The 288,358-nt window shown below is 45.2% G+C and overlaps 4 protein-coding genes, 1 non-coding gene and 1 pseudogene across 11 annotated transcripts in view; 4 read left to right on the top strand and 2 right to left on the bottom strand.

Annotated features, from left to right (window-relative positions):
* The window catches only part of LOC139415575 (neurocan core protein-like), a gene marked incomplete at its 5' end in the record, with an annotated part of 185,225 nt that extends 131,759 nt beyond the window's left edge, over window positions 1-53,466 (top strand). Inside the window, 5 exons of the mRNA XM_071163689.1 lie at window positions 14,991-15,149; window positions 16,344-16,426; window positions 17,958-18,102; window positions 51,870-52,052; window positions 53,252-53,466. Of these exons, the coding sequence (XP_071019790.1) occupies window positions 14,991-15,149; window positions 16,344-16,426; window positions 17,958-18,102; window positions 51,870-52,052; window positions 53,252-53,451 (770 nt within the window). The remainder of the gene's footprint in view (window positions 1-14,990; window positions 15,150-16,343; window positions 16,427-17,957; window positions 18,103-51,869; window positions 52,053-53,251) is intronic.
* A 22,619-nt stretch (window positions 53,467-76,085) lies between these two features.
* Window positions 76,086-97,647, bottom strand: LOC139415565 (hyaluronan and proteoglycan link protein 4-like). The gene is made up of 5 exons (XM_071163678.1): window positions 97,612-97,647; window positions 96,814-96,934; window positions 87,751-88,113; window positions 78,949-79,251; window positions 76,086-77,393 (listed from the first exon to the last, which is right to left on the bottom strand). The coding sequence occupies exons 1-5, from the start codon at window positions 97,645-97,647 to the stop codon at window positions 77,011-77,013; spliced, it is 1,206 nt and encodes a 401-aa protein (XP_071019779.1). The 3' UTR covers window positions 76,086-77,010.
* Window positions 97,648-103,310: 5,663 nt separating this feature from the next.
* On the top strand, window positions 103,311-103,383 carry trnaa-agc (transfer RNA alanine (anticodon AGC)). Its single transcript has one exon. It is a non-coding gene; the product is annotated as a tRNA-Ala (tRNA).
* A 16,396-nt stretch (window positions 103,384-119,779) lies between these two features.
* Window positions 119,780-127,963, bottom strand: LOC139420189 (transmembrane 6 superfamily member 2-like; annotated as a pseudogene).
* Window positions 127,964-143,495: 15,532 nt separating this feature from the next.
* On the top strand, window positions 143,496-248,646 carry LOC139380659 (protein strawberry notch homolog 2-like). Of its 6 annotated transcripts, none has more exons than XM_071123606.1 (30): window positions 143,496-143,662; window positions 177,465-177,664; window positions 179,674-179,762; window positions 195,566-195,668; window positions 226,380-226,538; window positions 228,656-228,739; window positions 229,822-229,930; window positions 230,162-230,322; window positions 230,649-230,782; window positions 231,075-231,165; window positions 231,289-231,432; window positions 231,721-231,838; window positions 232,078-232,183; window positions 232,368-232,521; window positions 233,519-233,695; window positions 234,316-234,413; window positions 235,043-235,125; window positions 235,442-235,630; window positions 236,373-236,494; window positions 236,672-236,803; window positions 238,089-238,224; window positions 241,426-241,538; window positions 242,337-242,408; window positions 242,564-242,672; window positions 242,759-242,974; window positions 243,286-243,380; window positions 245,085-245,177; window positions 245,801-245,932; window positions 246,193-246,460; window positions 247,144-248,646. In XM_071123606.1, exons 2-30 carry the CDS (start codon window positions 177,554-177,556, stop codon window positions 248,511-248,513), a joined length of 4,968 nt encoding a protein of 1,655 aa, XP_070979707.1. In that variant the 5' UTR covers window positions 143,496-143,662; window positions 177,465-177,553; the 3' UTR covers window positions 248,514-248,646. The 6 variants fall into 6 exon arrangements, with proteins under 6 accessions (XP_070979707.1, XP_070979791.1, XP_070979961.1 ...); XM_071123690.1 differs by having other exon boundaries at window positions 143,503-143,662; window positions 229,825-229,930; XM_071123860.1 differs by lacking the exon at window positions 228,656-228,739 and having other exon boundaries at window positions 143,503-143,662; window positions 229,825-229,930.
* An 8,357-nt stretch (window positions 248,647-257,003) lies between these two features.
* LOC139380564 (tight junction protein ZO-3-like) lies at window positions 257,004-285,870 on the top strand. 2 transcript variants are annotated; one of them, XM_071123477.1, is made up of 29 exons: window positions 260,822-260,870; window positions 268,686-268,742; window positions 269,046-269,170; window positions 270,002-270,104; window positions 270,278-270,551; window positions 270,736-270,839; window positions 271,034-271,223; window positions 271,435-271,516; window positions 272,704-272,801; window positions 272,889-272,970; window positions 273,061-273,173; window positions 273,320-273,517; window positions 273,629-273,695; window positions 274,359-274,444; window positions 274,655-274,757; window positions 277,011-277,099; window positions 277,755-277,827; window positions 278,057-278,124; window positions 279,814-279,874; window positions 280,401-280,551; window positions 280,837-280,945; window positions 281,125-281,344; window positions 281,528-281,730; window positions 283,473-283,648; window positions 283,779-283,989; window positions 284,195-284,308; window positions 284,838-285,340; window positions 285,478-285,527; window positions 285,728-285,870. In XM_071123477.1, exons 1-29 carry the CDS (start codon window positions 260,847-260,849, stop codon window positions 285,837-285,839), a joined length of 3,846 nt encoding a protein of 1,281 aa, XP_070979578.1. In that variant the 5' UTR covers window positions 260,822-260,846; the 3' UTR covers window positions 285,840-285,870. The 2 variants fall into 2 exon arrangements, with proteins under 2 accessions (XP_070979486.1, XP_070979578.1); XM_071123385.1 differs by lacking the exons at window positions 260,822-260,870; window positions 284,838-285,340; window positions 285,478-285,527; window positions 285,728-285,870 and adding an exon at window positions 257,004-257,177 and having other exon boundaries at window positions 284,195-284,360.
* Window positions 285,871-288,358: the final 2,488 nt, after the last annotated feature.

Raw genomic sequence — 288,358 nt, 5'->3', positions numbered from 1 at the left:
GCAGTCCTAGCACTAGAAAGCAATGCTTATTTTCTCTTTACCCCAGGCAGACCCAGCACGTCAACACACATACACACATACTCACACACACACACACACATGCACATGCATACTCACACACATACGCACACGCACATTATCACACACAACACTCACACACTTAAACACACAGACATTCACAGGCACACATATACACACACACACAGCATTCACGACCCACTCAGTACTAGTTGATATAACCGGGGTTAGCTTGGCCTGGTTTACAGTGCCTTGCGAAAGTATTCGGCCCCCTTGAACTTTGCGACCTTTTGCCACATTTCAGGCTTCAAACATAAAGATATAAAACTGTATTTTTTTGTGAAGAATCAACAACAAGTGGGACACAATCATGAAGTGGAACGACATTTATTGGATATTTCAAACTTTTTTAACAAATCAAAAACTGAAAAATTGGGCGTGCAAAATTATTCAGCCCCTTTACTTTCAGTGCAGCAAACTCTCTCCAGAAGTTCCGTGAGGATCTCTGAATGATCCAATGTTGACCTAAATGACTAATGATGATAAATACAATCCACCTGTGTGTAATCAAGTCTCCGCATAAATGCACCTGCACTGTGATAGTCTCAGAGGTCCGTTAAAAGCGCAGAGAGCATCATGAAGAACAAGGAACACACCAGGCAGGTCCGACCTGTTTTGTTGGGCGCCTTCGTTGGGTTTGTTTCCCGACCTGTTTTGTTGGGTGCCTTCGTTGGGTTTGTTTCCCGACCTGTTTTGCTGGGCGCCTTCGTTGGGTTTGTTTCCCGACCTGTTTTGTTGGGCGCCTTCGTTGGGTTTGTTTCCCGACCTGTTTTGTTGGGCGCCTTCGTTGGGTTTGTTTCCCGACCTGTTTTGCTGGGCGCCTTCGTTGGGTTTGTTTACCGACCTGTTTTGCTGGGCGCCTTCGTTGGGTTTGTTTCCCGACCTGTTTTGCTGGGCGCCTTCGTTGGGTTTGTTTCCCGACCTGTTTTGTTGGGCGCCTTCGTTGGGTTTGTTTCCCGACCTGTTTTGCTGGGCGCCTTCGTTGGGTTTGTTTACCGACCTGTTTTGCTGGGCGCCTTCATTGGGTTTGTTTCCCGACCTGTTTTGTTGGGCGCCTTCGTTGGGTTTGTTTACCAACCTGTTTTGTTGGGCGCCTTCGTTGGGTTTGTTTCCCGACCTGTTTTGTTGGGCGCCTTCGTTGGGTTTGTTTACCGACCTGTTTTGCTGGGCGCCTTCATTGGGTTTGTTTCCCGACCTGTTTTGTTGGGCGCCTTCGTTGGGTTTGTTTCCCGACCTGTTTTGTTGGGCGCCTTCGTTGGGTTTGTTTCCCGACCTGTTTTGTTGGGCGCCTTCATTGGGTTTGTTTCCCGACCTGTTTTGTTGGGCGCCTTCGTTGGGTTTGTTTCCCGACCTGTTTTGTTGGGCGCCTTCGTTGGGTTTGTTTACCGACCTGTTTTGCTGGGCGCCTTCGTTGGGTTTGTTTCCCGACCTGTTTTGTTGGGCGCCTTCATTGGGTTTGTTTCCCGACCTGTTTTGCTGGGCGCCTTCATTGGGTTTGTTTCCCGACCTGTTTTGTTGGGCGCCTTCGTTGGGTTTGTTTACCGACCTGTTTTGTTGGGCGCCTTCGTTGGGTTTTCTATATATATACAGTTTTATATCTTTATGTTTGAAGCCTGAAATGTGGCAAAAGGTCGCAAAGTTCAAGGGGGCCGAATACTTTCGCAAGGCACTGTACATTAAGGAATCATATTCCCTTACATATGGGAATTGTTTAACAGTGTTGCATTGAGCCACTCAACTATTTCCCTAGGTAAGGACATAAGGGGTTTTACAGTGGTTTGAAGTCATATATGGCAGAAAGAATATCTGTTACCATGGAGACGGCCTGATTCACTGACTAAACGTTTGTTCAAAGTGATCGCAAAGTTAAGGAAACTTTAAGCTAAAGATGAGGGGGAAATTAGCACTGGGCCATTAGACTATGTGTTGTGGTGAACCAGGCTGAGAGGCTGAGCTGTTAGACTGAGTGTTGGGGCCCTGGTCTCCTCTTCTCTAGTGGTGTCCCCAGTGGACCCTGGTCTGTAAACAGAGGCTCTGACCTATCTAATGCTGATCTGATGGACTTTCTGTCAGGCCCACCAATAACAGCTCCCCCCCTGACGACCTGAAGAAGCTGCAGCTCGCTTCATTTTAAGAGGAAGAGCAACTACATACAGCAGACACTACGTGTGTGTGTGTGTGTGTGTGTGTGTGTGTGTGTGTGTGTGTGTGTGTGTGTGTGTGTGTGTGTGTGTGTGTGTGTGTGTGTGTGTGTGTGGATTGTTCTCTCCTCTCTCCGTCTCTAGCAGCAGCTTGGTGTATATCACATCTCCAGGTATTTACAGTGCCTTCGGAAAGTATTCAGACCCCTTGACTTTTTCCACATGTTGTTAGGTTACAGCCTAACAAATTACAAATTAGGTTACAGCCTAATTGATTAAATTGTTTTTTCCCTCATCAGTCTACACACAATACCGCATGACAATGGGCTATGCCAGCAGCATACCACCCTGCATGCCACTGCTGGCTTACTTCTGAAGCTAAGCAGGGTTGGTCCTGGTCAGTCCCTGGATGGGAGACCAGATGCTGCTGGAAGTGGTGTTGGAGGGCCAGTAGGAGGCACTCTTTCCTCTGGTCTAAAAATAAATAAATATCCCAATTCCCCAAGGCAATGATTGGGGACACTGCCCTGTGTAGAGTGCCGTCTTTCGGATGGGATGTTAAACGGGTGTCCTGACTCTGAGGTCGTTAAAGATCCCATGGCACTTATCGTAGGGGTGTCCTGGCTAAATTCCCAATCTGGCCCTCAAACCATCATGGTCACCTAAGAATCCCCAGTTTACAATTGGCTCATCCCTCTCCCCTGTAACTATTCCCCAGGTCCCCAGTGTTCTCAGTCAAATAACGGAGAAATAAAAAAACAAAGCATGACGAAGCAAAAACATTTTTTTTATACCCAAGAAGACTGGAGGCTGTAATTGCTGCAAAGATGCTTCAACAAAGTACTGAGTAAATACTTACGTAAAAGTGATATTTCAGTTGTTTTTATTTATACATTTGCAAAAATGTCTAAAAACCTGTTTTTGCTTTGTCGTTATGGGGTATTATTGTGTGTAGATGGCTGAGGAAATTATTGGCACACTTGTATTTGGGGATTTTCTCCCATTCTTCTCTGCAGATCCTCTCTGTCAGGTTGGATGGTGGGTGTTGCTGCACAGCTTTTTTCAGGTCTCTCCAGAGATGTTCGATCGGGTTCATGTCGGAGCTCTGGCTGGGTCAGTCAAGGACATTCAGAGACTTGTCCCGAAGCCACTACTGCGTTGTCTTGGCTGTGTGCTTAGGGTTGTTGTCCTGTTGGAAGGTGAACCTTCGCCCCAGTCTGAAGTCCTGAGCGCTCTGGAGGTTTTCATCAAGGATCTCTCTGTACTTTGCTCCATTCATCTTTGCCTCAATCCTGACTAGTCTCCCAGTCGCTGCCGCTGAAAAACATCCCCACAGCATGATGCTGCCACCACCATGCTTTACCGTAGGGATGGTGCCAGGTTTTCTCCAGACATTTGGCATTCAGGCCAAATAGTTCCATCTGGTTTCATCAGACCAGAGAATTGTATTTCTCATGGTCTAGGAGTCATTGGTGGAGTGCTGCAGAGATGGTTGTCTTTCTGTAAGGTTCTCCCATCTCCACAGAGGAACTCTAGAGCTCTTTCAGAGTGACCATTGGGTTTTTGGTCACTTCCCTGACCAAGGCCCTTCTCCCCCGATTGCTCAGTTTGGCCGGGCGGCCTGTTTTAGGAAGAGTATGTTGGTTCCAAACTTCTTCCATTTAAGAATGATGGGGGCCAATGTGTTCTTGGGGACCTTCAATGCTGCAGAAATGTTTTGATATCCTTCCCCATATCTGTGCCTCAACAAAATCCTGTCTCGGAGCTCTACGGACAATTCCTATGACCTCTTGGCTTGGGTTTTGCTCTGACATGCACTGTGAACTGTGGGACCTTATATAGACAGGTGTGTGCCTTTCCAAATCATGTCCAATCAATTGAATTTACTACAGGAGGACTCCAATCAAGTTGAAGAAACATCTCAAGGATGATCAATGGAAGCAGGATGCACCTGAGCTCAATTTTGAGTCTCATTGCAAAGTGTCTGAATACTTTTGTAAATAAGGTATTTCTGTTTTTATTTTAATACATTTCCAAAAATGTCTAAAAACCTGTTTTTTCTTTGTCGTTATGGGGTATTATTGTGTGTAGATGGCTGAGGAAATTATTTTATTTAATCCATTTTAGAATACGGTTGTAACATAACAAATGTGGAAAATGTCAAGAGGTCTGAATACTTTCCAAAGGCCCTATAGGTGGAATGAGGCACAGCCAGGCATCAGAGAGCATCAGAAATGTACACTCTTCACCAATTACCAATTACATGTAAGCCTCACCCGATTAGAATCCTCATCACAGACCTGGTTGTAACATAACCAATGTGGAAAATGTCAAGGGGTCTGAATACTTTCCAAAGGCCCTATAGGTGGAATGAGGCACAGCCAGGCATCAGAGAGCATCAGAAATGTACACTCTTCACCAATTACCAATTACATGTAAGCCTCACCCGATTAGAATCCTCATCACAGACCTGGTAATAACCATAACAACTCCCATCCTATCCTCCATTTACACATTCACAAAACTGTGAGAGTGTGGAAGGCTCTCTCCGACTCCGAGCTGTCAGTCATCAAAGCGATTGTCACAGGGAGGGAGAGAGCGAGGGGAAGTGAGAGAGTAAGAGAGGGGAGGTGAGCTGGGGGAGGCAGAAGGCATGCAGACACACACATCGTTTCATCATCAGAGGTTTCAAAAAGCCACGGTGCCGAAAAAACACATGGTGATGTGGATAAATGAGCCAATCACTCAGCTGGAAGCATTTGCCATTTTATATCCCTAACTGATGCTCATTCACTTCTCCCTCTGAATATTAATGGAAGAAATGTACCCTGGTCCAAAGGAAAAAGAAAAACGTGGGTAAAGGCATAAATATCATAGAGGCGATGGATGAGTGTTGTCAGGCAGTGAGACTTCTGTCGGAGGAGGAAATCAGATCTGGGAGTAGAACAGATCTGGGCCAGGCTCTCTGTCTGTCTGTCTGTCTGTCTCTCTGTCTGTCTGTTCAAGCCCCCTTGTGTGCTGCCATAGATTTACATTAGAAGTGCCCATCCAAAATGACGTTATATCTACCAGAACTTTGATTGGACTGATCATGTCAACATCATACTTTCAAAATCTTAGCTAGCAAGCTAGACAAGCAGTCATCTTCATGAATCATGTTGACAATCTACTGGCAAATCCTTTCACGTCTGAAAGGGTCTCTTTTCCAAACTTCATTCACACGCAACACCATGGACACAAAAAGGTTGAATACATTGGCCCTGCTGACAATCCAGCATGACTTCTGCCTCGTTCAAAACAAATGGAAACTCGGAATTGGGAAATCTCAGACTTCAGTGAGTTTAAGACCACTGGGAACTCTGAAAAAAACGAGTTCGGACTTGGAAAACATGTTTTGAATAGTCATCCAACTCGGAATTCCAAGTCACGAACTCGGGCCTCTTTCTAGAGCTCCAACCTGAAGATCACTGATGTCATGATTCAACTTTGTATTTTTATGAGTTCCCAGTTGTCTTGAAAGCACCATACATCCAGAGAATACCACAGTTTGATGACAACATTTGCCCACAAGAAGGACCGCCGCGCCACCTTCCTGTTCAAGTGAGCAAAGCACAACAACAATGAGTCCAAAAATGTATTGTATGCTGCTGCATAAATTATGTAAAATGTGTACTGCTAAGAAAGTAATACTAGTTGTATGTTGTGTAGTAAGCTGTTAGTAGCCCATGTGCCTCACCCTAATAAATTGGTCCCTTTCCACCTCAGAACTTAGCCTACTGTTCTGACTTGGTGGTTCACATATAGCCTAAAGATTTAGATAAATGTCATAATCGAATACTGTAAGAGCTTCTTTGTCTGCTTATTTTCCCCCTTTATTTATCCTATAGTTCTGACTTGGTGTTCAGGGAGAATACTGTAAGAACTGCCCATCTTATTAATTCTGTCGCTGTACATTTCAGAAGTGCTGAACAAATAGTTATGTTGAATACAAATCAAATCAAATTGTATTTGTCACATGCGCCGAATACAACAGGTGTAGACAGGTGTAGACCTTACCGTGAAATGCTTACTTACAAGTCCTTAACCAAAAATACAGTTAAAGAAATTGAGTTAAGAAAATATTTTACTAAATAAACTAATGTAAAATTTTTACAGCAGCACAGTAAATTAACAATAACGAGGCTATATACAGAGGGTACCGGTACCGAGTCAACGTCCATCTTAGCTCGCTCATTAATGTCAAAATTATGTATTGCCTCTTATCCGCTCATCGTTCTCTTATGCCATATATTGTACATCTCAATTGTTATAGGTCTGTTGCTTATGTAGGTCTATCTCATTGGTATCTAATTTATCATTTTAGGCAATTTCAGAATGATTTCCTTGTTTTGCTTACTTTGTGTATTATAATTAACTCATATGCTTTTCTTGACGAGGAGATACTATATAATGTTGTTGGGTCTGTAACCATGTCTTCCAGTGACAGTCTCTTCCCATTCAAAAAGAAAATGAAACAAAAGGTTCAGTAGTAGTGCTAATGATATAAGAATAAACATTATGAATTTACTGAACAGAAATGTAATAATGTTGGTGTATGATTCAGAAGTCAAAACTAATTTTGCCATTTGTTATTATTGAAGGAGAATGCGGTCTTATCAACTTACACAAATCCACAAGGAGTCAGTAGTAACCAAATGTGTTTAACGTCTCTGGTACAAGTGGGATGCTAGCGACAACAGCCAGTGAAATTGCAGGGCGCCAAATTCAAAACAACAGAAATCTCATAATTAAAATTCCTCAAACATACAAGTATTATACACCATTTTAAAGATAAACTTCTTGTAAATCCAACCACAGTGTTCCCGATTTCGAATAGGCTTTATGGCAAAAGCACACCAAACGATTACAGAAAACCATACAGCCATTTTCCAGCCAAGGAGAGGGCTCACAAAAGTCAGAAATTAAATTAATCACTCACAGGACTTCATGTCACACAATAAATGTGTGTTTTTTTCAATAAAGTTCATCTTTATGTCCAAAAACCTCATTTGAAATTGGTGTGTTATGTTCAGAAAAGCATTGTCTCAAACAAACATCCGGTGAAAGTGCAGAAAGCCACATCAAATTACAGAAATACTCATCATAAACATTGATAAAGATACAAGTGTTAAACGTAAGAATAAAGACAAACTTCTCCTTAATGCAACCGCTGTGTCAGATTTCAAAAAGGCTTTATGGCGAAAACACATTTTGCGATTATGTTAGGTCAGCGCCTAGCCACAGAACACCATACAGCCATTTTCCAACTAAGGAGAGGTGTCATAAAAGTAAGAAATAGCATTCAAATTAATCACTTACCTTTGATGATCTTCATCTGGTGGCCCTCCCAGGTCTCCATGTTAGACAATAAATGTTTGTTTTGTTCGATAATGATTATGATCAAAAACGTCCTTTTTGTTTGCGTGTTTAGTCCAGTAATCCGAATGCACAAGTCCAGACATTTTTTTTTTTTAAGTACAATAAAAGTTTGTAGAAACATGTCAAACGATGATTAAAATCAATCCTCATGTTGTTTTTGTCATAAATAATCAATAATATTTCAACCAGACAAAAGCTTCGTCAATAGAAAAGGAGAAACAAGAAAGGCACGCTCCCGATCACGCGCTTGGTTCATGTCTGGAAATTTCCACTGTCCTCTCATTGAAAATGCTGTATCGCACTCATTTTTCAGAGTAAAAGCCTGAAACAATGCCTAAAGACTGATCACATGTAGAGGAAGCCATAGAGACCGTGTACTGGGTCCTAAGTCGTTGTATGGTGGATAGGCTTTCAATGGAAAAACAGCCTTTCAAAATAATAGTACTTCCTGGTTGGATTTTCCTCAGATTTTCACCTGCCATATCAGTTCTGTTATACTTACAGACATTATTTTAACAGTTTTGGAAACTTTATAGTGTTTTCTATCCAAATCTACTAATCTATCCAAATCTACTAATTTACTTGTATGCATATCCTAGCTTCTGGGCCTGAGTAGCAGGCAGTTTAATTTGGGCATGCTGCCCCCTACCCTAGTGAAGTTAAGCAAGTCAGCCATATCAGCTATGGTTTTTAAAAAGGCAGTAAATGAGGCTGAATGAACTGTTGCGCTGCCAGACAAGGCTCCACTGGTAGCCAGGTATAGTGGTGGTAAGGATTCATTCCATGGTGGTGAAAGGAAATATCTGCTGTTGGGACAGCTTTATGTGGGCACAAACAATTTGTGGGCACCATTTGGCACCGTTATAATGCAATTAATGTATTGTTTGGTGTTGGGTTCTGTTGTGTTGTGTTGTGTTGTGTAGTGGCTATGCTGGCATGCATCTCAACGTCAACAGTGAAGAGGCGACTCCAGGATGATGGCCTTCTAGGCAGAGTTGCAAAGAAAAAGCCATATATCAGAATGGCCAATAAAAATAAAAGATTAAGATGGGCCTAGAAGGCCAGCATCCCGGAATCGCCTCTTCACTGTTGACGTTGAGACTGGTGTTTTGAGGATACTATTTAATGAAGCTGCCAGTTGAGGACTTGTGAGGCATCTGTTTCTCAAACTAGATACTCTAATGTACTTGTCCTCTTGCTCAGTTGTGCACCGGGGCCTCCCACTCCTCTTTCTATTCTGGTTAGAGACAGTTTGCGCTGTTCTGTGAAGGGAGTAGCACACAGCGTTGTACAAGATCTTCAGTTTCTTGGCAATTTCTCGCATGGAATAGCCTTCATTTCTCAGAACAAGAATGGACTGACGAGTTTCAGAAGAAAGTTCTTTGTTTCTGGCCATTTTGAGCCTGTAATCGAACCCACAAATACTGATGCTCCAGATACTCAAATAGTCGAAAGAAGGCCAGTTTTATTGATTCGTTAATCAGCACAACAGTTTTCAGCTGTGCTAACATGAGTGCAAAAGTTTTTATTAATGATGATGTTAGCCTTTTAAAATTATAAACTTGGATTAGCTAACACAACGTGTATTGGAACACAGGATTGATGGTTGCTGATAATGGGCCTCTGTATGCCTACATTATGTAGATATTCCTTAACAAATCAGCTGTTTCCAGCTACCATAGTCATTTACAACATTAACAATGTCTACACTGTATTTATGATTAAAATGTGCTTTTCTTTCAAAAACAAGGACATTTCTATATGACCCCAAACTTTTGAACAGTTTGTGTGTGTGTGTGTGTGTGTGTGTGTGTGTGTGTGTGTGTGTGTGTGTGTGTGTGTGTGTGTGTGTGTGTGTGTGTGTGTGTGTGTGTGTGTGTGTCTGTGTGTGTCTGTGTGTGTGTGTGTGTAGCTCCCAGTGTCCCCATTCTCCCCATTTCTGTGGATAACAACACAGTCTACGCAAATGTGAGCCAAGTTGGACATTCATACAAAGACCATCCACGGAGCAGGCAAACTGTTAGGGAAGGTATTAGGGTAGAAGGGGGAATCTAGGGCTGATTGGGGTGTGATCTAAACAGACAGCAGACATTGCCCTGCAGGACCAGCAATAACACACCAGGACATTCTAATCTCCACCCAATGGACAGAATTGAGTAAACACATAGTGTTCACAACAAGGTCTCAAAATCTCACTGCAGAATTAGACATTTTTGCACTTTTCTCCAAATGTCAAATTTCGAAGTTCCTCCATACATAAAATGTCTAAATTAAGGTTAAGGGTTAAGGTTTTGGATTGGGTTAAAACATTAAGTTTAGGCATTCATTCCAAATGGTTAAGTTAAGGGTCAAGGTTTTGGATAAGTTTAAAACAAAACAATGAAACAAAACAATTAAAACAAAACAAGTGTCTACAACTGAGATGGAACTCGCAGCCTTCAGACCCGTAGTCATGGAATGATGTACATCCACAACGCCCTAGATAAGAAAAACCCAAGCCTACTTGATGCTAATAGCACTCACTGTTGCCCCTACTGGCCATTTTTGAAAGCATTTCCCGACCTACTCAGGACATGGACAGACGTCCAATTTCGAAGTCAATCTTGAGCGATCTGGCTGACTGTTCAGTGCAATTTATTGGAACACCAGAGTATTATATGATGATTAAACCCACCTGGGCAGCAGAGACTGTGTGTGTGGGCTGTAGTGAGTTGTGGAGAGAACAGAGAGTCAGCTGTCTACTCTCTCCGTGAAGTCTGGATGATACTTCAAAACAGAAGATCGAGTGATTTTCACATTATCTCTCATCTTTGCTCTGTATAATTCATCCTATAAGTGAAAGTTTGGCCTCCCCCTTATCCACACACAAACGCGCACGCACCTGCACACGCACACACACACACACACAGGTACACGCACAGGCACACACACACAGGCACACACACACACACACACACACACACACACACACACACACACACACACACACACACACACACACACACACACACACTCACTCACTGGGCTATGGTGTGTGCGTGTGTTATCTTGGAGCCTGCTGGGAGCAGAAGGGGAGATTAGTGTCTGCAGCCATGCAGATGTGTTCACTCACCTAATTACACAGGCCTCCACAGCGCAGCGCATAGCAAAGTGTGTGTGCGTGAGTGTGTTTGCACATGCATTGGTGTGTGTGTGTGTGTGTGTGTGTGTGTGTGTGTGTGTGTGTGTGTGTGTGTGTGTGTGTGTGTGTGTGTGTGCCTACATGCGTTAGGCAATTTGTTCGGTGCTATGGCAATTCGCCATTCGTTCAACATGCATTCCTACATTCTGTGTACAAATGTGCCTGTGTTTGTGCGTTTTACGTTTTACTGTAGTTACCCTCTCACTACATGTTAAGTATTGCTTCTTATTATGAGGGGGTGCAGCTGAGCAGTTTGCTACATGTTGTTCCCCATACTGGGAGCTAATGGAGACTATATTGCTTTGAGCGCCAGCCATTGGGAGGTTGTTAATAGTGATCGTGAGCGGGGCTCTCTTCTGCTGGAGATGGAGTGTTTTCAGAACCATGGACAGCTCCCGAGCGGTCCACTTCAAACCTTCCTCCAGGTAAAGAGGTGTCTGAGGACTCTATTATCATGGCACCGCATTGTGGAGAACAGGTCCTTACTAGCTATCGCATCGTATGTAGCCGCTCTGACTAATATAAGTGGACTGGACAGCCCCAGCTAGCACTCAAACACTTACAAACACACACAGACACACACACACACACACACACACACACATACAGAGACAAACACAGACACACACTCACACACACACACACACACACACATACAGAGACAAACACAGACACACACTCTCACACACACACACACACACACATACAGAGACAAACACAAACACAGACACACACACAGACACACACACACACACACACACATACATACAGAGACAAACACAAACACAGACACACACACACACACACACACACACACACACACACGCAGACACACACACAGAGACACACACAGACACACACACACACACACACACACACACACACACACACACACACACATACACAGACACACACACAGAGACACACACACACACACACACACACACACACACACACACACACACACACACACACACACACACACACACACACACACACACACATACAGAGACAAACACAGACACACACTCACACACACACACACACACACACATACAGAGACAAACACAAACACAGACACACACACACACACACACACACACACACACACACATACATACAGAGACAAACACAAACACAGACACACACACACACACACACACACACATATACAGAGACACACATACAGAGACACACACACAGAGACACACACACAGAGACACACACACAGATGTAGGGATAGACACACACACATTTACATTGACATATGTCGTGAAATTGTTAGCTGTTAATTGTTAGATATCACTGCACTGTCAGAGCTAAAAAAAAACACAAGCATTTCGCAACACCAACAACGTCACTTAATAAAGGCACATCTGGGGAAGGGTTCCAAAAAATGTCTGCAGCATCTGTATGTGACCAATAACATTTTATTTGATATTTTAGCAGACGCACATACCCTGAGCGACTTACTAGAGATACCTTGCTCAAGAGCACATCGGCAGATTTTTCATCTAGTCTGCTCAGAGATTGGAACCAGCAACCTTTAGATTACTGGTCCAACGCTCTTAACCACTAGGCTACCTGCCACTCACTCTCTAACACACACCCACGCATGCACGCTCACTCACTCACTCACTCACTCACTGAACCCACCCACCCCCCAACCCTCCTCTGAGCTCTTCTCAGGCCAGCCTGTCAGTGTCTGCATGCTAAGCAGGGCCCCATACGGCCCAATTTACTGGTGTCACTTTAGATTTGTTGGAGGAAAGGCTGAGGCCATCTCTCTTTGATCCCCACTCTGCAGGGGTTGGAGGGGAAGGGGGGTTGGCTGGGTTGACACACAAACACTGATCCCCCATCCCCAAACACAGATGCATACACTCTCTTTGTTTCCCACACACACATACACACACTCCCACTCTCTTTGTTTCCCACACACCCCCTCTGTAGACACTGAGGACAGGTGCAGCATGTAGTAAACCCCCACAAAGACAGAGGGATAGATGGAGAGATGAGATGGAAGGATGGAGGGAGGAAGAGGCTCAGTGCTGACAGGGCTGTGACAGGGATGGAGGAAGGGAGAGGCTCAGTGCTGACAGGGCTGTGACATGGCTGTGACAGGGCTGTGACATGGCTGCAACAGGGCTGTGACATGGCTGTGACAGGGATGGAGGAAGGGAGAGAGAGGGATAGATGGAGAGATGAGATGGAAGGATGGAGGGAGGAAGAGGCTCAGTGCTGACAGGGCTGTGACAGGGATGGAGGAAGGGAGAGGCTCAGTGCTGACAGGGCTGTGACATGGCTGTGACAGGGCTGTGACATGGCTGCAACAGGGCTGTGACATGGCTGTGACAGGGCTGTGACATGGCTCTGACAGGGCTTAATCAGCCTGGAGAGTGTCTCCACTGGAAGATATTTCTGGGGATTGTTGTCATTTGTTATCATTTGCCTTTCACAAGGCTTCGCTGCTTCCTCATACTGCTCCCATCCCAGCCCACAGCCGAACTAGGATTAGGCCTGGAGGGAGGGATGGAGGGACGGAGGGAGGGAGGGAGGGAGGGAGGGAGGGAGGGAGGGAGGGAGGGAGGGATAACGGAGAGTCATATTGCTGGAGTAAGGGAGAGTATTTGTATGTATTAAAGATCCCCATTAACTGTTGCCAACGCACCTATGTGAGAATGCTATTAATTGACTACACCTCAGCGTTCAACACCATAGTCCCTTCAAAACTCATCACTAAGCTAAGGACCCTGGGTCTAAACACCCCCCCTCTGCAACTGGATCTTGGACTTCATGACGGGCTGCCCCCAGGTGGTGAGGGTAGGTAGCAACACATCTGCCATGCTGATCCTCAACACTGGAGCTCCACAGGGGTGCGTGCTCAGTCCACTCCTGTTCTCCCTGTTCACCCACGACTGCATGGCCAGGCACGACTCCAAGACCATCATTAAGTTTGCAGCACAACAGTTGTAGGCCTGATCACCGACAATGACGAGACAGCCTAAAAGGAGGAGGTCAGAGACCTGACGTTGTGGTGCCAGAATAACAACCTATCCCTCAATGTGATCAAGACAAAGGAGATGATTGTGGACTACAGGAAAAGAAGGACCAAGGGGCTGTCTTTGGTGTCCACATCAACAACAAACTAGGATGGTCCAAAAGACAGTCGTGAAGACAAAAGCAACAAAACCTATTCCCCCTCAGGAAATTGAAAACATTTGGCATGGGTTGTCAGATCCTCAAAAGGTTCTACAGCTGCAACATCGAGAGCATCCTGACTGGTTGCATCACTGCCTGGCATAGCAACTGCTCGGCTTCCGACTGCAAGGCACTACAGAGGGTAGTGCGTACAGCCCAGTACATCACTGGGGCAAAGCTGCCTGCCATCCAGGACCTCTACACCAGGTGGTGTCAGAGGAAGGCCCTAAAAATTGTCAAATACCCCAGCCACCCCAGTCATAGACTGTTTTCTCTACTACCGCATGGCAAGCGGTACTGGAGCGCCAAGTCTACGACCAAATGGCCTCTCAACAGTTTTTACCTCCAAGCTGTAAAACTCCTAAACAGGTAATCAAATGGACTATTTTCATTGCCCCCCCCCCCCCTTTTACGCTGCTGCTGCATAGTCACTTTAACTATACATCCATGTACATATTACCTCAATTAGCCCGATTAACCGGTGACCCCTCACATTGACTCTGTACTGAAGCCACCTGTATAGAGCCTCACTACTGGTATTTTCACTGTCATTTTACTGTTTTTTATTGCGTTGTTATTTCACTGAACACGAGAAGGTTTCATTTTATTTTTGGCAGTGAAACGAGGCTACTCAGGCGAGAAAAAAAACTCACCCAAATGTAAAATTGGAAAATATAAATGGACTGTTTGAAAATGTGAAGGAAAAATATTCTAATAATCATATTATTATTATTATTTTAAATGTAATGTGAATCACATTTTTATTTGGCGTACCCTGCAGTTTGGGAATACCTGGTGTAGACTAACCCCTCTCTCTCTCTCTCTTTCTCTCTCTTTGTCTTTCTCTCTTTCTCAATTCAATTTCAATTCAATTCAAGGGTCTTTATTGGCATGAGAAACATGTTTACATTCTTTCTCTCTCTCTATCTCTTTGTCTCGCTCTCGCTCTTGCTCTCTCGCTCTTTGTGCAGACACGGAGGGCTGTGAACACACATGGAGGAAGTTCCATGGCCACTGCTACAGGTACTTCAGCCGCAGACATACCTGGGAGGACGCAGAGAAGGACTGCAGGGAGCACAGCGGACACTTGGCTAGCATACACACACTCCATGAGCAGGACTTCATCAACGGTGGGTGTCTTTCAATCATTACGACCTTACAGAATTTATAATTAAGTGTAGTCTCGTGTTTTGGCACTGATCCAGAAGCCATCCCAGTTGGAGTTAGAAGAGGAGAGGAATAGAGGGATGGAGGGAGAGAGAGAGGAATAGAGGGGTGGAGAGAGAGAGGAATAGAGGGATGGAGGGAGAGACAGAAGAATAGAGGGATGGAGGGAGAGAGATATGGAGGGAGAGAGAGATGAATAGAGGGGTGGAGAGAGAGAGGAATAGAGGGATGGAGGGAGAGAGAGAGGAATAGAGGGATGGAGGGAGAGACAGAAGAATAGAGGGATGGAGGGAGAGAGAGATGGAGGGAGAGAGAGATGAATAGAGGGATGGAGGGAGAGAGAGATGGAGGAAGAGACAGAGGAATAGAGGGATGGAGGGAGAGAGAGATGGAGGAAGAGACAGTGGAATAGAGGGATGGAGGGAGAGAGGGATGTAGAAAGAGAGGAATAGAGGGATGAGAGAGAGAGTGAGTGATGGAGGGAGAGACAGAGTAATAGAGGGATTGAGGGAGAGAGTGAGTGATGGAGGGAGAGACAGAGTAATAGAGGGATGGAGGGAGAGAGTGAGTGATGGAGGGAGAGACAGAGGAATAGAGGGATTGAGGGAGAGAGTGATGGAGGGAGAGACATAGGAAGATAGGGATGAGGGAGAGAGGGATGGAGGAAGAGACAGAGGAAGAAAGGGATGGAAAAAGAAAGAAATGGATGATAGGAGCATGGGAGCCCCTCTCGTCCCCGAACGGACAGAGCTATCCTTTCCCCACTCGTCCTCCCTCATCCTCTCCTTCACAGACACATTTACCAAAAAGTTTGTTTAATTGCCTGGAGAATGGACGTCTCCACCTCGGTAATAAAGGGAGCACAGCCATTAGAAAGATTAATGGGCCCCATAATGATGTTAATCAGGAACACCATGATTGAAATTCCATTACACCCAGATCTCATCAATGCTGCACCGTCCACAAAGATCTGGCTGCTTCTGCCTTCTGCTATGGAGGGATGAGATTGTGTTCAGATCAGAGCTGAACCTCCCTGAGGGAATGGCTGGTGGTGCCTTGGAGACAGAATATGCATAACTATTCTGCAGTAAATACTGCTGGTTGTCTTTTTAAATGACAGGTGGTGTGTGGATGTGTTTTTCCCTGTCGCTGTTCAGATCTGAGCCATGACAACACCTGGATCGGCCTGAACGACAGAACAGTAGAGGAGGATTTCCAGTGGACTGACAACATGGACCTGGTGAGAGAGACAGAGGATTACTCTTTTATCCTCATGTGTCGTAGCGAGGAGGTGGATGTCAGCTAAAGGTCCGGGGGAAATTGATAGAGTGAACGTGTCAATACATGTGTACATGTACACCCTCGCTCTCTGAATCACTTTTCATCCTGCACTACTTACCACTTCTATCTCCCTAGAGGCAGCTCCTATGTGCCTGGTGTTATTTCAGAGCTGTCATTACTCTTTGTCGGTCTATACCTCTGGAGAAAGACCATAAGTGTCATTCAATAAAAGAGCACAATGAAACAGTCTGTTTTATACTGCATGGATAATGATGCTATCTACCACTTTTCTTTTTGTTCTGTCTGTGTTGTGTGACTGTGTCTGTGACTGTATATGTGTCTGTGACTGCATCTGTGTCTGTGACTGTATCTGTGTTTGTGACTATGTCTGTGACTGGGCCATGTGACTGTATCTATATATGTGTCTGTGTCTGTGACTGTATATGTGTCTGTGACTGTATCTGTGTCTGTGACTGCATCTGTGTCTGTGACTGTATCTGTGTTTGTGACTATGTCTGTGACTGGGCCATGTGACTGTATCTATATATGTGTCTGTGTATGTGACTGTATCTGTGTCTGTGACTGCATCTGTGTCTGTGACTGTATCTGTGTTTTTGACTATGTCTGTGACTGGGCCATGTGACTGTATCTATATATGTGTCTGTGTCTGTGACTGTATATGTGTCTGTGACTGTATCTGTGTATGTGACTGTACCTGTGTTTGTGACTATGTCTGTGACTGGGCCATGTGACTGTATCTATATATGTGTCTGTGACTGTATCTGTGTCTGTGACTGTATCTGTGTCTGTGACTGTATCTGTGTCTGTGACTATGTCTGTGACTGGGCCATGTGACTGTATCTATATATGTGTCTGTGACTGTATCTGTGTCTGTGACTGTATCTGTGTCTGTGACTGTATCTGTGTCTGTGACTATGTCTGTGACTGGGCCATATGACTTTATCAATATCTGTGTCTGTGACTGTTTATGTGTCTGTTACTGTATATGTGTCTGTGACTGTATCTGTGTCTGTGACTGTGTCTGTGACTGTACCTGTGTTTGTGACTATGTCTGTGACTGGGCCATGTGACTGTATCTATATTTGTGTCTGTGACTGTATCTGTGACTGTGTCTGTGACTGTATCTGTGTCTGTGACTGTACCTGTGTTTGTGACTATGTCTGTGACTGGGCCATGTGACTGTATCTATATCTGTGTCTGTGACTGTATCCGTGACTGTATCTGTGTCTGTGACTGTATCTGTGTCTGTGACTATGTCTGTGACTGGGCCATGTGACTGTATCTATATCTGTGACTGTGTCTGTGACTGTATCTGTGTCTGTGACTGTACCCTTACTCTGTGACTGTGTCTGTGACTGGGCCATGTGACTGTATCTATATCGGTGTCTGTGAATGTACCTGTGTCTGTGACTGTATCTGTGTCTGTGACTGTACCTGTGTTTGTGACTGTGTCTGTGACTGTGATACAGCAATATGAGAACTGGCGTGAGAACCAGCCGGATAACTTCTTTGCGGGGGGAGAGGACTGTGTGGTGATGATCGCCCACGAGAACGGCAAGTGGAACGATGTGCCCTGCAATTACAACCTGCCCTACGTCTGCAAGAAGGGAACAGGTGAGACAGAGAAAGAGGAAGGGAGGGAAGGGGAGAGAGACTGATAATGTGAAAGAGGGAAGAATCAAGAGGGGATGAGGAAAGAGAGGGGGCGAAAGGGACTGAGAGTTGAAGAGGAGGTGATATCATGTTTCTGCTGTGCTTTAAATACATTAAAGAATACTTTAAAGTGTCCTGCATGTTAGCGAGACCATTTTAGCCTCTTCAATCAGTCAGTCTAGACAATAGGTTGACACAATACAGCTCACCTCCAAGCCCAGTCAGCTCACCTCTAAGCCCAGACAGCTCACCTCCAAACCCAGTCAGCTCACCTCCAAGCCCAGTCAGCTCACCTCCAAACCCAGTCAGCTCACCTCCAAGCCCAGACAGCTCACCTCCAAGCCCAGTCAGCTCACCTCCAAATCCAGTCAGCTCACCTCCAAACCCACTCAGCTCACCTCCAAGCCCAGTCAGCTCACCTCCAAGCCCAGACAGCTCACCTCCAAGCCCAGACAGCTCACCTCCAAGCCCAGTCAGCTCACCTCCAAGCCCAGTCAGCTCACCTCCAAGCCCAGTCAGCTCACCTCCAAACCCAGTCAGCTCAGCTCCAAACCCAGTCAGCTCACTTCCAAGCCCAGACAGCTCACCTCCAAGCCCAGTCAGCTCACCTCCAAGCCCAGTCAGCTCACCTCCAAACCAAACCCAGTCAGCTCACCTCCAAACGCAGTCAGCTCACCTCCAAGCCCAGTCAGCTCACCTCCAAGCCCAGACAGCTCACCTCCAAGCCCAGTCAGCTCACCTCCAAGCCCAGTCAGCTCACCTCCAAGCCCAGACAGCTCACCTCCAAGCCCAGACAGCTCACCTCCAAGCCCAGTCAGCTCACCTCCAAGCCCAGTCAGCTCACCTCCAAAACAAACCCAGTCAGCTCACCTCCAAACCCAGTCAGCTCACCTCCAAGCCCAGTCAGCTCACCTCCAAGCCCAGTCAGCTCACCTCCAAGCCCAGTCAGCTCACCTCCAAACCAAACCCAGTCAGCTCACCTCCAAACCCAGTCAGCTCACCTCCAAGCCCAGTCAGCTCACCTCCAAACCCAGTCAGCTCACCTCCAAACCCAGTTAGCTCACCTCCAAGCCCAGACAGCTCACCTCCAAGCCCAGACAGCTCACCTCCAAGCCCAGTCAGCTCACCTCCAAGCCCAGTCAGCTCACCTCCAAACCCAGTCAGCTCACCTCCAAGCCCAGACAGCTCACCTCCAAGCCCAGTCAGCTCACCTCCAAATCCAGTCAGCTCACCTCCAAACCCACTCAGCTCACCTCCAAGCCCAGTCAGCTCACCTCCAAGCCCAGACAGCTCACCTCCAAGCCCAGACAGCTCACCTCCAAGCCCAGTCAGCTCACCTCCAGGCCCAGTCAGCTCACCTCCAAGCCCAGTCAGCTCACCTCCAAACCCAGTCAGCTCAGCTCCAAACCCAGTCAGCTCACTTCCAAGCCCAGACAGCTCACCTCCAAGCCCAGTCAGCTCACCTCCAAGCCCAGTCAGCTCACCTCCAAACCAAACCCAGTCAGCTAACCTCCAAACGCAGTCAGCTCACCTCCAAGCCCAGTCAGCTCACCTCCAAGCCCAGACAGCTCACCTCCAAGCCCAGTCAGCTCACCTCCAAGCCCACTCAGCTCACCTCCAAGCCCAGACAGCTCACCTCCAAGCCCAGACAGCTCTCCTCCAAGCCCAGTCAGCTCACCTCCAAGCCCAGTCAGCTCACCTCCAAACCAAACCCAGTCAGCTCACCTCCAAACCCAGTCAGCTCACCTCCAAGCCCAGTCAGCTCACCTCCAAGCCCAGTCAGCTCACCTCCAAGCCCAGTCAGCTCACCTCCAAACCAAACCCAGTCAGCTCACCTCCAAACCCAGTCAGCTCACCTCCAAGCCCAGTCAGCTCACCTCCAAACCCAGTCAGCTCACCTCCAAACCCAGTTAGCTCACCTCCAAGCCCAGACAGCTCACCTCCAAGCCCAGACAGCTCACCTCCAAGCCCAGTCAGCTCACCTCCAAGCCCAGTCAGCTCACCTCCAAGCCCAGACAGCTCACCTCCAAACCCAGTCAGCTCACCTCCAAGCCCAGTCAGCACACCTCCAAGCCCAGACAGCTCACCTCCAAGCCCAGTCAGCTCACCTCCAAGTCCAGACAGCTCACCTCCAAGCCCAGTCAGCTCACCTCCAAGCCCAGTCACCTCACTTTCAAACCAAACCCAGTCAGCTCAGCTCCAAACCCAGTCAGCTCACCTCCAAGCCCAGACAGCTCACCTCCAAGCCCAGACAGCTCACCTCCAAGCCCAGACAGCTCACCTCCAAGCCCAGTCAGCTCACCTCCAAACCCAGTCAGCTCACCTCCAAACCAAACCCAGTCAGCTCACCTCCAAACCCAGTCAGCTCACCTCCAAGCCCAGTCAGCTCACCTCCAAGCCCAGTCAGCTCACCTCCAAACCAAACCCAGTCAGCTCACCTCCAAGCCCAGATAGCTCAACTCCAAGCCCAGTCAGCTCACCTCCAAATCCAGTCAGCTCACCTCCAAACCCAGTCAGCTCACCTCCAAGCCCAGACAGCTCACCTCCAAGCACAGTCAGCTCACCTCCAAGCCCAGTCAGCTCACCTCCAAGCCCAGACAGCTCACCTCCAAACCCAGTCAGCTCACCTCCAAGCCCAGTCAGCTCACCTCCAAACCAAACCCAGTCAGCTCACGTCCAAGCCCAGACAGCTCACCTCCAAGCCCAGTCAGCTCACCTCCAAGCCCAGTCAGCTCAACTCCAAGCCCAGACAGCTCACCTCCAGACCCAGTCAGCTCACCTCCAAGCCCAGTCAGCTCACTTTCAAGCCCAGTCAGCTCACCTCCAAGCCCAGACAGCTCACCTCCAGACCCAGTCAGCTCACCTCCAAGCCCAGTCAGCTCACCTCCAAGCCCAGACAGCTCACCTCCAAGCCCAGTCAGCTCACCTCCAAGCCCACTCAGCTCACCTCCAAGCCCACTCAGCTCACCTCCAAGCCCAGACAGCTCACCTCCAAGCCCAGTCAGCTCACCTCCAAGCCCAGTCAGCTCACCTCCAAACCAAACCCAGTCAGCTCACCTCCAAACCCAGTCAGCTCACCTCCAAGCCGAGACAGCTCACCTCCAAACCCAGTCAGCTCACCTCCAAGCCCAGACAGCTCACCTCCAAGCCCAGTCAGCTCACCCCCAAGCCCAGTCAGCTCACCTCCAAACCCAGTCAGCTCACCTCCAAACCCAGTTAGCTCACCTCCAAGCCCAGACAGCTCACCTCCAAGCCCAGACAGCTCACCTCCAAGCCCAGTCAGCTCACCTCCAAGCCCAGTCAGCTCACCTCCAAGCCCAGACAGCTCACCTCCAAACCCAGTCAGCTCACCTCCAAGCCCAGACAGCTCACCTCCAAGCCCAGTCAGCTCACCTCCAAGTCCAGACAGCTCACCTCCAAGCCCAGTCAGCTCACCTCCAAGCCCAGTCACCTCACCTTCAAACCAAACCCAGTCAGCTCAGCTCCAAACCCAGTCAGCTCAGCTCCAAACCCAGTCAGCTCACCTCCAAGCCCAGACAGCTCACCTCCAAGCCCAGTCAGCTCACCTCCAAACCCAGTCAGCTCACCTCCAAACCAAACCCAGTCAGCTCACCTCCAAACCCAGTCAGCTCACCTCCAAGCCCAGACAGCTCACCTCCAAGCCCAGTCAGCTCACCTCCAAGCCCAGTCAGCTCACCTCCAAACCAAACCCAGTCAGCTCACCTCCAAGCCCAGATAGCTCAACTCCAAGCCCAGTCAGCTCACCTCCAAATCCAGTCAGCTCACCTCCAAACCCAGTCAGCTCACCTCCAAGCCCAGACAGCTCACCTCCAAGCACAGTCAGCTCACCTCCAAGCCCAGTCAGCTCACCTCCAAGCCCAGACAGCTCACCTCCAAACCCAGTCAGCTCACCTCCAAGCCCAGTCAGCTCACCTCCAAACCAAACCCAGTCAGCTCACGTCCAAGCCCAGACAGCTCACCTCCAAGCCCAGTCAGCTCACCTCCAAGCCCAGACAGCTCACCTCCAGACCCAGTCAGCTCACCTCCAAGCCCAGTCAGCTCACCTCCAAGCCCAGTCAGCTCAACTCCAAGCCCAGTCAGCTCACCTCCAAACCAAGCCCAGACAGCTCACCTCCAAGCCCAGACAGCTCACCTCCAAGCCCAGTCAGCTCACCTCCAAGCCCAGTCAGCTCACCTCCAAGCCCAGACAGCTCACCTCCAAACCCAGTCAGCTCACCTCCAAGCCCAGTCAGCTCACCTCCAAGCCCAGACAGCTCACCTCCAAGCCCAGTCAGCTCACCTCCAAGCCCACTCAGCTCACCTCCAAGCCCACTCAGCTCACCTCCAAGCCCAGACAGCTCACCTCCAAGCCCAGTCAGCTAGCCTCCAAGCCCAGTCAGCTCACCTCCAAACCAAACCCAGTCAGCTCACCTCCAAACCCAGTCAGCTCACCACCAAGCCCAGTCAGCTCACCTCCAAGCCCAGTCGGCTCACCTCCAAGCCCAGACAGCTCACCTCCAAGCCCAGTCAGCTCACCTCCAAGCCCAGACAGCTCACCTCCAAGCCCAGTCAGCTCACCTCCAAGCCCAGTCACCTCAACTTCAAACCAAACCCAGTCAGCTCAGCTCCAAACCCAGTCAGCTCACCTCCAAGTCCAGACAGCTCACCTCCAAGCCCAGACAGCTCACCTCCATTCCCAGTCAGCTCACCTCCAAACCAAACCCAGTCAGCTCACCTCCAAACCCAGTCAGCTCACCTCCAAGCCCAGACAGCTCACCTCCAAGCCCAGTCAGCTCACCTCCAAGCCCAGTCAGCTCACCTCCAAACCAAACCCAGTCAGCTCACCTCCAAGCCCAGACAGCACACCTCCAAGCCCAGTCAGCTCACCTCCAAGTCCAGTCAGCTCACCTCCAAGCCCAGACAGCTCACCTCCAAACCCAGTCAGCTCACCTCCAAGCCCAGTCAGCTCACCTCCAAACCAAACCCAGTCAGCTCACGTCCAAGCCCAGACAGCTCACCTCCAAGCCCAGTCAGCTCACCTCCAAGCCCAGTCAGCTCAACTCCAAGCCCAGACAGCTCACCTCCAGACCCAGTCAGCTCACCTCCAAGCCCAGACAGCTCACCTCCAGTCCCAGTCAGCTCACCTCCAAGCCCAGTCAGCTCACCTCCAAGCCCAGACAGCTCACCTCCAAGCCCAGTCAGCTCACCTCCAAGCCCAGACAGCTCACCTCCAAGCCCAGTCAGCTCACCTCCAAGCCAGTCAGCTCACCTCCAAACCAAACCCAGTCAGCTCACCTCCAAGCCCAGTCAGCTCACCTCCAAATCCAGTCAGCTCACCTCCAAACCTAGTCAGCTCACCTCCAAATCCAGTCAGCTCACCTCCAAACCTAGTCAGCTCACCTCCAAGTCCAGACAGCTCACCTCCAAGCCCAGTCAGCTCACCTCCAAGCCCAGTCAGCTCACCTCCAAGCCCAGTCAGCTCACCTCCAAGTCCAGACAGCTCACCTCCAAGCCCAGTCAGCTCACCTCCAAGCCCAGTCACCTCACCTTCAAACCAAACCCAGTCAGCTCAGCTCCAAACCCAGTCAGCTCACCTCCAAGCCCAGACAGCTCACCTCCAAGCCCAGACAGCTCACCTCCAAGCCCAGTCAGCTCACCTCCAAGCCCAGACAGCTCACCTCCAAACCCAGTCAGCTCACCTCCAAGCCCAGTCAGCTCACCTCCAAACCAAACCCAGTCAGCTCACGTCCAAGCCCAGACAGCTCACCTCCAAGCCCAGTCAGCTCACCTCCAAGCCCAGTCAGCTCAACTCCAAGCCCAGACAGCTCACCTCCAGACCCAGTCAGCTCACCTCCAAGCCCAGACAGCTCACCTCCAGACCCAGTCAGCTCACCTCCAAGCCCAGTCAGCTCACCTCCAAGCCCAGACAGCTCACCTCCAAGCCCAGTCAGCTCACCTCCAAGCCCAGACAGCTCACCTCCAAGCCCAGTCAGCTCACCTCCAAACCAAACCCAGTCAGCTCACCTCCAAGCCCAGTCAGCTCACCTCCAAATCCAGTCAGCTCACCTCCAAACCTAGTCAGCTCACCTCCAAATCCAGTCAGCTCACCTCCAAACCTAGTCAGCTCACCTCCAAGTCCAGACAGCTCACCTCCAAGCCCAGTCAGCTCACCTCCAAGCCCAGTCAGCTCACCTCCAAGTCCAGACAGCTCACCTCCAAGCCCAGTCAGCTCACCTCCAAGCCCAGTCACCTCACCTTCAAACCAAACCCAGTCAGCTCAGCTCCAAACCCAGTCAGCTCACCTCCAAGCCCAGACAGCTCACCTCCAAGCCCAGACAGCTCACCTCCAAGCCCAGTCAGCTCACCTCCAAACCCAGTCAGCTCACCTCCAAACCAAACCCAGTCAGCTCACCTCCAAGCCCAGACAGCTCACCTCCAAGCCCAGTCAGCTCACGTTCAAGCCCAGTCAGCTCACCTCCAAGCCCAGACAGCTCACCTCCAGACCCAGTCAGCTCACCTCCAAGCCCAGTCAGCTCACCTCCAAGCCCAGTCAGCTCAACTCCAAGCCCAGTCAGCTCACCTCCAAACCAAGCCCAGACAGCTCACCTCCAAGCCCAGACAGCTCACCTCCAAGCCCAGTCAGCTCACCTCCAAGCCCAGTCAGCTCACCTCCAAGCCCAGACAGCTCACCTCCAAACCCAGTCAGCTCACCTCCAAGCCCAGTCAGCTCACCTCCAAGCCCAGACAGCTCACCTCCAGGCCCAGTCAGCTCACCTCCAAGCCCACTCAGCTCACCTCCAAGCCCACTCAGCTCACCTCCAAGCCCAGACAGCTCACCTCCAAATCCAGTCAGCTCACCTCCAAACCTAGTCAGCTCACCTCCAAATCCAGTCAGCTCACCTCCAAACCTAGTCAGCTCACCTCCAAGTCCAGACAGCTCACCTCCAAGCCCAGTCAGCTCACCTCCAAGCCCAGTCAGCTCACCTCCAAGCCCAGTCAGCTCACCTCCAAGTCCAGACAGCTCACCTCCAAGCCCAGTCAGCTCACCTCCAAGCCCAGTCACCTCACCTTCAAACCAAACCCAGTCAGCTCAGCTCCAAACCCAGTCAGCTCACCTCCAAGCCCAGACAGCTCACCTCCAAGCCCAGACAGCTCACCTCCAAGTCCAGTCAGCTCACCTCCAAGCCCAGACAGCTCACCTCCAAACCCAGTCAGCTCACCTCCAAGCCCAGTCAGCTCACCTCCAAACCAAACCCAGTCAGCTCACGTCCAAGCCCAGACAGCTCACCTCCAAGCCCAGTCAGCTCACCTCCAAGCCCAGTCAGCTCAACTCCAAGCCCAGACAGCTCACCTCCAGACCCAGTCAGCTCACCTCCAAGCCCAGACAGCTCACCTCCAGACCCAGTCAGCTCACCTCCAAGCCCAGTCAGCTCACCTCCAAGCCCAGACAGCTCACCTCCAAGCCCAGTCAGCTCACCTCCAAGCCCAGACAGCTCACCTCCAAGCCCAGTCAGCTCACCTCCAAGCCAGTCAGCTCACCTCCAAACCAAACCCAGTCAGCTCACCTCCAAGCCCAGTCAGCTCACCTCCAAATCCAGTCAGCTCACCTCCAAACCTAGTCAGCTCACCTCCAAATCCAGTCAGCTCACCTCCAAACCTAGTCAGCTCACCTCCAAGTCCAGACAGCTCACCTCCAAGCCCAGTCAGCTCACCTCCAAGCCCAGTCAGCTCACCTCCAAGCCCAGTCAGCTCACCTCCAAGTCCAGACAGCTCACCTCCAAGCCCAGTCAGCTCACCTCCAAGCCCAGTCACCTCACCTTCAAACCAAACCCAGTCAGCTCAGCTCCAAACCCAGTCAGCTCACCTCCAAGCCCAGACAGCTCACCTCCAAGCCCAGTCAGCTCACCTCCAAGCCCAGTCAGCTCACCTCCAAACCCAGTCAGCTCACCTCCAAACCAAACCCAGTCAGCTCACCTCCAAGCCCAGACAGCTCACCTCCAAGCCCAGTCAGCTCACTTTCAAGCCCAGTCAGCTCACCTCCAAGCCCAGACAGCTCACCTCCAGACCCAGTCAGCTCACCTCCAAGCCCAGTCAGCTCACCTCCAAGCCCAGTCAGCTCAACTCCAAGCCCAGTCAGCTCACCTCCAAACCAAGCCCAGACAGCTCACCTCCAAGCCCAGACAGCTCACCTCCAAGCCCAGTCAGCTCACCTCCAAGCCCAGTCAGCTCACCTCCAAGCCCAGACAGCTCACCTCCAAACCCAGTCAGCTCACCTCCAAGCCCAGTCAGCTCACCTCCAAGCCCAGACAGCTCACCTCCAGGCCCAGTCAGCTCACCTCCAAGCCCACTCAGCTCACCTCCAAGCCCACTCAGCTCACCTCCAAGCCCAGACAGCTCACCTCCAAGCCCAGTCAGCTCACCTCCAAGCCCAGTCAGCTCACCTCCAAACCAAACCCAGTCAGCTCACCTCCAAGCCCAGATAGCTCAACTCCAAGCCCAGTCATCTCACCTCCAAATCCAGTCAGCTCACCTCCAAACCCAGTCAGCTCACCTCCAAGCCCAGACAGCACACCTCCAAGCCCAGTCAGCTCACCTCCAAGTCCACTCAGCTCACCTCCAAGCCCAGACAGCTCACCTCCAAACCCAGTCAGCTCACCTCCAAGCCCAGTCAGCTCACCTCCAAACCAAACCCAGTCAGCTCACGTCCAAGCCCAGACAGCTCACCTCCAAGCCCAGTCAGCTCACCTCCAAGCCCAGTCAGCTCAACTCCAAGCCCAGACAGCTCACCTCCAGACCCAGTCAGCTCACCTCCAAGCCCAGACAGCTCACCTCCAGACCCAGTCAGCTCACCTCCAAGCCCAGTCAGCTCACCTCCAAGCCCAGACAGCTCACCTCCAAGCCCAGTCAGCTCACCTCCAAGCCCAGACAGCTCACCTCCAGACCCAGTCAGCTCACCTCCAAGCCCAGTCAGCTCACCTCCAAGCCCAGACAGCTCACCTCCAAGCCCAGACAGCACACCTCCAAGCCCAGTCAGCTCACCTCCAAGTCCACTCAGCTCACCTCCAAGCCCAGACAGCTCACCTCCAAACCCAGTCAGCTCACCTCCAAGCCCAGTCAGCTCACCTCCAAACCAAACCCAGTCAGCTCACGTCCAAGCCCAGACAGCTCACCTCCAAGCCCAGTCAGCTCACCTCCAAGCCCAGTCAGCTCAACTCCAAGCCCAGACAGCTCACCTCCAGACCCAGTCAGCTCACCTCCAAGCCCAGACAGCTCACCTCCAGACCCAGTCAGCTCACCTCCAAGCCCAGTCAGCTCACCTCCAAGCCCAGACAGCTCACCTCCAAGCCCAGTCACCTCACCTCCAAATCCAGACAGCTCACCTCCAAGCCCAGTCAGCTCACCTCCAAATCTAGTCAGCTCACCGCTAAGCCCAGACAGCTCACCTCCAAGCCCAGTCAGCTCACCTCCAAGCCCAGACAGCTCACCTTCAAATCCAGTCAGCTCACCTCCAAGCCCAGTCAGCTCACCTGCAAACCAAACCCAGTCAGCTCACCTCCAAACCCAGTCAGCTCACCTCCAAACCCAGTCAGCTCACCTCCAAGCCCAGACAGCTCACCACCAAGCCCAGTCAGCTCACCTCCAAGCCCAGTCAGCTCACCTCCAAGCCCAGACAGCTCACCTCCAAACCCAGTCAGCTCACCTCAAAGCCCAGTCAGCTCACCTCCAAACCAAACCCAGTCAGCTCACGTCCAAGCCCAGACAGCTCACCTCCAAGCCCAGTCAGCTCACCTCCAAATCCAGTCAGCTCATCTCCAAACCCAGACAGCTCACCTCCAAGCCCAGTCAGCTCACCTCCAAGCCCACTCAGCTCACCTCCAAGCCCAGTCAGCTCACCTCCAAGCCCAGACAGCTCACCTCCAAGCCCAGTCAGCTCACCTCCAAGCCCACTCAGCTCACCTCCAAGACCAGTCAGCTCACCTCCAAGCCCAGACAGCTCACCTCCAAGCCCAGTCAGCTCACCTCCAAGCCCAGACAGCTCACCTTCAAATCCAGTCAGCTCACCTCCAAGCCCAGTAAATTCACATCCAAACCAAACCCAATTCAGCTCACCTCCAAACCCAGTCAGCTCACCTCCAAACCCAGAAAGCTCACTCCAAGCCCAGTCAGCTCACCTCCAAACCAAACCCACTCAGCTCACCTCCAAGCCCAGTCAGCTCACCTGCAAGCCCAGTCAGCTCACCTCCAAGCCCAGACAGCTCACCTCCAAACCCAGACAGCTCACCTCCATGCCCAGTCAGCTCACCTCCAAACCAAACCCAGTCAGCTCACCTCCAAGCCCAGACAGCTCACCTCCAAGCCCAGACAGCTCACCTCCAAGCCCAGTCAGCTCACCTCCAAGCCCAGTCAGCTCACCTCCAAACCAAACCCAGTCAGCTCACCTCCAAGCCCAGACAGCTCACCTCCAAGCCCAGTCACCTCACCTCCAAATCCAGACAGCTCACCTCCAAGCCCAGTCAGCTCACCTCCAAATCTAGTCAGCTCACCTCCAAACCCAGACAGCTGACCTCCAAACCCAGTCAGCTCACCTCCAAGCCCAGACAGCTCACCTCCAAGCCCAGTCAGCTCACCTCCAAACCAAACCCACTCAGCTCACCTCCAAGCCCAGTCAGCTCACCTGCAAGCCCAGTCAGCTCATCTCCAAGCCCAGACAGCTCACCTCCAAACCCAGACAGCTCACCTCCAAGCCCAGTCAGCTCACCTCCAAACCAAACCCAGTCAGCTCACCTCCAAGCCCAGACAGCTCACCTCCAAGCCCAGACAGCTCACCTCCAAGCCCAGTCAGCTCACCTCCAAGCCCAGTCAGCTCACCTCCAAACCAAACCCAGTCAGCTCACCTCCAAGCCCAGACAGCTCACCTCCAAGCCCAGTCACCTCACCTCCAAATCCAGACAGCTCACCTCCAAGCCCAGTCAGCTCACCTCCAAATCTAGTCAGCTCACCTCCAAACCCAGACAGCTGACCTCCAAACCCAGTCAGCTCACCTCCAAGCCCAGTCAGCTCATCTCCAAACCCAGACAGCTCACCTCCAAGCCCAGTCAGCTCACCTCCAAGCCCACTCAGCTCACCTCCAAGCCCAGTCAGCTCACCTCCAAGCCCAGACAGCTCACCTCCAAGCCCAGTCAGCTCACCTCCAAGCCCACTCAGCTCACCTCCAAGACCAGTCAGCTCACCTCCAAGCCCAGACAGCTCACCTCCAAGCCCAGTCAGCTCACCTCCAAGCCCAGACAGCTCACCTTCAAATCCAGTCAGCTCACCTCCAAGCCCAGTAAATTCACATCCAAACCAAACCCAATTCAGCTCACCTCCAAACCCAGTCAGCTCACCTCCAAACCCAGAAAGCTCACTCCAAGCCCAGTCAGCTCACCTCCAAACCAAACCCACTCAGCTCACCTCCAAGCCCAGTCAGCTCACCTGCAAGCCCAGTCAGCTCACCTCCAAGCCCAGACAGCTCACCTCCAAACCCAGACAGCTCACCTCCAAGCCCAGTCAGCTCACCTCCAAACCAAACCCAGTCAGCTCACCTCCAAGCCCAGACAGCTCAACTCCAAGCCCAGACAGCTCACCTCCAAGCCCAGTCAGCTCACCTCCAAGCCCAGTCAGCTCACCTCCAAACCAAACCCAGTCAGCTCACCTCCAAGCCCAGACAGCTCACCTCCAAGCCCAGTCACCTCACCTCCAAATCCAGACAGCTCACCTCCAAGCCCAGTCAGCTCACCTCCAAATCTAGTCAGCTCACCTCCAAACCCAGACAGCTGACCTCCAAACCCAGTCAGCTCACCTCCAAGCCCAGACAGCTCACCTCCAAGCCCAGTCAGCTCACCTCCAAGCCCAGTCAGCTCACCTCCAAACCAAACCCAGTCAGCTCACCTCAAACCCAGACATCTCACCTCCAAACCCAGACAGCTCACCTCCAAGCCCAGTCAGCTCACTTCCAAACCCAGTCAGCTCACCTCCAAACCCAGTCAGCTCACCTCCAAGCCCAGACGGCTCTGCTCCAAGCCCAGTCAGCTCACCTCCAAGCCCAGACAGCTCACCTCCAAACCCAGTCAGCTCACCTCCAACCCCAGTCAGCTCACCTCCAAACCAAACCCAGTCAGCTCACCTCCAAGCCCAGTCAGCTCAACTTCAAATCCAGTCAGCTCACCTCCAAGCCCAGTCAGCTCACCTCCAAGCCCAGACAGCTCACCTCCAAGCCCAGTCAGCTCACCTCCAAGCCCAGACTGCTCACCTTCAAATCCAGTCAGCTCACCTCCAAGCCCAGTCAGCTCACCTCCAAACCAAACCCAGTCAGCTCACTTCCAAACCCAGTCAGCTAGCCTCGAAACCCAGAAAACTCACCTCCAAGCCCATTCAGCTCACCTCCAAACCAAACCCACTCAGCTCACCTCCAATCCCAGTCAGCTCACCTCCAAGCCCAGTCAGCTCACCTCCAAGCCCAGACAGCTCACCTCCAAACCCAGACAGCTCACCTCCAAGCCCAGTCAGCTCACCTCCAAACCAAACCCAGTCAGCTCACCTCCAAGCCCAGACAGCTCACCTCCAAGCCCAGTCAGCTCACCTCCAAGCCCAGACAGCTCACCTCCAAGCCCAGTCAGCTCACCTCCAAATCCAGACAGCTCACCTCCAAGCCCAGTCAGCTCACCTCCAAATCCAGTCAGCTCACCTCCAAACCCAGACAGCTGACCTCCAAGCCCAGTCAGCTCACCTCCAAGCCCAGACAGCTCACCTCCAAGCCCAGTCAGCTCACCTCCAAGCCCAGTCAGCTCACTTCCAAACCAAACCCAGTCAGCTCACCTCCAAACCCAGTCAGCTCACCTCCAAACCCAGACATCTCACCTCCAAACCCAGTCAGCTCACCTCCAAACCCAGACAGCTCACACCCAAGCCCAGTCAGCTCACCTCCAAGCCCAGTCAGCTCAACTCCAAGCCCAGTCAGCTCACCAAGCCCAGGCAGCTCACCTCCAAGCCCAGTCAGCTCACCTCCAAGCCCAGACAGCTCACCTCCAAGCCCAGTCAGCTCACCTCCAAGCCCAGACAGCTCTGCTCCAAGCCCAGTCAGCTCACCTCCAAGCCCAGACAGCTCACCTCCAAACCAAGTCAGCTCACCTCCAAGCCCAGTCAGCTCACCTCCAAACCAAACCCAGTCAGCTCACCTCCAAACCCAGACAGCTCACCTCCAAACCCAGTCAGCTCACCTCCAACCCCAGTCAGCTCACCTCCAAACCAAACCCAGTCAGCTCACCTCCAAGCCCAGTCAGCTCAACTTCAAATCCAGTCAGCTCACCTCCAAACCCAGTCAGCTCACCTCCAAGCCCAGACAGCTCACCTCCAAGCCAAGTCAGCTCACCTCCAAGCCCAGTCAGCTCACCTCCAAGCCCAGACAGCTCACCTCCAAACCCAGTCAGCTCACCTCCAAGCCCAGTCAGCTCACCTCCAAACCAAACCCAGTCAACTCACCTCCAAGCCCAGTTAGCTCACCTCCAAGCCCAGTCAGCTCACCTCCAAGCCCAGTCAGCTCACCTCCAAACCAAACCCAGTCAGCTCACCTCCAAGCCCAGTCAGCTCACCTCCAAATCCAGTCAGCTCACCTCCAAACCCAGTCAGCTCACCTCCAAGCCCAGACAGCTCACCTCCAAGCCCAGTCAGCTCACCTCCAAGCCCAGTCAGCTCACCTCCAAGCCCAGACAGCTCACCTCCAAACCCAGTCAGCTCACCTCCAAGCCCAGTCAGCTCACCTCCAAACCAAACCCAGTCAGCTCACGTCCAAGCCCAGACAGCTCACCTCCAAGCCCAGTCAGCTCACCTCCAAGCCCAGACAGCTCACCTCCAAACCCAATCAGCTCACCTCCAAGCCCAGTCAGCTCACCTCCAAACCAAACCCAGTCAGCTCACCTCCAAGCCCAGTCAGCTCACCTCCAAATCCAGTCAGCTCACCTCCAAACCCAGAAAGCTCACCTCCAAGCCCAGTCAGCTCACCTCCAAGCCCACTCAGCTCACCTCCAAGCCCAGTCAGCTCACCTCCAAGCCCAGTCAGCTAACCTCCAAACCCAGACATCTCACCTCCAAACCCAGACAGCTCACCTCCAAACCCAGACAGCTCACCCCCAAGCCCAGTCAGCTCACTTCCAAGCCCAGTCAGCTCAACTCCAAGCCCAGTCAGCTCACCTCCAAGCCCAGGCAGCTCACCTCCAAGCCCAGTTAGCTCACCTCCAAGCCCAGACAGCTCACCTCCAAGCCCAGTCAGCTCACCTCCAAGCCCAGACAGCTCTGCTCCAAGCCCAGTCAGCTCACCTCCAAGCCCAGACAGCTCACCTCCAAACCCAGTCAGATCACCTCCAAGCCCAGTCAGCTCACCTCCAAACCAAACCTAGTCAGCTCACCTCCAAACCCAGTCAGCTCACCTCCAAGCCCAGACAGCTCACCTCCAAGCCCAGTCAGCTCACCTCCAAGCCCAGACAGCTCACCTCCAAGCCTAGTCAGCTCACCTCCAAACCCAGTCAGCTCACCTCCAAATCCAGTCAGCTCACCTCCAAGCCCAGTCAGCTCACCTCCAAACCAAACCCAGTCAGCTCACCTCCAAGCCCAGACAGCTCACCCCCAAGCCCAGACAGCTCACCTCCAAGCCCAGTCAGCTCACCTCCAAGCCCAGTCAGCTCACCTCCAAACCAAACCCAGTCAGCTCACCTCCAAGCCCAGTCAGCTCACCTCCAAATCCAGTCAGCTCACCTCCAAACCCAGTCAGCTCACCTCCAAGCCCAGACAGCTCACCTCCAAGCCAAGTCAGCTCACCTCCAAGCCCAGTCAGCTCACCTCCAAGCCCAGACAGCTCACCTCCAAACCCAGTCAGCTCACCTCCAAGCCCAGTCAGCTCACCTCCAAACCAAACCCAGTCAGCTCACGTCCAAGCCCAGACAGCTCACCTCCAAGCCCAGTCAGCTCACCTCCAAATCCAGTCAGCTCACCTCCAAACCCAGACAGCTCACCTCCAAGCCCAGTCAGCTCACCTCCAAGCCCACTCAGCTCACCTCCAAGCCCAGTCAGCTCACCTCCAAGCCCAGACAGCTCACCTCCAAGCCCAGTCAGCTCACCTCCAAGCCCAGACTGCTCACCTTCAAATCCAGTCAGCTCACCTCCAAGCCCAGTCAGCTCACCTCCAAACCCAGTCAGCTCACCTCCAAGCCCAGACAGCTCACCTCCAAGCCCAGTCAGCTCACCTCCAAGCCCAGACAGCTCACCTCCAAGCCTAGTCAGCTCACCTCCAAACCCAGTCAGCTCACCTCCAAATCCAGTCAGCTCACCTCCAAGCCCAGTCAGCTCACCTCCAAACCAAACCCAGTCAGCTCACCTCCAAGCCCAGACAGCTCACCCCCAAGCCCAGACAGCTCACCTCCAAGCCCAGTCAGCTCACCTCCAAGCCCAGTCAGCTCACCTCCAAACCAAACCCAGTCAGCTCACCTCCAAGCCCAGTCAGCTCACCTCCAAATCCAGTCAGCTCACCTCCAAACCCAGTCAGCTCACCTCCAAGCCCAGACAGCTCACCTCCAAGCCCAGTCAGCTCACCTCCAAGCCCAGTCAGCTCACCTCCAAGCCCAGACAGCTCACCTCCAAACCCAGTCAGCTCACCTCCAAGCCCAGTCAGCTCACCTCCAAACCAAACCCAGTCAGCTCACGTCCAAGCCCAGACAGCTCACCTCCAAGCCCAGTCAGCTCACCTCCAAAACCAGTCAGCTCACCTCCAAACCCAGACAGCTCACCTCCAAGCCCAGTCAGCTCACCTCCAAGCCCACTCAGCTCACCTCCAAGCCCAGTCAGCTCACCTCCAAGCCCAGACAGCTCACCTCCAAGCCCAGTCAGCTCACCTCCAAGCCCAGACTGCTCACCTTCAAATCCAGTCAGCTCACCTCCAAGCCCAGTCAGCTCACCTCCAAACCAAACCCAGTCAGCTCACTTCCAAACCCAGTCAGCTAGCCTCGAAACCCAGAAAACTCACCTCCAAGCCCATTCAGCTCACCTCCAAACCAAACCCACTCAGCTCACCTCCAATCCCAGTCAGCTCACCTCCAAGCCCAGTCAGCTCACCTCCAAGCCCAGACAGCTCACCTCCAAACCCAGACAGCTCACCTCCAAGCCCAGTCAGCTCACCTCCAAACCAAACCCAGTCAGCTCACCTCCAAGCCCAGACAGCTCACCTCCAAGCCCAGTCAGCTCACCTCCAAGCCCAGACAGCTCACCTCCAAGCCCAGTCAGCTCACCTCCAAATCCAGACAGCTCACCTCCAAGCCCAGTCAGCTCACCTCCAAATCCAGTCAGCTCACCTCCAAACCCAGACAGCTGACCTCCAAGCCCAGTCAGCTCACCTCCAAGCCCAGACAGCTCACCTCCAAGCCCAGTCAGCTCACCTCCAAGCCCAGTCAGCTCACTTCCAAACCAAACCCAGTCAGCTCACCTCCAAACCCAGTCAGCTCACCTCCAAACCCAGACATCTCACCTCCAAACCCAGTCAGCTCACCTCCAAACCCAGACAGCTCACACCCAAGCCCAGTCAGCTCACCTCCAAGCCCAGTCAGCTCAACTCCAAGCCCAGTCAGCTCACCAAGCCCAGGCAGCTCACCTCCAAGCCCAGTCAGCTCACCTCCAAGCCCAGACAGCTCACCTCCAAGCCCAGTCAGCTCACCTCCAAGCCCAGACAGCTCTGCTCCAAGCCCAGTCAGCTCACCTCCAAGCCCAGACAGCTCACCTCCAAACCAAGTCAGCTCACCTCCAAGCCCAGTCAGCTCACCTCCAAACCAAACCCAGTCAGCTCACCTCCAAACCCAGTCAGCTCACCTCCAAACCCAGTCAGCTCACCTCCAAACCCAGTCAGCTCACCTCCAAACCCAGTCAACTCACCTCCAAGCCCAGACAGCTCACCTCCAAGCCCAGTCAGCTCACCTCCAAGCCCAGTCAGCTCACCTCCAAACCAAGCCCAGTCAGCTCACCTCCAAACCAAACCCAGTCAGCTCACCTCCAAGCCCAGTCAGCTCACCTCCAAGCCCAGTCAGCTCACCTCCAAGCCCAGTCAGCTCACCTCCAAGCCCAGTCAGCTCACCTCCATGCCCAGACAGCTCACTTTCAAACGTAGTCTGCTCACCTCTAAACCCAGTCAGCTCACCTCCAAACCCAGTCAGCTCACCTCCAAACCCAGTCAGCTCACCTCCAAAACCAGTCAGCTCACCTGTAGCTGAGCTTTCCACTTCAGACAGCTCCTTTAAACCACTACTACTGAGGGTTTTACTGTCAACCCAGGGGCTGAGATTTCTCAGAACATTTAACCCACAACAAAATTATCCTCCTTTGTGTGAAGCATTGTTGGAAGACTTTCACACAAAGTTTTAGGGTTGTCTGGTAAAGTTCCAGTGTCACATGGTCAGGCCTCTGTGGATCTGCGCTGTCATGGGGCTGTGAGGAGTGTGAGACGCCAGAGAAGCCAGTGCTTATTAGAGCTGATGGTCCCTGATTTGCATTTGGGGCAGACAGAGAGACAGGGTATTAATAGCCAGCCAGGTAGGGTTTATAGGTAGGTTGAGACGGCTGGCCAGAATCCAGAACTGTGTTAAAGGAAATGGAAGATCAGGAGACTCTGGTCTCACTGGTGGGTCACTGCTAGATCATTTTGGCTGCTGATTTAAAATTGGCCTCAGACTAGAAAGAGTATTTACTTCATCTGAATGGTCACCAATTAGTTAGAAAACTTAAGATAAGTCACTCATGCCACACAAAAGGGGACCACTGCCCTAGAGTCAGATCAACTTTCCACTGTGGATGTGAATTTACTCTTTATGTTACATATAGTATTTACAGCATGTTTTTTCTCTCATTATACAGAGGTTTAACCCATAGTTGATGACACACTGTCACAGGTCTTACTTAATGGCTCCAACTGGAAAGCTGACTTTCAGTCAATCCATCAGTGGCAGCATTCAATCTTCAGCCCAACTACACTCCTTCTTTACAGCAGAGCATATTCTGTCTTGATTCCTGCTGTTTAGTGGTGTTGTTCTGGGGTCTGCTGCTCATCAGTGGCCGTTTGATGTGATTGGCTGATGACTGGCGTGTGGCTGACACTCAGGCCTGTTCCTCTTGAGAGAGAGCCAGGAGGCAGTATCCAATCAGAGATGCACGTCATCTGGGTAATTAGTGTTACCCATAATGCCGTGGGACAGACCACAGAGCAGGCTGGCATGAGTCACCCTGATCAGGAGGATGGGCCATGGTGAAGGCATCTGTCTGTCACAGACACACACAAATGAATATGCACACACGCACACACAAACAGAGACTATTATCAAATACTCAAATTCTCATTCATATACAGTTCAAAGTATTCTCTTACACACACACAGCTCAAGTCCAAGCGAGAGCACCCTGGTCCTTTGGAGCAGTTGGGCCAGAAGTCCCCTGGAACACCTGGAACACCTGCCACTGTTTCTGCCTCTACATGCCTGTTACCAACCTTGCCTGGAACACCTGGAACACCTGCCACCGTCTCTGCCTCTACATGCCTGTTACCAACTACGCCTGGAACACCTGGAACACCTGCCACTGTCTCTGCCTCTACATGCCTGTTACCAACTACGCCTGGAAAACCTGGAACATCTGCCACTGTCTCTGCCTCTACATGCCTGTTACCAACTACACCTGGAACACCTGGAACACCTGCCACTGTCTCTGCCTCTACATGCCTGTTACCAACTACGCCTGGAACACCTGGAACACCTGGAACACCTGCCACTGTCTCTGTCTCTACATGCCTGTTACCAACCACGCCTGGAACACCTGGATCACCTGCCACTGTTTCTGCCTCTACATGCCTGTTACCAACTACACCTGGAACATCTGGAACACCTGCCACTGTCTCTGCCTCTACATACCTGTTACCAACTACGCCTGGAACACCTGGAACACCTGGAACACCTGCCACTGTCTCTGCCTCTACATGCCTGTTACCAACTACACCTGGAACACCTGGAACACCTGCCACTGTCTCTGCCTCTACATGCCTGTTACCAACTACACCTGGAACACCTGGAACACCTGCCACTGTCTCTGCCTCTACATGCCTGTTACCAACTACGCCTGGAACACCTGGAACACCTGGAACACCTGCGACTGTCTCTGCCTCTACATGCCTGTTACCAACTACACCTAGAACACCTGGAACACCTGCAAATGTCTCTGTCTCTACATGCCTGTTACCAACTACACCTGGAACACCTGGAACACCTGCCACTGTCTCTGCTTCTACATGCCTGTTACCAACAATACCTGGAACACCTGGAACACCTGCCACTGTCTCTGCCTCTACATGCCTGTTACCAACTACACCTGGAACACCTGGAACACCTGCCACTGTCTCTGCCTCTACATGCCTGTTACCAACTACGCATGGAACACCTGGAACACCTGCCACTGTCTCTGCCTCTACATGCCTGTTACCAACTGCGCCTGGAACACCTGGAACACCTGCCACTGTCTCTGCCTCTACATGCCTGTTATCAACTACGCCTGGAACACCTGGAACACCTGCCACTGTCTCTGCCTCTACATGCCTGTTACCAACTACGCCTGGAAAACCTGGAACACCTGCCACTGTCTCTGCCTCTACATGCCTGTTACCAACTATGCCTGGAACACCTGGAACACCTGCCACTGTCTCTGCCTCTACATGCCTGTTACCAACCATGCATGGAACACCTGGAACACCTGCCACTGTCTCTGCCTCTACATGCCTGTTACCAACTACGTCTGGAAAACCTGGAACACCTGCCACTGTCTCTGCTTCTACATGCCTGTTACCAACTACACCTGGAACACCTGGAACACCTGCCACTGTCTCTGCCTCTACATGCCTGTTACCAACCACACCTGGAACACCTGGAACACCTGCCACTGTCTCTGCCTCTACATGCCTGTTACCAACCACGCCTGGAACACCTGGAACACCTGCCACTGTCTCTGCCTCTACATGCCTGTTACCAACTCTACCTGGAACACCTGGAACACCTGCCACTGTCTCTGCCACTACATGCATGTTACCAACTACACTTGGAACACCTGGAACACCTGCAACTGTCTCTGTCTCTACATGCCTGTTACCAACTACACCTGGAACACCTGCCACTGTCTCTGCCTCTATATGCCTGTTACCAACTACACTTGGAACACCTGGAACACCTGCCACTGTCTCTGCTTCTACATGCCTGTTACCAACCCTACCTGGAACACCTGGAACACCTGCCACTGTCTCTGCCTCTACATGCCTGTTACCAACTACACCTGGAACACCTGGAACACCTGCCACTGTCTCTGCCTCTACATGCCTGTTAGCAACTACACCTGGAACACCTGGAAAACCTGCAACTGTCTCTCTCTCTACATGCCTGTTACCAACTACACCTGGTACACCTGGAACACCTGCCACTGTCTCTGCCTCTACATGCCTGTTACCAACCAAGCATGGAACACCTGGAACACCTGCCTCTGTCTCTGCCTCTACATGCCTGTTACCAACTACGCCTGGAAAACCTGGAACACCTGCCACTGTCTCTGCTTCTACATGCCTGTTACCAACTACACCTGGAACACCTGGAACACCTGCCACTGTCTCTGCCTCTACATGCCTGTTACCAACCACACCTGGAACACCTGGAACACCTGCCACTGTCTCTGCCTCTACATGCCTGTTACCAACTACACCTAGAACACCTGGAACACCTGCAAATGTCTCTGTCTCTACATGCCTGTTACCAACTACACCTGGAACACCTGGAACACCTGCCACTGTCTCTGCTTCTACATGCCTGTTACCAACAATACCTGGAACACCTGGAACACCTGCCACTGTCTCTGCCTCTACATGCCTGTTACCAACTACACCTGGAACACCTGGAACACCTGCCACTGTCTCTGCCTCTACATGCCTGTTACCAACTACGCATGGAACACCTGGAACACCTGCCACTGTCTCTGCCTCTACATGCCTGTTACCAACTGCGCCTGGAACACCTGGAACACCTGCCACTGTCTCTGCCTCTACATGCCTGTTATCAACTACGCCTGGAACACCTGGAACACCTGCCACTGTCTCTGCCTCTACATGCCTGTTACCAACTACGCCTGGAAAACCTGGAACACCTGCCACTGTCTCTGCCTCTACATGCCTGTTACCAACTATGCCTGGAACACCTGGAACACCTGCCACTGTCTCTGCCTCTACATGCCTGTTACCAACCATGCATGGAACACCTGGAACACCTGCCACTGTCTCTGCCTCTACATGCCTGTTACCAACTACGCCTGGAAAACCTGGAACACCTGCCACTGTCTCTGCTTCTACATGCCTGTTACCAACTACACCTGGAACACCTGGAACACCTGCCACTGTCTCTGCCTCTACATGCCTGTTACCAACCACACCTGGAACACCTGGAACACCTGCCACTGTCTCTGCCTCTACATGCCTGTTACCAACCACGCCTGGAACACCTGGAACACCTGCCACTGTCTCTGCCTCTACATGCCTGTTACCAACTCTACCTGGAACACCTGGAACACCTGCCACTGTCTCTGCCACTACATGCATGTTACCAACTACACTTGGAACACCTGGAACACCTGCCACTGTCTCTGCCTCTACATGCCTGTTACCAACTACGCCTGGAAAACCTGGAACACCTGCCACTGTCTCTGCCTCTACATGCCTGTTACCAACTATGCCTGGAACACCTGGAACACCTGCCACTGTCTCTGCCTCTACATGCCTGTTACCAACCATGCATGGAACACCTGGAACACCTGCCACTGTCTCTGCCTCTACATGCCTGTTACCAACTACGTCTGGAAAACCTGGAACACCTGCCACTGTCTCTGCTTCTACATGCCTGTTACCAACTACACCTGGAACACCTGGAACACCTGCCACTGTCTCTGCCTCTACATGCCTGTTACCAACCACACCTGGAACACCTGGAACACCTGCCACTGTCTCTGCCTCTACATGCCTGTTACCAACCACGCCTGGAACACCTGGAACACCTGCCACTGTCTCTGCCTCTACATGCCTGTTACCAACTCTACCTGGAACACCTGGAACACCTGCCACTGTCTCTGCCACTACATGCATGTTACCAACTACACTTGGAACACCTGGAACACCTGCAACTGTCTCTGTCTCTACATGCCTGTTACCAACTACACCTGGAACACCTGCCACTGTCTCTGCCTCTATATGCCTGTTACCAACTACACTTGGAACACCTGGAACACCTGCCACTGTCTCTGCTTCTACATGCCTGTTACCAACCCTACCTGGAACACCTGGAACACCTGCCACTGTCTCTGCCTCTACATGCCTGTTACCAACTACACCTGGAACACCTGGAACACCTGCCACTGTCTCTGCCTCTACATGCCTGTTAGCAACTACACCTGGAACACCTGGAAAACCTGCAACTGTCTCTCTCTCTACATGCCTGTTACCAACTACACCTGGTACACCTGGAACACCTGCCACTGTCTCTGCCTCTACATGCCTGTTACCAACCAAGCATGGAACACCTGGAACACCTGCCTCTGTCTCTGCCTCTACATGCCTGTTACCAACTACGCCTGGAAAACCTGGAACACCTGCCACTGTCTCTGCTTCTACATGCCTGTTACCAACTACACCTGGAACACCTGGAACACCTGCCACTGTCTCTGCCTCTACATGCCTGTTACCAACCACACCTGGAACACCTGGAACACCTGCCACTGTCTCTGCCTCTACATGCCTGTTACCAACTACACCTAGAACACCTGGAACACCTGCAAATGTCTCTGTCTCTACATGCCTGTTACCAACTACACCTGGAACACCTGGAACACCTGCCACTGTCTCTGCTTCTACATGCCTGTTACCAACAATACCTGGAACACCTGGAACACCTGCCACTGTCTCTGCCTCTACATGCCTGTTACCAACTACACCTGGAACACCTGGAACACCTGCCACTGTCTCTGCCTCTACATGCCTGTTACCAACTACGCATGGAACACCTGGAACACCTGCCACTGTCTCTGCCTCTACATGCCTGTTACCAACTGCGCCTGGAACACCTGGAACACCTGCCACTGTCTCTGCCTCTACATGCCTGTTATCAACTACGCCTGGAACACCTGGAACACCTGCCACTGTCTCTGCCTCTACATGCCTGTTACCAACTACGCCTGGAAAACCTGGAACACCTGCCACTGTCTCTGCCTCTACATGCCTGTTACCAACTATGCCTGGAACACCTGGAACACCTGCCACTGTCTCTGCCTCTACATGCCTGTTACCAACCATGCATGGAACACCTGGAACACCTGCCACTGTCTCTGCCTCTACATGCCTGTTACCAACTACGCCTGGAAAACCTGGAACACCTGCCACTGTCTCTGCTTCTACATGCCTGTTACCAACTACACCTGGAACACCTGGAACACCTGCCACTGTCTCTGCCTCTACATGCCTGTTACCAACCACGCCTGGAACACCTGGAACACCTGCCACTGTCTCTGCCTCTACATGCCTGTTACCAACTCTACCTGGAACACCTGGAACACCTGCCACTGTCTCTGCCACTACATGCATGTTACCAACTACACTTGGAACACCTGGAACACCTGCAACTGTCTCTGTCTCTACATGCCTGTTACCAACTACACCTGGAACACCTGCCACTGTCTCTGCCTCTACATGCCTGTTACCAACTACACTTGGAACACCTGGAACACCTGCCACTGTCTCTGCTTCTACATGCCTGTTACCAACCCTACCTGGAACACCTGGAACACCTGCCACTGTCTCTGCCTCTACATGCCTGTTACCAACTACACCTGGAACACCTGGAACACCTGCCACTGTCTCTGCCTCTACATGCCTGTTAGCAACTACACCTGGAACACCTGGAAAACCTGCAACTGTCTCTCTCTCTACATGCCTGTTACCAACTACACCTGGTACACCTGGAACACCTGCCCCTGTCTCTGCCTCTACATGCCTGTTACCAACCAAGCATGGAACACCTGGAACACCTGCCTCTGTCTCTGCCTCTACATGCCTGTTACCAACTACGCCTGGAAAACCTGGAATACCTGCCACTGTCTCTGCTTCTACATGCCTGTTACCAACTACACCTGGAACACCTGGAACACCTGCCACTGTCTCTGCCTCTACATGCCTGTTACCAACCACACCTGGAACACCTGGAATACCTGCCACTGTCTCTGCCTCTACATGCCTGTTACCAACCACGCCTGGAACACCTGGAACACCTGCCACTGTCTCTGCCTCTACATGCCTGTTACCAACCAAGCATGGAACACCTGGAACACCTGCCTCTGTCTCTGCCTCTACATGCCTGTTACCAACTACGCCTGGAAAACCTGGAACACCTGCCACTGTCTCTGCTTCTACATGCCTGTTACCAACTACACCTGGAACACCTGGAACACCTGCCACTGTCTCTGCCTCTACATGCCTGTTACCAACCACACCTGGAACACCTGGAACACCTGCCACTGTCTCTGCCTCTACATGCCTGTTACCAACTACACCTAGAACACCTGGAACACCTGCAAATGTCTCTGTCTCTACATGCCTGTTACCAACTACACCTGGAACACCTGGAACACCTGCCACTGTCTCTGCTTCTACATGCCTGTTACCAACAATACCTGGAACACCTGGAACACCTGCCACTGTCTCTGCCTCTACATGCCTGTTACCAACTACACCTGGAACACCTGGAACACCTGCCACTGTCTCTGCCTCTACATGCCTGTTACCAACTACGCATGGAACACCTGGAACACCTGCCACTGTCTCTGCCTCTACATGCCTGTTACCAACTACGCCTGGAAAACCTGGAACACCTGCCACTGTCTCTGCCTCTACATGCCTGTTACCAACTATGCCTGGAACACCTGGAACACCTGCCACTGTCTCTGCCTCTACATGCCTGTTACCAACCATGCATGGAACACCTGGAACACCTGCCACTGTCTCTGCCTCTACATGCCTGTTACCAACTACGCCTGGAAAACCTGGAACACCTGCCACTGTCTCTGCTTCTACATGCCTGTTACCAACTACACCTGGAACACCTGGAACACCTGCCACTGTCTCTGCCTCTACATGCCTGTTACCAACCACACCTGGAACACCTGGAACACCTGCCACTGTCTCTGCCTCTACATGCCTGTTACCAACCACGCCTGGAACACCTGGAACACCTGCCACTGTCTCTGCCTCTACATGCCTGTTACCAACTCTACCTGGAACACCTGGAACACCTGCCACTGTCTCTGCCACTACATGCATGTTACCAACTACACTTGGAACACCTGGAACACCTGCAACTGTCTCTGTCTCTACATGCCTGTTACCAACTACACCTGGAACACCTGCCACTGTCTCTGCCTCTACATGCCTGTTACCAACTACACTTGGAACACCTGGAACACCTGCCACTGTCTCTGCTTCTACATGCCTGTTACCAACCCTACCTGGAACACCTGGAACACCTGCCACTGTCTCTGCCTCTACATGCCTGTTACCAACTACACCTGGAACACCTGGAACACCTGCCACTGTCTCTGCCTCTACATGCCTGTTAGCAACTACACCTGGAAAACCTGGAACACCTGCCACTGTCTCTGCTTCTACATGCCTGTTACCAACTACACCTGGAACACCTGGAACACCTGCCACTGTCTCTGCCTCTACATGCCTGTTACCAACCACACCTGGAACACCTGGAACACCTGCCACTGTCTCTGCCTCTACATGCCTGTTACCAACTACACCTAGAACACCTGGAACACCTGCAAATGTCTCTGTCTCTACATGCCTGTTACCAACTACACCTGGAACACCTGGAACACCTGCCACTGTCTCTGCTTCTACATGCCTGTTACCAACAATACCTGGAACACCTGGAACACCTGCCACTGTCTCTGCCTCTACATGCCTGTTACCAACTACACCTGGAACACCTGGAACACCTGCCACTGTCTCTGCCTCTACATGCCTGTTACCAACTACGCATGGAACACCTGGAACACCTGCCACTGTCTCTGCCTCTACATGCCTGTTACCAACTGCGCCTGGAACACCTGGAACACCTGCCACTGTCTCTGCCTCTACATGCCTGTTATCAACTACGCCTGGACACCTGGAACACCTGCCACTGTCTCTGCCTCTACATGCCTGTTACCAACTACGCCTGGAAAACCTGGAACACCTGCCACTGTCTCTGCCTCTACATGCCTGTTACCAACTATGCCTGGAACACCTGGAACACCTGCCACTGTCTCTGCCTCTACATGCCTGTTACCAACCATGCATGGAACACCTGGAACACCTGCCACTGTCTCTGCCTCTACATGCCTGTTACCAACTACGCCTGGAAAACCTGGAACACCTGCCACTGTCTCTGCTTCTACATGCCTGTTACCAACTACACCTGGAACACCTGGAACACCTGCCACTGTCTCTGCCTCTACATGCCTGTTACCAACCACACCTGGAACACCTGGAACACCTGCCACTGTCTCTGCCTCTACATGCCTGTTACCAACCACGCCTGGAACACCTGGAACACCTGCCACTGTCTCTGCCTCTACATGCCTGTTACCAACTCTACCTGGAACACCTGGAACACCTGCCACTGTCTCTGCCACTACATGCATGTTACCAACTACACTTGGAACACCTGGAACACCTGCAACTGTCTCTGTCTCTACATGCCTGTTACCAACTACACCTGGAACACCTGCCACTGTCTCTGCCTCTACATGCCTGTTACCAACTACACTTGGAACACCTGGAACACCTGCCACTGTCTCTGCTTCTACATGCCTGTTACCAACCCTACCTGGAACACCTGCCACTGTCTCTGCCTCTACATGCCTGTTACCAACTACACCTGGAACACCTGGAACACCTGCCACTGTCTCTGCCTCTACATGCCTGTTAGCAACTACACCTGGAACACCTGGAAAACCTGCAACTGTCTCTCTCTCTACATGCCTGTTACCAACTACACCTGGTACACCTGGAACACCTGCCACTGTCTCTGCCTCTACATGCCTGTTACCAACCAAGCATGGAACACCTGGAACACCTGCCTCTGTCTCTGCCTCTACATGCCTGTTACCAACTACGCATGGAAAACCTGGAACACCTGCCACTGTCTCTGCTTCTACATGCCTGTTACCAACTACACCTGGAACACCTGGAACACCTGCCACTGTCTCTGCCTCTACATGCCTGTTACCAACCACACCTGGAACACCTGGAATACCTGCCACTGTCTCTGCCTCTACATGCCTGTTACCAACCACGCCTGGAACACCTGGAACACCTGCCACTGTCTCTGCCTCTACATGCCTGTTACCAACTCTACCTGGAACACCTGGAACACCTGCCACTGTCTCTGCCTCTACATACCTGTTACCAACTACGCCTGGAACACCTGGAACACCTGCCACTGTCTCTGCCTCTACATGCCTGTTACCAACTATGCCTGGAACACCTGGAATACCTGGAACACCTGCCACTGTCTCTGCCTCTACATGCCTGTTACCAACCACGCCTGGAACACCTGGAACACCTGACACTGTCTCTGCCTCTACATGCCTGTTACCAACCACACCTGGAACACCTGGAACACCTGCCACTGTCTCTGCCTCTACATACCTGTTACCAACTACGCCTGGAACACCTGGAACACCTGGAACACCTGCCACTGTCTCTGCCACTACATGCATGTTACCAACTACACCTGGAACACCTGGAACACCTGCAACTGTCTCTGTCTCTACATGCCTGTTACCAACTACACCTGGAACACCTGCCACTGTCTCTGCCTCTACATGCCTGTTACCAACTACACTTGGAACACCTGGAACACCTGCCACTGTCTCTGCTTCTACATGCCTGTTACCAACCCTACCTGGAACACCTGGAACACCTGCCACTGTCTCTGCCTCTACATGCCTGTTACCAACTACACCTGGAACACCTGGAACACCTGCCACTGTCTCTGCCTCTACATGCTTGTTAGCAACTACACCTGGAACACCTGGAAAACCTGCAACTGTCTCTCTCTCTACATGCCTGTTACCAACTACACCTGGAACACCTGGAACACCTGCCACGTTCTCTGCCTCTACATGCCTGTTACCAACTACACCTGGAACACCTGCCACAGTCTCTGCCTCTACATGCCTGTTACCAACTACACCTGGAACACCTGGAACACCTGCCACTGTCTCTGTCTCTACATGCCTGATAGTCTGTACGGCCCAGTAAATCACTGCGGCCCTCCTTTTGTAGGCCCGCGGACAAAATGGTAACCTCTACAAAAGTGTGGCCGCGGTGATGTACTGGGCCGTACACGCCCCCCTCTGTAAAGCCTTGTGGTCGGGCGAGCAGTTGCCATACCAAGCGGTGATGTACTGGGCCGTACACACCACCCTCTGTAAAGCCTTGCGGTCGGACGAGCAGTTGCCATACCAAGCAGTGATGTACTGGGCCGTACACACCACCCTCTGTAAAGCCTTGCGGTCGGACGAGCAGTTGCCATACCAAGCAGTGATGTACTGGGCCGTACACACCACCCTCTGTAAAGCCTTGCGGTCGGACGAGCAGTTGCCATACCAAGCAGTGATGTACTGGGCCGTACACACCACCCTCTGTAAAGCCTTGCGGTCGGACGACCAGTTGCCATACCAAGCAGTGATGTACTGGGCCGTACACACCACCCTCTCTAACGCCTTACGGTCGGACGCCAAGCAGTTGCCATACGGTGATGCAGCCAGTCGAGATGCTCTCAATGGTGTATAACGTTTTGAGGCTCTGAGGGCCCATGCGAAATCTTTTAACTCAGTCAGGGTCTCAACTTACTGTTGAGAGTTAGAATAATAGAATAGACATGGTGCAATTTAGACATTATGTAGTGCATCAGCAGTCACTTAATTAGCCCATGTCGGCAAAACAAATGTTGATTGTTAAATTAGTCTAGCGCCAGCTATCTCGTAGTAAGCATGGTTGAATTGTCATATAAAAAATTGCTAACATTTGCCTCCACCCTATGGCAAAAGGTATAGAATAGCCTGAAATGATTTATAAAATTGCTAAATGTTATCTCCACCCCATGGCAAAATGTGTAGAATTGCAGCAAACCTGCTTTAAAACAAGCCACCGCGGCCCCTAATGATATTGTTTTGTGGGCCCCATCCCCCATTAAAGTTGCCCATCCCTGCACTAAGTCTTTTGACTCATCACATGCACTGCTGCTACTGTTTATTACAGTATCTATCCTGTTGCCTAGTCACTTTATCCCTACCTATATGTACAGTACATATCCACCTCAATTACCTCGTACCCCTGCACTTCGACTCAGTACTGGTGCCCCGTGTATATTGCCAAGTTATTGTTACTCATTGTGAATTTATTCCTTGTGTTATTATTTTTATATTATTTCTCTTTTTTCTCTCTACATTGTTGGGAAGAGCCTGTAAGTAAACATTTCACTGTTAGTCTACCCCTGTTGTTTAAGGAGCATGTGACAAATAACATTTGATTTCATTAGACTTTACTCACAGTTCACCTAAACTCAGCTGCCTGCCGTGACAGCTGCAGGGCACGACATTGGCTGGGAATGAAGCGTGCGTGTGCGTGCGTGGGTGTTTGTGAGTGAGAGAGAGTGTGTGTGTGCGTGCATGTGTGTGTTGAAAATATGCTTGCGTGTTGTTTGTGTAAACATACCCACCTCACCCCAATCTAATCTGCTGAGACATGATAGCCTCTAGGAGTAGCTGCAGCCCACAGGGCTCGGAAAGTGCTGGATGAATCCAGGCTTTAACTGTCTTCAGCTTTCATAACAACACTACATCAGCCTGACACACACACACACACCTGCTCGCCTGCCAGCCATCCCCAACCTAGACCCAGTCAGTAAGGGCATATCTGGGTTGTGTTATGGAGTGCCATGTCTGGTCCTGTGTCTATTGATCTGTTGACACCGCGTGCCAATGTTAGTAATGTCCCTCCTAGTCTCTGCTACTGCACACTGAACACAGTGAGTAATAAACTGGGGTTTTCTGGTTGGCTGAATTTAAGGTGTGAGCCACAGCAGCAATCACTGTACTGGCAGTCTAAACAAACGCTGTTAACACAATTTACAGATTTTTAGCACTATTAAAAGTGGGGTAATCTGATATGGCTAGCCATTATTAAGGTGTCTAATTATATGGCTAAGTAATATCATGGCTATGTGATTAGGGAAGCTCAGTTAGTAGAGCATGGCACTTGCAATGTCAGGATAGTGGGTTTGATTCCCGGGACCACCCATATGTAAAATGTATACAAACATGACTGTAAGTCGCTTTGGAGAAAAGTGCCTGCAAAATATTATGAATTATTATATTTTAATAGCCTACAGGTAATTACTGCAGACACAGACTAGACCTCCCCCTGGGCGTGTACTGCAGTCACAGACCAGACCTCCCCCTGGGCGTGTACTGCAGTCACAGACCAGATCTCCCCCTGGGCGTGTACTGCAGTCAGAGACCAGACCTCCCCCTGAGCGTGTACTGCAGTCAGAGACCAGACCTCCCATGGGAACATACTGCAGTCAGAGACCAGACCTCCCCCTGGGCGTGTACTGCAGTCAGAGACCAGACCTCCCCCTGGGCGTGTACTGCAGTCACAGACCAGACCTCCCCCTGGGCGTGTACTGCAGTCAGAGACCAGACCTCCCCCTGAGCGTGTACTGCAGTCAGAGACCAGACCTCCCTCTGAGCGTGTACTGCAGTCAGAGACCAGACCTCCCATGGGAACGTACTGCAGTCACAGACCAGACCTCCCCCTGAGCGTGTACTGCAGTCAGAGACCAGACCTCCCATGGGAACGTTTTGCAGTCACAGACCAGACCTCCCCCTGGGGCAGTACTGCAGTCACAGACCAGACCTCCCCCTGGGCGTGTACTGCAGTCAGAGACCAGACCTCCCCCTGGGGCTGGACTGCAGTCACAGACCAGACCTCCCACTGGGGCCGTACTGCAGTCAGAGACCAGACCTCCCACTGGGGCTGGACTGCAGTCACAGACCAGACCTCCCACTGGGGCTGTACTGCAGTCACAGACCAGACCTCCCACTTTGACAGTACTGCAGTCAGAGACCAGACCTCCCACTGGGGCCAAACTGCATTCACAGACCAGACCTCCCACTGGGGCTGTACTGCAGTCAGAGACCAGACCTCCCACTGGGGCCGTACTGCAGTCAGAGACCAGACATCCCATGGGAACGTACTGCAGTCACAGACTAGACCTCCCATGGGAACGTACTGCAGTCACAGACCAGACCTCCCACTGGGGCAGTACTGCAGTCACAGACCAGACCTCCCACAGGGGCAGTACTGCAGTCGCAGACCAGACCTCCCACTGGGGCCATACTGCAGTCACAGACCAGACCTCCCATGGGAACGTACTGCAGTCACAGACCAGACCTCCCACAGGGGCCGTACGGAAGTCACAGACCAGACCTCCCACAGGGGCAGTACTGCAGTCACAGACCAGACCTCCCACTGGGGCCGTACTGCAGTCACAGACCAGACCTCCCACTGGGGCCGTACTGCAGTCACAGAACAGACATCCCATGGGAACGTACTGCAGTCACAGACCTGACCTCCGACTGGGGCAGTACTACAGTCACAGACCAGACCTCCCAATGGGGCAATACTGCAGTCACAGACCAGACCTCCCACTGGGTCCATACTGCAGTCACAGACCTGACCTCCCACTGGGGCAGTACTGCAGTCACAGACCAGACCTCCCACTGGGGCAGTACTGCAGTCACAGACCAGACCTCCCACAGGGGCAGTACTGCAGTCACAGACCAGACCTCCCACTGGGGCCGTACTGCAGTCACAAACCAGACCTCCCATGGGAACATACTGCAGTCACAGACCAGACCTCCCACAGGGTCCGTACTGCAGTCACAGACCAGACCTCCCACTGGGGCAGTACTGCAGTCACAGACCAGACCTCCCACAGGGGCAGTACTGCAGTCACAGACCAGACCTCCCACTGGGGCCGTACTGCAGTCACAGACCAGACCTCCCATGGGAACGTACTGCAGTCACAGACCAGACCTCCCACTGGGGCCGTACTGCAGTCACAGAACAGACATCCCATGGGAACGTACTGCAGTCACAGACCTGACCTCCCACTGGGGCAGTACTGCAGTCACAGACCAGACCTCCCAATGGGGCAATACTGCAGTCACAGACCAGACCTCCCACTGGGTCCATACTGCAGTCACAGACCAGACCTCCCATGGGAACGTACTGCAGTCACAGACCAGACCTCCCACTGGGGCAGTACTGCAGTCACAGACCAGACCTCCCACAGGGGCAGTACTGCAGTCACAGACCAGACCTCCCACAGGGGCAGTACTGCAGTCACAGACCAGAACTCCCACTGGGGCCGTACTGCAGTCACAGACCAGACCTCCCACTGGGGCCGTACTGCAGTCACAGAACAGACATCCCATGGGAACGTACTGCAGTCACAGACCTGACCTCCCACTGGGGCAGTACTGCAGTCACAGACCAGACCTCCCAATGGGGCAATACTGCAGTCACAGACCAGACCTCCCACTGGGTCCATACTGCAGTCACAGACCTGACCTCCCACTGGGGCAGTACTGCAGTCACAGACCAGACCTCCCATGGGAACGTACTGCAGTCACAGACCAGACCTCCCACAGGGGCAGTACTGCAGTCACAGACCAGACCTCCCACTGGGGCAGTACTGCAGTCACAATGCCGGGATACCTGGAAAATACATATTTCCCCCCCTTCTTCCCACCTTTCCTCTACTCCTTGGAGTTATTACTGATCTGATAGTTCCACATTAATGTATTAGGAATGTCATACGGACCTCTCATTTTCACCACGTGCTTCAACCATGTTTCAAATGAGCAATCAGCGATTACTTCAAGGAAGCGAATGAAGGATTTACTGTAGTCTGCAGATGGGTTGTTGAATGGTAACTGTCTGGGGGTTAGTTAATGTACTGAGGGCTTTAGGTTTCAACTGCAGGGCTGCCATCTAGGGAATGACAGAGGAACTGCACCTTCACCCCCAGTCAACCCTCCTCATCATTCGTCTCTCATTTGTCCCCCTTCTAATCCGGCCAATGAGATGCAAGTGTGGGTGCATTCCTAACACCTGTCACACACTGTGGTCCCTAAGGCCCCTGTCCCCTCTAAGATAGTTTGTGTATGATGAAATTGCCCCTACACACTGATCTAAGGTCAATTTTGTGTTTCCCTCCTGAATAGTGAATGCTAGATTTGATGGAGCGTAAACTGATCCTAGATCTGGCCCTATGGGGAACTTCTAGCCAGAGCTGAAAGGTCAGTGAGTCAGCGTGAGGTCTCGTGGGGGACAAGGGCATAAAAGGGACATGCACCCAGGCAAAGAATGACTGTGATGTACACCACTGTGAATGCTGGTAATAGACATCATCACCTCATGTCCCACTCATCCATTGCTGTGCTTCTGTCTCTCCCTCTCTCTCTCTCTCCATTGGCAGTGCTGTGTGGGAACCCCCCCAACGTGGAGAACGCCTTTCTGATTGGCCGTAAGCGGTCCCACTATGACATTCATTCATTGGTGCGTTACCAGTGTGCCGATGGGTTCCTCCAACGTCACGTCCCCACGGCCAAGTGTCGTGCCAACGGCAAGTGGGACCGGCCCAAGATCATCTGCACAAAGTGTGAGTGACCAAGACCGCTAAAGGGTTATGTTTTATGTCTATGGGGTTAATGCTCAAACAACAGGAGAGGAATGGACACGACAATTAGATCAGATTCAATAGGAATACAAGACTCTCCATAGAAGTTGTACCATATACTCTATTTTGAACAGCTTTTCATCAGATAGAGGTTGTGTGATGATGGTAATGTCCTTTTAATGTCGATAAAACTAAGTTACAGCTCTTTTTCTGTGAGATTGACAGCCAGGGATTTGGAGGAATGCCAGGAACACCAATAAGAAACATTTTATTTTACCATCCTCCCATAGAGTAATAAAAGTCACTCTGCAGAACAACATCCATCTTTCTTTATGACAGCAGGATCTTTCATATTGTAGGATGATATATTTTATGAAGTCATTAGAAACCTTATTCTCCTTTCACCTTTCAAACTGTGATATTTATTCGTCTCATACTGATGTAATGGATTGCTGCTGTTTAAAGTGAAAATATGGAGCCTTGTTATTTGTTTTATTCCGTGCATTTTGAGTGCAATGTTGTTTTCCTGCCATCGTCGTTTGTTAGTCATCATTGTCCTGGCAAGGTAGACTTTTTGTTGGCAAACCCAAACCAGGACCAACGGATCCAATTTGGCAGCACAACATAGGAAGGAAGTGGCTTACTCAGGCCGTGAGTGGGAGAACAGTCCTATGCTAATACATGTAGAGAGCTCGGCACCCACACTGTTCAATGTAAACTAGAGTAGACACTCAGAGCTGAGTGGCTGATGTTGAGAGCTGTATATCTGTGGTGTTGACTTTTCCTTCCCCCCCTCCCTCCTCTCATATACCTCTCTCACTCTATCTCATCCTTGACTCTCCCCCCGTTGCTTCCGCTCTACCTGTCACACACCCCTCTACTCCCTCTCATCCGGTCTCGCCTCTCTCTTACCCCTCACTCCTCCCCTTTCCCCCCCTTTCACACCCTTCTCTCCCTCTCTCTTACCCCTCACTCCTCCCCTTTCACCCCCTTTCACACCCTTCTCTCCCTCTCTCTTACCCCTCACTCCTCCCCTTTCACCTCATTTCACACCCTTCTCTCCCTCTCTCTTACCCCTCACTCCTCCCCTTTCACCTCCTTTCACACCCTTCTCTCCCTCTCTCTTACCCCTCACTCCTCCCCTTTCACCCCCTTTCACACCCTTCTCTCCCTCTCTCTAGCCCGACGAGCCCACCGCTACAGACGGCACCATGATCACAGCGGGAGATGGGAGCGTAAAAAGCACAATAAACACAGCCATGGACACGGTGAGGGAGGCCACCACGGAGGAGACCAGGGCCACAGGCACGGCCATGGACACGGAGGCCACCACGGAGGAGACCAGGGCCACAGGCACGGCCATGCTCATGCCCACATCTGAACCTGAAAGCCTCCACTGCCCAAACCTCACCAAACCCAAACCTGCCCAAACCTCACCTCACTGCCCAATCTCCCTACTGCTCTCTACCCCCTGTCCACCCCCTCTCCTGCCCTTTTCCTGACCCCACAGCCTGGCTCCCCGAGCCAGCATGTATCATACTCAACTCTGAGGCCTGACAGCTGACTGCTAGGCCTCACTGAGACAATAACAATCCCTTTGTACTCTTTTCTTTACCTTCAACACTTTCCTTTTCTTACATTTATCCCTCCCCCTTCACGACCTACTGTCATCGAGTCAGTGAGGACCCAGGATACGGGGCTTTACTCACCTAATAAAGCTTTTGTTTACATAAACAATCGTGGAGGAGGAGGTTTAGTACAAGCTGTAAATAGTGACAACATCATTGGAATCAGAAGTCGAGGAATAGATAGATACATGCATCCATGTTTTTCCATGAGTCTTCATTCTAACACCTTTATTTTTAAGAGACTTGTTGTTTGAGTGTATTTCCCGACTTTGCTGTTTTTAGTTAGCTCTTTGTAAGACATTTGACTTAATAACCTACAACAGTTATTCTGAACAGATTGACATGCTTTGCTTTGACACTGGTGCTTGTACTGACTGAGTAGTGTTGTGTTTCAGCATCGTAAGACAGACACTTTGGACTGGGTGTACTAGGTGCACAGAGGAAAACAGAGACAACTCACAGTTAGCTTGTATCTGAGTCAACCTCACACCACTGAGGTCAAATCAAATCGAATCAAGCATCCACAGCAGTCTTTTTTTAAAGCTGAACTGGAAATGTTACTTTAATGGTTTCTTCTAACAATATCATCCTATGTGTGTTGCCTTTCTAAGTCATTCTGTGTTCCTGCTTAAGTACTAGAGGAGATTGCTAGTTGGTAGTCGAGAAACCCAACCCAGAAAAGCGGTTACCTTTGGAACTGGACAGATTGTGATTGAGTCTGGTTTTCCAGCTAGCTAATAGGCAATGATCCTTCATTAGAATCCTCTCATGCCTATCACCACACTCTCCTATTCCATCTGTGTCTCTAAATTGAAGGTCTGTTCATCGTCTATCTTAGAGCTCTACTTCTCTGGCCAGCTGAGGACAAATTGTTCTGTCAGACTGTCAGAGAGAGAGAGAAGGACATGTGGAGAAATAGAGAGAGAGAGAAAAAGAGAGAGGAGCAAGGAATCTGGACTCTTAATTACAGTTGTCCCCGTTCTCCAGCACATCAAACAGAGGGATGACAGGGCTCTCTGTGCAGCCGTCGGGTACAGAGCTGGGGCCATAATTAGCTTCAGAAGTACTGCTAATAGGACATGGGGCCATAAAGTCGGGATGACTACCAGAAGAGACCTGGGCTGGGGGGAGTGCAAAGAACCAGAGCTGTTGGAAAAGGCAGAGGTGGCTGGGTTCAGAGCCCAATCTCAGTGAGGGTTGTGTGGGGTTAACAGTGAAGCGACAGGACTCACAGAAGATGCTAGAAAATTTATAGATGGTTAGAAGAGATAAAGCACTTTTGTATTTCTGGACATGGAGGCAATTGGCTGTCGTTCACATTGTTTCACAATAGTACTCACTCCAGGTGTGTGTCCTGGTTTTAAACAGGTGTACTGCAGCCTGGGATAAGACCCAGCCCACCTCCTCTCTGCAGCCGCTAAAAAATTAGACACGTTTTGTTTTTCACTGCAGGGTCCGACTGATTCTCTAAAGCTCCTTTATCACCTTATGCAATTCCTCTGAGCTTACATCCCCCTCTTTCTCTTTCTTTCTCTCCTCTCTCTTTTTGCTCTCTTTCTCTCTCCCTCTCTCTCTCCCTCCCTCCCTCCTCCAGTTCTTCCCTTGTCTTTCATCCTCAGCCCTTTATCCACCTTGTCAATGACACAGATGGGGAAGAGAAAGAAAAGAGAGAGAGGCTCCATATCAGTACAATTCATCTCCCTTAAAGCATGCTTAATTAATGAAGAGGTTATCATCCTGACCTTTGTCCCTGGCTGTGATGGCAGTGGCTATGCTCTGACGGATAGGGAGCCACAGGCCTTTCACAGCACTCAAGCTCTGACGTCTTTAACATGTCAGTCTAATACCTGCTTTTTTCTATCCGTCTACTATTCCAGACATTCCAGAAAATGGATTGACTATGGGTGGGTGGGTGGGTGCTCCTTAGGCATTTAAATCAGCTGAGATTCTCATAGAGAAAGTGTGATGACTATGATTAATATGGACATAAGCAGGACAATGCGTGTCTGTCTCTCACAGTAATATGAGGGACAGAGTGGAGTGTGTGACAGGAAGAACAAATATGAACAGAGGTGATTGGATCTCTCTCTTGCGTGACAGAACTATAAAACTATAACAAACAGAGACTCTGCTGAGAGAGAGACTGGGCTTGAATGAGGTGTGAGGTTCCAATCAGATGTTGGATATGATTAGGGAGTAGAGATGGAGTCCTGGTTGTTTTATAGGACAGTGGAGGCTGACCAACATGTCTTGCTTGGCTGGTAGTCATCCTCTCGTCTAGGAAGATGTTGTTATCTCCCTACCAGACCCACTGGTTATTGCAGGCCTCCTGGAGCAATGGGTCAACTCAGATCAATGTGCTCCATGGATGGTGTGGGCCTGCTCTGATGCACACAGATATACCCTCAATCTCTGACACTCACAGACACATTCTCTCTCTCTATCATAGACACATACTCTCTCTCTATCATAGACACATACTCTCTCTCTCTATCATAGAGACACATACTCTCTCTCTCTATCATAGAGACACATACTCTCTCTCTATCATAGAGACACATACTCTCTCTCTCTCTATCATAGAGACACATACTCTCTCTCTCTATCATAGACATACTCTCTCTCTATCATAGACACATACTCTCTCTATCATAGAGACACATTCTCTCTCTCTATCATAGAGACACATTCTCTCTTCCCTATCTGACTCACTCTCCCACTCTTTCTCACCCTCTCTTTCTCTGACACATACACACACGCTTACACACTTTCATCATGATATAGACCCTCAATTCAAACACACACACGCAGCCACCCGTTTTCTCCCTCTCTTCCAGCCGCCCTCCCTCTCCAGCTCTGTAGTCTGATGGCCTGAAGGCAGACAGACGGCCGACAATGGGATCGCTGCTTCATTGTGATGAACCTTAATTATGAAGACGAGTCACTAAACAACTGAGGTCGCCCACAGCTGTCTGCTGCCACGGCACGGCATGGTCGCCCACAGCTGTCTGCTGCCACGGCACGGCATGGTCGCCCACAGCTGTCTGCTGCCACGGCACGGCATGGTCGCCCACAGCTGTCTGCTACCACGGCACGGCATGGTCGCCCACAGCTGTCTGCTGCCACGGCACGGCATGGTCGCCCATAGCTGTCTGCTGCCACGGCACGGCATAGTCGCCCACAGCTGTCTGCTGCCAAGGCACGGCATAGTCGCCCACAGCTGTCTGCTGCCACGGCACGGCATAGTCGCCCACAGCTGTCTGCTGCCACGGCACTGCATGGTCGCCCACAGCTGTCTGCTGCCACGGCACGACATGGTCGCCCACAGCTGTCTGCTGCCACGGCACTGCATGGTCGCCCACAGCTGTCTGCTGCCACGGCACGGCATAGTCGCCCATAGCTGTCTGCTGGCACGGCACGGCATAGTCGCCCATAGCTGTCTGCTGCCACGGCACGACATGGTCGCCCACAGCTGTCTGCTGCCACGGCACGGCATAGTCGCCCACAGCTATCTGCTGCCACGGCACGGCATAGTCGCCCACAGCTGTCTGCTGCCACGGCACGGCATAGTCGCCCATAGCTGTCTGCTGCCGCGGCACAGAGAGAGAGAGAGAGAGAGAGAGAGGGTGGGAGAAATCCATTTCACTTGCTTTGGCAATGTAAACATATGAGCGGGAGTGGGAGAGTAGTGGGATACTGCTTAATTAGAACTGCATCAGTGTGGTGTCTCTGCACTCTGCACGGTTGGCAAACTGTGTGTGTGTGGATGAGTAGATGCGCAGTCAGGTAGCGTGTGATTGGATCAGAGTTTGGAATAATATGAGCAGAGGAGAAGTTCAGTTTCTGTCGTCTGTCTCAGGTAGCAATAGACAAACAGCCTGAGAGGAAGAAAACTCTGTTAGCATTCTGAAGCACAAGCTGTAATGAGACGTTAACCTTGCCCTTTTGTATTTACGTTGTTCTGGGAGTGAGAGGAGGAGGACAGGAGCGAGGCAGGAGCGGAGAGGAGAAGGGAGAGAGCACTGCCCTCTATTTAATCTGGGCCCTGCGTTAGCTGGAAACATCCATCAATGACTACATACACTGCTTTAGTATGATCAACGTGTGTATCTCATCTCCATCTCCTCTCCTCCTCTCCTGTCCTCATTTCACTCCTCTCCTCCTCCCCTCCCCTCCCCTCAGTGCTGGTGTCCAGCAGCTCATTGAGGGCAGTTAATCCTGACACTAAACCCCAACACCACACGACTCTCTACTGTAGCTCACCCTCATCTTTCTATCATGCTGCTGGTGAATCAGATGACAGCTCTGTAGCAACAGAGGCATTAAAGCCACCGCTGTGTCAGTTCTGTCTCCAGCCCCTCCAGCAAAAGAAGACTCAGCGTAGCGGCAGTCCCGTGCTGAGGACACCTGCTTTCTGACTGCTAGAGAGTAGCATCACCTGTTATGGTATTAACCCTACGAGAGGAGAATGACATTCACTCTATGAGCCTGAGAAGCTGTGGTAGATGTGATTGTTTTTATCAGATCATTTTTTGCTAGATACCACCCATATCAGATGTTAAACTTCGTACATCGACAAGCTGATCAGAGTGGGGAATAACTATTGAATCTGTTGGAGGTGAGGTGCGTACTGGCAGCAGAGAAGTCAGGTGCAGGAGAGCGAAAACTGATTTACAACGGTGTCGTTTAATCAACATAAATCACCGTCAACAGAACAATACAATAAATTGGTCAAACAAAACCCGGTAATAGAAACAATTATGGACAAGGACATGGGGAAGAACAGAGGGTTAAATACACAACATGTAATTGATGGAATTGGAATCAGTTGTGATGACAAGACAAGACAAAACAAATGGAAAATGAAAAGTGGATCAGCGATGGCTAGAAGGTCAGTGACTTCGACCGCCGAACGCCTCATGAACAAGGAGAGGGACCTACTTCGGTGGAAGTCGTGACAGCCGCGCGTCGACACCTATCTCGGGGAATACCCGGAGGGCGAGGCGACGGGCGATCCGAACGAAGACGGTGGAACTCCTGCAGCATTGAAGGGTCTAACACGTCCTCGCCCGGAACCCAGCACCTCTCCTCCGGACCGTACCCCTCCCACTCCACGAGATACTGAAGGCCTTTTGCCCGACGCCTCAAATCTAGTATGGAGCGAACGGAGTACACCGGGGCCCACCCAATGTTCACCGGCCTGAGGAAAGACACATGGAACAAGGGGTTAATACAGTAATCGGGTGGAAGCTGTAACCTATAACAAACCTTGTTCACCCTCCTCAGGACTTTAAATGGCCCTACAAACCGCGGACCCAGCTTCCGGCAGGGCAGGCGGAGGGGCTGGTTTCGGGTCGAGAGCCAGACCCGGTCCCCCAGTGCGAACACCGGGGCCTCACTGCGGTGGCGATCTGCGTTCTCCTTTTGGAGCCTCACGGCCTGCTGAAGGTGAACACGGCCAGCTTCCCATGTCTCCTCCGCACGCCTGAACCAGTCGTCCACCGCAGGAACCTCAGTCTGACTCTGATGCCAAGGCACCAGAAACGGCTGGTACCCCAGTACGCACGGGAAGGGAGAAAGGTTAGTGGAAGAGTGGCGAAGCGAGTTCTGTGCCATCTCGGCCCAGGGAAGGAACGCTGCCCACTCCCCCGGCCGGTCCTGGCAATAGGACCGCAGAAACCTGCCCACATCCTGGTTCCCTCTCTCCACCTGTCCATTACTCTTGGGGTGAACCCCTGAAGTAAGGCTGATCGAGACCCCAGACATTCCATGAACGCCTTCCAGACCCTAGACGTGAACTGAGGACCCCGATCAGACACTATATCCTCAGGCACCCCGTAGTGCCGGAAGACGTGTGTTAACAAGGCCTCCGCTGTATGTAGGGCTGTAGGGAGACCGGGCAGAGGGAGGAGACAACAGGACTTAGAGAAACGATCCACAACGACCAGGATTGCAGTGTTACCCTGTGAGGGTGGAAGATCAGTCAGAAAATCCACCGACAGGTGCGACCAAGGCCGCTGTGGAACGGGTAAGGGGTGTAGCTTACCTCTGGGCAGGTGCCAAGGAGCCTTACACTGGGTGCACACTGAGCAGGAGGAAGCATAAACCCTCATGTCCTTAGACAAGGTAGGCCACCAGTACCTCCCGCTCAAACAGAGCATTGTCCGACCGATCCCAGGATGACCAGAGGAGGGTGACGTGTGGGCTAAATAGATCAACCGGTCACGAACAGCAGACGGGATGTACAGACGCCCAGCGGGACACTGGACAGGAGCGGGCTCTGCACGTAACGCCTGCTCAATGTCCGTGTCCAGCTCTCACACTACCGGAGCCACCAGGCAGGAGGCTGGGAGTATGGGAGTGGGATCCATGGGCCGCTCCTCTGTGTCATACAGCTGGGACAATGCGTCTGCCTTAGTGTTCTGAGAGCCTGGTCTGTGGGAAAGGGTAAACACAAAACGGGTGAAAAACATGGCCCACCTTGTCTGGCGAGGGTTCAGTCTCCTCGCCGCCCGGATGTACTCCAGATCGCGGTGGTCAGTCCAGATGAGAAAAGGGTGTTTAGCCCCCTCAAGCCAATGTCTCCACGCCTTCAAGGCCTTGACGACAGCTAACAACTCCCGGTCGCCCACGTCATAGTTTCGCTCCGCCGGGCTGAGCTTCTTCGAGAAGAAGGCACAGGGGCGGAGCCTCGGTGGCATTCCCAAGCGCTGAGAGAGCACAGCTCCTATCCCAGCCTCGGACACGTCCATCTCCACTATGAACGCCAAAGAGGGATCCGGATGGGCCATCACGGGAACCGAGGTAAACAGAGCCCTCACATGACTAAAAGCCCTGTCCGCCTCAGCCGACCACCGCAAACGTACCGGGCCCCCCTTCAGCAGTGAGGTAATGGGAGCCGCTACCTGACCAAAACCCTGGATAAATCTCTGGTAGTAGTTGCCTTTAACGTGGTGGGAGTCGGCCAATTACGCACGGCTGCAATGCGGTCACTCTCCATCTCCACCGATGAGGTGTAAATGTGATACCCTAGAAAGGAGACGGACTGCTGGAAGAACAGGCATTTCTCAGCCTTGGCGTATAGGTCATGCTCCAAGCACCCTGCGCACCAGACATGCTCGGCGCGTGTAGCGGAGTATACCAAAATGTCCTCAAAATATACCACTACACCCTACCCTTGCAGGTCCCTGAAAATCTCGTCTACAAAGGCTTGGAAGACTGATGGCGCATTCATCAACCCGTAAGGCATGATGAGGTACTCATGGTGCCCTGAGGTGGTACTGAAAGCCGTTTTCCACTCTTCTCCCTCACGGATACGCACCAGGTTGTAAGTGCTCCTGAGATCTAGTTTGGTGAAGAAGCACGCCCCGTGCATTGACTCAATCGCTGTGGCTATGAGCGGTAGCGGGGAACTATACCTAACAGTGATCTGATTCAGACCCCGATAGTCAATGCACAGGCGCAGACCTCCCTCCTTCTTCTTCACAAAAAAGAAACTCGAGGAGGCGGGTGAAGTGGAGGACCGAATGTACCCCTGAAGCAGGGATTCAGAGACATATGTTTCCATAGCCTCCATCTCCGCCTGTGAGAGGGGATACATGTGACTCCTGGGAAGTGCAGCATCTACCAGGAGATTTATCGCACAATCGCCCCGTCGATGGGGTGGTAATTGAGTCGCCTTCTTTTTAGAAAGGCGAGAGCCAAATCGGCATATTCAGGGAGAATGCGCACGGTGGAGACCTGGTCTGGACTTTCCACCGTAGTAGCACCAACAGAAACCCCTAAACACCTCCCAGAGCACTCTCGCGACCACCCCGTGAGAGCCCTCTTTTTCCAAGAAACAGGGGTTATGACAAGCTAACCAGGCTAGGCCCAGCACCACGGGAAACACAGGAGAGTCAATAAGGAAGAGACTAATTCTCTCCTTGTGACCCTCTGCGTCACCATGCCCAGAGGAGCGGTGACCTCCCTAATCAACCCAGACCCTAATGGTCGACTTTCTAAGGGGATCCCTAAACTATGGGCTAACGCTCTATCAATAAAATTCCCAGCCGCGCCTGAATCGACGAGCACCTTATGCTGGGAATGCGGGGAAAACTCAGGGAAAGTGACATACACAAACATATGTGCAACAGAGGGCTCTGGGGGAGAGTGGTGCCGGCTCACCTGGGGTGACACCAGAACGCCCTGCCTACTGCCTCAATCCTCAGAGGAACCATCCCAGCACCAACCGGCGGTGTGATCTCTGCGGCCACAGATGGTGCACGAGCTGGAACCCCCTCCGGTCACCCTGCGCACCGCACCTCCCAGCTCCATGGGTATCGGAGAGGGGGTGCGGGAGGATGGAACCACCAGACCCCGATCAACACGGTCCATGGCGGTGCCAAGATGGTGGAGCATTTCTGCGTGCTCCCGGACGCGCTCCTCCACCCCTAATACCCGGGGTACCTGCTCCTGCTGACTCCATAGTTTTGTGTAGTGAGGTGCGTACTGGCAGCAGAGAGGCGCAGGAGAGCGACAACTGATTTACAATGGTGTCGTTTAATCAACATAAATCACCGTCAACAGAACAATACAATAAATGGGTCAAACAAAACCCGGTAATACCAGCATACCGTGCAACAAGCACTACAAGAAACAATTACGGACAAGGACATGGGGAGAACAGAGGGTTAAATACACAACATGTAATTGATGGAATTGGAACCAGGTGTGATGGAAGACAAGACAAAACCAATGGAAAATGAAAAGTGGATCAGCGATGGCTAGAAGGTCGGTGACTTCGACCGCCTAACGCCACCCGAACAAGGAGAGGGACCAACTTCGGCAGAAGTCGTGACAGCACTGCAGACAGACATCTCATTCATTTCATGGTTAGTCTGTCTGAGGTACTGTTAGAGTGTCTGTGAGACTGGCAGCATAAATTGATAGGTCTAATGTATATTGCTGACTGGTACCTAACCTACCTGTCCTCAGTGTCTTTGCAAGCTGACTTTTTGAACTTGTTCATTTCCTGGTTTGTTTTTGAGTTGCCAGACACTATTCTCTGTCCCTCCCTGTGTGTTTTTAATCTACTCCAAAACAACATTGTGTGTGTTTGTGTGACTGTTTTGACCCTAAGATCAATTCCTTCTGTTTTACATGATATTCCCATAGCAGAGAAATTGTAACCCATAGCTGCCAAGCACTGGGTATTCATTAGTTATGTGAACTAACTATGTTGGCATCCTAATTGATGTACAATCCCCTTACTAGACCAGAATTTGTTTAATCTGGAGTGTTGAAATGATTTCTAAGAATTAGCAGTGAAGAGCTTATTTACCCCTTTTTGTATGTGGTTACATACAGGACAGCGTTACATACTGTTAATTAACTGAGTTAACATTTTGTCACTGTCAAGAAACCAGCACTTGCTCTGAGGAAGGATACTACAAACTGAGAGAATGGGAAGCGAGGGGTCCAGTCCCATAGCAGCCAAGACCACAAATCACTCCTCTTCTCCTCTCGTCCTTTCCTCCTCTCTGTGATGTAAATACTGTGTGGGATTTTTTTAATAATTTTGAACTCTGGGTGTGTTTGTTGCTTAGACTCGCTGGACCATATTCATACAGTCTCAGTACCCAACGCTCCGTTCACCAGACAGATGGGAGAGACACAACACAGTTGTCATGCCGCTGCTGCCACATCATTAAAATGAGAGGATCAACACTTCCTTTGGTGAGCCTAAAGTGACACATTACAGTTCTGACACAACAGCGCCTCCCCCAGTATGCAGCAGCACTACAAGGACTAGTACAAGCACAGATACGTTGTGCGATGATCTTGATGATGAGACAGACTGTGTGAATCTGGTCCTCAAGTATTCATCCATATTTATTGATGTTCTTATAAATTCCAGTCCTATCATATTGTATGATATTCTTTACAAGACAAATGATCATTAAAAAACTTTGATTGGATCCGTTATATGGCTGTGTGTGTGGTTATATACATTTTGGGACGTTGGTCTGATACTGTACACCACAGTCAATGATGCACTTTGTGGCCCTGGTGATCAGATCCATGGTAAGATATGGTAAATTGAGTCTTTTCATCTTATGTTGGCATGCAAGTTTTTTGAAAGATACAAAATCAGAAATTCTGTATTGTAAAACCAACACTTCATTTTTTTTTCATTGAAATATATCTCCTACATTCCTTCATAAATATATATATTTTATTTAACTTTTTTTGACAATAAACAAAACATGCATAGACAAAAACAATAGGCAACTTAACATCTACACACATACGTCTCAACAAACATTAATGACATAACACTAGCTCAGATCCACATGTTCCCACCGTATCCACACCAATGCTTTTAAGACTCTGCCCCATATGACTTCATATTGTGTTATGTTGTTTCTGTTTATATTTAAATAAAGCATTTGATTCTTCCATTCTCTTAACGTTGGAGTATCAATTGACTTCCAGTATTTAAGTAATAGCTTCCTCAATATAAGTGATGAAAATAATATTGTCCACCTAGCCACCAAGCTAGAATTTGTAACATATCATACGTTTTGGTAATGAAACATATTGTACGTTTTTCAAATCATGACATATTGTACATTTTGCAAATTTGTAACATATAATACGAATTGTAATTTGTAAGATTTCATACGAAATGGGCGATGGACATCCACAAATTAAAACATAACATATGAAACGTAACGTATCATACCAAATGGAGTCTTGGATTTGCGTACATAATAATATGAAATGCTCTGAGAAATGCTCTGCTCTGATAACATTTTTAAGTTGCATATATTTGAAAATGTCTACATTGGTGTAACGGTTTTCTTGAGTTGAAGGAGAGGCGGACCAAAGCGCAGCGTGGTTATTTTGATTCATGTTTAATAAAAAGATAAACACGAACACTACAAAACAAGAAACATAGCGTGAAAACCTAAACAGCCTATTCTGGTGCAAACTAACACAGTGACAGGAACAGAGGGGCAGCTCGGAACAGAGGGGCAGCTCTGGCGCCTCTGGGCTGAGGGGCTCTGGCGCCTCTGGGCTGAGGGGCTCTGGCGTCTCAGACTCCGGCAGCGCCGGACAGGCGGGAGACTCCGGCAGCTCCAGACAGGCGGGAGACTCCGGCAGCGCTGAACGGGCGGGAGACTCCGGCTGCGCTGGAGAGGAGGAAGGCTCTAGCAGTGCTGGACAGGCGGGAGACTCCGGCAGCGCTGGAGAGGAGGAAGGCTCCGGCAGGAGCACCTGTAGGGATGAGACGGAGAGACAGCCTGGTGCGGGGGGGGGGCTGCCACCGGAGGGCTGGTGCGTGGAGGTGGTATTGGATAGACCGGACCGTGCAGGCACACTGGAGCTCTTGAGCACCGAGCCTGCCCAACCTTACCCGGTTGAATGCTCCCAGTCGCCCTGCCAGTGCAGTGAGGTGGAATAGCCCGCACTGGGCTATGCAGGCGAACCGGGGACACCGTGCGCAAGGCTGGTGCCATGTAAGCTGGCCCAAGGAGACGCACTGGGGACCAGATGCGCAGAGCCGGCTTCATGGCACTTGGCTCGATGCTCACTCTAGCCCGGCCGATACGCGGAGCTGGTATGTACCGCACCGGGCTATGCACCCGCACTGGGGACACCGTGCGCTCCACCGCATAACACGGTGCCTGCCCGGTCTCTCTCGCCCCCCGGTAAGCACAGGAAGTTGGTGCAGGTCTCCTACCTGGCTTCGCCACACTTCCTGTGTGCCTCCCCCCTATACATTTTTGGGGCTGACTCTCGGGCTTCCATCCACGCCGCCGTGCTGCCTCCTCATACCAGCGCCTCTCTGCCTTCGCCGCCTCCAGCTCTTCTTTGGGGCGGCGATATTCTCATTCTTCAGGCTGTGCCCAGGGTCCTTTTCCGTCCAATTCGTCCTCCCATGTCCATTCCTCCTCGTGCTGCTCCTGCTGCCGCTTCTCCTGCTGCACCAGGGCGGCGACACTCCCCTGGTTTTGCCCAGGGTCCTCTCCCGTCGAGGATTTCTTCCCAAGTCCAGAAGTCTTTATTTCGCTGCTCCAGCTGCTGCCCGTTACCACGCCGCTTGGTCCTGTTGTGGTGGGTGATTCTATTGTATGCGCCCTGCATGTTGGGGGGACCGTTTTGTTCGCCGGAGAATAAATGTACGACATACTGAACCCTGCTCTCTTCGTCTGATTCCAACCCACCACTCCTAGTATCCCGTTACAGAATCCCGCACCAGGCTGTCTCTCCGTCTCATCCCTACAGGTGCTCCTGCCTGTCCAGTGCTGCCGGAGCCTTCCTCCTCTCCAGCGCTGCTAGAGCCTTCCTCCTCTCCAGCGCAGCCGGAGTCTCCCGCCTGTCCGGCGCTGCCGGAGTCTCCCGCCTGTCCAGCGCTGCTAGAGCCTTCCTCCTCTCCAGCGCAGCCGGAGTCTCCCGCCTGTCCGGTGCTGCCGGAGTCTCCCGCCTGTCCGGCGCTGCCGGAGTCTCCCGCCTGTCCGGCGCTGCCGGAGTCTGAGGCGCCAGAGCCCCTCAGCCCAGAGGCGCCAGAGACCCTCAGCCCAGAGGCGCCAGAGCTGCCCTCTGTTCCGAGCTGCCCCTCTGTTCCGAGCTGCCCCTCTGTTTCCGTGTCTGTGTTTTTCACCACACGGTACTGTTTTGGGTTTCGTTTATTGTTTTTGTTACTCTGTTGAATGGTGGTTTTCATATGTGTATTCTCCGGACTATTTGGTCCTGTGTTTGGGCTGGTCTATTGTATGTTGGCGGGACCGTTTTGTTCGCCTGAGAATAAATTTACGATATACTGCGCCTGATTCCAACCCACCACTCCTAGTATCCCGTGACAATTGGTCAGTCCAAAGTTGCTTTTTAATTCAGAACAATATCTGCTTCCTTTGTGGTGCTTGTAAGGGTTTTAGAGAAAGACCAAGGACAGCTTTGTACAAAGCAAAACTAAACCGGCTTTGGGGCAAATGTACACTATATATACAAAAGTATGTAGACACCCCTTGAAAATATATATTATGTGGGCACAATGACTAACGGGAACAACATGTCTGTGTAAATATTTGTCTCTTTGTGTTTTAGTCTTACTACTAATCCATGAAATTGCCTGAACCTCCCCCAAGGTAAATGTATGTAAATAGTACATGCAAAGTCAGTCATTTGTGTTGTTCAAGCCTGGAGCAACCCATTTTCTCCAATTATGTGAGAATCAAGGTTGTGAATATTTAACATGCTCCTACAGTGTTGTTTGCTATTGTTTTTCGGTCCTGCATACAACCTGTATCTTTGGAACGAGTAAAGAGTGTTTTTTTCAAAGGAATACATATCTCCAATGCAGAGCTAAAACTGATAGTTGTTGAAAGTTGTTGAAAGTTGTTGTGAAACTCCCTCCAGACTTCTGCTGAAAGTAGAGAAAGGGGAGGGAGAGAGAGCAGGAAAGAGACTGCCCCACTGGGCACACACTGGTTGAATCAACGTTGTTTTCCCGGCATTTCAATGAAATTGCATTGAACCAACATGGAATAGACGTTGAACTGACGTCTGTGCCCTGTGTGTGTGTGTGTGTGTGGGGGGGGTGTATCTGTGTTTGTGTTTCATAAAGCACAATTGTTGTCTTATCTCCTTTGACAGATATCACAAGTTTTCTGAAACATCCGCAAAATGGCAAACAGAAGATACCCAGTAACAAGCACATCCAACAATGCATAGGAAAAAGCTGATGTGTTCCAAGAACAATTGCCTCTCCTGTCTTTGTACTGCTTGACACCTCTCTCTCCCCATCTAGTTTTGGCCTCCTCTGTCCTGCATTGAGGCTTACCATTGATGCCTCAACAATGTACCTATCTACAGCACATACTGCCTCTGTGTTTTCAATGGATAATTATTTCAATGTTTTTTTCAGGGATTTCTGAAAGATTCTAAAGCGTGTGTGATGTTTGGTGGGCTGTGTGGGTTCCAAGGACACGCAGAAATCATTAGGACGACTGCTGAAGAGTTTACTTAATGAAGTATCGAACGTGACCTTCACTTCTCCATCCACACAATAACAGCGCTGGGTTTGTGTTCGTATTCTCCTCTGAACAGAAACAGAAACATTAGCTGCTGTCTTCCTGGAGTCCAAACAAATTAAGGCAAAAACGAATTTATGTATCATATAGCATTATTATACTACTAAATATCTACAATACAAATGTTACAATACCACCATACATACAGTACCAGTCAAACGTTTGGACACACCTACTCATTCAAGGGTTTTTCTTTATTTAGACTATTTCCTAGAATAATAGTGAAGACATCAACACTATGAAATAACGCGTACAGAATCATAGAGTAACCAAAAAGGTGTTAAACAAGTCAAAATATATTTTATATTTGAAATTCTTAAAAGTAGTACCCTTTCCCTTGATTACAGCTTTGCACACTCTTTGCACACTCTCAACCAGCTTCATGAGGTAGTAACCTGGAATGCATTTCAATTAACAGGTGTGCCTTGTTGAAAGTTAATTTGTGGAAATTCTTTCCTTCTTAATGCATTTGAGCCAATCAGTTGTGTTGTGACAAGGTAGGGGTGGTTTACAGAAGATAGCCCTATTTGGTAAAAGACCAAGTCCATATTATGGCAAGAACAGCTCAAATAAGCAAAGAGAAATGACATTCCATCATTACTTTAAGACATGAAGGTAAGTCAATACGGAATATTTCAAGAACTTTGATAGTTTCTCATGATGACTGCCACAGGAAAGGAATACCCAGAGTTGCCTCTGCTGCAGAGGATAAGTTCATTAGAGTAACCTGCATCAGAAAATGCTGGCCAAATAAATGCAGACACATCTCAACATCAACTGTTCAGAGGAGACTGAGTGAATCAGGCCTTCATGGTTGAAATTGCTGCAAAGAAACCACTACTAAAGGACCAATAATAAGAAGAGACTTGTTTGGGCCAAGAAACCAGAGCAATAGACAGTGGAAATCTGTCTTTAGTTTGATGAGTCTAAATTTGAGTCTTTGTGAGACGCAGAGTAGGTGGACTGATGATCTCTGCATGTGTGGTTCCCACAGTGAAGCATGGAGGAGGAGGTGTGATGGTGTGGGGTTGCTTTGCTGGTGACATTGTCTATAATTTATTAATTTATTTAGAATTCAAGGCATACTAAACCAGCATGGCTACCACAGCATCCTGCAGTGATACGCCATTGCATCATCATTGCTCTTAGTGGGACTGTCGTTTGTTTTTCAACAGAGCAATGACCCAACCCACCTTCAGGCTGTCTAAGGGCTATTTGACCAAGAAGGAGAGTGATGGAGTGCTGTATCAGATGACCTGGCCTCCACAAACCCAATTGAGATGGTTTTGCATGAGTTAGACTGTGGATTGAAGGAAAAGCAGCAAACAAGTGCTGAACATGAATCATGTACTGTAGCTGTTGGGGCCTGTGGAACATACAGTATACCTCTGTAGTCCAGATGGTACAATTGAAGTTGGAAGTTTACATACACCTTTACCAAATGCATTTAAACTCCATTTTTCACAATTCCTGACATTTAATCTGAGTAAAAATTCCCTGTCTTAGGTCAGTTAGGATCACCTCTTTATTTTAAGAATGTAAAATGTCAGAATAATAGTAGAAAGAATTATTTATGTCAGCTTTTATTTCTTTCATCTCATTCCCAGTGGGTCAGAAGTTTACATACACTCAATTAGTATTTGGTAACAGTGCCTTTACATTGTTTAACTTGGGTCAAACGTTTCGGGTAGCCTTCCACAAGCTTCCCACAATAAGTTGGGTGAATTTTGGCCCATTCCTCCTGACAGAGCTGGTGTAACTGAGTCAGGTTTTTAGGCCTCCTTACTCGCACACGCTTTTTCAGTTCTGCCCACAAATGTTCTATAGGATTGAGGTCAGGGCTTTGTGATGGCCACTCCAATACCTTGACTTTGTTGTCCTTAAGCCATTTTGCTACAACTTTGGAAGTATGCTTGGGGTCATTGTCCACTTGGAAGACCCATTTGCGACCAAGCTTTAACTTCCTGACTGATGTCTTGAGATGTTGCTTCAAAATATCCACATAATTGTCCCTCCTCATGATGGTTTACTGGTGCACTATTTTGTGAAGTGCACCAGTCCCTCCTGCAGCAAAGAACCCCCACAACATGATACTGCCACCTTCGTGCTTCACGGTTGGGATGGTGTTCTTCAGCTTGCAAGCGTCCCACTTTTTCCTCCAAACATAACGATGGTCATTATGGCCAAACAGTTCTATTTTTGTTTCATCAGACCAGAGGACGTTTCTCCAAAAAGTACGATCTTTGTCTCCATGTGCAGTTTGCAAACCGTAGTCTGACTTTTTTTATGGCTGTTTTGGAGCAGTGGCTTCTTCCTTGCTGAGCGGCCTTTCAGGTTATGTCGATATAGTACTCGTTTTACTGTGGCTTTAGTTACTTTTGTACCTGTTTCCTCCAGCATCTTCACAAGGTATTTTGCTGTTGTTCTGGGATTGATTTTACCTTTTCGCACCAAAGTACGTTCATCTCTAGGAGACAGAACGCGTCTCCTTCCTGAGCGGTATGACGGCTGCGTGGTCCCATGGTGTTTATACTTGCGTACTATTGTTTGTACAGATGAACGTGGTACCTTCAGGCATTTGGAAATTGCTCCCAAGGATGAACCAGACTTGTGAAGGTCTACAATTTATTTTCTGAGGTCTTGGCTGATTTCTTTTGCTTTTCCCATGATGTCAAGTAAAGAGGCACTGAGTTTGAAGGTAGGCCTTGAAATACATCCACAGGTACACCTCCAATTGACTCAAATTATGTAAATTAGCCTATCGGAAGCTTCTAAAGCCATTACATTATTTTCTGGAATTTTCCAAGCTGTTTAAAGGCACAGTCAACTTAGTGTATTGTAACTTCTGACCCACTGGAATTGTGATACAGTGAATTATAAGTGAAATAATCTGTCTGTAAACAATTGTTGGAAAAATTACTTATGTCATGCACACAGTAGATGTCCTAACCGAATTGCCAAAACTATAGTTTGTTAACAAGATATTTGTGGGTGGTTGAAAAAAGAGTTTTAATGACTCCAACCTAAGTGTATCTAAACGTCTGACTTTAACTGTATGCTTGCATACCTGAAGCATTGATACTAAGGCAGCTTATATTGTGGTTTTCCTGTGAATGAGAAATTAGGCTCTTGTTCCCATTTCTGTTTGTTTTACTGAAGGTGGGTTTTAACAGGATGTTCTACATACACCATCCACAACCTAACCCTACAGAGATGGTATGTAGATTCGTGTTTCAGCCTAACTCACTGCTTGTGATCTTTGAAATGACTTGGCACTGAGATCAGTGTATAACAAAGAGCATCCTCTAATCACGCTAATCTTGTTTTAGTGTCTGTACATTGGCCATTTGGCAACCATGGACAATCAACAGGGACCTTTGACATCATCCCCCAGTGTCTCACTAATACCTCCAAAGTTTAGCAACACAAACAATATACAAATACATTTACTATTCTCTCACTACGATGGAGTCAGCTCCGATAGATTCTCCAAACAACAGGTGAGCCCTACAGCTTAGCCAAATCAAAAGGTTAAATCCATCTTAAGTCCATTTATCTTCCCCACAGCTACTTTGATGAATAGGCCAGTCCTCTAAGCTTCACCAGTGCAACTGCATTTACAACGATAATGATGTCTGTGCAGATGACGAAGCATCAACCGCTAATAGCTTTTCGAGACGCAAAGCCAGCAAAATGTCATCCTGAGCCGACCTTCATTGGCCGGGCTTGCGCTCTTAGGCGGCTGCTCTCCCAGTTGTATTGTTATGTGTCTACAACTGATGATCCGGAAATCGGACTGTATTAAGCATCTTACCGCAATGCTCTACAACAGGATTTGGGAAAGATTAATCCAGGCATTGGGCATACACCACGGTTTCTTTTATGGTGTACATTCGATTTATGCATCTATTTTAGCTCATAGGCCCACTTCTTGACTAGTATCCTGCTGTTCCATAGATGCGGGTTAGATGTGCATTTGTTAATAGTAGACCTCTGGTGCTGGCAGGGCATAACATGATATATAAGATCAAGCAGGAGAACATCAAGCCATAACACTGTGAAACCCTAGACAAACAGGCTATATGGTTGTAGGCTATCAGTAGAGCAGTACAATGATATGCCCAGATCAGAGCTAGCGTCATAATCCCAGTTCATTATCATCTCAGTAACTCTATATATTAATGTATTTATTTATGTAATGTTTTATGCACACTCACGGGACCCTACACACACACACACACTGACACCAACACACACACACAAACACTCACTGCATTTTTTGCTCACACACATATAATATGTACATACAGTGCTTTTGGAAAGTATTCAGACCCCTTGACTTCTTCCACATTTTGTTACGTTACAGCCTTATTAAAACATGTATTAAATCTACTTTTCTCATCAGTCTACACACAATACCCCATAATGACAAAGCAAAAAAAAAAGGCTAATTTATTCAAAATAAAAAACGGAAATATCACATTTACATAAGTATTCAGCCCCTTTACTCAGGACTGTTGAAGCACCTTTGCCTTTGTTTACAGCATCGAGTCTTCTTATGTATGTCGCTACAGGCGTGGCTCACCTGTATTTGAGGAATTTATCCCCTTCTCTGCAGATCCTCTCAAGCTCTGTCAGGTTGGATGGGGAGAATTGCTGCACAGCTATTTTCAGATCTCTCCAGAGATGTTAGATCAGGTTCAAGTCCAGGCTCTGGCTGGGCCACTCAAGGACATTCAGAGACTTGTCCTGAAGTCACTCCTGCGTTGTCTTGGCTTTGTGCTTATGGTCATTGTCTTGTTGGAAGGTGAACCTTCACCCCAGTCTGAGGTCCTGAGCACTCTGGAGCAGGTTTTCATCAAGGATCTTTCTGTACTTTGCTCCGTTCATCTTTGCCTCGATCCTGACTGGTCTCCCAGTCCCTGCCACTGAAAAACATCCCCACAGCATCATTCACCGTAGGGATGGTGCCAGGTTTCCTTCAGTGTTTTGGTACCCTTCCCCAGATCTGTGCCTCAACCCAATCCTGTCTCGGAGCTCTACGGACAATTCCTTCGACCTCATGGTTTGGTTTTTGCTCTGACATGCACTGTCAACTGTGGGAGCTCAGACAGGTGTGTGCCTTTCCGAATCATATCCAGTCAATTGAATTTACCACAAGTGGACTCCAATCAAATTGTAGAAACAAGTCAAGGATGATCAATGGAAACAGGATGCCTGAGCTCAATTTCACGTCTCATTGCAAAGGGTCTGAATACTAATGTAAATAAGGTATTTATGTTTTTTATGTTTAATACATTTGCAAACATTTCTAAAAACCTGTTTTCGCTTTGTCATTATGGGTACACACACACACACACACTGCTGCTACTCTGTTTATCATATATCCTGATGCTTACTCCTACATATATATCTACCTCTATCACTCCAGTATCCCTGCACATTGTATATATGGTATTGCATGAACCCAGCCTGCCACAACGATTCTCTAGAGCACTGACAAGGACATCCCGGATGACGCTGGGCCAATTGTTCCCAGCATTATGCGTCTCCTGGACGCAGCCAGGTATCGAACAAGGGTCTGTGCCTTAGACCACTGCACCACTCGGGAGTCCCCCCTATATAGCATGCTTACTTACTTTCTTGTGTTCTTCTTATTTCTTATTTTTATATTTTGTGTGTTTTTGTTCTACCTTATGTTATTTTTAGTATTACATTACATTGTTACTGATTACTGCATTGTTAGGTTTTGAGTTTGCAAGAAAGGATATTTTTTCACTGTACTTGTGCATGTGACATTAAAACTTGAAACTTGTTCAACTTCAAGCTGGTACGGCTGTAGGTGTGGTGATTTTGGAGCAGATGAGATGGGGTCAGTGGTATACACCTCTGGGGTTACAGGTACTTAATTCCCTATTTTACAATCGGAACACAATAGCTTTCACAGCAGACAATTTTCCCTCCCTATTCCTGTGGAAGACCTGCTAGCCTCGAGTCAGTCTACGTCCCTCACCCCTTCTACATCACTCCCCCTCTCTCTCTTTCTCTTTCCCATTCTCTCCCACTGCTAGCACACTCTCACACACACAGCGCCTCATTCTTGCAGACGAAAAGGTTTGAGTTGTTTCATTAACCTCCTGCTACTCTTTGTCGACCCAATCTGGGATTCTCAAAACAGTCCAGCGTGCTCTTGATCTGTGTGTGTGACAGCTTCCAATCACAACAAACAGCAGGACTCACACGGCCGGGGGGGGGAGCTAAGCAAACAGAATCAGCATTCTTTCATCTGGAGGCCTATATGATGAGGCCCATGTGAATTCACATTCATTATCCACATTAGATGGTTAACACTTTCAATTGACTTAGCATAGCTGCATATTTAAATGCCAACTCTCCGGGGGAACTTGTTAGCTTATTTAGCCAATTAGTCATCTCCACTAACCAACTGTTTCTAATGCGTAATGTGTCCCAGAATATTCTTGACAAATTACACAGGGCAGCAGAATATGCGTAAAGCATAAGGGAAGTTGTTAGGGAAAATGGGGTGTAATTTAGATGCCATCTTCATTGAGTCAATGTTATCCATGTCTGTCTGTGTAGAGTCAATCATAACAAGCCATGGGCTTGAAACATAAAAGGACATGCCATACGTCTCCCTCGTTATAATGCACAGGGTGTACACCATTATAGAAAACAGTTCTCTGATAACTACTGAAAGCTGGGATTTTATACAAGTGTGTTGATGGGTGAAGTCTGTGTATTACAGTGAAATAGCCCCACAACAAGGAAGTGCTTCATGATCACTTCTCACTGAAAGTCATGATGTTTCAGTGAATGCTCTAGGTGATGCCCTTCAGTCTACATACCATAACCCTGTGAGAGCTGATCTGATGGTATCTACCTCTCTCCTCTCCCCCTGGCTCTACCATGTCTGAGTGGAGTGGGGTACCCAGGTCTTCCTCTGTCCTTCACCACGGCTCCTCTCTCAGCTCAGTCTAGTGTTGTGAAGGCCTGACCCTTGTCACAGGCTGATGAATGGAAGCCTGTGCTGTCTGATTCTCCTCTGGGGGGCAGTTCCATTGTTACAGGGTCACCTCATTTCATTTTAAGCCAGCAAAAAAAGGAGGTTGATGAAATGAAGATGGCACTTTTCATCCGTTCGATGCCATAAGTGTCAAAGTTCGCTCTCTCGCTCTCCTCTCTCCACAGTTCCCATTCGGAGAGTAAATGGGAGCAGAGACTAACCCAGTCCACCCCACAGTGTTCCTGTGGACATTTGGTAGAGGCTGGAATCTCCCTGGTTTAGACTGTATTCTCACTATGGGAGATTTTCTAGAGGTTTCGAGAAAATACCCTAGGCTAGACCTTTTACTGTAATGTAAACATGTGAACTGGTCACGTCTCCCACGACACCTCCTTGAAGATATCATCTTCAAACAAGTATTCCTTCCTATTGAGCTCTCATTCCAAACCTACCATCTTGATTCCCCACACAATTGTGTTACCATTTAATTTAGGTAGATACTGAAGTCTTTCTGGTTAATCTCTGCATAATGTTCGCTCCAAACCCCTGTATTATAAATGTCAAGATGACTCTGGGCTTAGCCTCTGTTATAATTCATGGCAGAGATTGATATGACAGTGAAACCCTGCTCTAACAATGTTGTATTAAAATAGTCACAATATGTCTTCATGGCATTTGAATGTGTCTTTAACAAATGTCTCAACATACTTTAAGTTTGTGCTTCTGAGGACGTAGCTACAGGTCACTCATAATCATTCCAATTTGCTTTGCTCAAATTCATCACTGAACAGAATGATTGTTTTATGTTGTTAGTTTGCCTCAAACTTGATATGGGCTTGTTAAGACTGTTGCTATGGAAATGACATGTTCACTTCTGTTGTGTTGGCAGTGCACCAAGTGTTTTCCCACTAAAGCCTGCACTCACAGTGCTACTCAGAAACACACAGACCAGATATCTTGGCCAGGTCGCAGTTGCAAATGAGAACTTGTTCTCAACTAGCCTATCTGGTTAAATAAAGGTGAAATAAATCAAAATAAAAAGATACAGTAGAGATGGCGAAAATGCGAAAACATCATCTCACAGAATCAGTTTTAATGAACAACATTGTCAAGATCTAATTTATTACTTTTGAATCACAGCTTCAGCATATAGCCCTCACTATAGATACAATTCATACATCAAGATAATGACTGATACAGTTAAATTGTGGTTTTCACAATTGAACAAATAGTGCAATCAATGGCCATGGCTGCATAGAAATATGGTGTAATCAAGCAGCTATTAAAGCAGCTATAACAAAGTTCAGTTAGATCAGCATCAGTTACTAAAATTAGCTCCAGGTAAAACATGCTTGCTATAGACTAACCATTTCCTCATAAAACATATCTAATTAAAAGTGCAACATTCACTATGTTTATTGAGCTCTGGTACGGTTGCCAGTACTTAGCTAGTTACTGAGGAGAAACGTTTCAGATGGCTCTACCCAAACATGGCAACCGGATAGAGGCGGGCGACTGGGGGCGCAGTAGAACTCAAAGGGCACCTCTAAGCAGTGCTCTGCCATGCCAGGCAAAGCTTGGGCATCATGCTGGCACCTGGCAACATTTGCAGATAGATTAGGCATGATAGTAGTCTGCTTTAAAGCTTATCATCAGTATCTGCTAATCAGGGGCTCGCTTAATGCGCTGCATTCATTACAGTCAGACAGACATAGTAAATGATCTGTCTCTGTCTCCACAGCCCGCTAATTAATGTGACTCTCTCCGGCTGGCACTGCTTAAAGTCGAGTGCTTTTCGCAAAGGACCTTTTCCTTCAGAAATGAAGCCACATGGAGAACAGAACACACTGTGAAGTCTGAGCCCCCATCATGCCTGTGGTCTCTCTCCATGTCTCTAATAGACGCATAGTAAACAATGGCCTTAATTTTTGTGCCTGGGAAATAATGATCTGATGCATTTACTAGCTAAGCCTCTCTGAGACAATGGTGGACGCACAAACCAACCTCAACGTGACTGCCACCTCATTTAAGACAAGAGAAATCACGGAGATAAAGATTCCGCCCATAACTGAACCACGCTCTTTCTGGTGAAATCTGCTGCAAATTAGCATGTCTTGTCAGTAATGTTCAGCAACATTGTTTATTTTAAAGCAATGGATGGATCTATGTTGTAGCAGCAGTGATCCTAATAAACCTTTGTCTCAGTCTCTCTAGATGTTTCTGGTGGTAGTGGTGTTCATGGGGATGTCCTTGCTGCTCTTCCCTGGGCGCTGTGTCATCTTAACTACATCAACATTAACATTATCTTGGTTCTTGCGGAAGCAGTAAACCCCGTAGAGGCGGAACTTCAAGTCGGGGAAGCCCAGGTGGCGGACCCCCGGTTGGGGCCCTCCGCAGCGGGTGCGTGGGTTGACGATGGGGTAGCGGATACTTGCGTCCTCCAGCCAGCCGGCCTCACAGCGATCCAGTAGCTGGATCTTCCAGGCAGCATAGAGCTGACCCACCTTGGCCACCACCGAGCTGTCACGCAGGCACGCCTTCACTGCCTCAGCATAGTTAACCTTCTTAAAACGCTTCAGGAAATACACCTCACCTGGAGGAGAGAGGAGGGGAGGAGAGAGAGAGAGAGAGAGAGAGAGAGAGAGAGAGAGAGAGAGAGAGAGACAGAGACAGAGACAGAGACAGAGACAAAGAGAGAAACAGACAGCCAGAAAAGACAAGGAGAGAAATTGCCAGGGGTGTGAGACAAAGAAATAAAGACAGAGAACCACATGAGACAGCAGCAGATTCCCTGAGGGGAGAGATCCTGAGTTCTTATGGCCTAGACCAGTCTGATACCTCGCCTATAGAATGTGTTCCCAATCTCTAATCAACCAAACATCCGTCTGGGCAGCTGCTCAAAATCGAAAAGCAATACAGCATCGGTGGACAGTAAAATACTTCAATTTCTACTTTCATCTTGCACTGGGAAGACTTCTCGCCTACCAGAATTTACAGAATTGGAATCATGATTGCAGAAAGTATTTGAGCTAAAATGAAGCTGAGTTAAGTTTTTACAGAGAGAAATAAAAAAGCAACCCTAGAAAACACAGGGTAGTTTTCTACCACAGAACGGCTGCCAACAGCCTTACACTTGGCTATCGATTTTGCGTTTGTTTATGTGGCTGATGCCTGTTAGGGAGGAATATTGTCTCATATTTCCCCAAAGGTTACTGTGTTAATATCTTCCAGCTGGTCAGTGCAACAGTATCCCCTACCATTACTCCTGAAGATAGCCCACATCTCAGGCCAGTCTGTCTGTTGACTGTAATTAACTCACTGCAATGAAGAGACTGCTAGGTCTCCACTATGAAGTACCAGGTTAATGTTCGACTATGGCTACTGTGTACTTTATCTTCTCTAGTTCAGATTTGTTTTAATTTGATTTATTTAACCTTTATTTAACTAGGCAGATGCTCAGATATTGTTGACAAAATGACTTTTACTTTAATGTTCACAGGAAGAAAATCATTACTTTTATTCAGTCTCAGGAGAAGAAAAAAAATTGAAAATCTATTTTGTTTCGGAATGCATCCAATGTTGTTATTTCTTTGCCGACTGAGTCACAATCTTGCCGTAGCACTCAACGGCTGTACCCATAAATCAAGATTCTCAAATTGAATGTTTCAATTCCCTGGTAGCAGATGGATAATTCTGTCATGATGAGTTCTTGTACAGTAGAGCAGCAGTGTAGCAGCAGTGCTCCTAAATTTGTTTTGAGCCATAGAACCAGACTAGGCTTCTTCCCCTGCCACGACTGTGTGGAAGTGTTGATGGAAATCAAAGGAGAGGAGATAAAAGCACAGCTAGAAGACCCTGTGGCCCTTTTAAGAGGGCGGAATCAACACAAGGTTAGGGGATCACAGGCAGGGATCAGAGACAGGCTCCTATCGCTGCTGTGGACTCTGGCTGCATCTCAATACATCTTGCCTCATCTCCCTCCCTTCGTCTGAACAGATCTGAAAACACTGTATAGTCAGAGCAGAGGCAATACAGTGGAAAGATATCTGGGGAATCTACCCGTCACCAATCAATGTTAATATATCTCATCTGCTCAAGAAAAGTAAAAAGTAAGCATGGAAAGGACCCCACACACACCACACACTCACCATTGAGGTTGGAGGTGAAACAGAAAGCATCGTAGCGCTCATCCTCTTTGTGTCTGTAGCCGTAGTTGCGTACCCCTGCAGGGGTGTCCTTGCGGCCACACTGGTCCCGGGGGTGGGAGATGGGGTACTGGACGGAGCCGTCCTCCAGCCAGCCTGCGTTGCACCAGTCCAGGCCCTCTAGCCAGGCCTTGTGGAGCTGGGCATGGGAGGCCAGGATGGCATCCTGCTCCTTACACACGTCCTCAGCCTGGTGGTAATTCAGCTTGTAGCGCCCCACCCGTGGGTAGTATGGGAACACCACGCCTGGAGGAGAGAGAGAGATACTGAACTATGAGGACAAGTTACTCATGTTGTGAAAGCTGAAAAACACTAACTCCATTCTGCCAGTTACATTTTCAAATACTTCATTTTTCATTTTGACTGAGGTCTTACACCACACATAACCCATCTAACCGCTACAGAGGGCAGTGAGTAAAGCCCAATACATCACTGGGGCACAGCTCCCTGCCATCCAGGACATCTATACCAGGCGGTGTCAGAGGAAGGCCCTACAAAATTGTGAAAGACTCCAGTCACCCAAGGCATAGACTGTTCTCTCTGCTACCGCATGGCAAGCGATGGCAATGCACCAAGTCTGGAACCAACAGACTTGGTGCAACAGAACCAACAAATAAAATAAAATACATTTTTATTTGTCACATGCGCTGAATACAACAGTTACAACCTTACAGTGAAATGCTTACATACAAGCCCTTAACCAACAATGCTTTAAGAAGTTGTGAGAAAAAAAAAGTTAAGTAAAAAATTGAAAATAAATTGAAAATAATTCAACAGAAGCAGTAAAATAACAAGAGAGGCTATATACAGGGGGTAACGGTACTGAGTCAATGTGTGGGGGTAATTGAGGTAATATGTACATGTAGGTAGAGTTAAAGTGACTATGCATAGATTATAAACAGAGAGTAGAAGCAGCGTAAAAGGGGGGTCTGGGGAGCCCTTTGATTAGCTGTTCAGGAGTCTTATGGTTTGGGGGTAGAAGCTGTTTAGAAGCCTCTTGCACCTAGACTTGTAGAGAGAACAGTCTATGAGGGTGGCTGGGGTGGCTGGAGTCTTAGACAATTTTTAGGGCCTTCCTCTGACTGCTTGATATAGAGGTCCTGGGTGGCAGGAAGCTTGGCCCCAGTGATGTACTGGGCCATACGCAATACCCTCTGTAGTGCCTTTAAAAAAAATGTTTTACCTTTATTTAACTAGGCAAGTCAGTTAAGAACAAATTCTTATTTTCAATGATGGCCTAGGAAAAGTGTGTTAACTGCCTGTTCAGGGGCAGAACGACAGATTTGTACCTTGTCAGCTCGGGATTTGAACTTGCAACCTTCCGGTTACTAGTCCAAAGCTCTAACCACTAGGCTTCCCTGCCGCCTTGTGGTCAGAGGCCGAGCAGTTGCCATACCAGGCAGTGATGCAACCAGTCAGAATGCTCTCGATGTTGCAGCTGTAGAACCTTTTGAAGATCTGAGGACCCATGCCAAATCTTTTCAGTCTCCTGAGGGGGAATAGGCTTTGTCATGCCCTCTTCACGACTATATTGGTTTGTTTGGACCATGATCATTTGTTGGTGATATGGACACCAAGGAACTTGAAGCTCTCAACCTGTTCCACTACAGCCCTGTTGATGAGAATGGGGGCGTGCTCGGTCCTCCTTCTCCTGTAGTCCACAATCATCTCGGGGAGGGAGAGGTTGGTGTCCTGGCACCACCCGGCAAGGTCTCTGACCTCTTCCCTATATGCTGACTCATCATTTTGGGTGATCAGCTCTACCACTGTTGTGTCATCGGCAAACTTGATGATGGTGTTGGAGTCGCGCCTGGCCGTGCAGTCATGAGTGAACAGGGAGAATAGGAGGGGGCTGAGTACGCACCCCTGAGGGGCCCCCGTGTTGAGGATCAGTGTGGCGGCTGTGTTGTTCCCTACCCTTACCACCTGGGGGCGGCCCAGGATCCAGTTGCAGAGGGAGGTGTTTAGTCCCAGAATCCTTAGCTTAGTGATGAGCTTTGAGGGCACTATGGTGTTGAACGCTAGACTGAAGTCAATGAATGACATTCTCACATAGGTGTTCCTTTTGTCCAGGTGGGAAAGGGCAGTGTTGAGTGCAATAGAGATTGCGTCATCTGTGGATCTGTTTGGGTATTATTCAAATTGGAGTGGGTCTAGGGTTTCCGGGATAATGGTGATGATGTGAGCCATGACCAGCCTTTCAAAGCATTTCATGGCTACAGATGTGAGTGCTACGGGTCGGTAGTCATTTAGGCAGATAACCCACTGTTCCTAGGCCGTCATTGAAAATAAGAATTTGTTCTTAACTGACTTGCCTAGTTAAAAAAAGTTGAAGAAAAATAAACTCAGTCAGTGAAGAGACTTGCCAGTTGGTCAGCACCTGCTCGCAATACACGTCCTGGTTATGTGTCTGTTATGTGTCTGGCCCTGTGGCCTTGTGAATGTTGACCTGTTTAAAGGTCTTATTCACATCGGCTATGGAGAGCGTGATCACACAGTCATCCCGGAGCGGTTGGTGCTCTCATGCATGTTTCAGTGTTACTTGCCTTGAAGTGAGGCAAGTAACACTAGCTCATCTGGTAGGTTCGTGTCACTGGCCACTTTCTTATTGTGTTTCCCTTTGTAGTCTGTAATAGTTTCAAGCCCTGCCACATCCGATGAGCGTCAGAGCCGGTGTAGTACGATTCAATGTTAGTCTTGTATTGACGCTTTGCCTGTTTGACAGTTCGTCGAGGGCATAGCGGGATTTCCTATAGGCTTCTGGTTTAGAGTCCCGCTCCTTGAAAGCGGCAGTGCGGATGTTGCCTTGTTTGGTTATGTACGTACGGTCACTGTGGGGACGGCATCATCAATGCACTTATTGATGACGTCAGTGACTGATGTGGTGTACTCCTCAATGTTATCAGAAGAATCCTGGAACATATTCCAGTTTGTGCTAGCAAAACAGTCCTGTAGCTTAGCATCTGCTTCATCTGACCACTTTCTTATTGACCGAGTCACTGGTGCTTCCTACTTTAGTTTTTGCTTGTAATCAGGAATAATGGTCAGATTTGCCATAGAGGGCGAGGGAGAGCTTTGTATGCATCTCTGTGTGTGGAGTAAAGGTGGTCTAGAGTGTTTCCCCTCTGATTGCATATTTAACATGCTGATAGAAATGAGGTAAAACTGATTTGAGTATACAGCTCATTGAGTGCGGTCTTAGTGCCAGCATCGGTCTGCAGTGGTAAACAGACAGCTATGAAAAATATAGATGTAAACTCTCTTGGTTAATTGTGTGGTCTACAGCTTATCATGAGATTCTCTACCTCAGGCGAGCAAAACCTCGAGACTTCCTTAGATTTCGTGCACCAGCTGTTGTTTACAAATATGCATAGGCCGCCTCCCATTGTCTTACCAGAGGTCGCTATACTATCCTGCCGGAAAAGCTTAAAACCCGGCAGCTCTATGTTAATCATGTTGTCGTTCAGCCACGACTCGGTGAAACATAATACATTACAGTTTTAATGTCCCGTTGGTAGGATATATACATGCTCGTAGTTTGTCTATTTTATTATCGATTATGAAGGTAGATTACCCTCTCGGCGACGGATCCTTACAAGGCACCCGGACCGTCGTCCATGATATACCTCTGTCTTTTCCTTCTACGAATGACGGGGATGAGGGCCTTGTCGGGTGTCTGGAGTAAATCCTTCCCATCCGACTTGTTGAAGAAGAAGATTTCCTCAAGAACGGGGTGAGTAATCGCTGCCCTGATATCAAGAAGCTCTTTTCGGTCATAAGACACGGTGGCAGAAACATTATGTACAAAATAACACAATTGGTTACGGGATCGTAAAATGGCAGCCATCTCCTTCGGCACCATTGTAGGTAACAGCTTCTACCCCCAGGACCCTGAACAGCTTCTACCCCCAAGCCATAAGACTGCTAGTTAAATAGTTAACCAACATCTATCCAGACTATCTGCATTGACCCCTTTTGCACTAACTCTTTCGACTCATAACATACGCTGCTGCTACCGTTTATTATTTATCCTGTTGCCTAGTCTCTTTATCCCTACATATATGTACATGTCGACCTCAATTACCTCGTACCCCTGCACATCAACTCGGTACTGGTACCCTGTGTATATAGTAAAGTTATCATTACTCGTTGTGTAATGAAACAGTCAGGGGTCACCAAGTCCAACATAGCTTCAGCGTGTAAATCAGCTAGAAAGATGTGTCGGCATTGAGTAATTGTCTCTGGCCCCCACCCGGTTAGGGGGAGTGATGAGCTCTACAGCAGTCTCACAACTCAATCGCTGGTTGAAAACTGTTTTTGCCCCTCCCAAAAGATAGAATTTGTAGATAATTGGCCCTCTTTCTGGGACTCACCCACAAATAGGACAAAGCCTGGCCTGTTGAGGAGTGGCGGACTCCATCCTAGCTGGAGGGGTGCTCTCATCTTATCTACGAACATAGACAGGGCTCTAACTCCCCTAGCTCCACAATGAAATAGGGTGCAGGCCAGGCAGCAGGCTGTTAGCCAGCCTGCCAGCATAGTGGAGTCTGCCACTAGCACAGTCAGTGTAGTCAGCTCAGCTATCACCATTGAGACGGTATCTGTGCCTCGACCATGGTTGGGCAAAACTAAACATGGCGGTGTTCACCTTAGCAATCTCACTAGAATAAAGACCTCCTCCATTCCTGCCATTATTGAAAGAGATCGTGATACCTCACATCTCAAAATAGGGCTACTTAATGTTAAATCCCTCACTTCCAAGGCAGTTATAGTCAATGAACTAATCACTGATCATAATCTTGATGTGATTGGCCTGACTGAAACATGGTTTAAGCCTGATGAATTTACTGTGTTAAATGAGGCCTCACCTCCTGGTTACACTAGTGACCATATACCCCGCGCATCCTGCAAAGGCAGAGGTGTTGCTAACATTTACTATAGCAAATGTCAATTTACAAAAAAAAAAAAATATGTTTTTGTCTTTTGAGCTTCTAGTCATGAAATCTATGCAGCCTACTCAATCTGTAACGGTTTTCCGTATGAGAAGGAGAGTCGGACCAAAATGCAGCGTGTAGATTGCGATCCATGTTTTAATAAACAAACGTAAAACACGAATCAATACAAACACTACAAAATAAAGAATGTAACGAAAACCTAAACAGCCCTATCTGGTGAAAACACATAGACAGGAACAATCACCCACAAACACACAGTGAAACCTAGGCTACCTAAATATGGTTCCCAATCAGAGACAATGACAAACACCTGCCTCTGATTGAGAACCATATCAGGCCGAACATAGAACTGGACAAACTAGACATGTAACATAGAATGCCCACTCAGATCACACCCTGACCAACCAAAACATAGAAACATACAAAGTAAACTATGGTCAGGGTGTGACACAATCACTTTTTAAGGCTACTGTTTACAGGCCTCCTGGGCCATATACAGCGTTCCTCACTGAGTTCCCTGAATTCCTATCTGACCTTGTAGTCATAGCAGATTATATTCAAATTTTTGGTGACTTTAATAGTCACATATAGAAGTCCACAGACCCACTCCAAAAGGCTTTCGGAGCCATCATCGACTCAGTGGGTTTTGTCCAACATGTCTCCGGACCTACTCACTGCCACAGTCATACTCTGGACCTAGTTTTGTCCCATGGAATAGATGTTGTGGATCTTAATGTTTTTCCTCATAATCCTGGACTATCGGACCACCATTTTATTAAGTTTGCAATCGCAACAAATAATCTGCTCAGACCCCAACCAAGGAGCATCAAAAGTCGTGCTATAAATTCTCAGACAACCCAAAGATTCCTTGATGCCCTTCCATACTCCCTCTGCCTACCCAAGGATGTCAGAGGACAAAAATCAGTTAACCACCTTGCTGAGGAACTCAATTTAACCTTGCGCAATACCCTAGATGCAGTTGCACCCATAAAAACTAAAAACATTCGTCATAAGAAACTAGCTCTCTGGTATACAGAAAATACCCGAGCTCTGAAGCAAGCTTCCAGAGGAATGGAAATGGTGCCACACCAAACTGGAAGTCTTCCGACTAGCTTGGAAAGACAGTACCGTGGAGTATTGAAGAGCCCTCACTGCTGCTCGATCTTCCTATTTCTCCAACTTAATTGAGGAAAATAAGAACAATACAAAATTAATTTTTGATACTGTCGCAAAGCTAACTAAAAAGCAACATTCCCCAAGAGAGGATGGCTTTCACTTCAGCAGTAAGAAATTCATGAACTTCTTTGAGGAAAAGGTCATGATCATTAGAAAGCAAATTAAGGACTCCTCTTTAAATCTGCGTATTCCTCCAAAGCTCAGTTGTCCTGAGTCTGCACAACTCTGCCAGGACCTAGGATCAAGGGAGACACTCAAGTGTTTTAGTACTATATCTCTTGACACAATGATGAAAATAATCATGGCCTCTAAACCTTAAAGCTGCATACTGGACCCTATAACTAAACTACTGAAAGAGCTGATTCCTGTGCTTGGCCCTCCTATGTTGAACATAATAAACGGCTCTCTATCCACCGGATGTGTACCAAACTCACTAAAGGTGAGAAAAAGCCAAACCTTGACCCAGAAAATATTTTTAAAACTATGGAATCTCCCATTCCTCTCAAAAGAAATTGAAAAAGCTGTTGGCAGCAACTCACTGCCTTCCTGAAGACAAACAATGTAAACAAAATGATTCAGTCTGGTTTTAGACCCCATCATAGCACTGAGACTGCACTTGTGAAGGTGGTAAATTACCTTTTAATGGCGTCAGACCGAGGCTCTCCATTTGTCCTCCTAGACTTTAGTGCTGCTTGAGATACCATCGATCACCACATTCTTTTGGAGAGATTGGAAACCCAAATTGGTCTAAACAGACAAGTTCTGGCCTGATCTTATCTGTCGGAAAGATATCAGTTTGTCTCTGTGAATGGTTTGTCCTCTGACAAATCAACTGTAAATTTCGGTGTTTCTCAAGGTTCCGTTTTAGGACCACTATTGTTTTCACTATATATTTTACCTCTTGGGGATGTCATTCGAAAACATCATGTTAACTTTCACTGCTATGCGGATGACACACAGCTGTACATTTCAATGAAACATGGTGAAGCCCCAAAATTGCCCTCGCTGGAAGCCTGTGTTTCAGACATAAGGAAGTGGATGGCTGCAAACCTTCTACTTGGAAACCCGAACAAAATAGAGATGCTTGTTCTAGGTCCCAAGAAACAAATAGATCTTCTGTTGAATCTGACATGGTTGTACAGTCGTCTCAAATAAAACTGTAAAGGACCTCGGGGTTACTCTGGACCCTGATCTCTCTTTTGACGAACATATCAAGACTGTTTCAAGGACAGCTTTTTTCCATTTACGTAACATTGCAAAAATCTGAAATGTTCTGTCCAAAAATGATGCAGAAAAATGAATCCATGCTTTTGTTACTTCTAGGTTAGACTGCTGCAATGCTCTACTTTCCGGCTACCTGGATAAAGCACTAAATAAACTTCAGTTAGTGCTAAATACGGCTGATAGAATCCTGACTAGAACAAAAAAAAAAGATAATATTACTCCAGTGCTAGCCTCCCTCCACTGGCATCCTGTTATGGCCCGGACTGATTTCAAGGTTTTACTGCTAACCTACAAAGCATTACATGGACTTGCTCCTACCTATCTTTCTGATATGGTCCTGCCGTACATACCTACACGTACACTATGGTCACAAGACGCAGGCCTCCTAATTATCCCTAGAAATTCTAAGCAAACAGCTGGAGGCAGGGCTTTCTCCTATAGAGCTCCATTTTTATGGAATGGTCTGCCTACCCATGTGAGAGACGCAGACTCGGTCTCAACCTTTAAGTCTTTATTGAAGACTCATCTCTTCAGTAGGTCCTATTATTGAGTGGGAAGGTGAACGGAAAGGCACTGGAGAAACGAACCGCCCTTGCTGCCTCTGCCTGGCCGGTTCCCCTCTCTCCACTGGGATTCTCTGCCTCTAACCCTATTACAGGGGCTCAGTCACTGGCTTACTGGTGCTCTTCCATGCCGTCCCTAAGAGGGGTGCATCACTTGAGTGGGTTGAGTCACTGACGTGATCTTCCTGTCTGGGTTGGCACCCCCCCTTGGGTTGTGCCGTGGCAGAGATTTTTGTGTGCTATACTCGGCCTTGACTCAGAATGGTAAGTTGGTGGTTGAAGATATCCCTCTAGTGGTGTGGGGGCTGTGCTTTGGCAAAGTGGGTCGGGTTATATCCTTCCTGTTTGGCCCTGTCCGGGAGTATCATCGGATAGGGCCACAGTGTCTCCTGACCCCTCCTGTCTCAGCCTCCAGTATTTATGCTGCAGTAGTTTATGTGTCGGGAGGCTAGGGTCAGTCTGTTATATCTGGAGTATTTCTCCTGTCTTATCCGGTGTCCTGTGTGAATTTAAGTATGTTCTCTCTAATTCTCTCTTTCTCCCTTTCTTTCTTTCTCTCTTTCAGAGGACCTGAGCCCTAGGACCATGCCTCAGGACTACCTGGCATGATGACTCCTTGCTGTCCCCAGTCCACCTGGCAGTGCTGCTGCTCCAGTTTCAACTGTTCTGCCCGGGGCTATGGAACCCTTACCCTTAATTGTTTTTCTCTGCATTGTTGGGAAGGGCCCATATGTAAGCATTTCACTGTTAGTCTACACCTGTTGTTTACAAAGCATATGACAAATAAAATGTGATTTGATTTGAACCCTTCAACCTTAACCCCTGACCTTCAAGATCCAGGTTGACAAATCCCGTGTCGTCCTCCATGTCGTTGGTGACCTCGCACTCGTAGCGTCCGTAGTCCTCCAAAGTGACGTTGTGGATGATGACAGATGCGTCTCCCGGTCCATTCTGTTCTAGAGACACACGGCCCCGGTACGATCTGAACACCCTCTGCTGAAGGCCCAACGCCACAAACACGTCCTCAAACACCAGTGCATCCGTCACCTTGGTCCACTTGATACGGATGCGGTTGGGGTCGGAGCTCTCGGGTTCGTGGTGGTAGCGGCAGGGCAGAGTGATGGAGCCTCCCCGGTGGGTGATCACTTTACCAGGGGCGGTCTGAACGATCACTGCTCCAGTGTCATCCTCTGGACACAAAGAGGGAGAATAAAGGAAGAAGAATGGTCAGGAGAGGTAAGGTTGGGAGGAATTATGCTTTTCAATGATCTGGTCCTGCAAGGGGGTCCACTCTGGCCTGCAGGTGGTTTGATTAAAACATTATCATAATAATATTTACATTTTTTGTATTTCTTGGCAGGGAAAAAACTCTATATACTTTGAAATGACTAAAACCAAATTGAAACTCTGTAGAAATTATATCGTACCTACATTCACACAGTTTTTTGACTGTGTCCAGCTCGCTAATAATCACATAAATGAAAGCTAGGCAGTCAGGGAGCATTAACAATTCCCTAAAAGATGGATAGAGGACCATTTTTTGTGCGCCCCTCGAGACCTTATTGAAGAGCGAATATGACACCCTTGAGCTGACCTGTACTTTACCTACAGTGCATTAGAAAGTATTCAGAATCCTTGACTTTTTCCACATTTTGTTATGTTACAGCCTTATTCTAAAATGGATGAAATACCTTTTCCCCCTCATCAATCTACATACAATACTTCATAACGACAAAACCAAAACAGATGTTTTCAAAATTTTGCAAATTTATAAAAATGAAAGAATGAAATACCTTATTTACAAAAGTATTCCGACCCTTTGCAATGTTACTCGAAATTGAGCTCAGCTGCATCCTGTTTCCATTGATCATCCTTGAGATGTTCCTACAACTTGATTGGAGTCAACCTGTGAAAAATTCAATTGATTGGACATGATTTAGAAAGGCACACATCTCTCTATATAAGTGCATGTCAGAGCAAAGACCAAGCCATGAGGTCGAAGAAATTGTCTGCTGTGCTCCGAGACAGGATTGTGTTGAGGCACAGATCTGGGGTAGGGAACCGAAAAATGTCTGCAGGATTGAAGGTCCCCAAGAACAAAGTGGCCTCCATCATTCTTAAATGAAAGAAGTTTGGAACCACCAAGACTCTTCCTAGAGCTGGCCGCCCGGACAAAATTAGCAATCGGGGAAGAAGGGCCTTGGTCAGCGAGGTGACCAAGAATCCAATGGTCACTCTGTCAGAGCTCCAGAGTTCCTCTGCAGTACTCCACCAATCAGGCCTATATGATAGAGTGGCCAGACGGAAGCTACTCCTCAGTACAAGACATATGACAGCCCGTTTGGAGTTTGCCATAAGGCACCTAAAGAACTCTCAGACCATGAGAAACAAGATTCTCTATGATGAATCCAAAATTGAACTCTTTGGCCTGAATGCCAAGCAGTCTGGAGTAAACCTGGCACCATCCCTATGGTGAATGATGCTGTGGGGATGTTATTCAGTGGCAGGGACTGGGAGACTAGTCAGGATCGAGGGAAAGATGAACGGAGCAAAGTACAGAGAGATCCTTGATGAAGACCTGCTCCAGAGCGCTCAGGACTTCAGACTGGGGCGAAGGTTCACCTTCCAACAAGACAAAGATCCTAAGCATACAGCTAAGACAACACAGGAGTGGCTTCGGGACAAGTCTATGAATGTCCTTGAGTGTCCCAGCCAGAGCCCGGACTTGACCCCAATCAAACATCTCTGGAGAGACCTGAAAATAGCTGTGCAGCGACACTCCCCATCCAACCTGACAGAGCTTGAGAGGATCTGCAGAGAAGAATGGGAGAAGCTCCCCAAATACACGTGTGCCAAGCTTGTAGCGTCATACCCAAGAAGACTTTAGGCTGTAATCGCTGCCGAAGGTACTTCAACAAAGTACTGAGTAAAGGGTCTGAATACTTCCATTTTTTTTATTTGTAATAGATTTGCAAACATTTCTAAAAACTTGTTTTTGCTTTGTCATTATGGGGTATTGTGTGTAGAGTGATAAAGGGGAGAAAATGATTTAATCCATTTTAGAATAAGGCTGTAATGTAAATGGTCAGAAAACTTTCCAAATGCACTGTATATAGGGACTACTGCTACAGTTATGGGAACCACCCAAACTTCAGTTAAAATATCAGGATAGTGAAAGTGTATATAATTAGATAGTATGTGAGCAAGAAAGATCCACAAAGCCTATCTTCTTCTCTCTACAATGGCTATCGTTTCCCCTGTGGGGGCCAATGGGGGTGAGGAGACGTGTCACCTGAGAGATGTGTGTTTCATCATCAAGACCAGACCCCAGCAAGCCTTGTTCTGTGTCCCTGGCACTGCCTCATTGAAGAAAGAACTTCTGAGCTGTGTTTGAATACCCGTACTAACATACTGTATACTACATACTTAATGAGTATATACTACATACTATATACTATTAGTTCATTTTATTATACTGTAACCGAACGGTATCCTTTCAGTTGAATGTACTAGCTCTTTGCCTGTCTACCAGAAGTTGATGCTGTTGCTATGCAACCTCTTGCTAGCTAGTTAGCCTAAAAATGACTAGTTAGACATTTTACAACTTCAGGTGTGTTCTTAAATTCAATCTGGAGTGCGCTCATAAATTCAGAGCATTGTCAGATTGTCCGTTTGTAAACTCCTCAAGCCGAGGAGTGGGGTTGATTTGAGCGTTCTTGCCTGGCAATCATGTACCCAAGCTGACGTTGGCTACCTTGCTATCTACTTCCAGACACAAATGAAACCACTCTGACCATTTTACTCGCCCTAGCAGAGCTGGTTAGGCCGTTTTCATGTTATCCAGAGCACGAATGTTCATTGAGAACGCACAACGACTATACCATTTAGCTAAGCTAAGAATGACGGGAATAATCAAGTAAATAAAAGTTGGCTAGTTAGTTAGATATCCTATTGTTAATATACTAGCAAGTTTGATGTATAAATAGCCAACTAATGTTAGGTAGCTAGCTAACATACCAGTACATACTGCTGTAATGATATGCTATGTGGTTTGTAAGGACATGTGCATTTCCTATTAGGTGTAGTAACGTAACACAGCCGTAATACGTTACTGCTTAGTAACAGCATAGTAACTAATATAAACAGATGTAGATCCCAGATACTACACTCCTCCCCCATAGTGTTTAACTCCCAGAGAACAAGGTAAATACATCAGGGAACTACTAATGCAATATCTGAACAATGCATTCTTAAACATTTTTCAACTACTGGGTTGAAGCAGACGTTTCAAAGCCCAGCACAAATCCAGGGGATTATTCTGCCCAGAAGATGTGTCCTAATAACTAACCCAGGTAATGTCCTTTTTCTTTCCTTTTATCTAGGACATATTAAAGTGTTTGTTTTACTATCCGTTACCTCCTTAACCAGCTCAACTCACAGGTCAAGCTTTTGAGGTGCCCTTCGCTGTCGAATAGGATATCTCCGCTCCTCCTGGGCTTCCAGTGGTGGGCCAGGTTCGAGTGGAAGGTCAGGCTGTCTCTCCCGTACGTCCACAGTCAGGAGAAAAGTCCTGGGGGTCGTTATTGTTCTTGTTCTCTCGGCATGTCTCTGCTGGGGCGTTGGACTGTAGCAGATGATCCACATGAACGTTGACCTGGCGATGACCAATTTGGACTTGGTAAGTCAAAGGTCCTCTGCGTTGCAAGATCACACCTGAGTTCCACAGGCGCTTGGGGTGTCTGAAATTACGTACCATCACCCTCTCTCCCTCTTTGAATTCTCTGACAGTCTTTGAGTGTCTGTCATGAGCTTTCTTCTGCTGTAGCTGGTGCTTTGCCTCAGTGCTTGACAAGTCTGGTTTCAACCATGTCAGGCATGGCGTGGTTGGCATTTCAGAAACAGTTCAGCTAGTGTACATTCCGTTACTGTGTGTGGTGTGTTACGGTAAGTAAACAGGAACCAGGGAAGCCTTTGGTGGGTGGACACAGACTGAACCTTTGAGTAGTCCAGGCCTTCTTAAAGGTTTGCACGGCTCTCTCCGCTGCTCCGTTTGATGCCGGATGGTAAGGTGGTGACAGGATGTGCCTTACTCCGTTGTTCTTGAGAAACATTTCAAAATCGTTTGACGTGAAAGGAGGGCCATTGTCCGATACGAGCTCCTTGACTAGTCCAAAGGATGCGAACAGGTGTCTGAGAAGATTGATGGTCTTCTCAGCTGTGGTCAGTTGAGTAGGGAACACTTCCATTCTCTTGGAATGGACATCGATGACAACAAGGAAATGTTTCTTGTCAATCTCGGCGTAATCCACATGGATGCGTTCCCAAGGTGTAGCAGCCCAGGACCATGGATGAAGAGGTGCAGCAGCAGGCTTATTGTGAACAGCTTCACAAGGTGAGCAGTGGCCTACATGCTGTTGAATGTCCTGATCCAGTCCAGGCCACCACAGATAACTGCGAGCGAGTACTTTCATTCGAGTGATCCCTGGATGTCCCTCATGCAGGTCAGATAGCAGTCTCCTCTGGAATTTGTGAGGTACCACCACACTTGATCCCCACATCCTTGATCGGACAACTGGTCTTTCTTGTCGATGAATGGACGAAGGTTATTGTCATTTATGAAGGTTGGCCAACCGCCTAATGTTAAGTCCAAGACTTTGGAAAGCACTGGGTCTTTCCTTGTTTCCTCTGCTATGTCTGAAGCAGATATGCGCAGTTCGTCAATGAGAGAGATCTGGAAGACTGCTCTATCATCTTCACTGTCGGAGTCACTATTGCATGGTAGTCTTGATAGTGCATCAGGCATTTGCGTGATCACTGGATCATCTGTACTCAATCTCGTCGTAGGCTAACAATATCAGAGCCCAACGTTGCATTCGAAGTGCAGCAAGGGTTGGTATAGCTGATTTTGGTCCAAGGATGGCCAACAGAGGCATGTGATCTGTCAGCAGTTGGAACTTCCTTCCGTAGAGGTATTTGTGAAACTTCTTCACTCCGAATATTATGCTCAGGGATTCCTTCTCAATTTGAGCATAATTTTTCTCACTTGGTGACAGAGTCCGTGATGCAAATGCGATAGGGTGTTCTTCACCTGACGGTAGAACGTGAGATGACGGCTCCTACTCCGTATGGAGATGCATCACACGCGGGTCTCAGCTTCATCTCTGTGTTGTAGTGGGCAAGCCACTTGCTCTTTAGCAGACGCTATTTGCAAGTCTTGAATGCTTCTTCGCATTTTGGGGACCAATTCCACTTTGTATCGGCCTGCAGCAGTTGGTGAAGCGGATGCAACAGTGTGGACAAGTTTGCCACAAACTTTCCGTAATAGTTCAGGAGTCCCAAAAATGACCTCAGCCCTGAGATATTTGTGGGTGCTGGTGCGTTTACGATTGCTTCCACCTTGCTGTTGGTTGGGTGCAGGCCTTGTGCATCAATCTTGTATCCGAGATACTCCACTGAGTCCTGGAGGAACTCACACTTGCTGCGTTTCATTCTCACTCCGTATTTTTCCAGTCTTGACATCACTAATAAATAAAATGCAAATTAATTACTTAAAAATCATATAATGTGATTTTCTGGATTTTTGTTTTAGATTCCGTCTCTCACAGTTGAAGTGTACCTATGATAAAAATTACAGACCTCTACATGCTTTGTAAGTAGGAAACACTGCCGATTTTGCAGGTTATCAAATACTTGTTCTCCCCACTGTATGCAGATACTTGGGAGGAACATCTGTCCTGTATTCAAGCCTAGCTGCGGGCCGCCTCACGATCAATCCGGCTAAATGTGAGTTTGCTCAGGCGACCATTACATACCTTGGAAAGGTGGTTGGACAGGGTGAAGTGCGTCCTGTTCAGGCTAAGGTGGTAGCTATTGATGCTTTTCCACCACCAACTACTAAAAAGGAACAGATGCGTTTCTTGGGAATGATTGGTTATTACGGTAGTTTTCTCTACTGTGGTCGCTCCCTTGACAGATTTGCTGAAAGCTAAGGCTGTTTACGTATGGTTTTCTAGTTGTCAACGGGCTTTTGAAGATGCAAAGAGGTTGCTTACCTCAACTCCAGTGTTGGCTGCTCCTTGTGTGGATTTGTCATTTACCTTGCAGGTGGATGCTAGTCATGTGGGGGCATGTGCAGTTTTGCTGCAAGCAGATGTGTCTGGGGTTGAGAGGCCTGTAATTTTCTATTCCAGAAAGTTGAACCATTATCAGTTGAACTACTCGGTCATTGAAAAAGAAGCGCTAGCACTTATATGGGCGCTACAACACTTCGAGGTGTATGTCGGGTCGGGAGTAGTGCCTATTGTGGTCTACACCAACCATAATCCTCTCACCTTTTTGAGGTCCATGATGTGTCCTAATCAGAGGAGAATGAGATGGTGTTTATTTTTTACAAGCATTCCATCTCGATGTGCGGCACATCCGGGGGACATAATGTCATTGCTGATGCGTTCTCTCGTGCGCCCTGTTCCTGAATGTCCATGTGACTGACCACTGTTATTTTGTGTCTGGTATTGTTGTGTTCTGTCACTCCAGTCTGTTCCCTTCTGGTCTCGTTTTCTTCTTTCCTCTTAAAGGTTGCTTCCTGTCCGCAAAGGTTGCTGAGGTCTGCAGAGGATGAGCTTGGCTGGGGCAAGTGGACTCAGAGGCTGGGTCAATTTGTGTGACTGGTATGCTGTCCCGGGGGCCTTGTTGGTCCCCGGTTTTATGGGGGGGTGTGACGACCCTCCTACTCTGTCTGCCGAATTCTTTCTCTTTGCTCTTGTTTTCCTTAATAGGATGTCGGTGGGCGGAGCCGGGAGGGTCGTCAGCAAAATGGGACACCTGGGTTTGGGTGTGTTCCATTCGTTGAGGAGACTCTCAATGCAGACACTGATTTTGGGCTGTGGCATTTTTGTGGCTGTTTTTGTTTGTTTGCGTTGGCACCTTTCAACACCCCTCATTATCACATTAATGCATGCCACCACTCACTTATACTACTGATTACTGACTACACACACCATTGTTAATTGTATTTAGTTAATAAATATATTTTGTTATTCCTTAGCTCCACGTTGTCTCCCTTTTTGTTATGAACTTTGAGCCGGTTCGTGACACTGTGTACAGGTACAGTGATCGGTAAGCTGCTCACAGCTGATGCTTAAAATTAGAGAGGGAGATATAAGACTCCAGCTTCAGTGATTTTTGCAATTCGTTCCAGTCATTGGCAGCGGAGAACTGGAAGGAAAGGCAGCCAAAGTAAGCATTGGCTTTCGGGATGACCAGTGCAATATACCTGCTGGAGAGCGTGCTACGGTTGGGTGTTGCTATGGTGACCAGTGAGCTGAGATAAGGCAGGGCTTTACCTAGCAAAGACTTATAGATTACTTGGAGCCAGTGGGTTTGGCAATGGATATGTAGTGAGGGCAAGCCAACGAGAGCATACAGGTGGCAGTGGTGGGTAGCATATGGGGCTTTGGTGACAAAACAGATGGCACTGTGATAGACTACATCCAGTTTGCTGAGTAGAGTGATGGGGGCTATTTTATAAATGACATCGCCAAAGTCAAGGATCGGTAGGTTAGTCAGTTTTATTAGGCTATGTTTGGCGGAAAGAGTGAAGAAGCCTTTGTTGCAAAATAGGAAGCCGATTCATGATTTAATATTGGATTGGAGATGCTAAATGTGAGTCTGGAAGGAGAATTTACTGTCTAACCAGACACCTAGGTAGTTGTCCACATATTCTAAGTCAGAACCGTCCGGAGTAGTGATGCTAGTCGGACGGGAGGGTGCGGGCAGCAATCGGTTGAAGAGTATGCACTTAGATTTACTAACATTTAAAAGCAGTTGGAGGCCACGGAAGGAGTGTATGACGTTGAAGCTCGTTTGGAGGTTTGTTAGCACAGTGTCCAAAGACGGGCCAGATGTATACAGAATGGTGTTGTCTACGTAGAGGTGGATAAGATAATCACCAGCAGCAAGAGCGACATCAATGATGTATACCGAGAAAAGAGTCGGCCCGAGAATTGAACCCTGTGGCACCCCCAGAGACTTCCAGAGGTCCGGACAACAGGCCCTCCGATTTGACACACTGAACTCTATCTGCGAGGCAGGCATTTGAGAAGCCAAGGCTATTGAGTCTGCCGTAATAATGCGTTGATTGACAGAGTCGAAAGCCTTGGCCAGGTAGATGAAGATGGTTGCACTGTACTGTCTGTTATCGATGGCGGTTATGAAATGGTTTAAGACCTTGAGCGTGGCTGAGGTGCACCCATGACCAGCTCGGAAACCAGATTGCATATTGGAGAAGGTACGGTGGGATTCAAAATGGTCGGTGATCTCTTTATTAACTTGGCTTTCGAAGATTTTAGAAGGGCAGGATGGATATAGGTCTATAACAGTTTGGGTCTAGAGTGTCTCCCCTTTGAAGAGAGGGATTACCGCAGCACCTTTCCAATCTTTGGGGATCTCAGATGATACGAAAGAGGTTGAATAGGCAGGTAATGGGGTTACAACAATTTTGGCTGATAATTTTAGAAGGAGAGGGTACAGATTGTCTCGCCCAGCTGATTTGTAGGGATCCAGATTTTGCAGCTATTTCAGAACATCAGCTGTCTGGATTTGAGTGAAGGAGGAGCGGGGGGGGGGGGGGGTTGTCAAGTTGCTGCAGGGTGTGCTGAGATGTTGGCCAGGGTAGGTTACCTAACAGTACGAACTCTGAATATAGATGGGGGGGGGGCGATCAATTCACATATGGTGTCCAGGGCATAGCTGGGGGCTGAAGGGGATCTATAACAAGTGGCAACGGTGAGAGACTTGCTTCTGGAAAGATGGATATTTATAGCCTACGTACCTCAGAATGTAGTGAAGCAATATGTGTGGGATGGGGATAGAGACAAAGTCAGAGATCTTACCTAGTACATGAACAACTTTCCTCCTTCCCTTCTCAGCATCGGCAGGGAGGGAGGTCACAGAGAGGACAAAGGTTAGGACCACGCAGGTCACTGTCCCCAGGAACAGGGGCTGTGAGGAGTGCTGCAAGGGAGGCAGGGAGAGAGGGACACATTTGAGTTTGAGTTATGGTGGTGCTCAATGGTGCTGCTAGGCATTCCTAAGGCCTGAAATGGCTAAGCTATATAACATGGAGGATGGACCAACTCCTATCTTGTTTAGGACATGACTAATGAGCAATTCTGAAACTGAACATCATGTGCTATATTATGCAGTGGTAAGAGAGTGCATTACACCATGTGATATAGCAATTCAGGAATAGGGCTTCTAACGTCACCGGACTTGGCACTAAATTATAACCCCAGGAGAAAGAGCGAGGTGATGAAGCTGCTCAATTAAGTAATTCAGAAATGGTATTACACAATTAGTTAGTCCAATTGGTTTGACCAAGGGGGCATTTAAGTCTGTATGTAGGTTAAGGTTGGAATATGGTGAAGTATTAGTTCAACTTCATTGTACAGTAGAATACATACAGTACCAGTAAAAAGTTTGGACACACCTACTCATTCAAGGGTTTTAATTTTGACTATTTTCTACATTGTAGAATAATAAAGACATCAAAACTATGAAATATTGGAATTATGTAGAAACCAAAAAAGTGTTAAACTCAAAAATATATATATTTAGATTCTTCAAAGTAGGCACCCTTTTGCCTTGATGACAGCTTTGCACACTCTTGGCATTCTCTCAACCAGTTTCACCTGGAATGCTTTCTCAACTGTCTTGAGTTCCCACATATACTGAGCACTTGTTGGCTGCTTTTCCTTCACTCTGCGGTCCAACTCATCCCAAACCATCTTAATTGGGTTGAGGTCAGGTGATTGTGGAGGCCAGGTCATCTGATGCAGCACTCCATCACTCTCCTTCTTGGTCAAATAGCCCTTACACAGCCTGGAGGTGTGTTGGGTCATTGCTCTTTTGAAAACAAATTATTATCCCACTAAGTGCATACCAGATGGGATGGCCTATCGCTGCAGAATGCTGTGGTAGCCATGCTGGTTTAGTGTGCCTTGAATTCTAAATACATCACTGACAGTGTAACCAGCAAAGCACCAACACCATCACACCTCCTCCATGCTTCACGGTGGGAACCACACATGCGGAGATCATCCATTCACCTACTCTGCGTCTCACAAATTTGGACTCATCATACCAAAGGACAGATTTCCACCAGTCTAATGTCCATTGCTTGTGTTTCTTGACCCAAGCTAGTCTCTTCTTATTATTGGTGTTCTCTAGTTGTGGTTTCTTTGCAGCAATTCAACCAAGAAGGCCTGATTCAAGCAGTCTCCTCTGAACAGCAGAAATGCCTTCTGGAATGTGAACTTTTATGTGCCTTAATAACAGACTTGTATGTCATCTGTAAATACAAATAAAATTGTTAAATTACGAGCCTAGTTGGTTTAGCCGTGGAAAAAAAGAGCAACCTCCCCACTAGCCATGATTGGCTGCGACAATGAGTAGGCTGGACATGCCGAGAAATGAATTCGGATTGGAATTCCATATAGCACACTTCTGTCTATTTAAGCTGGTCTGTATGTGTAGCTAATCCTGTCTAACACTGCTTTAAAAAAATGCATTGTGTAGTAGAACTGCATAAGTGTTGCTCTCCACTTTCTGGAGGACCAACTTTTGAAATCAGAGGAATTAGAGTATGATAGCTAATGAGATGGAGAAAACACCTGTCTGCCGGTTTACATCTTCAAACTAAGGGCAACAATGGCATCTGTGATGGGGAGAAGCGTCCATCTATGAGATATACGGGTAAGATAGTCTAGGTAGCTACATTTTCAGATATTTCACATTTCTAATTTTGACAAAGTTGTTTTCCTTTCAAGTTAAAGTGCACTGTTACTTAGCTAACATTTGCTGGCTGGCTCGCTAGCTAACGTTACGTGTATGATCTTATTATTCGTATTTCAGAGCCATTTGCTTTGCTAGTTATAGCCTAATGTTAGCTAGCTAACATTGAACCTGGTTGGTTAGCTACCTGCAGATTCATGCAGGGTAGTAATGTCATGAGTTGGGATTATGGTTCATTGCTTAGCTAGCTAGCTAGCTAGCTACGTGTCTTAAAAAAGACTCCACTATGCAAGTAACAATTTCAATAGAATGTCACTGCGACAACTGTTGATAGACGTAGCTGGTAAATTCGCTCTGGCTATCGACTCCGATTTCAGAACACAGGTAAGATAGTCTAGGTAGCTACATTTTCAGATATTTCACGTTTCTAATTTTGACAAAGTTGTTTTCATTTCAAGTTCAATTGTACTGTTAGCTAGCTAACATTAGCTGGCTGGCTCACTAGCTTACATTATGTGTATCGTCTTATTATTTGTATCTCAGAGCCATTTGCTTTGCTAGTTATAGCCTAATGTTTGCTTGCCAACATTGAACCTGGTTGGTTAGCTACTTGCAGATTCATGCAGGGTAGTAACGTCATGAGTTGGGGATTATGGTTCATTGTTTAGCGAGCTAGTTAGCTACATGTCTTAACAAAAGACTCCACTATGGAAGTGTCCATTTCAATAGAATGTCACTGCGACAAATGTTGATAGACCTAGCTGGTAAATTCGCTTTGGCTATCTACTCCGATTTCAGAGCACTCTTGTCTGAGTGTGCTAGAGTGCAGAATAACTTGACGAATTTACGAACTGTAAACACCCATTGAATATGGCCGGTGTCAGTAAACGTTGGCAAAAAAGCCTAAATTGTTGCCAGCAGCACAGTTGCAGTCACCAACGCTCTGGATAACATAAAAACAGCCAAACCACTATTCTGGGGTGAGTAAAACGGTCAGTGAGCTGTTCTCTCATTTGCGTCTGGAAGTAGATAGCAAGCTAGCCAACATTAGCCAATTAGCTTGGGTGCTTGACTGCTGTTGTTAGGACAGAAATCGGATAAACCCTTAGAGATGTGTGGGGCTAATGCTTAAGAGGGTGTGAACAATGCTGAAAGGGTGAAGACAAAGAAAAGCACTCCGGGAGGTACCAAAACATTCAAAGGCCGTTTTCTCAAAAGTGAGGTTACAATTACTTTCCCATTGTCCCTCAAATGCAGCATATGCAATTCCATTTTGTAGCTCTGTGTCTCTGCTTTTATCCAATAAACACAAGTTCAGATTTTGCCACATAAGACCGAATCAAGGTGGTTGGTCACATTTGGGCAGCAATTTCTGAGGCTGGTAAATCTAATTAATTTATCCACTGCAGCAAAAGTAACTCTGGGTCGTCCTTTCCTGTGGTGGTCCTCATGAGAGCCAATTTCATCATAGCATTTGATGGTTTTTGCGACTGCTCTTGAAGAAACGTTCAAAGAAATGTTCATTCTTGACTGACCTTCATGTCTTAAAGTAATGATGGACTGTCATTTCTCTTTGCTTATTTGAGCTGTTCTTGCCATAATATGGACTTGGTCTTTTACCAAATAGGGCTATCTTCTGTATACCAACGCTATCTTGTCACAACACTACTGATTGGTTCCAACGCATTAAGAAGGGAAGAAATTACACAAATTAACTTTTAAAAACTTTTAACCTTTTCCTTGAAATTCATTCCAGGTGACTACATCATGAAGCTGGTTAAGATAATGCCAATAGTGTGCAAAGCTGTCATCAAGGCAAAGGGTGGCTACTTTGAAGATTTTCAAATATAAAATATATTTTGATTTGTTTAACACGTTTTTGGTTACTACATATTTCCATTTGTGTTATACGGTGACTGAGTTCACCAGGAAGTGCATATGAGATGTTGTACCCACTGTGACTATTAAAACCTCCCAAAAAAGAAACCGTGGATGGATGGCAGCATTGGCGCAAAACTGAAAGAGCAAACCACCGCATTTAACCATGGCAAGTTGACTGGGAATATGGTCAAATACAAAAAGTGTAGTTGGCAATCAAACAGGAAAAACGTCAGTACTGAGACAAAGTAGAGTTGCAATTCAACAGCTCAGGCACAATCATTTTTTTGGCAGGGTCTACAGACAATCACATACTACAAAGGAAAAACCAGCCACGTCGCGGACACCAACGTTTTGCTTCCAGTCAAGCTAAATACATTCTTTGCCCGCTTTGAGGATAACACAGTGCCACCTATGTGGCCTGCTACAAAGGACTGTGGGCTCTCCTTCTCCGTGGCTGACGCGAATAAGACATTTAAGCGTGTTGACCCTCACAAGGCTGCCGGCCCAGGCGACATCCCTATCCGCGTCCTCCGAGCATGCGCAGACCAGCTGGCTGGAGTGTTTACGAACATATTCAATCTCTCCCTATCCCAGTCTGCTGTCCAAACTTGCTTCTAGATGTCCACCATTGTTCCTGTACCCAAGAAAGCAAAGGTTACTGAACTACATGACTATCGCCCTGTAGCACTCACTTCCGTCATCATGAAGTGCTTTGAGAGGCTAGTTAAGGATCATATAGCCTCTACCTTACCTGACACCCTAGACCCACTTCAATTTGCTTACCGCCCCAATATATCCACAGACGATGCAATCGCCATCGCACTGCATAGTGCCCTATCCCATCTGGATAAGAGGAATACAAATGCAAGAATGCTGTTCACTGACTTTAGTGCAGCATTCAACACCATAGTACCCTCCAAGCTCATCATTAAGCTCAGGGCCCTGGGTCTGAACCCCGCCCTGTGCAACTAGGTCCTGGACTTCCTGACGGCCACCCCCAGGTGGTAAATACAGGAAACAACAACTCCACCTCAGTAGGCTGAAGAAATTTGGCTTGGCCCTTAAAACCCTCACAAACATTTACAGATGCACAATTGGGAGCATCCTGTCGGGCTGTATCACCGCCTGGTACAGCAACTGCACCGCCCGCAACCGCAGAGCACCCGATGTCACAGGAAGGTCAAAAAGATCATCAAGGACATCAACCACCCGAACCACGGCCTGTTCTCCCCGCTATCATTCAGAAGGCGACGTCAGTACAGGTGCATCAAATTGGACCGAGAGACTGAAAAATAGCTTCTATCTTAAGGTCATCAACTGTTAAATAGCCATCACTAGCCGGCTTCCACCGGGTTACGCAACCCTGCACCTTAGGCTGCTGCCCTATATACATAGACTTTGAATCACTGGCCACTTTAATAATGGAACACTACTCACTTGCGCTAGGAAGCATTTCGCTGAACCCGCAATAACATCTGCTAAACATGTGTATGTGAAAAATAAAATTTTAGTTTATTTGAACACAAGCATTTCGCTACATCCACAATAACATCTGCTAAAAATGTGTCTGTGACCAATACAATTTTATTTTATTCATAGTTTTGAGGTCTTCACTATTATTATACAATAGTGAAAATAAAGAAAACCCCTGGAATGAATAGGTGTGTCCAAAGTTTTGACTGGTACTGTGTATGGATACAATGTCATACAGAGCCTCCAATGTTTAGATGTTAAAAAAGTAAACAATAATATAATGAATGTAATAAAGAGTTGTTATTGCAGCAGAATACATTCCTTTTTAGGCACCTCTGCAATATTATACATTTTAATTGTCTATATAGATAGACTATAACAGGAACATGCAAATATGTTGCTGACCACATTGTGAACAAATAACCCTACATGCGCCACTCCAGTCTCCTTCTCTCCTCCTCATCATGCACTGTACTGCAATAGTAGGCTACAGTACTGTAGCAACTCTTCAAGGTTACTGCAGGCTACAGTAATATCCCATGCAGTTATAAAAAAGACCGCATGATGCGCAGACACAGAGGCAACCCATCCCCCCACTTACCATTATTATCTCTTCAAGAATACTGCGTCTGTCTGAAGATATATATGCCGTATGTCGTTTGCTCCAGCTGGGCTTTTAATGATATGGTGCAGTACTTGACTCATCCTCTCTCTCTCTATCCTGCAGTTAGCTTGCGGTCTCCTGCCCTATAGCTGTTTCATTTTGTCAATGCAGGGGAACTGCTGACGCTGGGCAGGACTGGGCTAGTTAGACTGTTCCGCAGTTCACTCATTTTTAAGTATAATGATGATAATCACTATCAGAGAGTGGCACAGCAATTCACTGTCCTATCTTACTACAATGTAGGCTGTCATTCAGGGTACAGTAAGGAAACAACAGTGCTACAATGTTGCATTTGCTGTCACATTGACATGGTAAATTGTGCCAGCAGGTACACAATGTTTCAGAAATGCAGTTACACTCAATCGCCGAAAACTCATTAAACTTAGCCTAGCAATGTTATCCAAAAGCAAACATTATAATTGTAGCTAATGTAATGTTATTAGCTATTTCACCCAATGTGGATTTGTGTGCATGTAGTTATTATAGACTAGAATTTAGCAGGATATCAAATACTAACCACAGGTAGGGACAAACTAATTGTGTACTATATGAGCCTACTCTGAGCCAGCATTGCGAACCGGGGAATTAGCTCAAATGGTAGAGCGCTCGCTTAGCATGCGAGAGGTAGCGGGATCGATGCCCGCATTCTCCAAATTATTTTTCTTCGCCTAAACATTTCAAGAGTGTCCTAGAAAGAAGGGTATAGGCTACTGTTACGATGGTGCTCTTTTCAACTATAAAAGCATTGCTGAGAATGACTACGGCGTTTCTGAAGTCAGGATCACGCCAATTTACACTATAGTAGGAATTGCTTTTGATTGTGCAACATTTTATTTCTTCTCAGTAGGAGGCCATAAAGAATCCAGTTTACCAGTCAGTGGTGTAGTTCTATTTTTTAAGGTGTATGAACGCAGAAAATGTAAATTATGTCATCAATCAAAGTTTGTACTCTCAGATGTAGCCAATTGAATAGCCAGCCCACCATTATATAATATGCATAAAATGCATACTCCAATCGCAACGTCTGCCTATTCCCACACATATTGTCTAAATCTGATGTAATATTTTTAATAACGCCTACTATGCTATGATATTATATTAGATTCTCCATTCGTTTGTATTTTTCGTTTGTATTTTATTTTGTATTCCTCTTGTGTTACTATTTTATTTCTATTATTATTTTTAAACTCTGTATCGTTGGGAAGGGCATGTAAGTAAGCATTTCACGGTAAAGTCTACACCTGTTGTATTCGGCGCATGTGACAAAAACGGTTTTATTTGATTTAAAATGCAAATTAATCATGATGTGATCTTGCGAAACATTGATTCAGCTTTAATCTAACTTTATTAAACAAGTAACATTCTGAGAGGTGATAATATTGTATTTGTAATAATAAGTCATGAGTATGACTATTAGGTGTAGGCAACAGATGTTGATGAGATGTCATTTGGTGCCAGGATCGCTTAATGATGTTAAAGAAGTTGAACCAACATGTGGTGCTGAAGGATGGCTCTGCCATTCGGCCAGTTCTAGAACAAACAAAAATAATTTGCAGTAGCTATTTGTAGGCCATAGCCTAAGGTAAATACAAATACATATGACTTGCCTAGTTAAATAAAGGTTAAGTATAAAAAAATCATTACACTGTTTGCGAGGAGAGCCTTATTGTGAATAGGCATTTCATTGTGTAGCTAAGCTTACACACTGTATCATAAATACATTTAGATTTGATTAGCTTGAACACGTGGTTACAATATAGCATATTACAGAATAAAAGTAGGGAAAATAAATCATTACTACATAGAATTGCAGGAAATTAAAACAGCCATAAAAAATCAAGCTTTTGACGTAGTGTATTCACACATATCAATAAACTATAACCTAAATGCATTATTACCTTTAACTTGACCATTTTCAATTGCCCACCCTGAAATACCAAGCTAGAGGGCCCTGTGTTTCAACCAATAGCCAATGTAGGATAAACATCCCAAGCAGGGCTACAGCAACTTCCAGAGAGGATCAGGCTCCTTGGGCTTTGCAGTGGCCACTCTGGTTTGAGATTCCTCGGCAGAACTGTGTCGCTGCAACCAAGTGGTCACATATCCTTCTGGGTTCTACTGCTCAAAAGGGGTCCATGAAGTTTTATGAACACCCAGGCAAACACAGTGAATATAGATATTTTTTCAGCATTCTGATTGGCCAAAGTGATCAAGCCTTTGACGTGCTTCAACAGTGCACACACGCAGCCATTAGTTCTTCATCATTCTCGCCACTGCCAGAGAATAGACAGGGAAGAAACCACCATTTAACTACCTCTAGACGGCTATACATATTTATTTGGATTTTCATTCTATTGTTTTTCATGGAATACATGTATTCTCAAATTGAAAATAATTGAGGGAGTGCTGCTCCTCCGTGCTCCAGCAGCACTACACCCCTGCAGCTTACATCATCTGACCATCATGCCCTCTGTCTGCTTCACACCCACTAATATTGATACTGCCTCAGTCTGCCAGCAAAGTATGAATTGCTGTAGGCTGTGTTGATACAGGCAGCCCAATTCTGATGTTTTTTCCACTAATTGGTCTTTTGAACAATCAGATCAGATCTGAAAAATATGTCATGTAAGAAGATCTGATGTGATTGATCAAAAGACCAAACATCAGAGTTGGGCTGCTTGTGTCGTATGTAGCTGCAGTGTTCAGCAATCGAGCTAAAGGCAGATCGCAACTCTCCTGGGGTCTCAGGCTGCACAGCTGAGCAGACATCTGCACTTATTCCCAGTGGCTCCTCCACTTCCATCATATGGATGGAGCTGTTGTGAAAGGGGACGGATTTCATATAGAAGGTCTGTCACACAGACTGCATGTGCAAGCAGGGCGTTTCCTTCTTCATTACCATACATCAGCATGTAAAGCTGCTGAAGGAGAATGAATTAGATTAGCCTATGTGTATGTTTATGGCGTGTGTGTGTGTATATGTGCGTGTGTGTGAGTCTAAGGATGACACACTGGAGTGAGTTATTTAGGTGGTATTTCTTCGTACCGTACCAGGCTGCCGCATTTGTTTCTAATGAAAAGGGGAGAAAATGGTGTTTGCCAACAGCTCTGTGTTTGTATGAACTAACGGCTGTGGTGAAAGTGGAGCCTGTTTCAGTCCCACTCTCTGCCTCTGCAGTATAGTGCAATAGAGGGGTCCCCGGCCTAAGAAAAACATGATGTCCTGTATGATACACATACTTCTCTTCGTCGGTGTTGGGGATGCTACTCTGAGATACCAATTATGCCACAAACCGGCTCAAAGTCCATAACAAAAAGGGAGACAACGTGGAGATTAGGAATAAAAAAAATATATTTATTAACTGAAGTAACGTAGATACAAATAACAATGGTGTGTGTAGTCAGTAATCAGTAGTGTAAGTGAGTGGTTGCATGCATAAATGTGATAATGAGGGGTGTTGAAAGGTGCCCAAGCAAGCAAGCAAGCAAACAAGCAAGCAAGCAAACAAACAAACAAACAAACAAACAAACAAACAGGCAACAAAAATGCCACAACCAAAATCTAACAGTTTGTCTGCATGGAGAGAGTCTCCTCAATGAATGGGGAAGAGGTGTATTTATCCTGGGACACACCCGGGCCCAGGTGTGTCCCATGTCGCTGACGACCCTCCTGGCTCCGCCCACCGACATCCTATTAAGGAAAACAAGAGCAAAGAGAAAGAATTCGGCAGGGAGGGTCGTCACAATTACTTCTCACAAGAATAAGTTAAGCAACACTAAAGCCACCCTTAAGAAAAATAGTTTACTTAACTAAAGTTACTTAGAAAAAAATTGTTCACTACCTCAAAACTACTTAGTGAAAAATTATATCTAAATCTGAAATGTCATAAACTCCAAATTGCAGAACAGATCACTGGAGTCAGATGTTAACCGAATGTGTAATTTAGCCCATTAAACACAAAAACTATGTTTCAAGTGAGAATTAAGCAGGTCTGATGTCCCGAAAAATGTCATTTTTGCCTACTTCACCCATATTTAGGTATTCACATCGAAGATGTGAAACATATTCTTATATATCATATTCTTATATTCTTATTAAAAAAATAACATTTTGCACCGATTGCACCAACTGGCCTATAGGTGACACTGTGATAAGCAGTCTCACTTAAAGAGCCAGTGGACATGCCGATTGGGCGATTCTGCTCATTAGAAAAATGAGATTTTAGTCTTGGACATATGCTGCCTAATTGTTTCTGCGTTTGGTGAATGACGTTTGTCCCCCATGAGACACTGTAGACACGGAATCTTATTTCACTTCCACAAAATCCCCAGAATCTCAGATAACTCAAGAAATCTGCCATTTATTTTGACATTTTTGTAGAGGATGTTTAAGTTGCACAATTTTACATATAACTAAGTTGCTTGGTGTAGTATTTCTCAAGTTAAAAATATGGGCAGTTTTGTCTCAATGTCTATGCTATTGGATAGAGAGCAATCAATCCCATGTTAGTGGGCAACTTTCCATTTAAAATTGACCTCCATTTACCCGTTGTGACGCACGGATGTTCTAAAGACTGATTTTATGAACAAAATTATCCTAGTTCCTAGCTCCAACAGTGCAGTAGTATCTAACAATTCACAACAATACACACAAATCTAAAAGTAAAGGAATGGAATTAAGAAATATATAAATATTAGATCGAGCAATGTCAGAATGGCATTGACTAAAATACAGTAGAATAGAATATAGTACATACATATGAGATGAGTAAAGCAGCATGTAAAAATAATTTAAACGTTATTAAAGTGACATGTGTTCCATTATTAATGTCGCCAGTGAGTCCAAGTCTATGTATATAGGGCAGCAGCCGCTAAGGTGCAAGTTTGCGTAACCGGGTGTTAGTCGGCTAGTGATGACTATTTAACAGTCTGATGGCCTTGAGATAGAAGCTGTTTTTCAGTCTCTAGGTCCCAGCTTTGATGCACCTGTACTGACCTCACCTTCTGGATGATAGCAGGTTGTACAGGCTGTGGCTCGGGTGGATGATATCCTTGATGATCTTTTGGGCCTTCCTGTGACATCGGGTGCTGTATGTGTCCTGGAGGGCAGGTAGTTTGCCCCCGGTGACGCGTTGGGCAGACTGCACCACCCTCTGGAGAGCCCTGAGGTTGCAGCCTGACAGGATCCTCTCATTTGTGCATCTGTAAAAGTTTCTGAATTTTAGGGGCCAAGCCATATTTCTTCAGCCTCCTGAGGTTGAAGAGGTGCTATGTGCATTTTTCTGTGTGGGTGGACCATTTCAGATCGTCAGGAACTTGAAGCTTTCCACCTTTTCCCACTGCTGTTTTCTGAAGTCCACAATCCTTTGTTTTGCTGACATTGAGTGAGAGGTTATTTTCCTGACACCACACTCCGAGGGCCCTCACCTCCTCCCAGTAGCCTGTCTCGTTGTTGTTGGTAATCAAGCCTTCCACTGTAGTGTCGTCTGCAAACTTGATGATTGAGTTGGACGCGTGCACAGCCACGCAGTCGTGGGTGAACAGGGAGTACAGGAGGGGGCTGAGAACGTACCCTTGAGGGGCCCCAGTGTTGAGGATCAGCGGATTGGAGATGTTGTTTCCAAACATCCCCACCTGGGGGCAGCCCATCAGGAAGTCCAGGACCCAGTTGCACAATGCGGGGTTGAGACCCAGGGTCTCAAGCTTAATGATTAGTTTGGAGGGTGCTATGGTGTTGAATGCTGAGCTAAAGTCAATGAACAGCATTATTACATAGGTATTCCTCTTGTCCTGATAGGATAGGGCAGTGTGTAGTGTGATGGCAATTGCATCGTCTGTGGACCTATTGGAGTGGTAAGCAAATTGGAGTGGGTCAAGGGTGATAGGTAGGTTGAAAGTGATATGATCCCTGACTAGTCTCTCAAAGCACCTCATGATGACAGCAGTGAGTGCTATGGGGCGATAGTTCTCAAATTAGCTTTGTTAAAGTCCTCAGCTACAGTAAATGCAGCCTCAGGATATATGGTTTCCAGTTTGCATAAAGTCCAGTGAAGTTCCTTGATGGCCGTCTTGGTATCCGATATACACGGCTGTGACGATAACCGAGAAGAGTTCTCTTGGGAGATAATACGGTCGGAATTTGATTGTGAGGAATTCTAGGTCAGGTGAACAAAAGGACTTGAGTTCTTGTATGTTGTTACAATTACACCATAAGTCGTTAATCATGAAACATACACCATACAAGGACAACCAGGAAGGCCTTGCCTGGGATCTGGAATGGGACCACAGTACGTGGGTGGAGGGATGGCCCGATGTGGGCCCACTGGCACTGTGTGAGAGAGAGGAACGTTTGTGGTTATTCCAAACAAAGGTTTTGGGTTATTCAGTCATGTCACTCAGCAAATATTTTTTGGAGGATCCATTGTCAGACAAATACTACTACTCACTTCCCAATAGAACACATATTGGTGTTGAATCCCTAGCTGTAACTAACATACACTACATGGCAAAAATATGTGGACACCTGCTCATCAAACATCTCATTCCAAAAAAAACTTTTTTCCACTCTTCTGGGAAGGCTTTCCACTAGATGTTGGAACATTGCTGTGGGGACTTGCTTCCATTTTAGCCACAAGAGCATTGGTGAAATCAGGCACTGATGTTGGGCGTTTAGGCATGGCTCGCAGTTGGCATTTCAATTCATCCCAAAGGTGTTCGATGAGATTGAGCAGTCCAGTCAAGTTATTCCACAATGATCTCAACAAACCATTTCTGTATGGACCTCACTTTGTGCATGGGGGAAATGTCATGCTGAAATAGGAAAGGGCCTTCCCCAAACTGTTGCCACAAATTTGGAAGCAACAGAATTGTCTAGAATGTCATTGTATGCTGTATCGTTAAGATTTCCCTTCACTGAAACAAAGGAGCCTGAACCTTGAAAAACAGACCCAGACCATTAATTCCTCCTCCACCAAACGTTACAGTTGGCACTATGCATTGGGGTAGGTAGCTTTCAGCTGGCATCCGCCAAACCCAGATTCGGCCGTCGGACTGCCAGATGGTGAAGCGTAATTCATCACTCCAGAGAGCTTGCTCCCACTGCTCCAATGGCGGCGTGCTTTACACCACTCCAGCCAACGCTTGGCACTGCACATGGTGATCTTAGGCTTGTGTGCGGCTGCTCGGCCATGGAAACCCATTTCATGAAGCTCCCGATGAACAGTTATTGTGCTGACGCTGCTTCCAAAGGCAGTTTGGAACTCGGTAGTGAGTGTTACTTGTGTGGCATACCACTTTGCGCCTGAGCCGTTGTTGCTCCTAGATGTTTCCACTTCACAATAACAGCACTTACAGTTGACCAGGGCAGACATGTGAGGAACTGACTTGTAAAGGTGGCATCCAATGATGGTGCCATGTTGAAAGTCACTGAGCTCTTCAGTATGTGCCATTCTACTGCCAATGTTTTTCTATGGAGATTGCATGGCTGTGTGCCTGATTTTGCACACCTGTCAGCAACGAAGTGTGGATGAAATAGCCAAATCCACTAATTTGAAGGGGTGTCCACATACTAGTGTAATTCTTGTTCACTCTCATAACTAGCCAATACATTTATTTACAGCTGACCGCTGATTTTCAAGTGTTGATATTCAAGTGTTCTCACACAAAAGGTTTGATTTAATAGCTTTAAATCTCATACTTTACTCTACTTTGAGCCAGTACAACAGCCATTAGTATCTGCAGCTAGCGATGTACAGTACAGCACGACCTCAGAGAGAAGACTCTGGTGATTAGAAATGCTGAATCCCCGAGGCAGGCCTTCCCCCGGGTTGAGAGGGATAGTAGGGACTGCAGATGAGTCTATACAGTACTGGCCTTTGATCACTGCTTCTTGTTTGATGACTGCCTCTATTAGTCCAGCATGGAGAGGAAATTCAACCTCCTGATGACAGGAAATAGGTCTCCGTAGGATGGGGCTGACTGGTTATTATTATGAACACGGACGCCATAAAGAGACCTTATTAAGGCTGGATATAATAACATATTTATATGAGAACTTGTGATAGTGGTAGCACTGGGAGCTATACTTTCACTATTCTAATCTACTGATCCATTTACTTTATGTTCATATTCTTATCTTTTATTATTTATTATTGTTGTTGCATTGTCAAGAAGAAACCTGCAAGTAAGAATTTCATTGAACAGTGTATACCATCTGTATCCCTTACATACGACTAATAAAACTTGAAACTAATGCTGAGCATAATGTACACAGTTTGAACTTTCAGGGGCTCTAGTCACTCTAAAGTAATTCAACCTATTCAAGTCTAGTATGGCTAGTAATAGCAATATGTAGATGCGCCGAATACAAAAAGTATAGTAGACCTTAACGTGAAATGCTAATTTACAAGCCCTTAACCAACAATGCAGTTAAGAAAATAAGAGTTAAGAAGTGATTGACTAAATAAACTAAAGTAAAGAAAGTAACACAATAAAAATACAATAATGAGGCTATATACAGGGGTTACCTGTAAAGGCTTCTAGGAGTAGTGGGTGGAAGAGTCAGGCGCAGAGAGCAGGGTAGTTCAAAACGTGGATCTTTATTCCAAGAACAGAGTAACGGTCACGCCACACACAAGGGCGCATAAATACCCAGTCCAACAAACAGGACGAAACTGTCCGGAAAAACGGAATTCACAATAATCCACACACCATGAACAGAAAAACAAGCCCGCACAAAAGCCAGCCGGCCTACCGGGTTTAAATAGCCCAAAACAAAACCCAAACAAGAAACAGTTGAAACTAATCAGACAAAACTAACTGAAACAGAAAAGGGGATCGGTGGCAGCTAGTAGGCCGGCGAAGACGACCACCGAGCGCAGCCCGAACAGGAAGAGGCACCATCTTAGGCGGGATTCTTGACAGTACCGGTACAGAATAGAGGTCGACCGATTATTATTTTTCAACGCCGATACCGATACTGATTATTAGAGGGCCAAATAAAGCCGATACTGATTGGTCATTAATTTGTAATAATGACAATTACAACAATACTGAATGAACACTTTCATTTGAACTTAATATAATACATCAATCAAATCAATTTAGCCTCAAATAAATAATGAAGCATGTTCAATTTAGTTTACATAATGCAAATACAAAGTGTTAGAGAAGAAAGTAAAAGTGCAATATGTGCCATGTAAAAAAGCTAACGTTTAAGTTCCTTGCTCAGAACATGAGAACATATGAAAGCTGGTGGTTCTTTTTAACTGTCACGTTCTGACCATCGTTCGTGTGTGTTTTCCTTGTTTTAGTGTTGGTCAGGACGTGAACTGGGTGGGCATTCTATGTTGGATGTCTTGTTTGTCTATTTCTATGTCTGGCCTGATATGGTTCTCAATCAGAGGCAGGTGTTAGTCATTGTCTCTGATTGGGAACCATATTTAGGTAGCCTGGGTTTCACTGTGTGTTTGTGGGTGATTGTCCTTAGTGTCCTGATGTCATTGTTCCTGTCTATGTGTTTTCACCAGATAGGGCTGTTTAGGTTTTCGTTACGTTCTTTATTTTGTAGTGTTTGTATTGATTCGTGTTTTACGTTTGTTTATTAAAACATGGATCGCAATCTACACGCTGCATTTTGGTCCGACTCTCCTTCTCATACAGAAAACCGTTACAGAATCACCCACCACAAAAGGACCAAGCAGCGTGTCAACAGGCAGGAGCAGCGCGAGGAGATGCGCAATAAGGATTTCTGGACATGGGAGGAAATCCTCGATGGGAGAGGACCCTGGGCTAAACCAGGGGAGTGTAGCCGCCCAAAGGTGCAGCAGGAGAAGAGGCAACAGGAGCAGCCCAAAGAGGAGGTATGGACATGTGAGGACGAATTAGAAGGAAGAGGACCCTGGGCTCAGCCAGGAGAATATCGCCGCCCCAAAGAAGAACTGGAGGCGGCGAAAGCGGAGAGGCGCTGGTATGAGGAGGCAGCACGGCGACGCGGATGGAAGCCTGAGAGCCAGCCCCAAAAATTTCTTGGGGGGGGGCTAACAGGGAGTATGGCTACGCCAGGTAGGAGACCTGCGCAAACTCCCTGTGCTTACCGGGGGGCTAGAGAGACCGGACAGGCACCGTGTTATGCAGTGGTGCGCACGGTGTCTCCAGTGCGGGTTCATAGCCCGGTGCGGTATATTCCAGCTCCGGGTGTCGGCCGGGCTAGATTGAGCGTCGAGCCTAATGCCATGAAGCCGGCTCTACGCAGCTGGTCCCCAGTGCGTCTCCTTGGGCCGGCTTACATGGCAACAGCCTTGCGCTCGGTGTCTCCGGTTTGCCTGCATAGCCCAGTGCGGGCTATTCCACCTCGCCGCACTGGCAGGGCGACCGTGAGCATTCAACCAGGTAAGGTTGGGCAGGCTCGGTGCTCAAGAGCTCCAGTACGCCTGCACGGTCCGGTCTTTCCAGTACCACCTCCACACCCCAGCCCTCCGGTAGCAGCTCCCCGCACCAGGCTTCCTGTGCGTGTCCTCGGCCCAGTACCACCAGTGCCAGCACCACGCATCAGGCCTACAGTGCGCCTCGCCTGTCCAGCGCTGTCGGAGCCCTCCTCCTCTCCAGCGCTGTCGGAGTCTCCCGCCTGTTTAGCGCTGTTAGAGCCTTCCTTCTCTACAGCGCTGCCGGAGTCTCCCGCCTGTTCAGAACTGCCAGTCTGCATAGAGCTGCCAGTCTGCATAGAGCTGCCAGTCTGCATAGAGCTGCCAGTCTGCAAGGAGCTGCCAGTCTGCAAGGAGCCGCCAGAGCTGCCTGTCTGCAGGATGCCGCCAAAGCTGCCAGTCTGCAAGGAGCCGCCAGAGCTGCCAGTCTGCAAGGAGCCGCCAGAGCTGCCAGTTAGCATGGAGCAGCCAGGGCCGCCAGTCAGTATGGAGCAGCCAGGGCCGCCAGTCAGCATGGAGCAGCCAGGGCCGCCAGTCAGCATGGAGCAGCCAGGGCCGCCAGTCAGCATGGAGCAGCCAGGGCCGCCAGTCAGCATGGAGCAGCCAGGGCCGCCAGTCAGCATGGAGCAGCCAGGGCCGCCAGTCAGCATGGAGCAGCCAGGGCCGCCAGTCAGCATGGAGCAGCCAGGGCCGCCAGTCAGCATGGAGCAGCCAGGGCCGCCAGTCAGCATGGAGCAGCCAGAGCAGCCAGTCAGCATGGAACAGCCAGTCAGCATGGAGCAGCCAGAGCAGCCAGTCAGCATGGAGCAGCCAGAGCTGCCAGTCAGCATGGAGCAGCCAGTCAGCATGGAGCAGCCAGAGCTGCCAGTCAGCATGGAGCAGCCAGTCAGCATGGAGCAGCCAGAGCTGCCAGTCATCATGGAGCAGCCAGTCAGCATGGAGCTGCCAGTCGACCGGACTCTTCCAGATCTGCCAGTCGACCGGACTCTTCCAGATCTGCCAGTCGACCGGACTCTTCCAGATCTGCCAGTCGACCGGACTCTTCCGGATCTGCCAGTCGACCGGAATCTTCCGGATCCGCCAGTCGACCAGACTCTTCCGGATCCGCCAGTCGACCAGACTCTTCCGGATCCGCCAGTCGACCAGACTCTTCCGGATCCGCCAGTCGACCAGACTCTTCCGGATCCGCCAGTCGACCAGACTCTTCCGGATCCGCCAGTCGACCAGACTCTTCCGGATCCGCCAGTCGACCAGACTCTTCCGGATCCGCCAGTCGACCAGACTCTTCCGGATCCGCCAGTCGACCAGACTCTTCCGGATCCGCCAGTCGACCAGACTCTTCCGGATCCGCCAGTCGGCCAGACTCTTCCGGATCCGCCAGTCGACCAGACTCTTCCGGATCCGCCAGTCGACCAGACTCTTCCGGATCCGCCAGTCGACCAGACTCTTCCGGATCCGCCAGTCGGCCAGACTCTTCCGGATCCGCCAGTCGGCCAGACTCTTCCGGATCCGCCAGTCGGCCAGACTCTTCCGGATCCGCCAGTCGGCCAGACTCTTCCGGATCCGCCAGTCGGCCAGGATCTTCCGGATCCGCCAGTCGGCCAGGATCTTCCGGATCCGCCAGTCGGCCAGGATCTTCCGGATCCGCCAGTCGGCCAGGATCTTCCGGATCCGCCAGTCGGCCAGGATCTTCCGGATCCGCCAGTCGGCCAGGATCTTCCGGATCCGCCAGTCGGCCAGGATCTTCCGGATCCGCCAGTCGGCCAGGATCTTCCGGATCCGCCAGTCGGCCAGGATCTTCCGGATCCGCCAGTCGGCCAGGATCTTCCGGATCCGCCAGTCGGCCAGGATCTTCCGGATCCGCCAGTCGGCCAGGATCTTCCGGATCCGCCAGTCAGCCAGGATCTTCCAGAACCGCCAGCCAGCCAGGATCTGCCGGATCCAACCACCTGCCTGAGCTTCCTCTCAGTGCTGAGCTTCCTCTCAGTGCTGAGCTACCCATCAGTCCCGAGCTACCTCTGTCCCGAGCTGTCCTTCTGTTCCGAGCTTCCCCTCTGTCCCGAGCTGTCTCTTAGGAGGGTCACCTATCTAGGGACGCTAAGGAGGTGGACAAAGACTATTATGGAGTGGGGTCCACGTCCAGCGCCAGAGCCGCCACCGCGGACAGATGCCCACCCACACCCTCCCCTATAGGTTTAAGTTGTGCGTCCGGAGTCCGCATCTTGGAGGGGGGGTACTGTCACGTTCTGACCATCGTTCGGGTGTGTTTTCCTTGTTTTAGTGTTGGTCAGGACGTGAACTGGGTGGGCATTCTATGTTGGATGTCTTGTTTGTCTATTTCTATGTCTGGCCTGATATGGTTCTCAATCAGAGGCAGGTGTTAGTCATTGTCTCTGATTGGGAACCATATTTAGGTAGCCTGGGTTTCACTGTGTGTTTGTGGGTGATTGTTCCTGTCTATGTGTTTTCACCAGATAGGGCTGTTTAGGTTTTCGTTACGTTCTTTATTTTGTAGTGTTTGTATTGATTCGTGTTTTACGTTTGTTTATTAAAACATGGATCGCAATCTACACGCTGCATTTTGGTCCGACTCTCCTTCTCATACAGAAAACCGTTACATTAACATGAGTCTTCAATATTCCCAGGTAAGAAGTTTTAGGTTGTCGTTATTATAGGAATTATAGGACTATTTCTCTCTATACCATTTATATTTCATATACCATTGACTATTGGATGTTCTTATAGGCACTTTAGTATTGCCAGTGTAACAGTATAGCTTCCGTCCCTCTCCTCGCCCCTACCTGGGCTTGAACCAGGAACACATCGACAACAGCCACCCTCGAAGCATCGTTACCCATCACTCCACAATAGCCGTGGCCCTTGCAGTGCAAGGGGAGCAACTACTCCAAGTCTCAGAGCGAGTGACGTTTGAAACGCTATTAGCGCGCACCCCGCTAACTAGCTAGCCATTTCACATCGGTTACACCAGCCTAATCTCGGAGTTGATAGGCTTGAAGTCATAAACAGCGCAATGCTTGAAGCACAGCGAAGAGCTGCTGGCAAACGCATGAAAGTGCTGTCTGAATGAATGCTTATGAGCCTGCTGGTGCTTACCACCGCTCAGTCAGACTGCCCTATTAAATATCAAATCATAGACTTAATTATAAAATAATAACACACAGAAATACTAGCCTTAGGTCATTAATATGGTCAAATCCGGAAACTATAATTTCGAAAATAAAACGTTTATTCTTTCAGTGAAATACGGAACCGTTCCGTATTTTGTCTAATGGGTGGCATCCATAAGTCTAAAAATTCCTGTTTCATTGCATAACCTTCAATGTTATGTCATAATTCCGTAAAATTCTGGCAAATTTGTTCGCAACGAGCCAGGCGGCCCAAACTGTTGCATATACCCTGACTCTGCGAGCAATGAACGCAAGAGAAGTGACACAATTTCCCTAGTTTAATATTGCCTGCTAACATGAATTTATTTTAACTAAATATGCAGGTTTAAAAATACATACTTCTGTGTATTGATTTTAAGAAAGGCATTGATGTTTATGGTTAGGTACAATGATTATGCTTTTTTCGCAAATGCGCTTTTGTTAAATCATCCCCCGTTTGGCGAAGTTTGCTGCCTTTGTTAGGAAGAAATAGTCTTCACAGTTCACAACGAGCTAGGCGGCCCTAAATGCTGCATATACCCTGACTCTGTTGCACAGAACGCGCAATATTAACTAAATATGCAGGTTTAAAAATATTATATACTTGTGTATTGATTTTAAGAAAGGCGTTGATGTTTATGGTTAGGTACACATTGGTGCAACGACAGTGCTTTTTCCGCGAATGCGCTTGTTAAATCACCCGTTTGGCGAAGTAGGCTATGATTCAATGATAAATTAACAGGCACCACATCGATTATTTGCAACGCAGGACAAGCTAGATAAACTAGTAATATCATCAATCATGTGTAGTTAACTAGTGATTATGTTAAGATTGATTGTTTTTTATAAGATACGTGTAATGCTAGCTAGCAACTTACCTTGGCTCCTTGTTGCACTCGCATAACAGGTAGTCAGCTTGCCACGCAGTCTCCTCGTGGAGTGCAATGTAATCGGCCATGATCGGTGTCCAAAAATGCAGATTACCGATTGTTATGAAAGCTTGAAATCGGCCCTAATTAATCGGCCATACCGATTAATCTGTCGACCTCTAGTACAGAATCAATGTGCAGGGGCACAGGTTAGTCGAGGTAATTGTGGTAATATGTACATGTAGGTAGGGGTAAAGTGACTATGCATAGATAATAAACAGCGAATAGCAGCAGTGGAGCCTTTTGAACCTACACTTGGAGGTCCGGTACCTCTTGCCGTGCGGTAGCAGAGAGAACAGTCTATGATTTGGGTGGCTGGAGTCTTTGACAATTTTTTGGGCCTTCCTCTGACACCGCGTAGTATAGAGGTCCTGGATGAAGAAGAAGAAATGTAGGTAGAGTATATTGCATTCTGGGAACTGTAGTTTATGTTATTAACCCATAATAACACATATGTCCCCCATATCTTACCTGGGCAATGCCTCGAACACAGTCCAATCAGGCATCCAGATGCAGCCAGGCACTATGAGTCCATAGACAAAGGCCCAAAGCATTGGCAGCATGTAGAACAGGAAGTGCAGAATCTACAACAGGGATTACGTCACAGGATTACATTACAGTACAAGTGTCTCAGAGACATCTGTGTGATTCCAGCCGGCCCGCTCCACTGTGCAGCTCTGACACTCCAATGGAGAATTAATGCAGTACATCTTCATCCTTGCTAGGGCACTAACAGTGTTACAGCAGTACAAGCACTCCCACAGAATACAGATAATACTGCTGCCGGTTGCATAGACAACACACACACACCCACACATTTGAAGTGCTTTCACAATGCACACTGAGGACCAAATTGTAGTGTTCAAATAGAGGTCATTACATTGACTCTCACTTGCACTTCAACAGATAATATTTGGAGCTTGAAAGTCAGGTAGCTGCTGAAGTAATGGCATCAAATTATACCTTTTGAACAGTGGCTTTTGTTCTAGGGCTTTGGTCCTGATGAATCCTAATGAATTGAGCACAGAGGCTGAGAGCCAATCACATGTTGCCCTTCAGTCCTTGGAGCAGTGTCTGTGTGCTGCGCCCGGTCATCTGTCTGCCGTGGTTTATCACCATCAATGATTAAAAAGGTTGCTCAATGCAAAGGCAGGGTAACACCATACACACCCACACACACACACACACACACACACACACACACACACACACACACACACACACACACACACACACACACACACACACACACACACACACACACACACACCTGCATTGCACACACATGCTTTGACACACACACACCTCCCACCCAGTGTGTTGCTGGTGGGGGGTTCAGGGGAAGGAGGATTAGCTTATCAAGTTCTCAGCATGCAGTTCCCTGCCTGATCGATGCTTTGCCATTGCTCCTGGACTGTAGCCACAACAAGGTCTTTAGATAACCTATTGACTCCGTTAAGAACCCTAATAAAACAAAACACCCAGCATTTGGAGTAAACCCAGACGGCCGTTGAGACTGGCCCCGTCACAACCACATTCTCTTGCCTAAGAAATCAGAGACGATGAACCAACCTGGCCTCTCAGACCTCTCATTGTGGTGTAATGATGAGATGCACATAGAGGAGAGAGAGTTCAGGCTTCAAGGCAACTCCAAGTGATCTCTGGATGGAGTGGCTATTATATTGTTATTTAAAACAAAGTGGGTTAGCAACTATTAAGGGATGCCACTGACACTGCAAAGAGGCATGCTCTGTGTCTGAAGTACCCAAGATAACCTTGGGGTAGCCCACACACACACACGAGGAAGGTTACAACATGATCCTCTAGGCAAGAGTACTTTATAAACTACTCATCTGTAGGATCAGTTATTGTAATTTAAACCATGTCTGGTCACAGGAGAACATTAACGAGTATTGAATGAAAATCCCATTTAAACATATAATAAGTAGACACATTTTTCCACAAATCAGACAAATCATCTTCAAGTGGCTTTTTGAGAGGGAAGTGTCATATGAGACCACCCATATGACATGATTGAATCAGCACAACAGATGTTGGACATAATCTATGCATCATAAACAAATCATTATCTACTACAAAGACAGGTGGCACATGAGGGAATAATTTATATATGCATTGACTCTTTCGGCTGTACTAAAATTGGTGCGCTGGACCAATCCTAATATGACACTTTATTTCTGATGTTTTATTTTTGAGTGTGTAACGCTCGTCTGATGAAGAAGGAGTGGACCAAAGCGCAGCGTGGAACGTGTTCGTGATATTTATTTAAATCTGACCACTAGAACAAAAATAACAACACGAGAAAGGAACCGTTCTGTAAGATAACTAAGACTATACAGAAAACAACTACCTACAAACCCAGGTGGGAAAAAGGCTCCATAAGTACGATTCTCAATCAGAGACAACGATAGACAGCTGCCTCTGATTGAGAACCACACCCGGCCAAACACAAAGAAATAGAAAACATAGAAATAATGAAACTAGAATGCCCACCCTAGTCACACCCCAGCCTAACCAAAATATAGAATAAAAGCCTCTCTATGGCCAGGGCGTGACAGTGTGTTTATTTCTAAGTGTGTATTCAGGCCCTGCTGGCTCACCAAGCCCCTGAAGAGAGTGAAGGACATGGTCCCCAGTATTAGCAGCACCTGGAAAAGGTCTGTTGTGCGCCAGATGAGACTAAAACTTTAGACAGATGAGGTGCTTCTACACCTGCATTGCTTGCTGTTTGGGGTTTTAGGCTGGGTTTCTGTACAGCCCTTTGAGATATCAGCTGATGTACGAAGGGCTATATAAATAAATTTGATTTGATTTGATTTGATGCACTGAGATGATATGCAAACATAGCCATAAGTACACACTTCTGAGAAGATATTGTAGAAACATAGCATTACTAGGACCAGGAGTTTTTCCTGATCAAGTCTTAACTCTGAGCCATAGAAATAGAATGATGAAAACGGGCTTGGAACCTTTAACCCTCGCATTTGACTGGTAAACTCATGGGCACATTCACAATGGCTGCCTGGTACTGTGACGCAATACTTTTTATGGTAACATAGAATGTTCATTCAAAGTATGTTAACTGATGTGGCTCATGCAATGGAATGTATTTTTTGTAATGTCAGTTGAGTTGAATCAACAAATCACAGCACATATTGAAGGGTACACTTCCTGCTTTGTGCCTATTGGTACACTCTCAATGGCCGCCAGTACACCCATTATGCCATCCTTGACCTGAATAGATGCCGCGTTCTAAACAACTGGAAACTCTGAAAAATACGAGGTCAAATCATGATCTCAGTGATCTTCAAGTCGGAGCTCTAGAAAGAGGCCCTGGTTCACGAGTTGCATGATCGTTCAAATCTATTTTTCCCGGTAGCAACTCATTTTTTTCTCAGTTGTTTTGAACACACTGAAGTCAGAAGTCACAGTTTTGGAACTCGGCAAGAGTACCACAGTATGAGTCATAACCGTGTAAATCTCTCTGGGACAAGGTGACTTTTATCAACATATTCGCCTGTATTTACCCCCAACAAATGAAACGTTAATTAGCTGATAATGTGGCTATTTTAAAGAACTACAAATGCAATGATGATCTGGACGAGACTGCCACATTGAGGCAAAGGTAAGAATCTCTGGATTAACTAACTATCTAATGTTAGCTAAATGTTGTTATGAATAAATTGGCAAAATGTCTTTAAATATACCTGTTAGCAAAGGTGCCAGCTAGAGATGATGTGCAGGAGCTTGCAGGGATTTGTAGTCTTGCATGATGTTTACTTTGATGCTAATTAGCATTTTCAAATCTGAGAGTATATACACTACCGCTGGCCTTCTAGGCAGAGTTGCAAAGAAAATGTCATATCTCAGACTGGTCAATAAAAAGAAAAGATTAAGATGGGCAAAATAACACAGACACTGGACAGAGGAACTGTGCCGAGAAGGCCAGCATCCCAGAGTCGCCTCTTCACTGTTGACATTGAGACTGGTGTTTATGGTAATATTTATTTAAGCTGCCAGTTGAGGACTTGTGAGGCATCTGTTTCTCAAACTAGACACTCTAATGTACTTGTCCTCTTGCTCAGTTGTGCACCGGGGCCTCCCACTCCTCTTTCTATTCTGGTTAGAGCCAGTTTGCGCTGTTCTGTGAAGGGAGTAGTACACAGCGTTGCACGAGATCTTCAGTTTCTTGACAATTTCTCGCATGGAATAGCTTTCATTTCTCAGAACAAGAATAGACTGACGAGTTTCAGAAGAAAGTTATTTGTTTCTGGCCAAAAATGTGCTTTTCTTTTAAAAACAAGGACATTTCTAGGTTTTGAAGGGTAGTGTATGTATATTGATAAATGTCACCTTGTCCACAAGAGATGTACATGGTTATCAAAATGTCACGCAAGGGTAAGGCTACACGAAACACAGCCCTTCTTTTAAGTGTTTCTAAAATCCCCTATAGGAAAAATGTATGGTGGAAAAACGATTGGAACCATTTCCCTGTTTGACCGCTAGGTTTTATGGATATTATGACACCTCCACTATGGGGCTCTATGGGGACACCCATTCTATTTCTATGATCTGAGCCCTAGTTTTCCTGGTGAGGTCACATGGTTAGGTTAAACTCCTGGCCCTAAGCAATCCATCAGGTTAATCACCTGCGACCTTCTCCATCTCACCCTGTATCCGCCGAGGGTGGGCCCGGTCTTGGACATGTTGAAACAGCTTGATCGCTCCCCATATAGGAAGCAATAGGAAGGGCATGTTGAGCCAGAAAGCAGGACGGATATCTGACCCAAATTGACCTGCCAGGGAGGGAGGGAGAGCATTTCATCCCTTAAAAGTATGAGGAGGAACTGGGTACATCTGAAGTAGAGTAGAGCAGTCTAATTTTAACCGTGTTATAGTTGACACATTTCCATGATGTTTATATGAGAAACAGAGTAGACCTTTGCCAAAAGAGGAGACCACATTATCATAACTTGGAGGCTATTGTCACACCCTGACCTTAGAGAGCCGTTTTATTTCTCTATTTGGTTAGGTCAGGGTGTGATGTGGGGTGGGCATTCTATGTTTTGTTTTCTATGTTTCTGTATTTCTATGTTTTGGCCGGGTATGGTTCTCAATTAGGGACAGCTGTCTATCGTTGTCTCTGATTGAGAATCATACTTAGGCAGCCATTTTCCCCACCTAATGTGTGGGTAATTATTATTTTCAGTGTGTGTTTGTGGGCACGGTCATTGCTGTTTACCTGTTTGTTTAGGTTTCACTCCAATTAAAAGATGTGGAACTCCATGCACTTGGTTGATTTATGACAGGGAGTTTGAGGATAGTGAGCGTTACAGCTATATTATACACAGCTTGTAATTAACTTAAATGATGTTCTAAATATGTCCGTAGTAGGGCATCATTGAACTAATATGCAACTTAAATACAAAATGATGGTAACGCATTGTTGTGGGTTAGTTTGATCCTCCGATACTTCTCAGTTTGAAACCCAGAGAACAGATGCTTTGAGACTAGTTTTGCTTTGTTCTGTCAATGTTAAAGGCAAGTGCATTGTTGTACTGGCAGCCTACACTATGACACTGATGCTACAACGCTGTACAGTTGATTAACTCGGTCATTGTGGGATACAGGAGGGGTGAAGGTGAGACTCACCTACAACAACTCCTGTCACAAAGAATCTCATGTTGGCAAACAACGATCCAGCCCAGAAGAGACCGAGGGTATGATAAGACATACTGAGAGGGGAAGAAATGGCCCAAAGTGGTTACTCCAATCACTGTAAACTAGTGGCAGCACACAGCTTCAAATGAATGGCCCAGCAGTGAGATGATGTGTGGTCACACAAAGATGTCCCGATTCTGCGGTACGAATCCTTAGCCCTCTTGGCGAAGGGGACTATAAGATACAATACAATATAATACAATACTTGCTTAATTGGTCCAGGCATGATTGGAGTGTATTAGAATGGTGGTGTATGTGTGATTTGTAGATCAACATTACAAGAAGACCAAGGTGACACAGTGTTCCATAAGCGTTGTATCATCATGAGGTACATGATAAAGTGCACTATTCCGTCCCAGTAGCAGATCACGATGGCTGTCCCTGCCACACACAATGCAACCATGAACCTCATGGCACTGGAACAACAGACAGATTCAACATCTGTATGTATATTAGCAAGATGGAGAATCGAGAGACAAACCATTTTCTGGTAGAATTCCATAATTCCGGAGAGAAAACAGTCATGTTCCAAAGAACTCACAAGGTCAATGACACAAGTGAAGGACAACTCTGCTAACACTGTAAAGACAATGCGAACATTCAGTACTGTGGAAGATTGATATCGTGAAAGTGGACAATAATGAGCATGAAGCAATACAGCATTATAGAAAGTTTATCAATTGCCAGCTGTGCCATCAGAGTCCTGGGTTCACGCCCAGGCTCTGTCGTAACCGGCCGCGACCGGGAGGTCCGTGGGGCGACGCACAATTGGCCTAGCGTCACCCGGGTTAGGGAGGGCTTGGTCGGTAGGGGTGTCCTTGTCTCATCGCGCACCAGCGACTCCTGTGGCGGGCTGGGCGCAGTGTACGCTAGCCAAGGTGGCCAGGTGCACGGTGTTTCCTCCGGCGCATTGGTGCGGCTGGCTTCCGGGTTGGATGTGCGCTGTGTTAAAGAAGCAGCGGCTTGGTTGGTTGTGTATCGGAGGATGCATGACTTTCAACCTTCGTCTCTCCCGAGCCTGTACGGGAGTTGTAGCGATGAGACAAGATAGTAGCTACTACAACAATTGGATACTACGAAATTGGGGAGAAAAAGGGGTAAAATTCAAAAAAAAAAAAAAAGAAAGTTTATCAATTACACAACAGAAAATAACTTGGATTAATGCGTAGCTGTTGGTCTGTTCAACTTTCTTTGTGGCGATTAGCATACACGGATTGCATTTGTGAGCATATTCAGCTTTAAGAAAGGCCCTCATTCAATTTGTTGCGAAATTCAGCCAATTTCAACAGAATTCTGTAGCAGCTAGATGTTAAGTTGTAGGAACAATTATGATTATCCTCATTGTAGTCATGGTGAAGAGAAAGCTCCTTCCTCCATGTAATTATTTCCCAATCTGCTTTGTCTTCCTCTTAAAACGTTTAATAAAACTGTCAGAACAATATTACTGCTTATTAAGACGCTTTGAACAAGAGTGGATTTGTGAGAAGCTCAACCTCTTTTTCTCTCATGAACAGTTAGCTAACCACCACAACTCCTTTTCTTTCACACTCACTCTTTCTCACCATCCTTGTGTTTAAAATATTTCCCTCCAACCAACCAGCTATTGATTTCTGGGCTGTGCAGAGAGATAATGATGTCTGCTGGCTGTAGGCTGGGTGAAGGGAGATTTATATTGGGAGATGTGGGTTGAGTTTTCCTCGGGTTAAGAGCACAGCGTGCTGAGAGGGCACCTATCTCAGAGTCATAGCCTGAAACCCCATGTGGGTCTGGGAGACACATAATGAGTGGCGGGGGATAAAGTGGACTGGAGATAGGAAAGGAGCTCACTTATAGTGGCTGATAATGTGCTGCCAACAGACGTGGTGGTTCTCCACATTATTCTCCAGAATCTTTAACCTCTAAAACACTAAGCATTGGGGGGGGTCATATATATATTTAATTTAGAATTTTAGGACCCCTGTAACTAGGTATCAAAATTTGTATAAAATATTGTATTTGGCCTTTACTACTATAGCCCATATAAATGCATTTAAAACACATGCATAAATGGCAGAACCAACAGTCCAAAAATAAATCATAAGGAATAAGGTTTTGAAGTTGCTTTCCTGTGTCTAGGAAACATAAGAAAGCTACGGAAAATATTTACGGTTTTTGGACACATATTTAACCCCTTTTTTTGTTGGCACAAAATTACCTCAAAACTACCATTTAATGTTTTTTTTAACAAGTTCCGGTTACCTTCAGACCCGTAATAATTGTGGGAGTGTCTCATCTTTCCATAGAGTGGTCATATTATTTTCTAGGCCAAACCGTTTGGACGCTACAGACATTTTCGTGAGAAGACCTATTGTCGGGATGTCTCATGGTCTGACCAACATCACTGTAGTTTGGCCACCTTCCACCGCAGATGCGGAAGGCTGACACAGGCGGATGCGGTGGATGTTACTAATACTGAACAAAATATGAAACGCAACATGCCACAATTTCAACGATTTTACTGAGTTACAGTTTATATAAGGAAATAAGTCATATGAAATTAATTCATTAGGTCCTAATCTATGGATTTCACTTGACTGGGCAAAGGCGCAGCCATGGGTGGGCCTGGGAGGGCACAGGTCCACCCACTTGGGAGCCAGGCCCACCCACTGGGGAGCCAGGGCCAGCCAATCAGTTTTTCCCAACAAAAGGGCTTCATTACAGACAGAAATACTCCTCAGCTGTCCGGGTGGCTGGTCTCAGACGATCCCGCAGATGAAGAAGCCAGATGTGGAGGTCCTGGGCTGGCATGGTCTGTAGTTGTGAGGCCGGTTGGACGTACTGACAAATTCTCTAGAACGACGTTGGAGGCGGCTTATGGTAGAGAAATTAACATTCAATTATCTGGCAATAGCTCTGGTGGTTATTCTTGCAGTCAGCATGCCAATTGCACGCTCTCTCAAAACTTGAGACATCTGTGGCATTGTGTTGTGTGACAAAACTGCACATTTTAGAGTGGCCTTTTATTGTCCCCAAAACAAGGTGTAATGATTCTGCTGTTTAATCAGTTTATTGATATGCCACACCTGTCAGGTGATAGATTATATTGGCAAAGGAGAAATTCTCACTAACAGGGACATAAACACATTTCTGCACAAAAGTTGAGAGAAATAAGCTTTTTGTGTGTAAGGAACATTTCTGGGATCTTTTATTTAAGCTCGGGAATCATGGGACCAACACTTTACATGTTGCGTTTATATTTTTGTTCAGTATAGATTGACGCACGGGTTATATTAAGGATTAAAGGAAATGCCTGCATGGTCAGTCAGTAGCCATTACTACCATTGATTTACAGTACCAGTCAAAAGTTTGGACACACTTACTCATTCAAGGGATTTTCTTTATTTAGACTATTTTCTACATTGTAGAATAATAGTGAAGACATAAAAACTATGAAATAACACATGGAATCATGTAGTAACCAAACAAGTGTTAAACAAATCAAAATATATTTTATATTTGAGATTCCTCAAAGTAGCCACCCCTTTCCTTAATGACAGCTTTGCACACTCTAGGCATTCTCTACACCAGCTTCATGAGGTACTCACCTGGAATGCATTTCAATTAATAGGTGTGCCTTGTTAAAAGTGAATTTGCATTTGAGCCAAACAGTTGTGTTGTGACAAGGTAGGGGTGGTATACAGAAGATGGCCCTATTTGGTAAAAGACCAAGTCCATATTATGGCAAGAACAGCTCAAATAAGCAAAGAGAAACGACAGTCACTACTGCAAATCAAATTTAAAAAAAATGTCACGTGAGCCGAATACAACAGGTGTAGGTAGACCTTACAGTGAAATGCTTACTTACAGACTCTAACCAATGGTGCGGGAGAAAAAAAGGTGTGTGTGTGTGTGTGTGTGTGTGTTAGAGTAAAGAAATAAAACAACAGTAAAAAGACATTTGAAAAAAGAATAGCAAGACTATATACCTGTTAGTCAGGCTTATTGAGGTAGTATGTACATGTAGGTATCGTTAAAGTGATTATGCATATTTGATGAACAGAGAGTAGCAGAAGCGTAAAAAGAGGGGTTGGTGGGTGGTGGGACACAATGCAGACACAATGTAAGACACGAAGGTCAGTCAATCTGGAAAATTTCAAGAGCTTTGAACGTTTCTTCAAATGCATTCGCAAAAAACCATCATGTGCTATGATGAAACTGTCTCTCATGAGGACCGTCACAGGAAAGAAAGACCTCTGCTGCAGAGGATAGGTTCAATAGAGTTACCAGCCTCAGAAATTGCAGCCCAATTAATGTTTCACAGAGTTGAAGTAACGGACACATCTCAACATCCGCTGTTCAGAGGAGAATGCGTGAATCAGACCTTCATGGTCAAATTGCTGCAAAGAAACCACTAATAAAGGACATCTGGTTTGTGCTTAGTGTGACTATCATTTGTTTTTCAACAGGACAATGACCCAACACACCTCCAGGCTGTGTAAGTGCTATTTAACGAAGAAGGAGAGTGATGGAGTGCTGCATCAGATGACCTGGCCTCCACAGTCAAATCAAATCATATTTTATTTGTCACATACACATGGTTAGCAGATGTTAATGCGATTGTAGCAAAATGCTTGAGCTTCTAGTTCCGACAGTCACCTACTGGATATCCTGCCATCAGCTCTTCCATAAACACCTGTGTGCAGGCCTATCTGCTAGATGCCCCGTGGCTAAGCCATGCATGTGCTGCTCAGTAGATGATTCTGAAGAAGGGGGATCAGCCCAGAGCTGTGATGGAGAAGGATAATCCCTCCTGTTTTACCTGTTAGATGGCTCAGATAAACCAGACCCTCTAGAGGATTAGAATGCCACAGGTACTTTGAGAGAGACAGAGTGTGTGTGTCTCGATCTGTGTGTTTACCAGGGGACAGCAGCATCGTCAGGGAGATGGGGAGGGATGCAGGACGGCTGTCTGAGCCGTTACACACGGGTGCCATCACCCTAACCCTGACGTTATAAGGGACAGCCAATCCTTGTAATACAGCTAATATATGGATTGTGCACCCTATTACATTTCATGAAAACATGAGTTCAAAGAAGTCTTTATAAGCCTGTAAAATGTTCTGTAAAGGTACATCGCCTGGCTTAGTATTTGGTAGTATTGCCTTTAAATTGTTTAACTTGGGTCAAACGTTTCGGGTAGCCTTCCATAAGCTTCCCACAATAAGTTAGGAGAATTTTGGAACATTCCTCCTGACAGAGCTGGTCTAACTGGGTCAGGTTTGTAGGCCTCCTTGCTCGCACACGCCTTTTCAGCTCTGCCCTCAAATGTTCTATAGGATTGAGGTCAGAGCTTTGTGATGGCCACTCCAATATCTTGACTTTGTTGTCCTTAAGCCATTTTGCCACAACTTTGGAAGTATGCTTGGGGTCATTGTCCATTTGGAAGACCCATTTGCGACCAAGCTTTAACTTCCCTACTGATGTCTTGAGATGTTGCTTCAATATATCCACATAACTTTCCTCCCTTATGATGCCATCTATTTTGTGAAGTGCACCAGTCCCTTCTGCAGCAAAGCACCCCCACAACATGATGCTGCCACCCCCATGCTTCATGGTTGGGATGGTGTCTTTCAGCTTGCAAGCCTCCCCCTTTTTCTTCCAGACATAACGATGGTCATTATGGCCCAACAGTTCTATTTTAGTTTCATCAGACCAGAGGACATTTCTCCAAAAAGTACAATCTTATTCCCCATGTGCAGTTGCAAACCGTAATCTGTCTTTTTTATGGCGGTTTTGGAGCAATGGTTTCTTCCTTGCTGAGCGGCCTTTCAGATTATGTCGATATAGGACTTGTTTAACTGTGGATATAGATACTTTTGTACCCGTTTCCTCCAGCATCTTTATTTTAATTTTTTACCCCTTTTTCTCCCCAATTTCGTGGTATCCAATTGTTTTAGTAGCTACTATCTTGTCTCATCGCTACAACTCCCATACGGGCTCGGGAGAGACGAAGGTTGAAAGTCATGCGTCCTCCGATACACAACCCAACCAAGCCGCACTGCTTCTTAACACAGCGCGCATCCAACCCGGAAGCCAGCCGCACCAATGTGTCAGAGGAAACACTGTGCACCTGGCAACCTTGGTTAGGTCCTTTGCTGTTGTTCTGGGATTGATTTACATTTTTCGCACCAAAGTACGTTCATCTCTAGGAGACAGAACGCGTCTCCTTCCTGAGCGCTATGACGGCAGTGTGGTCCCATGGTGTTTATACTTGCGTACTATTGTTTGTACAGATGAACATGGTACCTTCAGGCGTTTGGATGAACCAGACGAGGATGAACCAGACTTGTGGAGGTCTACAATTTGTTTTCTGAGGTCTTGGCTGATTTCTTTTGATTTTCCCATGATGTCAAGCAAAGAGGCAATGAGTTTGAAGGTAGGCCTTGAAATACATCCGCAGGTACACCTCCAATTGACTCAAATTATATCAATTAGCCTATCAGAAGCTTCTAAAGCCATGACATAATTTTCTGGAATTTTCCAAGCTGTTTAAAGGCACAGTCAACTTAGTGTATGTAAACTTCTGATCCACTGGAATTGTGAAAAAAAAGTGAAATAATCTCTCTGTAAACAATTGATGGAAAATTTACTTGTCATGCACAAAGTAGATGTCCTAACCGACTTGCCAAAACTATAGTTTGTTTGTTTTTTAAATTAAATTTCAATTTTTACCCCTTTTTCTCCCCAATTTCGTGGTATCCAATTGTTAGTAGCTACTATCTTGTCTTATCGCTACAACTACCGTACAGGCTCGGGAGAGACGAAGGTCGAAAGTCATGCGTCCTCCGATACACAACCCAACCAAGCCGCACTGCTTCTTAACACAGCGCGCATCCAACCCGGAAGCCAGCCGCACCAATGTGTCGGAGGAAACACCGTGCACCTGGCGACCTTGGTTGGCCTGCACTGCGCCCGGCTCGCCACAGGAGTCGCTGGTGCGCGATGAGACAAGGATATCCTTACCGGCCAAACCCTCCCTAACCCGGACGACGCTAGGCCAGTTGTGCGTCGCCCCACGGACCTCCCGGTCGCGGCCGGTTGCGACAGAGCCTGGGCGCGAACCCAGAGTCTCTGGTGGCACAATATGTACAGCTGAAGTTGGAAGTTTACATACACTTAGGTTGGAGTCATTAAAACTTGTTTATCAACCACTCTACAAATTTCTTGTCAACAAACCACTGCGCCACCCTGGAGGCCCAAACTATAGCTTGTTGACAAGAAATTTGTGGAGTGGTTGATAAACAAGTTTTAATGACTCCAACCTAAGTGTATGTAAACTTCTGACTTCAACTGTACATATTCTTATTAATTCCTTTACACTTGTGTGTATAAGGTAGTTGTGAAATTGTTAGATTTCTTGTTAGATATTACTGCGTGGTCGGAACTAGAAGCACAAGCATTTCGCTACACTCGCATTAACATCTGCTAACCATGTGTATGTGACCAATAACATTTGATTTGATTTGACAAGCATACACATGCTTGCACCGGCACTCTACACACACGCACATTGTAATATTGCTGTATGGTGGTATTGCACATGTTGTATTGTAGAAATGTAGTGGTGTAATAATCTTATATGATGTACAGTTTCATCTTTGGTTTTGTGTGATGTAAGTGCCTTAATGTGTTTGGACCCCAAGAAGAGTAGCTGCTGCCTTGGAAACAGCTAATGGGGATCCCTAATAAATACACATACAAATTATATCATTCAAATTCATAGTACAACTCTATACTTCCCCGCACTGTACTTTTTAAAGAGCAACCTCCCTCCAATTTTCTGCCTCATTCTCTTTTCTAATTAGTTTTCATCGAAGTTTGTCCATCGAAGTCTCCTCTGCAGTGCTAAATTAGTGAGCAGTGATGAATGGGGAGACCAAGGAAGCGATAATTATGCCAACACCCAGAGCACCAGGATAAATGATGCAGAGATGGGACACCACGTGACAGAAAGCACATACTGACAGATACTGACGCATGGGGCCCAGAGATGGAAGGTGTGCTGACAGACGACCTGCTGCTGATGTAGCGAGGGCCTGGAGACTCTGGGGAGGGGGATTGCAGGGTCTGTTTGGGTTCTTATGATGCTAAATCCTTGGAGATTGGCGGCTAGCATCCTGCTGTTCTCTGAGAGTTAGAGGATCTGTGCTGATGTCAATGCAATGGCTACATGGGGTACAAGATGGTCAAGTGACTGCTCTAACAATGGAAATACATATCCCCAAAGATGGAAGGCAGGCGAGAGGAGGTGAGATCAGGTGGGACCATTCTAGCCAATGAGAGGACAGATACCCATGTGAACAACAGGCCACAGAGATAGAGAATTCATCTTTGTATCTATGCCATTGTAACGTCTGTGACAGCATGGACAGTGCTACTGAGGGTCTCTCCATTTTAAAGTAGTACATTTTCTTCTTCATTGGCTGATTGCTCTCAACTCATAGGAATCCCCACCCAGTTGACTACTTTAAAATGGTGTCAGCCCTCAATGGCAATGTCCATGCTAAAATAGGTTATATCCATGATGAGTCTTCTATCTATAACAACAGGCACAACTCTGATATAGCTTTAGGACAGATTTTGGGAGAAGTAAAGCCTCTTGCATCGCCTCTTTCTCTCTGATTGGACCAAGGTTCACAGTATTCAATGAGGACAAACGGCTGGCTTGCTGGTTTGATCTGCAGCCTTTAGTAGCCACATGACCAGGTCTAGTTCATACTACTTCAACTGTTGTGTTGACCCAAGCTGTGAGGTCAACTACTAAAGTCTGCTTTGATGCTAAGGGGCCGCTGGTCTTCTTGTTTCAACAGAGCTACTTTGACTTGCTGATCATCACTAACACCATGGGGATGTCAGGTAACCAGTATTGGAGGTAGGATTCATAGAGTTCTCCCATTGTTTCCCAGAAACATCAGAGATCATCACCACAACGACTCAATCAATCATGGTCTTAGGTGTAGGAGACAACTGGCTGGGGCATGTAAGTTCACCACTCACCACCATGTTTGGCAGTCAGAGTTAACAATTACTGTGTTTCCGAAAAGATTAATGTGCTTTGGGCCATCGCCATCTAAACAAAATTACTTCTCTCCCAAACGTACAATGTGTTCACGGAAGCCAAACAAATGCTGTGAGGCCAAAGGGAAGCTCCCTGGCTGCATGTCTATGCACCAGCGCTGGAAGATTTATGCACACAATACTGTTGGTTTGCAAAGTGGCAGAACACATGGCATGGCAGAACACCAATTTATCAAACTCCTCTCAAGGCCTGTATTGATTGTCAGAGTCCACACTTAAAGAGTTCCAGAGATATCCGCTATGGAGGAGTACGGCAGTTTGCTTGAAATTAGAAATGTCCGCTGAGGAATGGAAGAATTACTAGGGAGGAGTGGTGCAGACAGTCACCACAATCCTTTTAAAACTTTAATGGACTTAGGCCTGCTGTGGCAGCTTGCTTATCTAAACAGAGATAAACAGTAACTGTCATCACTGGAGACAGCATAGTTTAACCCAAGTGTCTACTGACAACATAGGTAGGCTGTGAATTGACTAAATATTGAAATATTGAAAATAAATAAAAAATATACAGTTTTATTATATATTTTTTTATTTCACCTTTATTTAAGCAGGTAGGCTAGTTGAGAACAAGTTCTCATTTACAACTGAGACCTGGCCAAGATAAAGCAAAGCAATGCGACAGAAACAACAACACAGAGTTACACATGGAATAAACAAGCGTACAGTTAATAACACAATAGAAAAAAATAAAGTCTATATACAGTGTGTGCTAATGGCATGAGGTGGTAAGGCAATAAATAGGCCATAGTAGCAAAGTAATTACAATTTAGCAGATTAACACTGGAGTGATCAATGAGCAGATGATGGTGTGTAAGTAGAAATACTGGTGTACAAAAGAGCAGCAAAGTAAATAAAAACAATATGGGGATGAGGTAGGTAGATTGGGTGGGCAATTTACAGATGGACTATGTACAGCTGCAGCGATTGGTTAGCTGCTCAGATAGCTGATGTTTAAAGTTAGTGAGGGAAATGTAAGTCTCCAGCTTCAGCAATTTTTCAATTCGTTCCAGTCACTGGCAGCAGAGAACTGTAAGGAAAGGCGGCCAAAGGGGGTGTTGGCTTTGGGGTTGACCAGTGAGATATACCTGCTGGAGCGTGTGCTACGGGTGGGTGTTGTTATCGTGACCAGTGAGCTGAGATAAGTCAGAGCTTTACCTAGCATAGACTTATAGATGACCTGGACGAATATGTAGCGAGGGCCAGCCGACTAGAGCATACAGGTCGCAATGGTGGGTGGTATAAGGGGCTTTGGTATCAGAGTCGTGTGTATAGGTGGCAGGGAAGTCAGCCTCAGGAGAGTCAAACGGAGTGTAAATGGAGTCTTTTAATATAAGTCCACTTAACATGCTCCAAACACTAAATACGTACAGACATAAACGAACATGGATACGAGGACCCGTCGCGCACCTATACAACACTTGACATAAAACAATCTCTGACAAAGACATGAGGGGAAACAAAGGGTTAAATACACAACAGGTAATGAATGGGATTGAAAACAGGTGTGTGGGAAGACAAGACAAAACCAACGGAAAATGAAAAATGGATCAATGATGGCTAGAAGGCCGGTAAGGTCGCCCGCCGAGCACCGCCCGAACAAGGAGGGGCAACAACTTCGGCAGAAGTCGTGACAGTACCCCCCCCCCCCCCTGACGCGCGGCTCTGGAGACGGTGGAATTCTTTTAACATGGAAGGATCTAACACGTCCTCCACCGGAACCCAGAATTTCTCCTCCGGACTGTACCCCTCCCAGTCCACGAGGTACTGAAGGCCCCTCGCCCGACGTCTCAAATCCAAAATGGATCGAACAGAGCACACCGGGACGCCCTCGATGTCTAGAGGAAGCGGAGGAACATCACGTACTTCAGCCACCACCGGCCTGAGGAGAGACACATGGAACGAGGGGTTAATACGGTAATGAGTGGGCAGTTGTAATCTATAACATACCTCGTTCACTCTCCTCAGGACTTTAAATGTCCAGGGGACAGGGTCAATGATGGTGTGTGGGAAGACAAGACAAAACCAATGGAAAATGAAAAATGGATCGATGATGGCTAGAAGGCCGGTGACGTCGACCGCCGAGCACCGCCCGAACAAGGATAGGCAACGACGTGACAAAACAGATGGCACTGTGATAGACTACATCCAATTTGCTGAGTAGAGTATTGTAAGCTATTTTGTAGATGACATTGCCGAAGTCGAGGATTGGTAGTATAGACAGTTTTACTAGGGTAAGTTTGGCGGCGTGAGTGAAGGAGGCTTTGTTGCGAAATAGAAAGCCGATTCTAGATTTTATTTGGATTGGAGATATGATATGAGTCTGGAAGGAGAGTTTACAGTCTAGCCAGACACCTAGGTATTTGTAGTTGTCCACGTATTCTAGGTCAAAACCGTCCAGGGTAGTGATGCTAGTTGGGCGGGCAGGTGCGGGCAGCGAACGGTTGAAAAGCATGCCTTTGGTTTTACTAGCGTTTAAGAGCAGTTGGAGGCCATGGAAGAAGTGTTGTATGGCATTCAAGATTGTTTGGAGGTTTGTTAGCACAGTGTCCAAAGAAGGGCCAGATGTATACAGAATGGTGTCGTCTGCATAGAGGTGGATCAAAGAATCACCCGCAGCAAGAGCGACATCATTGATATATACAGAGAAAAGAGTCGGCTCGAGAATTGAACCCTGTGGTACCCCCATAGACTGCGCCAGAGTTCCGGAAAACAGGCCCTCCGATTTAACACACTGAACTCTATCAGAGAAGTAGTTGGTGAATCAGGCTAGGCAGTCATTTGAGAAACCAAGGCTATTCAGTCTGCTGATAAGAATACGGTGATTGACAGAGTCGAAAGCCTTGGCCAGGTCGATGAAGACGGCTGCACAGTACTGTCTTTTATCGATAGCGGTTATGATATTGTTTAGTACCTTGAGCGTGGCTGAGTACCATGCTCAGTACCAGTACCAGTCAAAAGTTTGGAAACACCTACTCATTCAAGGGTTTTTCTTTATTTTTACTATTTTCTACATTGTAGATTAATAGTGAAAATGTCAAAACTATGAAATAAAACATATGGAATCATGCAGCAACCAAAAAAGTGTTAAACAACGTCTTCAAAGTAGCCACCCTTTGCCTTGATGACAGCATTGCACACTCTTGGCATTCTCTCAACCAGCTTCATGAGGAATGCTTTTCCAACAGTCTTGAAGCACTTGTTGGCTGTTTTTCCTGAGCACTTCTTGGTTGCTTTTCCTTCACTCTGCGGTCCCACTCATCCTAAACCAACTCAATTGGGTTGAGGTCAGGTGATTGGGGAGGCCAGATCATCTGATGCAGCACTCCATCACTCTCCTTGGTCAAATAGCACATACACATCCTGGAGGCGGGTTTGAGTCATTGTCCTGTTGAAAAATATATGATAGTCCCACTAAGCGCATACCACATGGGATGGCGTATTGATGCAGAATGCTGTGGTAGCCATGCTGGTTAAGTGTGCCTTGAATTCTAAATAAATCACCAACAGTGTCACTTGCAAAGCACCCCCACACCATCAAATCAAATTAAATCAAATGTTATTTGTCACATGCGCCGAATACAACAAGTGAAAACCTTGCATGTGCTGAAATGCTTACTTACAAGCCCTTAACCAACAATGCAGTTTTAAGAAAAAGAAGTGTTAAGTAAAAAATAGAAGTAACAAATAATTAAAGAGCAGCAGTAAAATAACAAAAGTGAGGCTATATACAGGAGGTACCGGTACAGAGTCAATATGCAGGGGGCACTGGTTAGTCGAGGTAATTGAGGTAATATGTATATGTAGGTAGAGTTACAGTGACTATGTATAGATAATAACAGAGAGTAGCTGCGGCAGAGTAATCAATATTCTGGGTAGCCCTTTGATTCAGCTGTTCAGGAGCCTTATGGATTGGGGGTTAAAGCTGTTTAGAAGTCTTTTGGACCTAGACTTGGCGCTCCGGTACCGCTCGCCGTGCGGTAGCAGAGAAAACAGTCTATGATTAGGGTGGCTGGAGTATTTGACAATTTTTAGGGCCTTCCTCTGACACCGCCTGATATAGAGGTCCTGGATGGCAGGAAGCTTGGCCCCAATGATGTACTGGGCCGTACGCGCTACCCTCTGTAGTGCCTTGTGGTTGGAGGCTGAGCAGTTGCCATACCAGGCAATGATGCAACCATGCTCTCGATGGTGCCGTTGTAGAACTTTTTGAGGATCTTAGGACCCATGACAAATCTTTTCAGTCTCCTGAGGGGGGAATAGGCTTTGTCGTGCCCTCTTCACGACTGTCCTGGTGTGTTTAGACCATGATAGGTTTGTTGGTGATGTGGACACCAAGGAACTTGAAGCTCTCAACCTGCTCCACTACAGTCCCGACGATGAGAATGGGGGCGTGCTCGGTCCTACTTTTCCTGTATTCCACAATCATCTCCTTTGTCTTGATCATGTTGAGAGAGGGTTTGTTGTCCTGGCACCACACGGCCAGGACTCTGACCTCCTCCCTATAGGCTGTCTCATCATTGTCAGTGATCAGGTCTACCACTGTTGTGTCATCAGCAAACTTAATGATGGTGTTGGAGTCATGTCTGGCCATGCAGTCATAAGTGAACAGGGAGTACTCCTCTGAACAGTCGATGTTGAGATGTGTCTGTTACTTGGACTCTGTGAAGCATTTATTTGGGCTGCAATCTGAGGTGCAGTTCACTCTAATGTACGTATTCTCTGCAGCAGAGGTAACTCTGGGTCTTCCTTTCCTGTGTCCTCATGAGAGCCATTTTCATCAAAGCGCTGATGGTTTTTGTGACTGCACTTGAAGAAACTTTCCGGATTGACTGACATTCATGTCATACAGTAATGATGGACTGTTGTTTCTCTTTGCTTATTTGAGTGGTTCTTGCCATAATATGGACTTGGTCTTTTACCAAATAGGGCTATCTTCTGTATACCACCTCTACCTTGTCACAACACAACTGATTGGCTCAAACACATTAAGGAAAGAAATTCCACAAATTAACTTTTATCAAAGCACACATGTTAATTGAAATGCATTCCAGGTTACTACCTCATGAAGCTAGTTGAGATAACGCCAAGAGTATGCAGAGCTGTCATCAAGGCAAAGGGTGGATGATTTGAAGAATCTCAAATATAAAATATATTTTGATTTGTTTAACAATTTTTTGGTTACTACATGATTCCATACATGTTATTTTATAGTTTTGATTTCTTCACTATTATTCTACAATGTAGAAAATAGTAAAAATAAAGAAAAACCCTTGAATGAGTAGGTGTGCCCAAACTTTTGACTGGTACTATATATATTCCAGAGAGGTGAGAGAAAATCTGCAAATGCGTTTGGTGTCAAAGACATGTTCTTATATGGTCTGTCTGAATTCACAAGCCTCTTTTGACCTCCCGTTTATTAACAAAGTATTTTTTACCTATCACCATATAATCTGAATTTCACAATTTACATGCGTGGGTTTCAGGCGTGGAGAGTCAGAGTTGGCCAATCTTCAGACAATTGGAATTCACACAAGCCAGGGTTTCCACAAGATGTCAATGTGTCAGAAATCCATGTGTATGAATTCATAGATCTAAGTCACATGAGCTGATAGTGCCCTCAAGCTGTAGCAAAGATTGTAAACACTGTTCAACTGGATCGTTGAGTATGGAGCCTACATTATAATGAATGACTGCCATAAATCTGTCTAGAGGGTTTAGTCTGCAAAATATTTGCTCATAGTTCCACATAGACTACAACTTGTGAATATTACTATTTATTAATAAAAAAAAAGTTCCAAAACACATGTAAAAAGAGCACATTTGGGAAGAATGGCCTTTGATTCAAATCTCATACATTGATTTTATTATGGTGCATAAGGAACAAAAACAATGCTTTAAAGCTATTGATTGATTGATTGAAGTCTACTACCCTAAAAAAATGTTATAATTGTATAACTTTATAAGACATTTAAATGACCCGATAGGTAGACAATAAGACATGAAATCATTGACTTACTTTTGGAACTCTGGAGTGGTGTTCATGCAGTGAAGGACAACAAGGGCAGTCAGAGAAAACAAGAACATCTCTCCATCTCTTCAACTGCAGATGAAACATACGAAGGGTCCCTGGAGAATCAATAGCACTGACCACTGTAAAGAAAAACAAAAGTGCAATACAACTGCCATTTGAATCAATTATCTACTATATGATCTAATTACCTGTCTTAAGAAAAAAAACATTCATAATTGAACTATTTGCCAAAAACATATCCAGGCAATAACTTTAAAAGTCCTAACAAAATAGACCGAATCTCAATACAAAATTTGAAAGAATATGTACCCCACTGAAAAAGACAGCAATTCTTACTGTATGGCCACTTGTTTGGGCCATGGATTAATGAAATTATGGCTACCTTGGGCAAACACAGTATATGTACAAGGAAATAATGAACTAGAGACAAATGAGACTTTGGGGTAAATTACGCATTTCGGGTTCATCAGGGATTTACATAGGTTGCATAAAATGGGGTCATTTACGAAGTGCTTCTCAAGTCACATTCGTGTGTTAAGCAATGTGTGGGCCAATATGGTTTATACAATGTAGGCTACATTATTGCACATACAGGATAGGCCTACTCTCTATTTTGTTTGACCTAATTTCAGATTGAACACATTATATACCTAGGCTATAAATGATGTGTGTTTTTTTTGTTGTAAGAAGAAGTTGCATGTCTTAAAGAAATTATTAACTGTGCCAATCATCAAACAGGCCTAATGGGCATTACATGTGCTTGCACATTTCTTCCAGCAGAGAGGGCCAAATTCAAATTTACAGTATGCAAACAACAAACTATAATTTTCAGTGTAGTTTATAGGCTGTGCTACAATGATGCAAGATAGGTTATGTGTGGGGACAACACATGATCTATTTGATTACAAACTATTCAAATATGTCAGGAAAAGTAGTTTCCTTGCTTATATTCGGTTTGTATCATTACACTTGATAGGGTGGCTTTAATATTTAATGAATGGGAAGTCACTCAATGCGCACAGAGAAAGGGTATTGGTGTAATAAGGAAATCACAGCAGAAATTGAACTTTGGCAGCTGTGAACAAGAACAGGCAAATAAACACATACCGTAATATTATTGGGATTGAGGTCTCTGTATACATACAGTTGAAGTCGGAAGTTTACATACACTTAGGTTGGAGTCATTAAAACTTGTTTATCAACCACTCCACTAATTTCTTGTTAACAAACTACAGATTTGGCAAGTCGGTTAGGACATCTACTTTGTGCATGACACAAGTAATTTATCCAACAATTGTTTACAGACAGATTATTTGTACACAATTCCAGTGTGTCAGAAGTTTACATACACTAAATTGACTGTGCCTTTAAACAGCTTGGAAAATTCCAGAAAATTATGTCATGGCTTTAGAAGCTTCTGATGGGCTAATTGATATCATTTGAGTCAATTGAGTCAAGGCCTACCTTCAAACTCAGTCCCGTGCTTGACATCATGGAAAAATCAAAAGAAATCAGCCAAGACCTCAGAAGAAAAATTGTAGAGTCTGGTTCATCCTTGGGAGCAATTTCCAAATGCCTGAAGGTACCACGTTCATCTGTACAAACAATAGTACGCAAGTATAAACACCATGGGACCACGCAGCCGTCATACCGCTCAGGAAGGAGATGAACGTACTTTGGTGCAAAAAGTGCAAATCAATCCCAGAACAACAGCAAATGACCTTGTGAAGATGCTGGAGGAAACAGGTACAAAAGTATCTATATCCACAGTAAAACAAGTCCTATATCGACATAACCTGAAAGGAAGGAAGAAGCCACTGCTCCAAAACCGCCATAAAAAAGCCAGACTATGGTTTGCAACTGCACATGGGGAATAAGATTGTACTTTTTGGAGAAATGTCCTCTGGTCTGATGACACAAAAGTAGAACTGTTTGGCTATAATGGCCATCGTTATGTTTGGAGGAAAAATGGGGAGGCTTGCAAGCCGAAGAACACCATCCCAACCGTGAAGCACGGGGGTGGCAACATCATGTTGTGGGGGTGCTTTGCTGCAGGAGGGACTGGTGCACTTCACAACATAGATGGCATCATGAGGAAGGACAATTATGTGGATATATTGAAGCAACATCTCAAGACATCAGTCAGGAAGTTAAAGCCTGGTCGCAAATGAGTCTTCCAAATGAACAATGACCCCAAGCATACTTCCAAAGTTGCGGCAAAATGGCTTAAGGATAACAAGGTCAAGGTATTGGAGTGGCCATCACAAAGCCCTGACCTCAATCCTATAGAAAAATGTGTGAGCAGAACTGAAAAAGTGTGTGTGAGCAAGGAGGCCTACAAACCTGACCCAGTTAGACCAGCTCTGTCAGGAGGAATGGGCCAAAATTCACCCAACTTATTGTGGGAAGCTTGTGGAAGGCTACCCGAAAAGTTTGACCCAAGTTAAACAATTTGAAGGCAATCATACCAAATACTAAATGAGTGTATGTAAACTTCTGACCCACTGGGAATGCAATGAAAGAAATAAAAGCTGAAATAAATAATTATCTATACTATTATTCTGACATTTCAGATTCTTAAAATAAAGTGGTGATCCTAACTGACCTAAGACAGGGAATTTTTACTACGATTAAATGTCAGGAATTGTGAAAAACTGAGTTTAACTGTATTTGGCTAAAATGTATGTAAACGTCTGACTTCACGTGTACATGAGGGAACTGAGGAGAGATCATAACCATCAAATTTGGATTGTGATCTTTAGGAAATGTCATTGGACCTGGAAAATGGAGATATGCATTGTTGATCTATCAAAACACTATTACATAACACAATACCCAGAAGTGAGCCAGAAATAATTTGAGCTACAAAATGTCCGTCCCTGTTCCATCCTGTGTGTTATCATTGTTGGATAATCTTTCATTTGGTTTGTAAAGGACTTACTGGCATCTGTTTTTATGTGCAATCTAAACTTTATACCCCAATCCAGGCCCACGTTATTATAATTGCTGAAGCAGAAGCAACTACAAAAGTAAGAGGTGATACACCTCTGTCCAGACAAAGCAATGTGCACCTTGTCTGTCCCTTGTTAATTGGTCTCTATTAACCTCACCCTGTAATTCATTCTACCCCTTTGTTGGGAAAATGGGTACTTTGTTCAAGGAAGGCTGTGTTTACTGGAAACAATTGGACCTCTTCCAGTTGCATCATTCAATAACTCAGCAGCCAAAATGACAGAAACCAGAAAATGATACACACACAGCTCCTCTGTTCATCAAAATCTACTTCTTAGTTTACCTTAATGGGAATATAAATGTATTAATATTATGGGCTAATTATGGTTTCCATGTCTGTATTGATGCTGAATTAACATTGAATTTTGTTCAATGTACAGTATAGGCATATGAGGCTACTTTGTACAAGATTATTATTATTTGATGACTTTTTTGTGTGGCTCTGTTATTGCTTTAAGGAAGCTGAATCAGGTGTAATGGTGTAGCGGTTTTTTTGTGTTTATAGTAAATATTTTCTAAACTCTATTTTCTTAAAACTGCATTGTTGGTTAAGGGCTTGTAAGTAAACATTTCACGGTAAGGCGCATGCGACACGTAAAATTGTATTTGTCTGTAGCCTATTTTGAAACCAAAGGAGAGGATGTGAGAGCCATGTCTGACAACACCCAAGCCTTTGTCCCAGCCTAGTCAAACAAGCCTTGGTCTCAGCCTAGTCAAACAAGCCTTGGTCTCAGCCTAGTCAAACAAGCCTTGGTCCCAGCCTAGTCAAACAAGCCTTGGTCCCAGCTTAGTCAAACAAGTGACCACTGGCCATGTACCAAAGGACAAGCTGATCTGGCCATACTGGGGTCCAGCCATTATGAAAACTTCTGAGACGAATACTTTCCCATTTACTATACATAATTTGAAAATCACATCCAATGATATAGGCCAAGCTATAGCAAAAGTGAACTTAGTAAAACATTATTGAAGTTTAAAAACAGCCGGAATTGAAAGTACTATTGTTGATGATGGTATTTGTTTTACTCATGTAGCTATAGGCCTATTCAAAATAGCTGAGAATGTTACGAAGGTGGGCGATATACTGTGGTTCAGTTGGCTAAATTGTTTATGTTTATTGTTGTACATTCTGTACTCACTTATCTATTTATTTTGTTTTAAATCGTCAGTAACTTCCGCAGGTAAGAAATACTGTTTGCGATCCACGAGCTTCAAGCCACTATTGCCGCGTTCAAAACAACTGGGAACTCGGAATTCAGAAATCTCCAACTTCCGACTTCAGTGCGTTCAAGAAGACTGGGAAATCAGGGGGGAAAATGCTCCGACTGGGGAACGTTCAATTCAATTCAATGGGCTTTATTGGCATGGGAAACATATGTTAACATTGCCAAAGCAAGTGAAGTAGATAATATACAAAAGTTAAATAAACAATAAAAATGAACAGTAAACATTACACTCACAGAAGTTCCAAAAGAATAAAGACATTACAAATGTCATATTATGTATATATACAGTGTTGTAACGATGTGCAAATTGTTAAAGTACAAAAGGTGTTTGTTTACAATGGTGTTTGTTCTTCACTAGAAAATGGCAACAGGTCACAAATCTTGCTGCTGTGGTGGCACACTGTGGTATTTCAACCAGTAGATATGGGAGTTTATCAAAATCGGATTTGTTTTCAAATTCTTTGTGGATCTGTGTAATCAGGGGAAATATGTGTCTCTAATATGGTCATACATTTGGCAGGAGGTTAGGAAGTCCACCTCATTTTGTGGGCAGTGTACACATTGCCTGTCTTCTCTTGAGATCCAGGTCTGCCTACTGCAGCCTTGCTCAATAGCAAGGCTATGCTCACTGAGTCTGTACAGAGTCAAAGCTTTCTTAAGTTTTGGTCAGTCACAGTGGTCAGGTATTCTGCCAATGTGTAGTCTCTGTTTAGGGCCAAATATAATTCTAGTTTGTTCAGTTGTTTTGTTAATTCTTTCCAATGTGTCAAGTTATTATATTTTTGTCTAATTGTGTTCATCCAACTCCGGAGCTCGGACCTCTTTCTTAGAGCTCCGACTTTCCGATCTGAAGATCGCTGACGTCATTATTTGACCGCGTATTTTCCGAGTTCCCAGTTTCTTGAGTGCACCATGAATGAGCGACATCTCTGATGCTGCGTTGATATGCTAGTCGGAACAAGGCAACTCGGAAATGTACGACTCGCTAACTGGTTTTAGTTATACACGTACCGCATTCAACCAATTAGCAAGTCGTAAAGTTTCCGAGTTTCCTAGTTCCGACTAGCAATTGAACGCGGCAGGAGTATCCCACTGTGTGACATACCGAGTGACGACAGCAGAGGAAATATCTGCTTGCAAGATGGCGGCGTCTATCAGGAAGTGAAGGAAACAACTGAAAATAAAAGTTGGACCAAATTCCTTGTTTTGGTCCATTTAAAGCAATAATTCGATTGAAAACATAACTGCGAACGGATCTTGTATTCAGAATAAGAAACACATTCGTGGTAAGTTTAATTTCAGCTTTTCGTAAAGCGTAAACGACACATCGTCAGCTAACCTTAGCTATCAATCCCCTGCTCGATCGACTCAAGACTTCTCAAGCAGCTTGAGCAACATAGTTAGCTTGGTAGCCAGGCAAGCTAATAGTCGTCGCACTTCGATAGCATCTATTTGTTTAGCTAGCTAACGTTGGTGAACGTGTAGCTAAGTGGTATTTAACGTTATTTCGAATGCTACTGAAAGATTGCTGTCAAATGTATGTTTTTGTTTTGTAGTTTTCAATCTTCGTTTAACTATCGTTATGTCTACCCAACCGCTAATGCTAGTTAGCTACGCTTTTGGTACTAACTAGTTATCTCAGAGAGCACCTTGGCTTGGCTAGTGGTAGCTAGCTAGCTATCTCTGCCTTTGTACCAAAGATTTCCCCTAAATATTTTTGTACTGCTTAGCCTAGCTAGTTCCCGGCATTGTAGCGACATGATTTGTCATCAAAGCAACTTTATTTTATTTATCGGACATGCATTTAAAGACAACTTTAACTATATTTGCTAGATATCTGGAAAGTATTTGAAATAACTATAGTAGCTAGAAAGCGAACGTTAAGGCTTGTGTTTACACGAAGTCTATGGTATTGTTGGCTATTACGCTAACCATACATGTAAAGCCTTTACTTTACTAAAGAACTGCGTTCGTTTTTTAAAATTAAGTGGCTAGCTAGGTATTGCGTATTTGAATGATCATCGGTTGAACCTTTCGTTATGTAGATAACAGAATACACAACAGGTTTTCCACATTGAAAGTATACCTTTTTCTCATAGTGATATTGATAGCCCTCACATCCCCGCTTTCTTTCCTAATCCTTTCTGAATCAGTGGACAGTGTGACCAGCTTTTCTTTTAATGTAAACTTTGGAACTCTAATTCACATTACATTTAACATCTCTCTTTTCATAGCTAGTACTTTTGATAGGTTGGATATAAAGTAGTCAACCATATCCCAATAGAATATATATGGATAAGGCTCAGATGGAAAACAGACGTTTTAGAATTGATTTCAATTTGTTACATGCAAACCCACACAGAATTATGGAGTTGTGAGGTGCATGATAAATCACTGGCAGTCAAAGGCAAGGCAGCACATCGCTTGTTTGGCTGAAAGACATTTCTATGTGAATGTGGCATGTTTAGGGCCATAGGCACTAGCAGGCATATGGACTCTAGTCACAATGCAGTTCCAGACCTGTCTGCAGGGCTTTTTCTGGCTCAAAAGGGGGCTTAGGTAATGGGTGTGGTCGGAGCAGCTGAATTTTAGAGGCCCCCCCCCATCTTGGTAACACATTGCAAATTTGTGGAGCTGAGGGAAAATGTTGCCTTTTTAAGCTCATTCCCTGCCATTCTACATATTCTATCAAAGAAAATGTTGCTGTTTTAAAGAACATTTCCTGCAATTCTATGCATTTTGCTTTGGCTAATGCTGTTTTCTTTTGCTCTAACATAGTAACAAAATCTGCTAAATTCATTATTTGTGATTGTTAGTTCTCAAAGATCATATTATAAAAAAAATATAAAGATCCCATTATCATCTACATACTCTCTATCTGGCTTTAGTCGTTTAAGTTTATACTGAAAGCATTTTTCCATCCCTAATTTTGATAAAACATTTTTACCCTGTTTGGACTTGTGAAGAGGGGAAATGTTGACACATGCATTGTGCTGAAGCTTTATGTGTGTTATGAGAGGGGAGTGGGGAAGAGCAGGAGGCGATGCATGTGTCATTGTAGCTTGCCTGGATTGTAGATCACTGACAGCTGTGAGGAGGCATTGACCCCTTAAGCTTTAGTCCTGCTTGTCTGAGTATTATGTGCAACTGCAGTGTAACTTTATAGGCCTAGCTGTAGAAATGTTAGCTCTTGTGTCTGCCTGGCATGATACCACAAGTGTTTTTTATGGCTGGCAGTTGAGATTCTCTTGATTCCTTGTAGGCACAAGTAAGGATAATTGCTCATGAAGAAATCAAATGACCGTTCTCTTACAAATCTGTAGCCACTTCACAATTTCTTCCCAGCAGAGTACAATTGCCTTCGATGCCTGCAGGCTAGTCAGGGAAAATGCTAACGTTGGCACAGGTTGCCATGATAGTTTTTCCATGGTCATTTCCCCTAGTGAGGGATGCTATTTGCTGATTGCCAGTTGAATATGCTGTGTTACTGAGCTTCCTGTTTATCCACCATGGCCGAGGGGAGCGAGATAGAGAAGGGTTAGAAATTCATGACATCAAGGCCAATGACCACCTCTCTCGCTCCCCACGGCTACTGGAGCTTAATGGCAACACACAGGCTCTTTAACTATCATGCAGGAATATGTCTACTGAATGAAAACCACAAGCTTCCCCCCTCTCCTTGCTGGCGGCAGTGCACCCCAGAGCTCGATCAATAGACAGCTGTTCACTTCCTGACATGAGTTGACATAAAGTCAGGAGTGTAATAAAAAAATGAAAAAAACTCTACTCCACTGTTCTTATTTTGTCACATCCGGTGAAAAATAGGTATTGACAAAAGCAAATGGATCTTACATAAATAATAAATGCTAAAAGTTGACTTCTTTGTATTGAACATACAGTGGGGCAAAAAGTATTTAGTCAGCCACCAATTGTGCAAGTTCTCCCACTTAAAAAGATGAGAGGCCTGTCATTTTCATCATAGGTACACTTCAACTATGACAGACAAAATGAGGGAAAAAAATCCAGAAAATCACATTGTAGGATTTTTTATGAATTTATTTGCAAATTATGGTGGAAAATAAGTATTTGGTCAATATAAAAAGTTTATCTCAATACTTTGTTATATACCCTTTGTTGGCAATGACAGAGGTCAAACGTTTTCTGTCTTCACAAGGTTTTCACACACTGTTGCTGGTATTTTGGCCCATTCCTCCATGTAGATCTCCTCTAGAGCAGTGATGTTTTGGGGCTGTTGCTGGGCAACACGGACTTTCAACTCCCTACAAAGATTTTCTATGGGGTTGAGATCGGGAGACTGGCTAGGCCACTCCAGGACCTTGAAATGCTTCTTACGAAGCCACTCCTTTGTTGCCCGGGCGGTGTGTTTGGGATCATTGTCATGCTGAAAGACCCAGCCACGTTTCATCTTCAATGCCCTTGCTGATGGGAGGTTTTCACTCAAAATCTCACGATACATGGCCCCATTCATTCTTTCCTTTACACGGATCAGTCGTCCTGGTCCCTTTGCAGAAAAACAGCCCCAAAGCATGATGTTTCCACCCCCATGCTTCAAAGTAGGTATGGTGTTCTTTGGATGCAACTCAGCATTCTTTGTCCTCCAAATACGACGAGTTGAGTTTTTACTAAAAAGTTATATTTTGGTTTCATCTGACCATATGACATGAATCTTCTTCTGGATCATCCAAATGCTCTCTAGCAAACTTCAGACGGACCTGGACATGTACTGGCTTAAGCAGGGGGACACATCTGGCACTGCAGGATTTGAGTCCCTGGCGGCGTAGTGTGTTACTGATGGTAGGCTTTGTTACTTTGGTCCCCGCTCTCTGCAGGTCATTCACTAGGTCCCCCCGTGTGGTTCTGGGATTTTTGCTCACCGTTCTTGTGATCATTTTGACCCCCATGGGGTGAGATCTTGCGTGGAGCCCCAGATCGAAGGAGATTATCAGTGGTCTTGTGTGTCTTCCATTTCCTAATAATTGCTCCCACAGTTGATTTCTTCAAACCAAGCTGCTTACCTATTGCAGATTCAGTCTTCCCAGCCTGGTGCAGGTCTACAATTTTGTTTCTGGTGTCCTTTGACAGCTCTTTGGTCTTGGCCATAGTGGAGTTTGGAGTGTGACTGTTTGAGGTTGTGGACAGGTGTCTTTTATACTGATAACAAGTTCAAACAGGTGCCATTAATACAGGTAACGAGTGGAGGACAGAGGAGCCTCTTAAAGAAGAAGTTACAGGTCTGTGAGAGCCAGATATCTTGCTTGTTTGTAGGTGACCAAATACTTATTTTCCACCATAATTTGCAAATAAATTCATAAAAAATCCTACAATGTGACTTTCTGGATTTTTTTTTCTCCAATTTTGTCTGTCATAGTTGAAGTGTACCTATGATGAAAATTACAGGCCTCTCTCATCTTTTTCAGTGGGAGAACTTGCACAATTGGTGGCTGACTAAATACTTTTTTGCCCCACTGTACAAACTAACATTTAGGCTTCCATAGGATGTAGTTCTAGGATGTAGTTCTAGATAATCTTATGTTTATAAATGTATTATAACCAAAATACCAATGCTCATTAATGTGTTGCTGCTAGGCTGAGTGAGTTGATCCACAGCCTTGCTTCCGGTCACTGTGCCTCAGTGTGGGGGTGCTACTCTACTGCTCCCCCTCCCCTGCGTCAGCAAGTGCACTCCAGCGCTACCCTTTCTGCCAGAGCTCTGAAGGGCACAAGGCTCTGTTGTTGAGCGCAGCAGGGACAAGGAGCAGGGCGTGTGATTTAATGCACCCAAACAGCGCTCTCTTTTTTACAGTCAGCTCACTGCTTCCCCTGACATGGACTTTTTGTGCTGTGCTACCACCACTCTTTCCCCTCAATCCAGAGCTAGTGATAAATCTAATTTATAGCTTCTGGGCCGATTGGAGCAAGAGTGAAAATGTAGAGTGGAGGAGGAGCAGAGAGAGGTGGGGGGGAGTTAGCAATGGGTAATGGGTTTGACTGTTCCTGTCTTTCCTGGACTCTGGCCTTCATTAGGTAGGCTTATGGTTCATGTATTAAACATGAGCTGGTAGAGCCATGGTTCTTGCAGGAAAAAGGGCACACTGTTCCAACTACACAGTCTGAGGCGACACATATAGCCTTTTATGGTTGGCTATGTTATATGTGTGTCTCGGCCAGATGAGCCATTCTGAAGATGATTAAAATGCAGAAGAGGGTGCTCAATGCTGTGCCTTTCAGTAGGCTGAGGAGTGTCAACATCCTTCTCTGGAAAAGCAAATGTTCTAATTTCAACATGGAACTAATCCAGCAAGGAAATATTAGGGCAATATTAACAACCACATTAATGGATGAAGATGATTCTGTCATTGTCCAAGCTAGCCTAGGTTGTGGGTAGTGAAATGTAAGATTTCTATTTTAAAACATACCAAGCTGCAAATCTGGTACTTATGAAGTAGGCTACCTGGAAATGTATTCATAGCATAAGTAATATTTGTATTCATAAATAATAAAAAGTGTGTTTTGCATCTACTCAGAGCATTCCCACGAGTAACTACAGAAATAGATGATTAGCTGCCATTTCTGAATTTCTTATCAATTATGTGTGTAAAAACTGCAGAGCTTGGCTGTTTCATTAGTAGTTCATTAATGGAGAAAGATTAGACACTGAGGTATCGAGTGTAGTGTTGCTGGTTGAGAGGATGGTATTTATTGTGTGCATGGTTTCAGTCAACTCGTTTGGAAGTATAACCTGGTCCCGGATCTCTGTGCTTTATCTTTATCCTCTGCGTGACAACGACAGACACTCAAGTTGTCTTAAGGAGAACTCACCAGACCAATTTTTGTTTATATTATTTTGTTTTGCTTGCCTTGCATGGGTAGATTTTGCAATCAACACCTCAGTCTATTCCTCACATCCTCCTCCCCAATCCGAACACGCACCTATCACAAAGTTACGCTCAGCACGTCCGGTGCCAGCTTCCGTTGTTGACAAAACGTGTTTTACTAGCCTGAGTTACAAACCTATGCACCACCATTCATTTTTTTTAACTTTGTGATTTTTTACAAACATTCAAATTAATTGTATGTTTGGTGTAGACTTACCTTGGCCTGACGGTTTTTGATAGCCGTGTAATTCTCTCTCGGACAAGTTGAGAATTCCCTGTCAAGTAGAGAGACACTGAAGCCCAGCTAGCCTTGCTTGCCTCGAATGGAGGATGCTAACAAATGTTTTCAACACTGCAGGAGCTGTGTTTATTTTTGCTTTATTCTGGAACAATGTAGACTGCCTGGACTTTCAATGTAGCAACTGTTTGCTTGCAGAGGACTACAAGGGAGAAGTGGCTGCTTTTAGCAAACAAGTAGCGAACTTACACAAGCTACTGGGGATTCCATGCCTGCCTACTTTTCTCATCTTCCCCGTTAGCCAGACGCCGCTCTGGCCTGGTGGAAGTGCCGCCGCCGTTTTCCGGTCCGGGCTTACCTTTCCAGGGCCTCCTTGGCGAAGGTAAGCCCGGACCCAGGCGAGAAACTGCTTTGTGGTGCCTTCTTACCTGAGGGCTTCAGATTCTAGATCGGACCCAGAGGTACCTGCGCCTTCGTCCTCTGTTCTGTCTCCAGTGGCTTCTACCTCGGGTTCTCCTGCCCATTCATCATCCACGATGGATACTACAGCTGGCTCAGGTCCATCGGGCCCACCGGCCTTCGTTCCTCAGGGGGTTTGCGAAACCACTCGAGACGAAGAATAGCCGGACCTCTTCGGCCATTGCACCAGCTGTTGTCATTGGCAGCTTCTAAGGTAAAATACACCTCTGTTCCCTGGACAAAAACCCTGTGTTAACTTGGAGCACAAGTACAGGACATCACAAGGCTGCTTCCGACCGTTTTGCGACCGCTGCCGGGAGCTGACGCTGTTGTAGTCCATGTGAGGTCAAATGTCATTAAGAGGGCTAGCTCGGAACTGCTGAAAAATGATTTTAAATCATGGATTTTTGCTTTCAAAGATTCCAAAAAGCAGCCAATTATTTCATGTCCGGTACCATCGGTGTGAAAGATTCAGTAGGCTTCTGGCATTACACACCTGGCTAAAATATTACTGTAGCTCAGTTGGAATAACTTTTATAGGTAACTTTGACACCTTCTGGAAACCGAATATGCTCTACAGAAATGATGGAGTCCATCCAAATCATCTTGTCTCCTGGACTCTGGACACATTTTGAAGGCTGCGTTGAGACTGACTTATCAACGACCCAAGCCCAGATCAGTAATCCCTACCATTGTGTCTCTGAGTGGTAGTAATCCTGCATCAAATGTAAATTCTCCTAGGGGCGTTGGCAGTCACAATGTAAGTAACCTAATTTGCACCCCCTCAAACTCTCCTGAATGCCTCTACAGCTATTGTATACACTGAACCATAATTATACTGTTAGCACTGAGACTGTGTGCCCTAGTAGGAATTCAACTGTGGTCACCTCACCCTGCACTATCAGCTAAGCATCCCAGAAAAGTGCTAAAAATAGCCCACATTAACATATTTAGCATAAGAAAAAAGGTTAATTAAATCAATAAATTACTACTAACAGATGATTCATATTCAGACATATTCCTATTCTGATCTCTGAAACTTACTTAGAAAATACCTTTTGATACAGTGGTAGCGATGCATGGCTATAACATCTACAGAAAAGACAGAAATGCCCTTGGTGGCAGTGTTGCGGCCTATACAGAGCTGAAGTAAAATGGCTACAGGTTCACCTGCCGCACATAAAGCCCGTTCTTGTGGGAAGCTGCTATAAACCACCAAGTGCTAAATCTGTATCTGGACAATACACTATATATCGACTGGTCAATAAGCTGTTGGTAGACTGAGATTTTCTTTAGTCGAGCAGTTGCATATTTATATTTTTTTCTCCCCGTGGTGCACAAGACACCTGTGATTTGCACCTGTCTCTGTGGAGACCACGGGGATGGCACAGTCATCACTCTAAGACATGTGATACTGAACTTGTATGTGGTTATATTATGTAAAAAATAATGGTAACTCTAAATATTATTTTATAACAAATGAGCTTTCTCCCGCGTTGGATAACGCTGTTCTGAAACAATCTCTAGTGCCCTGTAGAATAGGTGCCTTTCCCTATGTTGCTATATGCATAATAGCAAAGTTAACCAGCATATTAAGATTGAGCAGCAGCAATGAGGAGGAAAACGCTCTTGCCGTAGCTTAATTTTCTAAGAAAATTGAGGTGAGACGAAACCCCAACTTAATTAGGTCTATAATCAATAGCCTAACTGTTAAATGTGCCCGGCTTTCAATATACAGTACCAGTCAAAAGTTTGTCTTTATATTTTCTACATTGTAGAATAATAGTGAAGACATCAAAACTATGAAATAACACATATGGATTCATGTAGAAACCAAAGAAGTGTTAAACAAATCAAGCAGCGTGAACCACTGCTTTTAATCATGGTTAAAGCAACCTGAAACATAACCGAATACAAACAGTGTAGCTATTCCCTCAGCAAGGCAATCAAACAAGCTAAGCATCAGTATAGAGACAAAGTAGAGTCGCAATTCAACAGCTCAGACACGAGACATGGTCTACAGTCAATCACGGACTACAAAAAGAAAACCAGCCCCGTCGCGGACACCGATGTCTTGCTCCCAGACCAACTAAACAACTTCTTTGCCCACTTTGAGGACAATACAGTGCCACTGACAAGGTCCGCTACCAAAACCTGCGGGCTCTCCTTCGCTGCAGCCAATGTGAGTAAAACATTTAAACGTGTTAACCCTCGCAGGCTGCCGCTCCTAGATGGCATCCCTAGCCATGTCATCAGAGCTTGCGCAGACCAGCTGACTGGTGTGTTTACGGACATATTCAATCGATCCCTATCCCAGTTTGCTGTTCCCGCATGCTTCAAGAGGGCCACCATTGTTCCTGTTCCCAAGGTAGCTAAGGTAACTGAAATAAACAACTATCGCCCTGTAGCACTCACTTCCGTCATCATGAAGTGCTTTGAGAGACCAGTCAAGGATCATATTACCTCCACCCTACCTGACACCCTAGATCCACTCCAATTTGCTTACCACCCCAATAGGTCCACAGACGACGCAATCCCACTGCACACTGCCCTAACCCATCTGGACAAGAGGAATACCTATGTAAGAATGCTGTTCATCGTTTACAGCTCAGCATTCAATACCATAGTACCCTCCAAATTCGTCATTAAGCTCGAGACCCTGGCTCTCGACCCCGCCCTGTGCATCTGGGCCCTGGACTTTCTGACGGGCCGTCCCCCAGGTGGTGAGGGTTGGAAATATCTCCACCCCCCTGATCCTCAACACTGGGGCCCCACACGGGTGCGTTCTCAGTCCTCTCCTGTACTCCCTATTCACCCATTACTGCGTGGCCATGCACGCCTCCAACTCAATCATCAAGTTTGCAGACAACACTACAGTGGTAGGCTTGATTACCAACAACAACGAGGCGGCCTACAGGGAGGAGGTGAGGGCCATTGAAGTGTAGTGTCAAAAACTGAAATGGTCCACCCACACAGACAGCAAGGTGAAAAAGGCGCAAGAGCGCCTCTTCAACCTCAGGAGGCTGAAGAAATTTGGCTTGTCACAAAAAACACTCACAAACTTTTACAGATGCATAATCGAGAGCATCCTGTCGGGCTGTATCACCGCCTGGTACAGCAACTGCTCCGTCCACAACCGTAAGGCTCTCCAGAGGGTAGTGAGGTCTGCACAACGTATCACCGGGGGAAAACTACCTGCCCTCCATGACACCTACACCACCCGGTGTCACAGGAAGGCCAAAAAGATCATCAAGGACAACAACCACCCGAGCCACTGCCTGTTCACCCCGCTATCATCCAGAAGGCGAGGTCAGTACAGGTGCATCAAAGCTGGGACCGAGAGACTGAAAAAGTGCTTCTGTCTCAAGGCCATCAGACTGTTAAACAACCATCACTAACATTGAGTGGCTGCTGCCAACATACAGACTCATTCTCTAGCCACTTTAATAATTAATAATTGGATGTAATAAATGTATCACTAGTCACTTAAACAATTCCACTTTATATAATGTTTACATACCCTACATTATTCATGTCATATGTTCAGTGGGGAGAACAAGTATTTGATACACTGCCGATTTTGCAGGTTTTCCTACTTACAAAGCATGTGAAGGTCTGTAATTTGTATCATAGGTATACTTCAACTGTGAGAGACTGAATCTAAAACAAAAATCCAGAATCACATTGTATGATTTTTAAGTAATTAATTTGCATTTTATTGCATGACATAAATATTTAATTACCTACCAACCAGCAAGAATTCCAGCTCTCACAGATCTGTTCGTTTTTCTTTAAGAAGCCCTCCTGTTCTCCACTCATTACCTGTATTAACTGCACCTGTTTGAACTCATTACCTGTATAAAAGACACCTGTCCACACACTCAATCAAACAGACTCCAACCTCTCCACAATGGCCAAGACCAGAGAGCTGTGTAAGGACATCAGGGTTAAATTGTAGACCTGCACAAGGCTGGGATGGGCTACAGGACAATAGGCGAGCAGCTTGGTGAGAAGGCAACAACTGTTGGGGCAATTATTAGAAAATGGAAGAAGTTCAAGATGACGGTCAATCACCCTCGGTCTGGGGCTCCATGCAAGATCTCACCTCGTGGGGCATCAATGATCATGAGGAAGGTGAGGGATCAACCCAGAACTACACGGCAAGACCTGGTCAATGACCCGAAGAGAGCTGGGACCACAGTCTCAAAGAAAACCATTAGTAACACACTATGCCGTCATGGATTAAAATCCTGCAGCGCACGCAAGGTCCCCGTGCTCAAGCCAGTGCATGTCCAGGCCCGTCTGAAGTTTGTCTGCAAAGGGGACAGGGCGACTGCACCGTATTGAGGGGAGGATGGATGGGGCCGTGTATCGCGAGATCTTGGCCAACAACCTCCTTCCCTCAGTAAGAGCATTGAAGATGGGTCGTGGCTGGGTCTTCCAGCATGACAACGACCCGAAACACACAGCCAGGGCAACTAAGGAGTGGCTCCGTAAGAAGCATCTCAAGGTCCTGGAGTGGCCTAGCCAGTCTCCAGACCTGAACCCAGTAGAAAATCTTTGGAGGGAGCTGAAAGTCCGTTTTGCCCAGCGACAGCCCCGAAACCTGAAGGATCTGGAGAAGGTCTGTATGGAGGAGTGGGCCAAAATCCCTGCTGCAGTGTGTGCAAACCTGGTCAAGAACTACAGGAAACGTATGATCTCTGTAATTGCAAACAAAGATTTCTGTACCAAATATTAAGTTCTGCTTTTCTGATGTATCAAATACGTACGTCATGCAATAAAATGCAAAATAATTACCTAATCATACAATGTGATTTTCTGGATTTTTGTTTTAGATTCCGTCTCTCACAGTTGAAGTGTACCTATGATAAAAATTACAGACCTCTACATGCTTTGTAAGTAGGAAACTGCCCATTTTGCAGGTTATCAAATACTTGTTCTCCCCACTGTATATACTGTACTCTATACCATCTACTGCATCTTGCCTATGCCGTTCGGCCATCGCTCATCCATATATTTATATGTACATATTCTTATTCATTCCTTTACACTTGTGCGTATAAGGTAGTTGTGAAATTGTTAGACTACTTGTTAGATATTACTGCATGGTCGGAACTAGAAGCACAAGCATTTCGCTACACTCACATTAACATCTGCTAAACATGTGTATGTGACCAATAAGATTTGATTTTACCTGAAATTATTTTCCAACAGTCTTGAAGGAGTTCCCACATATGCAAAGCACTTGTTGGCTGCTTTTCCTTCACTCTGCTGTCCAACTCTTCCCAAACCTTCTCAATTGGGTTGAGGTCTGGTGATTGTGGAGGCCAGGTCATCTGATGCAGCACTCCATCACTCTCCTTCTTGGTAAAATAGCCCCTACACAGCCTGGAGTTGTGTTGGGTCATTGTCCTGTTGAAAAACAAATGATAGTCCCACTAAGCGCAAACTTTATGGGATGGCGTATTGCTGCTGAATGCTATGGTAGCCATGCTGGTTAAGTGTGCCTTGAATTCTAAATAAATCACTGACAGTATCACCAGCAAAGCACCCCCACACCATCACACCTCCATGCTTCACAGTGGGAACCACACATGCGGAGCTCATCCGTTCACCTACTCTGCGTCAAATTTGTACTCATCAGACCGAAGGACAGATATCACCGGTCTGTCCATTGCTCATGTTTCTTGGCCCAAGCAAGTCTCTTCTTCATATTGGTGTCCTTTTAATATTGGTTTCTTTGCAGCAATTTGACCATGAAGGCCTGATTCAAACACATTCTCCCATGAACAGCTGATGTTGAGATGTGTGTTACTCGAACTCTCTGAAGGGTTTATTTGGGCTGCAATTTCTGAGGCTGGTAACTCTAATGACCTTATCCTCTGCAGCAGAGGTAATTCTGGGTCTTCCTTTCCTGTGGCGGTCTTCATGAGAGCCAGTTTCATCATAGCACTTGATGTTTTTATCAACTGCATTTGAAGAAACTTTCAAAGTTCTTGCCATTTTCCGGATTGACTGACCTTCATGTCTTAAAGTAATCATGGACTGTTGTTTCTCTTTGCCAATTGGAGCTGTTCTTGCCATAATATGGACTTGTTCTTTTACCAAATAGGGTTATCTTCTGTGTATCACCCCTACCTTGTCACAATACAGCTGATTGGCTCAAATGTGTTAAGATGGAAAGAAATTGCACAAATTAACTTTTAACAAGGCACACCAGTTAATTGAATTGCATTCCAGATGACTACCTCGTGAAGCTGGTCGAGAGAATGCTAAGAGTGTGCAACGCTGTCATCAAGGCAAAGGGTGGCTACTTTGAAGAATCTTAAATATAAAATATATTTAGATTTGTTTATCACTTCTTTGGTTTCTACATGATTCCGTGTGTTATATCATAGTTTTGATATCTTCACTATTAATCTACAATGTAGAAAATAGTAAAAAATTAAAAACCCTTGAATGAGTAGGTGTTTCCGAACTTTTGACTGGTACTGTATATTTAATGAAATAAGACCGATCTTGCATCTGTTGCCTGTTTGAGTGTTTGTTTAATGCAAAATGTCAGGGAAAGCAATTTCATAGATAATACAATATTTTGCTATTAGGTAATAAAGGCGTACAGATATTTTTGCATTAGAACAGGCTGGTATTACTTAATGTATTTAGTGTTTACACTGTTCCAAACAGGCAGAAAAATAATATTGTAATCTAACAGCACCTGTTTGTGTCATGCACGCAGCTCTCGCTCCTATACCCTCTTTTTCTTGATCTCCTTATTGTTATTATCATCATCATTATAATAATAATAATAATAGGTAATTATTAGTAGGCTTTGCCACAGGAGATGCTAGAGCGCGAGGGGATAAGGACATCCCAGATGGCCAAACCCTCCCCTAACCCAGTAGCTAAGCTGGGGAGAAGTCTGCTCATAATAAAATGCTGCTCTGCCTTCTTAACAAGGCAGGTCCTACAAGCCCTAGTTTTGTCGCACCTGGACTACTGTCCAGTCGTGTGGTAAGGTGCCACACAGAGGGACTTAGAAAAATTACAATTGGAAGCACGGCTGGCCCTTAAATGTACACAGAGAACTAACATTGGCTCAAAGTAGAGGAGAGATTGACTTCATCACTATTAAGTTTTGACATGCTGAATGCACCGAGCTGTCTGTTTTTGAACTATACTGAACAAAAATATAAACGCAACATGTAAAGGGTTGGTTTCATGGGCTGAAATAAAAGATTTTGATATGTTCCATGCTCACAAAAGCTTATTTCTATAACATTTTGTGCACAAATTTTACATCCCTGTTAGAGTATTTCACTGTTGCATGATAATCCATCCACCTAACAGGTGTGGCATATTAAGAAGCTGATTAAACAGCATGATCATGCACCTTGTGCTGGGGGACAATAAACGGCCACTCTGAAATGTGCAGTTTTGTAACCTGACACAATGCCACAGTTGGCATGCTGACAGCAGAAATGTCCACCCAGGCTGTTACCAGAGAATTAAATTTATATTTCTCTACTATAAGCTGCTGTTTTAGAACATTTTGCCAAGCGTCCAACCGGCCTCAGAAAAGCAGAACATGTGTAACCACGCCAGCACAGGACCTCCACATCCAGCTTCTTCACCTGCGGGATCGTCTGAGACCAGCTACCTAGACAGCTGTAATAATCTGTAATAATGCCCTTTTTGTGGAGGGAAACTACAGTGCCTTGCGAAAGTATTCGGCCCCCTTGAACTTTGACCTTTTGCCACATTTCAGGCTTCAAACATAAAGATATAAAACTGTATTTTTTTTGTGAAGAATCAACAACAAGTGGGACACAATCATGAAGTAGAACGACATTTATTGGATATTTCAAACTTTTTTTAACAAATCAAAAACTGAAAAATTGGGCGTGCAAAATTATTCAGCCCCTTTACTTTCAGTGCAGCAAACTCTCTCCAGAAGTTCAGTGAGGATCTCTGAATGATCCAATGTTGACCTAAATTACTAATGATGATAAATACAATCCACCTGTGTGTAATCAAGTCTCCGTATAAATGCACCTGCACTGTGATAGTCTCAGAGGTCCGTTAAAAGCGCAGAGAGCATCATGAAGAACAAGGAACACACCAGGCAGGTCCGAGATACTGTTGTGAAGAAGTTTAAAGCCGGATTTGGATACAAAAAGATTTCCCAAGCTTTAAACATCCCAAGGAGCACTGTGCAAGCGATAATATTGAAATGGAAGGAGTATCAGACCACTGCAAATCTACCAAGACCTGGCCGTCCCTCTAAACTTTCAGCTCATACAAGGAGAAGACTGATCAGAGATGCAGCCAAGAGGCCCATGATCACTCTGGATGAACTGCAGAGATCTACAGCTGAGGTGGGAGACTCTGTCCATAGGACAACAATCAGTCGTATATTGCACAAATCTTGCCTTTATGGAAGAGTGGCAAGAAGAAAGCCATTTCTTAAAGATATCCATAAAAAGTGTTGTTTAAAGTTTGCCACAAGCCACCTGGGAGACACACCAAACATGTGGAAGAAGGTGCTCTGGTCAGATGAAACCAAAATTGAACTTTTTGGCAACAGTGCAAAACGTTATGTTTGGCGTAAAAGCAACACAGCTGAACACACCATCCCCACTGTCAAACATGGTGGTGGCAGCATCATGGTTTGGGCCTGCTTTTCTTCTGCAGGGACAGGGAAGATGGTTAAAATTGATGGGAAGATGGATGGAGCCAAATACAAGACCATTCTGGAAGAAAACCTGATGGTGTCTGCAAAAGACCTGGGACTGGGACGGAGATTTGTCTTCCAACAAGACAATGATCCAAAACATAAAGCAAAATCTACAAAGGAATGGTTCAAAAATAAACATATCCAGGTGTTAGAATGGCCAAGTCAAAGTCCAGACCTGAATCCAATCGAGAATCTGTGGAAAGAACTGAAAACTGCTGTTCACAAATGCTCTCCATCCAACCTCACGGAGCTCGAGCTGTTTTGCAAGGAGGAATGGGAAAAAATGTCAGTCTCTCAATGTGCAAAACTGATAGAGACATACCCCAAGCGACTTACAGCTGTAATCGCAGCAAAAGGTGGCGCTACAAAGTATTAACTTAAGGGGGCTGAATAATTTTGCACGCCCAATTTTTCAGTTTTTGATTTGTTAAAAAAGTTTGAAATATCCAATAAATGTTGTTCCACTTCATGATTGTGTCACACTTGTTGTTGATTCTTCACAAAAAATACAGTTTTATATCTTTATGTTTGAAGCCTGAAATGTGGCAAAAGGTCGCAAAGTTCAAGGGGGCCGAATACTTTCGCACGGCACTGTATTTCTGATTAGCTGGGCATGGCTCCCCAGTGGGTGGGCCTATGGCTCCCCAGTGGGTGGGCCTATGGCTCCCCAGTGGGTGGGCCTATGGCTCCCCAGTGGGTGGGCCTATGGCCAGTCATGTGAAATCCATCAATTCGGGGCTAATTCATTTATTTCAATTGACTAGTTTCCTTATTTGAACTTTAACTCAGTAAAATCGTTTATATATTTGTTCAGTATACTAGCACATAGCTCGGACACCCATGCATGCCACCAGAGGTCTATTCACAGTCCAGAACAGACTATGAGAGGCGCACAGTACCACATAGAGCCATAGCTACATGGAACTCTTATTTCACATCAAGTAATTGATGCAAGCAGTAGAATCAGATATAAAAAAAAAAACATTAAAATACACCTTATGGAACAGTGGGGACTGTGAAGAGACATGCACAGACATGCTTACATATACAAGTGATAAGACACGTACTCTACACACACCTACACAGGAATTTTGTAGATCTGTGGTAGTAGAGTAGTGGCCTGAGGGCACACACTTCATGTGTTATGTAATATTTTAAAATGTAGATAACTGCCTTAATGTTACTGGACCCCAGGAGGAGTAGCTGCTGCGTTGGCAACAGTTAATGGGGATTCTTAAAGAATACAAAATACAAATACGTTTGTCTTTTCACTTTGTAGGTAGCTAGAGTGGACAGGTGCTAAGGGGACTGATCTGGTTTCTGTTCTGCCCTCCGGAGCCCGACCTGTGACATTCTCTTTACTTCTCACCACTGGGGCCCACAGGGCAATCCCTTCTCAAACACACACTGACAGGCACGGAGCTATATGACACCACAGACGAGACAGTACGTCAAGATTTCTTGGGTAATATTATCTTCAAGATTCTAACTAAAAAAAATAAAACGATTCTCTGTGACTGTAATTCATCCTCTAAAAATATAGGATTGTAGAAGCTGTCACCACAAAGCTAAATATTTGCTCTTATCATACATGGGTGAGCTCAACCCGAGGTGGTGTTAAAATGGAGTTGGATGTAATCCTCCTAAGTCAAATACATGAGATCATCTCCTGAGAATGTTCATTCCAGTTGACCCTGAGTGATCCAGCATTAAGGAGAGGAATCCTAGAGCGATCAGCTCTTCTTTCACCAGTCAGAGAGACAGGAACCCTTATCACAGACAATAGCAGGGGGTTAACAATGTTTTGTTCAATTGCTGATGGTTTCTTGTTTTAAGGTCACGTGCACAAGTTCAGTGAAATGCCTTTTTTGTTTAATTGGGACCTCCTGCCGGTGGGCGACTGACAGACAACATTTTTGCCTTTTTCTACATGTAAAATCAGTTTGTAAATTACATCCGGCACTTTTTTTTATAGATTAACAACATTGTATTTTCTAAGGCCACAAAAATGCTTAAACCACATCAGGAAACATGAGGGCTGAGAAAAATCTAAGACATTTTGCATTTTGGGTGTAGTTACCCTTTAATGCACCAGCTAGAGACCATTGGTTGGTTAGGTAGGCATCGTCTACTTTGTACTTAACATTTTAATTGAGAAGATTTTGGGAAAGCCTTCATCTCTACCAGAAGAATGTTATTATTAGCATCATCGCTAGACATAGTGTGGACATATACACGCACACAGACAGACAGGGTCGTTCATGTTGCTGTTTCAGGAAGTTGCAGGAAAATACAAATCACTGATGCATTTTGTTCATGTCTTTTGATTAACTTGGGCAAATGTAATGAATTTTCAAATAAGTTCAATACATTTAGTTGATTTCCTACTAAATTCAATTTTTTAAATATATATATATATATATATACAATATAATATATATATATATATATATATATATATATATATATATATTAATATAATATATATATATATATAATATAAATTGTTGAATTCCGTTTCATGTCTGGATTCCGTGATTCCGTCCGCAATGCAGATTTTATAGGGCCCTAGTCACCCTTCCGCAGCCTCTGTCTACAGCCAAGCTGTGTCCCCAGAGCACTCCAAATATCATAGGTGGTGGCTGGCAGTGTTGATTTACTTGAGTCCAGGACTCGGACTCTAGGTTTAGTGACGACTACACCACTGGCGACTGGTGACCGAGTCCTCTTAACTCTTGCCTCGGACTCTTTGTCAATCTTCAATGTAAAGCAGTAGTGTTCTTTCTGCTAATTTCACCGTCAAAGGTTTTTATTTAGTTCAGGTTGTTAGGTTCAATAGATTGTGTAATTGTTCGCCGTTCACTTGCTGACTTTGCTGTGTGTTATAAGCACCACCTGCCGGTGGGCGACTGACAGCTGCCATTTTTCGCCCATGTACAATTGGTTTGTAAATTACGTCCTGCACTTTGCTCAGGGGTGCAGCGTACTCTCGGCCGGCAGACACTCGACAATCCTACTGGTCTGTCCGTGCTATTAATCACATACAGATCAGGGACCAGGCTAGTGTTCTCTCTTCTCTCTGACCTGGTGAAAGAGGAGCTGATCTCTCTAGGACTCCTCCCCCTAATGCTGGACCTCTCAGGGTCAATTGGAATGATCATTGTCAGTAGATCTCATGTTTGATTTAGGAGGATTCCCTCCAACGCCCTTTTAACCCCACCTCAGGTTGAGCTCACCTGCAGTGCCTCTTGCTGAATAATTTTGCACGCCCAATTTTTCAGTTTTTGATTTGTTAAAAAAGTTTGAAATATCCAATAAATGTCGTTCCACTTCATGATTATGTCCCACTTGTTGTTGATTCTTCACAAAAAAATACAGTTTTATATCTTTATGTTTGAAGCCTGAAATGTGGCAAAAGGTCGCAAAGTTCAAGGGGGCCGAATACTTTCGCAAGGCACTGTACATTAGTGCTTTCTTTATTTCATTTTCAATACATTTGCCAACATTTAAAAAAACATGTTTTCACTTTGCCATTATGGGGTATGTGTGTAGATAGGTGAGGAAAAAATATATTTCATCCATTTTTATATCGGGCTGTAACACAATAAACGTTCATTAAGTTGAGGGGTATGAATCCCTTCTGAAGGCACTGTATGTAAGATACAAGATCATATTTAGCCTTGTGTTGAAAGCTTCAACAATCCCTCATTTTTAGAGGATGAATTACAGTTGCAGAGAAAAACATTTTTAGAGCTGAAATCTTGATGATAATATTACACCAAGAAATCTTAAGATACTGTCCTGTCTGTGGTGACATGTAGCTGCGTGTCTGTGTTTGAGAAGGAAAGGGATCGCTATGTGGGCCCCAGTGGTGAGAAACAGGTCCGGCTCTACCTGAGAATGTCACAGGTCGGGCTCCACCTGAGTCTCCAGAGAGAATGGAACAGAAACCAGATCAGTCCCTTTAGCCCACTGTAGGAAGCAGTTATCTAGAAAGCAAAAAGCTACTGTTAGGCTGGCACTAGACATGCAAGATAGGCCATAACAAAACAGAATATAAAATGGCATACAGAATGCACAGAGTGGTCTGGGGGATGGGGCTTGACTTTGCAGCCACTGTGCAGCATTTAGTCCACCCCCAGCTTTCCCATCTTTTTCAGTAGTTTGTCATTCCAGCCACTCAGACTCTGTCTACAGCCAAGCCAGGTCCTCAGAGCACTTAAAATATCATAGGTGGTGACTGATTCCTTAAAACCCGTGCCTCACCTTGTCAAGCTTCAATGCAAAGCAGTAGCTTTATTGCTGCTAATTTCATTGTTGAATGTTTTGTATTGGTTAGGTGTACGTCAAATAAAACCTGTATTGCATTGTCATTTAGGCTGATTTCTGTTTCACTTGGAGCTGAGCTTGTTGAAGGAAGCGGATAGTACCTTATGCAAAGAGTTAAAAAGCTTTCAACAGCTTTGCTGTTCTAATGTAGGCTAATGTAATCTCTCCTTTCCCCCTGCTTGGGTTTGACGGAAAATACTATCCTGCTATCTGCTAGTGTTTCCACACAGTAGGCTACTCTGTATCCTGCCCTGACCAATAGTCCAGTCCCCTATGGCTTAGATCAGAATCACCCACTCATTGTTAACACCAGCCTATTCAGATTCAGAGTACACTCCACAGTTTACTTTGCCAGTAATAAAATTGTAGCCGGACAAATTCTCCAGGGCTGCCTTGCTACTGAGGAGAGGGAGAACGCAATTGAGGAGCCTTGGCCTAAGTTACTGTTGATTGCGAAGTCCTTTTTCAATGAAGTTAAACAAAAGTTAGTGGCTCTGGTGAAAAGGCTTCAGACTGTGACCATTAATCACTTTTTGCAACCCTTTGATTTGGCCTACTTCTGTGTCTAGCAAGTGTGTCTCTGTCTCTCGCTCTGTGTCTCTCGCTCTGTGTCTCTCGCTCTGTGTCTCTCGCTCTGTGTCTCTCGCTCTGTGTCTGTCTCTATCTCTGGAGAAAACAAATGCCATAGGCAAAATAAAATTGTTCTGATTGTGTAACATTGTCAAATCCAATTGCTGGTATAACACAGCTATTGTGTTGTCACAGATGGAGAGAGGATGTTCTAAGCTTTCTGTAGGTATAGTATATTTCTCAATTATGAGTTAAATAGAAACTATTTTAGAAAGATATTTAATATGGCTTTGAGATACAGAACGCATGAAATGTGCGTTGGCCATTGTGAGTGCATAGACCTCATTGGACGTAGGCTACAACTGCAATGTTTGTTTGGACAATGTAATGTGAGGGGGTATTATTTTTAAAGTTTGTCTTTATTTTTTATTTTCTACATTGTAAAATAATAGTGAAGACATCAAAATGATTAAATAACACATGGAATCATGTAGTAACCAAAGAAACAAATCAAAATATATCTTATATTGGGGCCCCCCGGGTGGCGCAGGGGTTAAGGGTGCTGTACTGCAGCGCCAGCTGTGCCACCAGAGACTCTGGGTTCGCGCCCAGGCTCTATCGTAACCGGCCGCGACCGGGAGGTTGTTAGGGAGGGTTTGGCCGGAGGTGCACGGTGTTTCCTCCGACACATTGGTGCGGCTGGCTTCCGGGTTGGATGGCGCTGTGTTAAGAAGAAGTGCGGCTTGGTTGGGTTGTGTATCGGAGGACGCATGACTTTCAACCTTCGTCTCTCCCGAGCCCGTACGGGAGTTGTAGCGATGAGACAAGATAGTAGCTACTAAACAATTGGATACCACGAAAAAGGGGTAAAAAAAAGCTTATATTTTAGATTCTTCAAAGTAGCGACCCTTTGCCTTTGCCGATTTATGATTTTTCAACACCGATACCGGCCGATTTATCGGAGGACCAAAAAAAGCAGATACCGATTAATCGGCCAATTTTTATTTTATTTATTTGTAATAATGACAATTACAACAATACTGAATGAACACTTATTTTAACTTAATATAATGAATCAATAAAATCAATTTAGATTCAAATAAATAATGAAACATGTTCAATTTGGTGTTGGAGTGTTGGAAAGTGTTGGAGAAGAAAGTAAAAGTGCAATATGTGCCATGTAAGAAAGCTAACGTTTAAGTAAGTTCCTTGCTCAGAACATGAGAACATATGAAAGCTGGTGGCTCCTTTTAACATGAGTATTCAATATTCCCAGGTAAGAAGTTTTAGGTTGTAGTTATTATAGGAATTATAGGACTATTTCTCTCTATACCGTTTGTATTTCATTAACCTTTGACTATTGGATGTTCTTATAGGCACTTTAGTATTGCCAGTGTAACAGTATAGCTTCCGTCCCTCTCCTCGCTCCTACCTGGGCTCGAACTAGGAACACATCGACAACAGCCACCCTCGAAGTATCGTTACCCAAGCAGAGCAAGGGGAACAACCACTCCAAGTCTGAAACGCTATTAGCACGCACCCCGCTAACTAGCTAGCCATTTCACATCGGTTACACCAGCCTAATCTCGGGAGTTGATAGGCTTGAAGTTATAAATGCTTGAAGCATTGCGAAGAGCTGCTGGCAAAACGCACGAAAGTGCTGTTTGAATGAATGCTTACGAGCCTGCTGGTGCCTACCATCGCTCAGACTGCTCTATTAATTCATAGACTTAGTTATAACATAACGCACAGAAATACGAGCCTTAGGTCATTAATATGGTCGAAACCGGAAACTGTCATATTGAAAACAAGACGTTTATTCTTTCAGTGAAATACGTAACCGTTACGTATTTTATCTAACGGGTGGCATCCATAAGTCTACATATTCCTGTTACATTGCACAACCTTCAATGTTATGTCATAATTACGTACAATTCTGGCACATTAGGTGGCCCAAACTGTTGCATATACACTGACTCTGCGTGCATGAACGCAAGAGAAGTGACACAATTTCACCTGGTTAATATTGCCTGCTAACCTGGATTTCTTTTAGCTAAATATGCAGGTTTAAAAATATTTACTTCTGTGTACTGATTTTTAGAAAGGCATTGATGTTTATGGTTAGGTACACATTGGAGCAACGATACGCACCACATCGATTATATGCAACGCAGGACACGCTAGATAAACTAGTAATATCATCAACCATGAGTAGTTAACTAGTGATTGATTGTTTTTTATAAGGTAAGTTTAATGCTAGCTAGTAACTTACCTTGGCTTCTACTGCATTCACGTAACAGGCAGGCTCCTCGTGGAGTGCAATGTAATCCGGTGGTTAGAGCATTGGACTAGTTAACTGTAAGGTTGCAAGAATGAATCCCCGTGCTGACAAGGTACAAATCTGTCGTTCTGCCCCTGAACGAGGCAGTTAACCCACTGTTCCTAGGCCGTCATTGAAAATAAGAATGTGTTCTTAACTGACTTGCCTAGTTAAATAAAGGTGTAAAAAAAAACGGCCAAATCGGAGTCCAAAAATACAGATTTTCCGATTGTTATGAAAACTTGAAATCGGCCATTCCGATTAATAGGTCGACTTCTACTTTGCACACTTGGGATTTTCTCAAACAACTTCACCTGGATTGCTTTTCCAACAGTCTTGAAGGAGTTCCCACATATGCTGAGAACTTGTTAACTGCTTTTCCTTCACTCTGCTGTCCAACTCATCCCAAACCATCTCAATTGGGTTTATGTCGGGTGATTGTGGAGGCCAGATCATCTGATGCAGCACTCATCACTCAAATAGTGATAGGTCAAATAGCCCTTACACCGCCTGAAGGTGTCCCAAAAAGCGCAAACCAGATGGGATGGCGTATCGCTGCGGAATGCTGTGTAAGTGTGCCTTGAATTCTAAATAAATCACAGACCGTGTCACCAGCAAAGCACCATCACACCACCACCTCCATGCTTCACAGTGGGAACCACAGATGCAAAGATCATCCTTTCACCTAGTCTGCGTCTCACAAAGACATGGCGGTTGTAAACAAAAAATCTCAAATTTGGACAGATTTCCACCAGTCTAATGTCCATTGCTCGTGTTTCTTGGCCCAAGCAAGTCTCTTCTTCTTATTGGTGTCCTTTAGTAGTGGTTTCTTTGCAGCAATTCGACCATGAAGGCCTGATTCACGCAGTCTCCTCTGAACAGTTGATGCTGAGATGTGCCTGTTACTTGAACTCTGTGAAGCGTTTATTTGGGCTGCAATTTCTGAGGCTGGTAACTCTAATGACCTTGTCCTCTGTAGCAGAGGTAACTCTGGGTCTTTCCTTTCCTGTGGCGGTCCTCATGAGAGCCAGTTTAATCATAGCGCTTGGTGGTTTTTGCGACTGCATTTGAAGAAACTTTCAAAGTTGTCTGACCTTCATGTCTTAAAGTAATGATGGACTGTCATTTGTCTTTGCTTATTTGAGCTGTTCTTGCCATAATATGGACTTGGTCTTATACCAAATAGGGCCATCTTTTGTATACCACCTCTACCTTGTCACAACACAACTGATTGGCTCAAACGTGTTAAGAAGGAAAGCAATTCCACAAATGAGCTTTTAACAAATTAACACCAGTTAATTGAAATGCATTCCAGATGACTACTTCATGAAGCTGGTCGAGAGAAGGCCAAGAGTGTGGAACGCTGTTAAGGCAAAGAATGGCTACTTTGAAGAATCTCAAATATAAAATATAGTTTGATTTGTTTAACACTTTTTTGGTTACTATATGATTCTGTACGCGTTATTTCATAGTGTTGATGTCTTCACTATTAGTCTACAATGTAGAAAATAGTAAAAATATAGAAAAACCCTTAAATGAGTCGGTGTCAACTTTCGACTGGTCTTGTATATCATTAGCTAATTTCTATCATTAGTTGGGTACGGTAGGCAGTAGCCTTTCTTGGTAATTGCTGCAATTGCTGCAGCCTGTTCAAAAGTTTTGGGAAAGTTTAAACCAGTTCGTAAGTGTTTTGTTTCATTCTGTTAAGCCATTTTTTGGGGAGCCAAATTAAGTTCCAACTGTAATGTTTGCCACAATATAATATCCTTCTTGTATTTTCCCTATTATCAATGGCTTGACTGACTTTTGATTTTACTGTAATGAAGTTTAAAAACTTTAGTTAAGGTGTAGGTATTAGCCTTTTATACCCGCAGGCCTATGATACAGATGTAGAATCTTTCATTTGCGTTTGCTAAACCAGGAATATAATCCTGCAGCAACTGGAAATGTGAACTATTATGTGGATAATAATTAAGACAATCTGTTTCCCTTACATTTTGTACTTATTTTATTGTACTGATCCAACATTTGCATAGAAGTAGCTTATTTTGTGAAAGTGTGCACTGTCTCTTTAACCAGTAATGACATCATTCATGAGGCAGGAGGGGAGTGGCCCGTTAGGAGCCCTACTCACACCTTCAGATCGCTGAGCAATAGGTCATCTTTGGGAAAGATGTGAGAGAGACAGATTTAAGTGAATTAATAATGTTTTGGTGACAATCAGATTTGATATCAGCCTATTTTGTGTTATGGTTTGCATATTATCACAAACAAAGTACTAGGGTAGTCAATTGATGTTAGCTTTCACTGTCAGCTAGCATAGCAAGGAAAGTTGAGCTACAAAGCTGGAAGTTACCGGTATCTTCTTGCATTGTAAAGTGTTCTAGCCTGAATGGACATTGTTTTGCGAACAGTTTCAACATTTCTACATGCCATGTTTTATTATTCAAGTGTGTCAACTAATGTGCAGCTTGAATGGGGAGCTAACATGATGCAGCCTAGACTCATAGCGCTGGCTATGTGGAGCTAACATAATGCAGCCCAGACTCCTAGCGCAGGCTAAGTAAAGCTAACATGATGCATCCCAGACTCCTAGCACTGGCTAAGTGGAGCTAACATGATGCATCCCAGACTCCTAGCGCTGGCTAAGTGGAGCTAACATGATGCATCCCAAACTCCTAGCGCAGGCTAAGTGAAGCTAACATGATTTAGCCCAGACTCCTAGCGCTGGCTAAGTGGAGCTAACATGATGCATCCCAAACTCCTAGCGCAGGCTAAGTGAATCTAACATGATTTAGCCCAGACTCCTAGCGCTGGCTAAGTGGAGCTAACATGATTTAGCCCAGACTCCTAGCGCTGGCTAAGTGAAGCTAACATGATTTAGCCCAGACTCCTAGCGCTGGCTAAGTTGAGTAGGCACGGTGCACTCGCACATCGGCTGTGATGATAGCCTTGATCCGTAAGACACATTTGACAGAAGTACCGAAAGTATTAACAATTCTAGTACCAAGCAGTTTTTTCTTGTTCTATAATTGAAAAAGTACAGACGTTTTGGCATACCGTGCAACATTATTCATAAAAGAGAAGCACCATTTTATAATCTTAGAGAGGCAGTGGGGGTGTAGAGGGGGAGGTGTTGAAGCCTGGGGGGGGGGTTCTGGGCTGGTTGAAACACACAGGTTTTTTTTCTGGATAAAAATGGGCTTTAGGTGGTGAGTGTGGCAGGGGCGTGGCAGGATCGTCTGCACGGCTGGATTTGGTTCAGGCCCCGGGCAAAAGAATTTGAGGCCCCCATCTTGGCAGCTCATCATGGAGCAGAGAGAAAATGTTGTAGTTTTAAAGCAAATTTCCTAATACTACGTTCTTCTGCTCAAACATAACAAAATCAATGCTCTTGAATTCATTACTCAGAATTGTTAACATACAGTTGAAGTCGTAAGTTTACATACACTTTAGGTTGGAGTCATTAAAACTTGTTTTTCGACCACTCCACACATTTCTTGTTAACAAACTATAGTTTTTGCAAGTCGGTTAGGACATCTACTGTGTGCATGACACAAGTAATTTTTCCAACAATTGTTTACAGACAGATTATTTAACTTATAATTCACTGTATCACAATTCCAGTGGATCAGAAGTTTACATACACTAAGTTGACTGTGCCTTTAAACAGCTTGAAAATTCCAGAAAATGATGTCATGGCTTTAGAAGCTTCTGATAGGCTAATATACATAATTTGAGTCAATTGGAGGAGTACCTGTTGATGTATTTCAAGGCCTTCCTTCAAACTTAGTGCCTCTTTGCTTGACATCATGGGAAAATAAAAAAAATCAGCTAAGACCTCAGAAAAACAATTGTAAACCTCCACAAGGAGCAATTTCCAAATGCCTGAAGGTACCACGCTCATCTGTACAAACAATAGAACGCAAGTATAAACACCATGGGACCACTCAGCCGTCATACTGCTCAGGCAGGAGATGCGTTCTGTCTCCTAGAGATGAACGTACTTTGGTGAACAACAGCAAAGGGCCTTGTGAAGATGCTGGTGGAAACTGGTACAAATGTGTCTATATCCACAGTTAAACAAGTCCTATATCGACATAACCTGAAAGGCCGCTCAGCAAGGAAGAAGCCACTGCTCCAAAACCAACATAAAAAAGCCAGACTACGGTTTGCAACTGCACATGGGGACAAAGATCGTACTTTTTGGAGAAATGTCCTATGGTCTGATGAAACTAAAATAGAACTGTTTGGCTATAATGACCATTGTTATGTTTGGAAGAAAAGGGGGGAGGCTTGCAAGCTGAAGAACACCATCCCAACCGTGACGCACGGGGGTGGCAGCATTATGTTGTGGGGGTGCTTTGTTGCAGGAGGGACTGGTGCACTTCACAAAATAGATGGCTTCATGATAATGAAAATTACGTGGATATATTGAAGCAACATCTCGAGACATTAGTCAGGAAGTTAAAGCTTAGTCGCAAATGGGTCTTCCAAATGGACAATGACCCCAAGCATACTTCCACAGTTGTGGCAAAATGGCTTAAGGACAACAAAGTCAAGGTATTTGAGTGGCCATCACAAAGCCCTGACCTCCAATCCTATCAAAAATTTGTGGGCAGAACTGAGAAAACGTGTGCGAGCAAGGAGGCCTACAAACCTGACCCAGTTAGACCAGCTCTGTCAGGAGGAATGGGCCAAAATTCACCCAACTTTTTGTGGGAATCTTGTGGAAGGCTACCCGTAACATTTCACCCAAGTTAAACAATTTGAAGGCAATCATACCCAATACTAATTGAGGGTATGTCAACTTCTGATCCACTAGGAATGAGATGAAAGAAATTAAAGCTGAAATAAATAATTCTCTCTACTATTATTCTGACATTTCACATTCTTAAAATAAAGTGGTGATCTTAACTGACCTAATTAACTAACCTAGTTCATTTTTACTAGGATTAAATGTTAGGAATTGTGAAAACTGAGTTTAAATGTAGTTGGTTAAGGTGTATGTAAATTTCCGACTACAAATGTATCGGCCCATTATCTTTTCTACATATTTTGTCTGATTTTAGTCGTTTAAGTTTATACTAAGCGTTTTTCAATCCAGAAAACGTATTTTGTCTTAGGCGGTTGAAAAAAAGAAGGAAAAAACGTTTTTATGCAGAAAAAAAACCCTGACATTGCATTCCTTTCCTAATGGTTAGGTGTTCTAGCACTGGGGGTTAGACTTGGTTTCCCACACAGGAGTCCACAAGCCTGTTCCCTGGTTACCCAACCATTATACACTCTCCCTCCAGTCTAAACCACACACAATGGAGCCAGTCTCATTCACTGGCTTGATGCGGTAGTCTGGTCCTGTTGATGATCAGGTGTGTAATAGGAGTCTCTGCTGTCGAAGTCCACAGCTGAGCTGGCACAAGCCCACTGTACACATATACTTAGAACTGGGTCAGTTTGTCTGAATCATCTCCGCCAGCCTGCAGGTCCGCTGAGTATATGGTCTAATGCCTCCAGCCGAGCCCATTTTGTTCTGCTCTGCCCCATGCTCACTTATTCACACAACGAGAAGGGATTGGCTGGCGTTTGTTTGGGTTTTGGGAGCCAGTCTTCAGCATCAAATCCACAGCATCAGGCAGGGTCAGGCTGGGTGAGAGGCAAGCAGCACTTGACACTACAGCCTGAACACACTCACCCGGCCAGGCTTACTCTTGATCAGACCGAGAGGCAGGGAGAGCCAGGATGCATCTCTAGAATGATGCTGCTTGTGCTCGAATTAGAAAACAGACACATTGAAGAGGAATAAACCACCTGACACACAGTTGGCTACAATCATGTTTATGAGTAAGTTATGCCAGTTTTCTGTTGTATTGCAGGACAGGGTGTTAGCTTACATTTTATTATCTAGGTTTATTGAATGCAGTGTGAGTGAACCATTTTAGAGACTAATCAGAGTGAATCGGGTGTAATCTCAAATGACACCCTAGTCCCAATTTCCCACTACATATATAGGCCACCTAGAAGAGACCAGATAAGTGGATCCATTTCCTCTGATGTTACCTGGCTTTGATCTAGATCTGTTGAACTGGTGGATAGTGGGGCTCTGGTGTCAGCAAGCCACTGTTGGTGGTTCTCATTCTCCCCCTCTCCTTTTCAACACAACAAAAGACTCATTCTGAGTCATTTCTTCCCTGTAATATTCACCCTCATGTTGATAAATCACATGTCTCATACAGCTGGAGATTGTCATTAGGCTAATAATATTCATCATGAGCTCTCATATGGCGAATTGGCCTTTCTGGGTTTCATTTTAATGTGACTTATGTGACTCACTCAATCCCTTGTGATATTTTGCTGCAGCAATTCTGACATTGTGCATGGTAATATGTGATGATTCTGTCCAATTTGGAACAAAGTGAAAATGCTTCATTATGGAGATAATGTGCTTTGAATGTAAATTGGTTACAAAAGCATTGCCACTTCCTCTGTTGGTTTTTGGTGTTCAGACTAATTCCAATGTTGCTTCTAATCATGTGCAGCATGATTAATTTATGAATGGATTCAGAAACTCTAACAATACAGCAAGCTCTTAAAACACTTTGTTTCTATCGCCCTCCTGTTTGATAGCACTGCAGATTTGGTTACTCAGTCATTTGATCATTTTTCTTTGTCATTTCCTCCCTTGTCACCAAACTGTCCACACATCCTCTCTGTGCGTCAGTGCCGCTCAATGGATAATGGCGTGTTGAAAAATACCTGATTTAATAATTCACTGTTTTGAATGACAACAGTGTTTCTGAGGGAAGTAACTTGTTCCTTTTTAGGCATTTTTCAAAATCATTTGGCTAATTAATCCAGCATGGTATGCCAAACTGTCATAACCACCAACCCACTGGTTTAATGTAATGTAGCATGGCTCTATAATCTTATTGAAATCAGACATTTAATAGGTGAGGACATAAGTGAGTGACTTTGTTTATTAGGATCATGCATGCAGCAGCTACTCTTCCTGGGATCCACATAAAGGTGGGAAGAAGTGTTGTCAATCGTGAGGTCTGAGATGGTATCTCTGTTCAACGGGAACAGATGTAAAAGGTTTGGTCTGCCATTCATTCATATGAAACCTCTTGCAACCCTGTGTGTGTGTCACCCTTGCTGCCAGGATGCCCTGAACTTGAGAGCGTAGTTAATGGACAGCCCCACTTCATCTTCATTAAGGGATTTACTCTCTGCCTTAAGCAGGATTAATGCCAGGCTTGAGGAGCAAGGGAAGACAAGTGTTTTTAAAGAGTGATGGATCACACAAGGGGTGAAGAGGTGGAGGCCTGCGAACAGGGTGGTAGAGATGACACCACTAACCTGGGGCATGTTCCCATACCACTCCGGGCAGTAGTTGCCCTTGGGCACAGGCCAGACCAACTATCAGTTTACCCTTTACAAATCGTAACCTTAACACATGAATGCAAAACTGAATGACCTTAGATTGGCATTTAATTAGGCAACTTTATCATTATAGATGGTAAGAAAAGACCCTGCCATAGCGCTCCATAGTCAGCCTTGCCTGGCTCTCTCCCCTCCCTCATGGCTGTGTGGACTCAGCTCTGCCCGGCCCCTGACCCAGGCTGAGCTAGCACTGCCACAGAGGAAGAGGCTGTTGTTCCCCTCCTGTGTGGAAGGATGGTGGTCCTCGTGAGCGCTTAGCTGTGATTTAGCAGATTAAGGGAGTCACACTTCCCTGGATGACTTCCATGTGTTTCAGCTGGCAGGCTGAGTGCCTAGTCAGAATGAGAGACAGGAAGACTGGTGGCTTGGCTAGCTGGCACTCAGCAACATGGGGAAACGGCTGTGGAAAATACAATGTTACAACAAAATGTGATGTTTGTTCATAATCAATACCTAATTTGTTGTAATGTAGGTCATAACTTGTACTTCAGCCCTCTTAAAGGTCTTGAATTCTTTCATCAAGGCTAGATTTATAAAATGCAGGGACATGAAATAATCTGCACCTCACCCCCTTGGTTTATAATTTGTCAGGCCACCCAGTCGGGAGGCTAAGAGAGGGGGTCGCTAGACCAACCACCACCAGTCTCTGAAGTAGGGATGGACATCTCGGTCAATTTGTTGCCGACTAACCAACCCTCATCAACAGGTCAACAAACTGTATTTTTAAAATATATATATATATATAAACTGTATTTTTAAAATATATATATATATATATATATATATATTTTAAAAATACAGTTTGTTGACCTGTTGATGAGGGTTGGTTAGTATATATATATATATATATATACACACACACACACATTTATACACACACACACACACATTTATTAGCGATTGTGAAACTCTCGCTTTGCCTCTTCGTCTCTGATACTATGCACGCATACAAGGAACGTACCTTTTTCATCAAGAGCTTAATGGAAACATGCAACATTATCAAGCCTATCGTCTTCCAGTCAAAAGGCTATATTATTGAACATGCAACTCCTGTAATGAAGCAGCAAATAAAACACATTTTTCAAACATTTTCCAAAATGCAATTCACGGGAAAACAGTTCTAAAACAGCACACCTAATGTGATCGATTCCATGGGATTGAGATACAATATAAATTTAGGAGAGGGAATCTAATAGCAACAACTAGGATTGGTTTCTAATATGACTATGATTGTGCCTTTTGGCTTCTGGACAACGAAAGAAAGTTCATATGAAAACCAATAAAATAATACAATAATTACCTATTTTCTATGGGTGGATTTTTGCTTCTTTGAAGCAAGGTAAGACGTACCTCATTATTTGAAGTCAAGTAAAACGTTCAGGTTTCAAACCATTTATACCGCCTCAAGCTCACATTGCAAAGAGGTGGGTGACACGCTGATAGTCAACCGTAGGTAGGCTATCGGTTATGCACTCGAATGGCGAATGAGAGGTGCGCTTTAATTACGAGTTGAGATTGACAAATAAAAATGGCTCTTTTTAATCGTTATTTGTTGCGCGATGACTGGGTTTACAGAAAGCGTTTCACTCCAGTACCAGTTTTTTGAGGCGCTGCTCTCGCGCTGTGTGACAGGTGATGGACTATTCCGCTCCACAAACTAGACTTTGTATGCTGTGCCCGTGGGATAAATAAGATGCACGACTACCAAAATACACACGCGCCAATTTAATTCCACTAAATTATGCAAATTAACGATTTTTAAGCATGACTGGTCAAATGTATTTTTTCGAACCAGCTAACCGATTTAAAGGTTAACATCCCTACTCTGAAGCAATGACAATATGACACTGTATACTCACTCCTGTGACTGTGAAATGAACCCCCTCCCTATCTACTACTCTACAATAGGCTTTAAGTTTAAACTGTTTAATACAAAACATCTGGGTTTTTGCGTTACTGTCTTACAAATGGGACCCCCTCCTCACCCTAGAACCCATCCCCCTGTACTTGTGAAAAGCATTATATATTTCAATATAGGCCAGACGCTTTTAAATAATCCATGGAGGTATAGTAAATGCTTTCCTTGTGTGTGTTTTGCTGAGTGAATGAAACACTAGTTACATTGTTAGCCTCCCGCCCTTCTCTCTCCCTCCCTCAGTGGCAGGAAGTTTTTCCTGTTTTCCTGTATTGATAATAGGCCTTACAGGAAGAGAACATCTGGGAACCCAATAATTATCAGTATTTATTGTCCTCAGACACTGGGCTGCTAAAGAGGGAGACTTTCTTGGTTGCTAGGAGACATGAACTGCTGCCGGTGATATGGGGGATGGTTGGATCGACTGGAGGGAAAGCTGGAAAAGGCCCAGGGATGCTGGGAATAAATCTCAACGCTCCTGAGATGGTGAGAGAGAATGAAGGAGAGAGAGAGAGCAAAGTGGGGATTAATGAAGAGAGATGGACTGTTGTGTTTGTCACACTGATTAAGTCATCACCTGCCTGTGATTGTGGGATTCACAGCCGCATATCTCCTTCACACCACTCTCACACAAACACATGCACACTCCTCTCATGTATCTGTTCTTTTGCCAGGTTTGACTGTACGCCTACACCTAATATGGTTTCCAAAGCGTTAGTAGGGCCAGCTGTTTTTCTGGACCATAGATGGAGCTATAGCCTATAACTATGACCGTGAGTACAGTTTTACCTGGTCAGGTCCTGTGGTTAGAAAAACGACTTAAGTGTCAGCATCCACACACCCTGGGGAGGAGTCTGTCAGGCTGTAGTACAAAGGACTGCTTATTGAAACCCTCATATGAACTCCATTAGACTTTTGGCTATGCCCCCTGGTGCAGGTGGACAGGTCTGTTCTTTGTGTGCTGGTGAGGAGGGAGGGAGGGAAGAGTTTGATTAGTGAGAGAGGTGGGGGAAAGAGCATGTTAAAGAAACAACAAGCCCTCACACAAGCTTTCTATTGCTCCAGATAGTGGTATAGAAGCAATGTAGCCTGGCGTGCAGGCTTTTATGTGCCTATTTGATATGCATATCTGACTGTTTCTCCTTCAGAGGGAGTGCGATTGAGGTTATTCAGCCAATCGGTCATGGTGGTGTGTGGAGCCTCTTTTGATCATCTGATCAAACTTGGTGGAGATGTAGGTGGTGGGACTGGGAGTCCTCTAAGCTTCCTTTCCAGTAGGCTCACTAACTAGCTGTCCAGGAACATACAGCACCTGCCATCCTCTCTCAACTCCCTCTGTCTACAGCTAGTATTTACTATTTTATTAGGATCCCCATTAGCTGTTGCCAAGGCAGCAGCAACTCTTCCGCTTTTCTTCCTAGCTCATTGAGAGCTGTGAATTTAATAGCATTGCATGTGGAATTTGCTGTGATGTCAGAAGGCATAAAGCAAATGGGTCCTGTCAATCAGGAACAATGAGCTACTTCCAATTACAATTGAGCTGTGAATGCAGCAAATTAATGTAGGAGTGTGCGAAGAAGACTGACATCCCACTACATTTACAGACAAACTCATGATTTAAATTGGGCTATCCTATGATTTGCAACGTTAAGATGTTTCAATGCATAATAAGCAGTAGGCTGTTATTTGATTGATCTGACATTTATTTTGTTTGGAACTTCAAGTAAGTGATTGTTTGTCAATCTGGATGTAATTTGAGTGATATTCCCCAGATGACGTTGTTGCCATCCCACACAGTTTCACCATGCTGGTTTCACTACAAACCCTGTTACGCATTTTAGTCCGACGTAATCAAACCTGTCATAGTGACGTTCATGCATTATCTTTGTTTAAAAACTGCAGCCTTTGTACAGACTTGTCTTAGCTCATCATTCCTGATTGACAGGACCCATTTGCTTTAGTCTACTTGGTGTTACAGCACCCAAAACCATTATGCAATTAGGTTATTTGACTTTAGGTGAAACGGTATGTATATTCTACTGCTTCAAAACAACAGTACAGGTTTTACACAGTTATATTAGACTACACTACTGGATGAATAACATGACGCGCTACCACGTGAATAGTTAGGGGTTTAATTCAAGCTATTCAAATTCTATGTCTCTTTCTCTCGCTCTCCAGGGGATGGAGTGGGCCTTGGTATAAGCTCTGTAGGATACAGCCAGCATACGTACGTGAAGGTCAAAGGTCATGTGTCAGCCTGCAACCTGATGCCCAGCCTCCCATCACCCTCACCGGCCATGGACGGGGAGAACTACCTGCACCCAGAGGGGCCACAGCTGGACAGCAGCATTTTCGAAGTTGCCTCTTCCAATATGGAGGTATGTCAGTTGCACACTACACACATTTACACATCCACCCATTTTGGTCAACTCAAATTTCCAGGAAAATGTGGCTACATAATATGCTAATATTAAAAGGCTACATATGCAAATAATAATGTTCATTGTCATCAAACATTTTGTTTGCATGGCTAACGGCATGCAGAACTCTATCTCTGGATCTCCACTGGCCCCTCTACCTCCGGGCCTCTGGGCTGGCCTACAGGGGGGGCTGACTGTCAGAGACCAAGGGGCCAGGTTACATTTCCTCCCTAGCCACTAATGTTAAAGGTTAGGGAAGGGAATGTTATGTCGGTTATATTTACATGCAGGATGTGCCCTCAGTCTATTGAATCTCCCTCCCTATCTAAGCAAAAAGTACTCAGCAAAGAGTCAACAAAGACCCGCAACTAGTTAAACAGATCAGGTGCTTCTCTCCCCTAGCCTGATAATAGCTCATGGTGGTTAAGGACACTTCAACTCAGGGGTCACGTTAATGCAGAATTCTGCATTTTTCACACAGAACATTTTTAATAAAACACATAAATATCTTGCTGTGTTTTGTAAACACAGATCTGAAATGCTTCTTATTGTCATTTCTGCTCGCGTTCTGACAAATTTTGTGCTTCAGTTGCACTTCTCCATTCGGGTGAGAAATCTTTGTTCGTCAGACCAATAAAATTCCCGCATTCGCGAACGGCATTCAATCTGTACTTTTCTAAGTACTTTTCTTCAGTAATTTTCTGTGTACGTTTTTCCTGTAAAATGTAAGACATTAGAAAATGTAGCTGGTAAAAAATAATAATAATATGATAAACATCGGCATGCATCATTTTCGCAAGAAAGACCTTGCCTTTCCATTATAAGCTAATTTACGTTTGGCTGCTAGCCAAATAGCGTTGCACTTATGTTGTCCTCTGATGAAAATGAAGCTATTTTTTTACTAATGTGTTGCAATAATGTATTTTGTGTGAAGGAAAAATGTAATTATATGGGCCTGATCACTCTATTGAAGCAAAAAAACACAGACTTTTAATATAAATCACAGGTGAAATGTTTTTTATGGTCTCCATTTCTGAAGGCTAATGCGACCCCTGCAATTTGAGAAGGACCTGGAACACTAACAATGGCAGTCATGCGTTAGACTTGACATCTGTGGTGGGACGGTGACGTCTTTGTGCTGACACAGTTATCTCGACCGATACTGGGCCTGATGAGGGTCAAGATTTCCCAGGCTGATACTCGTTCATGTATTAACTAGTGCCGGGCATCATCTATGTCTCGCTTTTAGGAGACGCTGGTACTATATAGTGCAGGAATGGGCAACTGGTGGCGTGGCCCACTGATCTCAACTTAATGTTGAGATTTGGGATAGTAGAATACACAAGGTGCAATTTCAAATTTAGTTTGTATCAGCAGTTGTTCTATTATGTCAGCCCCTTGCAGTCACTCAATTAGCCCATGCCAGCTAACATATTTAAGTTTGGTAAGTTATTCTAGCAGTAATCATTGTCAAATTACCAACCGAGGGGCCCCCCATTGATTTTGTTAGTCACTCTCACTCATATATCATTTTCAAATTTGCAAACATTGTTTTCCACCGTATGGAAAATTAATAGAATTGTAGGAAATTATGTGTAAAACTCTCCCAAAAAATATCCGCCCCATGGCAAAATTAGAATGGCATGAAATGAGTTATACAATTGGGTATGTGGCCCCTCATGAGGAATGACCCAGAGGAACAAAGACAACCTAAATGGTTACCTGTGAAATGGCTGGTGATTTTTTTTTTTATATAATTTGTGCACAAATTTTCACAAATGTCATTTTGGGGAAAAGTGTACCCCCCCCTTCATGAATGCAGAGATCTTTTGTTATACGATTCCTGCCCAAGTAATTTGACAATATAAATACAAAGCATTTTTGACCATATGATATCCAGTCGCATATAGTGTTTGAGTCTTGTTAGGCATGGTATACTAATGAACCTTTTATCTACTCTGTTTCAGAGTTATCTGTATCCCTCTGGTTCCTGGGCATCATTTTCACAGCAGTCTGGAGGCTACAACGCACACTGCCCTATGCAATCTGGAAACCAGTAAGTAACCAATCACTTCTCATACCTCACCCTCCCCTCTGCTGTTTTACTTGTGATGTGTATTTAGTATTTTTGTAATGAATTTTACTTGGATCCCCATTAGCTACAGCCAAAGCTGCAGCTACTCTTCCTGAGGTCCAAACTAAATATAAAACATGACATAATACATAACATTAATAGATAATTACAGCCGAAGGACAGAATTACATAAAATGACACTACTACATTGTGGATTCTACTATGATTACGCATAATCCTGAATTAATCGTGAATGATGATGAGTGAGAAAGTTGGGGGTATGATATTTGTGAGTAACTTTCTCACTTAACATTATTCACGATTTATTCAGGATTATTCATAATCATGGTAGCATCTACATTAATGTATGTGTTTAGAAACATTATATTTTAATTTACAATAAAGGGGACTCAAATGACACACTACATTATTTACCATTCATTTCTATTGGGCACAAAATACTCTGAAACACAACTAAAACAAACATCAAATGCTTTCAACAAGTGTGTAGAGTCACAAGCTTGATGTAGTCATTGTGTGCTAGGACAAAATACTAAACTTGACTACTTTTAATACACAAGTTAATTTGTGCCAATACTTTTGGTGTCCTAAAATGGGGGGATTATGTACCCAAAAAATCTGTAACTACTAAACGTTTCACCCGATATGGATAAAAATACCCTCAAATGAAAGCTGACAGTCTGCACTTTAACCTCATAGTCATTGTATCATTCCTGGAGTACATTTCTGGAGTACAGAGCCAAAACAACAACTACAACTTTTTGTCCTATTAATAGCTGAATGTATAGAGCGAGGTCATGCCAACCTATAAGCCCTGTCCAGGCCAGTAGAAATCCTGTTTGGGCCAGTAGATTTTTGGCCAACTGGGCCAGTGAGAAAGCAAAGTTTACGTTGGACTCTGGTTTATTAAATGCAAATAATAATTCAAAAGTACCCTGACAATAAAGCACCAGTCAAAGTACTAGGGTGTAATGAGTCTTATGTAGGTTGTCCTGTAAGTGCCAGTCTTAAAATGTGGGGGTGGGCTTCAGTTCCTTATTACGTCTCCTTAATTTCCCGTGGAACGTTGCATGCCTGGCTGGCTGGCTGGCGTCACACTCGCTGTAGAGGGTGGAGGTTATCTCTGCATCTGGCAGCTGGGGCTGTTCCCTGGCCTCCCAGTCAACTGAGATGTGTTTCTCACACTGCCCCCTAACCCTCACCTCTCAGACGCACACCACAGCACATGCGCACACACACATAAGAGCTCCTAACTCTTACCTCCATCTCGCACACACTGGCAATTGTATGCCCAGAAAGGCCTATCTATGTACCTGTTGTGTATACATGTTTTCATCTGGTTTAACAGGGTCAGGTTAGTTAGTTCAATGCTTTTTAAAGCATTTTCTCCATTCAGTTTTCCCATGTGCACATGGCAAAGAGACTATATGTAACCCAAACCTCAAATCCCTACCAACTTTTGATTTAACCCTGTAGAGTCAATATCCGAGCCCCCGAAGGAAAAAATAAATAAATAACCCACAATAAAATCTGTCAGTTTAAGCTAGAGATCAGTTTTTGCATTGGATTCGTCTCAATCCCCTGCATCCGCACTTCCGCATCTGCGGTGAAAGGTGACAGCTAAAGCGGTCTTAATATAAAATTGTCTGTAACGACCCCCACTCGTCAGATCGGCTGTACCGACTTCAGACAACTTCTGTCTATTTCATTTTTTTATTTAACCTTTATTTAACCTTTCAATTCTTATTTACAATGACGGCCTACCCCAGCCAAACCCTAACCCGGACGACACTGGGCCAATTGTGCACCGCCCTATGGGACTCCCAATCACAGCTAGTTGTGAAACTGCCTGGAATTGAACCAGGGTCTGTAGTGACGCCTCTAGCACTGAGATGCAGTGCCTTAGACTGCTGCACACTCTAGAACACTTTAGCCCAAACCGTCCAAACAGTTTGGGCTACACACTAATATGACTTCTCTGTGGAAAATATGACATCTCTGTGGAAAGATGACCCTCACAAACACGTACATGTCGTTGTTTTGCACTAGGACACCCACAGGCCTCACAACACTCGTATCTAGGTACCAGTTGAAGAAATAAATGAACAAATATATGGAGACTGTTTAGTGCCAAAAATAAGGGGTTAAATACACGTTAAAATAAATCCTGATCTTTCTTATCTCTCAGACATGGGGCACATACTTCAGAACAAACTTCATTGAGATTGTTTTTGGGGTGGCTGATCTGTTGTTCCATATAGTGAATCTGTTATAAAATAGACTGTACTGGGTTAACTGTTGATGTAGTTTTCTCTACCTCTTTGCAAAACCTGTGGTTTTCACATTTCCTCAGACTTTAGTTCATTGGTAGTGGCTTCTTTAATCTGTCATCTCTGTTGCAGATCACCCCCCCCCCCCCCCCCCCCGCCTTTCCGTGGTGGTTTAATGAAGTAGCCTACTTAGATAAAATATTAGGCTAATGAAAGTTGATTTGATTCTACAACTATACTTATCAGCTGTATTAGTCCTGCTTGCCTCCTAATTACATTGTCATTCTTGCTGTAATTGTAGCCAGACGTCCAATGAATAGCATGAGAACAAGGCAAATAACAATGTCAGACATAACAGATTTGTGGACCTGCAATGACCCTAAATGGGAATGTAATCTACTGTATCGTCTTCAGCTCTGCTGATCAGAATGATGCCTTGTAGCCGTCATTAAGTGCAGAGAGTTGATCTCACTGACATATAATTAGATGTTTTTTACTGTAGCTAAAATGGATTTGCTAGTTACCACACAGTTGATCAAGTCCTGTGGTACATTGGAAGACAAGTTATTAAATTAGTCTCAGCCTCATCCTCACATCCCTGTTCAGTGTGAGCAGAGTCTTGTGCAGAAATGTGAATGGGTCGGTCTCCAACACTCTGTTTACTCACCACTCTCTCACTCACTCACACACTGAGCGTAGCCTAGTGGTTAGAGCGTTGGACTAGTAACCGAAAGGTTGCGAGATTGAATCCCCGAGCTGACAAGGTACAAATCTGTCGTTCTTTCCCTGAACATGGCAGTTAACCCACTGTTCCTAGGCCGTTATTGAAAATACGATTTTTTTCTTAACCGACTTGCCTAGTTAAATGAAGGTAAAATTAAAAAAACACACACACACACTATTTTAAGATGTCATTGAGATGCTGACTGGGTAGATACAATACAGAGCTCACTGAATAAGCGTGAAATCCAGCCAGGGTTGTGTGTGTGTGTGTGTATTCAAGGGTTGCTATCCATCAAATGGCTGTACATGCCCCCTCAGTTTCGTCACCATGTGGTTTTTGTCTCACAGTGTATCTCATGTATCAATGCTTTGACAAACAGGCACCAGCTTGAGCTTCTGTTTACAGCAGTACTTCAAAAGCAGTAGATATCTAGGGTGTAGGCCTGCAGCTGTATTGGAACATGTATGGGTCATTTTAAATGCAAACTGTTCCTCTGTCTACTGTATCTGCATTGTTGGCAGTCTTTCAGGCTAATGCCCAAGTCTGCAGTACAGTGGTGGTGAATTAATTATGTTTCAATTCAGTTAATTCCATAGTGAATTGAAACAGGCTACCTATTTAAAAAGTAATCCTTCATGTAAATGGAACTGAAACCAAACCCTGACTGACGCACATACTGGTTAACACAGAGTGGTAGATTGACACGAGCTGATAATCTGAAGTAGCTAAATGAATGTCAGGTTTGTCTGGAAGTCAGAATGAAAGCTCCTGATGTGGTAAGTAGAGGGTTAGGGTTAGGCCAGGGAAGGATCATTGTGTCACATGTCTTTTGGTACATTCTGCTGGCTTGTCACACAAGGAAATATTAAACCTCTTCTAGGAAAACAAAATATTGTTATTAACCCCCCCCCCCCACTCTTCCTGTTAGTGTTTTGAGTGGGTTTATTTTGCCCTTCCATGCTAGTATTTTTTATTTTTTTCAATGTTTTTAGGGGGTAGATCAGCTTTAATATTGTAGATAAATTGTGGATTCTATCAATGTAATGTCTGCATCTTTTCCAATTCCCAATATTTTTGTTGTAAAATACATATATATACATATTTAAAAATAAAATAATAAAGTTATTTTTTAATTTTTTTATTTTTTTTTATTTACCCCTAACTATACCACCACTGCCCTAATTGGAGTAAAATAATGGACAACAATACTTAGGCTTCAGCTTCCAGTTTATGCATAGTATATACATTTTACAGACGCAGTATATTTTACAATAGTTATTTTATTTATTTTAGTCCCAGCCGTCAGCTACTGTCAACCTCTCCCATCTTTCTCTGAAGCCCTTCCAGTTTTGATTTCTATCTGCCATATATTTTTCTGCTGTGATGTTTCACAAATGTTCTGAACCTTTCTATGCTAGTATTCTATAGATGATCAAACACGCCTTTCATCTGGGTCTCTGTAATCCATAGTTGTCTGGACAAGCCTGTAATTCGAGACGAGCAATGTAGGTTTGACTTCTCTGAATATTATTGCATTCCACTTTTGGTTATCACGTCCTACTGTCCTGACCAAACTATTACAACTCGGAGGTTGTCACTTTATCTCCTCAGAATTCAATAACAGTTATGCATCAGGTGAGAAGTGATACTCGGTAGTCAATAAAGCATTTACTGGAAGATTACTTTCTGTTTGGCCTGCCCTACGTACATTAAATTGTGCAACACCAGCTTGAACCAGTCCGATACATGGAATAGCCTTTGTCACAGTTGGTTATAGAAATATTTGAGGGGTTTTGTAACACTACATAAAGCTGACTCATCCGGGAAAGACTGACTTTGTGTTATTGGAATGCTGCTAGTGCTGACACCTTCTGGCAAGGTAGCAATTATCACTGTCATTTTTATTTTACCCTTATTTTACCAGGTAAATTGACTGAGAACCCATTGTAATTTACAGCAACGACCTGGGGAATAGTTACAGGGGAGCGGAAGGAGAATGAACGAGCCAATTGGAAGCTTTAGGATGCTGCACTGTGACCCCAGCTTGGTGGCTGACGGTGACCCTTTAAAATAAAGATGTTTGATTACAGGTGTGAATTTTCCACACCAATCAGGAAAACTGGACTTCTGATCCTAGAATATCTGGCTTGCTTTTTTTGAGATTTACCACACATCTTATGCCAATCACATCCCTGAATCTCCATGTTAAATTCCCCTCACACCCAGCTTTGATATACATATGAAACCGACAAACAAAGTTTAGACCACCAGCAACCCAATTGCTTATCTCTCCCGTTCTCTTTAAATAACAACCTCAAGTCCATCAACGATCTTCCAGCTGGTCTGTGGCCTGGGTTGGAGGACAGTTTTGTCCCTCAATCCCCCCCATTGTATACATTAACTCACACAGGATTTCATTCTATGTTGCGCTCCTCATTTTGTCACCGTCATGCCCTGCCTGCCGTGACTCAGTGAGAAAGTGAAAATATCCAACAGGCAGCAGAAGTGAAGCGGTGTTTTTCCACTGAACTGGGTTGTGATTCCAAGGAGCAAAAGTGAAAGAGTGGAGTGCCTCCATTCGCTTAAGGTCAGAGGGGAGTCGCATGAAGCCCTGAGTGTAGAGAGACACAACTCCACACAGCTGTGCCACTCCAGTGTCTTTGTGATGGTGTGTGAGTCGACTTGGTATATCTCCAGTGTGTGTTGTCTGTGTATGTCTGTGCGAGTCTGACTGGCCAAAGGCAGTATGGTCAGCGTGGCCTTTGTGGATCATGGAACCCGATGACGGGTAGGGGCTGTTCTCTCTCCGTCTCTGACTCTTTCTCTCTCAACTCAATTCAAAGGGGCATCTCAGATGTTATATTATTAGCTATGTACAAAGTTGTAACAGTGTGCAAGTAGTTGTAGTATGATTGGCATACAAAAATACATAAACAGATAATAAATATTGGTTGCATGTACATGTGTGTGTATATATATTGGTTGAATGTACAATGGTGTTTGTGCCCCACTGGTTTCTCTTGTGGCAACAGGTCACAAATCTTGCTGCTGTGATCGCACACTGGTATTTCGCCTAACAGATACAGGAGTTTGTCAATGGGGGTGTAATGGTTCACCAAACCTACGGTTCGGTACGTTTTGGGGTCACGTTTTGGCACAGCTGGAAAATTCAATGCCAACAGTTACTGTAGTTCATTTGTGTTTATTTAAGAAAATACAAAGTGTTGGTATTCCTGATTTCATATATGATCATGAGTCAAATAATGCCTGATGAGAGCACAATCAGGAATACCAACACTTCTTAAATGTAAACACACAAATACTCATCAACAACACAAAAATAAAGTGCAACATGCGTGTGAAATCAATATGTAAACATGGCTCAGACATTGTCTAGGCCTATGCTATGTTTTCTTACAAAGAGAAAAATTAGCGCTTGTGTGACTCATAAAAGCATTGTGTTTCCTAGCATGGTACTTCTCATTTTCAAGTCTGGGGTAATATGATGTGCTGTCACTGTTAAGTTACTCTCTGTAGCCAAAGCAAATGTATTTATATAGCCCTTCGTACATCAGCTGATATCTCAAAGTGCTGTACAGAAACCCAGCCTAAAACCCCAAACAGGAAGCAATGCAGGTGTAGAAGCACGGTGGCTAGGAAAAACTCCCTAGAAAGGCCAAAACCTAGGAAGAAAGCTAGAGAGGAACCAGGCTATGTGGGGTGGCCAGTCCTCTTCTGGCTGTGCCGGGTGGAGATTATAACAGAACATGGCCAAGATGTTCAAATGTTCATAAATGACCAGCATGGTCCAATAATAATAAGACAGAACAGTTGAAACTGGAGCAGCAGCACGGCCAGGTGGACTGTGGACAGCAAGGAGTCATCATGTCAGGTAGTCCTGAGGCATGGTCCTAGGGCTCAGGTCCTCAGAGAGAGAGAAAGAGAGAATTAGAGAGAGCACACTTAAATTCACACAGGACACCGAATAGGACAGGAGAAGTACTCCAGATATAACAAACTGACCCTAGCCCCCCGACACATAAACTACTGCAGCATAAATACTGGAGGCTGAGACAGGAGGGGTCAGGAGACACTGTGGCCCCATCCGAGGACACCCCCGGACAGGGCCAAACAGGAAGGATATAACCCCACCCACTTTGCCAAAGCACAGCCCCCACACCACTAGAGGGATATCTTCAACCACCAACTTACCATCCTGAGTCAAGGCCGAGTATAGCCCACAAAGATCTCCGCCACGGCACAACCCAAGGGGGGGCGCCAACCCAAACAGGAAGATCACATCAGTGACTCAACCCACTCAAGTGACGCACCCCTCCCAGGGACGGTATGAAAGAGCCCTAGTAAGCCAGTGACTCAGCCCCTGTAATAGGGTTAGAGGCAGAGAATCCCAGTGGAAAGAGGGGAACCGACCAGGCAGAGACAGCAAGGGCGGTTCGTTGCTCCAAAGCCTTTCCGTTCACCTTCCCACTCCTGGGTCAGACTACACTCAATCATATGACCCACTGAAGAGATGAGTCTTCAGTAAAGACTTAAAGGTTGAGACCGAGTTTACGTCTCTTACATGGGTAGGCAGACCATTCCATAAGAATGGAGCTCTATAGGAGAAAGCCCTGCCTCCAGCTGTTTGCTTAGAAATTCTAGGGACAATTAGGAGGCCTGCGACTTGTGACCGTAGCGTACGTGTAGGTATGTACGGCAGGACCAAATCAGAGAGATAGGTAGGAGCAAGCCCATGTAATGCTTTGTAGGTTAGCAGTAAAACCTTGAAATCAGCCCTTGCCTTGACAGGAAGCCAGTGTAGGGAGGCTAGCACTGGAGTAATATGATCAATTTTTTTTGTTCTAGTCAGGATTCTAGCAGCCTTATTTAGCACTAACTGAAGTTTATTTAGTGCTTTATCCGGGTAGCCGGAAAGTAGAGCATTGCAGTAGTCTAACCTAGAAGTGACAAAAGCATGGATTCATTTTTCTGCATCATTTTTGGACAGAAGGTTTCTGATTTTTGCAATGTTACGTAGATGGAAAAAAGCTGTCCTTGAAATGGTCTTGATATGTTCCTCAAAAGAGAGATCAGGGTCCAGAGTATGCCGAGGTCCTTCACAGTTTTATTTGAGACGACTGTACAACCATCAAGATTAATTGTCAGATTCAACAGAAGATCTCTTTGTTTCTTGGGACCTAGAACAAGCATCTATGTTTTGCCCTGGCGGTCCATCCATCTGAAGTAGGTGCAACATAGGATGCATTGGCCAATTCATTGACAACTTAAGCCAGCTCTATATAATGCAAGCTAAAGCCTTATCTGTTTGCTGAAATGGGTGCGACAGGGCGAAGTTCGTAATGTTGCACAAGCACTTTCACCAGTTGCTGAAACCACCTATTCTTGTCATCAACTGAGAATGGGTGCATATCCATGGCTATAAACATACCTATCGCTCTTGTCATTTATTTGGCCCAGTCAGAATTGGCTGCGAAGGGCTGCTTGAATGAAGAGGTGGTAGGAATACCGGGGTGATATCGGCGTAAATGTGTCAACATGTTTGAGGTGTTGGCAGCTGCATATGCTAATCTCGTTAAGCAGTGGCAACATACTCTATCTGTCCATCGCCAGTGTAATATACAGGAAAGCCAAAATGTTCCCAAACTGGAGATTTAAACGATGACGGAGAATCCTCCTGGTTTATCGTTCTCGCCATCAAATCAAATTTATTTATATAGCCCTTCGTACATCAGCTGATATCTCAAACTGCTGTACAGAATCCCAGCCTTAAACCCCAAACAGCAAGCAATGCAGGTGTAGAAGCACGGTGGCTAGGAAAAACTCCCTAGAAAGGCCAAAACCTAGGAAGAAACCTAGAGAGGAACCAGGCTATGTGGGGTGGCCATTCCTCTTCTGTTCATACAGAACTCGTTCAAATCAAATGTTATTTGTCTTATGCTTTTGTAAACAACAGGTGCGAACTGTTGTAGCCTGCTGCTACAGGTAACTGCCAAAATAAAGGAAATGCCAGCAAGTGTCTTAACTTCTTATGGCTGCAATCCCGTTAACGGGATAATTTTAATCAACAACTGCTGATTTGCGGAGCGCCACATTCAAATAATATTACTAAAAATATTTATATTCATGAAATCACATGTGCAATATAGCAAAACACAGTTTAGCCTTTTGTTAATCCACCTGTCGTCAGATTTTGAAAATATGCTTTACAGCGAAAGCAATCCAAGCGTTTGTAAGTTTATCGATCGCTCGACAAAACATTATGAACACCTAGCATCAAAGTAGCTTGGTCACGAAAATCAGAAAAGCAATCAAATGAATCGTTTACCTTTGATGATCTTCGGATGTTTTCACTCACGAGACTCCCAGTTACACAATAAATGTTCCTTTTGTTCCATAAAGATTATTTTTATATCCAAAATACCTCCGTTTGTTTGGCGCGTTATGTTCAGAATCCACAGGAAAGAGCGGTCATCAAATCAAATTTATTTATATAGCCCTTCGTACATAGCCCTTCGTACATCAGCTAATATCTCAAAGTGCTGTACAGAAACCCAGCCTAAAACCCCAAACAGTAAGCAATGCAGGTGTAGAAGCACGGTGGCTAGGAAAAACTCCCTAGAAAGGCCAAAACCTAGGAAGAAACCTAGAGAGGAACCAGGCTATGTGGGGTGGCCAGTCCTCTTCTGGCTGTGCCGGGTGGAGATTATAACAGAACATGGCCAAGATGTTCAAATGTTCATAAATGACCAGCATGGTCGAATAATAATAAGGCAGAACAGTTGAAACTGGAGCAGCAGCACGGTCAGGTGGACTGGGGACAGCAAGGAGTCATCATGCCAGGTAGTCCTGGGGCATGGTCCTAGGGCTCATGACAACGAAGATGAAAATTCCAAATAGTATCCGTAATGTCCTCAGAAACATGTCAAATGTTTTTTATAATCAATCCTCAGGTTGTTTTTAAAATATATAATAATATATAATAATATATCGATAATATATCAACCGCAACTGTCTTTTTCAGTAGGAGAGGGAAAGGCAATTGCTGCCCAAACTCTGTTGCGCATACAAAACGCTGCTGGCACCCAGCCATACAATGACGCAATGTTATCTTTCTCGCTAATTTTTCAAAATTTAAGCCTGAAACTATGTCTAAAGACTGTTGACACCTTGAGGAAGCGATAGGAAAATGAATCTGGTTGATATGCCTTTAAATGGAGCAAAGGCAGGCTATGGAACATGGAGTTTTCAAAATAGAAGCCACTTCCTGGTTTGATTTTCCTCAGGGTTTCGCCTGCAATGACTTATTCATCCAAGCTACTCAATACTGCCCCCCAGCCATAAGAAGTTAATAGGGTGTTGGGCCACCACGAGCTTCCAAAACAGTATTAATGCACCGTGGCATAGATTCTACAAGTGTCTTGAACTTCCTGTTCAAGCACCCCATGCTTTCAATATATTTTGTGTCCCTAATTTACTCAACTGTTTTTTTTTATTTTAACAGTTACCTGTAGAATGGACTGAGAGATATCGCTTGAGTTGCGAAAAAATGTAATGTAATGTTACGGATAAAGTTCGGTATGACACAATTTCATTTGTACAACATAAAGACGTGTCACTATACTGAGAGCGTTGCAATTTCTAAAAGGACATTTTGGAGCCTTTGTTCATGTTTTTTCGGGGACCCCATATAGAGTTGGGTGAGATCCCAATTTTCATATTGTCAAATATGCTAACGAGCACAAACGGGGGAAAAAATTGCAAAGACAGGCAATCCAGCACCTACATACAGTGGGGCAAAAAAGTATTTAGTCAGCCACCAATTGTGCAAGTTTTCACACTTAAAAAGATGAGAGGCCTGTAATTTTCATCATAGGTACACTTCAACTATGACAGACAAAATGAGAGAAAAAAAATCCAGAAAATCACATTGTAGGATTTTTTATGAATTTATTTGCAAATTATGGTGGAAAGTAAGTATTTGGTCACCTACAAACAAGCAAGATGTCTGGCTCTCACAGACCTGTAACTTCTTCTTTAAGAGGCTCCTCTGTCCTCCACTCGTTACCTGTATTAATGGCACCTGTTTGAACTTATCAGTATAAAAGACACCTGTCCACAACCTCAAACAGTCACACTCCAAACTCCACTATGGCCAAGACCAAAGAGCTGTCAAAGGACACCAGAAACAAAATTGTAGACCTGCACCAGGCTGGGAAGACTGAATCTGCAATAGGTAAGCAGCTTGGTTTGAAGAAATCAACTGTGGGAGCAATTATTAGGGAATGGAAGACATACAAGACCACTGATAATCTCCCTTGATCTGGGGCTCCACGCAAGATCTCACCCCGTGGGGTCAAAATTATCACAAGAACGGTGAGCAAAAATACCAGAACCACGACGGGGGGACCTAGAGAATGACCTGCAGAGAGCGGGGACCAAAGTAACAAAGCCTACCATCAGTAACACACTACGCCGCCAGGGACTCAAATCCTGCAGTGCCAGACGTGTCCCCCTGCTTAAGCCAGTACATGTCCAGGTCCGTCTGAAGTTTGCTAGAGAACATTTGGATGATCCAGAAGAAGATTGGGAGAATGTCATATGGTCAGATGAAACCAAAATATAACTTTTTGGTAAAAACTCAACTCGTTGTGTTTGGAGGACAAAGAATGCGAGTTGCATCCAAAGAACACCATACCTACTGTGAAGCATGGGTGTGGAAACATCATGCTTTGGGGCTGTTTTTCTGCAAAGGGACCAGGACGACTGATCCGTGTAAAGGAAAGAATGAATGGGGCCATGTATCGTGAGATTTTGAGTGAAAACCTCCCATCAGCAAGGGCATTGAAGATGAAACGTGGCTGGGTCTTTCAGCATGACAATAATCCCAAACACACCGCCCGGGCAACGAAGGAGTGGCTTCGTAAGAAGCATTTCAAGGTCCTGGAGTGGCCTAGCCAGTCTCCAGATCTCAACCCCATAAAAAATCTTTGGAGGGAGTTGAAAGTCCGTGTTGCCCAGCAACAGCCCCAAAACATCACTGCTCTAGAGGAGATCTGCATGGAGGAATGGGCCAAAATACCAGCAACAGTGTGTGAAAACCTTGTGAAGACTTACAGAAAACGTTTGACCTCTGTCATTGCCAACCAAGGGTATATAACTAAGTATTGCGATACACTTTTGTTATTGACCAAATACTTATTTTCCACCATAATTTGCAAATAAATTCATAAAAAATCCTACAATGTGATTTTCTGGATTTTTTTTCCTCATTTTGTCTCAGTGGAAGTGTACCTATGATGAAAATTACAGACCTCATCTTTTTAAGTGGGAGAACTTGCACAATTGGTGGCTGACTAAATACTTTTTTGCCCCACTGTAGATAGGTGCTACCGAAATATCATTTTTGGTGAGTTTGAACATTTACAAGTGAATGTAGATCCAGGAACAGTTATAGTCCTTGGTTCAGTCCAAACCTGACTGCCCTTGGCCAGCACAAAAACATCCTGTGGCGTACTGCATTATCATTGAATATACAACTTTTCAGGGAAGTTAGGAACCAATATACACAGGCAGTTAGGAAAGCAAAGGCTAGCTTTTTCAAACAGAAATTTGCATCCTGTAGCACAAACTCCAAAGGGTTTTGGGACAATAAAGTCCATGGAGAATAAGAGCACCTCCTCCCAGCTGCCCAATGCACTGAGGCTAGGAAACACTGTCACCATTGATAAATCCAAGATAATTTGAGAATTTCAATGAGCATTTTTCTTCTCTGTATACATGCTTTCCCCCTGGCTACCCCTACCCCGGTCAACAGCCCTGCACCCCCCACAGCAACTTGCCCAAGCCTCCCCATTTCTCCTTCACCCAAATCCAGATAGCTGATGTTCTGAAAGAGCTGCAAAATCTGGACCCCTACAAATGAGCCGGCCTAGACAATCCGGACCCTCTCTTTCTAAAATGAATTGTTGCAACCCCTATTACTAGCCTATTCAACCTCTCTTTCGTATCGCCTGAGATTCTCAAAGATTGGAAAGCTGCCGCTGTCATCCCCCTCTTCAAAGGGCGAGTCACTACAGACCCAAACTGTTACAGACCTATATCTATCCTACCCTGCCTTTCTAAGCTCTTCGAAAGCAAAGTGAACAAACAGATCACCGCCCGTTTTGAATCCCACTGTACTTTCTCCACTCTGCAATCTGATTTCCGAGCTGGTCATGGGTATACTTCAGCCACGCTGAAGGTCCTAAACAATATCATAACCACCATCGATAAGAAACATTACTGTGCAGCTCTATTCATCAACCTTGCCAAGGCTTTCGACTCTGTCATTCACCACATTCTTAGCGGCAGACTCAACAGCCTTGGTTTCTCAAATTACTGCCTCGCCTGGTTCACCAACTACTTCTCAGATGGAGTTCAGTGTGTCAAATCGGAGGGCCTGTTGTCTGGACCTCTGACAGTCTCTATGGGGGTACCACAGGATTAAATTCTTGGACCGACTCTCTTCTCTGTATACATCAATGATGTTGTTCTTGCTGCTGGTGATTCTCTGATCCACCTCTACGCAGGCGACACCCTTCTGTATACATCTGGATCTTCTTTGGACAATGTGTTAACAACCCTCCAGGCGAGCTTCAATGCCATACAATTCTCCTTCTGTGGCCTCCAACTGCTCTTAAATGCAAGTAAAACTAAATGCGTGATCTTCAACCGATTGCTGCCTGCACCTGCCCGCCCGTCCAGAGTAATGATGCTGGACGGGCGGGCAGGTGCGGGCAGCAATCGGTTGAAGATCATGCATTTAGTTTTACTTGCATTTAAGAGCAGTTGGAGGCCACAGAAGGAGAATTATATGGCATTGAAGCTCGCCTGGAGGGTTCTGGCTTGTAATATGTGGACAAATACCTAGGTGTCTGGTTAGACTGTAAACTCTCTTTCCAGACTCATATTAAGCATCTCCAATCCAACATTAAATCTAGAATCGGTGTCCTATTTTGCAACAAAGCATCCTTCACTCATGCTGCCAAACACCCTCGTAAAACTGACTATCCTGCCGATCCTTGACTTCGGCTATGTAATTTACAAAATAGCCCCCAACACTCTACTCAGCAAATTGGATGTAGTCTATCACAGTACCATCCGTTTTGTCACCAAAGCCCCATATTCTACCCACCACTGCGACCTATATGCTCTCGTTGGCTGGCCCTCACTTCATATTCGTCGCCAAACCCACTGGCTCCAGGTCATCAAAAAGTCTTTGCTAGGTAAACCCCGCCTTAGCTCACTGGTCACCATAACAACACCCACCCATAGCACGTGTACCAGCAGGTATTTTTCACTGGTCATCCCCGAAGCCCGCACCTCCTTTGCCACCTTTCCTTCCAGTTTTCTGCTGCCAATGACTGGAACGAATGGCAAAAATCACTGAAGCTGCAGAATCATATCGCTGTCAGAGCAGCTTTCAGATCACTGCACCTGTACATAGCCCATCTTGCACCCCAGTATCTCTACTTGCACATTCATCTTCTGCACATCTATCACGTTTAATTGCTAAATTGTAATTATTTTGCCACTATGGCCTATTTATTGCCTTACCTCCCTAATCTTACTACATTTGCACACACTATATATAGACCTTTTCTATTGTGTTATTGACTGTATGTTTGTTTTTTCCATGTGTTGTTTGTGTCGCACTGCTTTGTTTTATCTTGACCAGGTCGCAGTTGTAAAAACAAGTTCTCAAATAGCCTACCTTGTTAAATAAAGGTGAAATAAAAAATAAAAAATGTGAACGAGAGACATTGTTCAAGTTACACACACACACACACACACACACACACACACGGTAGGAAGGAAATCAAAATAGCAGTGGCAGTTGTACTATTTTCTCAAACACGGCAGAAAGCGAACACTATAGTTAAACTTAGGGATCGCGTTAACGTAGAATTCAGTTTTTCACAAAGAAAAAAAAATGCACCAGAAATATCTTTGCGTTTTGTAAACCCAGATCTAAAATGCTTCTTATTGTAATTTCAGTTGCACTTCTCCACTCGGATCAGAATTCATCAGGAGACCGTGCTCTGACTGATGTATAGCTACTTTAATTTGGTACTTTTCGGGGTAGCCTATTTTCTCCAGTAAAATGCCAAATTAACTTCAAGCGAAAATTCAGGAATTGTAGCTGGCTACATTCTTTCTATGATAAACATTATAAATATGATGGCCATGCATCATTTTTGCAAAAAGTACTTTGCTTTTTCATTGTAAACTAATTTACTTGTGTGTCTGCCAGCCAAATAGCAAAGCACTTCTGTTAAGGTGTCTGGACCCTTCTATAACATGCCATTTACATCACAAATAGAGATTTGGTTGTAAAAAAAGATCTCCTTTAGGATAATGACTCATTTGGTTGAATAGCTTGTGTTATGACTCCACAGTTTGTACGGGTTGACGTATTCCACTTTGTGCATGTTGACTTTATTTATTCCTTTTATCCTCTCACTATTCTTGCTCTTAGTTATGTCTTTGTTGGGTTAGTATGAGACGGTTGTTTTTCCAACCATGCCATGCAAAATTCTCACTGCGTTCTAGTTTCCTTTGTTTAAATTAATTCCAAACGCCTTCTGATTCAACTTCTGTCCACCTAATGATGACTAGGGAGTTCCCTTGTGAAACCTGCTATCCACAGCGCTCTGCTCTCAACCTCTCAGTACATCTCTTTAAGCTGCCTTACCTCTGACCTTTTTCAGGCAATACCACTTGAATGCTCCCATGCCCGATATGGACATGTTCAGCCATTCAGGGTTCCATGACGATTTCCTCAACCTCCCCAGGAACGGAGACTTCCCTCAGGTAAGGCTCCCTATATCACACTCCCTCTGTCCCCGTCTGTCTCGCTCTCTGATCCTGTCTTCAATGATGCATGGTTGGTTATTCCTGGCTGTAGAAACTGATTAAAATGTTGTCTGACACTGTCTACGCTACCTGCTCCTTTTCCTGTGAAGGCTTGTTATTAATAAGCCACTGTCATTTATCAGGGCTTTAGTTGTTGCCATCAGGGTCTATTCACTCTGTCACTCTGAGGAAAATGGTTGGTCTCATTGCACCTTTGAGAAACACTTGAAAGCGTGGGTTTTTTCGGGGAGTTTTTGCATGGAGGAATTGTATCTCTTTCTTTCTTCCTCATATTTGCTTGTTGAGTTTATGCACCACCGATCACCCTGGGGCTTTTGGGACAGGGAATTTCCCCCCTCTGTTTATATGTAGCATCATATGGGCTATATTTATTATCTTCATTTGTATTGCCCACTTATACACACTTTGTGTCAACCCAGGCAATTCCACTTCTCTTCATATGGAAAATGAATCCCTCCCCTGGCCTCTAGTGACTGAGATTAGCCTTAACAACACAGACCATTGACTTCTCATCTGGGTTGTTTGTATGGAGGTTGTGTGTTATGGTATTAACACATTGGGCTCCAGTTGCTGTGGGTAAAGGAGAGCAGTGATGTGTTAATGAAGAGCCAGTCAGTATACCTCTCACATCCGGCCTGTCCTGTTTCAGGTGGCTGGTGAGTAATGAGTGTTCAGTGGTTGGGGGTATGCCTATTTACTTTATGAAGAGCCTCTTACCCAAGTGTGGCACATGCCAAGTGCGCACAGATGCCTGGGAGGACTGAATGCCCTACAGCTCCCTGGCACTGCCCAGCTGTGTGGTGTAGACTTAAATGGGTGCTGCACACACTGTACAGAGCTCCACACACACACACACACACACACACACACCAGTGTCATATGACACAAACATACCTCTGAAATGTCAGTTTTGCACATGAATGAGTGTAGGTGCCCTGTGATTTTATTCTGATAACAGCATGATATTCAGATGGGGATTTTCAGAGAACAAAGATAGCAGCTTGTCTTTGTCGTATATGAACAATGTTATGTTATGCGTTCAGTCTGGTATTTCATAGGGGATTTTCCTACTTTTTCATGTAGCTTTTTTTCTTCTTGACAAGCAGTGTGATATTTAGACTGGCCTTTCTAGTTGTCTGAATTACTGTCTCCAACTCAACCCACAAATAATATACAGTTCTTTCAGAAAGTATTCAGACCCCTTGACTTTTTCCACATTTTGTTAGGTTACAACCTTATTCTAAAATTGATAACATTTTATTTTTTCCTCGTCACACAATAACCTGTTTGGTTTGTCATGGGGTTTCAGACATTTTTGCTAATTTATAAAAAATGTAAAACTGAAATATCACTTTTACATAAGTATTCAGACCCTTTACTGAGTACTTTGTTGAAGCATCTTTGGCAGCGATTACAGCCTCAAGTCTTCTTATGTATGACGCTACAAGGATCATCAAGGTTATCATCCACCCGAGCCACAGCCTGTTCAACCCACTATCCTCCAGAAGGTGAGGTCAGTACAGGTGCATCAAAGCTGGGATCGAAAGACTGAAAAACAGCGATTGGAGGTGTGTTGGGCCATTGTCCTGTTGAAAAACAAATGATAGTCCCAATAAGCACAATCCCGAAGGGATGGCGTATTGCTGCAGAATGCAGTGGTAGCCATGCTGGTGAAGTGTGCCTTGAATTCTAAATAAATCAGACTCTGTCACCAGCAAAGCACCATCACACCTCCCCCTCCATGCATCACGGTGGGAACCACACTCTGCGTCTCACAAAGACACGGCCGTTGGAACCAAAAATCGCAAATTTGGAATCATCAGACCAAAGGACAGATTTCCACCTATCTTATGTCCATTGCTCGTGTTTTTTGACCCAAGCAAGTTTCCTCTTCTTATCGGTGTCCTTTTAGTAGTGGTTTATTTGCAGCAATTCGACCATGAAGACACCATGAAGACTTGATTCATGCTGTCTCCTCTGAACTAGTCTAAAGAAGGCCAGTTGTATTGCTTCTTTAAACAGAACAACAGATTTCAGCTGTGCTAACATCATTTCAAAAGGGCTTTCTAATGATCAATTAACCTTTTAAAATAATAAACTTGGATTAGCTAACACAACATGGCATTGGAACACAGGAGTGATGGTTGCTGATAATGTGCCTCTGTACACCTATGTAGATATTCCATAAAAGATCAGCTGTTTACAGCTACAATAGTAATTTACAACATTAACAATGGCTACACTGTATTTCTGACCAATTTGATGTTATTTTAATGGACAAAAAAATTGCTTTTCATTCAGAAACAAGGACATTTCTAAGTGACCCCAAACCTTTGAACAGTAGTGTATATACAAAAGTATGTGGACATTCAGATATTTCAGCCACACCCGTTGCTGACAGGTGTATAAAATCGAGCACACAGCCATGCTGTCTCCATAGACAAACATTGGCAGTAGAATGGCCTCACTGAAGAGCTCAGTGAATTTCAACGTGTCTTTCAACGTGCCAGGATGCCACCTTTCCAATAGGTCAGTATGTCATTTATGCCCCGCTAGAGCTACCCGTGTCAACTTTAAGTGACGTGATTGTGAATTGGGAGTGTCTAGGCGCAACAACACTACCACACTGTGAAGTGGTAGGCCATCTAAGCTCACAGAACGGGACCTCCGAAGCGCTTAGTGTCAAAATCGTCTATCCTCGGTTGCAACACTCACTACCGAGTTCCAACCTGCCTCTGGAAGCAACGTCAGCACATTAACTATTCGTCAGGAGATGGGTTTCCATGGCCGAGCAGCCGCATAGAAGCCTAAGATCACCATGTGCAGTGCCAAGCTTCTTCTGGAGTGGTGTAAAGCTTGCTGCCATTGGACTCTGGAGCAGTGGAAACGAGTTCTCAAGAGTGACGAATAACTCTTCACCATCCGACAGTCCAACGGACAAATCTGGGTTTGGCGGATGCCAGGAGAATGCTACTTGCCTGAATGCATAGTGCCAACTGTAAAGTTTGGTAGAGGAGGAATAATGGTCTGTGGCTGTTATACATTGTTCGGTCTAGGCTCCTTAATTCCAGGTAAGGGAAATCTTAACGCCACAGCGTACAATGACATTCTAGACGATTCTGTGCTTCCTACTTTGTGCCTACAGTTTGGGGAAGTACTTTTCCTATCATCATGACAAGGTCCATGCAGAAATGGTTTTCGAAATCTTTCTGGAAGAACTTGACTGGCCTACACAGAGCCCCGACCTCAACCCTATCGAATACCTTTGGGATGAATTGGGATGCCAACTGCGAGCCAAGCCTAATCGCCAACACCAGTGCCCTACCTCACAAATGCTGTTGTGGCTAAATGGAAACAAGTCCCCACAACAATGTTCCAACATCTAGTGGAAAGCTTTCCCAGAAGAGTATAGGCTGTTATAGCAACAAAGGAGGGGACCAACTCCATATTAATGCACATGATTTTGGAATTAGATGTATGACGAGCAGGTGTCTACATACGTTTGGTCATGTCACCCCTCATCACTGTCAAACGCTCCCTGAAACACTTCTGCGAGCAGGCCTTTCTAATCGACCTGGCCGGGGTATCCTGGAATGACATTGACCTCATCCCGTCAGTAGATGATGCATGGCTATTCTTTAAAAGTGCCTTCCTCACCATCTTAAATAAGCATGCCCCTCACAAAAAATGTAGAACTAGGAATAGATATAGTCCTTGGTTCACGCCAGACCTGTCTGCCCTTAACCAGCACAAAAACATCCTGTGGCGTTCTGCATTAGCATCGAATAGCCTCCGTGATATGCAACTTTTCAGGGAAGTTAGGAACAAATATACACAGGCAGTTAGAAAAGCTAAGGCAAGCTTTTTCAAACAGAAATTTGCGTCCTGTAGTACTAACTCAAAAAAGTTCTGGGACACTGTAAAGTCCATGGAGAATAAGAGCACCTCCTCCCAGCTGCCCACTGCTCTGAGGCTAGGAAACATTGTCACCACCGATAAATCCACTATAATTGAGAATTTCAATAAGCATTTCTCTACCGCTGGCCATGCTTTCTACATGGCTACCCCTACCCCGGTCAACTGCCCGGCACCCTCCACAGCAACCCGCCAAAGCCCCCACCATTTCTCCTTTACCCAAATCCAGATTGCCGATGTTCTGAAAGAGCTGCTAAATCTGGACCCCTACAAATCAGCCGGGCTAGACAATCTGGACCCTCTCTTTCTAAAATTATCTGCCAAAGTTGTTGCAACCCCTATTACTAGCCTGTTCAACCTCTCTTTTGTATCGTCTGAGATTCCCAAAGATTGGAAAGCTGCCGCGGTCATCCCCCTCTTCAAAGGGGGTGACACTCTAGACCCAAACTGCTACAGACCTATATCTATCCTACCCTGTCTTTCTAAGGTCTTCGAAAGCCAAGTTAACAAACAGATTACTGACCATTTCAAATCCCACCATACCTTCTCCGCTATGCAATCTGGTTTCAGAACTGGTCATGGGTGCACCTCAGCCACGCTCAAGGTTCTAAACGATATCATAACCACCATCGATAAGAGACATCACTGTGCAGCCGTATTCATCGACCTGGCCAAGGCTTTCGACTCTGTCAATCACAACATTCTTATTGGCAGACTCGACAGCCTTGGTTTCTCAAATGACTGCCTCGCCTGGTTCACCAACTATTTCTCTGATAGAGTTCAGTGTGTCAAATCGGAGGGCCTGTTGTCTGGACCTCTGACAGTCTCTATGGGTGTGCCACAGGGTTCATTTCTCGGGCCGACTCTCTTTTCTGTATACATCAATGATGTTGCTCTTGCTGCTGGTGATTCTCTGATCCACCTCTACGCAGACGACACCATTCTGTATACTTCTGGCCCCTCCTTGGACACTGTGTTAACTAACCTCCAGACGAGCATCAATGCCATAGAACTCTCCTTCCGTGGCCTCCAGCTGCTCTTAAACGCAAGTAAAACTAAATGCATGCTTTTCAATCGATCGCTGCCCGCACCTGCTCGCCTGTTCAGCATCACTACTCTGGACGGCTCTGACTTAGAATACGTGGACAACAAGGCCTCCCGGGTGGCGCAGTGGTTAAGGGCGCTGTACTGCAGCACCAGCTGTGCCATCAGAGTCCCTGGGTTCGCGCTCAGGCTCTGTCGTAACCGACCGCGACCGGGAGGTCCGTGGGGCGACGCACAATTGGCCTAGCGTCGTCCGGGTTAGGGAGGGATTGGTCGGTAGGGATCTCCTTGTCTCATCGCGCACCAGCGACTCCTGTGGCGGGCCGGGCGCAGTGCGCGCTAGCCAAGGTGGCCTCCGACACATTGGTGCGGCTGGCTTCCGGGTTGGATGCGCGCTGTGTTAAGAAGCAGTACGGCTGGTTGGGTTGTGTATCGGAGGACGCATGACATTCAGCCTTCGTCTCTCCCGAGCCCGTACGGGAGTTGTAGCAATGAGACAAGATAGTAGCTACTACAACATTTGGATACCACGAAATTGGGGAGAAAAAGGGGTAAAATTCAAACAAAAAAAAGAATATGTGGACAACTACAAATGCCTGGGTGTCTGGTTAGACTGTAAACTCTCCTTCCAGACTCACATTAAGCATCTCCAATCCAAAATGAAATATAGAATCGGCTTCCTATATCGCAACAAAGCATCCTTCACTCATGCTGCCAAACATACCCTCGTAAAACTGACCATCCTACCGATCCTCGACTTCGGTGATGTCATCTATAAAATAGCCTCCAACACTCTACTCAACAAACTGGATGCAGTCTATCACAGTGCCATCCGTTTTGTCACCAAAGCCTACCCACTACCCACCATTGCGACCTGTACGCTCTCGTTGGTTGGCCCTCGCCAAACCCACTGGCTGCAGGTTATCTACAAGTCTCTGCTAGGTAAAGCCCCGCCTTATCTCAGCTCACTGGTCACCATAGCAGCACCCACTCGTAGCACGCGCCCCAGCAGATATATCTCACTGGTCACCCCCAAAGCCTTTCCTTCCAGTTCTCTGCTGCCCATGACTGGAACGATTTGCAAAAATCTCTGAAGCTGGAGACTCACATCTCCCTCACTAGCTTTAAGCACCAGCTGTCAGAGCAGTTTACAGATCACTGCACCTGTACTTAGCCTATCTGTAAACAGCCCATCTATCTACCTACCTCATCCCATACTGGTATTTATTTATTTATTTTGCTCCTTTGCACCCCAGTATCTCTACCTGCACATTCATCTTCTGCACATCTACCATTCCAGTGTTTAATTGCTATATTGTAATTACTTCGCCACCATGGCCTATTTATTTCCTTAACTTACCTCATTTGCACTCACTGTATATAGACTTTTTGTTTTCTTTTGTTCTACTGTATTATTGACTGTATGTTTTGTTTATTCCATGTGTAACTTTGTTTTATGTGTCGAATTGCTACGCTTTATCTTGGCCAGGTCGCAGTTGCAAATGAGCCTACCTGGTTAAATAAGGTGAAATAAATAAATAAAAATAAAAAATGTAACGGCTCTATCCACATTTATTTTTATTTCAAAGTTTTATCTATCTATCTGAAGGATAAACTACTACCCAGCCATCCACATGAATGCTATACTACTTCTACCTATCCACATGAATACTATACTACTTCTACCTATCCACATGAATGCTATACTACTTCTACCTATCCACATGAATGCTATACTACTTCTACCTATCCACATGAATGCTATACTACTTCTACCTATCCACATGAATGCTATACTACTTCTACCTATCCACATGAATACTATACTACTTCTACCTATCCACATGAATACTATACTACTTCTACCTATCCACATGAATACTATACTACTTCTACCTATCCACATGAACGCTATACTAATTCTACCTATCCACATGAAGGCTATACTATGTCTACCTATCCACATGAAGGCTGTACTACTTCCACCTATCCACATGAAGGCTATACTACTACTATCTCTCCACATGAAGGCTATACTACTATCTATCTCTCCACATGAAGGCTATACTAGTACTATCTACATATCCACATGAAGGCTATACTACTACTATCTATCTGTCTATCCACATGCAGGCTGTACTAGTACTATCTATATATCCACATGAAGGCCTTACTACTACTACTATCTATCTATCCACATCAATGCTTTTCTACAACTATCTATCCACATGAAGACTGTACTACTACTATCTATCTATCCACATGAAGGCTGTACTACTACTATCTATCCACATGAAGGCTGTACTACTACTATCTATCTATCCACATGAAGGCTGTACTACTACTATCTATCTATCCACATGAAGGCTGTACTACTACTATCTATCTATCCACATGAAGGCTGTACTACTACTATCTATCTATCCACATCAATGCTTTTCTACAACTATCTATCTATCCACATGAAGGCTATACTACTATATATCTATCCACATGAAGGCTTTTCTTCTACTGTCTGTCCTTCCACATGAAGGCTATACTACTATCTATCTATCCACATTAACGCTATACTAGTACTATTCATCTCCACATGAAGGCCGTACTACTATCTCTCCACATGAATGCTATACTACTATCTCTCTCCACATGAAGTATTTACTACTATGTCTCCACATGAAGGATTTACTACTACTATCTCTCTCTCCACATGAAGGCTATACTACTATCTCTCTCCACATGAAGGCTATACTACTATCTCTCTCCACATGAAGGCTTTACTACTACCATCTACCTATCCACATGAACCTATCCATCTACCTATCCACATTTACTACTATCTCTCTCTCTCCACATTAAGGCTATACTACTATCTCTCTCTCCACATGAAGGCTATACTACTATCTCTCTCCACATGAAGGCTATACTACTATCTCTCTCTCCACATGAAGGCTATACTAGTACTATCCATCTCCACATGAACGCCGTACTACTATCTCTCCACATGAAGGCTATACTACTATCTCTCTCCACATGAAGGCTTTACTACTACCATCTACCTATCCACATGAACCTATCCATCTACCTATCCACATTTACTACTATCTCTCTCTCTCCACATTAAGGCTATACTACTATCTTTCTCTCCACATGAAGGCTATACTACTATCTCTCTCTCCACATGAAGGCTATACTACTATCTCTCTCCACATGAAGGCTTTACTACTATCTCTCTCCACATGAAGGCTATACCACTACCTTTCTCTCCACATGAAGGCTATACCACTACCTTTCTCTCCACATGAAGGCTATACTATCTCTCTCTCCACATGAAGGCTATACTACTATCTCTCTCTCCACATGAAGGCTATACTACTATCTATCTCTCCACATGAAGGCTATACTACTGCTATCTATCTATCCACATGAAGGCTATACTAGTACTATCTACATATCCACATGAAGGCTATACTACTACTATCTATATATCCACATGAAGGCCTTACTACTACTACTATCTATCTATCCACATCAATGCTTTTCTACAACTATCTATCCACATGAAAGCTCTACTACTACTATCTATCTGTCTATCCACATACAGGCTGTACTAGTACTATCTATATATCCACATGAAGGCTGTACTAGTACTATCTATATATCCACATGAAGGCTGTATTAGTACTATCTATATATCCACATGAAGGCTGTACTACTACTATCTATCTATCCACATGAAGGCTGTACTACTACTATCTATCTATCCACATGAAGGCTGTACTACTACTATCTATCTATCCACATGAAGGCTGTGCTACTACTATCTATCTATCCACATGAAGGCTGTACTACTACTATCTATCTATCCACATGAAGGCTGTACTACTACTATCTATCTATCCACATGAAGGCTGTACTACTACTATCTATCTATCCACATGAAGGCTGTACTACTACTATATATCTATCCACATGAAGGCTGTACTACTACTATCTATCTATCCACATGAAGGCTGTACTACTACTATCTATCTATCCACATGAAGGCTCTACTACTATCTTTCCCTCCACATGAAGGCTTTACTACTATCTCTCTCTCCACATGAAGGCTTTTCTTCTACTGTCTGTCCTTCCACATGAAGGCTATACTACTATCTATCTATCCACATTAACGCTATACTAGTACTATCTATCTTTCAACATGAAGGCTATACTAGTACTATCCATCTCCACATGAATGCTATACTACTACTATCTATCTATCCACATCAATGCTTTACTACTACCATCTACCTATCCACATGAACCTATCCATCTACCTATCCACATTTACTACTATCTCTCTCTCCACATGAAGGCTATACTACTATCTTTCTCTCCACATGAAGGCTTTACTACTATCTCTCTCCACATGAAGGCTATACTACTATCTCTCTCCACATGAATGCTATACTACTATCTCTCTCCACATGAAGGCTATACTACTATCTCTCTCCACATTAAGGCTTTACTACTATCTCTCTCCACATGAATGCTATACTACTATCTCTCTCCACATGAAGGCTATACTACTATCTCTCTCCACATGAAGGCTATACTACTATCTCTCTCCACATGAATGCTATACTACTATCTCTCTCCACATGAAGGCTATACTACTATCTCTCTCCACATGAAGGCTATACTACTATCTCTCTCCACATGAAGGCTTTACTACTATCTCTCTCCACATGAAGGCTATACTACTATCTCTCTCCACATGAATGCTATACTACTATCTCTCTCCACATGAAGGCTATACTACTATCTCTCTCCACATGAAGTCTTTACTACTATGTCTCCACATGAAGGATTTACTACTATCTCTCTCTCCACATGAAGGCTATACTACTATCTCTCTCCACATGAAGGCTATACTACTATCTCTCTCCACATGAAGGCTATACTACTACCATCTACCTATCCACATGAACCTATCCATCTACCTATCCACATTTACTACTATCTCTCTCTCCACATGAAGGCTATACTACTATCTCTCTCTCCACATGAAGGCTATACTACTATCTCTCTCTCCACATGAAGGCTATACTACTATCTCTCTCCACATGAAGGCTATACTACTATCTCTCTCCACATGAAGGCTATACTACTATCTCTCTCTCCACATGAAGGCTATACTACTATCTCTCTCTCCACATGAAGGCTTTACTACTATCTCTCTCTCCACATGAAGGCTATACAATCTCTCTCTCCACATGAAGGCTATACTACTATCTCTCTCTCCACATGACGGCTATACTACTATCTTTCTCTCCATATAAAGGCTTTACTACTATCTCTCTCCACATTAAGGCTATACTATATCTCTCTCCACATGAAGGCTATACTACTATCTATCTCTCTACATGAAGGCTATACTACTGCTATCTATCTATCCACATGAAGGCTATACTACTACTATCTATCTATCCACATCAATGCTTTTCTACAACTATCTATCTATCCACATGAAGGCTGTATTACTACTATCTATCTATCCACATCAATGCTTTTCTACAACTATCTATCCACATCAATGCTCTACTACTATCTCTCTCTCCACATGAAGGCTTTTCTTCTACTGTCTGTCCTTCCACATGAAGGCTATACTACTATCTATCTATCCACATTAACGCTATACTAGTACTATCTATCTTTCAACATGAAGGCTATACTAGTACTATTCATCTCCACATGAAGGCCGTACTACTATCTCTCCACATGAAGGCTATACTACTACTATCTATCTATCCACATCAATGCTTTTCTACAACTATCTATCTATCCACATGAAGGCTATACTACTATCTATCTATCCACATAAAGGCTATACTAGTACTATCTATCTTTCAACATGAAGGCTATACTAGTACTATCCATCTCCACATGAAGGCTATACTTCTATCTATCTCTCCACATGAAGGCTATACTAGTACTATATATCTATCCACATCAATGCTTTTCTACGACTATCTATCTATCCACATTAAGGCTATACTGCTATCCGTCCACATGAAGGCTGGACTAATATCTACCTATCCACATGAAGGTTGTGCTACTATCTATCTATCAGTCCACATGAAGGCAATTCTACTATCATCTATATATCTATCTCTATCCTATCTATCTATCCACATGATAGCTATAATACTATCTATCCACATGAAGGCTATACATACAGTGCCTTGTGAAAGTATTCGGCCCCCTTGAACTTTGCGACCTTTTGCCATATTTCAGGCTTCAAACATAATGATATAAAACTGTATTTTTTTGTGAAGAATCAACAACAAGTGGGACACAATCATGAAGTGGAACGACATTTATTGGATATTTCAAACTTTTTTAACAAATCAAAAACTGAAAAATTGGGTGTGCAAAATTATTCAGCCCCTTTACTTTCAGTGCAGCAAACTCTCTCCAGAAGTTCAGTGAGGATCTCTGAATGATCCAATGTTGACCTAAATGACTAATGATGATAAATACAATCCACCTGTGTGTAATCAAGTCTTCGTATAAATGCACCTGCACCGTGATAGTCTCAGAGGTCCGTTAAAAGCGCAGAGAGCATCATGAAGAACAAGGAACACACCAGGCAGGTCCGAGATACTGTTGTGAAGAAGTTTAAAGCCGGATTTGGATACAAAAAGATTTCCCAAGCTTTAAACATCCCAAGGACCACTGTGCAAGCGATAATATTGAAATGGAAGGAGTATCAGACCACTGCAAATCTACCAAGACCTGGCCGTCCCTCTAAACTTTCAGCTCATACAAGGAGAAGACTGATCAGAGATGCAGCCAAGAGGCCCATGATCACTCTGGATGAACTGCAGAGATCTACAGCTGAGGTGGGAGACTCTGTCCATAGGACAACAACCAGTCGTATATTGCACAAATCTGGCCTTTATGGAAGAGTGGCAAGAAGAAAGCCATTTCTTAAAGATATCCATAAAAAGTGTTGTTTAAAGTTTGCCACAAGCCACCTGGGAGACACACCAAACATGTGGAAGAAGGTGCTCTGGTCAGATGAAACCAAAATTGAACTTTTTGGCAACAATGCAAAACGTTATGTTTGGCGTAAAAGCAACACAGCTCATCACCCTGAACACACCATCCCCACTGTCAAACATGGTGGTGGCAGCATCATGGTTTGGGCCTGCTTTTCTTCAGCAGGGACAGGGAAGATGGTTAAAATTGATGGGAAGATGGATGGAGCCAAATACAGGACCATTCTGGAAGAAAACCTGATGGAGTCTGCAAAAGACCTGAGACTGGGACGGAGATTTGTCTTCCAACAAGACAATGATCCAAAACATAAAGCAAAATCTACAATGGAATGGTTAAAAAATAAACATATCCAGGTGTTAGAATGGCCAAGTCAAAGTCCAGACCTGAATCCAATCGAGAATCTGTGGAAAGAACTGAAAACTGCTGTTCACAAATGCTCTCCATCCAACCTCACTGAGCTCGAGCTGTTTTGCAAGGAGGAATGGGAAAAAAATTCAGTCTCTCGATGTGCAAAACTGATAGAGACATACCCCAAGCGACTTACAGCTGTAATCGCAGCAAAAGGTGGCGCTACAAAGTATTAACTTAAGGGGGCCGAATACTTTCGCAAGGCACTGTATATATCTGTCTATCCACATGTCAATTTTGCTCTTGAGTGTAGTTATAGTTGTTCTCCTAACATCTGCTGCCCTGAGTGCTGCCAGATTAAAATGTCAGAGGAGTCCCCTTCTGTTACTCAGGCAGAAACTGATTGGCTTTGTCAAGGCAGATGAAATGGGAGTGGGTATGCTTGCGTGCGGTGTGTGTGAAGTGCCTTGGGCTTTGTGTGCTCATGATGGGAGGTTCACCCAGGCTCAGTAGAATGAGTTTGTTGTGGAAAGGCTTGACCTTTTCACATTTCAGACCGGTCAAACGGTGCTGCACTCAGTAGGTGGGGATGTGAATTGAGCGGTGGAAAGTTTGTGGCTCTCTCTCTGTGTATTCATGCTTGCTCACATGCATGTTCACCTTAAATCAGAATGCATGTACAGTGCATTTGGATAATATTCAGACCCCTTCCTTTTTCCACATTTTGTTACCTTATTTTGTTACCTTACAGCCTCCTCAATCTACAAACAGTACCCTATAATGACAAAGCAAGAATAGGTTTTTAAAAATGCTTGCAAATCTATTAATAATGTTAAAAAAATACCTTATTGACATAAGTATTCAGACCCTTTGCCATGGGACTCAAAATTGAGCTCCTGTTTCCATTGATTAAAAAAAGTTTTACATTTTAAAAAAATAAGTTTTTTTAACAAGGCAAGTCAGTTAAGAACAAATTATTATTTACAATGACGGCCTACCGGGGAACAGTGGGTTAACTGCCTTGTTCAGGGGCAGAGCGACAAATTTTTACCTCTTCAGCTCGGGTATTCGATCCAGCAACCTTTCGGTTACTGGCCCAACGCTCTAACCACTAAGGCTACATGCCGCCCCTGATCATCCTTGAGATGTTTCTACAACATGATTGGAGTCCAACTGTGGTAAATTCAATTGATTGGACATGATTTGGAAAGGCACACACCTGTCTATATAACGTTCCACAGTTGACTGTGCATGTCAGAGAAAAACCAAGGCATGATGTCGAAGGAATTGGCCGTAGAGCTCCGAGACAGGATTGTGTCATGGCACAGATCTGGAAAAAGGTACAAAAAAATGTCTGCTGCATTGAAGGTCCCCAAGAACAGAGTTCCTCTGTGGAGATGGGAGAACCTTCCTGAAGGACAACCATCTCTGCAGCACTCCACCAATCAGGCCTTTGTGGTAGAGTGGCCAGAAGGAAGCCACTCCTCAGTAAAAGGCACATGACAGCCAGTTTGGAGTTTGCCAAAAGGCACCTAAAGGACTCTCAGACCATGAGAAACAAGATTCTCTGGTCTGATGAAACCAAGATTGATCTCTTTGGCCTGAATGCCAAGCGTCAAGTCTGGAGGAAACCTGGAACCATCCCTACGGTGAAGCATGGTGGTGGCAGCATCATGCTGTGAGGATATTTATCAGCGGCAGGGACTAGGAGACTAGTCAGGATTGAGAGAAACGTAACGGAGCAAAGTACAGGGAGATTCCTTGATTTAAAACCTGCTCCAGAGCGCTCAAAACATCAGACTGGGGCGAAGGTTCACCTTCCAATGGGACAATAACCCTAAGCACACAGCCAAGACAACGCAGGAGTGACTTCGGGACTAGTCTCTGAATGTCCTTGAGTGGCCCAGACAGAGCTTGGACTTGAACCCGATCAAACACCTCTGGAGAGGCCTGAAGATAGCTGTGCAGCAACGCTCCCCATCCAACCTGACAGAGCTTGAGAGGATCTGCAGAGAAGAATGGAAGAAACTCCCCAAATATAGGTGTGCCAAGATTGTAGCATCAAAACCAAGGAGAATCTAGGCTGTAATCACTGCCAAAGGTGTTTCAACAAGGTACTGAGTAAAGGGTTTGAATACTTAAGTAATATTAATTTCATATTTTTTTTTATTGTTAATACATTTACAAAACATTTTTTTTTAGAATAAGGCTGTAACGTGATCAAGGGGTCAAGGGGTCTGAATAATTTCCGAATGCACTCTAAACCCATGGCTAGCATTCTTGCTAGAGAGAGTCGTTTCTGTGGCGTTATGCTAGCATGTTGTCACTGCATTTAGAAATTTAGCCACAGAAGGCTTGCAGGGCAATGTGCGTGCAGCATGCACACACTGAGGATCTGGGTCACGAGCTCTGTCTGATCTCTCCACACAGATCATCTGATTTGCTGTGCTGTGTAACGTGATTCAGGGAAAATAAGAGAAATGCTGCCCTGCTTACTGGAAGAAGAATCATAGGAGAGCACTTTTTCTAACCACTCTCACCAGTAAGCCCCAGTTAGAGTGAGGAATATATCCGCAGCACACATATTCAATGCTGAGTACACTCTGATACTCACACACACGGTGCACATACCCTTTCCAACTTCCTGATTGTCCCATGGAGTGTCAGGCTGTCTTTGTTAGATCACACATCTGTATGTTTCAACAGACCCATTCTGCCTCCCCACCCCCTCCAGTTAGTTTTTGTCCCACATTTGTCACCTGCACAGGATACAGCAGGTGTAAAACAGTATAGTGTAATGCTTACTTGTGTGCTTTTTTCCAACAATGCAATAATAATAGTAATAATATAGATAAGAAACACATGAGAAATACCATAGGGAAAAAAAGACAAAATAGCTAAAGTCGGGCCGGTGCTTGCAAGACGGCAACCATACCGTAATCCGCCATATTCTCCAAGGAGATAGAGAATGAAAGGCTTTAAAGGCCATGTTCAATTCTTCTGAAGCCCTGGATTGCAAAAGAAAGTGTCTGGATAATGTCCATTGACTTAACACCCTCAGGTTCTGTACTACCAAGTGAAAGCTTCCCCCGTGTTCTGTGTTTATTCTAACTGAATCAAGCTAAACGGCTTGTTTTATTGTCTCTGCTTGTTTTTTGTTGCAGTAGAAAGCCCTACAGAAATGGAGCTGTTAGTTTAATAGTTAAGTCCATATGTTCTGAAATGCAGGTTTTATACCGTATATATATATATATATATATATATATGTATATATATACATATATACATATATATATATGTATATATATATGTATATACTTGTTTTGCAAAGACAGTTTTCTTTCTTCTCTAATTCACGTCACAAATTGCCTGTTGGGTGGCCAACTAAGTTCAGTGGTTGCAATGGCGCTGTGAGGTTACCTACGCTGAGAGCTCTGTAAATATTGTATATTTTATATTTTTGTGTTTTTTTTTGTTGTTGTTGCTTTTAAATAATATGTGGGTGTCTGACTGCTCTGGGGGTTGATCACTTACATCTTGAGGTCTTTATGCTGAGTTGCATAATTGGGATGACAAGTATATTTTTGGCATATTGCTAGGTAGCTGGCTGTTTTGGATTCAAATAATGCAGCCCCGACTTTGTTTCATCTGTCGGGACGAATTGCAAGTACTGCATGTAGTGTCTAGAGATGGCAAAGAGGCTCAGGGACTGTTCTTAATCACTGCCAAGATGTGGTGGATTTTCGTGAGCTTTTCAGCAGCTGTGGCATCACCCAGGTGGGTGAGCCAGGTGCTACATGTTTGGCAATAGAGAACCAGTATCTACAGAGGAGCTGACCGTCGGAGAAGGAGATGTGGTGCACTAATGAAGCGCTCCGGGCTTGTTTGTCAGACTGTTTTTGTTTCTCTCTGGCTGTACCATCGATGCCTCCTCTGCTGAAGCTACACTGCCTTTCCAATCCAAACTGCCTCAACTTCCAGCCTTTCATCAAAAGCCCAATGGAGACATAAAATCTCTATCTCTACCATCTCAATATAAATGTTTGTTTTGCTTTTTATGTGCCTTGAGATAATTTTCTGTAATGAAAGTTACAAGTTCAATACATTTTTATTATTACTTCTATACCAGGAAGTTATTGTAACAAATTGATTGCTACAGGTAGTCCTCCAATTGAGGGCATACGGCTATCCTCGCAATTTGTGGGAAAACAACATTTTGTGCTTTTGGTGTTGCTTTTTAATGTTTAACACTCTGGTTCTGTCTCAGCAACAGATATAGCTTATTTTTTTCAACAACAGCAGCAGCAGCCCCTGCCGCCACAGTTACTCTATTGTCCTGGGTTTGACACAGAGGGGAGAGATGACACTGCCGGCTTGAAAGAGGCAGCCTATCAGTGACTCATCCTTGCCGATGTCCCAATAGCTCAGTGACCGTTACAGGCCTGAGGATTCCCACAATCTCCCTCATGACACCACCCAGAGGCGCCACTCAGTCTGTGGGTCTCCATTTTGGACCAGACTAGCCCAGTGGAGGGGGGCAATACGGTGCCCCATCTCTGTTCCTGTTTGCAGAGGGCAGTGGCCCTGCACCATCCCTCTGCCAGGAAGGAATATGTGATGGTGAAAAATCATTTCTTAAAGGAAATCAGGAGCTACAGTGCCTTCAGAACGCATTCACACGCCTGGACTTTTTTCCACATTTTGTGTTAAAGTGGAATTAAAATTGATTTGTCATTTTTGGTCAATGATCTGCTCAAAATACACAGTCGAAGTGGAAGAAAAATTCTAACATTTATTACAAATTATGGAAAAATATAACACCAATATATTGATTAGATAAGTATTCAACCCCATGAGTCAATACATGTTAGAAACATGTTTGGCAGCAATTACTGCTGAAAGTCTTTTGGAGTAAGTCTATTAGTTTTGCCAACTTGGATTGTATAATATTTGCCTATTTTTTTTATTATTATTATTTTTCGAGCTCTGTCTAGTTGGTTGTTGATTATTGCTAGACCACTTGTGTTTTTAGGTTATTGTCCTACTGAAAGGTGAATTCGTCTCCCAGTGTCTGTTGACAAGCAGACTGAACCAGGTGCCTTGTTACAAACAGGATGTATGTTTTTGAATATTTTTATTCTGTACAGTCTTCCTCCTTTTCACTCTGTCATTTAGGTTAGTATTGTTGGGTAACTACAATGTTGATGATCCATTCTCAGTTCTCTCATATCACAATAATTAAACTCAGTAACTGTTTTATAAAATCACCATCGGCCTCTTAGTGAAATCCAGAAGCATTTTCCTTCTTCTCCGGTAACTGAGTTAGGAAGGACTCCTGTATCTTCGTAGTGACTGGGTGTATTTATACACCATGCAAAGCCTAATGATTAACTACCATGATCAAAGAGATATTCAGCATCTGCTTTAAACATTTTTACACATCTATCAATTGGTGCCCTTTTTTGCGAGGCTTTGGAAAACTTCCCTGGTCTTTGTGGTTGAATCTGTGTTTAAAATGTGCTACTCTGTTGAGGGACCTTACAATTATCTGTGTGTGTGGGGTACAGAGATGGGGTGGTCGTTCAAAAATCATGTTTACCACTACTATTGAACACAGAATGAGTCCATGTAACTTATGTGACTTATTAAGCACATTTGTACTCCTGAACTTATTTAGGCTTGCCATAACAAAGAGCTTGAATACTTATTGACTCAAAACATTTAAACTTTTAATGTTTTATTCATTTGTCTAAATTTCTAAAAGCAAAATTCCACTTTGACCTTATTGGGTATTGTGTGTAAGCTAGTTATGCAAAATCTCAATTGAATCAATTTTAAATTCAGGCTGTAACAGAACAAAATGTGGGGAAAGTAGTGGTGTGAGTACTTTCTGAAGGCACTTTCTGTTTAGTACGAGCCGATTTCTTTCATCTCTGTCTTATCATTCTAATTTATCAGTAGCCTTTCCCCCAGGTGTTTTGCCGATCACAGCCTTGTTTTCCATAAGCAGAGATGTCAGTTATGATGGATTGTGTCAGTTTATTTTTTACATTTATTTTTATTTCACCTTTATTTATCCAGGTAGGCTAGTTGAGAACAAGTTCTCATTTACAACTGCGATCTGGCCAAGATAAAGCAAAGCAGTTCGACACAAACAACAACACAGAGTTACACATGGAGTAAAACAAACATACAGTCAATAATACAGTAGAAAAATGAGTCTATATACAATGTGAGCAAATGAGGTGAGATAAGGGAGGTAAAGGCAAAAAAGGCCATGATGGTGAAGTAAATACAATATAGCAAGTAAAAAATAAAAAATAAACACTGGAATGGTAGATTTGCAGTGGAAGAATGTGCAAAGTAGTGTCCATAGTGGTGTCCATAGTGCATCTGTGCAGGACTCAGGATGGGTTCAGAGGTGGAGAAGACATCAGCTGTTGAAGGGCCTTCCATCATATCAGTGTAATTCATTGTAATCTCTTTACCGTATACATTTTTTGGGATTGCATATAGATCCTGTACTTTTTCAGTGTGTATCACAGATAGGCCTATGGTGTAAGTTAGGGTGACTTATATATTAGATAGACTCGCTCGTTGTCTGTGTCTTTGCGCATGAGATATCAAAACTTCCCCCAGTATTTCTGAATCATGTCATGTCACACTGACATGGACTGTCAGTGTGGAACAGGTGCTTTGACAGCTTGGAATGACCTCTCCGTCTACTGTAGCACAACACTGATCAGTGACTGCCCATTCCATTAGCTCTTTAATTAGTTTGACTTCTCAGCTCAGCAAAACTCAACCATTAGAAGTTCAGATCATTTCCACTTCAAGTAGCAGCAGTAGCAGCCTTGAAATGGAGCCTAATCTGTCAGGGAGACTGAAAATAAGTCTACCAACCTCTAAATATAATAATCATTAAATACTAATCCCACACCATTAAACACAGCCGTAAGCAGCGGCTCAGGAGCCGCTAAAGAGGACCCAGCATGCAGCACTGTTTACACTACCAATGCGGTTGAGTTACACCATGTACAGTAAAATGAGCTTGACTGCCAGTAACTCTAGTCACTTACCAACAAAAGCATCATTTCCTGAAAGCTCCTCCTCCTGCTCCCCTCCCCTTTGCTCTCTCCCCAGCACCTTAGAGCATTGAGGAACTAGACTACAATCAATATGACTAAACCTCTATGCAAATACCTGTCAGTCCAGCCGTAGCAGGAAATGTGTGTGTTTTAGGGCAGTGTTTTCTGCCCAGAACTTACCTGTAGTCTGCGTTGTTCAAATGTGTGTGTTGGGTGTTCTGAGGAGCTGGTAGGGCCATCTGCTATTGGGAAACATTACAGCTGTGAGGTGTTTCCACAGCTCCAGCACATGGAACGATCTGTCGTTGTAAGGGAAAGGTGAATTAGGGGGTGTGTGGTCTTTCCGCCCAAAGCTTTTGGACTCATGTCTTCTATTCTGCCGCTTTGGACTAAACTTCATTCACAGTTGGGACGACCTCTTCCCAAGGTAAGGTTGGTCATCAGTTCTTTATGTTGAAGTGTGTAAAACAGGAGCTCTGTGTCTGGGGTGAACAATAATGTATAGATGTTTGCGGTATGGCTGTTTTCATTTATTTATTTTTAGCGATGTGTTCGTTTGAAACTGACTGTCGCGTAGGTAATGGAGATTAAGTAGGTTAGGTGTTATCTGGTGGACTGATTTGGTTATTTATTTGTTTGCTTTCTGGAATGGGTTATTATTTCATGTTCTTCCTTCTCCTTCCACCTCCTTGGTAGAATAGAAATCGTCAGTACACCTAGGCCTCACCTCTTCTGCCTAGCTTGCATTATGGCCTCCTCTGACCTATGTAGAATTAACTAAAGTTGGGTTAAGTTCAGACATGTATAGGCTAGGCTACTGCTCTATCAATAACTACTAATTACATGTTCATGTCATCAACAAAAAATCTGCTGCACATTCTCTTCTTCACTCTTAGACATTGGACTGCGTTATATTCAATATGCTATTATAAAAAATAGATGATTATTGATAGAGGATTATAGATGATTATGAATATTATATCAAGAATATTGGTGGTTTTGGAGTTTGTTCTGTTTCACATTGGGCTTCCTATGCTGCTCGTCCCTGTTGGTGTCTGCCTATCACGATAAACGCTGTCTGGACCACAGCCTTCCAGTAAGTCCTAGAACCTGATAGCTGTGCATGACCACCATACAAACAGCAGAAGTGCCATGCTCTCTCCTCATCTCTCTATTCCAAGTATAGAGGACAGAACACAGTCATACATTCTCTGAATGTTTTTTGTTCTAAATGAATCTGGAATGTATACGATTCATGTTCATTCAGCTAATCACATGATTTGGCTGCAAAGTTGATATCAACAAATTCAGTGCTTTCATCACAATGCCCATTTTTACAGTTGAATCCGTGCGTCATGCAGTGGTCTGTGTCATGCTCTTTCATTGACGTCCAATGTACGCAGACAGACGGTATTTCTTCCAACAAGTGAATGTAGAGTCCACTGTAATACTTTCCCGTTCCAGAGGTGGTGTGTGTGTGTGTGTGTGTGTGTGTGTGTGTGTGTGTGTGTGTGTGTGTCTGTCTCTCTCTCTCTCTCTCTCTCTCTCCGTCTTGTCATGTCCACTGCAGATACAAGGGAGTCAGCACTATTTTAGGCCCGGAGTGGCAGCAAGGCATGTTTTACTGGAACTGGGAGAGAGGAAGGTTAACTGAGTTCATGGGCTTCTGGTGTTGGAGTGCCAGTGTGTGGGGTGGGATTTTAGAGGGAGCTTTTTTTCTTAAGCCAATTCCATTCCAAATCAAAAGTGAAACTGGCATTAAAAGTGATATGTCAATGTAATTTGGTTAAAACCAGGGGTTGGAAGCAAAATGATTTTCCAGTTGTTTCATTCTGAACAGAACCACACATTATTTTGCATTCCATTCCACTGTTCCAACCAGCAAAATAAAGTTCTGAACCGGTTTGAACCAAACAACTGTTTATCGTTCCTTTCTGTTCCTTTTTAAACCTCTGAATTAATTAGATTTTTTACATTTAGCTCAACATTAAATTACTTCACCAATGGATAGAGCAGCTTGCTATGGAGCGGGCAAGCTATATACATGCATTGGACAGACAAGTAGGGTGCAACGTGCGACTGAAATTTTGCAGGTGAGGAGAGCGCTGGGCATGAAGCACTGTTTTTTTTTGTTATGACATGCATTATCTGAATTAGGCTCACAAAATTATACCTACAGAGGAGCAGCTTCTATGGAGGAACTTTGAATGTCTTGGCGTAACTAACGTTGAACAAGAGCTAGCCCTTGACCATGACTCTCAGTTCAATTACATTACACATAATGCTGCCTAGAGTTTTCCAGAGCTAAACCAGAGCTAGCAACAAGCTAGCTAGCTAGCAAACAAGCTTGTGTGTGCAGGGCGACACCAGAATTTAAATAAAAAACATGTCTTACCCTTTGGACTTAATAAATCCAATGTCAAACGTGATAACTATAGAATACTTAACCAGCATTGAAAAAGTTAATCCATTGTTCTCTAATTCATTTCTGAATCATGCATGTAATGTCAGTAGCTACAATAGACAATGCATGCTTCAAGGGGAGGGGCAGGTAGCCTACACACACACAGTGGCAAAGATGTTCAGCTGGTAGGTAGGCAGCCACTGGAAGTAGTTTGAGTGACACTGAGGGCTTTGCGTATGTGCATTGTTCCGTTTTTGTGGGACTGGAAGAAAATGCCCGGAATGTAAAACAACGTTATTAACCGGTTCCCATGCTTTTAAAATAATGGTTCTCTTCCAATACATTGAATATCACTTTCATTCTCGGTTCTGGTTCTGTTCCTTGAAAATTTGCGTTTGTTTTTCTGTTTTCTTTTATTTGTTCCCTTGAACTGGTCCTAACCCTGGTCAAAACTGAAAAGATTTTTGGATTTAATTTATTTTTGCCCATTTAGTGTGTCCATAATATGGATATTGACATTGTAAGTGTTGTGGAGTGTGATGCAATCTTAGGCTGCACAATAACCAGGCAATTCCTGGGAACTGAGTTATCTGACGTCAGCACCCTGATGAATCCATTTCCCTTAAACCATGAGAATGCAGGCTCACATCTGCCCCCCACCCCAAAACACACACACACACAACTGCACGCACACAATATCAACTTGACCGGTTTTGTTTCCTCTTAGGTGTGTGTTGCTTTTATTTGTTCTGATTCCTGAGTCACACGTGGTGCTGGTTTACGGTAAGCTTCAGAATCCCACCCTCTTTGTTTTTCAGAGACAATGGGTGCATCTCAATACTCCTTTCTGTCATCTGCACTGTTCTGAAGAAAGAAAGAAAGAAAAATGGGTGAAAGTGATATGAATATCCACCATTAAAAAAAGTGATATCACCTGTCTAGTTCTTTCACAGTGCAGATTTCGATAAAGAAAGAAAGCAGGAGAGGAAGCCACATTATACTATTGACCTGCTCCCAGTGTGTGTCAGCTGCTCTCCACCCAGCCCTTCTGTACTTCCTATTGGCAGAGAGATCACTGGGGCCCCTGACTGCTGCCCTCCTATTGGGCTAACCCTCTTCCCTGTCGGGTGACTAGCTTATTCAGATTTCTTATTAAAGCTGACTAAGTTGACTGTGAGCTCATTGTTGCGGGGAAGAAGAGAGGTGTTCCGTGTAAGAGAATTGAGCATTGCGTAACATTCAGATATACATTTGCTGTTTACACCATACATTATTCTCTGGTGTGTAGAACATACATTTCTACATTACATTTCTCTTATCTTAACGTTGTACCTGCATTTTATGGTGGTGCTGCTGTTGGAGTAAGAGGATCGTTGTGCCCTACTACCCCTCCACATCCCGAGAGAGTCTCGTTCTCTCAATGCCAACCCAGAACAGACACAGCCATCACAGCAGGCCTCATAGCCAACTGGATACGTTTTTTATCATTCAAATATGATAGCCTACTATGGCATCCTTTTATTATTGGAAAGTGTGCAAGCATTGGACAGTTCCAGAGGCCAGCTTCCCTTCTTTCCTGTGGCTGGGTAGGACGTAAAGGCCTCTGTGGGTATCTCTGTACAGCATGTTAGGTGATGTGGGTAACAGACTGCCTGGGATAAAATCATCCAGACCGCTCTGTGGCCCCAGGCCATCCGTCAGGCTCTGGTGACAGCAGTAGGTACTGGGTTCCATACAGGGACCACGTGACCCACACAGGCCCCTGGAGATAGGTGGGGCTTCCTCCTCTTGCCGTCACTCCTACACAACAGTTGCTGACCCCGGGCCCAGACAGACACTGATTTTAAGGTGTGTTTTACATCCCCTACCTGGAATTGAAAGGTTAGGATTGGGGGAGGGTAAGTTGTTTCCACACAAGCTACTGCTGTTGGGAGTGTTTCAACCAGCTGTGTTGGCATCCGGCACTGTGGACAGTGATGTCATCAAATTGAGTCCACACGGACTGGCATATTGGAACTTTACAGAACTACTTGGCTCCTGACCTAATGCCATGGGATTTAAAAGAGCCATGATTGGAGAAAGGCTGTACAGTTGATTGACTTTTTAATAAACCACACAGCAGTGGAGAGGAAAGAAGGAAGTCTGCTAAAAACACTAGCTACAGCAAATGTTGGGTTGAAAAACATCCAAACAAAACATCATAATGAGAGTTTGTTGTCTTGAGACGTACTGGATGTCTGTGTGACTCTCCACTTCCTGGGCTGGCTGAGTAGAGGGGGATTCCCTGGCTGCCTCGTCAGCTTCTTTGGAGGAGGAGGAAGAAGAAGAAGTGGTGATGGTTAGGGTTTCAGGAAGTCTGCTTATTCCCTCTGGGGAGGAGGAGGAGGAAGAAGGAAGTGGTGGTTAGGGTTTCAGGAAGTCTGCTTATTCCCTCTGGGGAGGTGGAGGAGGAGGAGGAAGAAAAATAAGTGGTGGTTAGGGTTTCAGGAAGTCTGCTTATTCCCTCTGGGGAGAAGGAGGAGGAAGAAGGAAGTGGTGGTTAGGGTTTCAGGAAGTCTGCTTATTCCCTCTGGTGAGGAGTAGGAGGAAGAAGAAGAAGTGGTGGTTAGGGTTTCAGGAAGTCTACTTATTCCCTCTGGGGAGGAGGAGGAGGAGGAAGAAGGAAGTGGTGGTTAGGGTTTCAGGAAATCTGCTTATTCCCTCTGGGGTGGAGGAGGAGGAAGAAGAAGAAGTGGTGGTTAGGGTTTCAGGAGATCTGCTTATTCCCTCTGGGGAGGAGAAGGAAGAAGAAGTGGTGGTTGGGGTTTCAGGAAGTCTGCTTATTCCCTCTGGGGAGGAGGAGGAGGAGGAAGAAGAAAAATAAGTGGTGGTTAGGGTTTCAGGAAGTCTGCTTATTCTCTCTGGGGAGGAGGAAGAAGAAGTGGTGGTTAGGGTTTCAGGAAGTCTACTTATTCCCTCTGGGGAGGAGGAGGAGGAAGTGATGGTTAGGGTTTCAGGAAGTCTGCTTATTCCCTCTGGGGAGGAGGAAGAAGAAGTGATGGTTAGGGTTTCAGGAAGTCTGCTTATTCCCTCTGGGGAGGAGGAGGAGGAAGAAGAAGTGGTGGTTAGGGTTTCAGGAAGTCTGCTTATTCCCTCTGGGGAGGAGGAGGAGGAGGAGGAGGAGGAAGAAGGAAGTGGTGGTTAGGGTTTCAGGAAGTCTGCTTATTCCCTCTGCGGAGGAGGAGGAGGAAGAAAAATAAGTGGTGGTTAGAGTTTCAGGAAGTCTGCTTATTTCCTCTGGGGAGGAGGAGGAAGAATGAAGTGGTGGTTAGGGTTTCAGGAAGTCTGCTTCTTCCTTCTGGGGAGGAGGAGGAAGAAGAAGAAGAAGTGGTTGTTAGGGTTTCAGGAAGTCTGCTTATTCCCTCTGGGGAGGAGGAGGAAGAAGAAGTGGTGGTTTGGGTTTCAGGAAGTCTGCTTATTCCCTCTGGGGAGGAGGAGAAGGAAGAAGAAGTGGTGGTTAGGGTTTCAGGAAGTCTGTTTATTCCCTCTGGGGAGGAGGAGGAGGAAGAAGAAGTGGTGGTTAGGGTTTCAGGAAGTCTGCTTATTCCCTCTGGGGAGGAGGAGGAGGAAGAAGAAGAAAAATAAGTGGTGGTTTGGGTTTCAGGAAGTCTGCTTATTCCCTCTGGGGAGGAGGAGGAAGAAGAAGTGGTGGTTAGGGTTTCAGGAAGTCTGCTTATTCCCTCTGGGGAGGAGAAAGAAGAAGTGGTGGTTAGGGTTTCAGGAAGTCTTCTTATTCCCTCTGGGGAGGAGGAGGAGGAAGTGATGGTTAGGGTTTCAGGAAGTCTGCTTATTCCCTCTGGGGAGGAGGAAGAAGAAGTGATGGTTAGGGTTTCAGGAAGTCTGCTTATTCCCTCTGGGGAGGAGGAGGAGGAAGAAGAAGTGGTGGTTAGGGTTTCAGGAAGTCTGCTTATTCCCTCTGGGGAGGAGGAGGAGGAGGAGGAGGAGGAAGAAGGAAGTGGTGGTTAGGGTTTCAGGAAGTCTGCTTATTCCCTCTGGGGAGGAGGAGGAGGAAGAAAAATAAGTGGTGGTTAGGGTTTCAGGAAGTCTGCTTATTTCCTCTGGGGAGGAGGAGGAAGAATGAAGTGGTGGTTAGGGTTTCAGGAAGTCTGCTTCTTCCTTCTGGGGAGGAGGAGGAAGAAGTGGTTGTTAGGGTTTCAGGAGGTCTGCTTATTCCCTCTGGGGAGGAGGAGGAAGAAGAAGTGGTGGTTTGGGTTTCAGGAAGTCTGCTTATTCCCTCTGGGGAGGAGGAGGAAGAAGAAGAAGAAGTGGCGGTTAGGGTTTCAGGAAGTCTGTTTATTCCCTCTGGGGAGGAGGAGGAAGAAGAAGAAGAAGTGGTGGTTTGGGTTTCAGGAAGTCTGCTTATTCCCTCTGGGGAGGAGGAGGAAGAAGAAGAAGAAGTGGCGGTTAGGGTTTCAGGAAGTCTGCTTATTCCCTCTGGGGAGGAGGAGGAGGAGGAAGAAGAAGAAGTGGTGGTTAGGGTTTCAGGAAGTTTGCTTATTCCCTCTGGGGAGGAGGAGGAGGAAGAAGAAGAAGTGGTGGTTAGGGTTTCAGGAAGTCTGCTTTTTCCCCCTGGGGTGGGGGGGTGAGGAAGAAGTGGTGGTTAGGGCTTCAGGAAGTCTGCTTATTCCCCCTTGGGTGGGGGGGGATACAAACCTAGGATCAGCTTACCCACACCACCAAATAAAAACCTTTAGTATTAGTGGATAAAATGTCAAACTGACCTAAGGTGAGTGTAAAACGGGCAACTTCATCCGGGAGCTGAAATGGGCCAGAGAGAAACACTATTGTATGTTACGACTTCCTGAAAAGATAGACATACCTTCTAGAGCTGAACCGAGAAGAGCCATGCCTTCTACAGTTGCTGAACAATGACCAGCCTCATGTCTTATCACAATCCTGCTATGTAAAGCTACTATCATTATTTTAATTATGTTGGGAATTTTTTTGTGTGTGTGTGTGTGTCTCTCTCTCTCTCTCTGTGGTCACATCCAGGGGGTTGTATCATGTGATTGAAGGATTGTGGAAAGAAGGCCTACAGGTACTGTATATATGGGCTTGAATGTGGTTTTCCTCTCTGTGTGGGTCAGGATGATGAGAATGCTGGGTTAAGCACTAAAACAGGAGAATGTGAAGTGTAAGAGGAACCTGTGAAGGACTGGCTTTGTGTGATGACATGAGGACTGACCCACAAACTGGGAACTAGCCGACCAACACGCAGCTCTGCCGTTTCATAAATGAACGCACAACTTGTCCTGAATTTTCACTTTGAAATCCTTTTCTCTCACAAAGGCCATACACTGTCTGCTACCACTCACTCTCTCACACACACACGCATGAGATGTGCATGCACGGACACACACCACTCACTCATTCACAGATTTCTCCATGTTTCCCATCGCTCACTCTGCCATCTCCATGTTTTGTCCTGTGAGGATTAGGAGCCAGGCAGTCTGTGGCTGTTGTTGGCCAGATTACCATCAGTGCAGTTGGAATTCAGGCCTTATCTCTGCCTCACAGAACATCATCTTAGCTGCAGCAGCAGCCGCATCGCTGCGGGAACAAATAGTGCTTTACCAGTCACACTTGCCTTGCTTCACATTTATTAAGAAAAATACATTCCAGTCTGCTCGGGTTATTCTCTCTCCCTCTCCTCTCGCTCTCTCTGTGAGTGGAGATTAGTGGAGCTGGGGGTCCAATTGGTTGGTGATTTTAGAGAAGAACGACCTTGGCCATGATGTTTGATGTTTGGGTAGGGGGCTGTTTCTGTTTGTTCATAATCAAAGCTCTTATCCTGGCTCTGAGAGGGAAAGGCTGTCGTCTCATCTTTGCTTTGATGATAAGGTTCGTCCTCTCAGAGCAAGAGGGTTGGAGAGCAAGAGGGTTGGAGAGCAAGAGGGTTGGAGAGCAAGAGGGTTGGAGTGCTGGGGAAAAAGACGTCATTATTTCTGATATCTGACAGTTCATGACAATATCAATTTGTTAATCAATAAACAAAATGTCTAAAGTATAAAGTGGTATGTGCATGTTACATCGTCTGGTCTTTTTGTGGTGAGTCTAATTGTAGGTAAGAGCCGTAATGAAGGGTGCCTAGTTTCTAGTGTAAGAGAGTATGAAGCCCTTCCTTATGTTCACTGTAGGACGGAATTCATCACTAAGCTTGTGTTTCCACTGTAGGAACTGCTGGCAGTTGGGGGGAAGGGTGTAGTATATGTCTGCCTCTGGTTACATTTTGTTCCTCCTTGTTTACTAATCACTCTTCTGCCGGAACAGCTACGTTTCTTGGAATGGTGGTGGGAGGGGCACTGATGGAGGGGGGAGAGTTTCCAGGGATCGTCTCGGCTTCTCTTCCTCATTTCTCTTCTGTCACACACAAAAAATGCAGCTTTTCCATTTTAGCTGGCCACAGGCACAAAACTTCAAGAGGCTGCTTTCAGAGCTCAAGTCTGATCTTGCCCTAGCAGAGCTAACACATGCACAAGTGCACACACACAACCAGGAGTTTAATCAGAGCGCTTCCAGTAAACACTGATTAGCTGAGTGCTGTGCCCTTGCAACATCTCTCTTTAGGGGCTCTTTACCACCCTTAAGTCACATTCATATCACACACACAACCAACCGCACCACTTATCCTGCTCCTCTGACCTTGTAAACACACACACAGACCCTGTTGGCCGGCTTCTAGCCCCCTTAGGGTTCCCCTAGAGCTGCTATCCTGCCTATTAAAGTCCCTGTCCTGTCCTGTCCTCGCTGGTCGGTTGTGAAACCCCCCAGCCTGGAGTGTGTACGTACATTACATGACCAAAAGTATGTGGACACACCTGCTCGTCGAACATCTCACTCTAAAATCATGGCCGTTAATATGGGGTTGGTCCCCCCTTCGCTGCTATAACAGTCTCCACTCTTCTGGAAAGGCTATCCACTAAAAGTTGGAACATTGCTGTGGGGACTTGTTTCCATTCAGCCACGAGCATTAGTGAGGTCAGGCACTGATGTTGGGCGCTTAGACCTGGTTCACTGTCGGCGTTCCAATTCATCCTTAAGGTGTAACCTCTTTGCACTTCTGGCAGGCCAGGCGCCTGCAGGCTGACTTCGGTCGTCAATTGAATGGCGTTTCCTCCAATACATTGGTGCAGCTGGCTTCTGTGTTAAGCGAGCAAATGTTAAGGAGCGTGGTTTGGTGGGTCATATTTTGGAGGACGCATGACTCGACTTTCGCCTCTCCTGGACCCGTTGGGGAGTTGCAGCGATGAGACAGGATCGCAATTGGATATCACGATATTGGGGAGAAAAGGGGGGTAAAGTACAAAATGAAACAGTTGATCGCAGCAGCTCTAGCAGGGCAGAAATGTTATAAACTGACTTGTTGGAAAGGACGCATCCTGTGATGGTGCCATGTTGAAAGTCACTGAACTCTTCAGTAAGGCCATTCTACTGTCAATGTTTGTCTATGGAGATTGCATGGCTTTGTGCTTGATTTTATACACCTGTCAGCAACGGGTGTGGCCGAAATAGCCGAATCCACTAATTTGAAGGGGCGTCCACATAGTTTTGTATATATAGTGTATGTTCTGTAGTATGTAGAGTGTAGTCACTCTGGCTAGGCCCCTTCTTCCCACATAATCTAGTAATGTACACAGCACAACTGTACCCGTATTGACCGTGGAAAATGTTTCAGTAACAGCTTGTGCGACGAGCATGTTTTCCATTCTTTATTAGGCTCCATTTTGAGTGTATTGCTCTGCTGTAGGATCTTACTGTGCTGGACAGGGTGTCCTACCTGCTGTCCCTAGTCAGTCCTTTGATATTAGATAATGTTTTATTCCAGGGTGTATATCTGTTTTAGGCTGCTGGGTCATCTGTGGTTGGAGCCCCTGCTCCTGTTATGCAACGCTGGGCTAAGTTGATGCATTGGCCTCTGGGTGGTTCCACTGAATTGAAGTGTGGGGGTGTGGGAGCCTCTACCAATGACCGACCAGCCAGTCATACTGTGGGAACACTATACACATAGTTACCAACTCTTGTATTTAAGCACACACTCACACATACAGTACATAAACCCACACAAATACATTTACGAGCACACGTGTGTATTACATCACCACATACACACACTCTTTCTCTCACGCACACACACACCATGTTGGGTACTAGACATGGCATCTCCTCCATGGGGCTTGTCTCTCTCTCCCTCTCTCTGGGTCCATGTCTCAGGGGGTGCCTGTGGGAGGTAGTTAGTGAACATGGCAAATGGAGCCACTACAATATGAATGGAGAGGGTCTGGAAGGCAGCCATGCCTGAAATGAGAGACACAGACGCTCCACACACACATTCACATCTGTCTAATTAGGCTATGCTCTCCAGAGAGAGTGGTATGTTGGCTGAGGACCAGGCCTAGTGTGTCGTCATGTCCCTCCCATAACCTCTGTATGAGAAGTACAACTGCTCTGTTATGCTTGTAGAATAAGATTTAGGTCAAATTTGTTGTCACAAAATCATCATGCATAATATGTTATATTGCATAATGAATATTCAGAACATACTGGAAGCAGTTTGATTGTACAGTGTGTGCTCTTTGGCATTGGATATTTTTTTGTAATAACAATGGTTAACCAAGGAATAATCCCACAGTACAAAGATAAACAACTGTCCTTGTTATACCCCATAGAATCTGCTGCAGAATAAAAAGATGCCAGCAGCACTAACTTGATCCAGAAAGGAGAGAATGAACTAACATATATTGTCTGTTGTCCTGTCTCTGTTTCCAGAACCTGTCCTGCATCGATGACCTCTCCAACTCTCTGTTCTCCTCTCCGGCCGACTCGCTGTCAGACTACACCGATGCCCAGGCCTTCATCCCCACAGATAACCTGGCCCACGTGCCCACGATATGGGACATAAACACACCAGCACAGAGCCAGCTGGAGGTGAGGGGACCTGACTACGTACACACACACACACACACACACACACACTCTCATTCATACACACTCAAACACAGAAATAAACACGTCAGAAAACACACAAAAGCCGTTTTCTTTTTTCTCACACAAAACAACGAAAACATGCATAACTGCCTTCAGAAAGTATTCACACTCCTCGACATATTCCACATTTTCTTGTTACAGCCTGAATTCAAAATGTATTAATGACAAAGTGAAAACATGTTTTTAGACAAAAAAAATAAAACATTTCAAATGAATTGAAAATGAAATACAGAAATATGTCATTTACACAAGGATTCACACGTCTGAGTCAATACTTTGTAAAAGCGCCTTTGGCAGCATTACAGCTGTGAGTCTTTCTGTGTAAGTCTCTAGAAGCTTTACACACATGGATTGTGCAACATTCACCCATTATTATTTTCAATATCTTCAAGCTCTGTCAAATTGGTGTCAAATTGGTTGTTGATCATTGCTAGACAACCATGTTCACATCTTGGGATAGATTTTCAAGTAGATTTAAGTCCAAACTGTACCTCGGCCACTCAGGAACATTCACTGTCTACTTATTAAGCAACTTCAGTGTAGATTTGGCTTTTTATGTTATTGACCTGCTGAAAATGTAATTAGTCTCCCAGTGTCTGGTGGAAGGCAGACTGAACCAGGTTTTCCTCTAGGATTTTGCCTATGCTTAGCTCCGTTACGTTAATTGCTTTGCCATATTTTTTGTGGCATTACTCTAGTGCCTTGTTGCAAATAGGATGCTTGTTATGGAATATTTGTATTCTGTACAGGCTTCCTTCTATTCCCTCTGTCAATTAGGTTAGTATTGTGGAGTAACTACAATGTTTATCCATCCTCAGTTCTCCTATCACAGCCATTATACTCTAACTGTTTTAAAGTCACCATTGTCCTCATGTGAAATCCCTGAGCCGTTTCATTCCTCTCTGGCAACTGAGTTAGGAAGGACACCTGTATCTTTGTAGTGACTGGGTGTATTGATACACCATCCAAAGTGTAATGAATAACTTCACCATGCTCAAAAGGGATGTTCAATGTCTGCTTTTACAGTTTTTACCCATCTACCAATAGGTGCCCATCTTTACGAGGCATTGGAAAATCTCCCTGGTCTTTGTGGTTGAATCTGTGTTTGAAATTCACTGCTCGTCTGAGGGACCTTACAGATAATTGTATGTGTGGGGTACAGATGAGGTAGTCATTCAAAAATCATATTAAACATTCCATTTATTATGGGACTTGTTAAGCAAATGTTTACTCCTTATTTAGGCTTTCCACAATAAAGGGGTTGTTTACTTACTGACTCCCGGGTGGTGCAGAGGTCTAAGGCACTGCATCTCAGTGCTAGAGTTGGCACTACAGACCCTGGTTCGATCCCAGGCTGTATCACAACCGGCCGTGATTGGGAGTCCAATAGGAAGGCGCACAATTGGCCCAGCGTAGTCCGGATTAGGGTAGGGTTTGACCGTGGTAGGCTGTCATTGTAAAATAAGAGTTTGTTCTTAACTGACTTGCCTGGTTAAATAAATAATACATTTAAGCATTTTATTTTTGTATTAATTTGTGAACATTTTGAAAAACTGAATTCCACTTTGACATGTGGTATTGTGTGTAGTAGGCCATTGTAGCACAACAAATTGTGGGAAAGTAAAGGGGTGTGAATACGTTCTGACGGCTCTGTACCTGCTTCACCACACACTACTACCTAGATAACTAACACCACTATGCTCATACCCACGCATACACACTCACTCTTAACACTAAACAGCAATTCTCAAATACACATCATGTGCAGTTGGTAAGTGTTGCCTCTAGGGGTCAGATATGTTTACAACCCATCTCGGTAAAGAGAGCATGGTAGCAAATTAACTCAGAAATGGGAACGTTTGAGTTTTTGTATTTTTCCTATAGGTTCTGTTATTATTTTATCCTTTATCTAGCTGGCTGTCACGGACAAGATCACTCTCTCTCATGTTGTGTTTCCAGACGTTCCCACGTGTTCATGACATACAGTCACTCTCCACTCAGTGTGACTGGTATCTTTTCATTAGTTTGTGTTTGTTTTTTGTTTGTTCTCCCTGCAGCTGAATGCCAACAGGTTTCAGGATTTGAACAGTTTGGAGGATATCGCTGCCATTATCAGCACCCCACCTTTGGGAGGATACCAGGTAGCCTCAACGCTTCAAATCTAATCAGACCTAAATGAGTCAAGTGACTGAGGGCCCCGTTTTGACAGGCATAAGAATGTGGAGGTGGAGCCAACACTGACTGCATCATTTTAAATATGCTGCACTAAATTCAAAATGAGTTTGGCATAAATGTTATTTGTAATTTTTTTACCCCCTTTTTCGATCATGTCTCATCGCTGCAACTCCCCGACAGGCTCGGGAGTCAAAGGTGGAGTCATGCGTCCTCCAAAGCATGACCCGCCTAACTGTGCTCAGTAACACCCGCCAGTTTAACCCGGAAGCCAGCCGCACCAATGTGTCGGAGGAAACACTGTTCAACTGGCGACTGGGATCAGTCTGCAGGCACCCGGCCCGCCACAAGGAGTCACTAGAGTGCGATGAGCCAAGTAAAGACCCACCCGCCAAACCCTCCCCTAACCCAGACGGAGCTGGGCCAATTGTGCGCAGTCCTATGGCACTCCCCACCATGGCCGGTTGTGGCACAGCCCGGGAACGAACCCGGGTCTGTAGTAATGCATCTGGCATGCAGTGCAGTGCGATGCAGTACCTTAGATCGCTGCCCCACTCGGGAGGCCCCGGAATAAATGTTTTAATTAGAGTGAATTGTTGCTGTATTTTTGCGGACTTTCCAAAAACAGGTTTTGAAATAATATATTGAGTAAAGCAGCTGGTTTTGGTAACTTCTTTGTCGAAATGAATCTTCCTGTGAGGCGTTGCTCTTCAGAGTCCTTCCGAAACACTGAAGGCTAATGATCTGATGTCTAATCAGGCTCCCATTGACATTAATGAATTAACCTTATTAGGTTAATTATGTCCAATTAGCAGTCACCCTTTGACCTGTAACCAAACCAAATATTTTGATTGTTCATTTCACCTCACATGTATCTTGTCCAGTAGGTTGAGGATATTTTACTGACATCTCTTCCTCATCTGCACTGATCTGAAAAGAAAACAGGGGCATTTGCTTTTCACCTGTCCAGTTGTATCATACCAGTGTAGATGGCGAGGAGACCAGTAATGGACAGGATATTAACTAAATGACCTGTGTCCCCTTGCTTCAGCAGACTCAGAGAAACCAGACTCCGGCAGAAGAGGAGGCAGAGGAGGAGGAGGAAGAGACAGAGGAGCTGGGACATGTAGACACCTACGCTGACTACAAACCATCCAAATGTACGCTGCCCTACACTACTATCAAGACACAACCTATTTATCCTCTTTTATTGGTTTCCTTTGTGGAAGGAATTATTATTTTGCAGTAGTAATATTTTTCTGTGGTATTACTACACATAGTTTCCTCATAATAAAATAATAATACCATCTGATACTGGTAGTTAGTCTGTGAGGGGCTGAGTAAGGTTTTGTCTGTCCATTCAATCTTTTAACTATTTTGTCCTTCCTCAGCCACCATAGGGATCTCCCACCCAGACATAGTGGTGGAGACCAACACGCTGTCCAGCGTCCCTCCACCTGACATCACCTACACTCTGTCCATTCCTAACTCCACCATCAACTGTGGCCTGCTCTCTGCCTTGCAGCTGGAGGCCATCATATACGCATGCCAGGTAACACACCACTCTATCACCTCTGACCCCTGACCTCACACATCTGGTCTGACAGGAACAATTTTGTTCTTGGGAACTACAGTATGTGGGTCATGCAAAAAAGGGTAGAGTATACATTGGTTTTAAACACCTGTTTCTACTGTATTACCTACTTCAGCTGTGCTTTTGATATCTTTCTATGTAAGACGTTTGTTCGATGGGATGCTGTTGTATTAATTGCCAGTCTTCATAAAAGTGTCTACTAGATGACTAGAATGCGAAGTGTTAGTTAGTGTTTCTACTTGCGTGGACACATGAGGGACGCTGTGCTCCCTGTGTGCTCCCAGCAACACGAGGTAATTCTGCAGAACAACCAGAGAGCAGGCTTCCTGATAGGAGACGGGGCCGGAGTAGGGAAAGGCCGCACAGTGGCCGGCATCATCCTGGAGAATTACCTAAAGGGAAGGAAGAAAGCGCTATGGTAAGACACTAGATACTCCACCCAATGCATTACCCTGCCTAGCTCTGTTTCTCCCAACCTAATAGGTTTCTCCTACCAGTACGTAGGAGCGGGTCTCCCTGTCTAACAGATTTAGATGTAAAACGTTAGTTGTAATGGATATTGCTTCAGGAAGGGGCCTTTGTGAACTGTGTTAGAAACCATCACTGATAGTCAGTGCCATTGGTTACTACAAACTATAAAACAAACCTATTCAGTTGTGCTCCACGGTTGTTTTGTAAAGATGCACTCGTTCTCCTCTTTCCCCACACAGGTTCAGTGTATCCAATGACCTGAAATACGACGCAGAGAGAGATCTGAAAGACATAGATGCTCCCACCATTCCTGTGCATGCCTTAAACAAGGTGAGTGTTTAAGGAAAAGCAAACCACACTCCAGATCAATATTTCCTCTCAATCATTCATATCCATCACATTTACCTAATGTCTTTCCCTGGCGAAACCTGTGATTATGTTATTTCCCTGTAGATCAAGTATGGAGACACAGCTACCTCAGAAGGAGTCCTGTTTGCGACATACTCTGCACTGATCGGGGAGAGCCAAGCAGGTGGGCAGCACCGCACCAGACTCAAGCAGATCCTGGACTGGTGCAAGCCCGGCTTTGATGGAGTTGTATCCTTGTATACTACATTATCACCTTGCACAATGACCAACATTACCTGAAAAATCTAGCTGGCCAATTTAGAAGAATGGAAGTACTGCATCTGTTATCCGCTAACACGGACTAACCCCAAACCCTAAAATGTGAACATACTTGATCAAAAGTTTGGATGATATTGCCACTTCTGTCAGTTCTAGCATGGCATCAAGCCCAGTAACTAGTGATAGGAGAGCATACATCACTCAATGTTTACAGTTCATTTTGTAGCTGCAGTACTTTGTCCTTGACCGTGTTCCTAGATTGTGTTTGACGAATGCCACAAGGCCAAGAATGCTACGTCCACCAAGATGGGCAAGGCCGTGCTGGACCTGCAGCACAACCTGCCGCTGGCCAGGGTGGTTTACGCCAGTGCCACAGGTGGGCCTTTCTCACTGTACCTGAACCTCTGTCTTCTCTTTCACTATCGCTCCTTCTCACAAAACCTGTACTTTAGGACTGTTTGTCCTCTGTGTTTCCCTTTCTCAATCTTATTCAGACTGTATTTGTCTTCCCTCTTCCTCTCTCTCCCTGTCTCTTCGCTACTCTCTCCCTCACCCGTTCTCGCTCTTTCTCTCTCTGTATCAACATCTCACCCCGGCTTCTCTGTCTCCCTCTAGGTGCCTCTGAGCCAAAGAACATGATCTATATGAGCCGCCTGGGGATCTGGGGCGAGGGCACGCCCTTCAAGACCTTTGACGACTTCCTGCACGCCATCGAGAAGAGGTCTGACCTTATTCCACACGTCATTTACCTGAATTATGTCACCTGTATCATATTATTCAAATGTTTATGATTATCTATGTTGTGAGAATGACATCTTGTAATGTTGTGGTTACCAGACCAGTCCTGGCTTCCAGGATTCAGCATCGCTGACAGGCCGAATGTGGCTTTGATTTTTGATTGACAGGGGTGTAGGCGCGATGGAGATTGTTGCCATGGACATGAAGGTGAGTGGGATGTACATCGCCCGGCAGCTGAGCTTCTCAGGGGTGTCCTTCCGCATCGAGGAGATCGGTCTGGACGACGACTTCAAACTGGTCTACAACAAAGCTGCCAAACTGGTAAGACTGACTTGATAGTGTGTGCGTGTTGATATCATTTATTTGCTAAGTTGTTTTGGATAACAACATTGCAGAACAAAAACATTAAGAAGTGATGCATTGCAGCGTTGATACGTTTGAAAACAGAAGTCAAGACATGACACAAAAGTCATTGAAATGAAACCTGGAAGAGGTGGCGACCCGCACACTGTTGTAAAAAGAGAGATAAATCCAAAACTGAGGCTGAAATGCAAAAAAAAATGTTTTAGTAAGACATCATGGTGCATAAATTATTTATACTGTGTAGGAAAGTGCATAAATAAGAGGTGAAAACAAAATAGAAAAGTTTTGGCATCAAGCCATCATCAGTGTGACTGGAGGATGGCAGGCAGCTTTGCCCCAGTGATGTACTGGGCCGTACGCACTACCCTCTGTAGTGCCTTGCGGTCAGAGGCCGAGCAGTTGCAGTACCAGACAGTGATGCAACCAGTGATGCTCTCGATGTTGCTGCTGTAGAACCTTTAAAGGATCTCAGGACCCATGCCAAATCTTTTTAGTTTCCTGAGGGGGAATAGGCTTTGTCGTGCCCTCCTCAAAACTGTCTTGGTGTTTGGACCATTCTAGTTTGTTGTTGATGTGGACACCAAGGAACTTGAAGCTCTCAACCTGCTCCACTACAGCCCCGTCGAAGAGAATGTGGACGTGCTCAGTGCTCCTTTTCCTGTAGTCCACAATCATCTCCTTAGTCTTGGTTACGTTGAGGCATAGGTTGTTATTCTGGCACCACCCGGCAAGGTCTCTAAACACCTCCCTATAGGCTGTCTCGTCGTTGTTGGTAATCAGGCCTACCACTATTGTGTCTTCTGCAAACTTAATGATGGTGTTGGAGTCGTTCCTGGCCATGCAGGCATAACCGCATGGTCAGGCATGCAGGAGATTGTCTGTATGTGTATGTAGAAAGTTGTCAGATGTTTGTAAAGAGCAAGGAGACTGACCTATATATGTTTGTCCTTCTCAGTGGGCGGAGGCGCTGGCCGTGTTCATGCGTGCAGCGGACGCGCTGTGTCTAGTCAGCAGGAAGTCCCTGTGGGGTCAGTTCTGGTCTTCCCACCAGCGCTTCTTCAAATACCTCTGTATCGCCGCCAAGGTTCGCTGCCTGGTGGAGCTGGCCAAGAAAGAACTGAAAGCTGGCAAGGTGAGACTGACCAGCATTTATGTTCATTTATTCAGCCTTTATTTTGTCATTCGTTTTTAAGATAAAAATTCTTGGCCCCCTTTAAATCTGTACTCAGCCTTTGGTTGACTTCCAAGAGGTTAGGAGTCACCATAAAGCATAACTTGGTATCCTAGGTGACCTCCCTGAGGCCAAGGGTCAATGGCTTTAAATTCAGCCATCAATGGTTTCAAATGATCAATACATTTAATATAAGGCTCACTCTGACCCTAGTGCTCTTGACAACGTTGATTAAAGGTTTTTATCAGAGGCCCGGAACACTTGAAGAACAAACAGATAAGCAAGAGTATTTATGCCTGCTCTTGAGGAGGTTGGCAGATTGGTATGAACCTCTCAGAGGAACGTGTCTATCTCCCCATATGCATCTGTCTATTGTTTGTCTATTAAACCTTTAAATATAGATGTCTTATCATGGTGAGTCAGCATTTTCCACACCGGAGTGTCATTTAGATGGGAATCTCTGGCCAAGAGGCATTATCACAATTAATTAAAGAAAATAGAGCCATGTTTTAATGTTTTTTGCAGGTTGGTATGTTTTAGTGTGACACTCTGCTCATGTATCTTGTTTCTCCCCTTCCCAGTGCATCGTGATTGGTCTACAGTCCACAGGAGAGGCCCGAACCAGAGAGGTCCTGGATGAGAACGATGGGCACCTGGACAGATTCGTATCTGCAGCAGAGTAAGTGTGTTTCTGTGCCCGTGGCTCTCTGGGTAAGTATAGTATTTAGAGCAAATAGATTTTTGGCTCAGCCCTGATTCAACTCTCACACACACCACCACAGCTTCCATCTAGTGTAACCGGGGCTTTCCAGCCTGACGCGCCTGTGGTTTTCATACAAATCATTTGTTTGTTGCCGGGTGAATGACCACTTCCTGGTTAGAAAGCACTCCATTTGTCACTCTCCAGCTGCAGTTAAAGGTTCAGTCTGAACCCTTCAATTTTCTTCTTCAGTATACACTATCTGAGGGTATATGGTGAATCTGCCCTTAGACACTGATCCACAGTCAGTTAAGTTGTTTCCCCGCTAATGGTTAAGGACTAGGATTTGGGGAGGGTAAGCTGATCCCAGAACTGTTCCTGCAATCAAGTTAAACCGGGAGCATACCTCTGTGTCAGGCTGGAAATAACGCTGTGTGTCTGCCTGCCTGGACCATCTGAACCTGGGAGACATGAAATGCATATGATGAGGCCAATCAGAGTGTGTCACTCATCTCTATAACCTGTCAGAACTGTCTTTACGTTCTGTCAGCCTTCCACGGTGTCAGATTGAGAAGATAACATGTGTGTGTCTGTTTTTTTCTCCTCAGGGGTGTGTTCAAAGCTCTGGTACAGAAACACTTTCCCTCTGAGAAGCAGAGGAGAGAGAAGGCACGTGGAAACAAGAGAAAACGTACGTTAACTAAAATAGTAAAAACTCTGGGTTCCTCTGGTGAGGTGTTTGTTCTGTCCAAATAAAACTTTGGACTGAGTCCAAAGGTGGGCACTGCCCCCATCCCCACTGTACTCAGCAGCACTGCCTTGTTAACAAATCCAGGGGAGAACCCTGTAATGATAATAATAACAACTATATTTGTGACCAGATTTCTCAATGAGGGCTTATGTCAAATTTAATTGACTTCAAATCCAGTCAGTCTCAGTATGTATTATTCAGGTAAAGCCACTGAGCCACAGTCTGAATTAGCTCATGTGTGTTTTCTGTCCACTAGGTAAGCCCAGGGGCCGGCAGCCCAAATTCCCAAAGCACACCATGGTTCATCTGGGGGGCGTGATCAACATCAGTGACGACAGCAGCACGGACACGGACGGCATGGACACCGACTCCAACTCCTCGCCAGACTCCCTGATGGACAATAACGATGACGTCATCTTCGTCCAGCACACCAGCTGTCACACAGGTACAAGATTTTGACTCTCCTTTTAGCAATATTTTTAAATTGGTTCAGACCAAAAATGATCCACAGGTAAAAGTATACACCACGTGTACAAACTATTAAGAACAGGTGCTCTTTCCATGACATAGACTGACCAGCTGAAAGCTATGATCCCTTATTGATGTCACCTGTTAAATCCACTTCAGTGTAGATGAAGGGGAGGAGACAGGTTAAAGAAGCATTTAGACATGGATTGTGTATGTGTGCCATTGAGGGAGAATGGGCAAGACAAAATATTTAAGTGCCTTTGAACAGTATATGGTAGTAGGTGCCATGCGCACCTTTTTGAGTGTGTCAAGATCTGCAATGCTGCTGGGTCTCCCGTGTGTATCAAGAATGGTCCATTGTGGGAAGCATTGGAGTCAACATGGGCCGCAACCCTGTTGAAAGCTTTCAACACCTTGAGGCTCTTCTGAGGGCAAAAGGGGGTGCAAATCAATATTAGGAAGGTGTTCCTAATGTTTTGTATACTCTGTATGTTATGCAATGCACACCTTGTGTTGAAGTCTAGTCAATAATTTAAGACAAAGAAAATGACAATAAAGAAACGGAAGCATTTTAGATCCACTGTACTCTCTCACACACACAGACAGTAAAAGCACTTAGCAGACATTTGGGGACATCTTACCGTACTCGCTCCCTTTATGGCTGACTCTGTTAACAGTCGTTAACATGCCTCTGTCTGGGGTTGGTTGGGTTCCTAAAGCCAGTATAGAGAAGATGAAGCAGAGCCTCCTGAACAAGATCGCTGACCTGGGAAAGGAACTACCTCTGAACACTCTGGACGAGCTCATTGACCAGTTTGGAGGACCAGAGATGGTATCGGAGGTACGTACACCTCTGTTACCGGGCTGGGCAGGCGCCACATAACCTTATGTCAGAGAGTACATAGTGAGGGCTCTATCAGACAAATGTGAGATGAGAACCGGTATGTTTCCTGTTTAGAGATTTGTGATTGATTGTTAAATTTTGCTCTGAGGCACTCATTGACGACCTATGTTGTAGATGACGGGTCGTAAGGGTCGCGTGGTGCGGCGTCCTGACGGAAGTGTGCGCTACGAGTCGCGTGCAGAGCAGAGCCATACCATAGACCACATCAACCTCAAGGAGAAGGACCGCTTCATGTGTGGAGAGAAGGTGAGACACTGGACACTAGAACCATTCTACATGTGAGCCGAAGGATCTCACTCAAACTGTGTTGGTTTGTTCTTGCTTAGTGTCACATGATCATGATTTTCTATGTTCTGACGGGATATGATGGCTTTATTCTATGTTCTGACCGGATATGATGGCATTATTCTATGTTCTGACCGGATGTGATGGCATTATTCTATGTTCTGACCCGATGTGATGGCATTATTCTATGTTCTGACCCGATGTGATGGCATTATTCTATGTTCTGACGGGATATGATGGCATTATTCTATGTTCTGACGGGATATGATGGCATTATTCTATGTTCTGACTGGATATGATGGCATTATTCTATGTTCTGATGGGATATGATGGCATTATTCTATGTTCTGACCCGATGTGATGGCATTATTGTATGTTCTGAAGGGATATGATGGCATTATTCTATGTTCTGACCCGATGTGATGGCATTATTGTATGTTCTGAAGGGATATGATGGCATTATTATATGTTTTGAAGGGATATGATGGCATTATTATATGTTTTGAAGGGATATGATGGCATTATTATATGTTCTGACGGGATATGATGGCATTATTCTATGTTCTGACCCGATGCGATGGCATTATTCTATGTTCTGACGGGATATGATGGCATTATTCTATGTTCTGACCGGATATGATGGCATTATTCTATGTTCTGACGGGATATGATGGCATTATTCTATGTTCTGACCGGATATGATGGCATTATTCTATGTTCTGACCGGATATTATGTCATTATTCTATGTTCTGACCGGATATGATGGCATTATTCTATGTTCTGACCCGATGTGATGGCATTATTCTATGTTCTGACCCGATGTGATGGCATTATTCTATGTTCTGACCCAATGTGATGGCATTATTCTATGTTCTGACCCAAGGTGATGGCATTATTCTATGTTCTGACCCAATGTGATGGCATTATTCTATGTTCTGACCGGATATGATGGCATTATTCTTTGTTCTGACCCGATGTGATGGCATTATTCTATGTTCTGACCGGATATGATGGCATTATTCTATGTTCTGACCAGATATGATGGCATTATTCTATGTTCTGACCCGATGTGGTGGCATTATTCTTTGTTCTGACCCGATGTGATGGCATTATTCTGTGTTCTGACCGGATATGATGGCATTATTCTATGTTCTGACCCAATATGATGACATTATTCTATGTTTTGGTGTGCAGTGTTACAGTGGTTTGTTATCTTCCTCTCCTCCATCCCTCTTGCCTTCCCAGATGGTGGCCATCATCTCAGAGGCAGCCAGCTCAGGCATCTCCTTGCAGGCAGACAAGCGGGTGAAGAACCAGCGTCGGAGGGTCCACATAACCCTAGAGCTGCCCTGGAGTGCAGACAGAGCCATCCAGCAGTTTGGTGAGTCTGGAGACTACCAGGGGTTAAAGGTCAGGGGTCTGTTAAGCTTAAGGTGTCTGCGTGATTCCCAGCCAAAACAGTTCGGAAGAGTTTGAGCATATATTATGACAACATTTAGTGATGGTTTGGACTTTTTTCGGCTGTTTGGGCACAACACACATTTTCTCGAGGCAAGCCGAAGCCCCTTCATTGGTGATTGGTCAACTGTAGGGATTCTTCAATTAAGTATTTGTCATTCAATGAGAGACGACTCGTTTTCATGCACATTTTTTTATTGAGAAATACTGCACCAAACATCTTAGTTAGATAAATGTTTTAATATTTTTATTTAACCTTTATTTAACTAGGCAAGTCAGTTAAGAACAAATTCTTACTTACAATGACAACCTACCCCGGCCAAACCTGGACAATATTGGGCCAATTGTGCGCCGCCCTATGGGACTCTCAATCACCGCCGGATGTGATGCAACCTGGATGTAATATTGCGCGACTAAGATCTCCTCTGCAAAAACGTCATAATTAATTATAACTATTTTGAGGAAGTGTATATTGGCAATGGCATCTCAAAATGGACAAACATTACTCTTGCTTATTTTTTCTAGTTTTTCAAGCGGAGGTCTTTTACGGGAGTATGCGAGCACACTCGTTCGGTTCGTGGAGTTTGACTAGGCAACTGCCGAACTGAAGCATGCTGATGCCTTTAGGGGTCAGAGTCTCCTCAATGCAGGTTACACACCCTGTCACACAGACGTCTCTCTTCACACAATCCACCCTGCTAGAAGTGTTTTTTTTATTTTACCTTTATTTAACTAGGCAAGTCAGTTAAGAACAAATTCTTATTTTCAATGACGGACTAGGAACAGTGGGTTAACTGCCTGTTCAGGGGCAGAACGACAGACTTGTCTGTACCTTGTCAGATTGTGGATTTGAACTTTAACTTTTGGTTACTAGTCCAACACTCTAACCACTAGGCTACCCAGCCGCCCCGGCTACACGCTAGCCTGATAAAATGTCATGACATTAGTATTGGCTGCCTCTTCAAATTGCCTTGCCTAAAGACAGATTTAATCATTTGATGAATATCAAATTAAAATATATTTTGTATTAGGATGCGATTCTAATCATTGGAATGAGTCACTTTTATAATGGTGTTGTGAAACTTTACTTGGAGGTGTTGCAGTTTTGTCTGGCTGCAGGGAGAGAGGTGTGTTGAACTAAATTACAATAATATAATTATTCTTCATCTCTGCTGCCGTCTGCTAGATATCATTTTGCACCCAATAACAACAGTGGAAAAGCGGGCATGTGCACGCACACATCGTGGGCCGTGAATGAACTGTTTGCAATTAGCTAACTGCCTGTAATTCCTTTCCGTTAGCCACGCTCCCTTGGGGAGCTGAACTCACTGCATGGGTTGGCATGTGTGGGCACTCACAACAGCAAAACACGCACACACACACATTTAGGTGGCCTAGGATTTCCACTTTAAGATCCAAGTCAGAACTTGGAACTTGAATGACGGGTTTAGATATGGTACAATTGTTCCAGGAAAAAGATGTGGTGAGTGGAAACTTGGACCCGTTCCAAAATGGACCTGGGGCTTTCACACCCGGATACAATATGCATCCATTTATTGATTTTAAATATAGAGACCTGTTCCACATAGACCTGGTCAGGTCCAGGTCCAGATCCGATCTGAGTGAGGGAAGCAGCACACCAGAACTGGTGAGGTGCGAGAGGGAGAGAGGCTGCAGTGCATGCGCTTTCTCATCCTACAGTTACAAATAACAACTCCATTCAGAATATTAAATAGCAGCCTGCCTGTTTGGCTCTTGGTCGTTGTAGCCTATCCTTCTCCTTTAACTTTTAATTCCATCATTTTAATTCCATCTTCCATTGATTAGATATCTCCTCACTTTTGCCACACATGGAGTGATGCTCTATGACTGTAACCTATTGCCACTTTGATGACTCATGATTGGCCAACAGCAAGCTACACGCTCCACTCTCGTGAAAAGCAAGAGCAGCAGCATAAATGATGAAAGGTATCCCTCTCTCTCTCTCTCTACTGCAGCAGTCACTTTCAGATCTGTACGGGCCCACCTGGACATGTCAGTTAAAATTACACATACCCGAGACCTGTGACAATAGTCTCAGATCTGACACAGTCCCGTGACATATTTTAGAATTCTGCATCCGACCAGCTTGTGTCCCGGATTGTGATTCGGGTACAGGTGGATCTGTGAAGACCTCTAGAGGAAACACAATTCAGAGACAGATTACCCAGGAAATACACATTTGCTGACATCATCCTCTGTTCATTGAAATCAACCTACCCCACAAACCAATATCTTATATCTAGCTTTTCCCTCTTGTACACTACGATACTGAACAAAAATATAAACGCAACATGCAATAATTTCAACGATATTACTGAGTTACAGTTCTTATAAGGAAACAGTGAATTTAAATTAATTAATTAGGCCCTGATCTATGCATTTCACATGACTGGGCAGAGGCGTAGCTATGGGTGTGCCTGGGAGGGCCAACCCACTGGGGAGCCAGGTCCAGCCAATCAGAATGAGTTTTTCCCCACAAAAGCAGATTATTACAGACATAAATACTCCTCCGTTTCATCAGCTATCTGGTTGGCTGGCCTCAGACCATCCCGCAAGTGAAGAAGCCGGAAGTGGATGTCCTGGGCTGGCGTGATTACAAGTGGTCTGCAGTTGTGTGGCCAGTTGGACGTACTGACAAATTCTCTGAAATAACTTTTGAGGCGGCCTATGGTAGAGTAATGAACATTCAATTCTCTGGCAACAACTCTGGTGGACATTCCTGCAGTCTGCATGCCAATTGCATGCCCCTCAAAACTAGACACATCTGTGGCATTGTGTTGTGTGACAAAACTGCTTTTATTGTCCCCAACACAAGGTGCACCTGTGTAATAATCATGCTCTTTAGTCAGCTTCTTGATATGCTACACTTGCCAGGTGGATGGATTATCTTGGCAAAAGTGAAATGCTCACTAACAAGGATGTAAACAAATGTGTGCGTATGGAATATTACTGGGATCTTTTATTTCAGCTCATGAAACTTTGGACCAACACTTTACATGTTGCGTTTATATTTGTTGAGTATAGTTCCTCAGAGTCTGCCTGTTCTGACTGATCTTCCTCCTCTGTGTGTGTGGTCCTCCAGGTCGTACCCATCGCTCTAACCAGGTGACGGCTCCAGAGTACATCTTCCTCATCTCTGAGCTGGCCGGTGAAAGACGCTTCGCCTCCATTGTGGCCAAGAGACTGGAGAGCCTGGTACGTGCTGTTGCAGTCTCCTTTACTACAGTCTGATCTATCTACTATGGAATCCCAAAACTACATCTGTAATAAGTCCTCATTTTATTAGAGTGAAGATTGAACTGCTGAGCTTATTACTTGGGGGCTGTCTTTCTCCCAGTAGTCCGTTTACTTCCCCACCACTGTCCCATTGACCAGACACTTTCAAGGTCACAAACACCTTTCACACAACATTTCAAACCCAGGAAATTCCTCATCCTCCTTTGGTCTGAATAATAAGGTTATCAGACATTGGAACGCACCCATGCCTGGGTAGTTATGAGACTGCTATGAGACAGTTTTCCATATTTCATTGTAATCTCTTTACTCCAGTCATTTATTTTCCTTGTCTCTCTGGAGGGAAGGGGTGGGGTGTGTTGTCTCTGCCAGGCCTGTACGGTAATCCAGTCTCAGAATGGGATACATCATGCCCAGGGCCCAGCTTCTCTTCTTTCCCTCCTTCCCAGCCTCTGACTAACTTTGTTTGGCTCCCTCCAGATCAGCAGTGATCTCATATCTGGCAGAAACATCCCTTTGTTTTTATCTCAGAACATTCCTTTGTGTGGGCACCAGCTAAAGCAGCTGCTGGTTTCAAGTGGACCTTCAGTCACAATCTGTGCACAACACTCAATGTCTTGGCAGTCATGTCAATTCACTGCCTCTATGCTTTACCTGTCTGCTGCAGTAGAGAAAGTTGTGTGTTTGTAGCTGGTGTGTTATCAGTCCGTGACATAAGGCTGTAAAGCTAACCGTGTTTGTTCCTGTTTCTGTGTCCAGGGTGCATTGACCCACGGTGACAGGAGAGCCACAGAGTCCAGAGACCTGAGCAAATACAACTTTGAAAACAAGGTCAGCGCTGGCTACAACTATTACATGCACGATCATGCTTCCTCTTGTACAGAAGCCCAATTTGGCATTAAGTGTGATTGGTTGTGTTGGAGGTTCTGGGGGGAGGGAGCGCTGACCTGTTAGATGACCTGGTTTCCTGCCGTGTGTTTCTGCAGTACGGTACCAAGGCTCTGGATAAGATCACCAAAGCCATCCTGGGCCACATCGAGAGCAAGGTGTCCCCTCCCAAAGGTTACCCCGGGGGTGATGCTCTGTTCTTCAGAGGTATGTTGAGTGCATGTAGGAAATTGTCCCAAACATTGTGCAAGTCCAAAGCTACATTGAAATAATTGTTATATTGCCTGTTTCAGACATGAAGCATGGCATGATGGACGTGGGCATCTTCTGCAAGGAGCCACGGTTTGGTCTCAGTACTGAGAAAGACTGCAGCATCACCAAGTTCCTCAACAGGATCCTGGGCCTGGAGGTCCACAAGCAGAACTCTCTGTTCCAGTACTTCACTGACAACTTTGACTACCTGATCGAGAAGGACAAAAAGGAGGGCAAATACGACATGGGAATCCTAGGTATGGAGTCCAACACTCACACTTAAAACATGACTGAATAAAATGGTGCCCTTTCCCATAGGTTGTAAAGCTAAATAACTCTCCACACTATTAGAACAAAAGGCTGCATTCTATTGTATGGGACTACTACGCCATACAGTATATACTCCTCCATATATTAAAATAAATCTACCTGCCTACTTCATTTGACCTTCCTAGAATGTCTTTCCATGAACAGCAGCATGAGGCTGATGGTTTGGGATGGTACCGAGCATCTGTATAGAGATGCTAGGTATGTCTCCTGACTAGAACTATGTGTCCTGTTCTGTCAGATCTGGCCCCAGGTAACGATGAAATCTACGAGGAGAAGCAAGAGACCTTCATGACAGTGGGAAACCCCCAGGACGGACAGGTCGTGCTCTACAAGGTACTCCCGTGGTACACTGGTACATTATTGTACAATCGAATTATCTCGCTATATTTGACAGGCACCTCATATAGATTTTCATGTTGATCTTTGTTTTGTAACTAAATGAGTGCTGCTGGTTCTCTGGTCTGAAAAATAGATAAAATAGGTAAAGTTTCAATAAGACTAAAGCTAGTGATATATATATTTTTAAACACTACCCACCATTGCCGTGAAACAACAAGAAAGCAGTGTTTCCTGCATACGCAGCCAGAGAGGTGATATAATGTACTCGACAGATTTATCCTCCACTTTGTTATTCAGTACTCTGACCCCTGGATACAGTTATTAGTGCTGAGCGATTTAACCAACATTTCAGGGGGGGTTTCAGTTATTAAACAACTAATTGACCAACGTCGGATCACTTCCTTGAATTACATGTAGTTATTTTTTTGTGTTTCTCTAGAGAGAAATCAAATCATTCACGGAAGAAATCAAGTACTACGTGGGACGCTGGGCTACAGGGAGTTGTAGTTTTCATTAAGCAAATAACCTAGTTTAGCGCAGAAACATGGTAATGAACTACATTGACCATAATCCATTGCCCGGATCTTTCCTGCTCTGACAGGATTCATTTTTCAATACGTTAGGTTCGATACACACAGACCACATGAGAGAAGAATGTACACAATGACGAGAGAGTTACTTTGAAGAACTAGTCAAATTATTTTGTCAGACAGCTCTGCAGCATACATGGGCAGACTAGCCTAGCTAAAAAGGATGACTAAAGACAGTACAGCACAGGTGTCAAACTCATTGCACGGAGGGCCGAGTGTCTGTGGGTTTTTGCTCCTTACTTATACTTGATTGATGAATTAAGGTCACTAATTAGTATGGAACTCCCCGTACCTGGTTGTCTAGGGCAACCAAAAACCTCCCCTCCATGGAATGAGTTTTACAGCCCTGCAGTGCAGTATGGGAAGCACAGAGATGACGTTAGACAGAGATAACGTGGGCTGACTGCTACAGGCAGATGATCACTTTAAGGAATTCAAAATTAATTCAAATGAAACTAAGTAAAATGTTTCCTATTTTCTATGTTTTGGTAATTGAATGTTAACTATTTCCTTGCTCTGGAATTTCCATTAAAAATCTCAAAAATAATTTTTATGTGATTATTTAATAATGAATAAAAAATATATATATATTGTTGAAATCGAAAACAGCAATTATTTTTTCAGAATTGAACCGACACCGAACCAACCTCAAAAATAATTAATTGCTCTGCACAAGCAGGTATACCGAGATTTAAAATGTTGACATTTCAGCTGCCTGTGGTTGGATGGTGAACATCATATTTAGCCAGATGGAGGGAGAGTAGCAGAATGCTGAAAAATGATCATTACTGGTGTCTTCGGCTCCCTGCCTTGCCTGGCCGTCACTGCAGGATAACCTAGAGTGTGCATTTTTAGCCAACACAGCCAGAACCGGTAAAGCACATGTAGACTCCCAACTCATGCCAACCCCCCTGGCTGGCCTCTGAGCCCCTGATACAAAGAGGATACAAAGAGCTGTGTATGTGTGTGTTCCCGCACAGATTTCCGCGTATGTGTTGGGAATGTTGAATCGTGCCCACGGTGGGTATTCATGCATAGTGTTCTCCCATAGGGCAGCTTTTCTGACCTCTAACCTTTAACCCTTGTCCTCTGCATGTCACCTCTATAGATCAGCGTGGACAGAGGTATGCCCTGGGAGGAGGCCTATGAGAAGGTCCAGAACCTCAACAGTCCTGACGAGGGCTTCTACCTCTCACACAAGGTGAGTCTAGCTGGATACCGTAGAGCACAGGGAGACACTCTGCATGTCCCAGCACGCACACAGACGTACCAGGAAGCGTATGATACTGTGAGTACCTGTACCTCCCCAGGGCTCAAGCAGAGCTAGAACAGCTTCCAGACTGGCTATTTCCCAGGGGTGAATGACATATCAGAAGGGTCCAGCTGCCTCTGTTCTGTTCTCTGGAGTTTGGCTCTTTCATTGCACATCAAGGGAGTAGGATGAAAGTATACATGTTATGAACCTAAAGAAGGAGTTTAACTAGGATTTTGTTCAGTATTAATTGTAGTGGCTTGAGTGAACAATATACACAGCCTCTTCCTTCCTGATGTGGAGTTTTCTTAATTATACTGTAGTTAAATCCACTTGGTTCATAATACAATTCAACAATGAAATGACAGTCTTCTATAGTCCCACCAGGCAAACACTTCAACACTGCCAGGTTCCCAGTTGAACTCACTATAAATATTCCGCCTCTTTTTTGATTTGATTTATTTGTGGTTTAAAACAATTGTACAGATGGAGTTCAATCGTGGCCAGAGGAAAACACATGAAAGTATTTTACAGAACTTTAAAGACATTTCCATCTCCTATGGTTTCCTCAGTTGCGGGGGAACCACCCGTGTGTGCTGCTGGCGGAGCAGGGTCGAGGGAGGAACTTCATCGTCTACAAGCCCAACATCGGGAAGCAGGCCCACCCAGAGAACCTGGACAACCTGCAGCTACGCTACCGCAAGGTATGACTCAGTCTGACACGCACCGACACACACACAGACAGACACACACACTGACATGCACACAATAGAAGGTTTCCACTCGCATGGCAACAAGATTAGTCAGGAAATGTTTTATGGTTTTTGTGTGGTGTATGCTGCCCTCTAGTGGAATAAACAATAGTGAAACAGGAAGAGCAGTCCTGCGTATTGTCTAAGGTACAATATAAAAACCAGCACTCAACACTTTAACATAAGACTTGTGTGTTGTGTTCCCATCCTAGGTGACTCCAGACCAAGCCAAGGACAGCTGGGAGAGCCAGTTCAACTTCTCCTTTGGGAAATGTAGCCATGCTAACTGGAACGGGAAGTGTAAGAAGATCGAGGAGGGTCAGGAGTGTCTGCAGGGAATGCGTCTGCGCCAGTACCACATGCTGTGTGGTGCGCTACTGCGCGTCTGGAAGTATGTGGCTGACGTGGTCTCTGACATCACCTGCTCCAGCATCCTTCAGATCGTACGCCTCAAAACCAAAAATAGTAACAAGCAAGTCGGTGAGTACTAAACAACTCCATACAGCCCACACACACACACACCATCACCAAAGTGTGGTTCTGTGAAAGGGAATCAGAGGGAATGTCTTGACAAATGAGTTTTTCGGTTGCCAAAATCAAACGCCACAACAGCATTATGCTCCAACCAACTGAGCCAAATTATCGACTTGTATAAACAAATGTAAACATAATTCTCTCGTGGCCTCCCGAGTGGTCTAAGGCACTGCATCGCAGTGCTAGTTGTGCTACTAGAGATTCTGGGTTCGAGTCCAGGCTCTGTTGCAGCCGGCCGCGACCGGGAGACCCATGGGGCGGCACACAATTGGCCCAGCGTCGTCCGGGTTAAGGGAGGGTTTGGCCGGCAGGGATGTCCTTGTCCCATCGCGCACTAGTGACTCCTGTGGCGGTCCGGGCGCCGCTGACACAGTCGCCAGGTGTACAGTGTTTCCTCCGACACATTGGTGCGGCTGGCTTCCAGGTTAAGTGGTCATTGTGTCAAGAAGCAGTGCGGCTTGGCTGGGTTGTGTTTCAGAGGACGCACGGCTCACGACCTTTGCCTCTCCCGAGTCTGTACCGGAGTTGCAGCGATGAGACAAGACTGTAACTACCAATTGGATACCACAAAATTGGGGAGAAAAAGGAGTAAAAAAACAAAAACATAATACCCTCTCTTTCTCCCCTAGGTATCAAGATCCCAGAGAACTGTGTGGCCCGAGTGCGGCAGGAACTTCTCAAAATGGACGAGGAGGTGAAGAGAAGGCGCAAGGAGAAGGAGCAGCAGCGCGCCCAGGAGCAGCAGCGCGCCCAGGAGCAGCGGCTAGCCGAGGAGCGGCAGCTTCATAACCAACACCTGCTGGCCAAGCTTTACAGCCAGAGACAGACCCTGAACCACAGCTTCAACAACCAGAACTTGTCGCAGGGCCTCAAGACCCAGCGCCTGAGCCTGGCCCAGGCCAATCCTCTACAGGTCAAGCCTCTACTCCAGCCCAAACCTTCACAGCTCAAACCCCAGCTCGGTCCAGTCAACCAGCTCCCCAGCATGGCCAGCCCCACCTCCCACTTCTCCAATTTCCCCCACCACTTCCCCTCCCTGCGCCTCCTGCAGCCCGACCCCTCCTCCTCCATGCCCCCTCGGACCGGGGAGGAGGTCTTAGACCTGACAGTGAGCCCCTCTCCCTCCCCAGACAGCAAAGAGAGAGGCCTGGTCCTCGACTGCTTGACCAGAGACGGCTTTGGCCTGGACTCTCTGATATTGCTGAGCGAGCTCGCCGCCCAGAACACTGCACACAAACTGCAGCAACCTCTACAGCCACTGCCACCACTGACAAAGCCACAGCAGCTACTGTCGCCACAGCAGATACAGCTACAGTCGCCACAGCAGATACAACCACAGCTACAGTCGCCACAGCAGATGCATCCACAGCTACAGTCGCCACAGCAGATACAAACACAGTTACAGTCGCCACAGCAGATACAGCTACAGTCGCCACAGCAGATACAGCTACAGTCGCCACAGCAGATACAACCACAGCTACAGTCGCCACAGCAGATACAGCCACAGCTACAGTTGCCACAGCAGATACAACCACAGCTACAGTCACCACAGCAGATACAACCACAGCTACAGTCGCCACAGCAGATACAACCACAGCTGCAGTCGCCACAGCAGATACAACCACAGCAACGGTTGGACAGTCCGACTCTAATCAACAGCGACCACCAGGACTACTATGACATCCTCAAACTGCTGGAAGATCCAGACCATCTGCCTTACTCTCTGTCTAGCCAAACAACTACTAACCCCTCCACTTCCTCCAACACAGTGGCTCAAGTCTCGTCCGGCCTCCTCTCTTCCCCCTCTACTCCCTCCTCCTCTCTCTTCTCTCCTTCGGCCCTGGCCCCCTCAGAACAGCAACCGCTCCCTCTGGCCAACGGCCACTGCAGCACGGACGCCCTCATTAATGTGCGCGAAGTGCTGGACAACATGCTGCGGACCAGCGCAGACCGGCAGACGGTTATCCATTACCGGCTGCCTGAATGGGACTCTGTGTAACCACATCATCAGTGTGGCTGTCTGAATGGGACTCTGTAACCACATCATCAGTGTGGCTGTCTGAATGGGACTCTGTGTAACCACATCATCAGTGTGGCTGTCTGAATGGGACTCTGTGTAACCACCTTGTCAGTGTGGCTGTCTGTGTCCTCTAGCTGCTGAGTGTGAAAGCAAGCCTCATCCCCTCTCCCCTCAGGACCTAGTCACATCACTGCCTGTCCTGTGCTCTTCTCCTCCTTAACCCTCCCAGGCACTGGATCCACAGGCCAGGGTCACTTTCACTAGACCAAATGTGTGGTCCCGTTCAGAGATGGTAAACATACGACCCAGGTGGAACTGGCCCGGGCACTTCGCTGAGAGAGAGAGAGCAAATGGTCTATACGGCGTTTCTACACCAAGGCTTGACTCAATGAAGAAACACAATTCCAACAGGGTTTGATTATGTTTCTATAACTATCAAAAGCTCATGTGCTTTAAAAAAAAATCCAACCTGGTTGCAATTGTTTTTTGTTTTTTATTGAGGAAACCTTAATTTAGAAATATTTTTCTAGAACCACAGCTAGTCGCTACTGGTTATGTTGGGTTTCACTGGTAACATCGCTGGATTCAAACTGCCTTTCATGCACATCTGTATGCTTTTCTGCGTTGTCCTGTAATTCGCTTCATCGCCATTGCATCGACTTGGTTTGTTAAAACCAAGGGCTCGACTCAAAAACATAAAACTGGAAAAATTGACAATGTTTCAGTTTTGGCTCCTTCTTCTCCCTCACTCTCTCTAGTGTCCCGTGTGAAAAAAGAAGGGAGTCAGCCGTTGTAACAGTGCCTTTGGAAACCTACTTAAATGCAGTCTTTGAAACCCATATAGGCCTAATGTATAGATTTGTACTGGAAGCATAGGTATGTTAATTTATTCTATTTGTATTTAACTTAACCCTCCTCTGCCCTCTGTTGGCTCTATGCTGGTGGCAGGTGCCAGGGGTCGTCCCCACGATCCCAGTATGTGTATGTCTGTCTGTGTGTGGACCCTATAGCTTTCCCTTCAGCACGTCTGTTCTGTGTGGAACCCTGCTTTCCCATGCCATGTTATAGACAGAGAGCAGGGGTTAGATGGGATGGACACTGCTGTTGTGATGCAATATAAAATGGTGTCATATCCTACTTTTAGTCTACTTACCATTCATCCAACGGTGACTCCTGGGTTGCTTTTGATTTGAAGTTCTCAGGAATGTCTCGGTGCATTTGTTGTTTTGTTCAACTTTCAGACCAACACTGATATGAGCATTTGTTTTAGCTTCATATCACATAACTTTAGCATATATATATGCTAAAACAAATAATAAATATATATAATACATACAGTGCCTTTGGAAAGTATTCAGACCCCTTGACTTTTTCCACATTTTGTTACGTTACAGCCTTATTCAAAAATGTATTACATTTTTTCCTCATCAATCTACACACACTACCCCATAATGGCAAAGCAAAAACAGGTTTATAGAAATGTTTGCTAATTTATTAAAAATAAAAACACATTTACTTATGTATTCAGACCCTTTATTCAGTACTTTGTTGAAGCATCTTTGGCAGCGATTACAGCCTCAAGTCTTTTTGGGTATGACGCTACAAGCTTGATGCACCTGTATTTGGAGAGTTTTTCCTATTCTTCTCTGCAGATCCTCTCAAGCTTTGAGACTTGTCCCAAAGCCACTCCTACAGGTCATTGTCCTGTTGGAAGGTGAACCTTCACCCCCAGTCGGAGCGCTCTGGAGCAGAGTTTCATCAAGGATCTCTCTGTACTTTGCTCCGTTCATCTTTCACTCAATCCTGACTAGTCTCTCAGTCCCTCCCGCTGAAAAACATCCCCACAGCATGATGCTGCCACCACTATGCTTCACCATAGGGATGGTGCCAGGTTTCCTCCAGAAGTGACGCTTGGCATTCAGGCCAAAGAGTTCAATCTTGGTTTCATCAGACCAGAGAACCTTGTTTCTCATGGAATGAGAGTCTTTAGGAGTTGCAGAGATGGTTGTCCTTCTGGAAGGTTATCCCATCTCCACAGAGGAACTCTAGAGCTCTGTCAGAGTGACCATCAGGTTCTTGGTCACCTCCCTGACCAAGGCCCTTCTCCCCCGATTGCTCAGGTTGGCCAGCAATAGGAAGAGTCTTGTCTTCTTGGGGACCTTCAATGCTGCAGACATTTTTTGGTACCTTTCCCCCAGATCTGTGCCTCGACACAATCCTGTCTCGAGAGCTCTACGTAAAATTCCTTCGATCTCATGGCTTGGTTTTTGCTCTGACATATACTGTCAACTGTGGGACCTTATATAGACAGGTTTTTTCCCTTTACCAAATCATGTCCAATCAATTTAATTTATCACAGGTGAACTCCAATCAAGTTGTAGAAACATCTCAAGGGTGATCAATGGAAACAGAATGCACCTGAGCTCAATTTCGAGTCTCAGCAAAGGGTCTGAATACTTATGTAAATATGTTTTATTTTTTTATAATAATAATTGTCTAAACCTGTTTTCGCTTTGTCATTATGGGTATTGTGTGTAGATTGCTTGGGATTTTTTTTCATTTAATCCGTTTTAGAATAAGGTAATTTAACAAAATGTGTTAAGTCAATGGGTCTGGAATACTTAACGAAGGCACTGTATATACATACATACACGTATGTATGTATATAAATACATACATACATGACCAAAAGTATGTGGACACCTGCTCGTCAAACATCACAAAATCATGGGAATTTCTACACCGGTCAGCAACGGGTGTGGCGAATCCACTTTTGTGTGTGTGTGTGTGTGTGTGTATATATATATATATATATATCCCTGTCTAAATCGTGTATGTATGTGTATACATACACTACCATTCAAAAGTTTGGGGTCACTTAGTAATGTCCTTGCTTTCCATGAAAACATACATAAAATGACTTGCAAAATGAATAGGAAATATACTCAAGACATTGACAAGGTTATAAATTATGAATTTTAATTGAAATAATAATTTTGTCCTTCAAACTTAGCTTTTGTCAAAGAATCCTCCATTTGCAGCAATTACAGCCTTGCAGACCTTTGGCATTCTAGTTGTACATTTGTTGAGGTAATCTGAAGATATTTCACCCCATGCTTCCTGAAGCACCTCCCACAAGTTGGATTGGCTTGATCGGCACTTCTTACGTACCATACGGTCAAGCTGCTCCCACAACAGCTCAATAGGGTTGAGATCCGGTGACTGTACTGGCCACTCCATTATTGACAGAATACCAGCTGACTGCTTCTTCCCTAAATAGTTCTTGCATAGTTTGGAGCTGTGCTTTGGGTCATTGTCCAGTTGTAGGAGGAAATTGGCTCCAATTAAGCGTTGTACGGGATCTTCAGTTTCTTGGCAATTTCTCGCATGGAATAGCCTTTATTTCTCAGAACAAGAATAGACTGACGATTTCAGGAGAAAGTTTTTTGTTTCTGGCCATTTTCAACCTGTAATCGAACCCACATGCTGATGCTCCCGATACTCAACTAGTCTAAAGAAAGCTAGTTTTATTGCTTCTTTAATCAGCACAACAGTTTTCAGCTGTGCTAACATAATTGCAAAAGGGTTTTCTAATGACCAATTAACCTTTTAAAATGAAAAACTTGGATTAGCTAACACAACGTGCCATTGGAACACAGGAGTGATGGTTGCTGAAAATGGGCCTATGCAGATATTCCATAAAAAATCTGCCATTTCCAGCTACAATAGTAATTTACAACATTAACAATGTCTACACTGTAATTCTGACCAATTTTATATTTTAATGGACAAAAAATATGCTTTTCTTTCAAAAACAAGTACATTTCTAACTGACCCAAAATGTTGAACAGTAGTGTGTGTGTATATATATATTATGTTTCAGAACCTGTAAGATCTGGCTGTGGTTGTGAAATGAATGCACAGTAATTGGTTCATGAAAAGCCTGGGTAATTTCAACTAATCAAAAGCAATAAACAAGACATTTTGAATAGCAGATGTTTTAGAAGTCTAAGTACTGTTTACGCTCCACAGCCGAAGGTTATACATGGTAAGAATTGGATTCCTCTTTATTTCTGTTCTACTTGTAGTCTGTAGTTAAAGACCGCTGAAATACTTATGAACTTTGTATAAACATTGTGATGGGATGAAAGCAATGTGCTATTGATGTTTTTTGTTATTTATATTTTAGGGATATTTTGTTTTTAGATTGTTATCCTGATGATCCTTTAGTCAAAGTTTGGTCAGGGACATTTCTAGTTTTCAAGATTACTATAAAAACTAAAAATAAGTCTATTATAACCTGCCACCAAATAATATTGCACTCTTCTGTACTGCTGTACAGGGGTGATCATTTGTTTCTTTTCAGTTCTTTGATCCGATTCTGCTTGTGACTCAAGTAGAATTGTTCCAACTTTTCCATATTCTGCCAGGGCTTTAGTTTGCAGAGAGATACCAAAGTGTTCCACACCCCGGAAGTTACTGGCTATATCTGACCTATTATATCAATCTCAGGAAGAAACCTTAAAGAGGTGTATTGGTGGGGAGTTATGAGAAATGTTATTGTTTTCCCTTACGACAGTGGTGAACCTAACAAAAATGCACATTTAGTGCTATTTTATTTCTTCATTTTGTACTGCGACTCTTGCTGGTTAAAAAAAATATGTTTTTTTAATCTTTGATTTTAAGTGTTTATGCCATCTTAGGGCAAAGATCAAACGCTGTTTCTTTTAAGGAACTTTATTGTTTATATCTCTGGACAGTTTTTTAGTCGTTTAATACATTTTAATGCTGACAAAGATTTTGAGCAGATTTGCACCTGGATATACTGATATGTGCAATTACTGGTGCAGGTCGTTCCCCTTTCCCGACTATCTGACAGATTCACGCTGATCCCAGACATCCAATAGCTCAGGCCCATTTTCTCCTAAGAGATTCTACTTTATCCCATCTCATAGCCCTCTCTTTTCTGCTTCAGATTGTCCCAAACATATATTTCCTCATCAGGCACATTCCAATAAATCCAAACATTTTCACAATCAAACTGTTTGTCCCATGCTTCACCTATGGCCAATGGACTGTGTGGTATAACACTGACATAGAGGTAATATGCATTATAAACCTGTGGAAACGGACAAACACGATTTGAGAAAATGAATTACAATTTTTAAAGGAACTGTTTGACTTTGTCCTAGCTAGCTAGGTCTTTTTATTTTGTCTAAATTTGCACTAAGAATGGCATAATCAAGTTACTGTTGTCTGTTTGTTATGATTGAGAGTTGCAAGCTTGTTATGTTCCTGACCTTTTGATGGATAACATTTTTGTATACTGTAACCATCCTCCTTGTTTCTCCACCTTTTGCATATAAAAGTATCACATTCAATCATTTATTGCCAACAAAAACTAAACAAAAAACATGCTACTGATTGTATGTATTTTAAAAAAATGATATTTTCTTTCTGTAAAAACTGTTCAGCACTTTTATTCTGGGTTGTGCTTTTGTTTTTCTATATATTTATAATTTAGATCGAAATGTATATATTGTAAAAAAAAAAATGTGCCTTTCGACTAATTCTTTAAAAGGTTTTCTACTCATAAAAGGAAGGAATATATCAAAATGCAATCTTAACTTTGTAAACAAACAACAAATAAAAACTTGAAGATTGTGCATTGGGCCTTAACTGATGATGCTGAATTGCTTTTGAAAACACACTTCTAAGACAGGTGGTGGTGATCTCATTACTTCTGTATTACATTGATTGAGACCTTTAATGTGCATTTCAGTTAGTAATAGTTTTATGAAATATGTCAAATGGGCTGTGTGCATTTTAGTAACATTTTGGCGTACTCAACGTTTTCCCATATGGAGGCAGAATAGATTTTGTACTTTTACTCCTTTTTCTCCCTAAATGTTACTGTAGTTAGTCTTGTCCCATCACTGCAAATCAAATTGTACCTTACAGTGAAAAGCTTACGTACAATCCCTTAACCAACAATGCAGTTTTAAGAAAAATACCTGCAAAAAATAAGGAATTAAAGTAACAAATAATGAAATAATAGCGAGGCTATATACAGGGGGTACCGGTACAGATTCAATGTGCAGGGGCACCGGTTAGTCGAGGTAAGTTGAAGTTGGACGTTTACATACACTTTAGCCAACTACATTTAAACTCAGTTTTTAACTTTAGCCAACTACATTTAAACTCAGTTTTTAATTTAATCCTAGTAAAAATGTCTTATCCTAGGTCAGTTAGGATCCCCACTTAATTTTAAGATTGTGAAATGTCAGAATAATAGTAGAGAGAATGATTTATTTCAGCTTTTATTTCTTTCATCACATTTCCAGTGGGTCAGAAGTTTACATACACTCAATTAGTATTTGGTAGCATTGCCTTTAAATTGTTTAACTTGGTCAAAGTTTCAGGTAGCCTTCCACAAACTTCCCACAATAAGTTGAGTGAATTTTGGCCTATTCCTCCTGACAGAGCTGGTGTAACTGAGTCAGGTTTTTAGGCCTCCTTGCTCGCACACACTTTTTCAGTTCTGCCCACAAATGTTCTATCGGATTGAGGTCAGGTCTTTGTGATGGCCACTCCAATACTTTGACTTTGTTGGCCTTAAGCCATTGTGCCACAATTTTTGTAGAATGCTTGGGGCCATTGTCCATTTGGAAAACCAATTTGCAAGGTAGGCCTTGAAATACATCCACACGTACACCTCCAATTGACTCAAATGATGTCAATTAGCCCATCAGAAGCTTCTAAAGCCATGACATAATTTTCTGGAATTTTCCAAGCTGTTTAAAGGCACAGTCAACTTAGTGTATGTAAACTCATGACCCACTGGAATTGTGATACAGTGATTTATAAGTGAAATAATCTGTAATAAGTCTGTAAACAAATGCACAAAGTAGATGTCCTAACTAAACTTCCGACTTCAACTGTACAAGATAATAACAGAGTAGCAGCAGCAGTGTAAAAGAGGGAGGGGAGGGCAATGCAAATAGTCTGGGTAGCCATTTGATTAGATGTTCAGGTGTCTTATGGCTTGGGGATAGAAGATGTTTAGAAGCCTTTTGGACCTAGACTTGGTGTTCCGGTACCGCTTGCCATGCGGTAGCAGAGAGAACAGTCTCTGACAGGTGGCTGGAGTCTTTGACAATTTTTAGGGCCTTCCTCTGACACCGCCTGGTATAGAGGTCCTGGATGGTCTCAGACTCGGGAGAAGCGAAGGTCGAGGGCCATGCGTCCTCCGAAACACAACCCTGCCAAGCCGCACTACTTCTTGACACCCTGCTGGCCTAACCCGGAAGCAGCCGCACCAATGTGTTGGAGGAAACACCATCCAGCTGGTTACCAAAGACAGCTTGCAGGCACCCGGCCCGTCACGAGTCGCTAGTGCACGATGGGACATGGAAATCCCAGCTGGCCAAACCCTCCACGAAACCCGGACGACGCTTGGCTAATTGTGCGCCGCCTCATTGGACTCAACAGCCTTAACACAGCTTGGGATCAAACACGGGTCTGTAGTGACGCCTCAAGCACTGTGAGGCAGTGCCTTAAACCACTGCGACACTCGGGAGGGCGGAGGCAGTATAGTTTGACCTTTCCTACTAGACTACCACTAGCCGAAGAAGTACTTCATAAGGAGCCTACCGTTTGTTATTTTCAGAGGTAGACTGGCTCTGCCAGCCAAAACAGCCAAATTCTCAATCTAAACGTGAGTCGATTCTCAATTGCGATACGGTTCTAAAAGCATAAAGGTCCTTCTGTTTCCCATCTGTTTTCTGTAAATGAGCGCAGTAACATAGAGATATGGCTGTGTGGGAACACTAAGCCTATAAAGGTGTGTATCAATTTAAAACATTTTACTATTATTTCTCGTTGATATGAAAGATAAGGTCCTAATGCTTCCAAAACCGTACTTTAAGCGATGTGTGTTAATGTTCAGACAAAGCATCAGTGCTCTTGAGTCTTATGTGTAATGGAATGGAACTGAGGGTCATTAGGGCTAGCCTACCGGTCTATTTTTTTTAACCTTTATTTAAGTAGGCAAGTCAGTGAAGCTGGGCCAATTGTGTGCCGTCCTATGGGACTCCCCAACATGGCCAGTTGTGATACAGCTTGGAATCGAAACAGGGTCTGTTATGACACCTCTTGCACTGAGATGCAGTGCCTTATACTGTTGCACCATTTAGGAGCCCATCTTTGTACATTCTTGATTGTTTTTTATTAATACATCTGATATTTGATAGTACAATTATACTCCTTGTACTATTTGGGCTTTATAATAATGGTTGGCTATAGGTTAGATACGTTGACAATCCATAGATTGAGGAATACCAAGGAGTGTCTCTGGACAGTGTTTTATTAACAGGGCAGGGAAGAATGAAATTGAAAAGAAAGGACGGGTGTCGTCCTTCTTCCTGTATGTGACAATCAAGTGTGATGACGTTATGAAACGCACCTGAACGCTGTACTGCCAAATAGGGACATCCCTTCTCTGTGTTTTTCAGTTTAATTTTTTAAGGATTTTATTTAGTTCATTCAAATCGGCTGGTAGCGTCAAGTGTTTGGAGACAAATTATTATTGTGAGTTGGACGCCTTTACGCGAGTTGCTGGGACTTGTCTGAGACGTTTTACAGGTAGGATAGGAAATAACTACCACCTTTTGAACACAATTTCTCAAGCAGATGTTGGGGATCGACAAATTGTTATCTCGAGGCGTGAGTTGAAATAATTTGCTCGAATGTTGTGACCGCTGTGTTGGCACTTTGTTTTCATGAACATTGCAATCTCACAGAGGTCGCGAAGCCTACTTGGTTTACAGCTCTGGTTTTACTGTCTTCACTTTCTGTCATCATACAGCGCCTAATGAAAGTGTTCACACTCCTTGACTATTTCCACAATTTGTTACAGCCTGAATTGAAAATGTATTGAAGTGATACTTTTGTCATTGGCCTACTCACAATACCCCATAATGTCGAAGTGAAAATTTATTTTTAAAAACTAAAAACTGGAATGTCTTTTATGGCAAGCCCAAAAAAATTAAGGAGTAAAAATGTGCTTAGGTGACAAGTTGCGTGGACACACTGTGTACAATAAGTGTTTAACATGATTTTTGAATGACTACCTCATCTCTGTACCCCACACACTACATTATTGCTAAGGTCCCTCAGTCGAGTAGTGAATTTCAAACAGATTCAACCACAAAGACCAGAGAGGTTTTCCAATATCTCGCAAAGAAGGGCACCTATTGGTAGATGGGTAAAATATTTGTTAATTTAACATTGAACATCCTTTTTGAGCATGGTGAAGTTATTCATTACACTTTGGATGGTGTATCAAAACCCCCAGTCACTACAAAGATACAGGTGTCCTTCCTAACTCCCTTGTCAGAGAGGAAGGAAACCGCTCAGGGATTTCACATGAGGCTAATGATGACTTTAAAACAGTTACAGAGTTTAATGGCTGTGATAGGATGGATCAACAACATTAATCTAATTGACAGAGTAAAAAGGAAGCCTGTACAGAATACAAATATTCCAAAACCAGCATCATGTTTGCAACAAGGCACTAGAGTAATACTGCAAAAAATGTCCTGAATAGAAAGTGTTATGGTTGGAGCAAATTCAATGCAAAATATTACTGAGTACTGAGGGTGGACCTGCCTCCTCACCCTACTGGTTCTGCCACACATGCAGGTTATTGCCTGCCAAGTAGTTTCGCCACTGCATTACCAAATGGCTGCATCTTCCCTTCCATTGTCTACTTGATGCTTGCTTGATAAATTAAATCTCTAATCCACTAGTTTTAATTTAAATCCAAGGTTTCTTTTTTTTTTAACTGACTCGCTCAAGGAAAAGTCTCATTCAAACTATCCAGTCAGCCACGGTCATCAGATCAGCGTGAATTCCGAGAATGATGTTTAGTGATTGTAGTTTGTTGAAATGGTTTTCCACACTGTGTAACCGACACATGACACCGGATCCACACGCATTAACAGCAATGAGCATAATATCGAGTCAACAATTGTATTGGTAGTGATTCAATTACCTGCTCTGCGTGTGTGTGTGTGTGTGTGTGTGTGTGTGTGTGTGTGTGTAAACAATACAAAAAGTTGTCTGTAATCGTCAGCAGCAGTTCAATGAAGGTTGAAGGCCCATGGTAATTAATCACATTCACTAGGATTATATGCCTCTTGTAGTTTTAAAATGGTTGCACATACTGTGCAATATTGTAAGTGGTAGGCCTCAGCAACACTCGCATGCACTGAAAGCATAGTAAGCTTCCCAGTAGTCAAGTAACAGTAGTTACAATATGTAGGTCTATTGTGTGCATTTTTGAGAAGCACAATATTTGTTCCAGTTAGGAACATGACATATTTGCCCGTGTGCCAGTGCAGTTGGGGCCTACTGAGCAGTCCCTCTCTGAGTGATTGTTTACCTGCCGTAGGGGCACACCTGTTCTTAAGAAGTGTTTTCTTTTGTTACAGCCTGTTCTCTATGACATGTACTCAAGTGTTGTTTTTTAAACACTACCTCTATTTCCCTCTGGTCTATTAATAATTCAGGATTTGTGCCCAAGTCTGGTGTAGAGGCCTAAGCAATGAAAATAAAAATAAAAAGTGAAGAAAAGATGTGTGATTCAAAAAGGGTGTGTTGTGACTGTCCTTTAGCCAGGATTTCCAGTAAGTGGAGTAAAAACAGTCAGGCTGCTGTGTTCTTACTTTCTTTTTACCACACCCAATTGTCACAATACTCAGACTGGAATGTAGCCTAGAAGGCAACCTTCGTCCTGCAATTGGCCTCTTAAGGCCTTCTAATGACTAATCTGTATTTTACCCCTCCCTCTCCAAGCAAACGGAAGATTAGAAGGAAGGTAGACCAGGTAGAAGCAAAGGAGAGAAATCCAGCCAGAAAACACCTGTGCTCTATGTTCTATGCATCAATGTTTTTTTATGAGGAGATACAATCTGAACTCTCGTTCCTCTCCAATCGCAAAGCACAGTGACAGTGGCCTATATAGAGAGCTCTTTGCCAGGGCCTTTGGAGTAAATACCCTGTCAGTTAACAGCCCAGTGTACTCCATTCCTTCTGGTAACCATAGTGCCAGGCCCATAACCTAAGCCAGCCCCATAACCTGGGCTTCCATGGGAAAGTAGTACCTAACTGCTCTCCAGTAAGTATGGGAATATCCTTCCTCTCAGTGCACAGGCCTGTCTCAGCAACATTGGATATATGATTATGAAATGCCTTTTGGAAACAGGAAGGGGCTAGGTGTCATTTGGGGAGTTTCCCTATAGCGTCTGGTTCCCTGTCACCTGGACTATGTGGGGACAGGGTATGAGTGGTGGTGGCTGAGATAAGGTATAAAGATCACAAGTGCTGAGATCAGCTCCAGTGTTTCAGCCAGACCAGAGGTGACTCAGCCATATTCTGTCAGCAGGTTGTTGTTGGAACCAAACAGGACGTTGCTGTTTTGTCATGAATCTGACACAGGCGCTGAAACTCGGTCTATCCATTGTTTTGTAGCTTCTCTTTGAGCTCAGTGTTGGCTTGAGTAGGTAAAATCAAGTTTGCAGTGAAATTGCAATAAGAGAGGATGAGTGACTTACCTGATAAAATATGTTTGACTGATTTATTGTTATGTAGAAATTGAATCAGTATCTATTTTGTGTTGGTTTCAATGATTTACTTTCCTACTGAATGTCACCATCAGGGTTGGGAAGTGCTTAAAGGCTAACATGTACAGTTCTGATCAGACCATGTGCGTTTACTGGCTGTAACTCCCCCTTAGTGATATGATTTATCTGCTCTCAAAATGTGTATTTTCAAGTTTCACATAAATATTCATTTAATGACTGGATTACAGTGACTCATATTCTGGAGTATCGGTCTTCATATTTTTCATCTAAACCTCAAGGTGTTTTAAATGTGGGGCTATGTGGGGTTTTACTGTGGCAAATGTGGTTCTGCCTTATATCCTTGGCAACAAAGGGCAATATAAAGTCCTGTATGAGTGGGAGAGGCAGAGGGGGTGGAGCCTCCCATTGATCCAGGTGGAGTTTGTTTCTGCAGGGTGATTTTCTGTGGTCAGTACTCATTAGCTATTGATAACCTGGCTCCCCTTTCAACCAGACCTCTGACTCAGGGTCATTTTGGTGAGGAACATTTTTGGGGGGGGATTTGAAGCACTGTCTGGATTATGAATTCCGTTTACCCCAACATGGATTATGATATGTAAGAGAGAGCAAGTAGTTTTAGCGTAGAGGAGTCCACAGGTGTGTTGCTAAGCTGATCTCCCAAAGGGGAATGGAAGTGAGATTCAGAGAAGTGGTGAGTATAAAGGACACCTCTTTAATGGTCTTTTATGAAAGGCAGAAAAGTACCTAAGGATTTTGTTGCTACATTGAGAAATGGTGGTTTAAGATTGTGTTATTATTTTTTTCACCTTTATTTAACCAGGTAGGCCAGTTGAGAACAAGTTCTCATTTCCAACTGCGACCTGGCCAAGATAAAGCAAAGCAGTTCGACACAAACAACACAGAGTTGGACTTTATCCTGCTAACTGTTCCAAATGTCCGAACTGAATTTGGTAAAAGGGCTTTTATGTACTCTGTGCCATCGTCTTGGAACACCTTACAAAATACTTTTAACTGGAAGAACTTGTCCCGATTGTTTTTAAATCACTGATGAAGGATTTTGAGGCTGATTCCCTGACCTGTCAATGTTTTTAATTTGCTGTTTTATACTCTATGGTTTTTACTGTTACTTGTAGTTTTTCCTGTCTGTCTGTCTAATTTTTTTGTAATGACTTGGTGCTGCCTATCTTGGCCAGGGCGCTCTTGAAAAATAGATTTTAATCTCAATGAGCCCTTCCTGGTTAAATAAATAAAATAAAAACAATCATACAGTCAATAATACAGTATATGCTAATAAGAGAGGTAATACATAGGCCATAGTGGCAAAGTAATTACAATATAGCAATTAAACACTGGAATGGTAGATGTGCAGAATATGTGTGTGTATATTATATATAACTGTGCAAGTAGAGCTACTGGGGTGCAAAGGAGCAAGATAAATAAATACAGTATGGGGATGAGGTAGTTGGATGGGCTATTTACAGATGGGTTATGTACAGGTGCAGTGATCTATGGTGCTTAAAGTTAGTGAGGGAGATGTGTGTCTCCAGCTTCAGTGATTTTTGCAGTTCGTTCCAGTCATTGGCAGCAGAGAACTGTAAGGAAAGGCGACCAAAGGAGGAATTGGCTTTGGGGGTGACTCATGAGATATACCTGCTGGAGAGCATGCTACAGGATAAGGAGGGGCTTTACCTAGCAGAGACTTGTAGATGACCTGGAGCCAGTGGGTTTGGCGACGAGTATGAAACGAGGGCCTGCCAACGAGAGCGTACAGGTCGCAGTGGTGGGTAGTGTATGCGGCTTTGGTGACAAAACGGATTGAACTGTGATAGACTGCATCCAATTTGTTGAGTAGAGTGTTGGAGGATATTTTGTAAATGACATCGTCGATGATCGGTAGGATGGTCAGTTTTACGAGGGTATGTTTGGCAGCATGAGTGAAGGATGCTTTGTTGCGAAATAGGAAGCTGATTCTTGATTTAATTTTAGATTGGAGATGCTTAATGTGAGTCTGGAAGGAGAGTTTATAGTCTAACCAGACACCTAGGTATTTGGGGGGACACCTAGGTATTTGGGGGGACACCTAGGTATTTGGGGGGACACCTAGGTATTTGGGGGGACACCTAGGTATTTGGGGGGACACCTAGGTATTTGGGGGGAGTATACATAAATACTGTAGTAATTACAGCCTCAATCTAAAAGGGATTAAATGTTTTTCCTTATCAATCTACACACAATACCCCATAGTGGCAAAGCGAAAACCGATTTTATTTTTTTTGCAAATGTATTAAAAATGGACATACCTTATTTACATAAGTATTCAGACCCTTTGCTGTAAGACTCAATTGAGCGAAGGTGCATCCTGTTTCCATTGGTCATCCTTGATGTTTCTACAACTTGATTAGAGTCCACCTGGGGTAAATTCAATTGATTGGATATGATTTGGAAAGGCATACGCACTTGTCTATATAAGGTCCCACAGTTGAGCAAAAACCAAGCCAAGAGGTCGAAGGAATTGTCCGTAGAGCTCTGAGACAGTGTTGGAGAAGAAAGTAAAAGTGTGATATGTGCCAACAAAAAAAAAAAGCTAACGTTTCAGTTCCTTGCTCAGAACATGACAACATATGAAAGCTGGTGGTTCCTTTTAACATGAGTCTTCAATATTCCCAGGTAAGAAGTTTTAGGTTGTAGTTATTATGGGACTATTTCTCTATACCATTTGTATTTCATATACCTTTGACTATTGGATGTTCTTATTTATTTTATTTTTATTTCACTTTTATTTAACCAGGTAGGCAAGTTGAGAACAAGTTCTCATTTACAATTGCGACCTGGCCAAGAAAGCAAAGCAGTTCGACACATACAACAACACAATTACACATGGAGTAAAACAAACATACAGTCAATAGTACAGTAGAAACAAGTCTATATACGATGTGAGCAAATGAGGTGAGATAAGGGAGGTAAAGGCAAAAAAAAGGCCTTGGTGGCAAGGTAAATACAATATAGCAAGTAAAACACTGGAATGGTAGTTTTGCAATGGAAGAATGTGCAAAGTATAAATAAAAATAATGGGGTGCAAAGGAGAAAAATAAAATAAATACAGTAGGGAAAGAGGTAGTTGTTTGGGCTAAATTATAGGTGGGCTACGTACAGGTGCAGTAATCTGTGAGCTGCTCTGACTGCTGGTACTTAAAGTTAGTGAGGGAGATAAGTGTTTCCAGTTTCAGAGATTTTTGTAGTTCGTTCCAGTCATTGGCAGCAGACAACTGGAAAGAGAGGTGGCCAAATAAATAATTGGTTTTGGGGGTGACCAGAGAGATATACCTGCTGGAGCGCGTGCTACAGGTGGGTGATGCAATGGTGACCAGCGAGCTGAGATAAAGGGGGACTTTACCTAGCAGGGTCTTGTAGATGACATGGAGCCAGTGGGTTTGGCGACGAGTATGAAGCGAGGGCCAGCCAACGAGAGTGTACAGGTCACAATGGTGGCTACTTTGTAAACGACATAGCCGAAGTCGAGGATTGGTAGGATGGTCAGTTTTACAAGGGTATGTTTGGCAGCATGAGTGAAGGATGCTTTGTTGCGAAATAGGAAGCCAATTCTAGATTTAACTTTGGATTGGAGATGTTGGGTCTGGAAGGAGAGTTTACAGTCTAACCAGACACCTAGGTATTTGTAGTTGTCCACATATTCTAAGTTAGAGCCATCCAGAGTAGTGATGTTGGACAGGCGGGCAGGTGCAGGCAGCGATCGGTTGAAGAGCATGCGTTTAGTTTTACTTGTATTTAAGAGCAGTTGGAGGCCACGGAAGGAGAATTGTATGGCATTGAAGCTTGCCTGGAGGGTTGTTAAGTGTCCAAAAAGGGCCAGAAGTATACAGAATGGTGTCGTCTGCGTAGAGGTGGATCAGAGACTCACCAGCAGCAAGAGCAACATCATTGATGTATACAGAAAAGAGAGTCGGTCCAAGAATTGAAGCCTGTGGTACCCCCATAGAGACTGTCAGAGGTCCGGACAACAGGCCCTCCGATTTGACACACTGAACTCTATCAGAGAAGTAGTTGGTGAACCAGGCGAGGCAATATTTTCAGAAACCAAGGCTGTCGAGTCTGCCGATGAGGATGTGGTGATTGACAGAGTTGAGAGCCTTGGCCAGATCAATGAATACGGCTGCACAGTATTGTTTCTTATCGATGGCGGTTAAGATATCGTTTAGGACCTTGTTGAGCGTGGCTGAGGTGCACCCATGACCAGCTCTGAAACCAGATTGCATAGCAGGGAAGGTATGGTGGGATTCGAAATTTTCGGAAATCTGTTTGTTGACTTGGCTTTCGAAGACCTCAAAGGCAGGGTAGGATAGATATAGGTCTGTAGCAGTTTGGGTCAAGAGTACCCCCCCCCCCCCCTTAAAGAGGGGGATGGTCGCAGCTGCTTTCCAATCTTTGGGAATCTCAGATGACACAAAAGAGGTTGAACAGGCTAGTAATAGGGGTTGCAACAATTTTGGCAGATCATTTTAGGAAGAAAGGGTCCAGATTGTCTAGCCCGGCTGATTTTGTAGGGGTCCAGATTTTGCAGATCTTTCAGAACATCAGCTGACTGGATTTGGGAGAAGGAGAAATGGGGTAGGCTTGGGCGAGTTGCTGTGGGGGGTGCAGTGCTGTTGACCGGGGTAGGGGTAGCCAGGTGGAAAGCATGGCCAGCCGTGGAAAAATGCTTATTGAAATTCTCAATTATAGTGGATTTATCGGTGGTGACAGAGTTTCCTATCCTCAGTGCAGTGGGTAGCTGGGAGGAGGTATTCTTATTCTCCATGGACTTTACAGTGTCCCAGAACTTTTTTGATTTTGTTGCAGGAAGCAAATTTCTGCTTGAAAAAGCTAGCCTTGGCTTTTCTAACTGCCTGTGTATAATGGTTTCTAGCTTCCCTGAAAAGTTGCATATCACGGGGGCTGTTCTCCATAGGATGTTTTTGTGTTGGTTAAGGGCAGTCAGGTCTGGGGTGAACAAAGGGCTATATCTGTTCCTGGTTCTAAATTTCTTGAATGGGGCATGCTTATTTAAGATGGTGATGAAGGCATTTCAAAAAAATAACCAGGCATCCTCTACTGATGGGATGAGGTCAATGTCCTTCCAGGATACACCGGCCAAGTCGATTAGTGATGAGTGGAGGTTGTTTGACCGCTGACCCATTACGGATGCAGGCAGTGAGGCAGTGATCGCTGAGATCTTGGTTGAAAACAGCAGAGGTGTATTTAGAGGGCAAGTTGGTTAGGATGATATCGATGAGGGTGCCCGTGTTTACTGCTTTGGGGTGGTACCTGGTAGGTTCGTTGATCATTTGTGTGAGATTGAGGGCATCCAGCTTAGATTGTAGGATGGCTGGGGTGTTAAGCATGTTCCAGTTTAGGTCGCCTAGCAGCACGAGCTCTGAAGATAGATGGGGGGCAATCAGTTCACATATGGTGTCCAGAGCACAGCTGGGGGCGGAGGGTGGTCTATAGCAGGTGGCAACGGTGAGAGACTTGTTTTTAGTGAGGTGGATTTTTAAATGTAGAAGTTCCAATTGTTTGGGTACAGACCTGGATAGCCTGCAGTGTTCTGTTCTACTATCTCTGAAGTAGATTGCAACACCGCCCCTTTTGGCCATTCTATCTTGTCTGAAAATATTGTAGTTCGGAATGGAGATTTCAGAATTTTTGGTGGTCTTCCTAAGCTAGGATTCAGACATGTCTAGAACATCCGGGTTTGCAGAATGTGCTAAAGCAGTGAATAAAACAAACTTAGGGAGGAGGCTTCTAATGTTAACATGCATGAAACCAAGGCTTTACGGTTACAGAAGTAATCAAAAGAGAGCGCCTCAGGAATAGGAGTGGAGCTAGGCACTGCAGGGCCTGGATTCACCTCTATATCACCAGAGGAACAGAGGAGGAGTAGGATAAGGGTACGGCTAAAAGCTATGAGAATTGTTTGTTTAGAACGTCCGGAACAGAGAGTAAAAGGAGGTTTCTGGGGGCGATTAAAATAGCTTCAAGGTATAATGTACAGACAGGTATGGTAGGATGTGAATACAATGGAGGTAAACCTAGGTATTGAGTGATGAGAGAGATATTGTCTCTAGAAACATAATTGAAACCTGGTGATGTCATCGCATGTGTGGGTGGTGGAACTAAAAGGTTGGATAAGGTATAATGAGCAGGGCTAGAGGCTCTACAGTGAAATAAGCCAATAAACACTAAGCAGAACAGCAATGGACAAGGCATATTGACATTAAGGAGAGGCATGCTTGGTCGAGTGATCATAAGGGTCCAGTTCGTAGTGAGGTTGGTTGGGGTCACGGCGATTCAGACAGCTAGCCAGGCCATCGGTAGCAAGCTAGCATAGGACGGTGTTTTGTTTAGCTACTTCGTGCATTTCTGTTAGTAGATTAGTGGGGTTCCGTGTGGTAGAGGGGATCAATCCAATTGGCAAAATAGATCTAGTTATAGTGACCCAAGAATAATTGTCAGAAAATGTTCAGATAGCAGCCGATAAGACAGCTAACGATTAGTGGGCCGCAGATGGCCGTTCAGGTAACGTCGTGACGGAGGAGCCAGTTGGTTAACTCCCTCATGCAGATAACGTCGGTAGTAGCGTCGGTAGTACACTTAACCATTTGAGGGCTGTAATTGACATACAGTAACTTTCATACATATATATATAATTTGAAAGACTAATCTCAATATTTTTGACCAATCAATTCAAGATCATGTTATTTGAACTGTTCTGACAAATGGCAGCTGTCATTCTGCTTCATTGTATTTGCCTCGGTAGCTAACGTTAGCTAAGTACATACTTGGACCAAGTAGGCCAACAGCCGATAAATACAGCGAGGGACGTATAATTAGCTACTGTTGTCTTGCCTGGACATAACCCTAACCCCCCACAGTTGTGGGCTCAAACGGAGTCCAACCTGGCACAATATCTGGCCTCACCAGGGTTACTGTGGACCAAGTGTCCACCAGGGCAGAGCAGGGCTCCCCTCTACAGTGACATAACAAAAAACCCATCTCAGTTGAAGCCCCAGCCCACACTAGCTCCCTCTCCAAAGCCATCTCCAAGGCTATCTGCAATGACTCCGGAAGAGCCAGCTGGGTCTGTATGCGCAGCTCCGTAGGAGAGAGCGTCTGTATGAACTGGTCCCGTACTAGCTCGCTCTGCACGGAGGGAGCATGTGAGCATATGCCCGCCGAGAGAAGCTCTCAATATCATTAGCTAGCACCCGTAGAGGCTCTCCAGGCTGCCTGCGTCTATTACTCAGTTCGAAGCGCAGTAGCCCGGGCTGAACACACTGTCCATAGCGCCTCCTCAGTGCTCCAACTAAAGCACCATAATCATGTCTGTCCTTGGGGCTAATCAATATCAAACAGGCCAGATCATCATCCGTGAGGCACAAAGCCACCTGCAGTGCCCTTTTTTCATTTGACCACCCCCTAAAATGAGCTAACAGCATGAAATGGAGCATGAAAAGCTTCCCAATCCACCTTACTGGAGTACCTTGGGTTCTTAACAGATACGGACGCAATCGGGGACTGGGCGCTGCCATGTTTGTTACCATCCTGAGCCATAGATTCCTCGTCCCGCAGCGTCACCCTTTTGGTCCACGCGAAGAACAGTCAACGAAGCACTCATGTCCGCTTCAGCCACCATCATTCTAGCGGTCACCCTCAAGGGGCCTCTCCTCGGCCAGATCCTCCGACGTCCATGCACACGCACCTCCTTGGCCATAATCGTCCCCTACCTTCACTTTCGGATTCCCTCGACGCCACATTAGTCAGCTAGCTGGCTAAGTTTTACATTCCCCCGAACGAACACAGCTGTCTGTGCGGGTCGCTACAATACTTTAACACTTATTTTTCTTTGCTGCATTGTTGGTTAAGGGCTTGTAAGTAAGCATTTCACTAAGGTCTACACCTGTTTTATTCGGCGCATGTGACAAATACAATTTGATTTGATTCACTATCGTAGGTTAGTGACTGTCCGCAGATTGTATCTAAAGGTGTGTTCAATTGGATGAGGCACGTGAAACGTTGCATATAGAAATGCATTGTGTAGAACAGACAGTTTTCTTCATGACTAGAAGCAGGGCGCAGAAGGAATATAGTCGGCTATATTACGTTTCTACCTGCAGGTTTCTGTAACGTTGCACAACATTGAACAATGGCCTGGTGTCATATGTCACAGCAAGGCTATAAGTGCAGCCTGCTGAGTCTTTCCCCTGTGGCCCCTCCCCATACCTGCCAGACAAGAATGGAATGGGACAGGTAGGAAGGAGCACGTTGCTGTTAACTCGCTCCTCACTGTCTCTTAAACAACACTGGGCTGTGTAAGGACACAAAACAGCTGCTTCTGATGTTGTTATTGGATTTCTGTTGAAGTTGCTCCTGTTCATTAATGGAAAAGTGGAGAATGCCTGTGTTATGTTGGTTTAACATGTTGTAATGGGTTTGATATTTGGTTTTTCAGGAACCGGAGATGGAGGAATTAACGATATTCGAGCAGCATACTATAACACTCGGCAAAGTAAGTGTCTCTTGTTGTTTGGTCGGTCAGTGTTTTGATGTTATACTTTCACCTGAAACTAAATACATTTTACAGTCACTTGCATCAAGGTACAATGAAAGAAATAGCCTACTGAACCACTTTAGTTAGAATGGACTTCAATACTATCAGTTTCAGTGGCGAACTGCAGGAAATAAGAGTAACAAAGACATGCCCTGCTCCCTGTTACTCTAGGTGCAGGTCAGGTGACACACTTCAGTGCTGATGGAATGTGCTCATTCTCTCTCTCCCCCCTTTATCACCCTCCCTCTCTCTTGATGGCAGGATTCCAAGATGGGGTTTGGCTTTGCGATATCAGGAGGCAGAGACCAGCCGAACCCGGACTCAGGGGACACAGCCGTGATCGTTTCAGATGTGGTACGGAACGGACCCGCTATGGGACGGCTGTTGTAAGTCACCTACACACCATTCACCTTTACCCTTCAGGCTAGCCAGTAGAGCCAACCCACTTGCTTACAGCTGCACTAGTGTCAGACAGACTTCCTGACACTGCAGAGCCAGCTCGAAATATGGCTTGGAAAACCTACCTCAATCCAGGGATGAGAAATGCATTGTACTCTGAATTGTTCCATTATCCCAAATGTTACACCAAGATTGGGGACGAAAAGGGGAAAAACCTGCCCTTTTCTTCCTCATGCTAGCTAGCAGTAGCCACAGTAGCCATTATGGAATGGCACGTTGCGTTGAACAACAAAGGAGCTGATTGGCTGATACTGCCATAACATAAAACAATACAAGTGACTCAAATGTATATAGCATCCACATTAATGGTAGCATCCTCATTAATGTAGTGTTTAGAAAACAATATTTTCTTATTTACAGTAAAAGATACTCCAAAATGACACATTATTTACAATTTATTTCTATGGGCACAAAGTATTCTGAACTGCATCCAGCAAATTTGCAGTCACACAAGCTTGATGTAGTCATTGCGTACTATGAATATGGGACCAAATACCTTTTACAACTTTAATACAGAAGTGAATTTGTCCCAAAATTGGGGGGAGACGGTATGTACAAAGTACTGTAATTTCTAAACGGTTCACCCAATATGGATGGGTGAACCGTGTTGAGTACAGAGCCAAAACAACAAAACATTTGTCACTGTCCCAATACTTTTGGAGCTCACTGTATATAAACACACACACACACACACACACACACACTCAAAATCGCATGTGCTTAATTACCTTGTTCTACATCTCGTCCCTTTCCAAAAGCGTCAGAGATCAGATCGTCATGGTCAATGGCGTGTCAATGGAGAATGTCTACTCTACCTTCACCATCCAGAACCTCAAGTCATGTGGCAAAACAGCCAACATAGTGAGTACTGGCAAACTTTATCTTCTGTTTAGATGAGTTATTCTTGACATCTTCGTAAGATTTGTGAGCAACTCCAACCCCAGGTTATGGATGTGAGATCATGATTTCAGTACACCAGAAAAAAATAAATGTAATACATTTTTCAGCTGTGTTACTGACTCTCCCTCTCTCAGACAGTGAAGCGTCCTCGTAAGATCCAGCTCCCCGCCAGCACCAGACCCTCGCGTGCTGCCTCCTACTCCAACCTGCTGGACCAGGACCCCCCACAGAGGCCCCGACGCTACTCCGATGGTAGTGACCAGGCCCACAAAGCTGACCGCTCCGCCCTCGACCGCAACGGAACCGCTCATGCCCTGCCGCTAAGTTCAGGGTTCAAACGGCTCCCACAGCAGGCCTTCCCAGACAAGCCAATCAAAGCCACCCTGCTGAAGAAGAAACTCACAGACGGTAAGGAGAAACAACAGACGGTAAGGAGAAACAACAGACGGTAAGGAGAAACAACAGGAGAGAATTTTCGTGTTTATTATGCCACGCCGTAGCAAAAGGTTTCAAAACATCATCGCAGGTCTGACATAGATGGGTGAATGCAAGGCTTGCACTATATACATTTTATGTTGCCTTCCTGTTTCAGAGTACGGACTGAAGTTGGGAAGCCAGATCTTCATCAAACACATGACTGAGACGGGTCTGGCTGCCAAGGAGGGCACTCTGCAGGAGGGAGACCTCATTCTCAAGGTAAGAGAAAGCAGGCTGTTATGATATCTCATCACAAAACATTTGGTTTGTACATAGATTTGATTCTTTACTGGGACCATAAACCAAATACTTTTGGTATTCTAACGGTGTCTTTTTTTCAATATTTGTTATTGTATGAAGCCAAGGAGATTTCTGCATTGTGTGACCACATATTTGTTCTACTTCCTGTTCAGATCAATGGGATGACCACAGAGAACCTGTCCCTTCTGGAGACCAAGCACCTGGTGGAGAAGTCCCGGGGAAAGCTGACCATGATGGTCCTGCGAGACGACCGCAAGTTCCTGGTCAGCATCCCAGAAGTGCAGGACAGTGCCCCCAACAGCGAGGAAGACCACCGCGGCAACAGCAGCTCTGAACTGGAGGGTGAGGGAGAGAGGGTGGAAGTAATGTATTAGGGAGAGAATGTAGCATCAGCACTGCACCTCATGACTGAAGGGAGGGAGGGACGGTGGAAGGAGGGGGAGAAAGGGGGGAGGAGAAAAGTGATTGATGTGAAATGTGATGTCAGAAGCAGCTCCTGAACAGCTAGCTGATCCAGTATGTGGTTTTAATGTCTTTCCTCGGTTGTCCTCAGACATTTCAGACCTGGATACAGACATCCCCACTCCCAGAGACAGAGTGTCACGCTCTGCAACTAGAGAACGACGCACACGCAGGTTACCTCACCTGAAACATGCTTATTTCACCTATTCTGATCTTATTGAGATGTCTGTACTTAATCCAACATTTTCTTATAGGAACGGTTCACACATTTTGAATGTTATATTGTTTTTGTGCATCTCGAGTGACGTTCTATCGATTACCTGGGTCATTTCATGTTTTTATGTGTATCTGAGTTACTGTCGTTCAAGCAGGCAGAAATCCGTCCGGTATGACGTAGCACTGTGATAGTCTCCCTCACTACAATGGAAGTTTTACATCGTGAAAACGTCTATCATACAAGTCATATTTTAATACTGGCTGATGTCATACCTCGGGAGGAGATCTTCTCTCGAATTAGACATGGATCATATTTTTGCGATATTCCTACCTCGAGAAATTATTTATTTAACAGAGGGTCTAGCACATTTTTCCTATTGCTCTGCCTCTTTAGTCCAATGTGCATTGCATGGTGCTGTTGCCAGAGAGGAATCCAATGACTGAAGGAATGTTTAACGCCCCAACCAGCAGACTGTCGACCAATCGAATTCACATTGTCATGCTGGATCATGTGGTTGCTAAGCTAATCCTCACGCAATCCCTTCTCAACGTTAGTGTATATGTCGAGACACGTGCCTATTTTCCTCACATGTAATGTCGCGATTCCAAAGCAATACTATATTACAGATGGCAGGTTGATTAATCTTTTCTGAGATGTGAGATAATGTGTTGAAAATTCCAAATAGTTTGCATAGTCAACTTGCACGCAGCTCTGACACATAAACTTACCCCAACAGACATGCCACCAGGGGTCTTTTCAGTCCCCAAATTCAAGAAAGCATACGTGATTATATAGAGCCCTTATTGCATGGAACTCCTTTCCAATTTATATTGCTCAGATGAACAGCAAACCTGGTTTCAAAAAACCTAATGGTTTGTGTAGTCAGTTACCTAGCCAGTCAGCCCATAGAGGGAGCATTGCATTGTGGATTTTGTAGTCGACTGCAACAGATTTCACAACGATTTTCCATGTTGCTACCAACCTTATTGTAATGCCAAAAATGACATTTGTTCACCAAAAAATATTGTTCTCACATATTAGTGTTATTTAACACTTAATTAAAGGGTGGATTTTTCCTTTAAGTGACAAGTCAGCTTTTGACCTATGTATGACAAGGCATTCTGTCTCTCTGGCTTGTTGCAGAAGAGCTGAGCCTCCTCTAGTAGTTAAGTCACGTGATCCGTCCCCGATGCGGTCAACACTGTCCCGGCCTGTTGCTAAAGCCTACCCCTCTCACCGAGGTGAGTCCAGTCATAAGCATTGGTCCATCCCACTCATGTGTAATCTGTAACCTGTCATATTTACCTGACCTGTGTATTTCAATCCAGCCCTCTCAGAGTCTGAGTCTGACCGTAGTGCATCACCCACTCCTGTCAGGAAGGACAGCCCAGACCACGCCAACAAATACAGGTGGGTTCACCTCAAACCTCAAATTACACATTTGGTTTGATATTATCTGTCTTAGTGTGGTTCATTGGGGGTATTTCTCTCTTGCTGTAGAACTCTTTCAGGGCTGTCCACCCTCCCCAACCCCAAAGCCTCACCTGCCGTCTTTGACTGGGTCGCCCCACGTTCCTCCCGTCCCTCCTCCTCCACCTTGAGACCTCGCAAAGGTAAACACCGCACGGGCTATAGGGAAATCTCATCAAATGACACTGAGTGGATCATGATAATAACATGTTCTCTCACTGTCCTTCACTGTCTCTCTCTCTCCTCTTTCACGGCTTCTTGCTCTCCTTCACTCTGTCTGTCTGTGTAGTGGTGTCAGAGTCGGACTCGGACCGCAGTGCCTCCCCACCCCCCAGAAGAGGAGAGAGTACCCGAGTCATAGAGGACCACTCCAGATACAGAGTGCTCCCTAACCTGCCCCACCCTAGGACACTGAGAGCCTCCCCCATCACCATTCGTCAGGATCCTCCTCGACGGGTCTCCTCTCCTGTCAAAGCCCCACTCCCAGGTCAGTACCTCAAGTTCCACAACAGGAACACCTTGACAGAACATTGTAAGTGCATTGAAACGAGGTAGAAACGGCCACATAATTAGAGCATTACCCCTGTTCTCTCCCCAGACTCTGAATCTGAGTCAGACAGCAGCTCCGGGCCCGCCCACAGCCAGGACTCCCGGAGCAGATACAGGTACCGATGAGGCCCACCCCTACCATCCTACCCCCTCCCAAGTCCCAGCAGGAGCCCCTGGACTGGGGCACTGGGCAGCTGATGCATGCCACCCACCTCCTCCTCCCGATCTTGTGCTATTATTAATATACTGTTAAGTTTTCATGAATTATTATATTTTTGGTCTGTTGGCCTTGATTGACGATTACGTTGTACCCCATAATACATGTTGTTCTTGTGCCTACTGTGAGGTTCTGTTTAACAATCAAATAAAAGTGACTTCCACTGAGCACTTCTCTACTGTACATGTGGTTGAATCTGGTCAAAAAGCAATCAGCAGTATGATCAAAGCAACATGGAGATTGCCTCTTACCTGACTTAATGATTGCCTCTTACCTGACTTGATCTTAAAATGCATTTGAAATGATACATGGATGGGTTAGCATTTATGGCATGAATAACAGACTGAGGTACTCTTTTTGAATTTAACGCAACAATGATGCTAAATTGTCCATATGCTCATGATGTGATTAGCCATGTGAGACAGCTCCCCCAGAGGCCCTAAGGTGAATATCACTCTTCTCATCCTCATCATTATCTATTTTAGCCACGGGTCCCCCTTTCCACACGTAACTGAGTTCTGTTGTCTTCCTCCCTCACTCCAACCTCCCTCTTCTCTTCCAGAGCCACTCCCTTGGTAGCCATGTTTCCCCAGGTGGAGCCCCCCAAGTGGAAAGCCCCCAGTGTCACAAGGAGCAATCCTGCTAAAGGTGTGTGCGTATTGACTTAACTGTATTTGTAACTTATTATTATTGCTCGTGTGGTCTGTTCTGTGCTTTGTTTAGCTATGTGGTGTTTGTGTCGAACTGTTTTGCTTTATCTTGGCCAGGTTGCAGTTGTAAATGAGAACATGTTCTCAACTGGCCTACCTGGTTTTAAATAAAGGTGAAATACAAAAATGTGTGTGTCCATGTCCCCAGGGCACTCAGGATCAGAGTCGGAGGCAAGTTACGCATCCGTCCCTCGATGGGAGTCTATAGACAGTGGAGGCTCCATCTCCAGGGTTTCCAAGAACAGATACAGGTCAGGCTGACAGACGCACAACAACTCTTCTATAACATTGGCACACAAACACGTTCAGTCAAAACGGTTTCAATACTGACTGCTTCAGTGCACTAGATTCTCTGAAGATAAAGCCAGGACGCTAGACTGGTTAGTCTACTTATACAAGGAACTGGGTGAACATTTGAAACAACACTGACAAATGCCTTCAGAAAGTATTCGCACCCCTTGACATTTTCCACATTTTGTTGTTACAACCTGAATTTGAAATGGATTAAAATACGTTTTTTTTGTCACTGGCCTGACATGTCTTGAGTCAATAACTATTCAACCCCTTTTGTTATAGCAAGGCGAAATAAGTTCAGGAGTTTAAATGTGCTTAACAAGTCGCATACGTTGCATGGTCCAATAATAGCGTTTAACTAACAGTTTTTGGATGACTACCTCATCTCTGTACCCCACACATAGACTTATCTGTAAGTTCCCTCAGACGAGCAGTGAAATTCAACCACAAAGACCAGGGAAGACCCCAGTATCTCTACTTGCACATTCATCTTCTGCACATCTACCATTCCAGTGTGTATTTGCTATGTTGTAATTACTTCGCCACCATGGCCTATTTATTGCCTTATACCTCCCTTGTCGTACCTAATTTGCACACACTGTATATATACTTTTTCTACTCTACTATTGACTGTGTTTGTTTATTCCATGTGTAGCTCTGTATGTGTCGAACTGCTTTGCTTTATCTTGGCCAGATCGCAGTTGTAAATGAGAACTTGTTCTCAACTAGCCTACCTGGTGAAATAAAACAAAGGGAGATTTTTCAATGCATTGCAAATTAGGGCAACTATTGGCAGATATTGAATATCCCTTTTGAGCATGGTGAAGTTATTAATTACACTTTGGATGGTGTATCAATACACCCAGTGACTACAAAAGATGCAGGCGTCCTTCCTAACTCAGTTGCCGGAGAGGAAGGAAACCGCTCAGGGATTTCACCATGAGAGCAATGTGTTTAAAGACTGATAGAACTGAGGATGGACCAACGATATTGTAGTTAGTCCACAATACTAACCAAATTGAAAAGAAGGAAGCCTGTACAGAATAAAGATATTCTAAAACATGCATCCTGTTTGCAACAAGGCACTAAAGTAATACTGCAAAAAATATGGCAAAGCAAATCACTATTTGTCCTGAATACAGAGTGTTGTATTTGATTTGCCCCAAACATAACACACTACTGTTCCACTCTCCATATTTTCAAGCATAGTGGTGGCAGCATCATGTTATGGGTATTCTTGTAACTGGGGAGATTTTCAGGGGGGAGAAGACACTGGGAGATGATTTCACCTTTCATCAGGACAATAACCTAAAACACAAGGCCGAAATCTAGTGGCAGAGTTAAATTTTTTAATTAAATCTGTGTGAAAATCTATGGCAAGACTTGAAAATGGTTGTCTAGCAATGATCATCCAATTTGACAGAGCTTGAAGAATTCTGAAAAGAATACATGGGTAAATATTGAGAGCTCTAATCAGTTTTGAATTCCGGCTGTAATGCAAGAAAATGTGGAATAAGTCAAGGAGTATGAATATTTTCTGAAGGCAGAGGTCAGCAACAGGCCAAAACTGTTCAAGTGTTCTTTTTTTGTTTTGTTTTTTGGGGTGCACAAGTTATTAGTAAAATGAATTGACAAGAATTTGGTTAAATGTGATCGTGTCTCAATGTATTTAGAGTATGACATATTTTCAAAAACAAGCTCTTCTTGGTCTTACATAGCCTAATGGTTAGTGTTGGACTAGTAAACGAAAGGTTGCAAGATCGAATCCCCGAGCTGACAAGGTAAACTGTCGCTCTGCCCCTGAACAAGGCAGTTAACCCACTGTTCCTAGGCCGTCAGTGAAAATAAGAATTTGATAAATTTGCTGGGTACATTTAAAAAATATATATATTATGTTCCGGCACCCCGACCATCCGCTCAAACAAAAATCATCCCAGCTGAATCTAGTTGCCTACCCCTGAAATATATATTTTTTTACATGTAACCTTTTATTTAACGAGGCAAGTCGGTTAAGAACAAATTCTTATTGACAATGACTTCCTACCTGGGAACAGTGGGTTTAACTGCCTTGTTCAGGGGCAGAACGACAGATTTTTACCTTGTCAACTCGGGGACTCAAGTAGTTGACACAGTAAGGGCATTATATTGAGGAGTGTGATTGCTCGCTCTCTCTCTCTCTCTCTCTCTCTCTCTCTCTCTCTCTCTCCCAGAGCTCTGCCTGAGATGAAGTCTTCTCCAGCTCCAGTAGTGAGACAGGACCCCCCTCGACGAGGCATGACCCTCTCCAGTCCAGTCTCAGGTCAGTGTCCCACCTGTGAACGATGAGCACCGTCTAAGAAGATGGAATTTTGAGGTTGGAAATCCTAAACTCTGAACATGTACAGTGCTTTCAGAAAGAATTCATACCCCTTAACTTATTCCACATTTTGTTGTTACAGCCTAAATTCAAAATTGATTAGATTTGTTTTCCTCACACCCATCTCTAACACAGTACCTCATAATGACAAATGTGCTTCTACAGAGTATTAACAGAGGTGTGAATACTTATGTAAATTAGATATCTGTATTTCATGTTCAATAAATGTGAAATTATAAAAACCTGTTTTCACTTCATTATTCTGGAGTATTGAGTGTAGAATAAGTCAAGGGGTATAAATACTTTCTGAAGGCACCATGTCAAATTTCAATCAAATGTATTTATAAAGCCCTTTCACATCAGTAATGTCACAATGTGTGATACAGAAACTCAGCCTATAACAGCAAGCAATGCAGATGTAGAAGCATGGTGGTTAGGAAAAGCACCATAGAAAGACAGGAACCAAGGAAGAAACCTAGAGAGGAACCAGGCTCTTCGGGGTGGCCAGTCCTCTTCTGGCTCTGCCGGGTGGAGATTATATGAGTACATGGCCATTAAGGCCAGATATGTATCCTGATCCTCTGTTTGCCCTGTTCAGGTTCCTCTGATTCGGACCGTACACCCTCACCCCCTAGGAGGTCTGGGAGTACAGATGTGGAGAGCAACCACAGGTAAAACTCTAGTTTACAGTATCTTCTAGAAACCACTATAGACAACCAGGTAAAGAACAGTTAATTAACCACCATAAAAAATGAATGCTCTTCTGTGACAAAAGTCACTGTCACTATTCAAGTCAATTTGATCACAAGTGTGTGCTTCCACCTTCTCTGACCTCTAACTCAGTGTAGAAGCGTTATTCTGTAAATGTGAGTGAATGGTAATGCATCTCTTCTCTTATAGTATTCCACACAGAGTCAATGGCAATGTCCGCACTGGGATATCAATGAAGAGCAACCCTCCAGTCTACTGTAAGTATCAGCTCTCCAATGTCCTCTTATAATGTAAACTCAGCAAAAAAAGAAACAGCCCTTTTTCAGAACCCTGTCTTTCAAAGATAATTAGTAAAAATCCAAATAACTTCACAGATCTTCATTGTAAAGGGTTTAAACACCGTTTCCCATGCTTGTTCAATGAACCATAAACAATTAATGAACATGCACCTGTGGAACGGTTGTTAAGACACTAACAGCTTACAGAGGGTAGGCAATTAAGGTCACAGTTATGAAAACTTAGGACACTAAAGGGGCCTTTCTACTGACTCTGGAAAAACACCAAAAGAAAGATGCCCAGGGTCCCTGCTCATCTGCGTGGACGTGCCTTAGGCATGCTGCAAGGAGGCATGAGGACTGCAGATGTGGCCAGGGGAATAAATTGCAATGTCTGTACTGTGAGACGCCTAAGACAGCGCTACAGGGAGACGGGACAAACAGCTGATTGTCCTCACAGTGGCAGACCACGTGTAACAACACCTCCTCTATGATCGGTACATCCGAACATCATATCTGCGGCACAGGTACAGGATGGCAACAACTGCCCGAGTTACACCAGAAACGCACAATCCCTCCATCAGTGCTCAGACTGTCCGCAATTGGCTGAGAGAGGCTGGACTGAGGGCTTGTAGGCCTGTTGTAAGGCAGGTCCTCACCAGACATCACCAGCAACAAACCCACCGTCACTGGATCAGACAGGTCAGGCAAAAAGTGCTCTTCACTGATGAGTTGCGGTTTTCTGTCTCACCCAAGGCGGCAGGGTAGCCTAGTAACTGGAAGGTTGCAAGTTCAAACCCCGAGCTGACAAGGTACAAATCTGTCGTTCTGCCCCTGAACAGGCAGTTAACCCACTGTTCCTAGGCCGTCATTGAAAATAAGAATTTGTTCTTAACTGACTTGCCTGGTTAAATAAAGGTAAAAAAAAAAAAAAAATGGTCAGATTCACATTTATCCTCAAAGGAATGAGTGTTACACTGAGGCCTGTACTCTGGAGCGGGATCGATTTGGAGGTGGAGGGTCCATCATGGTCTGGGGCGGTGTGTCACGGCATCATCGGACTGAGCTTGTTTTCATTGCAGGCAATCTCAACGCTGTGGGAAGGGAAGACATCCTCCCTGATGTGGTACCCTTCCTGCAGGCTCATCCTGACATGACCCTCCAGCATGACAATGCCACCTGCTCGTTCTGTGCCTGATTTCCTGCAAGACCGGAATGTCAGTGTTCTGCCATGGCCAGCGAAGCGCCCGGATCTCAATCCCATTGAGCACGTCTGGGACCTGTTGGACCGGAGGGTGAGGGCTAGGGCCATTCCCCCAGAAATATCCGGGAACTTACAGGCCTTGGTGGAAGAGTGGGGTAACATCTCACAGCAAGAACTGGCAAATCTGGTGCAGTCCATGAGGAGGAGATGCAGTGCTTAATGCAGCTGGTGGCCACACCAGATACTGACTGTTACTTTCGATTTTGACCCCCCCCCCCCCCCTGTTTGTCACATGTATGTGAAACTTGTTCAGTTTGTCTTGTTGTTGACTCTTATGTTTATACAAATATTTACACATGTTAAGTTTGCTAAAAATAAACGCAGATGACAGTGAGAGGACGTTTCTTTTTTTGCTGAGTTTATTGGTAATTCTGGATGGAAGGTCTTAACTGTTATTTCCATTTCAGCCAAGACAGAGGAACCCCTCTACTCCCTGCCCCCAGACTCCATTCCTACACCTAGCTTGGGGTGAGTTTTATTTATACCCATATAGCCAACGTTAAAGGCATACTGGCGATGAGGCCCTTTTATCTACTTCCCAGAGTCAGGTGAACTCGTGGATACCATATTTGTGTCTGTGTCCAGTATAAAGGAAGTTAGTGTTAGTTTTTCAAGTCAATGCTAACTAGCATTAACGCAATGACTGGAAGTCTATGGGTATCTACTAGCATTCTAGCCGAAACAGATATAATATTTGACTAAAACAATATTTTTTTTAAACCTTGCTTACATTTGTATTCGATTGCATTTCTTTATTATGCTTGGGAATACTTTGGAACAGGTTTCCAAAATTAAAATTAGTTGGAGCTGATTTGCTGGTGTTTTTAGTCTTATGTCCAACAATGACAAACAAACATTTTTTTTTGTTTTGCTGCCAGTAGGGTTACCCTGCTATAGTCTGTAGCATATAAGACTAGACAATGCTCCTTTTCATAAATTCTCATTTTGATGTTACTCCTTTTTTCAAAACTGTGTTTACTCTCTGTTGATACAGCTCAGATCTGAACACAGTGTCGTTTGTGAAGGAGGGGAGCGTTGGTCTGAGACTGGTGGGAGGCAACGATGTGGGCATCTTTGTGGATGGGGTTCAGCCCAACAGCCCCGCTCAGGAGCAGGGTATGAAGGAGGGGGACCAGATCATGCAGGTGAAGACCCACTGATCACAGCAGTGGTCACCACCGGGACAGGGTGTGTAGGTTTTTGTTCTAGCCCAGCACGAACACAGCTGATTCAACTAAGATCTTGATTAGTTGATTGTTTTTTTAGTTTTTTTAAATGATGCTGAAGTAAAAGCCTGCACACACTGTAGCTCTCTGGGACAAGTGTTGGTGACCACTGAAGTGCTGATCTACAGTATCTACACTACAGTATCTACACTACAGTATATGCAACACGTCTTTCACCACTCATGGGCTATGGTCTTGTTGTAGGTGAATGGGGTGGACTTTGGTTATTTCAACCGTGAGGAAGCTGCAATGTTCCTGATCAACATCAAGAGAGGGGAGCCGGTCAACATCCGTACTCAGAACAAGATGGACAGTGAGTATTACCTCAGACTGAAGCAGGTACAGGGTGGAAGAATTGTGGTTGATTTCAGAGGACTTGTCAGTGTGACATTTTCTATATAATTACTTTGGTAATAACTCTACCCCAGTAATAAGGTACATACAAATGATTAAGTTATTCCTAAATGACTGAGTTATTCTTCCTCTCGTCAGTTTACAAGAAGATCCTGAAGTCCAACCTGGGGGACTCGTTCTACGTCCGGACCCACTATGACAATGAGGTGGAGGGCAACATCGGCCTAGCCTTCACCAGGGGAGAGGTGTTCAGGGTGGTGGACACCATGCACAGGGGCAAGCTGGGAAAGTGGCTGGCTATACGCATGGGCAACGACCTGCATGAGCTGGACAAGGGCACCATCCCCAACCAGGTCAGGTGAGTTGAGACTAGAATGATTGGTTGTTTGGTTTATTCCTTTGTTGGTTGGTTGGGTTTGGATGTATAAAGATGCATATGGTTACAGAGCATGACTGCACTTATTTCCAATGTGTACACTTAAAGATACTGTCATTGGGGTTGCTTTTATTCCACATGGTATTTCCTCTCCGTCTCTCTCAGGGCCGAGACTCTGGCCAGAATGGAGCAGGCTCAGAGGGCCAGTGGAGAAGGGGATCGCCAGGTATCAGGGCCCAGGGTAGAGTTCTGGAAACTACGGGGGCTCAGAGGGGCCAAGAAGAACGTCCGCAGGACTCATGATGACCTGCTCCAGCTTACCATCCAGGGCAAATTCCCAGCATACGAGAGAGTTCTTCTCAGAAAAGGTAGGGACAGTTTTATACAGTGCCTTGCGAAAGTATTCGGCCCCCTTGAACTTTGCGACCTTTTGCCACATTTCAGGCTTCAAACATAAAGATATAAAACTGTATTTTTTTGTGAAGAATCAACAACAAGTGGGACACAATCATGAAGTGGAACGACATTTATTGGATATTTCAAACTTTTTTAACAAATCAAAAACTGAAAAATTGGGCGTGCAAAATTATTCAGCCCCTTTACTTTCAGTGCAGCAAACTCTCTCCAGAAGTTCAGTGAGGATCTCTGAATGATCCAATGTTGACCTAAATGACTAATGATGATAAATACAATCCACCTGTGTGTAATCAAGTCTCCGTATAAATGCACCTGCACTGTGATAGTGTCAGAGGTCCGTTAAAAGCGCAGAGAGCATCATGAAGAACAAGGAACACACCAGGCAGGTCCGAGATACTGTTGTGAAGAAGTTTAAAGCCGGATTTGGATACAAAAATATTTCCCAAGCTTTAAACATCCCAAGGAGCACTGTGCAAGCGATAATATTGAAATGGAAGGAGTATCAGACCACTGCAAATCTACCAAGACCTGGCCGTCCCTCTAAACTTTCAGCTCATACAAGGAGAAGACTGATAAGAGATGCAGCCAAGAGGCCCATGATCACTCTGGATGAACTGCAGAGATCTACAGCTGAGGTGGGAGACTCTGTCCATAGGACAACAATCAGTCGTATATTGCACAAATCTGGCCTTTATGGAAGAGTGGCAAGAAGAAAGCCATTTCTTAAAGATATCCATAAAAAGTGTCGTTTAAAATTTGCCACAAGCCACCTGGGAGACACACCAAACATGTGGAAGAAGGTGCTCTGGTCAGATGAAACCAAAATTGAACTTTTTGGCAACAATGCAAAACGTTATGTTTGGCGTAAAAGCAACACAGCTGAACACACCATCCCCACTGTCAAACATGGTGGTGGCAGCATCATGGTTTGGGCCTGCTTTTCTTCAGCAGGGACAGGGAAGATGGTTCAAATTGATGGGAATATGGATGGAGCCAAATACAGGACCATTCTGGAAGAAAACCTGATGGAGTCTGCAAAAGACCTGAGACTGGGACGGAGATTTGTCTTCCAACAAGACAATGATCCAAAACATAAAGCAAAATCTACAATGGAATGGTTCAAAAATAAACATATCCAGGTGTTAGAATGGCCAAGTCAAAGTCCAGACCTGAATCCAATCGAGAATCTGTGGAAAGAACTGAAAACTGCTGTTTACAAATGCTCTCCATCCAACCTCACTGAGCTCGAGCTGTTTTGCAAGGAGGAATGGGAAAAAATTTCAGTCTCTCGATGTGCAAAACTGATAGACATACCCCAAGCGACTTACAGCTGTAATCGCAGCAAAAGGTGGCGCTACAAAGTATTAACTTAAGGGGGCTGAATAATTTTGCACGCCCAATTTTTCAGTTTTTGATTTGTTAAAAAAGTTTGAAATATCCAATAAATGTCGTTCCACTTCATGATTGTGTCCCAATTGTCGTTGATTCTTCACAAAAAAATACAGTTTTATATCTTTATGTTTGAAGCCTGAAATGTGACAAAAGGTCGCAAAGTTCAAGGGGGCCGAATACTTTCGCAAGGCACTGTATATTGCATAATAGTTCACATAATAGTCAAACACTTTAAACGTTTGTGTACTTTTTGTATTTTGAATCAACACATGTACGCCTTTTGACCCATGTGGCTCTCCAGCTAATTTCAAACGGCCAATCGTCATCATGGGTCCTCTGAACGATGTGGCCATGGAGAAGCTGGCCAGAGAGATGCCTGATGAATATGAGGTGGCAGAGATGGCTCCTCGTAGTAGTGGCGCAGACACTACTTCCACGGTCATCAAGCTGGACACAGTACGAAGGATTGCAGAGAAGGTGATGAAACAAACTGGGATGTGACTTGTTTTGGTGTGAGACAGAGCAGACGTACAACTGCTGTATGCTTGTTTGACTCCAGTACCAGAATTGAAGAAAAATGCCCTGTGTTTCTTCACTCTGTTTCCAGAACAAGCACCCTCTGCTGGACATTACTCCTACTGCCGTGGAGCGTCTGAACTACATCCAGTACCACCCCATGGTTCTGTTCCTGGACCCACACAGCAGGAAGGACGTCAAGGTCATGAGGCAGAGGATGTGCCCCAACTCCAACAAGAGCTCCAGACGCCTCTACACACAGGCCCTCAAGATGAGGAAGCACTGCAGCCATCTGTTCACAGGTTAACACACACACCTGTTATCAAAACACACACAGGTTAACACACACACCTGTTATCAAAACACATACATGTTAACACACACAACTGTTATCAAAACACATACATGTTGTTTTTGCTCTTACATGGTTTATCTGTAAAAAAAAAATAAGAATCATGTCCCAAGTGGTTTTATTAAAAACTGTCTCATTCTTCCCATTGTTCCCAGCTCGTATTGATCTCCAGCCCAGCTCTAATGTGTGGTATGAGACTCTGAAAGACAAGATCGGACACCAGCAGGCCAAACCTGTCTGGGACTCAGAAGTCACGGTAACACAGACAGATCCCAGCTCACAGTAAAACTGGGAATTTGCTCTCACCAACTTACCTGGTGGTATAAATGTGTGTGTGTGTGTGTGTGTGTGTGTGTGTGTGTGTGTGTGTGTGTGTGTGTGTGTGTGTGTGTGTGTGTGTGTGTGTGTGCGTGTGTGTGTGTGTGTGTGTGTGTGTGTGTGTGTGTGTGTGTGTGTGTGTGTGTGCGTGCGTGCGTGCGTGTGTGTGTGTGTGTGTGTGTGTGTGTGTGTGTGTGTGTGTGTGTGTGTGTGTGTGTGTGTGTGTGTGTGTGTGTGTGTGTGTGTGTGTGTGTGTGTGTGTGTGTGTGTGTGTGTGTGTGTGTGTGTGTGTGTGTGTGTGTGTGTGTGTGTGTGTGTGTGTGTGTGTGTGTGTGTGTGTGTGTGTGTGTGTGTGTGTGTGTGTGTGTGTGTGTGTGTGTGTGTGTGTGTTTGTTTGTTTGTTTGTTTGTTTGTTTGTTTGTTTGTTTGTTTGTTTGTTTGTTTGTTTGTTTGTTTGTTTGTTTGTTTGTTTGTTTGTTTGTTTGGAGGAGCTGGATGCATTGAACCGGACCCACTCGGACTACCTGAGTGCTGCCAGCGAACTGGAGGACACAGACGGAGAGGTCTACACTGATAATGAGGACCTGGAGGAACCATTTGATCCCAGCAATCAGCCCTGGATGTCCAGTCTCACCGCTCTGGCCCGGTCTTCAGAGCCTGCCTCTGAGTACCCCTCCCCCGAGTCCCTGAGAGAGGTTCCACCCCTGATGCATGTGTCTGAGCCCAGATCGATCCGTCGTCCATCTGACAGCCCTCCCCACGTTGACGTTGCTGATGAAATCCGACCCTATCATAGCTTCTCAGATTCGGACTTCAGGGCCATTGACCAGGCTGTTCCGACCACCCCCTCGGACACACCCCCTGACTTCATAGCCCCTGACCCCAGAGTCTCTGTCTCTGTGCCTGAGCCCCCATTGGCTGAACTGCTGCCAGAGAGCCCCCCAGCTGTCACACTGTCAGTCATAGAGAAGAAACTTCAACAGGTACTGGTGGGACTGTCACAGTTCAGCATAGCACAAACTCTTACAGATCCTCTAACTCGCAGTTTCCTTCCAAAGGCTAAAATACTCTTAACTTGGTCTCCAGTGATTTTGACTCATGACCTCTTTCCCTCTTTCAGACCCGTATGGCAGAATCTCAGGAGAGGAAAGCATCTCCATTGTTCATTGTGTTAGTGAAGTAGACTAATATCTGATCATATTAATCTGTATGACAATGTTTGTTTCACACATGGTCATCAAAATGCCTGTCTATAAACCAACCTTAGCAATTGAGCAACTACTCCCGTCCTAGTCCAAATTATTCTATCCAAATTGAGTAAGACTGAACTGACAGTTAGTAATGCCCTCTTCTCTTCTATCTCCTGATAGGTTGGCTCACCACCAGGCTGTCCAAACGAGACGCACTCGGATCCGAGGCAGTGACAGCTCTGACAATGAAGAGACTGATGACATTGAGTGGGGTCCAGCTACAGAACTTTAGATTAGAGCACACCATTCCAGAACTATAACTCTAGAGTGCACAGACAACGGCTGTGTTCGAGAGCATCAAAACCGTGATGTGACTGACTGATCTACAAATCATAATCAGTCGCTATTTATGATAAAGTTCAGTCATTCGGCAGTCGCCTGCACAAACAAGGCAATAGCCTCTTAAATGGGAGATGTGAAATGCTCTCAACTTCAACCTTCAAGGATCACTTGGTTTGTTTTGTCCTTCTGTTGGACCAACATCTTCTTTGGAGAGGTAAGTTGGAGGGCCGATGCTAGGGCTGCCTTCAGACATGGGAATTTAGGCAATGGCTTCCGCAGACCAGAGCTCACACCTTTCTTTGTCTAATTCCAAGAGAGGAAGATGTTTCATTTTAGCTGGAAATTCTAATAAAAAACCCAGGGTTTTTGTATTTCTACAACTTTTTTAAAAATAAATGCAATTTTTAAAATCAAAACTATGGAGACGTTACCAACAACTTTGCTGTTAAGGATGTCATTTGAACAAAAAAACATTTTAAAGCTGGAATCCTAAATTAAAACAAGTGGTCATCCCACCTTTTGGGTCAAAACGAGTGCTATGTATGCAAGGACTGACCATTGATTATCTAAAAATATATATACATAGTTAACCATATTGAGGCTTTTCAGTGTTTTAGATTTACTTTGTCAACAAACCATGGAGTATAACAAGCTTATATTTTGGGTTCTGATTGGGTATGTGATATATGGCCAATTTACCACGGCTAAGGGCTGTTCTTATGCGCAACGTGATGTGCCTGAATGGGAAATGCTCCAAAACAATTATGGACATTCAATTATGGACATTCACAGAACACTGGATATATTGAAGCTCAATTTTCTATCCTACTTCATTTCTGTTAAAATGACTGATTTTTGTAAAGATTTGGTTCATTAAAGATGACAGATATGGCAATGAATATCTGCCCTTGTCATTGTTTTTCATTTCTAGAACAGAATAGAAAATCCTCACCTTGTCCACCCATAACTATTTGTAATGTAACATCCCTGTATTACAAATATCTTGATTGAATAATCCAACACGTTTCTGGATAATGGATGAATGAAACTCAGTTTAGCTGTGATACATGATGACAATGGCAGCCCGAGCATATATTATATTAAAGGGATAGTTTAACCAATCTGTCATTGAATCATTTGTCTTTCTAACCCTGTAAGCAGTCTATGGACAAGGTATGACAGCACAGTTTTAACATGCTAGCGTTTCAGTTGTTGCAGAAATTGACCCACTATGCTGTTTACATTCTGCATCTTTTTTCAGTTAAGGATTTTAATGTTTAAAAGTTTGCACCCCTTCCATGTTTAACTTTTTTATTTTTTTAAACCTCTCCCTGTCATATCATACATGTTGCCCCCTTCCCTGCTCTGTCCTCAGGATTACAGAGTTAGAGCAGGACAATAAGATGAGTCCCATTTAACCTGGGCATCGTGTTTGGCCCCTCTCTGATGTGGCCCCGGCTCACTGGGGCCACAGTGTCCCTGTCCTCTCTTGTGGACTACCCCCACCAGGCCCGCATCATAGAGACTCTCATAGTCTTTTACACAGCCATCTTCCAGTCCTCCAGCAGTCACCCATTCTCCACCCAACAGGTATGTTGTGTGCCTGTCTTTGGTTGCAGAGGATGTGTGTACATACTTTAGATCAGCAAAATTACATGTTAAAGATAATTTCAAACATACAAAGAATGTGAACGCTTTCTGTTTACCTACCCACAAATAGCTCAACTAATACCAGAGTTGTGAATGGTTTGAACTCAAGCTCCCTATTTTATCTTAGGTTTTAGTTTGTCTCCCCCTGCTGGTAGACTGTCGTTCGGGTATAAGATGAGAACAGCAGTGCTGCGGTAGCTGATGTAGAGGAACAGGATGCCAATGAGGAACAGAACAGAACAGACTGACAATATGGAGGGCTGTGGTAAGAGATGTTTAGATGGACTTGTGAATAATTACCTTTGCCTTTTTGATTTTAGTACATCTTTATATTTATCCAGTGAGTCTGAGCAGTGTCACTTCATTACATCCCTTCACTTTTTCTCCATGCAGGCAGTTCTCCAGGCTCCCTGGGTTCCAGTGAGCAAATGGTGGACTCTGACTCAGAGCTGGATAAGACTGGGAGGGGGTCCACACACTGTCCCCACAGCCTGGTCAAACAGGAGAGCAAGATCAGCAGAGGATGACCAACTGAGCTGCAAGGATAGCCTGAAACTCTCCAGTCTCTACCTCAGACTGACCTGGTTCCAGACCAGGAGAGTCCTAGTCCCGATGCCTTGGACCATGAGCCCCCAGACCTAGAGGCGTCTGAGCTCAACGTGAATCCGTCCAACAACCATGTTCTGGGCGGGTCAAAGGTTAGTCTGCTGCCCAGGGACAGGGAGCCAGTTTGTGTAAACACGGCCTGTGCAATGTGTCAACCACACAAAGGCTCTACGGTGTTTTAAGTGTACTTCCAGTCTGGTGGATGTTACCACG

Source organism: Oncorhynchus clarkii, chromosome 1 (genome assembly GCF_045791955.1).
Source record: "Oncorhynchus clarkii lewisi isolate Uvic-CL-2024 chromosome 1, UVic_Ocla_1.0, whole genome shotgun sequence".
Classification (NCBI taxonomy): Eukaryota; Metazoa; Chordata; class Actinopteri; order Salmoniformes; family Salmonidae; genus Oncorhynchus; species Oncorhynchus clarkii.
Note: the sequence above shows the minus strand (reverse complement) of the source record. Positions and strands in the feature narration are given on the sequence as shown.

What these genes read in the sequence shown, in the direction of transcription:
- LOC139415565 (XM_071163678.1), bottom strand. Translation starts at nt 97,647, where the DNA reads ATGTGGGAACTCAAGACAGTTGAGAAAGCATTCCAG. An exon ending in CAGTTGAGAAAGCATTCCAG is followed by an intron (nt 96,935 to 97,611) that starts GTGAAACTGGTT and finishes CCTCCCTTGCAG; the next exon opens with CACTCCTCACAGCCCCTGTT. An exon ending in GAAAGTTGTTCATGTACTAG is followed by an intron (nt 88,114 to 96,813) that starts GTAAGATCTCTG and finishes CTTTGTGTCCAG; the next exon opens with AGGATGACACTGGAGCAGTG.
- LOC139380659 (XM_071123606.1), top strand. Translation starts at nt 177,554, where the DNA reads ATGCCCAGCCTCCCATCACCCTCACCGGCCATGGACGGGGAGAACTAC. An exon ending in GGAAGGAAGAAAGCGCTATG is followed by an intron (nt 230,783 to 231,074) that starts GTAAGACACTAG and finishes TTCCCCACACAG; the next exon opens with GTTCAGTGTATCCAATGACC. An exon ending in CCAAGAGACTGGAGAGCCTG is followed by an intron (nt 241,539 to 242,336) that starts GTACGTGCTGTT and finishes TTCTGTGTCCAG; the next exon opens with GGTGCATTGACCCACGGTGA.
- LOC139380564 (XM_071123477.1), top strand. Translation starts at nt 260,847, where the DNA reads ATGGAAGTGAGATTCAGAGAAGTG. An exon ending in AGGGAGACCTCATTCTCAAG is followed by an intron (nt 270,840 to 271,033) that starts GTAAGAGAAAGC and finishes CTTCCTGTTCAG; the next exon opens with ATCAATGGGATGACCACAGA. An exon ending in GAGAGTTCTTCTCAGAAAAG is followed by an intron (nt 281,731 to 283,472) that starts GTAGGGACAGTT and finishes GTGGCTCTCCAG; the next exon opens with CTAATTTCAAACGGCCAATC.